Source organism: Colius striatus, chromosome 3 (genome assembly GCF_028858725.1).
Source record: "Colius striatus isolate bColStr4 chromosome 3, bColStr4.1.hap1, whole genome shotgun sequence".
Classification (NCBI taxonomy): Eukaryota; Metazoa; Chordata; class Aves; order Coliiformes; family Coliidae; genus Colius; species Colius striatus.
In genome coordinates, this window is record NC_084761.1 from 6,600,724 (window position 1) to 6,886,788 (window position 286,065).

Sequence of the window (286,065 nt, forward strand, 5' to 3'; positions counted from 1 at the left end):
TACTGTCTCTACTAACACTGATTTTGTATCAAGTAGGTGAATCTGAAATGTTTTACCTACTGCCCAGTCTCTTAATGTACCTCTTCCTGGCTTTCAGATGAAACACTTGAAGTGATTTTAAATGTTATATTTATATGAAATTTACTAATCCACAAATATAACTTTGATCACTTTTTCCATCTTTCCCTTCACAAATCACTTAATCTTTGTAAAATGTGTATATAAGATGTCTGCTATTAAACACCAGCAATTTTTTTTCTTCCCTTACTAGCTTCTGCATGAAGTTTTGTCGATTTCTAGTTTTCTGTGACTTCTGCTTCGTCTCAAATTAATAAACCGGTGTTCTGACCATTCCAGAGTGGCCCAAACTCTAAATCAATTCTGAGTTAGGTGTCCTCAGCACTGCTGTGCATGTGGGATGAGAGTTTGGCATTGCTGGAGTAAGAGCCTACCTTTTTTTTTTTTGTCATATACTTAGAGTGAGCTTACACTGCAGTCACTGTTGCAGCTGATATACCTGTTCCTGAACAAGCCTGGACACCTGTAGCGATTTGGGCACAAGGACCACATAAATTGTTATTAGCTGAACTGACTGCAGTCTAGACTTTCTCTGGTATGTTGCAACATTACACTGTAGCCCAAATAATATTCTGAAGAGCATCGTAGAAAATGATGCCTTTACTGAATTTGGAAGCATTTTATGTTAGTTGTTAACCTTAAGTCTTGACCTAAATTACACAAAATACCACTGTGCAGGCTGAGTTCCCTTAACTAGAATTAATGTTAGACAGGAAAACTGTGATCTTTATTTATCTAATTTCAGATTCAGTCCTAGGAAGATTAGGACCATGCACAAGGAGTCTTTTTAATGGGCATGCATAGTCTCACCCTTAAGCTGTACTGTGTAAGAAATGGAAAGAAAGCTGACTCTAACTTTTCATTGCTTTGGAGTGGCTTTTAAATCTCATGACCAGGTGTCTACTGAGAGTTTCAAAGGAAATTACTGAGATGGATGAAAATAGACTATCAGGTCAACTCTTCAGTCTGCTACTAGCAGAACCTTACTGGTCAAGGGGTGATAAGGTAGACTATCCTTTAGCAATTGTTTTAAAATGTCACTGCACAGATGGAGCTTCAGTTGGAAAGCTCTGACTGGGGCAGCTCTACTGATACCGTGTGGTTATATAAGTGCTACAACTGCTTCAGATCGACCTAAATCTCTGGATGGCTATGCCACGCAAGCAATGGGGTTTACTTGTTTGCTTCTAATGTTCAAAGCATCTCTGTATACAACTGGGTGTGCTTCATGCTGCATCAGGGGACTTCAGAATGTAAAAGCTCTGGAGATGTTGAAATAATCTGTTGTCGGCAATCTTTTATCTCTGCAAGTATGATGTTAACTCATCTACAATTCCTTGAAGAGTATCATATTTATCTCTCCCTTATGAGAAAAACTCGAGGGCTGTTTCCTTATCCTCCTTTCACTGTAAAAAGGAAACTCAACCAAGAAAGCATTAGCACATCATCCACTAATGCAGTCTTTTTCTAAACAAAGTTGATCTGAGTCAGTGTAACAGCAATCTCTTTAACCAAGTTCAAATACCAAGTTGCACATGGGAGCTGCAGCAAAACGACTGACCATTGAAAAGGCTCCCTATTTCAATGTAATGCTGCAGAGGGAGGTAGAATTACTCTAAAATAAATACAGCAATGTTCCAGAGCAAAATGACAGCGTTTTGGAGCAATACTAAATTATCAGTGTTTGGTTGTAGAGACTATGCCTACCTTTAGCCACATTCTGTTAACGTAAAACAGTTCTATTATTCTCTTCCTTTTGAGAAGAGAAGCCAAAGAATTGTCTATGTGTCTCATTTTAGCCAGGTATTACTTGTTTAACAGAACTGTGTTGCCTTCACTGTCAGGTCTCGCTGCCTCTTGCTGGTTCCCCTTGCTTTCCTATCAGCCAGTGTACAACGTGAATAACAACATGTTGCATTTCATTTGTGAAGAGAGTAATGGCAGCATACACTTGGTCACTGGTAAAGAAGGGGACAGAGGAAACATTGGTGCCCAATTCTAATGTCTGCTTCACTGTAGAAGTAATGCTTGCAGTGTAAAATTTCTGCAAAACAATTCATTTTTGCACACCAATATTGATATAGAAAGATACCAAAGATTAAGCTTCTTCCACTTCATTTTACATGCTGTGTGGATTAGTCCAGTTCCTTAGAAACGTGGTCGCATATATTAATACCAAAAGCTGTATTTAGTGAAGTCATGAATTATATACAATATAAGGACTGAGTTTATTTGTATTCTCTGCTGTTAACTCATGATAAACTACAATTCTGACTCCTCTTCCATAAATTAAGATGAGCTTAACAACAAATGTAGGAAATAACACCTGTTAAAGAAGTTCCTCGATGTTCTTGCTTTACAACACAGTTGGATATTTCCTTGAAGTCACTTGGTGAGGAAAAATGGGGACTGTCTTCCAGAATTCATTTCTTCTTTTGCAGTATTGTTGCTCAAGGATAGGTATGTGACATTAAAAAAACTCTTTTTCAATATCCACAATTTAAGACTCAAGTCAAATCCAGTATTCAGAATTTAAGTCAACATCCAGTGATTCATATGAACCCTTTGCCCAATACAGAACACAGGAGGAAAAAATGTTCCTCTCTGTGTAGAACTTAAAAAACTGATGATTAAAATAGTTTGTTTATAGCAAAATCAGCAATCTTTAGGATTGAAATTACTATGAGGTTTTTTGTAATGAAGCAGTAAGACATGAGTGACTGTGATTTCCACACTTACTGAAAGTGGCCAGCGTGATTACTGTAAGCAGTCTAGGAATTCAGTAATTACCCTGCAATTGAGTGTCATTGTACTGGTAGTAAATAAACTCTGTACTTGAAGACACAGGTAAGCTGTCAGGCAGGTCAAACTCTTAAGTATGAAGCTGCTTCATAACAGTAAACACTTTAACCATGTGGTATTGTCAGTGCTGGGCACTGCACTTCTGTTATCTTCAGAGTGGTTCTCCCTTGCTTATCTGCTCTTTTGCTCTGACCTTTCCCAACATTTGAAGCATGAATTACAAACAAATGTAACAACTCTTACTGTCTCCTAATAGTAACTACCTTACTGTCTCCTACTGGCTCCTGAAAAGCAGATGGTGATCCAAGCAGTGCTTGCTAGGGTGGGATGTTTTTAGGGGGTGGGAAGGGGGGAGTGCTTGGGGTTATTTTCCTGCTGCTCAGGACTTTTTGAGCAGCAGCAAAGACGTGGAGATGCAGTTCTGGACTGAGTATCAAACAGAAAGCTCTTTCATATGGAAACATATTTTTATATTGCATTTGTACAGAATTGTCCCTATTTTGATCTCCCAAGATTTTTAGATTTACACATTGCTCAGATTTGATTCTTTTGCAAGGTGTTAATATATGTATTTTATGTTAATGTATTATAAATGTAAAGCTACATTTTGCTTGTCTAATAAATGTGCACTGTGGCAGTATCTCCTTTATTGTTTTGCTAACTTAAATTCATTAATTCAAGTTCTTAATGTGAAAAGGAAAAACCTGAGTCATTGTGATGATCTTGTGAGCAAAAATAAATGTGTGGAGTGCATTTATTGGAAAATAAACCAACTGAAAAGGGCTTAAGAAGCAGGTAATGACTAAGAGTACTTGTTAATGACAAAAATTAGAGTTAAATAAGGTTCAGACTAGTATATAGTGTTACCAGGATTCTTTTAACATCATAGCTTTAAAATACATGAGGGTTTTTTTCCATCTTGGTCACCATTATTTTTGGTTATAGGTACTCATGCTAAAGTGAATTGAAGACATAGTAGTTGCAAACTAATAACTTGAGTATGTATGAGGAGGTCTGAGGTTCTGTGTTTGGGTTGTATTTAAGGACTAACTGTGGCAGCAATATTTACAATGAAGATTTGCTAAGGAGTAAGAACAGATTCAAGTGTACAAAGTTACAGACTAGTAGAAGTTCTAGAAGCTTTGCTTCACCCAGCCACAGCACTGAATAATACATTGGTACAACTGTAGGGGACCTGCTGGAAGCATATTAAACTTCAGGGGGTAACATTAGGCATCTCCACTTGTGAACAGAGTATTGGGGGTTTTTTGTTGCACTTTTTTTACTTCATTTTGAACTGCTTTGGAAGTTTGATGGGTTTAAGTGCAAGGAGGGGAAAGTGCGTTTTTCTAGAAGAATGAATGTACCTGGGATTTAAACACTACATAAAGCATTTAACATACATGAAGGACTGTCCTGTGAAATATATTTCAATGAAATTGTCTGAAATGTACTTCATTTGGAAAAAAAAGAAGTCCTGAACGTGCACTTAAAAAAACTCCAAATAGGGGGTGAATTTAATTGTGAAATGTCTTTCTACAGGCAATAAGTATTATTTAATGTAACTTATGTTAGACATTTGGAGTAAACATGACAATATGTTATGTTAATTTAAAGAAAAATGTAAATAACTGTCTGGGAAGGGAGTGAAATTAGAAGATATTGGTGTATGTTTCTGAATTCCAGATTTCTATAGCTGAATCTGTATTTGCTGGCGTTAATCCCGTGTCATGGCTATTGGAACCCTGGACAAGAATGAACAATATACTCTTGTTTGTAAATGGAACTTGGCAATAAAAATGGAGTTACTTAAGGAAGCTTCCTTCCCTTTCATGTTCTGTGACTGGATTTGGTGCTCAAGGGTATTCAATAACAGTGAACTGCAAAAACTGCAGAAGCTTGCTTTTGCTAAGAGGAATGGTGTGCATATGTGAATGTCAGGCATTTTAATCTTTGAGCTGGAAACTGAAAAGTCCAAGTGATTTTTGCTTTGTGTGTGCACCAAAGACATAGCATGAGAGAGAGCAGAAAAGAAGCCTGTAGAGGGTGATGGAAAGTAGATGAGATCAAGGGTTAAGAGAGGCTGTGTAACATTTAAAATGTCTGTGAACCGCTTTTAAAGTGCCTGTCGTGTGTGATTTCTTCGCCAAATATATCCCTGCACCCTCTGCCTCTCTCTCTGGTTCATGTTGCCAGTTCAGTGTATGGATTAAATCCAACCAAGTTATTAGTTGGATTCTTGTTAATTAGCCTCTCCATCTATAGGAATTAATTGAAGTCAATATACATTCCTGGTGAAATGTTATCTCTCAAACTAGGCATTGCTCCAGAAGCTTTTTTAGGAAGAAATTAAATCACATTGTACAGTTGAAATAAGCAAGCTGAGTGTCACAGGTATGAGACAACACTGTGATTTACTATCAGATGCAAATATTAAAAGGTGGTATATTGGGGAAAGTGAGCTTAAATCTGCTCCTGGCAGTCAGACTTTCTCCACCATGCCAATAACACTGCTTTAAAGATACCAATTTTATAATTTGTGGCCAGGAAGTTTTGTTCAGTTTGAAACTGTTTTGTGTCCTTCTGATGTCTTGGAACTTTTGCAGCCTTTTGTCTTCTCACTTTTCCTGTTTTTGTACAAGATCTTTTTAGACTTGGACGTTGAGTCAGATTCTGCATCTTGCCTGACCTTACTCATAGTCAGAGATGGAATGCAAGCAAAGCCTCAAGCCCTCTTCTCTTTCTGGCTGCGATGAAAATGAGTCTGACAGAGATGCCATGCTGACTTTTTCTTAGTCCCCATGAATCATAGAATCATAGAATGGTAGGGATTGGAAGGGACCATTAGAGATCATCTAGTCCAACCCCCCTGCAGAAGCAGGGTCACCTAGATCAAAAAGTGCAACCACTTGAACAGTCCTTTAATAGGTAAAGCCATACCTTAACGATGAAGATAATTCATTCCAGCTTAGTTATATAAATAAGAAAGTGAAACTGGTTTAATATATGTGTCTTTATTGAAGTAGCTCTTGTCTAAGTAAAGATGCAGCATTTGGAGTTTGATATCTTTTTTTCTTTGAATTGTCCTGGTTTCAGCTGGGACAGAGTTAATTTTCTTCCTAGTAGCTGTGTTTTGGTTTATACTGAAAAGAATGCTGATAAGAGAGGGATGTTTTGGTTACTACTGAGCAGTGTGTGCCCAGTGTCAAGGCCTTTTCTGCTTCTCACCCTCCCCTGCCAGCGAGTGGGTTGGCAGTGCATAAGCAGCTGGGAGGGGACACAGGCAGGACAGCTGACCTCAACTGACCTCAGGGATATTCCAGATCTGGGGGGAGTTGGCTGCGAGGGGTGAATCACTGCTCGGGCATTGGTCAGAGGGTAGTGAGCGATTACATTGTGCCATCAACTTGGGTTTGGGTTTTTCTCCCTCAATTTTCATTCCTCTCTTATGTTTCATTACTATTACTATCATTATTGTTATGTAGTAGTAGTATTATTTTTGTTGGTTTATTTCATTTCAGCTAGTAAACTCTTCTTATCTAAACCCATGGTTTTTACTTTTTTCCTTGATTCTTCTGCCCATCCTGCCGGGGCTGAGGGGAGCGAGTAGCTTCATAGTTCTTGGGGTTAAACAATGACAGACTGAGGTTAAACCATGACAGGCCATGCTTGCTTTGTTTCTCTAGCAAGGCAGGAGTTCACTGGGATTGGAGTTCACTGGGATTGCATGGGTGCAGCTCTTTGGTAGGGGACAAGAAATCACATGCTAACTGTTTCTATGTTGCTTTATTAGAGTCTGTGTGAAGATAAACTCTCTACTGGCACTTTCTGCTGGGTTTTGTGTTTGGTTTTGTTAAGAAAACATGTGATGTGTACAACTAGGAATGCTGTTAGTGCTATAAACTCACTGTTTCTGTGAGTTTATTTCCTGAAAATTCCACAGAACTTGAAGATGATTCCTTTTATCTCTCAAATAAGGCGAAATGGTGAGAGTTGCAACACCTGGAGCTGAAACATTCCACTGGCAAAATTAGAAGAAAGATCACTGGTGGCAAGTGTTCACACACAGTTAAGGCATTTGAGCTGATGAGGAGTAACCTCGTCAGTCTGGCTGGATGGTGTTCTGTTGTGTGTCTGTTTTTAGCTCAAGGGTTCTACTGACAGGTTATCTGCAACATATTTAGGTCTTAAAATTATTGTTGCTTTTAGTTGCCAGTTCTCTAAAAAGGCTTTTAAGAGGTGAAACTTTTAGATTATCAAGTGCCTTCTTATTCAGACTTCAATTTTGAAATCTTTTGAACTATTTTGAAAGCTTTTTGCCAGTCCTCAGAGACTCATTCTACAAAGTTGGGAAATGTTGTGTTTGTCAAGTGGGAAATACTCATCTTCCTATCCTCACTGTCTTTTCCCCAAATAAAGGTTTATATTTCATGTACACCACAGTTAATTTTTCTTTTGTCCTGTTTGGATGACCAATAAGAACAGATGAATTCTAAGGCTCTGTTTCCTAGTTACACATAATTTTTCTCAACTCTAGCATGCAACAAAAAAAAGTGACACAGGACAGGGAAACAAGCGGTTGTTTTGCTGCAGAAATCAATTTTGACTTCAAGTTAATTGGATAAAGATATCTTTCTGTAAGTTTGTCCTTAATTTGGGGTTGTTGATTCGAAGCAGAGTTAGGTTGCTGAGAAGCTTAGAGAAAAAAATGTCTGAAACTACAAGGGACAGTTAAAACTTATGTGGATTGAGTGAGTACAGTGAAGAGTTGTAACAACCCTATTGTCAGAGCTAAGCTGTGTGCAGGAGTTAATGTGTTTGGCAGAGGAGCAAAGAATGAGAATGTATTCTAGCCTCTTGCCAAAAAACTTACTAAACCAATTGTTACAAAACTTGAAGTGGAGGTTTATTTTAGTACAGTTGTTAATAGTAGAGTGCAGAGGCTGCCTACCTCTGCTGCTCTTCCAAAGTGATCACTCTTCCCAGGAAACATTTGGTTCTCCAATAGCGTTGCCCTTGTTGATGCTTTAAATGGGCTGTAAACGTGACTTTGTGAGACTTCTGTATGAAATTGAAACAGTAGATCAAAAGTCTGCACAAAATGAAGAAGTTAAATCTGAGCTGTCAGCTCATCAGTGTATGTCCCAGCATCAGTGTCCCCAGAAGCTCTTTTTAGAAAGCTGTAGTTGTTGCAGTAACGTTTCAAATCTGTCAAATATGTCAACTTCACCCTATTATTAAAGGACGTGGAAGTGTCATGTTGATCTGGTGGTAGTTACCAAACTGAGGGTTATGGAAAAGTTGATTACAGAATTGTACTAACTTGCTTTATCTTTCCAACTGCTGTTTGAAATTACATGTTGATGGACAAGTGAGTCAGGGCAGCAGTTAGTCAGTCCGTGTCACCACTACAGAAGCAGTCAGAGCTTGCTCTCCTTCAGCAGCTATAGCTACCAGAAAGAGAAAAAGGAGTTTCTGAAGGAGGAGAAAGGCAGAACCACCATTAATATCTTAGACAAAAGATTTTCAAGTCAGCAGAGAGAGGCAAGGCCTACAAAGGACAAAAGGTTTTCTCTTCGTAAGAGAAGCTGGTTGTAATGATACATGGATGTACATGCTGCTTCTCTGCCAAGTAACAGTTAAAACACTCTGTCCAGCTTCTGACATTGAGGGACGATTGCTTGCATCTGTGTTCTCTTTAACAAAAGCAAGAAAGAAGCCAGTAGATTATGCAAGAACAACCAGACATTCCTGGCTGTCACTTGCAAACTGAAATAACTGTACTCACAGTTATCCCATGTGCTTTACTCCTCTGACAGATTCTGATTGACTGCTCATTAATGCTATAATATTGTTAATATACTATTAAGGCTAGTAGATAAGATCTTTGAAATTACATATTGCTGGGAAGTGGAAGAAAGAAGCCAAAGTCATCACAGTGACTGACAGGCACTTCTGCCACTCAAGTATCAACATTTGAGAGAAGTTGTTTGCAGGTGAGTATGCCTTACCACCAAGTGCAGCATTTTGTTGCCCACTCCCCCAAGTCTTCTTGATGTCCCAGTTCAGGCTGAGAGGTGGAGAGACAAGAGATCAAGGATGATTCTACAGCGAGGAATCCCTCACAGTGACATGAATTCACTGAGAGATTGTAGAGTCCTTTGTGTTGATGCTCTTCTGTGTGAAGATTTCTGGTTTTGTTTTGGAGTAGTTTTATGGATCTTTGATTTTCTGGCCTGACTGAAAGAATAGAATTGGTTTTATTCAGTAAGAGATGAGGTTTTCGGTTAATACTGTTCCAATATTAGAATTCTAAGAACATGTCCACAGTTAAAAGACTTGTAATAAAATCACAAGAGTTGGCAAGACCACATAACCTGTTAGTGCATCTAATGACTCCATTGTGCATCTTGTATTAGGTTAGACGTAGGAAGGATGCGATTCTGTATTAGTTTTTCATTGCAACAGATTTTATACATTTGGTAAAGCAGAGTTCCTCTGTCAATGTGTCACACATGAGTAATAACATGCACAGGAAGTTCTACTCAATAATATGACTGAGCAGACCAAACAATCACCTTTGGAGGTGGACTTCTCAGCAGGGAGATGGTGTGCTTAGGGCAAGCTGCTTAAATAGCTGGTAGGACGTGCAAAATGTGGAGATAAGGCTTGCTTTCTGAATAGGTGACTGTATTGGTTCCCTAGGTGTTTTTTGGTGGCTGACATTCAGTGTTTCAGTTCTAATAATGCTCCTTCCTAAAATTTATTCCCATCAAAAGGTGGAAGGAAGGTCTCTTCAGAATGGTCAAAATGAAAATAATAGAAAACTCAGTATCAGACTCTTATCTAATCATCTTCTCCCAGTTTCCTAAAGGAGAACAGTTACATTTCTAATTGCACTTGTCCTCTCTGTTTTTATGTAAATAATTTTTAATGGGATGTGGAAATGAAGCTTTATTTTGATTTTTTTATTTAAGGCTCTAGAAAAATCACAAGATGAGAATCCTTTCAAGTAGGCTGGTAAAATTAAAGAGCAGAATCTTGATCCTCTGATATTTAAAACCTTTCTTCCCATAAACCATACTAGGGACTTTCTGTTATGACTTTAAACCATGTAGTTAAAGAAAAACTGCTTTTGAATTTTCTGTTTTCTACCAAAACACTTCATTCTCTCAGTTAGATTTGAAGAAAACTTTGGGCCTGTCTCAACTACTAAGAAGAAGAAAATGTAACGAGAAGTTAATAAAAAAATACTGATCTGCAAGAGGAAGTGAGGGGTTTTTAAACATCCAGAAATTTTCCTAGCAGTTAATTCCAGGCCCTAGTAAATGAATTGGGTTTGCATAGTTTTCCTTTAGGATAATACTTTGAATGTGGTAATTCAGTTTTGGATGGCTAAAAGTGAACAAATACCCTAAATAGTTGTGCCATAAACTGGAGGTGGGAAGGAATATGTCCTCATTTGGAGAGAAATATCTCTCTGAATTGTACATACCACTAACTAGTACTGATTAGAACATCATGGCTAAGAACTTCAACAGTTTTTGGATATATCTGATGATGAATAAATTTACCCTCTGCTTTTATGGGGATTCCTGCTTTTATGGATTACAAGAGATTTGGCTTCTTTTTTTCCCCAGGGGAATCAAAAAATAAAAACCCAACCCAAAAAAACCCCACAAGAAATCACCAATGCATCTGATCTTTGAACAAAAAAAGCCATTGTTTCCCATGATTATTTCTTAGTGTATCTTTTATTGGACACACTAAATAGATGATGATTTTTTGCTTTGCAGTGTTGCTTCATGCTCTGTTAGTCAGAGTCTAGGAGAGTTATGACTCATTGTTGATTCAACATGCGAAGTGGCTTGGCATTTTTCTTTTGTTATTGGTTTCTATTTAAGATCTTTATCCTCTTTTTCTGGGGACTGAGTAGCATCACAAATGTAAGTAACTATTGTTCAGGTGTGTCTTGACTGGCATGCTGGTTAACTGTTAGCTCTGCATCCATCGTGGGACAGGAGAAGTTGCACAAGTGGTTGTTGTAGCACATCTGGTGAGGGGAGGTTACCAATGAGCAAAACATCAATAAAAAGACTACATAGTTGATTCAAAATTGTGCTTGTCTGCCACCTAAATGTCTCAGATTTGGTGAGACTGCTGACTTTTTAGCCCTAGGGGCAGTCTTAGGATCAGATAAAGAAGCAGTTCCTTTTCTAACTTGCCCAGATGTTTGCATGGAGCAGTGCTGGAGAGCCTTGAAGTACTTTGTTATATAAATATTTTCAGCAAACTAGTGGAGTAATTCTCCTAAAGAGAAACTAGACATTTCTAGTCAGCATCGTGTTCTACTCAAGTTGAACTGAATTTGAGAAGTCTTAGGTTACTGTACAGATTTGCTCTAACTGAATAGTCTAATAGGACCCACTGCATCTGGTCGCTGTTGAAGCTGTCTGTAGCTTCATCTGTCTTGTCCTTGGAAGAGTTTACAAAGCATCAAAGCAATGATGCATAGTTTCAAATAAGCTCTAATACTCTGTTTAGGGAAGGATTTTCAAGACAGACAGTAATCTGATTTTAATTTGGTGAAACAAATGAAATAAAGACAGTTGAAAGCACCATAAAAAGGTCTAGTGGCCAGTAATCATCTAACCATGTATTTGCAGTATTTGTTACCATATTTGATGCATCTGTTAATCTATATAAATACAGCTTGGGATATGCTATAATTTGAGAATACTACACGTGCAATCTTTTGTTTTCTCTTTGATATTCCAAAGTTAAATGAAGTCAGTGTGTTACAGAGGAATCGTCTCTGAATGTGGGATTTACCTGCTGCGTATTAGCTATCACAGCCCTCCCCATCTAGTTCAGCCAGTAGCACTGGAAATAGTAACTGTTGTAAGGATTAGAGCACCTTAGGATACAGAGCTGGCTAAAGGCAGAACAACTGGCTTCTTTTTGTAGAGGCTATATGGAAAATGAGACATCATGACTTGTAGAATGAACTCTGTCCCAACAAGCAAAATGGGAATTGTTAGATGGGAGAGACAGTAGCCTGGAAAATTGGCACATCTTGCCCAGTGCTTGCAAGACAAGGATGGAAAGAAGCAAGTTTCTGAAGTTCACCCTGCATGCTTATTCTTTTCCTATCTCCTGGTACTTCTGGCCATCTCCTTTCTGCACTGTCGCTAGAGATGGCAGAGTGGAGGTACTTAACCTAAGGCCTGTGGGGTTGTTGCAGTCCTCTGTGCCTGCTGGTTCATTGTTGCTAGTGATACATGCTAAGAGCCATTTAAATGTTTCAGAACAATTTCAAGAATTTATACCAAAAATGTTGGCTGCTTGATATATAATTGTAATAAAATGTAAGAGCCTGATGCAAAATGCGAAAGTAGCATTTTGGGGTCTTCTGTACAACAAACTGAGGAGGTTTTGACATGCGTTGCTAGTGGATGAGAGTCTTGGAAACAAGATGTGAGCGGCTTTGCTTTGCTGCTTTTCCACCGTGCAGTTCACTTGAATTTGCTTATCACACTTTATCAGCTTCAAGGCTTTCCTGCGAAAGTGTTGCTTGAACCACTGTCTGCCAGATAACTTGTAATTCTTACATAGCTACCAACATGCTTTGGAGGGAAATAGTCTTGCTTGGCTTGGCTAAATTTTGCTTAAGGAAGGTCTTGCAAGCTTCTTTGTGAGTTTCTAAACAGATCTTCATATTAGATGCTTTGTAGGGGAGGGCAGCTTGTCTAATTCTATTGAACCACACATCTCTGAACCACAGTCTTGGAGCTAAGCTTCCTCTGTTTTTTCTTTGAATCTGAGAAGAAAATCAGACCTGTTATGGGAAATCAGACATGACTTTTCTATAGCTGCATTTAATTTAGTTCACATGGAGTGCACAGTCTGTGTGTGTTAACCCAGACATCAGCAGGCTTCACTTTTGCTTTACCTTAATAGGAGTTTGAACAGGTCACCAGCCCATCTGTTCCTTATTTCTCCTTATTTTCTTATTTCAAGTATATCAAATAATGGTGCACTTATGAAGCTTAGTTCATGTTTGTGAATAGCTTTGACATTCATGCTAAGCACTGATCTTTTAACTCCCTTGGTATAAAGGAATGTTAACATTCCAGTCTTCCTACTTACACCAGGTAATGTAGTTCCCGGTGAGTACATGTAACTTCAAAAGTCACCACAAACAGCTTTTTCTTCACTTGCTGGCACAGTAGTTGAGTCATCTAAATAACTTCCAAACGTTAAGAAAATAGTATTTTTCCTTGCTTCTGGGATTAAGTTCATAATTTGCAATGTTTCACTATTGTCCAGTCTGATTAGTTCATGGTAAAAGTTCTGATGTTTGAAAAGAAGCTTCTCAGTATTTCTAGAATTGTTTCCATCCTTCCTGCTTCACACTAGTGATGTTAAGGAAATGATTTATCCTCTAGGAAGTCAAACTGAATGCCTGAGTCAGTCTTAGAATGTTGAAACTGTTTTAAGGGTCTGTTTGTATACAGACTAAAAAAAGTATGAAACATAAGAAAGAAAAAGCCCCATAAGAACAGCAAGATACTGTAAAAAGTTTGCCTTAAATTCAGCCACAGCAGTGTGATACATACTGGCTGTCTCTGCAAAATCCTCAAGTATTAGCTGCACAATTATTTGGGGGGTTGGGGAGGGGGGGAATCAGTCTGACATTCCAGTGCAAAACTAGAATCACCAGAAAGGAAGGTGTGAGTACTTTTCATTTGTTTCAGTAGCAGTCAGATGTCTTGGCTGGAAGTGTTGGGAAATGTGTTTTGAAACAATGTGGAAGGGTTAGAGAAGGTGGGTAGCTCTCAATCATTTCCTTTTGCTGTCTCTGAGTTGGAAGTGTGACAAACTTCCCTGTAATAGGGCAAAGGAGGGAAGGGTTTAGTGTTAGTAAACATGAAGTTTTTAACTGCTTGAGTTGGAACAGTAACAGGACTGAAAATAAGACATCCATGAGCATAAGAGCCCACAACAAGGGCAAATATAATACATAAGTTCATCAGAGTAACTCTGAAAAACCCCCTTGATCAGTCAGTTGTACAGTGTATGTGTCAAAGACCATGGTTTTTGTACAGATTTTTGTGTGGAGCCTTGTCTTTTAAAACAAGATTTCTCAGGAAGCAGCTGACAACAACTGGAATGAGAATAGAAAATCTGTGTACAGAAAGAAATAGGTTATTCCTTGTATAGCATTTTTAGATACTCTAAGAAGCAGAAGTGGCCAGCAGTCCAGGTTCTATGAGGCAGTATTAGCAAAGAGACTTACCCAAGACTCACTCATTACATATTTCTTAGAACAGCAATTTAAATACAATCCCAGATGGATAAAGTGAATGTATCTGAGGGAAACTAGTCTCTTGACTTCCAGTATTTTCAAGAAAACAAATGCAGAAGCCACCATGGCTTGGTGTTAGAATGTACCCCGTTCTGTAGGCACAATTTCCTCAGCTCCCTGGTCAATGGTGGAGCTGTGTTCCTGCTTAATTCATTCTGGAAGCTGAAATTTCTGGATAGTCCCATGATTAAGCTTAATAATGTGCAATGTACTCAATTCTGTACTCTTTCTTACCTCCTCACTGACTCAGCTGGATGACCAGAAGCTGATTCAAGAGCTAATTCTCCATTCCTGTATTGCACACATGTTCCTGATCACACTGAAGCCAAAACTGTGTTGTGCTAGGTGCTGTACAGACATGAATTAAGAGTCAAACCCTGTTACAAAAAGATGACAGTGTGCAGCGATGACTTGTGTGTAAGAATGACTGTGTGACTGAGTGTAAAGTAGTGGCATTATTTCTGTATTAAAGATGAGGAAAGCATATCACAGGCTAATTGCTCCAAATTATACAGTCTGTGAGTAACTCAAGAAGTGAACCCAAAGCAACTGCCTTTGCTCATGACTGCTTTCTGTTTGCCGTGGTAAGAGAGATTATTTAGAACATGTGATGGTAAAATATATCTTGTAGACAAGGGTTGTTTTGGTTTTACTGTGTATGAGGAAACTTTTTCATGTAACACCATTCCTTAGAATAGCATGTTACAATGAATGAGTTGATCTTCTAAGAAAAGTAGTGGGACAAACCCAGCATGACTGTTCAGCCAGTATTGCCTCACCTACCAATAAGAGTTGGTTGAAGAGCAGTTTCCTATCTGTGTAATCTGAAAAGTTCAGAAAAATATTAATGTTGACATAAAGTGATGATCCATAATCAGTCTGACTACACTTCTCAAAGCCTTATGGGAATAATGATCATTTATGTCTCTTCTTTCCTGTGCAGCCTGTGTATTTCGTGTCATGCAGCGTGTCACATGCAGGGAACAGCACTGTGCCCAAAGGAGGCTATAGGTGAGTTTGAGACATGACTCAGAGTTTGGTTACATACACAATGTCTAAACCAACAAGTTTTAGTGGGCATTGAATGAACAAAGTGCATGATTATGAGCTTCTTGATGGAGACAATGGAAATGGAGAAATGGATATCTCATTTTTTTTTCAATGAGACAATGTTTCATTCAAAGTGTGTAAAGCAGCTTTCCTGCAAGCCTTCCTTAGCCAAAATTACTCTACTGGAAATCTTGCAAGTTAGCTCTTCTATCCAACCACACAAGAGGCACAAAGTGTCTTTCAGAGTTCAGTAGGATACAGTTTTCCTCTGAAGAAAGTTATGTCACGGAAGGGGGAAAGTCAGGCAGACATACAGACAGATTGAGTTCTGGCAAGGGATGTGTCAGTGTTAGCTCTTGTTTCACACATGAAGCTGTCATGTCTCAGGATTGCTTCTAGATTAGGGAAAGGAATCCACAGTACTTCTCGGCTCTGAAAATTACAGCTCTGCAAATGTGCAGTTCTCAGACATTGCTGAGGCTTGAGTGAGGTCAGCTGTTAGTGCACTGTTGTGATTTTGTTGTTGATGGTCGGTTGGTTTCAGGGGTTTTTGTTTGTTTCCGTGTTAAGAAAGAAAAACGAAAAACATAATCCAGCCCATCTGAAACCAGAAAGCTGGGACATGCTTCCACAAGCTGTGAGCTGGGCCTTTGTAAAGCCATACTTCTGGGCTTTCCCTGGGATTCAGATCTGCAGCTGTATCCAGCTTCAGTCCACCCAGAGGTGTAAACTTGTACTCAAACACCCCTTTAGCTGTGAGAAAGCAGCAACCTTTCAGGTGTATTTGGCTCGCAGTGTGGAGAGTTGTTTTTGGAGCAATTCCAAATCTAGCTTACATGTTCCTGTAAGATGTTTTGTTTTAATTTTAGGTGGTAGAGCCAGTAATCACTTCTGTATAGTAAACAAAGAGGAACTCCAACAGCAGATGCACCTTGTTTTGTTCATTTTTCTCCTCTATTCCAGGAGATCTGGGAGGATGGATCCTCAGCAAAATGTGCAATTGTGCAATGTGAAAACCTGTTTTTTATATTAAAGCAGGCAGTGAAGAAACAGAATAAAGTGGGAATCTGTAATTCAACCTGCTCAAGCCGAAATAGAAAACCGAAACATGTATGTACAAGGCATAAAATAACTATTTTGGCCTTCAATGAACTTTGCAGTCTTGGAGCAAACAAAACAGCTGGTTGCTCCATGCTTCTTGCAGAGTCAGCCTGGAACATATTGTAGTGGGAGGGTGATTGGGAGCTATGTATGCAGTGGAGGTAGTACAATTCAAGATGCCTCTGCTTTGCTGCAGCGCTGCTCAGCACCATGATACACTTCCATAGGGAGATAGTTTGCAAAATGAGAGGGCATTATCTATCATGCCAGAAAACACCTACAGTTTTCTGCTTCCTCTTAGGTTTTGAATCTGCAGAATAGCCTAGTGCTGTGGCTAACAGATAAGCTTGTGTCTAGCCCTGCTGATTACAGGACCTACATGTACAAGTATTTTGCTGTCTGTCTTTCACAGGACCTAAGTGTGTAAGAAGCCTTTTGCTATCTCTTTCATTCAGTGAGGATTTGTTGCCTGTCACAGAGGATCATGTTTGGAGAGGTCCAGTCCTGCTGAAACTGCAGAACATTCCAGCTTCCACGGTGTAGTCACTGGCCTCTAATGTAAGATCCAGGTGTAAGATTTATGTGGTGACATTGATTCCAACATTTTTATTAAGAGAGGCTATTTATTTGTGTTTGTATTAGTGCACTAACTTTAATACCACGGGGTTTTGTTGCCTTGGGGTAGTGTATCATTTGGTGCACAAGCTCATAGCTTGCAGTAAAATCTGCACAACTGCTTAAAGTAAAAACACTGGGGTTTTTAAAGCAGTAAATTAATAGGGATAACCATAAGTACATGTATACACACAGACTCAGGAACTTTCTATTTGTATCTCTGACTTACTGTACTCTGAGTAGAGTGTTACCTGCTTTAGCCATTTGGTACAGAACAACAGTGGCTGCTGCAGAAGGGAGAGCTGCAGAGCTGATCAATGAGCCTATTCTGCTTGGACAGATACTCTGGAGTCTGATTTGTTTCCCTTTTTTCCCTTCCAGCTCCTCTAGGATGTGGTTAATTCTACAATGTTACAGTGTGGCTACAGGGGCAATTATTGTTTGTGTGAAACTGGAGAGAAATGGGTGGTTAGGTCTGCTTCAGATGTAATTAAGTCTGAAATGTCTCAGTGGTCACATTAGAAGCACTAATTTTAAGCTTTCTTATTGGTTTAAGCCATAGCCATTTGTTACATAAAGAGGCAAAGGGGTTTTTTTTGTCCTTCAGATGATTATCTGTGGGAATGTAGGGGGAAAAAAGTGTTCTTCAAAGCATCAAGACTGTAATACCCACCACAGACTCCTTGTCCTGCCAAAATAAATTAGTTGTTAAAAAACAAACTATTTTTGAAGGGAAAAAGCATCTAATCATCCTCTTTCATCCCTTAGTGAAACAAAGCATGCCTGCAAGTTCATCCTACGAGTGACTGTTCCACTGTTTGTGTCCCAAAGATGGACTTTTAATGTCAACTTAGTCATGCAGAAGCACAAATTGAAAATTACACTTTAGAGTGTGTCCTTTCAATATATTTTTGGTTTTAGTCATTTGCTCCTAGCTTTACCTTGCAAACTCCTGTGTCCTTGTATATATTGATGCAACTCTTTTTGGGGTTTGTGTGTTGCAACCAGTTTTGATCACATCAGGTGGATTTGAAATAAAAAATGTAAAATATACTGAGTTGGGGGATTGCAAATAGCTGCTGTGGGAGCATTTTTGTCATGTTTCTTCCATCAGTGAGAACAAATGAAACATCAAACACAAATTTAGCTTAAATGGAACTGTGTCCAGAACTAAAATACCAGAACTTGTGTGAAATAGCCAGGGGAGGAGGTGGGAAGTGTGTTTATGCATTCCCTGGCAATGACCTTTGGACACAGTGCTTATGTCATAAGTCTGTCAGTTTCCATCACAAAATGTATTTTGGGCTGTTTCAGCAAAGTGCAGGATATGTATAAAGAGGTTTAAAACTGACCCAGTGCACTGAACAATTGCTGTGAAGGAGTAGCCTTACACTTGCTGCTCCGCTGCAAACAGGAATAGATGTGGGTGGTCAATGTCCCTGCTTTTTCTTAAGGAACCTGGGAATGTTTGTGGAAATGTTTAAGAATCCTTCAGTTTGGAAACTTTCCTCATCAGAGTGCAGGAAACCTAATTTGTGAATAGTGAATAGGCTATTGCTGAGAAATAGAAACTTGAGTTCCCGCCTGGGTGATGGGCACAACAGCTGAACCAGGAGAATGAAAAGTGAAACTAGCCTTACCTCAGGGATTTCTGCAAGGTTTTTGATAAACAGCAGTTACTTTTATCTTAGTTTGAACTCAGAGCTGGTTCAACTCCTACAAATTGTTATTCTGCTCATCATCCCTCTAGCTTTCTGCTGACAGAGCTACAGCAGGTGATGACTCTGAACACACAGGAGTTGTGGTGAAAAGCCTGTCTGCAGACTGTTCTGTTGTGTGCCCACCACTGAAATAGTTATGTCATTTCAAAGCTGGGTTTTTTTTGTCAAACCACTTGTGAGAATGTAGTATAACATTATTCCTGTGTAATGTAGTGATTGAATTCATAGAATCATAGAACCATCATAGAATGCCAGGGGTTGGAAGGAACCTTTAGAGATCATCTAGTCCAACCCCAACAAAAGATCCCAACGAACTAGATAGTGACCTTTTAGCTAGCTGTGAGCCTGGATAGGTTATGCTGAATGCCAGCTCTCACCAATGCTATTAAATGGCCTAATTTCCCCTACCTCCAGCCTTCACAGAAGTTACTTTAAGCTTTATATGACACTGCATGCTGATGTGGTGATACTAAATTGTTCACTCCACACAGATTATGGCATTAAGCCTAAGTATCATAAATAGAATTGAGTTGATACTGCTCCATCTAATAGAAAGACAGCCCTACAAAAGCATCTGTGAAACCCAGTTCTCTAATCTTATAAAGACATAGAGAGATTAATCACTTAGCCTTCAGGTAGTGGTAGCTTCTGTTCCACTTATCTCCCCTGGCAGAACTGAATAAACCACTGAATATATTTCTAAGAAGATACTAAAGAATATGAGTGAGATGGCAAGTAAACTGAGTGATAGATAACTGGAAAGGTGTAAGGGGCATCATCAGTATCAGTAAAAGTCAGGAAGTCACTCTCTAGAAAGCTCACCACAGGGTTTAATCATTTCCAGAGTGTTCTGCACACCTCTGCCCTTACTTCTCCTGTAGTCCTCTGCTGTTCCCTCACACAGTTTCCCAAAGCTTCTGACAAGTTTGAGTGACAGGACAGCGTCAGGGCTTTTGCTTTGTTTTCTCAATGTCTCCACGGTGTTAAGGTCCTGAATTTGGTGCAATAGCAGCAGAATTCATGGAAGAAAGTTTAAGAAATGAGTGCTTGTTTAGTTATTTAATTTTTAATTAGGAACTAGACTGTTGGATTTCAAGGAGATATACTATCTGCTTTCTTTCTGAATATTTTCCTACAAATGTCTGCCATCAGATTACTGAATAAGCATCCACTCAGCTGATAAATCAAAGACCTTCACCCTTGTAACCTGCAGAAGCTGAGAGAATAAAGGCCTGAGGAATCCAGGAGACAGATACACTAACATTGATTCAGTATCTTCTTCTTTCCACCAGCACAAGGCTCTTTGAAAAATGAAACTTTCTGATGCCACTGACATCCTTGAGTTGCTTTCTGAGGCTTTCTTGCTGATCACCTTACTGAGGCTGTTTTGTCTTCTACTCTGTCACTCGAACCCTTTGTTTAGCTAATGTACTTTGACATGATTTCCTAGATAGGATTTAATCTTAAAAACAAGAAGTACTTGCAGCATGTGGCCACCATCATACTGTTTTAGCTCTGCTTAAAGACAAGCAGCCTTCTCCAGCCTGGGTCTGTACTGATGGCCTAGATGGGATGCATCTCGTAGAGCACCTTGCAGTGCCCCATGTTGTTTTCTGGGTCTCAGACCTTCTCCAGGTGATCGAGTAGGATGCCGTGGAGAAGACTGAAACTTTCATTTCTCTTTGTTTGCTTGCAGGGTTATGTGTGTGAATTGATGGGGTGGAGCAGTAAACGCAGGAAAGGGAGAGGACAGGGCAAGGGAACTGTGGACTTCAGGACAAATGAGAAGAAGCAGAACAGTAGGAGAAAAAGTACGTCATCTGATGTACATACAGCAGCTACAATATGCAGACTGGTGTTGGAAGCATCATCCTACATGTTCAATGTGCCCATAAAGGGAGAAACAGGTATTTATGTCAAACATAGGTCACTTGAGTTGATTGATATCTTGTCTTCTAGTTACTGAAGATAGGTCACAGTATTCTTAGGAGAGTAACATGCATTCAATGTTCAACTTTAATCATGAAAGGAGAAGCTTTAGTAGCACTGGGAATAGTTAAACATATTAAATTCTCTTCCAGGGGTAGAATTCATTCAGCTTCTCACCTAGAAAATGTTCATTTATGCTATTTGCTCAGGCAGACACCTGCTGAGGGCACAATTTCAGCTGACCCGTGTAACCAATCACATGCCAGTCTCTGACAGCACTTGTTCTTTATCAGCCCATTAAGCACGGGCTTTCAGCCAGTGAAAACATCAGATATTTGGCAAAGCATTTATAATTAGTAAGTGTTGTGGCAGAATAATGGAATCTGAGGTCTCAAAAACCATCAAGTGTGTCTGTTTCCAGCTGATAATCCCATGGAGACAACAAAATGGAAAGTGAAGAATACCAATTGAAGGAGGCAGTATGCAGTGTCTGGAGTTGCTGCAGAGTATCTTGCAGCAATCCAGACTCCAGAGTTTCATACTCAGTACCTGAAGACCTTGTCAGAGAAGGGTATTTTCTCCCTCTAACTTGCCTATGTTTTTCCAGGCATTACTATGCCATCTTGCCTGTACCATTTAGTCCTGTCCTGTTCAGAAAGCTTTCTGTGTTTTGCCAAGAGGTGCACACAGAGGGGACACATCTTCATGATCTTGAAGTAGTTTGATATTGGGGACTTGGCCACATTGTTGTGAGGGGAAGCAGACAGAAGCTTGAAGTATACTTTCTGTAGGTGTGGCTGTGCAGATCTCCACTCAGTCTCACCAGTATAAAGCAGGAATCTCCTTCATTTGTTTTGCCTAATGATCTAGGACCTTTCTGGCCAGCCATCAGCCACTTCTGCTCTCAGGCATGAGATATCAAGACCTGGCCACTTTGTCAGCTGTATTTTTGTTTTTCACTCTCTCTTGGCATGCATTGGACAATCCTACTTTGGCATCTTCCATGTCTCACAGATTGTTTCCTAAGAACTGTCTTCCAACGTTTTGACATTCTCTGGCTAGATTTCTTCTTTCCATAGCAGAAATTGTTCTGCCCTCACATCACTGTCCACTTGGAATTGAGAGCTGGCCTATACAGCTCAGATGAAAAGCTTTTCTGCAGTCATCTTGGAGAGTCTGAAGATAGAGTGCTCCAGTGGTTCAGTCCTTGAGCCATTACTACCCCCAGTAAGACAAGTGTGATGAAATTTGGTTTATTTTTTGCTTGTTCTAGAAGGGTGCAAAGAACTGAGGAAAGACCTTCATTTATGTGAACTTGTTTGCTATTGTAATGTATTTCTTCTTATTTTGCTGGACCTTTTTCTAAAACCTCATGAACTTTACTGCTGGCACAAAGAGAGAGCTCAGGAGGGAGGAACAGGCACAGGACTGCAGTGTCTTGGTTGAGATTCACTTAAACTTCTGTGAAATCTTACTCAAAACTCTTAGCATGTCCCAGGCCCCAGGCACATGCTTTCTCTGAGCTACATTCTTAACTACTATTGCTGCTACTTTCTGCTGCCTTATCTCAATAATGAAAAGTGCCATTCATTTTCTGACTACTGCATCAGTATCCACTTTAAACAAAGCCCTTCAGAACTTTGATTCCATCCTTGTCAGGGCTTGATATGGTCTGGAGCCTACTTTTGCTTTTGTCTGTCATACAAATATCTGCATACAAAGGGGGACAGGATGCCTTCTGTTCCTAGCCTGAAGTGTTGTGTAAAAGGTCCTGGGCAGATCTGTGAGATTTGCACTGGCTCAGGGATCGAAACTGCAAGCAGTTAATGGCATGATGACAGTGTTCTTCCTTGATTAAATCAAGGGCTCAGATCACAGGAAATGGATTCCTTCTAAATGCCTAGATGGGGAGAAATGGGATGGGAGAGGAGACAGGAAAAAATAAACCCAGAACATCTTGTTTTTGGGCCACCATGTCCAGCATCAGAGCCAGCAGAGTCTATACTCTGCTTTTGGTTTTGCTTGGGTTTGTTCTTTGGAGCACGAGGGACAGTCTAGAGAGGGGACATACTGGCTTGGCAGATGCAGAGTATGTGATCCAGGAGCTCAGTTCCAAATGCAAAAATTAACCATTTCTCAGATGCTCTTTTCTGCATTGACACAACACACATGATTGTGCTTTGTGGTTACATTTAGGCTTTTTCCTCTCAAGTCTGGACAGTGTCTCCATCTGTGTTGCCCACAGGATCTAGGCCCAGTGCATTCAAAGCTCCCTGAGGCATAGAGCACCCCCAGGCTATGCTGCCACAACAGCAGCAAAGAAGTTGGAGATGAGTGCTGAAGATGTCTGGCAAGTTGTAGGACTCTTTTGCAGGAGTGGCAGCATGGGCTGAGTACAACTGTATCAGTGTAATGCAGATGCTTTCATTACAGCTCAGGCTTTTGCCATGGTGCACATAAACTGTACTCAGTGCTTCTTTTGTTGCAAATGGGGCAAAGCTCTTCTCCCTGGTGAGTACTTGGCCCAGTCCTGGATGTTAGGGTAACTTCCTAGAGAGCAAGCCCAGTTGTGATTTGTAGTGCTGTTTTCATTTCAGTGTGGGAGATCAGCATTTGCATGCTCGATGGAAAAGCAGCATTGGACAGGAAAGAGCTGCAGGGTTTTTAGCAGAGTAATTTCAGTACTGGCCAGTGCTGTAGCCTAGATCTGACTAAGCCAGCAGAAAAGGAGACTCATTCATTTTCCTTACCCAGCTTGTAGCTGTACCACTTTAACCCTGATAAAACCCCCGTGTCAGAGAGTGCCAATGCTCTTGTGCAGTCTGGTTATTAACCATATCAACAGGTACTTGCAAGACTGTGGCTTTGGTGCAGCTGAACTGATCTCAGCATTGGACACTTGTTCTTCCAAACTTCTCCCTCAGCACCAAACAAAACTGCTTCTCTACAGAAGCTTTTCCCAAAACTGAGAAGAGAGTTTTTGCACAGTTTTCTTGCTTACCTGCTGGCTCATGTAAAGTGTTCCTTTGCATTGCCACTGAACTTAACAGCAGTGTCAGGTGAGAATTCTTTTGCCACTGCTGTGTACATGCTTGGCTGTTGGAAAACCAGTGCAACAGTGTTCTAGTAAATACCTTTGTTTCTGTTCATGAGTTCTTGAAATGCTGCAGCTCACTGGAGTCAGTTAATCTTCTCTGAGACTGTTAAGTTTCACTTTCAGGTTCTTGGATTTACTGCATTTCCCCGAGACAGTGAATGGCTGGGTGCTTTTTTAAATATAACTCTTCTTCTCTCAGTTTGAAACAGAACTAGTAATCTTAAATCTATTAGCTCAAATACATGAAGAACTTGCTGTCATGAAATAAAAAGACAGACCTCTTCTGATTCAACAGGCACACCTTGTTGTTAGAAAAAGGACATTTAGAAATATCTGCTGCTGTGACATTTTGTAATTGGCTCACAATTGGAGCTAACATTTGTAGCCTTTTATTTCTCAATAGGAAATTTCTGACCAAACCTTGCTTTGTCCCAGGCCCATCTCCTTGTCTTCCTGCTTGCTGCTTACAGGCACAGCCTGATTTATTCAAGTAGAGGGAGTGGATGGAAATGCTGTCTTCATAGTTGGGGGAGAAAGCTGAGAGAGGGAACAGAGGCAGAAGCAGAGACAAATTCATTCAGAGAAAGCAGTAGATAAGCTTTGGGATAAATAATGCCATAAAAATGTTCAGGGAGGAATTCAGAACTTTGTTCTGGAAAATGCTTGATGAAGAATGGACCACAGGAGAGAAAATGCTCCAGAGAAATAAATCCACTGGTGCCTAACTATAAACATTCTACCCCTGCTACACTGATACTATTAGCCATAATTCACAACTCTGTTCCAATCCCACACTTAGAATCAGATTGAAACGTAGCATGTTGTCTGGAGAGCTGCTCAGCTCAACACTCAGTGTTTAAAATCTGTATAAATATAGAAAAAAGTGATCTCTGGAATTCAGAGCATCCTCAGGGCCTAACGGTTGTTCAGCAGAATCGCCCATTCATCATCACATTTTTGGATTTAGGAACCCAAATTCTGCCATAATCCAACTTCTTAAACCTGTATTTCTTGCCCTAAGTGCTGTTACCCATCTCCATGCTTCAGTGCTTCTCAATTTTAATGTGCTTTGGAACAAGATGAAATAAATATCTATATAATTTGTAGTTGTGACTGAAGGACAGTAAGCAAGTAGCTAGGGAATTTAACCTTATACTGGTGTACCATCAACAGCAAGCAGGACAGGTAATTGTGAATTTCCTCTGTGTTCAGGTTTTTTTCTTCTCCATACATCCCTTGGGAATCTCTGGTAAAGAGAGGAGCTACAAAATGAGGCAGTCTTTTAAAACTGTACAATGCTGCTGGCAGGGATGGTATTTGTGTAGAAATTCTTTTACCAGAAGTACAGATGGGGGAGGGAGGGATACATGCTATATTATTCTCTGACAGAAAAGAAAAATCAATCTATTCTCATAAATAATATACAAAATTCTCAGCAAGATCTAAATTCAATACACTTAAGATGTCACCAGGGTTCTAGGCCTGACTGGCCAAAGAGCTGGCTGGGGAATGGCTTTATTCAGTTCAGTTACTGGCAAAATGTGGATGGACATGATCACCTTTACTGTCCATCACAGCCTCTGGAGAGAGGACAGTTTATCTCTCAAGAGCTGAACAATCAATAAGTCACTCCAGTAAGACATCTGGGGAAGGCAGAGGATTGCTCCTACCTGCTTACTCTAGGAGATTAAGCAAAACAGGGTGGATGGACTCTAGTGGTAGAGTTTTCTACCTACAACTCAGAGAATGACAGCCTTGTATAAACACAGTAATGGCTTAGTTTAATTCCAGAGCTGACATGGTAATGGTTTAATTAAACTAAAAGGAGTTTAATGGGCCAAGAGCTTTAGTGTTCAAGTTAAAAATGATGGCAGGCCTTGCTTACTAGGGTAGGGAGTTTTTAACCTGCAAATCTGATGTTAATCACCCCGTTTTTGACCTGCCTTGCCACATGTCCTCTGTAGTTTGTAGAGCAAAAGAATTGGGCTACAGGTTGTTATGAAAAGGCCACATACAACAGCATTGTATTTAATTGTTTTCTGGATAACTGGCTGAATCAAGACTTGGGTACATTTCAATGGCAAAATGTTGAAATGTTGCTTCTCTTGGACTTCAGCTTCAGTATCAGAAATGTCAGTGGTTGCTCCATAGCCTTGTTTCTGATGTTTGCTTTCAACTTCTGTCTTGCAATATTGTAAAAGCCTAGGAATTTAAATCTATCTGTATAGGGAGAGTCAGAGGATCCTAGGCTTTCCATCAAGTGGAGTTAGTTTAATGTTTCTACTGATTTTGAGGCTAATTGCCTGTGATGGCAAACCAGGAGCACATGGTCCCCTCAAATGGTGGGTATGCACATTCAGATGTTCCTCACTGAACCTCCTCTGATACCTCGTTGAGTCAGAGTGGGGCTCTAGTTTCTGATTGCTGAAGTATTGCTGCTGCTCCCTGAGTGGTTAATCTGTTGTTTATCAACAGAAGTTGTAAGACAGCAAGTTAAAGTGACACATCATTAATTTTCCAGGGCTAATTAAGAAAGAGATAGGGTACTCTGACCCTTGGGTGATGAGTGCAGTGGGAGAGCAGCCAGGCTATTAACAGCAGACCTTACAGAATTGCATCTTCCTACGAATTTGTCCCACATTTCTGAGCTCCACCTCAAGTCTTGTGTAAACTGCTACATAGATGAACTTTTAGCTCCTTCCCTGTTTCAGTATGTAATGGCCTAGCCTTCTACTGCTGTATGTGTGCACATGCATGTATGCCAAAAAAGCTGCCCAAACACACCTCCTCAGCACTCTGCACCACCTTCACCCATCTTTGTTTAGCTTGCTTACAGGGCAGGGAGCAGTGTGTCCTGTGGCTGGTTATAAGGTAAGTAAATGCTGGCCGCTACCTCCTAAGTATGAGGTGGGCCACCCCAAACAAATCTCAGTTGAGCTGTTTGTACTTTTCCTCTGAGATTAGGGAGGTAGAGAAGAATAGCTGCCCCTCTCTTCACAACTGCAGCTCTTCAAAGGGCTGGAGGCAGCCAATAACTCTGGCATTTAGAGCTTTGTAATGAACTGGATTGGAACTGACCAACCTGTTGAAGCCATCATCTTAGGAACAGAAAGCAAAAGAGGCAGCACAACAACATGAACTTCATTTACTCAGAAAAATCAAAACAAAAAGAAACCCAATACACTTTGGCAAAATTCTCTTCTCTAAGTAATTTAAAGCAAGGGAACAGTTCCACTGAAATTTCCTGGCTGTCTCATGGAACTGGAACTCTGCCTACACTGGATCTCTGCTCCAGCTGTTTTTCTGCCCCAGGCACTCTTCCTAAAGGAAGCCAACACTTCCATTTTTAAATTTTATTTAAAAGACAGACAAACTCTCATTTTCTATAACTGAGTGTGTTGCAGGTGGTTTCAATACTGGGCGTTCTTCTGTTTAGAAACTAAAGCCTCTTCCTTATCTTCCAGGCTGCCAGATTTGTGAATAATAGACTTTCCCCCCCCCCCCGTACTAGAAACGTTTTTCAAAGCTATTCAAAGAGACCTTGGCAAATATTTCTGTCAGGCAGTAATTGAATAAAGTCCTGAGTTACTTGATGCTGTCCCTCCCTTTTCCCCTGAGTTTTTTTGTATCCATTGCTTTTTGCCTATAAATAACAGGGAGATATCTAGAAAGGGAAACCATTTCTGAGAGGTGATATTATCATCTGGCAGCTACCCAGTAAGGCCTTCTTGGCTGTAAGTCAGTGCTCAGCTTCCCTGAGAAGAAGAAAATCTAGTGTTAGTATAAAAAAAACCAACCAAACAACAAAAAACCCCAACTCAACCCCAAAACCTCACTGGCTTGTGTTTGCTGTTTAAAGGGAAAGGAAAAGAGAGTGTTTTGTCTTCCTGTATAAGGAGGCATGGACAGACTTCAGTGCTGCAGCTAAAAGCACTTCTCAGTCATAGAATCATAGAATGGTAGGGGTTGGAAGGGACCTTTAGAGATCATCCAGTCCACCCCCCCTGCAGAAGCAGGGTCACCTAGATCAGGTCACATAGGAACATGTCCAGGTGGGTCTTGAAGACCTCCAAGGAAGGAGCCTCCACAACCCCTCTGGGCAGCCTGTTCCACTGCTCCCTCACTCTCACAGTGAAATAGTTTTTTCTTATGTTTAAATGGAACTTTTTGTGTTCCAGCTTCATCCCATTATCCCTCTTATTACTGGAGATTACATAGAGCTGTGGATGGTACTTGATGGCAAACAGACAAGAGCCAAACTGGCAGCCCAAGTACAAAGGGTGCTTCTAGATTTTTGCCTGTGCAGTGAGCTCCGAGTGCTGTGAGTAGAACCTTCTCATTACTCTCTGCATCTCATGAGTCTAAGCCCCCATCTCCCTTGACTCTGTGCTTCAGCTGCAGTTAAAATGAGAAAGCCAGCAGGCCAGAGAGTTTTGTGGTGTTAACCTATAGCTATAGGAAATAACACAGCAGAAAACTCGTGTGCCTACATGCAGACCTCAACATATAAGTGAGTGTTGCTTTAATGATTGAAAATGCACCACGTTAGCTGACTGACAATAGGTATTTTTATTTTTATTGAAATTGTGCAATAATCAGTTCTGGTCTACTGGGCATCCAAAAAACCACTAACTGCTTTTCCCACAGATTGTGTCCTGTTGTTTTCTAAGTTCCATTCATGCTATTTTTCTAACCCAGTTTGATCTGGTTAGTATTACTTCATCACATATTAGGATGTGTGATATTAGATCATAATAGTGTCTTTAAAAGTTTCTTGGATTCAGACACTCCTAATTAGAGTTGCAGTGGTCATAATGCCTTTGTAAGAATGGTCTCCTTCCACTCTGAATATTCATCTTTGACTATTTTAAAGTTCCTAGTTAAATTTTACTTTTTCCCCCCCTTTTCTCTGCCTAGATGTAACACAGTGGTATTAGCACTCAAACAGCCATAACTTCATAGAATCATAGAATGGTAGCGGTTGGAAGGGACCTTTAGAGATCATCTAGTCCAACCCCCCTGCAGAAGCAGGGTCACTTAGATCGGGTCACATAGGAACATGTCCAGGTGGGTCTTGAAGACCTCCAAGGAAGGAGCCTCCACAACCCCTCTGGGCAGCCTGTGCCAGGGCTCCCTCACATATAAATTAATGTTTGACACCTTGTGTCAAACCTCTCTTTGTTATCTAGGACTTCCTTTGGATTTTCAAATAGATACTACCATAGATACATTAAGATTTATTATTATCCTTACTATTTTGAAAAATATGGAGTAAATAGTACAAACCTATTCTCCACTTTCGACAGGATCCCAGCCTGAAAATAACTTTGTAGTTTGGGTGTAGCCAAGAGCTCATGGTAAACATATAACTGTTTCTTGCTATAGGAAAGAAAAGAAAACTGAAAAAGGAAAGAAACTTGAAATCAAACACTGAACTTACAAGCTAGTCATTAGGCAGTCATAACATTTGGGCACAGTCAAGTACTAATCTTTGTTTGAACTTCAACTTCTTATTCACTGCCCCATATTAAAATTCAGAACTCTGAAGCATAAATAAGGTAACATTAAGTATTTGCATTACAATCAAATCATTTATGTCCATATGATGATTTATGACCCACTACCTTCAAATGCTTAATGAGTTCTGTAAAGCTCATCTCCAATTCCCCCTCCCATACATCTTGCCCTTAAGGTGACAGCAGCCTTACACCAACTGCAGATGTTTCCAAGCAGTCAAGAATCCAAGTGCTGTGGAGGTTTTCTGATTAGATTTCTCATGGAATCCAACTAGAATCAATGCACAAAAGCTGCTACTGGGGAGCAAGGAGGCCACATCACCCACACTACAAAAGCGCCTGTATGGTTATATTTAGAGTTGACTAGAGGGTGTTCCTGGCCAGCCAGAGCTATATGAGATGCAACCTCTTTTCTCCTGTCTATATCATCTTTTGACTGTACTAAAACCACCCATACTCTGATGCCTACATCTTGAACACAGCAGTCAGATGTACCTCAGGTTCTCTCACTCCATATTTTCCCAAGGCACTTCTGGTTTGCACTAGGATGGGAAGAGGAGGACTACAACTCAGATGAAGTAGAAGCAAATAATAGACTGAGATGAGAAGTCTCTGTGGAAAGTTAAGCTCATCCTTATATCCAGAAGGTAAACAGCATTGAGGGGATGATTAAGTCTTGCCACTTGGTGCTTGAGCTAGAGATTTGCAGTATTAGGGTAACGGAAGGAGGCTTACAGTGTTGATGGGTACCTGGGATGGGTGAATGTGTGTGGATGGGCCTTAACAGTAAAGAAAATATGTATCAGAGATTTTTTTTCTTAATGTAAAAATACAGAGTTTTTCAAGATTTTGAAATTAAGCAGCAATGATTGTCCTCTCTGGTCAATAACACCGAAATTCCCTAGGACGTGTTTCCCAAAGCGAGACTGTCCACGTTCTGTTTCTGCTAATTGTCTTCATTCTGTGAAATGAGCCAACACTAACCCAGTTGAAGCATTTGGAAAACACTGAAGTGGTATCTCATTTATCAGAAGGTGAAACTTGCATTTCTTAATCACTATTAGGTAATAAAATGTGATTCTATTGGCTTTGTTACAAAATCCCCAGCAAATAATAATATTTGATAAGCAAATATGGCAAAGCCAGGGAATAATTGGAGTTGTATACGATCTTTTCCTAGAATGATGAGAAAATAGATGTCTCTGTTAATGCTGGTACAGCTCAGGGTTTTGTAATGGTGCATGGCACTGCAAGGACAATGCTGGGACATGCAATTACATTTTGAGAATACCAGGCCCTGCCTGTTACATGGAAATTGTAAGCTAAGATTAGCATTTGATTATAATCAGGAAAGGAACAGAAAGAAGCCACATGTTCTGTAACTTCCCAGCGAGTCAGTAGAATGAAGCCTGTAACAGAGACATTTTCCTTTGTGCAAAGCAATACCAAGAAAGGAGTATTCCCTTCAATGCTACCACAACCTTTGTCCAGAGAAAGACTTTTACCTGCTTGCTTTTGAGGCTGAGCTCAGTGTAAGCATTATGATTGGGGGAGTTGAAAGGTTCCTGTTCTTCACAAAATAAAGTGCTTTGTGTATGTTACAGTCTCCCTTGGGATCCCCCTGGCTCTGATAAGCTTCTATATCTGTTGGGGGGGTGAACCTTACTCCCAGAGTTTGAGTATTCTCTGGGCTCCAGCTGCCCTTTAGAGGCCACATAGATGCTCGTAAGTTGTAATTGCACTTCCAGATGTAATTGGGAGGTGGGGGAAAAAATGGGGGGGGGGGTGAACTTTGAAGCAGGACCCAATTTTCTTCTGTGGTTTCTATTTTTTTCTGGTTATTTTGGATCTTGTAAGTCAGCCAAGAGAAATCACTGAGAGTAATGCAAAGGATGTTTTTCAAATTGCTTTTGAGGAGAGAGAGAAACTGTGCCAGAAAAAGTGCTGGAGAGTGGAACACACAAGCCAGTTCAGCCTATGTGAACATGAGATGTGTAAATGTGCACATCTCTCTCTTCAACAAAGCATTTTAGCAAAAGCTGATTAGAGGGAAACTTCCGTGAGAAGGCAGCAAGAAATCAGAGGGCAGTAGGATGGGGCAAAATGATCAGGAGACAAAAAAGCTCAGAAAGGTACTGAGAAAGGCAGCTTTGAGAGGATTTCCTTCTCAAAGAAGGTTTACCTTCCTCATCCAGCGTTACACAGCCTGTCTGAGCTCTGTGCAGTGAAATGCCAGTGAGGAAACAGTAACCAAATACTGTCTCAAGCAATTTAAATTTGAAGTACCAGACCAGTATTTAGGTCATAAATAGTAAGACTACAATCTGTGAGAGGTGAGACAACATTAGAGAAGACTTTATAAAACTCTATGTGTGTGGGGCTTCTCCATAATATAATGTGTAAGGTGTATATAGTGTCCTAAGAACTGGATAACTTTGGTTCAGGCCAGCACTGGGTAGAAAGTTACCAGTCAAAACTGATCTCGACTTTCATCTAGGATGGTTTTACTCTGCTTAACCTTCTTCCCTTGGTAGATTCACTGAAAAAAAAAATTAAGTAACCTACTTCTAGTGATCTCTTGAGTAGAAACTGGTGGATATAAACTATTAAGCAGTCAGTGGGTTGCTTGTTGCAGACTGTGTCGTGCTATAAACTTGATATTCTCTGTTCTGTTGAATCATTTATCAGGAAAGAGCCTTTTAGCGTGGCAGCAGAGGTTTGTCTGCTTCTGTTAAAGTCCACAGAAAACTTCCCATCTGGCTTGAATTTCAGTTATGCTTAACGTTGTTACGGTATCTGAGGGAAGTCCTGTGAAATCAACAGGAGTTACTTCCTCCTGACTTGGTGGGAGATACGGTATCTTGTTAAAGAAATCGACAGGAACTAAGGCTGAGCTCAGGTTTATGTGGTCTGAAATGATCTGTGCTGACCATAGTGCATCACCACACAGCTGAGCACTGTGGAGCCTGTGCTGCTCTCTGGGTTCAGCACACTGCACAGTAAATTAGTGCAGCCTAAAGCTCATGAGGTTGTTTCTCTCCCACACAGTAGCTCGATGATCCTGTTTGCTGTCTCATATACTATGGTTACTCTATTCACTTGCCTCAAAACCAGTCAGTCTGTGGCCATCCTTCTGTATTTAATCCTTAATTAAGCCATTGATTAAAAAACTAGGAGACTGTTCAGACAATTGCAAAAAGCCTTTGTAAATAAAGTGTTAATTATATCCCAGGGAGACAGGTAGGTGTTGCATCCTTACCCAGCTGCTGCCTCACATCTTCCTGCTGCCACACAGTATGCTGTAAGGGATCTCTCCATTCCCAAAGGCCTTCTGAGGCAGAGGTGTTTCCATGTTAGAGATATTAGCAGCTAGATGAAATTCCCCTGGAAACTAACACAGACTTGTTATTCAAACATTTCTGTATATCTTTCAGATAACTCTGTTTACATATTTTTTGGCTTCTCAGCCTGGGTATGTATTTCAAATGAAGTTTATTCTAAAAGTGATTACTTTGGCTCTCTAAGCTTTTGTTGGAAGTAAACCAGTTTTCTGAGAGGCTCAACTGAATGGCTGTCACCACTGTTCAAAGATTCAGGATATAAAACACATTGTATGTGGTCTAATCTTGATGTGTATTAACACTTACTGCACCTACTCTGCTGGGGTTGTGTAGGCATTACCATCCTGTTTTAAATACTGCTTGGATTAGGCTATTTACAGGAAGCTGGAGGGTTTAAGAAAAACCCAAATCATTATAAGACAGACAATCAGCTGTTTCTGAAAAAAAAATGTCTATGTGGAACTACCCCCTGATGCAATATCAGATTGAACTAAGTGGCAGAAGATTCATGGTTAGCAAAGCAAGTCCAAAACTTCCTTGAGTAATAGTTGAAAGGAACATCAACTATACCATAGAAAAATACTTGAACTTTGTCATTGCTGGAATTACCTGGGGAATTACAGGAGTCCTCCATAAATTGGTTCCTCACACTATCTCTGTCTGTCTCTGATAAGAGAGAACTCCACCTGTAGAATGTCTGGAGGAGACATTGGTATCAAAGCCTCGGGGCTTTCCATTAGGTTCACCTTTGCTGACTGTCTCAAAGTAACTTTGTCTCAGTCAAGAGACAAACATCTTTCTTACTTCTTTACAGTTCATTATATCACTGAAATGATTTCCCATTCCCCAAAAGAAGAAGTTTCACTGCAATTCTCACACCTTTATAACACAGCAGTGTATGGCAGGTTCAGAAGTGCCATGGCCAACCAACCTAAAAGACTTCAACCAGTAAGTGTGGTTCATGTCATACACTGCTCTGTAAGTGGTCTGAAGCATGGCTCACTGTTTCTAAAATCTGCTAGTCTCAGCCATGCCATTCACCCACAAGTTTTCTGTTCTCTTTACCTTTAGGATGGTTTGAGAGAGATATATATGGCTGTGCTATATAGAAAAGTGGTTGTTCCAGCTGTTGAAGTAAACACATATGTAAATAAGATGTTTACAGGTGAATGTGCAGCTCAAATTTGGAACCTCAAACATTTATTTTATGCATTAAACTTTCTGAAGGAAAGGATGAGAATTCACTGGAGAACTTTTTAAACATCTTGCTCACAAAAGCTAAGTTCTTTGCATCTAAACTTAGATAATCATTTCAGTTTGTGCCATGCCATGTCACCATTTTCTGTCATAAATACAAGGTGGTCTCTGAAACCAGGTCTTCTGCAGCTTCTCACAGTGGTACCCAAAAGGATTGGCATTTATAAAGACAATCGTGCCTGATTCCTCCCACTGAGGAAACAGACTCAATTTGATAGAAACCTGTGGTAACCAGAGAGCCCCTGCCTGGCTTTCCTGCAGGAGGCAGCATTTTGCTCCTCCCAGAGCAGCAACAGGAGAGACCTTTTGTGTCAGTAGCTTTTTTGCATCAGCAATCACTGCTGCCCTTCCATGCCTGCCACAGAGCCACCTGCAAGGCCACAGCACACTCCTTCACCCCAATGTCTTCATCTTCCACTTCCCCTTTCCCCAGTGCTTGCTCATCACGTCAGAGAGCTTCTCTCTCAGCCAAATATTAATAAGACAACCACATTTCTATTAAAACCATTGTTGGTTTTTAAGAAGTGCTTGAAGGAACCATAGAAAATTCTGATCACTTCTCGGAAATGAGGGTGAATTGCAGAAATGCCTTCTGTGGAATCACTTAGTGGTGTGCTGCAGCATCAGTGCAGCCACCATGACTGTGCAGGTACGTAAGGACAGAGCATTGCATAGCTGTGGGAACGCCACGTCGTGTGAAGTTGCAACACACCAAACAAGCAGTTGCATTTTACAAGGTTCCTTGCTATGGTTTGCTTTGTAGCAGCTCAAACGTGGAACCTCAAGCACTTATTTTATGCATTAAAGCTTCTGAAGGAAAGGATGAGAATTCACTAGAGAACTTTTTAAACATCTTGCTCACAAAAGCTATAGAAGTTCTCTGCATCTAAACAGGTTATACAGCAAAGTGTAGAGATACACAGAGAAGCGTGAGGCATGGTGACACAATGCTTTCTCATGGTAAACAATTTTGCTTGAAAGCAACCTCAAAGAAAGTTTTTCATTACAGCAGTGAATTTTACAGTGAAAACTGTTCTACACAGCCATGCAATGGCTTCACCTGAAAAGAACCTGACTTGCAGCTAGAAAATTCAAGCAGCATGGTTTCAAAGAGACAGGGTAAGATAACCAGAGGGAGGCCAGCTTAAGAGAAGTCTGGGGACCAGGCAAATGCTAGTGATACCAGAAGAAAGGTAGTGTTAAAGACAACTGAACATAAGGGCCCTTAGGTTTCTGTTACAGCCCTAACCACCAACACTGACTTTTGGAAGGGTCACTTTGTTTCTTAATGTCTTACATACTTGGCCAGAAGCATTGACCTTCTCAGGGGCCCCTTCAGGCATAAACCAACAATTCTCTGAAGCAAGATGGAACAATACAATTATGCTTTGCATGAGCAGGAGCACGTCTGTGTGTGTGTGCAGGAGAGAGAGTGGGTTTTACCTGGCTTCTAGAGGGAGAAGCAAGACTGGCAAGTGGGCAGACCAAGCAATGAGGATGATGGTGAGAGTCAGAGGAAGAACATTTACCTCACTTTCTCTCAAGCTGTCTGATGTCTACATTAAGCACGTGGTTGGTGGTGGGAAGGGTAGATTTGAGCAAGGCTGGATATGCAGGAAGAGAAGACCTTTCCAAGAGCAGGAAACTGGCTTTGTGATGGTGCCCTCAGTTTACAAGGAAGGCTGAGCTGCTGAGAGTTTCTCTGATGTGCTACCAAATCCCTGCCTCTGATCAGATGTGGTGCTACATGGGATTATTAGAGGATTTAATTAGCAGGTACCAAGGAGTTTAGTTGCAATGCTGAAAAGAGATACATTACTTCAAACATAAAGTAGTTATTTGGATTTTATTGGTATTTGCACAGGATTTCTACAAGACATGTAGATATATCTGCAGTGACTAATGGTTTATTGTGGTATGTGTAGGATGAGCCGAGACGTCTGTGTGTTGGTATCAAAGGTTACTGACAGCCCGTGACTGAGCTTTCCACCCCCAGAAACAAGGGATGTGTGACAGCTTAATTGAGAAATTAAACATGCTGGTAGAGATGAAAGCATGGAAATGGTGAGCAGAGGCTCTGCATAAAAAGGCTGAACCAGGACAAATCTGGGGCTTTAATTGTGAGTTCCCTCTGTGACTGGGAGAGTGAAGGGTCTTGAGGAACAAAAGGCCTGGAGCGTCTTTGGCTTGCAATGTGACAGTAACTTGGGATATAGTGAAAAGAATCTAGCTGCAAATGGAGGCCATAGCAAAAGACAACTTGCTCCTGAAGAAACCAGCTGCATGAAGGCTGCAGGCCCCCTCCCACCACATGATAAGGTGCCAGCACTGACTCAGCCCCTCTCCTGAGACCTGGGAGTGTTTGCAAGAAGCATGTCAAGCCAGCACCCTAACCTGGCTGCTCCCATCTGGGAGCTTCATCCCAGCATGAATTCTAGAGCTATAATGGTCTCCCAAGCCAGGGAGTTAGATTTATGGCTGCACTGAACTGCTTGAACTTACTGCAGTTATTCCAGTGCAAGTGTAACAGCAGTACACCCAACAGAGCTGAGCATCAGTTTTAAGGATGAGTGAGCAGAGAGGTGTGGGAAAAAGGAGGAAAGGTTGGGAAGGAGCCTCTTTCCTCCATATTGTCAGGCAGATAGTGACCCTTTCTCCAGACACAGGACTGCTGGGATTAATGAGGCTTCTCTTCCTCTAAGTTAAAGCTTTCAGTTTGAGATGTACACATAACAACGTGAGTTGGCTTTTTCCTTCTCTTACTATTATGCACTTGTCCATCTACCATACCAGCAATGCACTCTGCACTCTTCTCACTGGTTCAAAGCTTTGACCTGTGTTGGCATCTCTCCTGAGCAAGGAAAGCAGTGGCCTTTATGCCAGGCACATGGCAGTGGCGATCCCGGCCTGCCTGGAGTGGGGCACAGTGGACAGACGTGCCCTCACTGTGCATTGGCTGCAGTCTGCAGGGAATGGTTTGTTTGTGGCAGATGCAGAAAAGATTAAAAAACTCACTCTTCCTATTTCAAATTAGAAATCCAGCTCCTTTGTTTTTTTTCTCTTCATCATCCAAGCCCATGACTGGAGGATTCAGGCCAAGATGCTGATTTTACACACTGCCCTCAAATAACAGGAGGAACAATGCACTAGTGGTCCACTGTGGTACTCAGTCCCAAAAGGCTGTGGTTTCTTCCTTTTTCTAAACAAGCATATTTATGTGCTCCAGACTTCATCCACAGGAATGAAAATAGCATTAGCTTAAATTCAGGTGGTGTGAGCATGAATGATTTTGTCTCTAAAATCTGCTTACAGTTCTATGTACACTTTACCAGTCAGCTAAACCTTTCTTGCAGGGAAAGAAGGGGTCTTAAACACTCCCCACCCCCTAACACAGGCACAGATCTGCTGTCATGTGAATTAAATAGGCTTGATGCCCTGGTGATAGAATTCCCAGCTGTTTCAGGATTTTCTCTTGTATGGGAAGAGACTTGCAAAGCAGTCATGCTTGTGCAGGGATGTATTATGTCAAAAGCAGGGAGAACAACTCAGTGTTTGTCCTGGCATAACAATGACTTGGCATGGGCTCAGCTCTGCTCAGCAGCTTCATTTCTGGGGCCAGCCTGTAAGCTCAGGAGGAAAATATCTGATCAGCTGGTTCAACTGCTGTAGGGCGGTTTCTTTTTAAAAACTGCCATCAAGTTATAACATGTGATTTGTCTTCTAATGAAATAACATCCCCACCCTTAAATCACAGTTTAAGGACACAGAGGCTCTGATGAGCCTTTTGTAGATAATATCCATAATAAGTTCATTTACATCTGTCATATGGCTGTGCTGGAGGCTGTGAAGACATTACCCTTCTCTGGAGAGGAAGAGGCTGAGGCAAGGTTGAAGCTTGTGTGTGGTGTCACACCAGGGAGGTGTGACTCGTAAGGGTGTTGATTTGCAGCACATTTTTTGCATCCCTGTCACCTGAGCCCAAACACTTCCAAAGCTCCCAGAGCTGAGCTCAGGCAGGGCAGTTTCAAGGGCTGTCAATGTGGCACTCTGAGGGGTTTTTTTAACTTCCTTTTCCAATTAAGTTTTTAAAAAGTAGACATTAAGAGATAACTGACACTGCAAACACTAAACTAGGGGTAATGGTGAAAGCATTACTGCCTGGGATGCAGAGAGCAGGATACAACAGAGCAAACGAGCTTGAAAAGGAATCAAGGAACAGGAGATTTACAACATCCTCTCTATCTTGCTTAAGCCTCGTTGTACATGTGATCCATGAAGGTAACTTGTGACTCTCAGCAGACATCCACTACAGTGTGCCACAGGGCAATAAGAAAATTGCTCTCAGCTAATTATTGATGTCCTTTGCTGACAGGTTGCCAGTAGTGAGAGGCTCAAGGCACTCCTGCTGTGTTTTGGTGAGTGTCACCAGGGCTCAGGGAAGCTTTCACTGCAGAGAACTGATAACTGTGCTGATATATCAGTTGTGCTGCTCCCTGCTCGTTTGTGGCACGTTTCTAGGCCTCATCCCGGGGCCTAGCATTGTCATGACTGATGCACAACTGCGACATCGATGTTCCTCACCTTGGGGCACAGTGTCATCATAACTGATGCACAACTAAGACATCAATGTGTAAGAAAAAGGGAACTGAATTTCTCCTTCCAAACTTCAGTCTTAATCTCACTGTAGAAACATAATATTCTTCCCTTTCTGCCCAAAATACAAAAGCTAACAGCTGAGGATCTGCCACGTAATACATCAAGCTGGGAGACAAATCACCTGAAGAGATGTTTGTGTACACCAGCTGCAGCAGAGAGCAGAAGGCTCTGTGTACACCTGTCAATGGCTTTGCAAGGAAAACAAGGGATCATCAGTGTGTGGAGGGGCCACCTAAGGAGTAGGATGCTGGCACATCTTTTGCCATGAGCTCGGAAAACTTCTCAGAAGAGAAGGCAGTGTTAAGAATAGCAATTTCCCTTGAAAGAAAAGACAAATTCCTATAAATCACATGTTCTAACAGAAATTAAAGTAAACCATATGCTTTTCCTTCCCATGTTTTCCTTCTTCATCTTGGTCCATTGTTTTTCAGAGACCAAGTTTTCCTCGGGCTACTTTTTCCTTCAGTTGAATTGATTCTTTGTTTTCTTCTTGGAAACAGCCTCCCTCTTCCTACCCCCATATTTTATTTTGTTTTTTTACCCTTTTTCTCTTTGTATTCTCAAAAAAGTGCAGCTGAAAGTCCTGGCACCACCATACAATGCCTTCTTCTGAGATAAGAGAGGACACTGGACGCTGGGATGCAGGAGAACTCAGGTGGGATTCCTCTCCCTGTCCATTTGCTGCTTACAGCATGGACATGTGTACTCTAAGCTCTCTTTGTAGTCAGTGTAGAGAAATGAGGATTCTGAAGGCACAAATGTCCCAAAGTATATTAGGTTATACTTCAGGTTGAGATGAAACACACCTAGACTCTAGGGTCCAGATCAATCAGGGTCGTGACTATATTTACTCAATTCCTCGCTTTGAGTCTATTGCTGACCGATTGGATGACTTGGGCAAGTCACTTATTGATCTGTAAAGTGAAATAGTGTTGTGATTTTGCTAAACTATACCTTGGTTAAGTTTTACTTTGGCTACAGAAGGATTTGGCTTTGTGCAGTGCTGTTATCCTATGTTACTTTTGCCTTCTTTTTTTAACCTTTGAACTCTTTTGCAATAGGAAGTTGTGTCATTTCTTTAATTGGCAAGGGCTGGTCCAACATCTGCAGCCACCGAGATCAGAGCTGGAGTTTAAAGCCCCTCTCTTTACAGGCCACAGCTTCCTTGGTCCAGAGAGCAGATAACCCTTCTCTTCCCAGAGGGCTGCTCCTGTTTTAGGAAAGAGCTTGACAGAGAATGTCAAGTGCTTTCCTCTGTGCTTAGCAGCAGTTTCTTGACCTCACTATAGGAGGACACTAGAGTGGTTCACTGCATCAAAACACCCCTCTGAGCTATGGCAGGTAGGAGAGGTAATAGGCAGCAAACTGGACAGGATTTGCCCCTTAGGTGTTTTCTCCTTGAGTGATGGTGAGGGTGGGTCAACTGTAAGCACTGACTGATGACATAGTGCCCATAGCATGGCAGCAGGGCAAGAGTACCTGAACTTGGACAAAGCACAGGTGAAGGGCTGAGCAGAATACCCAGAAGAAAACCTGCCTGATGCAGTGGCTTTGGCAATGTTACCAGGTCTCTCAGTTTCTTTATGGATTCATAGTATTCAGTAACATAAAGTTCCAAATCTGTTCTCAGAACCAAGTTTTTGTCACAATGAAAAAGCTGGCGAATACAAACCACGAAGTCTGAGACTCCAGACCAAAAAAGAAGTGTTTGACAGCAGGATCCAAAGTTATCTGTAAACTTTCACAATTTTACTCAGTCCTATCAATTGCTAGGGTTCAATTCAGACACTCAGCCCTCCAGAGTTTCCTGTGTTTTGTTAAGACACACCAAGGTCACCTTGGGATGTTTTCTCTCTCACTCCTTGGTTTATCCCATATTTTAATTGCATCACACATCTGAGGTCACCAGATGTAGCTGGACTTGCTTTTGCACAATTAATGAACTGCAGATTAGCACAATTGAAACTGTTGTGCTATTTTCAGACATGCTGACTTTTACCCACCAACATTTATGTTCCTCATTTTTTCATCCCAAGCTTTACCAAATTCTTCTTTTGCCAGGCATTTCTCTACCAGGTTGGATTCTACCATGCAGGATTTCCCCACAGGAACATCCTGACTTATAAAAGGCAGGTCTCTTCATCCTCTGCTTCAGTCGGGGTTTGCAGTCTCTGTAAGCTGAGATGCTGGTAACATCGTGGAAAAAAAAACACCCCACATATTCAGTTACATGCATGACAGATGAAATAACAAGATATCTGGTTATTCGTTTTCTTACCTCTAGATTATAGTACAGTATGTAGGGGAAGATCCTGCTCTGTCATTGTTAGGTTGACAGCTTCATGCATTTGCAGGGACTCCCTGCTCTTTTACTTCTTCCTGAAAGGCAAGAGAGCTGCATAGTTCAGAGTGCCCACAGTCAGCAGGCGCCTGTGCTGTTTTGGCAATGGGTATGTTAGACCACAGGCATGAAAATGGCCTGCCTCTGTCAGAGCATCAGCATTTAAATAACACATGATGGTTCTGACCTCGTGCAATGTACTGTAGGATAGCATTTCTAAGCTTGTCAGTTAGGTCTGCAAGAGCTTTGATCCTTGTTAGCCCAAAGATTTACAACTTTCAAAGTGTGCTGCTGGTAAAATCTCATTCTGTGACTGTGTGAAAAAAAAAATGCATGAGAAAGAACAGCTTTGCAATGCAAACCCATCTGGTTACATCTCTCCTTTCACTTCCTTCCCATCACCTGAGCAAAAAGAAAACACAGAACAGTAAATACCACAAAAGTAATTGTAGTGCAGAAAAGCTGCTCATAGTTCTAGCTCAGTTGACTAGTTCGGGTTTTCCTACCAGTGCATTCAAGCTGTAAGGGAAGCTGATGCAGAAGTCATGCTTTCCATACCCTCAGACTTTTGACAGTTGCACACACTAAACATACATATGAGAGAAGAAGGCATAATCTGAAACCAGCAAGAACTGACTAAATTTGAAGTTGCAAAGTAACTGAGTTTTGCTTGTACCGTTTGGGACTGAGCACCACGACAGACTGTGTCTATTAAATAAATGCTTTCTTCAGTTACATTTGAGTTTGTGCCTTCAGCTGTGGCTCCTAATAATTAGCCCTGCTTGTAGAACTTGCTCTGCTCCTACTCACAAATGCTTTTCCACTATAGAGTTCTTCAATTCTGTGGAAACACACTCTAAATATGAATAGAAATTAACTCCTACTCTCTATGCTACCAGCAAAGCTGCAGCTGGCATGTGGAGGCAGCCTTGAAGTGCTTTGTATTGAATTGCCAGCAGTTTTTCCTAGGAAACATTCCTGGAAGAGAATACATCAACAATTTCCTGCAAGATATTTGACTAAATCACTTAGCACAAGGCACATATGATATCTTTAACCTTATCTCTTAAGAGTGCTGTAATATCTAGGCAGCTGGCATTGCCTGCACAGAATGTACTCTTCTGATTGAAGTTCTTGTTGGTAGCAGCCAAGCTCTACGTAACTTGGGAACAATCTGTGTTTCCTGTAGGTCAGATTCTGCTGTGTGTGCTACAAAGGCATTCTAGCCCTGGAAGATCTATGCCACTAGGCCAGCTTGTGGCTGCCCAGTGATATTTTAGTTTCTGGAATTTTCTGGCTTGCCTTGAGAGACAACATTCAGAACACTCTTGTAAACAGATGCACAAATTGCATTGAATTGGTACCATAAGCCTTAAGAGAAAGTGTCACACTGATGCAAATACACAGCCCTGCAGGCAGAGAAGATGATGTTCTCTGAATGGCAGTCTCTGTCACAGCTGCGAGTAGCACACAGCAGTGAGAAAATTTGGGGGTTCAGGTTGACACTTGCAAATTAAAACAAAGTTTTCTTCCAGAATGGTTGAGCCTGAAAGTACAGAGAAATGATATGTAAAGGATCTTGCAGCTGCCCAGGATGTGGGAAAATGAATGTGGGTTTGTCGGGTTTTTTTGCCCATATCACATCTCATCTGCAGTTCTGCGTGTATAAAGCCCTTGTTTTGTAATTGAAGCAAGAATGCTTCTCCAGCAGAAGCATACTTACATAAAAGGAGGTATCTATAAGAAGCATGGAGATGTTACCCCTTTTAATTTCTACATCTTGTTCTAGAGAAGAGGCTGATACCCATCTAAAGGCAGAAGATAACGCTCCTGATTTAACGTTCCTGATTGTAGGATTATAATGAAGGGAGTGCAGCAGCATCAGATGATTAGAGATGCACTGATATAGAGGTGCCTAAGGCAAGAACAGTCAGGAGTGGAGAGTCAGCTCCATATTGGAGCATATGCCAGTGTAACTATTATGACCAAATAATTGTAGCAATATAAAACCAGGCTTGATTAGGCCAAAAGTTAGTGTAGAAATTCATTAGTAGTGGCTGACCTTGTAGCCCACTTTGTGCTTCCATTCCCAGTTCCTGCACAGTTGTCTTTCTCAGTTGTCACTTCATAAGGTTCCAAAGGCTGAATGTCAAAGACAGGAGGAACTCGGTGTATTTTTAATGTAGACAGACTTTTGATATACTCTTACCTTTGAGACAGCTACAATGGTTTAAATGATATTTTTTCCTTTCAAGACACAGGGTGGATTTTGATTTGTCGCTGTCTTAGGCCCAGGTTAAATCCATGGTAAAGGAACAAGACACAAAACTGATAGGTGACAAGTCTGGGAGCAGTATGCTGAAGAAAAAGGAGTGTCCTAGCTGAATGACAAGTTTGTGCTGAAGTCTTGCTCTTTTTCACCCACAACCGAATTCCTGACTTGCCCTTTGCTAGTTGCAGTCTTGTGATTAAAGGAGCAGTTTGGCTTGAGGATAAGACTTAGAATCCTAGGATAGATGAAGCCTGTTCTAACACGTTTCACTTCACTATGGAAGGGCTAACTCCTGCTCTCCACATCTAACATATAAAAAAAGAGTATAAGCTTTTTAAACAGTGCCTTGTTTGCTAGCAGCATTAGTTTTAGCCTAAAGCAATAGCCCTTAGCACTTGACTTCTGCAGATCTGCTGCTGCTGTCACACGTATGGTTCTCGTCAGTGACACAGAAAGCTACGTGCCCCTGAAACAAGCAGCTGCTGCGTGTGTGCTCTCAGGGGTGCTGTTCCTGATGTCAGCTACCAGGTCTGTGGTCAATCTGCTCCAGTGAAAGGCGGATCAAGCAGATGACTACCCTGAGCAGTGGGTATAGTATGAAGCCGAGTCACGCTGGGCTGCAGCTGCTGTGAAACCATTCACGTAGTTGCACGCATGCTCTGCAGTGCTCTGCCCTCCCTAGGAACTGTTGTTTCTAGCGTGTGACCAGACCTGTGACAAAACCTTTTATATGCTAAAAGCTAAGGTCTAAAAGGAGAAGAAAATGTTTTGCTACACAGAAGCATAGAATGTTAGGTGTTGGAAGGGATCTTTAGAGATCATCTAGTCCAACTCCCCTGCAGAAGCAGGTCAATCTAGATCAGGTCACATAGGAACATGCTCAGACAGGTCATGAAGACCTCTAAGGAAGGAGACTCCACACCCTGCCTGGGCAGCCTGTGCCAGGGCTCCCTCACCTCAACAGTCAAATAGCTTTTTCTTATGTTTAAATGGAACTTTTTGTGTTCCAACTGCATCCCATTACCCCTTGTCCTGTTGCTAGATATCATCAAAAGAAGGGATGCCCCAACCTCCTGACATCCACTATTTAGATATTTGTAAATATTAATGAGATCCCCTCTCGGTCTCCTCCAGACTAAACAGCCCCAATTCCTGCAGCCTTTCCTCATAAGTTCCAGTCCCCTGATCATCTTGGTGGCCCTGCGCTGGACTCTCTCCAGAAGTTCTCAGTCTCTCTCAAGCTGGGGAGCCCAGAACTGGACACAGGATCCCAGATGAGGCCTCACCAGGGGGGAACAGGACCTCCCTCAACCTGCTGGCCACACTTTTCTTGCTGCAACCCAGGACACTGTTGGCCATATATGGCTCTTGGTAACCTCTTGCTTGTTTAACTGCAGAGCATGCTTAGCAGATGTCACTGAGTCAATCTCAGCAGGCTTCTGTGTGAAACTGTGCTTTAAAGTCCTGCTAGACATGTACACGTTGTTGTCTGACATGGCTCAGGGCAACCCAACCTAGCATTCCAGAAATCCATTTAATTGCACTCTAATAGTCAATAATATTTTCTCCACCAGAATCTTTTCAACTTCACTTACCTAATACATAGCTCAAGTTTAGAGCTGTTTAAGTGCCTGTGCCCTTTTAAATTTGAGCCTTAGTGAAAGCAAAGTTCTGTTATGTTAACCTTCTTCCAGGACTCTGCAGCATACATTCTTCTTCTGTACAGAAACAAATAAAGAAGGTTTTCAGAATAATAAAATAGGAAAATGTTTATACCAAAATAAAAGCAGAAGAATGAGAGTTCTTGTAGGGTTCATAGATGGGACATCTCATTGATTATTGTCAAATTAGTGTCAGGTTCCTTCTCATCTTAGACCTGTCTGCATCTGGTAAAAGTGCCAAAGTAAACTAGGGTAATAGTTTTACAATGACCTGGAAGCTGCTTCTTTCTTACCTGTGCACTTCATTTTTTTCTGCATCTTCTTTATTTCTTATTTCCTTCTCACCTGTTTTGACTATATCTGTATTTTATTCTATGCCAGTCCTCTCTAGCTTTTTGTTCTGGGGTTCACTGCAGATGCTCCAAGCTCAGATCTTCCTTTTTTCATATGAGCAGACTCTTCAAACATTTTTTTTTCTTGCTTCTCTGGACTGATGTTCATTTCCCCATCTCTTAAAATATTAAAGCAATGTCCTTTTAGATATATGTTAGCTAAAAGTACTGTATATTAGCTTCATTGACTATGTTCTATAAAAAGCTGTTATAAATATAGCTTTTTTTCCAAAGGAAGTATAAACAAGCTAAGAAATTCAGATCTGTCAGATACAAGTATAAATATCCACCTATATTAAACATACTCAGGAAGCTGTGAATAGGAGTATTTAGCATGTGAGTCATTTCAGATTGTGATTTACTAGAGATAGATTTTGTGCAGGTTTTCTGCTTGGTGGGATCTTGATACTAGCTGAAGGTGTGTGTGTTTTTGTCAGTAAGAGAGAGTGGCACAGAGTGCAGCCTAGAGTGAAAACAGAAATTATGTTCAGCTGGTCTCTGGCATAATAGCAGGATTTCCCCTTCACTCCAGAGTGTTTTGTGCTGCTTTTTCCAGTAATTTTAAGTACCAGATAAAGGTAGGGACACTTACGTAAACCAGTTAAGCTGAGTGCTATTGAATTTCTTTGCTTACTCTTCTGTTGCTCTTTAATCTCTCCTATAGGCCATTCTACCTGGTTATTGGTTAGTATATTGGGAGGATTTGTTCAGGAGAGAAAGGACCTCTAGTCAAGGGGAGTTTCAACCCAGAGCTGGTAGATGCATATCTGAATGCGCAACCAGCCAGAACTGGCACCACTTAGCATATCCTCTGCATCTCTCCAGCGTGGTGGTTTGGCTGAATGGATGCTGGGTGATTTAAATATCCACCTGGCTGAAGAGCTTTCATGGGAAACAGGACCATGTGTGCATGTGTGATATGAGTTCTGATGGGCACAGCTCTGAATATTCCTGGTAACAGGGCTTGAATTAAATGCTCTATCCTCTAACAATGAATAAATTATTTTGCTCTCCCTATACTCAATATGTGTGTGTAACCCACCTTTAAAATTTGTTATCTGTTCATAGGTGTGTATTGTGTCTGTAGCAGTTGCCAATTCCTGCCTTTTCTGTTGCAATATTGAAGTAGCCTGTCAGGAAAACACCTGAGAAGAGCAATACTATCTTCTGCCACTTTTCATCACACTGAGTCAGTACCACAGTCTAGCAGGTTTTTTTGGTCATAAAACAAACTCTTTTCCTGGTGCTCAAGTCCAGAGTTTCCTCTCTCCAATGTATAGATCTCCAGAACTGGGTAAAGATTAATTGGAAACAGTGATTAGAACAGAGAATTTGAATATAGGAAGAAAGTGCAATCTAAGTCTTTTCAACTTTTTAACCTTAGTGAAGGTGGCACTTACTCAAAACGCTTGGACTTTGAAGCACACTGGGTAGAGTCATTAAATGAGGTATGAATTTTGGATGTGGTCTGAAAATAGCTGAGTCTGGAGAAAGCTGGATTCAAGTCTTGGTTAAAGACTTCAGCTTAGAATCTGTATCTTAAAATCTTCCAGCCCAGGCTGGGCTGTAGAATACCAGGAAACATTTTCTTACTTTCTGTCTTGCACTGTCTCCGGGATAGGAGGGAATTCTTGGCAAGTCAGTACTTTTCAATGAGATTATTGCTTAAAGGAAAGTTTCATATCTTGGGATGTGCTTCAGCATCCTCCTGCATTTTGAAGAGGATCGGTATTTGTGCCAATCAGTGTTCCCCATGATCATCACGGCTCTAGAAATCTGAGGCTGAAGCAGCTTTAGTGTCCTGTGCTTTGCAGAAATTGACACCGAGGGAGATGCCCTCTTAGTTTACTGAACTTTAATGGAGCTATTTTGGGACCTGGAACTCCTGCTCATCAGCCACATACTTCTGGGATAAATCATTCTCTCACCAGATTGTTTTCAATTAAGCTATTCTGTCTCTAATGGATTGTGGGCATTCTAGAGTAATTCTGGTTTGAATGAACAAACACCCGAACCAAGTGACTTACTGCTGCATGTGTATCTGGCTTTCTGTGTATTTCTGATAACAGGTCATACAATCAGCCCACATGTAGACTAAAGAGAAGTTTGCTGTTTCTCTTCTTCTTGAGCCTATTGCCTGAGCCCTCTCCCATTTGCTTGGCAAAGACAAGCTGAAGTGGTTATATTCTCCCCAGGCACCATGTCCAGAGTACAGCCTCATTTCTCTAGACTTACAGAAAATATTACTACAGTAAAGTCAGATTTAGCCTGCAGGACTCTTGCTTCTGGACTCTCATTTCTTCTTGTAGATGTTGGAAGCCCAGTAGAATAGCAGGTGTTACCTAGGCAGCCAACCATCACCATAATAGGACTTAAAGAGAGATCCAGGGTGTTGGGCTGCCAAAGGGAAGGAAGGAAATGTAGTGCAGGTCATAGCTGTTTGAGAGTTGGTATCTCCCAGCAGCAGTGCCAACATGATGAGGGCATCTGTTTGTATAGGAAGGAGCTATGAGCAGGAAGGAGTTGAGACAAAGCTGGTTGTGGTTCACTGGAATGGAGGGAGATGAGTCTGGAGGTGTATGGAGGAAGAAATCTTAAAATACTGACTGACACAGCTGCTGACTTATTTTTCCTAAAGAGAGTTATAAAAGAGGTCACTACACAGCTGCAGCAAAGCTTTTGTGCACTCTCAGTTGGACCATTCCTATAGAGCACAACTGTACTCCCAAGGGAAAAGAAAGACCACGTGCCACATTTCTGCCCAAGATCAGTATGGCTTTTTCCCCTTATCAACCCTAAAGACCTGACAGAGAGCAAGCTGTGGCTAAAATCTGCAACCAAACTCTCATCAAGCCTCAGTTTTGTTGACATTATGTGAATCATTTTGTGCAGGCCTGAAATAAGGACAATAAGGACAAATTTCACTGGGGTTTAGGACCCTCCTTGTACATGAAGTTGTCTTCAAGACTCTTTCCAATTCAGGTTTTTGAACGAGAACAATCTTTAGCCTGCGAATGCTGGTGAAGATTGGGGGGTATCTGTCAGTATGGAAGATGTCTTCTTTGCCAAACTGCACACTTCTAAATTGTGTCTGGTTTTGCTCTTTCTTTTTTTATATCTCTGCTTATAAAGCCAGGTTTCCTCTATCAAACAGCAGAAGCCTCTGGGGGAAAGGAATGGAAATTCAACATCTTCCTGTTAGAAATCTTTTAAGAATAACCAATATAGTGTAATCACATACTGTGTTGTGCCAGTGTTAAATTCTTCTTACTAAAAGAAATGAGTGCTTTAAAGGAAAGCTTTGGGTCTTTCACAGATTAACGCTGCTGTCTTCAGTTGCTGTTTCTGCCTTGATAGTTCGCTCTGTGATTACAACAGATGAGGTAAGTAAAACATAAGGAAATAGTCCATATTTGTTGATGGTGGGTAAAAAATGTTTAGTAAGGTGCCTTCTGTCTTATGGCTAGGGCACTTATGCTCATGTGTGTCTCGTGGGCAGAACAGAAGGGCAACCAGTTGCGTTTTTATTCTGGTGCCACAATACACCAGGAAGCCATCAGCCTATTTGTAGCATAAATATATATAGAAAACATTTCAAAAAGCAGCTGAGCTACATTTTCTTAAAAAAAAAAAAGATCCAAGGCAACCCAAATACACCAATTTGCCTTGCTGCAGTCCTCTGCCCACAACCTCTCTTCCTCCAGCCCCGTCACTGTGTTTCTAAGAATATGCCACTTTCAGCTTTGCCATGTGTTACTTGTACTGTGAACTCCTCATAAGTTTTATACATAAGTCAGTTTCTCTGCAATACTGACAGAAACCTGCTTTGTTTCTGAGGTCAGATGATATTTCAGATAATTTGGATGATGAGAACTATCAGTCGTAGCACATTCACTTTCAGGGCTCAGTTCTTTGAGTTCGTGGTCTCTGTTTCCAAGGAAGGGTCGGGCCAGCCATCTGCACGGCTCCAGTTGTGTCAGAGAGACTGCCCTGAGTCTTCAGTGGATGAGACACTGGCCCTATCTACTGAAAAAAAAAAGTGAAATTATGTCCAGACTTTTGCAATGTCAACTCTTCCTTGAAAACCTCACACTTCTGGAAGAAGGAGGGGGTTTTCCTTAGGCTTCTCGTGTATCTGTCATGATGACAAGTTTCTTAAAACAAGAAGTAGGATTACTATAACACGTTCACAAGCCTGCTAATAGCAAAACAGAAACTGAAATCCTGCCTGCAGTTCTGCTAGGGAGAGGTTTGAAGTTGTTTTGTTTTAATTAAGCGGCCATATGATGGGAATGAAATCTACTGACTCGTAAGATCTTTGTTTAATACTCAGTGTCTCTACGGTGAAGTAATTTAAAACAACAACCAAACAACCAAACAAAACCTTTGAGTTTTCTTAGCCATGCCACTAACACGTATTTTGAATCACTTAATAGAAACCCAATGCTGATCTAAACCAATGTTGCAAGTAAACACTGAAATGCAAGAAAAAGACAGCTACTTTACTGGAAACTCTTCATCCAAGGGCTATTTCTGCTCCATAGGCTCCAAGCAGCTGTTGCACAACATGACGTGATTATCTGAAAGGCTGTACCTTGGAGTAAAAGGAACACTATCGATTTTCATTTTTAAGAGTTACTGAAACCTGGGAGGAAAGGGAGTGAGTTAAGTTCTAGGTAAAGTAAAACAGAGATAATGACAACTGCAAGGAAGGCAAGTGGATGGGCAGCCAAAACGTCTGTCTGCCTCTAAAGTGGCATAATTCTGTACCACCAAACTTCGGGGAAACAGTCAGGTTTGTTTTCCAGGAAGAGATAATGATGTAGAAACCTCTTTCTTGTGGCTTTCTTTAATCACATGGAGGGATGGTGTTAAAAGCCAAACGCGCACAGAGAGCTGTTCCCTTTGAACTACAAAAGCACAACATATCCCAGGCTCCGTTCGCTAAACGGGCGCTTTACTGAAAGTTGCAGTCATTTCTCATGTTGAGCTGACCTCCTGCACCCCTTTGAAAACCAGCTATTGTAGCAGCCTTTGCTGTTAGAGTATTGTCTGGACAATTCAAGCGTACAGAGCGTGGCACTGGAACTGACGTTCACATGCACGTGCCACGTTCCGTGTTTCTCTTCAAACATTTTTTGAGCATATTTACAATAGCTGTGCAAATCCAGTTAAAATATTTTCACTAGCTGAGTTGCTGTTTCTCCAGAACTGTGCCTGGGAACGTTTGCTGATGTACCAGAGTATTCTGTTTCGTTTCAGATTTGTAGGTCATCACCTGCTTCTAGTACAGATCCAGCTGTCAGTTTTTGCAAATGGATGGGCACAAATAACTCTGTTTTGCATTGCTTTGGTGCTTCTTAGGAGGGCTGTCATTTGGTGCTGAGAGCACAACATCTGGAGCACCTTTAGAAAGCACAGGTAAGCCAAGTTCTGCTTGAAACAGACACACACATTTATGATCCTGGAAGGGATCTCTGTCACAGAAGTGCACTGCTACTCAGTGCAACAGTGAAAAAGCCCTACAAGGGCTGATTCAGTTGCACTGAGATAAGGTAAGACCACACTGTGTTAGAGCTAACAGGGGAACAGGTTATAGCCCCTTTTGTTCCCCCTCTGATGCTCATTAAATCTACTTTTATCTTCTTCAACCAGAAGGAGTAACCAAAGCACAGCAGACGGGCACCCAGCCTCAGCCCACATCTCCCCACTGCTTCCCACCTGGGGAACACTGTCCTCCACTGAGATACTGATGGCCTGAGAGGTTCCTCTTGCAGATGCTACTCTGTTACTTCAGGTATGTTCCAAACACTGAGAAAGCTAAGGTCTTATAAAAACATCCTGCAGGAAGACAAAAGCATTTATCAGTTCCTGTGCATACTGGCCCAAAGCCTGTCTTTGCAGGGAATTACCAACAGGCAGATTACAGTGATCAGTTACCAGTGATCAGGTTTTTTTCTCCTTGTTTTTCCCTCCTTCTTGCTATTTTCCCAAGAACTCAGTTTTGCCTTGCATGCCTGCCTTGAACCAGGGATGGTCTATTAGGACGAGTCATCTGAACAAAGCCTCATGGTAATCTCTGCCAGCGTTGCTGTTGGCCAAAAGGCTTCAATTCTTCAGACACTCAGAAAACACTCTGCTATTTCTTTCTGTTAGACTCTTCTGAAGTCTCAATATCCACAGATCATTGGAAACTTTCTCTCAGTTGCCAGTGGCCTGTGGATCAGATGCTTAGGCTTTTATTCAGCTGCAGACCTTTCCCTGAGGAGAACTTGTTTTCTGGAAAGCTAACATCTGATGGCCCTACCCATGAAATCACAAATGAAATCTGACCCAAAGCAGAAGATGTAACTAGGCAAATAAAATAGGCTGTTTATCCCCAGCCCTTCAATTACTTTTTCTGCAAAAGGGAATTATGTTTCAGCAAAAGCTCAAATCTTTTTGAATGCTCATTTGAATTCAGTTTTGCAATCACTGACAACTCTCTGCAGCAACTTCAATGGGAATTTTGCCTTAAAAATTCTGAGGAAAACTGAGGCCTTAATTCTATATTGCTGGCTAGTGCAGTTCACCATAGATCTGAAATGTTCTGGGATTAGTCAGGGCCATGGTTTTTTATCTTTGTCAGTCTTTTATTTTATTCCATAAATATTCAGCCTTAATTACAGCTATTTTGGTTTGGGTTTGGATTGGTTTGAGGTTTTATTCCAATGAAATCTAAATTTAGTTCTTCATTTTTTTACTTATCCTTCCTGAAGAGTCAATTGAGAGAAAGCTTTGCACTCCACTCTTTTTTCAGCAGGCTTTTTACATCAGTAAGGCCTTTCTTTTTTTGTGATAGAGTAGCAAAGCCAATCATTTCCCCGTGTTTGTTTGGATCTTTCCTGCCACATTATTAATAGGCTCTGAATGATCTCTCAGAGCTATGGGGCACATGCTTTCAGTTCAGCGTTGTATTTGCAGTATTGTTCTGCCAAACTCAACAGCAGGCTCCTGCAGTAGCTGTTCAGGGACTCTGGTGTAGATTGAGGAGTTTGTGCTTTATTTACATTCTACGTAACTGACTTGCCAGGGCTGGGAAGCCAACAAGAGCTGATACATCCTACAAACTCTCCTTGTTGTGTAATACACGAGAGCGTTTCTTAATTACAACAGTGTGGAGGGTAAAGCAAAGAGCACAACAAACAGTAATCCTAAAACCTGAAAAATTCTAATCTATCCCAGCCACAGACTCCTGCTGCTGTTTTGCACTGGTGCTGACTTTCTTTTTTTTCCAATGCTTTTTTGAGCTCTTTTAGTGCCTTAATGTGATATGACAGCATTTCTCTTTTTTTTTCTCTAAGATAACAACCTGTCTTGGCTCTGCAAGGGTTTGAGAGCCACCATACAGGATGAGGTGGGATTCCACAGCCCAGGAGCAGGGATGGAGAAAAGCCACATTGTGGGGTAAGTTGCTCAGCTGTCTGTTACACCACACTCTTGAGTTGTTTAAAACCCTCCCTGCCTAAATTGTTTCTATCACATGAAATACACAGGCAGCAGCCTTCCAGTTACTGACACACAGGAAAGAGAAAATTACTGATGAAAAAGTAGCTTTCAGGAATGAAAAATATAGATTGGGATTGGTTTTACTTACCAGTCTTGACCAATGTGCTAAGAGGATGTGTTTTGATTTAGAGCAACTCAATGAAAGGTTATATGGTCCTTGGATGAAATGAGACCCTTTTTCACTTCCCATGAGGAACTGTATTTGCCCTCCCAAGCAAGTGTATCAAATTACCATTTTAAGGAACAATCAAGGAAATGTCACATAGCAACATCATGATGATTGAACAGGCACCACTTTCTCAATGCTAAATTTTTCCATCATGACTTTCAGATATCTCCAGGACTCTCTGCTGTGGCTCTCAATATTCTCAGTAACTCACTAGGTATGGGAAAAGTCATCAGCCTATCCCATGTCTATGTGTGCCCATCTACACCACACCCAGCTCCTCTCTTTTGCTTTTTCCCAGTGGCTGGCAGCATACAATTCTGCTTGTGTGGTTGCTTGGGACTCCTGTGATCAGAAGTTATGTCTGTGGCTGATAGATTTTAAGCTTGCCAGCCAGTACATGGGTGGTTGTATTGAGACCATTACCAAACCAAAGTGACTAATTCCTGCTGAAAGCCATTGTAGATTGGCTCAGAGCCAGCCCCTCCTGTACTACATAACTTTTTACAGATGCCAGTAATAGTCATGGGGAGAGGAAGTCTACTTACCTCTATCCTTTGCAGTCATCCAGCTCCAGCAAGTCTGTACTTGGCCCCTTTTCCCCCTGAAAGAACAGACCAGATTTCACCACTTCTGTAACAACAATTCTGGAAATACCACAATAATTTCCTCATAGATTTCCCCTCAGGAAGAGTGAAATCTCCCACTTCTTAGTTACAGGTGTGGGCATTACCCCTTTTCACCTCCAGATTTTCCAGCATTTTGAGAGTGAGTAAGCCAGGACAGTGACCCTCATATACCTTGTTTAATTACATCCTGGTGCAATATAGCAGTTTTGTCTTCTAGAGATAGCAGAGGGTTTTTTTAAAGGGGATTCCCATCCAACAGATTGTGTTTGAGTGCAGATAAACTCCTTAAACGTCATTGGAGCAGGGAGATGGCAAAGGAGAAGAAAAGAGAATGGGTTTTTGACATGATTTCCCTATGTTGCCTCTGTAGAAAGTTCTCTGCAAAGCCTTCTTTGTTCACATAGATCACTTGAGCCCCTTGCCATAGGAAGTGCTAGGTACATATTGGTTAAACCCCAGGTATTAGAATTGTAGGGCATTAGTGAAATATAATATACAGGTACAAAACATGGTACAAATACAGTATAATGTCCTCCCAGTAAACCAATTCCGGCATTGAGGAAGGTTCTTGACACAAGGCTGCAGTGTGCTAACTGGAGAGAAGAAGCTCTTTCACTGTTGGGAGCCTGTCTCCATGACCCACAGCAGGTCAGATGATTTGATTCCACGGCCATCAGTAGCAATGTATGAGAGCACAGAGCACAAACGAGTCTACATGGAACAGCACAAATGTATGATGTATTTCTATGGGGGACTAAGTAACAAGAACTTCAAAGGGGCCTTATCCCTAGCATGGAAGGCTTACTGGGTCTTTCTTAAGTCATATGGCAAAGCAGTCATCCAAATGACTGTACCTAAGCCTTTTCCTTGTGCATCAGGTAAGGCATATGTGAACTGGAGAAAGTAAAGGATTAAAATGATGTGAGTCAAAGCCTTCTGTGAAATAGAAGAACAGAGATGGGAAGGAAAAACTCTCAATAACACTAACAAAGTCATGTTCAAACAATACTACTACCAGGCAAAATAATCTCTACAAAACAATAATGAGATGTGAAAATCCTGAACTAGACATGACCATGACTTTTAGCTGTGTCCTTTGGGATTTTCAAAATAAAGCAAGGAAAGAGCAAAGTCCTGAAATGAAATCTCAGCATTACTCATATCATATGCTAAAAAGCAGAACATAACCTCTAAATATCTGAGTGCCTGCAAGCTGCAACCAAATTCAAGTTTATCGTTGATGAGGTGGCAAACAGACGACTAATATCTTGATCTGCAGTCTGATTCTCCTAAATTAGGTCATAGACCTTCTGCTTGTGGGCAAAATCAAAAGCTGGCAAGGAAGCACTTCTGACTTTCTTGTGCTCATAACACCTGAACTTCCTGTCAACTACTGACATCCTGTTTCTGTTACTGTCACAGCTACACAGGCACTTTACAGTCACATCTGCTTAGCATAGGCCAGCTGGCATTGCTTGATGGGTCATTATCCAGTGAGTAAGCATTCCTACTGAAATCAAAGCTCTTTACCCATCCTAGGAGGGAGAATACCTGTTGTGTCAGCCTGATACATACACAATCTAGTTCTGCTTTTGCTGCCTCTACAGTCAATAGCAAAACTCCCCTAATTTCAGTAGGTATTCATGGAGGTATTTAGCTCTTGAAATGTTCTCCTTTTCATACTTTTGCTCTTGGGAGGCAGTTGTCTTTGATATGTGGATGGTTTTGCCCCTTTACATTGTTCCACAATGAAACACCAGAGTCCTGAGGTAGCTGTTGTGATTGCCAAGAAACACTTTTCCCCCAGTAGTCTAGTAGCCAAAGCACTTGCTTCCAAACAGATGCAGTGCTGGGAGAGGATTTGGTTTACATCCTTGTTGCCTTCCTCAGAGGCAAAGGTCCTGTGCTACACAGGCTTCTGTGGAGGAAGGGAAGGCACATCTCTCTGGGCTGAGCAGAAGAGAGCAGGGGAGGTCTGCAACCTGCTGCTTCAAGTGTTCCCTGTGCCAGAGAAATCCTGTGATTAGTCATTGCTCCAGAATTGTTTCTGGATTTTAGTTATTCCCCATTAGATCCTTATTCCTTCTCCTATGCAAACTTAAGCCCCCAGATTCTTAATTCCTTTTCTTGGACTTGTTCCTGTGTTATCAGTTCCATTTCCTAATGGAGCAGTTCCTGCTGAAGCAGAGGTCATGGACTGGAATATTTCCAAAGCAGGATTAGTGTTTGCAAATCTGAGCTCCAACTTGATCATATGAGGATATTTCTTTCACTTAAGCTTACAGTAAAGTTAGTAAAACTGGACCAGATTTGGAATACTGACTAGCTTAGCCACAAACCTCCTTAATACTGAACCATACAGAGCAGAAAACCTGAATTGATTTGGAAAGCAGAAACCAAGTTCAGTGAAAAGATGGTTGATCCCCTCCTCTAACATTAATACCATTATTAAGTATTGTTTGATTATGCTCTTTTCTCCTTCTCAGCCTTTCATTTCCTCCAGGATCATATGTGACCAGCAAATTTAAAGGACTGTGACTGTGAGATACCTTCCTTAGCTGCAGTGCTCCTAGTGTAGTTGCTTTAAAGGAAAATGTGGTGCTTGTACACCCTGCATGGAACACGCATTATGTCTCTCTAAAATGACATTAATAGCAAATAGCAATACCACATGCAATTTAGTTGTTTAGTAGCTACCAAGAGGAGATAATATTTATGCCAGTTGTTTCATGGCAGGTCAATTATTTTGTTAGCACGGGCAACAGTGTATTTGTATTGTGCAACTTTTCCTAGGAACTCAACCGTGGTGGAGGACAGGAAATCATGGGAAGCAGGATGAATTAAAAGGAAAGGATTTCTTTTTCTTGTGCTTGGATGCCAGTGCCTTTTGAGCTACAGTGACATACTGTGCAATCTGTGCTTCTCATTATGCTACTAAGTAAAAGGAAGACTTGCAAGAAATTAAAGTGAGACTGTAGTTTCTTTTCTCTTAATCTGTTTCAACGTGATAACACATGGTCTCCACAGGTCCAACCTCTAGATTCTGGGACAATTTTGCAAGGTGCTATTATACAGAACTTCAAGAGCTGCACTTGATCAAAACAGTGTTTAAACAGACAGTATGTAAAATTCAGCCACTTCTCTATGTTTTATAACTAGTGAGGTCAAGCTACTTTCATAATCTGCCTGCGACATAAAGACTTTATGACTCAGACTGGGAGAATTCCATAAATACTTTGCCCAGAGTTATTTAAAAAACACACATCTTATGAAGGTGTTTAATAAGTGTCTCTTCCCCCTCCTTTTCTTTCCTCTACAACCAGCACATTATCTTAATTGTGCACTTAATGTGGATTAGGCTTGAATAAAAGAGAATGTATTCATTTCAGCTCAAACACTAGAGGCTGTTAAAACTGACCTGCAGTAAGTTCAAGCTTTAAAAATTTGGACCAACAGTAGCATAATTTGTATGGGGATTAATTAAGTGTCTTCTTCAAGTCCTTAATAACCACCATTGCCAGTGGAAACTGAGCAGTCCTGTCTGCTGAGTTATGTAACACATCTGGATCTTGGAGTAAAACGCTCTATCTGTGTAATTGTTCTGCACTTGAGACTCTCTTTTTAGAACAGAGATTACAGCTGGCAAGAGAACTTGTGGGAACTACCTGTATGCCCTTGCAGCTGTTGTTCCCTCTGTGCAATTCTTTCAAAACCCAGCTCATATTGCTCTGGCTCTCTTGAATGCAATACCTCCTGCCAAAATTTCAGTGTCTTCCAGGATGCTTTCTTCTGACATGCTATGGTCTTCCCACATTTCACACAGACACTTTCTCTCAAGGTTAGTTTTGAGCTCAGTTCTGTTGACTCTCTTGGAGGCTGAACTACACCCTGTAAGAAAACCTAAAGACCACTGGCCATTAGTCAAACCTGGCATTTGCTTTGAGCTAGCCCTACAGTGTCTTTTTTTTCTTCCACCAATGGCTAACATTCAAGCTAGTGGAATTGCACATGGGCTCATAAATTCACTTAAAGCCTATTTTGTATCATCTTGGAGTGTCCCTATGGGTCGTGTTTAGGATTTGTATGCAATTGTCTTTTGCTTCAGCTGGGCTTGAGTACAATATTAACAGATAATGGTTTGTATACTGTGTAACTGAAGCAGTCAGCTTTTCCTTTCACCTGGATGTGAAGTTCAGCTCTAGCAGATCAACTGTGGTACTTTAAGGAGTCAGAAGGGTGTATTCTCCCACAGTAGAAATGTGCCTGCTAAAACCTATCTGTCTGGGCTTCTAGTCCCAAAGTATATTTTGGACTGGTGTGAAATGTGCTGCATTTTAAAATCACTGTTTTCTTAAAACTGTATGGAAATTACAAAGAAAATGAGATGTGTAGGACAGCAAGGAGAAAATAAAAGGGATGATTGAAAAAGACATCCCTGGACTATGTGGTCCTCACATTGTACACAGATGTAGCCTCAACTGCACTCTTCACTCATGTATTTTAATCCAGGTTTGGAAGTTCTAAGCTATTTCGGTATCTATGATTTGAAAATGTCATTGTATTCACCTTGGCAATGAACTTGCATTTGGCTTTGCTTGCAAATTACACTTATCAAGAAGAAAGATTGCCTGGGTTTTATTAGTTCCAAAGCATAATAAAAAGATACACAGAAGTTGCGCAGTTCACATGGAAAACTTCTTCCTCATTTGCCTTTTTTTTTTCTAAAAGTGAATATAAAATAATACCTAGACACCTGAGAAAATAAACAGCAAATTCTTCCTGATACCTAGGCCTTTGTACTTTTATTCACCAGACTTAAAGGCTCTTCCTAAAGACATGTGTGTATTACAATAAATCTTCCAGGACTAGAAAATAATACCCTATACATAGGTAAGGTAATTCTGTGATTCTATGATTTCTATGAATGCAGGCATGCAGAGATTTGTAGACTCAGAGTTTGAATCAAGAGACTTTTATGCTATTGTCAGATAGACATGGAATTTGTTGTGGTTTCAGCAGGGCAGCTGTAAAAGGACTAGGAAGAGAAAAGACCATAATGAACTAATGAAAGCCAAACCTCTTTTTACTGAGTACTTTGTTACTGAAACCCTTGAAGCATTGCCTAACAGTCCAAAAAAATACACATTCTCTTATATGCTGTGAAAGATGAGAGCACAGAATGAAGCTAAAGGTGCTGATGCCTTGGAAAGCAGCTCTGCCCATGAGTCTGCACTCAAAGGATTACTGAAGAGAGATTTGGTACAAACTTCATAACGCAAGATTCCAGAATCACAGGGCAGGAGATAGTTTCCTTGTTTGGATTTCAAAGTCCTAAGACTAATTTCAGCAGCACTTCACACAAAGGCTGAATTTCTGTTCTTTCCTCTTTTATTTTCCTATCCCAAGTACTTCTGTGGCTAACTGGAGCATCCTTAGTGCCTTATGGCTTCAGTAGGCCCTGCTATTTTAGACTCCTCCTCACACTCTGCTCCAAAACCAAACATTTCCCTCCTTTACTTGCATTTTGACTCTACAGAAAATCCCACTGATTAGTATGTGCATGACTTCTATTCATAAAATTCAAGGCCAGAGTGCCATATGACCACTCATTCAACTTCATGTGTTAGAAGATACCAAGTGTTCTCAATGTGCCCTGTACTAAGCTTAAAGTCCTTAAAACTGTGGCAGAAGTTAAAGACATTGAAAGTCTCACCAGAGCATGAGAGCTTTACAACTCCAACACAGAAATTAGGTGAGATAGTCTTATTTAATTCCCAAATTCGGTGTACAACAGGATACTGAATGCTATAAAACAGTCCATCAGGCTTGAGATGGTTTAGCCAGTTCTGCCCTCTGGACCAGTAGCAAATACCCTGTAAGGTCCAAGATTTCTCTCATTGCAGCCTTCCTTTACTTTACTGAAAGTTAGAGGAATTATTTGGCATAACTGACAAACTATAAGAACAATACTGGTTGTAAAAGCCATTGTGCAGATGAATCTTTGTAATTAATGTCCATACAGAGGAAAACTGTAGAAACTTATGCTGAATAATAGCAACTTATGCTGAAGAGCAGGTAGGTTGTGTGCTCTATTCACACAGCTCAGCCAGTCTCTAGCTTTTTCTGTGCAGCAAGAGTAATGAGAAAATTTACAGCAGCCAGAAACTCTTGTATGAAAATGGAAATTACATTACCAAATGTGCTGGGCTGAGAATGTTGGGATTGAAATTATTACCTTTAAGAAAGATACCTTCTACTTTGCATACAATTATACAAATATGGTACCTGCCAAATCTAGGTAATAGCTACCATGGTATGTTGCAAAAGCTGTGGACTACAAGAGTGTAGCTTGTGCTTTGCACTGCTGTATTGTCTGAGAAAAGCTTCTGTTGGTTGCCAGATTTATACAGGTGTTCTGGAAAGTATTTTCTCTTCTTATGAAACCATAATCCTTCCTGCTTTTCCCTTCTTCCTGGTTTTCAAAAACAAAAAGCCCTGCATTTGCCTAAGATAGTAACTTACTTATTCACAGGACAGTGATGGATTTACCATTAATCACAAAATTATTGACTAACTGTGTGAGATTAGATAAAGGAGATCCCTCTGCTTCAAAAGGGAAATTCCTGTCTCTTGTCTGAAAAAGGCTTCAGGTACTGAACTACTATAAACAGATATTACTATGTAATACTTGTAAAGATTTCATGACTCACTTCATTTTATTTTGTGTATCTGGTCTTGCTGGGAACCAGGGAGGAACCCAGAGAAGGGTTCATATAATGCTTTTCAGGCATTAATTTACAGATCTAATTGCCTCCTGGCAGCTAGGCATCAAGCTTCTGATTTGCTTGGGAAGTCAGCTGTTTAAAGTAGTTGGTGTGAACAACATACCTGGTGAGAGTAAATGGAAGGTGTAAGTGGGACAGAAAATATAAAACAATCTCTGAATCATTTGTCAGAACCATTTTTGAACAGATTGTGTATATAGAATAGATGCCAGAAGAGGCTAGCAAGGTCTACTAGTTTTTAAAGAACACCAGCTCCATCTCCAGAGCTCTCTAGATTGCCTGAACAACAATGATATATGGACAGGTCAAGAAATAACCAAAGACTATTTCACCAAGTGTTGTGAAATCTATAAGCCTTAGTCAAGTCTATGTTGTAACATTTTGGGGGGAATACTTTATGTTCACTTCAGTGCTCTGTCTGGGAATCAGAAGTTGTTCAGATCCCAGGGAGGACACCTAAAATCTCAGCCTGAAAGTTCAATGTAACTCATAGTCTAGTAATAATTACTTTAGTCTATAAAATTTGCTTAGGGTGAAAATGTAACACAGTTATCTATTTGAAGGGCCCAGGGAAGACTTGCAAATACTCTGCAGAACTGAAAGGAATGTGGACAGGAAATTGCACACACTTCTATACACACTTTCAGTATCAAAACTGGGCAGCAAAGACATAGTTTCACATCACCCCTCAACCTGTGAGTTAGCTGGGGCTCTATTAAGTAAGAAATCCTTGTGATGCAACCATAACTCTTAGATTTAATTCTTAAAAGATACTTAATAACATTATCTATAGAAAACTTGATTTCACCAGAGCTAAGATGTCGCTCCAGATGTTTGTATATTGTGATATGATAAACCTGCCATTGAATATGGTTAATGTTTCTATTTTTCCTACAACATGTGTAAAGGTTGTGACTAGAGCTGATTTCCCACAAGAAATAATGGGTCCACAGTATTGCTTGTATCTCTTTGCATTCATGCTGTGTCTTGCAAAGTGTCCTTCCACTCGTGGGACCCGTGGGAAAGGTGCGGTGCTGGGAACAACTTGGCATTCCTGTGACTTCATGCAGCTCCATGTGCTATGTTACTGCTACCTGTAAGGTGCTTGTTAGACCAGTACAGTCTATAGCACCTTCTTTTCAGTTTGAACTTTGTGAAAGATGAAAGGGATCGGTGAATTTAGCTAAGATCTTCAGTCTAAGATAAACTTAACTGAATTCAGAGGCTTCCTTTCCAGTGACAAGATATTCATCTGCCAGTACACTGGTGACTTTTCACTCTGTCCTGACAGCCTGGGAGCATTGTAACCAAATGAAAGGTTGGCTTTGTAGCTCCATGAAAAGTACAGACTTTGAGATTTGATCTCACTTGTGCCTTCCTTCTCAAGCTATCTCCCTGTCCCCTATTCTCTACTTCTGCTGACACTCCTACTAAATGTCCCAGCATTCATCACAGCAAAGCCACCCTGTATTATCATCTGCTCTGAAAACCTGATAAATGTTTTTCCAGTTTTTTGTTGATTGCTACTAAATTCATTCTTCTCTTTTCTCATCATTAAGACATTCACCTGTGCACACATTATGTATTGTCTTGACTAATGAAACCACTGACTTCTCTTCTGCTACTCAAAGTCTGCAGCAGATATTGGGAGACCAGTTAGTAGTAGAATAGTGCATGAAGAACAAGGTAATTTCTTTAGTGTTTTACATCCTTCAGCTGAGATTGGATGTCTGCCCAAAATCTCTACTGAGTTTAATTACAGGTAACTGCTTTGGTAATGCTCACTTATACAGCAGGCAGAACATGCACTTTGCAGGAATCATGACTCCTGGTGAAACTTCTGAGGCCTTTTTTAATATTCAGAAAGTCAAACTAGATAAATGCATAGGTATTCTCTAGCCTTCAAATCTTTATGGCATGCAAAGATGCTGTAAAATATGAGTAAAGGAATTTTGTGGAACTAATATCCCACCAGGCATCCCTAGATCTGATCCATAAATCACATTAAATTTACACCACTGTGAAGTCATCCTGAGCCCATGCAATACTTCAAGTGTGCAGATGTCTGGGTTATAGTGTCCTCTCAGGCATCCTGGCACCCTTCTGCACCTGCCCATGGAGTATCTCACTGTAAATCCCAGCATGTTGTGGCTCACCATATTCAGCATAGACAACTACAGGCTGTAGAATTCAGAATCATGTGTAAACAAGGATACTGTCAAGATTAAGCCAAGTAAACCTTTCCTGTAACAAAAACAGAGCCAAAAAGGAATTAATTATGTTGGGAAGAAGGAGGCATTAAGTGAGGGTTTCTATGGAAGGAGTGATAAATGTTTGGCAAAAGACAAAATGTGTAAGAAGCCTCTGATTAAAAACACACTAATCATGTAAAGAAAGTTCTGATTTTTACCACTTAATTAGCACTTTACTTCCACAGCCATATCTGGAGGGATTATGCACACCTACAAGCACAGCATAATGGACAGTGGATATTATTCAGCAGAAAAGGAGCAAATCTTCACAGTTGCTTTATTTCACTTAGCAGCAGAGAACAGAAGAACCCCAAAACTCTCTGTCAGGGAAGATGAACCTTTGTGCTCCCAAGCAGAAGCAGGCCAGGCAGCACTGATTCACAGGAGACAGAACTCTTGAAGAGTGATGACTGGAATTATCACTCTTCTCCATGCGTGGGAGCTACTAAAAACACACCTGTAACTGAGATAAAAATGACAACAGAACTTTGCCTTGCTAATATTACCAAGAGGAGCAGAATGAAGGAAGCTGAGCAAATGTGGCTTGAGGCACAGTTAGTTACTTGCTTTATTCTGTCTGGCTGCTATTCCATCCTCACAATATTGGCTCTTCTCCAAGGTGAGGACTACAGGGTAGTTGCTTTTCTATGCACAAACATCATCTTTACCATTCTTGTCTCCAATAGCCACATCCAAGGCATGTCCCTGCTGTCCAGATAGAGGGGAAATACTTTTGGCATGTTAGCTAACTCACCCATCTGTCAGTCAGGAGTTTATATTCTGACTCTTTGGCCTTTGCTGCTTTGCTGTACTTGAGCACCAGTTACATATTGGGATGGGTGGAAGAAGTCAGGCTTTCCTGACTGTTTCTGCTATTCTATGGTGACACAAATTGGACCCAGGTGTAGCAAGTTTGGCTGCTTTGTTGGGAAACAGCTGTGGAGGAAAAGGTCAGATGCAGTGACAAGATCTGATTACTATGCAGAAGTATGGCAACAGACAAGCCAGACATGCTCAGGGTTGGAAGGGACCTCTAGATATCTAGTCCAACCTGCTGCTAAAGCAGGTTCCTCTCAATCAGAGGGCACAGGAATTTGTCCAGGCTGGTTTTGAAAACCTCCAGAGAAGGAGACTCCACAATCTCTCTGTGCCAGGGCTCTCTCATCCTCCCAGGAAAGTTTTTCCTCGTGTTCCAGTGGAACTTCCCTGTGTTCCAGTTTGTGCCTGTTACCCCTTGTCCTGTCACTGGGCACTACAGTAAAAAGACTGGCTCCATCCTCTCAACACCTACACTTTAGGTATTAATAAGCATTAATAAGGTCCCCCCTTAGTCTTCTCCAGGCTAAACAGCCCCAGGCACTGAAACGTGGTGGAAACCTCCTGCACCTCACACTTGGACTGCACAGAAAGCAATGCAGAGTCCGAGTGAAGTGGCTGTTGCACAGCCTTTGTCTCAGAGCTGGAATTAATGAATAAAGGGGTTGCTCACACAGCTGTTGGCACTGTGACTGGAGGGGTGGGAGGAGAGCCAGGGACTGAATGATGGCCCAGCACAACAGAAAGGGCTGACACTGAAGCTGAAGGGGAAGGTTCAGGAGGTGGATATACTGTTCAATAGAGGATTAAGTAGAGGCTGGGTGAAGAGCATTTATTGATGGCTAGATACGGTCAGCCTGTTGCCCTGGGGGATGCTTTTTACTTGACTGTTGAAAATTGCATCAGTGTGGACTGCAGCTGAAGCCTCACTTCTTGTAAATGACTTCAATCCTAACAGAATTAGTGTGACCACAGCTTCACAGTGGGTAAGGTTACGCTTGTCATTCAAGATGCTCCTACTGAGCATTCAATATAACTGTTCACCGCTAAGTTAACCAAGTCCTCTGAACACCTACAGTTCTATTAATTAGCTCTGGTCGTTAGCAAGTGTTTTGCAGCTGCAGCACGGTATGTAAATGAACCTCTTCTGAAAGCAAATGTGTGTTTCAGTCTTTAAAAAGTGAGGAAGCCTCAGTCTTGCTGGCTGTAAGGTCACAGGAGCAGTGCACTGGGGCAGGGCTGGGGGTTCCCAGCAGGACCTTGTCGTGGGACAGATCCCACCCCAGGTGCCACAGCTTTGCTCTAAATTATGTTATTTCAAAGCTGTGCCTTCACCACAAACTATAAATATTGCAATCTCTTCAGAAAACCTGGCTTTGCTCTGCTTCTGAGCGTGGCTCAAATTCTTCCCTAGTCCTTTACCAGATTTACTGTTCACTTCAATTTCCAGCCACAGCCAGGAGTGAAAAGGTCAGAGGAAAGAGCTGGGCAAGAGGGGGAGGGACTGAAAACACCAGTCTTCACTCACTACTTAGCAGGGAGGATTAAAATCACTGCACTGTTATGTGTTTCCACTGCTTTAGGCACAGAACGCAGCAAATTTCCTATTTATTTGACCTTTCTGGTATTTTTTGTAAACAGAGGATGAGACATTTGGTGGCTGGAATGACTACAGAAATCTTCAGGAGACTCCTACTGTACCCCTTAGCTGTGACAGAGCCCTTTAAAGCAAGTGTACCCAGGTAAGCAGTCATTTGAGAGTGCTTTTTCACCAGCTCTTACAGAACATAAGTCAGGGTGACATTGTGAAAACACATCCTCTGGTTTGGACTTCTGAGCTGCTTTGGAGCAACCTATACACACCTGCTAGAAAGATGTAAAATTCCAACCTTATTTACACTTTTGATTATTCCAAAGCAGTAAAAAGGAGGGAGAAAGACAGGTTTGTTTCTGCCAGGAAGAAAATGAAATATGCTCAATCCTTATGCTTTTCACTGCAGCCTTTCAGAGGCAAAGCCCTTCCCATATATCTAGGTCTAGTTTTGGTTGTTTTTTTCAGGGGTAATGGAGAACTTTCTAAGCTACATTGTGTTTGTTTTGTCACTAATGCTGTCATGTGGGCACTGGTTTATATAGCAAGGCAAGAGTCATTAGTTTGGAGCTTGAAGGGTTAAAAGATCCTACAGTGTGGGGCTGGGAAAAAAAGAGGATGGGGAAAGGGATAACAATCTCTGCTGACAGCAAACCAGTTTGGCAGCCTTCACCCTACAAAGCCTTTTTTTTTTTCTCTCTTTCCAACTGAACTCCTTGCAGCTATTCCCATTCAGGCAGTGGCTTTGCCCTCCCATCTGCACTCCTTGCTTCCCAAAGTTCTATCCTTGCATCTGCTGTGGGAAAATGCATCCTTCAGTGATTCATTCCAGGTTTAGAACTAAGCAGAAACCCTGCTAATTTCAGCCAGAGACCCTGCTAGGCAGGACGGATCCAAAGAACATTTTTAGGGAGACAGCACAGTGAAGGCTCACATGCTCCTGCCTGTATGTTCTTTTTTTATTGCCCTTTTTCACAGAGTCCAGTGCACTGTCATCCTATAGGTATGTTTGAGGAAGAAGCCTTATTATTCTAAAGAAACATCAATGATATAAGAGCTGATTGTGTCAAGTAAATGATATTAAACCAATTATTCAGTAAGGAACACTATACAGCCCATACTCAAGTGTTTCCTAAAAGTGGCCTTAGCTTTAAAAGGAATGTGAATTACAGTAGAGGGAGAGACTTTTTTATCTTCCACTCTTTAAAGATGACTTCATTTACTGCTTATAGTTACTGTAAGCAGCACAGATGTGTGCTGATAAGAGTACATTTCTGCGAAAGACTCTGTGCTTTCTTTGAAGTGATTTGGTTCAGCTGTTTCCTAAGTTGGCTTTTCATGGATCTCAGGAAATGCTTGGGGGAAGGGAAGAATCACTCTATCATAATGCAGGTGACATTTTGCCAAATTGGGCATCTCAAGTCATTCAGTTACAGCTCTATGGGGCACTGACTTTTGTGAACAACTGGAAGCCCTAAAATCATATTACAAAACAGCCCAGCACATCTGAGCTTTCTCTAAATGCAGTTTAGCAACTAGAGATTACAGCTGCAAATCTCTAGGCTTATGCTCTCTCAGTGCTGTCATGCAGCTAAGTCAGGGATTCTGTTCAAATATCAAGCCTGTGCACCGTAGAGCCCCAGGAATTTAAGACAAGAAATACCTTTTTGAAGTCTAAAGATGTCTGCACCTTTGCCAGTATGTATATGCCAACTGAAAGAGAGAACTAGGCTATTCTTCCCCCACTGCATCACCATGCTACAGTGTTCACAGCCTTTTCAAGCATGTGAATGGCATTTCTGGACAGCTTTGTTTCCTCACCAACATTCCTGTGGTTGGGTTGTGTCAGACAGTACCCTCTTCTTCCTTAGAACTTTGTAGCTTTTAATAGAAATAAGTGGAATTAGCTCAGCCAAGAGTTCCACTCACTCTTTCACCTCTCTAGCCTTAACATACTGCTTCTGCTCTCATGGATTGAGGGGAAAGATTGGTTCCTGGACAGATTCATCCCAAGTACATTTCCTACTCGATTGCATCTTTCTTTCTATATTAGGGTTTTGGGGACAGGATTCCTCTGGCTGCTGAACTAGCACTAAGCCAGGCTAGTTTAGCAGGGCAAGGAGTAGGACCACAGGGAGACCTCGCCTGCACTTGCACACTCAACTCAGCATTTAAAGTTTGACAGCAGGATAGGTACCAAAGCCTTTAAAACTAAAAACAAAGAGATGCTTTGTTTCTAAAAACTTTCACAATAAAGTTTATTATGTTAATATCTTTAAAAATATTATAAAATAAAAACCCATTCTGCTTGGCAGAAAAATTATGCCAGGGTTTTAAAACCCCAGGTTTGTGCAAACAGTTTTTGTAAACATAAGTCAAGTGTTCAAGTTCAATCCCAAAATACAGTAAATTGCTACAAAAATAAGTTTGCTCACTGTCAAACATGGTTAAAAATCCAGGAAGATGGATTTCTTGACACATCTCTCACACGTCCCTACGCAGTTAATGCTGTACTTAGATCTGAAATGGGAAGGATTTCAGATAGTCCTTTAAAACGGGATTGAGGGGGATCTGGTTTAAGTTCTCTCTTCCGAAAGTCTTCACGATGGTCTTCCGGCAGAGCTCCTGCAGGGGCTGCACGCGGACTTTGCGCAGGGGGGTAACCAGTACCTTCCTCGGGGAGCTTAGGTAATGTTCCAGCAGCTTAAAAAGACAGTCAAAAGACTCCTTGCTGCCATCCAGGCTGAAACGCCCTGTCTGAAAGTTGATCCGGATGCTGGTGGGCCCAGTCGCAGTCTTAACACTGATGGCAAAGAAGCAATTCTTTTGCGTGCTGTCCCTGATGAGGAAGGTGCCCTCGGGCTCAGACTTCAGCTTCTCGTGGGCTGCACTGACAGTCAGAGGGCCCCAGTAGAAGCCACAGGCGTCCAGCAAGCTGCTCGCTCGAGTGATGCTACTGAAATCCGCTTGCGAGCGAAAGGTTCGGAAGTGGGTGTTGCTCTGTGCCTGCAGAGTGCCGGGCCGGCCTGGGCCGTGGTAGCCTCGAGCCTGTGAGCGATCCCGGGCCGGAGGGTCAAGCAGACATCTCGGGTCTCCTGCAACTGCGTTATCTGCTGACACCTTGCTGTGCGCTACCATCCTACAGGCGAGACCAGCGGATGCGGTCTTCCATAGCGTCAGCGGCTACGGCGGGGCAGCTCTCCAGCAGCTACTCTGAAACACCAAAGAGACAGCATGGGAGGGAGATCCCCACAGGAAAGCGGCTGCAATCTCTGAATGACCCAACTCTGCCATTCACGTGCCTCCCACCTGTTGTGAGACACTAAAATACTCCTTTGCCAATTGATGCTGGGCAGGCAACTGCTCGCTTTCTGACAAGGTCAGCAGCCTATCACTATGGCAAAGTCCACAGCTCCCAAAATATTCAGCCAGAATCATTACCAGCTACGGAGGATAATGCAGATTCCCTGCCCATCAGGACCTAGAGAAGCGACAGGACCCTCTCAGTGAGGGGCTGTCTTGCATATACACTGCCATCATCTCAAGTTCTAAGAGAACAAAGCAACAAGGTTTTACAGTCGAGTTAACAATTTCTCTGCACCTCCCTCTTTCCTTTTCCTGATCCCAACTGAGATGTCAGAATTCAGACACCACCATTATTTGGTGCATTGAAGGAGGAAAAAAAAGCAAATAGGTGAAGGGAATGTAAACTCTGCAGCTCTCAGGTGGCTGGGGAAGAGGGTGAGGTGAATAGGTGCCTTTGTATGACTGAAGTGTAACTTGGAAGGGCAGCCTGTAACACTGCCAATTCACATAGTAATCCTAAAACTACTTTCCTCTCTCCTGTTAACCTGAGCCTCGGCCATAAAAGGCAATTTCCCATTCCCCCAACTCTCCCTTGGGATAGCAATGCTACAACCTCACTAGCTTACACAAATCAACCTCTATGAACCCTTAAAGCATTACTCCTCAGTCTCTCTCTCTTTTTTGTATTACATGCACTTTAAGTGGCCCAATCTAAAGTGCTTCCTATTGATATATCTTCCAGCATGAGGGACTAAATTCATCCCTCGTGCTACTTCAAAGGAATTAGCAGTGCTGCACCAGGAATGAGTTTGGCCTGAAATGTCTACCTCTGACAGTGTGGTTCGATACATCTCCGCTGGCTGCCTTGACCTTACTGGCAAGCATAGATTTTAGGATTTATCCCTATAGTCAGATATAGATCTGCAGCAGCAGCTTGTTGAGAAACCTTGAAGTATTCTCAGAAATGAATCCCTCAGCCATCTTACAGTTCAGGGTAACACACTAATGAGGATTTCAAAGAAAGCATGCAGCTGGATTCCTGTCAGTGCTAATTTAACAGCTTGATGTTTGGTCTCATTTAAGTCATATTCCCTCCTGAAAGGGCAAAGAGGGTTGTAAAATCCTTATGCTGGCAAATAACTTAACAGGCTGAAAGTAGCACTGGGCTTTCTTCACACAGCAGAAGGGAACTGATGTCAGTTTTTCCAATTACTGGGCCAGGATTATCGGTCAGTATTTAAAGTTTAAAAAAAAAAATACATTTCAAGGCAAGTTGCTGAGAAATCACCACGAAGCCCGAGAGCTAAAAACCCCGCGGCTCTTCCTAGCAGAAGCCGTCCACGGCCAGGAGAGAGTTTGCAGTGCCTTTCCAAAGGGCACTGAGCAAACACGGGGCTCGCCGGTCCTCAGAGGCTGAAAGGCAGAGCTGGCGTGCGGCTGCAGCCCCGGCTCGTCCCGGCGCAGCGCCCGCCGCGCTCCGCGCTCGGCCCGGGAGCCGCTCCGCTGCCCGCCGCGGAGCGAGGGTAAGGGGGCCTTGGGGAAGAGCGCTGCAAAGCCCGCCGCCTTGTTCACTTCGTTGTTTTTCTCGTGTTTTAATACCGTGTTGAGCACGGCCGTTGAGCCAAAAAGGGGAGCGAAAAAAAAAACCAAAACAACCAAAAAAAAAAAGGTAAAGAGCCTCAAAGCCACCATGCTCCTGCCCCACGGCTTGGGCTCCCTTGTCGTGCGTCCGAAATCTGCCCTCTTCTAACTGCGGCGCCGGAGCCTTTGCATGCAGGTCGCGGTTCGCGAGGACCCTCGCGTACGAGACGAGCCCCCCCGCTTACCTCGGCCCGGAGCGCCGCGGGTCAGAGCCGTCCCCGGGGCGCGCAGCATCCGCGCGGGCTGCGGCGAGGGGCGCGCCGGCTGCTCCTGGCTCGGCGGCTGGTGCTGGCCCGCCGGCTAGTCCTGGCCCCGGCGGGCGGCCGAGCATCCTCCGCGCTGGGGCCGTGCCTGGGGCGGCAGCGAGCCGAGGCTCCCGTGGGGCGGGCGTGCGGGCGGCAGCTCCAGCGCTCTGGCCCCGCTCATCGCCGCTGCTTTCTATTTAACGCGGCGGTCGGCTGCGCTGGGGCTGCTCGGCGGGCTCCTCCCCCGCCTTCTCCGAAAACACGTGGCCGTCGCTTCACTTTCACTTTCCCAATGAGTCACAAGCCGAGCCGGGCCGAGCTCACGGCAACCGGGCTGGAACTGGAGCCGGAGCCGCTGGAGCCGCCGGAGCCGCCGTCGCGCCCTGGGCAGCTCCCGGTGCCGTTGGGCCGCGGCTTGCTCCCTGCCCCGCTCCGGCCTCGGGTGACTCTTTTCCTCCTTCCCACTAAATCCCCATTTTCCCCTGCTTTTGTCTCTTTTTCTCCCTTTCTTCCCGTCTCCCCGGGCAGCGGCGGGTGCGGCCAGGCCGGCCGCCAGGGGGCACTGCCCGGGCAGCCCGAGGACGGACGGACGGACGGAGGGGCGAGCGGTCAGCGCCGACGGGCGAGCACTCGAGTGGCCACCGAGGGGGTGACCCGGAAACCGGCTCCCAATGCGGGGGAATGGCAAGAAAAGCGACCAAGCAAGCAACGTGGGAAGTTTTAACATGACGAGAGCTGCTCTCCTCAAAGCTACCGGGTCGGTATGGACGGAGCAGGTGAGAGGACTTAACGTGTAACTTCAGTGTCCAAGAATGGGGAGCAAATTCAGACAGGTAATTTTAAAGCGAGACAAACATTCAGCGCAATCCGTGATGCTTCTGCTGAGAGGACTGCACAGATGCTTGCTAGGTTTTGAGTTCTCAAAACAGAATTTCCCAGGGGTTTTCTACAGGGTAATCAGATTTAATAGTAACTGTTCACATCCCCAGCTGTATTTCTGACCTTGCCAGCAGCCTGTGCAGGAGGCTGGGGATGCTGTTCTGCTCACCCAGAGGGAGATTTGAAACCCCAAGTACCAAACCAATGTCCTTATGTGCTCCCTGAAGCAGCAGGGCCCAGTAAGTTTGCTTTCTTCTAAACTGGCTGTTTCTTAAAGTAGTAACCAACACCTGTTTAAAAGGCCAAAAAAATCTTTCCTCTGATTATCCCTTGTCTTTCTGGAAGCCAAGCGCCCTAATATGTACCTTGCACAGTAATTCATTGGTGTAGGCAAAAATACACAAACTTTGTGATAAATTCCACTGACTCTTGAAGATGGAATCAGTTATCTGACTTTATTGTTTCCAGAGCACATGAGGTTGAGGACATGCAGTATGACAGGTGGGTTTTGCAGCCACAATGCTTCTTCCCATCAGGACCAGACAGAGGGTGTTTTTCTCCTTGCAGTCAACACAGTGTTTTGTGACAATGAAAATGAAATGCTTCTGTCAAACGATTAAGGGGATAGGAGCTGGCAAGGACTCCAGTTGTCCTTTGGGATGGAGTTGAGGGAATGTATTTCCTGCTTTGAGACCAAATATTCTTTTCAAAGTCCAGTGTGGTCACAGAGCCAACTGACCTGACAGCAACGCAGCACCTTACAGTGATATGCAGCCACTCTACAAGAGGTGAACTTGGAAATTCCTGATGATGCTCTAGCTGCCAAAATTTACTGCTTGGGTGCTGTCATGTGAGAGTACAGTAGCCATGAATTTGGAGGAACAGAGCTTGTCATTAATTTTAAGACCTGGCACAGAGATTCACTTTGTGCTCAGAATCTTCTTTCAAACAATTTCTGAGCAACTGAGCTTAAGCTAAGATGGGGGAGGGAAGCTCAGCTGCTTTTCCTTGTAAAACAAAAGCAGGAGGGAATGGTGGAACTGAAACTTACTTTAGAATTTGAACATGCAATAGTGAGAAACCTGTTGCCTTGGTGTGGTGTGCTCCATGCAGCGAGGAGGTTCAGAGGCTGTTTATGTTCAGGCACCCATCATGTTCAGACAGGTAGAACTAGGCCTTGCCCTTAAGAGCTAAAAATCTACTTAGGCAAAACAAAATCCCCTTCCTCCCTGCCACCCCTACAGAGAAAAAGAGAGAGTTTTGAAGTGCTTAACTCTGTCACAATAAGGTAAATCAGAGCTAAAAATACAGTTCAGATCCTCTAACTCCTCACCTATTCCCTGAGGCGCCCAGCTCAGCTGCTTTCCTGCTACTGCACAGCTGGCTCCTGCCACCTCTGAGGCTTTAAGGAATGTTTCTTTAAGGAGTGTGCTGGAGGTTGGCTGCAGGTTGCTGTAGGTGTGCCAGGAAAGCTGTTCCACTCTCATGTAATTTTTAATTCTGTAAGATCACAAGGGAATGAAAGAGCCTCCAGGAGCACGTGCAGCCTGCTGCCGTGTACCAGAGTAGCACAGCTGACACACTGCCTGTCCAAAAGTTGTCTTCATCAAACAGGAATGTGGCAGTAGTATTTAGCTGCAAAGCCTCTGAGCTTGGCAGGGCTCAAATGGATAGGTGAGCTCCCAGTCGCTGAGGAGAGCAATGCAGTGAGCCTGCCAGCTTGGACATGAAAAGCCAAGTGTGTCAGGCTGCTGCTTACAGAGTGTGATGCCATCTCTATGTAAGGCACCAGAGTGGTCCGGGTGCTCCATAAGGTCCCCTCAAAAGGCTTGCCCAGAAGTGGGCATCAGTCATAATCTGTGAAGGAGACTTTTACAGTGAGTGAAGATTTTGATAGGAAGAGCTGGGGTTTTAGACTTGACAAGTTGAGCAGTTTTACCAGCCCCATGTTTCCTTTTGCAAATTCCATCCCCATCCTTCTGTCTCTTACCTCCTCCCCATCTACTTAAAATTGGCATCATCTAGGCCTTGGGAAGAGCTCCATGCCAGCAGGAATGGATAGAGTAAGGTTACCCTACTCAGAGGAGGGCAGCACAGAAATGCGGAGGCAGAGCCAGAGGTGCTGGGCAGAGCACACATAGGGAGAAGGTCTGTAGAAATGGCTGAAGTTGAAAGCACAGCTTTCAGGTGATTCTGGTATGTGATCTGTCACTCAGCTTAATGAGCACTTATTGCAAGATGAATCTGTTTAGTAAGTCTGTTGTATCAGGCTTCCTGTATCATCTTTGGTAAGTAAAGCCTTCCTCGTGAAACACCTGTTTTTTCTCCTCTTCACAAAGTACCATTTAATTTGGAGAGACAAATTGTTTTCCCTTTCTTCCCTACTGATGGCCTCAGAAAAGAATGGCAAAGTCTGGGGAGAAATAAAAGAACTGGGAGGTGTTATCCCATACTCCCTTCTCCCTTGTTTATTGGGACGGGAAAGTAAACACTATTTATCAGAAAATCTCCAAAGGCTCGGAAAAAGAACAAACTCAGCTTTTGTTAAAAATAAAAGTCCTTGCCTGAGTTTTGTAAATATTGGCTGGGAAAATGACAGCAAATGTAGAGACATCAACAGGCATTTGTGCAGCAGGAGCACAGCCCACTGGTGAGGAACAGGGCTGGAGGGAACCCGTTCAGAAAGCACTGGGAACGTGAATGCCAGGAGAGGCCTGCCAGGAGGCACCAAGGGAAAACCCACGTTTCTGAAGATGGTTTGGAAGGTAAGAGAGTACTGTATCCACTGGGGATATGTGAAACATTTGCCTGTTTATTAGGTCTTTTTCCAAAAACCACACTCTTAGCCCTACTTAGCGGCAGTGTAATGCAGGCAGAGCTTCCTTTATTTATGCTCCCAGCCTTTCCTTGCCCTGTGAAACCACCAAGAGAGAGGAGGTTGTGATACCATGTATGGTATTCCCCAGTATAAATTCCCTTTTGGGGCAGTCCACACTCTGTTGAATTCATCCCACCTGCAGGGACAGTCCTCTGGAAAAGAAAAAGAATCCAAAAAATGGAACCACTTAGAAAATCAGCAGGCACTCCCCATTTCAGTTTTGTTCCTAATTTTTGAGCGTAGCGGCAGATACTAATTCTGTTACAAAGCAAGAAGATGTCTGTGATTCTGTGAAGCTGGATTCATTGGCTGGCCGGTGTGTCAGTGGAATAGGATGTTGGTGAGAAGTCGATATAGTAAGTGGCAGACCTGTGTGGGAATTAATGTGGGGATGTTAAATCAGCTCAATTCTGTTATTGATATGAAGATACTTGTCAATGAGCAATCAAAATATTTTCCAAGTCTAATATCTTGTAAGTTCAAGTTAATAGGGTCACATATTTTACTATTAGTGTTTGGAGGTGAGAGCCTCTCTTGGGCTTATACTGTAAATGGTGGCTCTTGCATGAAAGCACTCATTATCTGAACTGACCAAATCAGCAACATCATTTTCAGAAAAGGAGAACTGAAGCACGAAGAGATTCAGTGATTTGCTTGAACTCGCAGAGCGAGATAGTCTGCAGAAGGGCTAGGAATGGAACATAATTCAGGTCTTCAGAGCCCCATACTAGAAACTTAACCACAACACCATCCTTCCTGTTTTAGTGGGTTTTGTTTTCTTCTCCAGAATCTGAATTTTCATTTAAACGAAACCCCTGAAATCGGAATTCTTTGATTTTGCAAGTAAATCAGACACCACACTGTTTCTGAGTCTGCTTTCAGATGCACTGAAACCAGCAGCACCGACAGAAGTGTGAACTTCCATCACCCTCTTTAGCTCAGCATTAAGGTCAGAGTTTGACATATTTAAATGGGACATGCCCAAGAAAATGTAACCATTGTGACTAGGCATTTCCTTATACATCTCCATTTCCATACTATCCATAATTTTTGAAGCTAAGAGAAAATAAAGTGGGCTTGTTTGGATTGGCTCATCCTCTCACCATTTGAGTCATTTACTTCCAGGTAAAATGGCTCTACAAATGACTTGCTTTACACTGACATTGATTATCATGTTATATATCAGTGAAGAATGGCATGTGTATGGCACAGTTGTCACAGCATGTGCGAGCCATTGTGCCGAGAACTAAATGCATTTGGAGATGTTACAATTTATTATCAATCCTTGATAAGCATCCATCCCTATAATCTAGACCAGGGCTAGCCAGTTGGTACAGAATTAGTAAGTGCTGTCTGAACTGGAGTTCATGCTGTTCCGCAGATAACATGTTAAGTCAGAGCCCATCCAGCCAGGATGGATGATGGAAATCTGTGGTTTCATCCTCTGAAAAGGATCATTGTAAGTATCAGTTGTGAGAAAGTGCAGGTCTGCTGGCTAGGATGAAAAGATGTGGGTTTTGGAAGTTACATGGATTAAGCTTAACTGTGTACTAAAACTGAGTAAGAGTTTGAGCCTCTTCCTCTCATAAGTTCCTATGAGTAGTCTAAGTTGTCTGAAATACATCTCTGTAAGTAATATAAACTGTTATTCTTCAAATAGTAATAAATTAACTGTCTGAGGCTATCAGGAAAGTTTCTAAGCTGGTTATTCTGGAATTGTTTATTTTAAATTCTGTTAGTTCTTTCTGCTGGGGCAGTTAATTCAGGTTTCCTTGAGCCCAGACTAAATGGACCCTGTCGGATGTTCAGTGGAAGTTCTTTTGTTGATATTAACTATGTCAAATCAAGATTCACATTAGTCTCATGATTTCCAATGGTGAACAGTTAACCATACAAAAATGTGGTTTGGGTTTTTTACATGTCAGTAGTTTTGACATCCTTCTTGGTAATCAGTTGAGTAAAAAAAGCAAACAACAAAAAAAGAAAGCCTCAAATTGTTGGTAAAGTGTTGTGAAAGGGCAGCCTGTTTTCTGGTGCTTTTTTCATATGAATGAGAGATTCATGTTGCTTGGTTGTGTGTGTATGTGTCTGTATACTCCACAATTGATGGAAGAGCTTTGGATCCCTAAAAATGATGTTGGTGCTACTTGCAGAGGTAGCAGGCTGCCATTCATCTGGAGGATACTACTGCTATAAATACTGAGCTGGATCATTTAAAGCAGAACCATATGACAGTAGTTTGGCTTCCAAATACCCTTACTGGACTACAGAGGTTTCAGTGCTTGCTGGAGAAACATAGACTTTGAATTTCAGAGCCAGTTGCTAATTTTATTTCAGTCTGGCTACCACAATCCCCAAGTGATCTGTTCCAAACTAAGCTAGTACAGACCTCTGCTCCATTTCCATTGCCTCCCTCACTGCCACAGCAGCTCTCTCCCTTGCTGGTGAAGCCACATTGTCTGTTTCTCCAGTTCCCCGTTCTTCTGTCTTTTCAGATCTCAAGCCCATGAGAGGAGAGTGGTAACAGGGCACAGGACAATCAGCCACGGCAATGTGCCGTGCTGCGGATTTTGGAGCCAAGGTCACTTGGCTTGTACACGTAGTTACAGTCCTCAGGCAGTTACATAGCCATGGAATACAGGAAAGGGATGCTGAGAGCACTAAAGAGAGCACAGGAAAGGTCATAAGCTTTGGGGAAAACATTCTTTTGTGAGTGAGAAACTTGAGGACACCAAACAAAACATTAATTCAGTGTCTCTTTCTTAATATTTTAATGATAGCTTTACCCTCTGCTCCTATAGTTTCCCATTCTTACAGGCATTTTCTGCCACTTCTTTTAGTTTTCAGTGCCTGTGTAGGTTGTGTCCTGCATGGTTTACTTGATTACAAATTTGCATTTGCTGCTGCAGGTGAACTGCATTGATCCTCTTTCTGGTGCTCCTATGATTCCATCTGTTCAAACCACATACAAATGCTGAGCTTCTGCTGAAGTAATTCAAAGGCTGTGGGGTTGGTTTCTGATGCCTTTCATTCATGGGCACAATCAACACAGGAGGAGATTTTCATGGTGGGGGTGAGGTGGAGCAAATGATTCAAACGTTCCCTCGCCTTTGGTTTTCAGTCCACAGAAGCTGATTAAATCCATTCTTAATATGGTCAAATGGACTCAAATCTCAGTTCTGTTTCCTTGAATGTAGAGAGGCTCAATAGCCTAAGTTAAAAGGAAAAATGTGGTCTTGTTCTTAAAGTGAACACAGACTGAGACAGTGCTGTTATAGGACACAGATGTAGCACATAGGACAATCACATTTCTTTCACAATGTACTGAGACACTTTCAGATGACTTGGTTGGATTTTTAATGCTGGAAGCCTTCAAGCCTGGATTTGAATAAACCAGTATTAATACTTGTCCATCAGAAAAAAATCTTTTGTGGGCTTTCCTACTGCACGATACACTGATCCCCATATTCCTGCTGTGATTGTAATCTATCTTAATTGACAGATCTTTTTTACATAGAGTCATAGAATTGTTTGGATGGAAAAGACCTTTAAGATCTTTTGAGTCCAACCACCAACCTCACTCTGCCAAGCCCAGCACTAAACCATGTCCCTCAGCACCTCAGCTACATGGCTTTTAAATACCTCTAGGTCCAGGGATGAGGACTCCACCAGCTCTCTTGGCAGACTATGCCAGTGTCTAACAACCCCTAGTTGCAGGGGTTGCATAAACCACTCAAACTCTTCTGATGATGATATTAGGGACCTGCAGTATCTAATAACTCATATACTCAACAAATAGAAACTAGTGAGTGTGCATCTTTTTATTCTACTGTATGGATAGAGGCTACATGGATTTTATTATTGTCTTATGGCCTTGGCTAGTTATGAAACATATATATGCAAGGACATTGATGATATGAATAATATGAATTCTAATTTTTCAGTTTTCAAAGTACTGAGAAATATTTCTAGCCAGATTTCTGTTCCTCCCCTATCCCTGGAGAAATGATAGCTCTTGAAAGGTGACTCAACAGTCTACTTCACAATAGAAATATTAATTCCTCATTTGCCAAGAAAAGGAAAGGGGAAAAAAAACCAAACCCACCATAACTGCTCTTGTGGAAAAAGAATTAGGGTTTTTTGTTCTCTCTCTCCAGATCTATCTCAAACCTCAGCCAATTTTACACGTGAACTCAACAAGCTGTTTTCAGAACAGATGAGCTTTACCATATCCAACTCCATCAGAATTTCTAGGAAACAGGAGAATAAGATGCAAGTCCTCTAAAGGTAGAATTTTTGGCATCTGCTGTTAAAGTGGTGAATCAGAAGTGTCATCTAATGATATTAATGAAACATTCTCTAATTTTAGAAAGATCTCTATTAGTTAGATACAGACCTCACTACACATGCTTTTGGATTAATTAAGAAGAAATATTACATTATGTAAAATTAGTGTAGCTTAGCATGCAGGCCTTGATGTCCACTATCAGTAAATTAGGTAATTGAGAATATGAAAGTGGGAAGAGTGCCCAGCCTGGAGGATCTCCTCGTGGAGTTCTGGAGACATCTCATTGAATTGCTCTTGTTGGGAAGTTTGACGTCTGCGGTGACTCACTTTAAGAGCAGCTTTGTTCTCTGACACTATGAGAAGACCTAATATCAGTTATCATATCTGGAAGGAAATGCTATGCTGTATTTCAATTGCAGATCTATTTAAGTTCATAATAACGTCAAAATACTGTCAAAATGTCTGATAATGAGTCTAAGAGGAAGCATTAGACTTAGTCACATACAGAAATTGAATTGAGCTTGCCAAGGTGACCTTCAAAAACGTATTGAACATAAGAGTAGTGACATGTGATGACCTCAAACCACAAGTCGTTCTAATACAACTTTACTCACAGAAAAGCCTTTTGGTAAGGCAGCTGGAGCTATTCCTATATGCAAATGGTTCAAATGTGTACTTCCTTTTAGTTTTTGCTCCAGCTGTCCTGTTCTGACTCTGTCTCATGCCATGACTTGAAGTGTGGCCCGACTAACCACTCAGTTTCTGCAGCACTACCAAAACTATGTCCATGGCTTTCTGAGTTTACTTCTAAACAGAACAATCTTTCTATACCTGATATTACAGCCCCATTCAACAGAGACTGGTGCGGCCTTCAGGTGATTGCTGGTTTAGAATGTACCTAAGCTGAAGTTCCATAATTAGATTTGCCTAATCATGAGTTTGAAAATTCAGATTAGCTGAGTGATAACTTGTCAGGAGATGTAATTCTTCAGATGTCAGACACTGGCATTTCTTCCCTCAAGAACTTTTCTAGGCAAACAGATGCAATTAAGCACTGACTACAATGCTACCAAGAAATACCAGTAAACTGACATGAATTTAAATACTGTGCTCTCTCTTTATATTTCCCATATCAATAGGTTTACATCCTCTCTCCTCGAGCCTTTAAGGAAAGGTTAAAATGCTGACAGGGAGTCTAGATTTCCCAGTTAGTCCCTTTCTAATGCTCGTAGAGTGCTGTGCCTTACACGTGCAAAGGTGGAACGCTTACAGACAAAGGCCTACACATCCCAAGAGGTTTGCCAAGCTTCAGGGGCCTGCCAGAGACCCAGAATCTCTAGCTGCTTTAAAAAATGCTCCAGTATCTTCCCAAGTCCCTACTCAAAATATATGCTTTGGTCAGGAGGAAATCTTTAGTGAGTTTAGATTTCCTTTCAAGAGGCTTGGCGGGAGCTTCGTCAGAGCCTTTCAGATTTCCAATTACAGCAGCTTATAAACACAGTAACAATACCACAATGTCTGTGATCTTAGGATGTTTCTCAGGATTTTTTTGTCTTTGCTGATTAGTCTGCAGTATATAGCAATGTGGTATTCCAGCAGTAAGTCGTGTAGCATTCTACTCTTTTGCTCCAGAATAAAAAGCTTGGTCTGATAACACACACACACACACACACACACAAGAATACATTTACTCTCAGTGGCTGCATTTACCATCAAAGCTGGCAATGTTTCCTGAAATTGGTTTCTGATCCCCCTGAAAGACTGTGGGGTTTTCTTCTTTTTTCTTTTTTGTTTAATTTAAAGGTTAATTTCAAGGAAACTGAACGACACACATGAAACTCTAAAATATCAACTGTGCAAATAAATTGCCATATCAAGAGTGTAAGGCATGTGACCTGCCTCCAGTTCCCTGAATTCCAGTGAATTCCCAGTTTCCACTAGCAGGTGGTGGGCAGATCTGACTGTGGTTTTCTGTTCATTTTGTGCCAGCCTGTGGTTGTGGTAGTGGTAGAAGGGTAGGAGGGGTGTGATTTGGAAGGGAGAGGGAAACATTAGACTTGAGCCAGGGGAGGTAAACCCATTGGTTTTTACAGTGTTACACTCATTGAGTTGTTTCGGATCACATATGAATCTTCTTCATGTGACAGACCTGCTCTATAAAATACCAAGAATGCTCCAGCCTTCACGTCTTTGGCAAGATCATCTCCTGTGATTCATTCAGCAGCCTGTCTCTGCTCTGTGTACTTGAAAGGCAGGACTAAAGCTGGACCTGGTTTTAAAAAACAAGCCAGAAGAAGAGTTTTGTGCAGCATAAAAACCAACAGAGTGATCCTGAGTGTCCAAAGCTGCCAGCATAGATTGCCAAAGCAACTGCTGCGAGACGAAACTGGATGTTTTTACTGGCTATTTAGAAACAGCTTAAAAAGGCTTTCCTCTCTTAATTTCACTCTAACTTTCAGACAGTGTTGCTGGCAACTTCCCAGAAGTCCTGTGGCTGATTCTAATTTGCATAAGCTTTTCTGTATACACAGAAATGGGTCCGACTGAAGCATTTTCTTGTCTTTATGTCACTTCCCTTGTCTCCTTCCAGCCCTCTCTTTCAGGGCTGGAGAAACACGATGGCATGCTTTACAGGAAGAAGCAGATCTGGGAGGGTCTGTGTCATGGGGTTGTACTCTGCTGGATCTGCCGTTCCACTGGAGTTACTATGCCAAGGAGCACTCCACAAATTGAGGCAACTCCTCGTCATCATGAATTCAGCCTCAGAAAATGAGATTTTGGGCATAGTCATGAGGCTGTGAGGAGAATCCCCCCAACTCTTCCAGAGAATCATTACCCCATTTCCTCTTCTGTTCTCCTGATTAGCAGTTTGCACTTCAGTACAGCACATACCCAGCCCTCCTCCCGTCCGTAAACACGCGCAGCACAGCGCACTGAAGTGATGTGGTTTACAAAGCCAAGAACTGAAAAATTGGGCAATATCAGATTTACATTTGCACATGCAACCTGAAATCTACCCACTCATGCATTTATGCACCGAGTGACGCAGGGCTGTTGGTGAAATGTGTTATCTTAACACCTTCATGAAACTAGGACAGAATTTGCAGGAAAAGACACGGAAGGCCCTGTCTAAATTTTAAGGGCTGGAATTTGCAAATAGTTGTATTTTTTAACATCGTTTCCCATAGATAATTCTGTATTTTACAGAGAAGAAAGACATAAAAAACCCCACGTGGCTAGCATTTCAGAATGGGGTTTTTTTGATACAAACTAATTGTTGTTTTCATTATGTTAATTGCCAGAAAGATAATGTGCTGTCTGTGAGAGAGAAGGACTCTAATCTCCAGGTGTTGAATGTAGAGATGACTGAGCTGAGGCCAAATGGGCTGGCAGAACTCTGGTTCCCCCCACTTCTTCTAGATCTTTGAGCTCTTACCTTACTTAAGACTAATGATGAGACACCAGAATTTTCCAGCTTTTGAAGGTAAGTGCTGTTACGCTAGTGTAGCTGCCTTTGCTCATGAGGTATGCAATGACAGCATGCTAGTTTCTAAACAGATACAGTTTAGCAATGCATAGCATGCATGCAGGTCAGGTATGACTCAAACAAATCAGAGGGGATGGAGAAAAGGTGCTTTTGTACTGGAGGCAGAAGGGTAGAAAGGGCAGTATTTCGTCCATCTGAAGTGAATACATAGAAACCTCATGAAAAAGTGATGCTAAACATATGTGGCCTTTTGGAAAGTGTTTCTGTGCAAATGCATCCACAACATCTAGAGTGATAAAAATCATCTACTGAGCTGAGTCGTATGGCATAGTTGAAGTGGAGCTGTAAATAAAGTGGTAGGCGGTTTCCTGCTAAAACTCCCCTGCATGTCCAAGAACCCACTGTGACTCAGCCATTGCAGTCACTGGGAACTCAGTGTAGACACCCTTTTCTAGTTGGGTATTTTTACTTCTCCTTTTGCACCATATTAAGAGGGACTCCATTCATCCCTGGAGGAACCAAATTGACAATGCAACCCATTACTTTTTGTTGTCTTAAGGTAATGATCTTAGAGTAGACCAATGAAGCCGTCTGGACTTCTTGTTAAGCTATCTGATTATCGGTGATCCATGCCTGCAAAACAGCCTGTCTGCTCAGATCCCTGTTAGGCCTTCACGTGAAAGCTCTTGGTACTTGAAGTGACATACTTTAACTGGGCTCTTAACCTCATCCCTTGATGGCCTAAACACTGAATTTTCGTTGCATTCATTTCACATACAAGAAGACTCAGGAGTGACTTTTTATTTTGAAGAGCATGTATGTAAATACGCTGGAAGGAAGGGAAACAATTATGTATTTCCTTATAACACACTTTCTAATGTGTTATAACCTAATGCTCCTTCAAAGAATTAGCATCTTTGGAAAGATAAAACTGAGCAGGAAGGAGCTATGCTCTTGTTAAAATAACAGCAGTAGATTTTAGGTCAACAGCATCTCACTTGCCCTAGAAAATGTAATGTTTGAATCTGTCAGATGTCAGCTTATTCCTCTGGGCTCATAGTTTTGGTACATCTTTTGTCAGTAAGATAATGCTTTCCCTGGTACATTTTGAACCTGCCTGGGTAGTTGCCTCTCCATGTGAAAAGTTGTGTACCCACACGGCCGTAAACTTGGCACTGGCAATTAATAAAACAGATCTGGGCGATTTGCAGGTTCCCATGAGCTGAGCTAAAATGAGCTGTTCTGTTCTTTCTCCCTCTTTATCCCATGCAACATTTATTTCATTGCTTCTTCCTTTCCTCTTTCATTTGTAGCTTGTCCCTTCTCCTCCAGTTAACAGTCATTTTCCCTTTTCATTGTACTCCCTCAGTGCTAGTCCCAGCTAACTCCTTATTGGCTTCTTCCATAATACTGCTGGAAGTTTGTCCTTATCTGACCTTTCTCTGTGTGAACAAAGTTCTGTGTCCCAGGTTTAAAATTTACTCCACTCTTTGCTTTTTTTCTGCTTTACAGCTTGATGTTTTCTAATTGCTTCCTGTAATTTCTGTTGAACATCTCTTTTAGTTTCAAGATGCTCCTTGTCTTTTGCTTTCTTTCTCTCTCTGATATCAAGTATACTTCATGTAGTTGGGTTTTTTTTTTCTGAGAATTAAGTCTACCTTGTCCTCCAGAGTTTTCAGTTTAGCATCTGAAGATTATCTGTGGTTCCTTGTTAGTGAACTTCCTTTCTGGGAAGTTCAGCCTCCTTGTATTTTGACTCAGATCTTTAACAGCAAAGTAAATTCTCTTTTTTTCTTGCAAATTCCCATAAATGCCCACCTTTCTTCTCTTTTCCCTTCCTCTGCCCAGTACCACACACAGCAGTGCTATGCAGTGCATTGCTTTATGAAAGCTGACACACGGTTGCTTTCCCTCAGACAAGTTCTCTTTTGCAGTTCTTACAGCTGGGAATGGTGGAGGATTTGGTTTGTTTTGAAATCCTCCCATCTGAAAAGCAGGAATCAGGGTTTTCACAGAGTGCACCTGAGGAGGTGATACCTGATGAGCTGGTGTCAGGAAGGAGCTCAGATTATTGCAGAGGCCAAAGGGAAGGTTGGGGTGGCTCGCACTGGGGCCTGATGCCAGGGAGTGGGCCAACAGCAGGGCCTGAGGGCTCTGAGGGAGCAGCTCTGGAATGATTTCAGAAAGCAGAAGCCCAGGAAAGATGTGTAGCCCAGGGTCATTGGGTCAGGGAGGGGACACACTAGTGTGGAAGGCTGGATGTTTTTTTGTGAGGGAGGCTGGACTAGATGATCTCTAAAAGTCCCTTCCAACCCCTACCATTCTATGATTCTATAGAGAAGGGAGAGGTTTTGAAGTGGCTTTAGACAAGTGGAGGAAAAGGATGTGGAGGACACTGGGTCCAAAGACTGGGGGAACTCACTGAGCGATGGGTGGAAGTCTTGCAGATGTGGTACGGACGAGGGGACTCAAAGGCAGGAAGGCCTGGGGATGACCATCTAGCAGAGCTGGTGCCATTAACTGGGAACCTGGTTTGGGGCCTGAAGACACACATTGATCTGCCACATCCCTCTTCCTCCCAATGGACTGCTGTCACTCTCACAGACCATCTTTTTCTTCTGTCGGAAGTATGGTGGTGTACAGTATGTCAGCACATAGTACATCCCCTTTTAACACTCTGATAGCCACACTAAATGATGATTTTACTTCACCAGATGACCAGTATTCTCATCATCCTCTGCCCACATGTACTCTTTTTTTAAACATATCACTATATTGGTACTTAAGAAAAATCACTGGGCCACGTGGGTGGCAACTCTGGTGCCCCACAACACAGAGTGGCTGAGATCCTGCCTTCTGAGAAGAGCTCACCAGAATGATCTGCTAGGCCAGTGAGTAGGCAGAGCCTATGCTGCTGCAGTGCTGCAGCAACCAGCACTCCTGCAAGGCCACTGCCGCTGTGTGTGTAGCACGGCAGCCCATGCTCACGCTGGGGAGGGAAAGTGTTGCACCCGTGTTGGTCACGGTGAGTCATCTCCACCTTCTGCTACATCTAGCACGAATCTCATTTGAAGTTACTCCAGTGCATCAGGGTGGGTTTTTTTCAGTATTTCCTTCACCAGATGCTGGAGCCACAGAAGTGAAAATAATTGCCTTTACAAGAAATGCCATTGAAATTGAGAGCTAGATCACACTAGAGGGAAAGGAAACAGATTTGGAACAGCACTGAACAGTGCTACTCAGGTACTCACACGTGGAGTCAAACTGTTCATCAGAAGTAATAAAGTGAATATAATTCCCAGGTATTCAAGTGTACCTGCCAGCACTTTTCTTCTATGTGAGTGGAAATCAAGCAAGGAAACACTAGTTGGGGAAACAAGTCCAGTTAACCATAAGAAAGAGGGATTAACCAGAAGACTAGTCAGCCTGCTTTACTTTCAAGATAAATTTGTGTCATTCTTTTGACATAATGCTGTGTGCAACTTAACACTAAGTATCAGCTTTAAATGGGCCTCTGCACACCACCACCTTGGATTACATCCATGGTTTTGGTCTCACTCGTATTATGTGGTTGCCAGTGACTCTTGTGGCCATGCAGATTTATGTCTACTGTTTAAAACTACAAAGTGACCTCAAATAATTAGGTAATTGTGCTGTAAAATCACTTGTATGATGCAGTCTGCCTTCAAATACACAGCTTTGCAGTGGTTTGGAAAACTCTACCAGGAGTTTACCCAGTGTCTCCTCTGTTTTCCTCCTGTACATGTACTGAAGTAGTTTACAGGAACAGGTTTAATAGGAATGTGGACTCAGCTTTTCCAAATAATTAGGAGCAAAATCTTTACTTGCATACTGGGCCTGACAGTTCTAACTTCAAGAAAAGCCACATTGGGAACTAGGGGAAACAAAGATTGCCAGAACAACATTCAAATGGCATTGTGTTGTTTATATTTGAATCTCTTCTTTGTGGGAAGTTCTGGTCTTATCTGTAATACTATGCAAGTTCCTATTAAAAGCCAGTTTAATTTTAGTATTACTCAATTTCCAAAGAAAGGATTTGGGTTTGTGTTTAGCAAACTGACTGCCAAGCCCCCTCTGCTGGACTGAAAAAAAATGTTTTCAGCCCTGCATGCTGCAGACATCTAGTAAAAGCATTCCAGCTTATTACTGCTCAAGTACTTACAGGCCCTGAGTTCATTGAGATCATCACTATCTTTCTGTTATTATCTGTTGTTACCTGTCATGAACTGAGCTTTAGAGAAGAGTTGGGATGACTATTGCAAATGTTCCCATCCCTCCATTTGAATGAGTATTCCATTTGTTCAAAATTCACCCTGTCATCTTAATTAATTTGTCATCCAAGTCAGTTTCAGGAATGACCACCCTCCCTGCCCCGCCCCTGTATCTCATATGCATTATTGACATCTTCTGTCTGTGATATGATGGCACACAGTTGGACAGTACTTGCAGAATGTGTCTGTACAGGAAATAATGAAAATCTGAATCCTGAATTTTCCAGGGCCATTCAACCTGCAAAGATCTGCTTTGCTTGTCTATAAGTGTGACAAGAAAAGTTGGCTATGTGAAAGATGATACTGTGTGCTGATGAAACCGTGCATGTCATTTGTGTATGACAAAGCCTTTTGCAGGGACCAGCTTTATATTTACAGATTGGGAAATAGGCCCAGAAAGGAAAGACAACTCATTAGGTTGAGCACTAAATTAGGAGATGAGTTAAGCCCCACTGTGAAACAGCCAGCCTGGTGACCTTGTACTAGTTAAGCTAAAAACCAGAAAAGAAGTGTGCCACACAGAATTCTGAAGTTTCTGAGATAAAGTGTTGGACCCATGTCTGGTTCTCTATGCTGCGCAAAGACAGCTGAGTTTCTTTGAAAGGACACCCAAAGCAGCCAGTATGCCATGCAAGGAGCCACTAAGCAGCTGTTGCCTGCAGAAGTGTGTCTGAGGCTTTGCCCACTCTTGAGCTGGTTAAAAAACTGGTCTTTGAAGGATGGCAGTCATTTAAAAGTGGAGCAAGCCAAGGGAGCGTTGCTGGGACAGCTGATAAGAAGAACTCTTCAGTGTATGGCAAAGTGAGATTTGTGTCCCTGCTTGGCAAGAGGGCAGTCAAGCTTCAGTTCCTCAGTTTTCTGGAAAGTGTCCTAACTGCTAAGCAGAGCTCTCTTCTCATTGAAGAGGAAGGAGGAGGATTTGTTAGCCAAGAGAGACAACTAAAGCACTCACCTGTGAGTGGGAAACACTGGTGCCTCTGAGTTCTCTTCCATATTGTACACTAGGCAGTTATTAGATAAGCTACATAAGTGGCATTTGAAGCTGAGCCAGAATTCAGTGGCTCACCTCTCTCAAATCAATGCCCCAACCCGCAGGCTTAAAGGCAAGTCCCATTCTCTCTGTAGGTCAATGGCTCTTGAATACCTCTCTGTGAACTAAAGCAAGTTCACAGGAAGGCCAGAAAATGTTTCCTTCTATAGGCTTGCGGTGAGGCCACCACTTAAAAATGAGCTTGACAAGCATGTCCTTGAGTCCATCTATGCCAGGAAGGATCTGAGTCTGAATTTCCCACATTTAAGCATGAAATGCCCATATTCCCACAAATGATCTCACTGGTAAACTGTTGGATAAAACTGATGTGGTTGAAAAGATGTTCGTACCCCTTGAAAGAAAATGTCCCTAAGGAAGTCTCTGAAGGGATGATGAGCACTCTCTCAAAGCTCCATTATTTCATTCAGTTGGGGAAAAAAATAAAGTTACATTTGTCCCATAACAACAAAACTGTAGGAGAACTGAGGGAAGGAGAAACATACTGAATTGGTGTTTCATGTGAAAAAACCCCAACTTTTGAATGTAATTGTATTTCAGATGAAAAAGTGAACTAATTGAAGTCTCCAAGAATACATGCAGCATGTATCCTGGTGAGGTTTTGAGTGAGTATGCAGTCTTAGCTGTAGTAGCCAATAAATGTTAAAAATAACAACAGGTTTGGACCAGAAAGAAGGCTAAAAAGCCTGGAGTTCTAAGGAAATTAAAAACTGAGCCCATATTTGGAACTTATGCCCAACCTCCTCTCTCAGAGGGCAGGAGGTTTAAATACAAGTAGTTTCAGGTTTTGGGTATGCAATATTCTGTGACTATGCAATATTTCCTGTCTGCTGAAATGCAGCTGCATTGCCTCCCGGGTTTAAATCATCTGTTGCCTTGTAACTGCAGCAAAATAAAAAGTTTCTTTTCCTTCTGAATAAGGTTTTATTGCAGGATTTGAACACGCTGAAGGAAGAAGAGAGAAAGGCAAAAAAGAAGAGGAAGCACTTCAGTCCCAGGCAGTGGGTAATCAGATACAGCACTACAGCTACAAGTAGAGTATTCCTTCCCCCTGAGGCATTTGGCCAAGCTTAGGTAAACCTCAGTTTTCAAGGTCTGCAGTTTAGACGTCTCATCCACCTCCACAGGAATCTTGTGTTTCTGTGATCAGAGCTAACCTGCTTCCACAGAGGCCAAACTGGGGCCAACCAAGCTGTAGCTCTTGGTAAAAGCTGGGAGAGGAGGCAGGAGCTCTCTCCTACCCGAGCAGGACAGAGGACCAGGACTCACCCAGGATATGACCTGCCACTTTCCAGAGGACTTTTTATGTAGAGCCTGTATGTTTGTTACTAAAATGCAGAGTCTGCTTATTTATCCAGAGCTGCAATACGAAGGTACAATGTAAGAGCTATGAAGTTGAGGTGCTGTATGTTCAGACATTTACAGATAATGTAAAAGTGTGAATGAAAACAGCAAAATGAAAGCAGTTTGTTCTTTGATATGTGCCTGCATGAGAAATGGCTACCAGGAAAGACAAAAGCATTACTCCTAAAGCATTTGTCTATAACCTTACTGAGGAAACAACAAAGCACTCTTTCCTACTCATGTACCAGGAATTTAATGGGGCGTAATGCAAGATTACACACCATAAATTATAGTTCAAGATCGTTGCAAAATGTGTAAACTTGCATTGATCTCAAGAATAAGAAACTTAAACTTTCCTCACAGTTTAGGAGGAAGAATTTCATGGCACTCCTTCTTTTATGGGTTTACAAGTACTCTTTACAAATGTTACCAGTTTGCAGCACTGCACAGCTGTGTGACGGAAGATTGCAGAAGTACTGGTGGGGAGGGCACTCTTGTTTCACAGCTGGGAAATGCAGCCTTTAGAAGGAAACACATCTATCTGTTTTACAGATCAAAGGATGAATGAAGAAGCCTCTCCAATTACTTTCAGTTCTGTTTCCTTTGGCTGGAATTTCTGTTTGCCCCAGCGAATCGTGTTCAGCCAAAATCCAAGGTAGGACAATCACACTTCTAAGAAAGAGAAGGGAAAGTAGCCATGAGCAAAAGGGATATTCACTGAATACTGCCAGCTTTGAGTAAAATGTGGCACTATTGAAATGAACACTCCTGTGACTGTGAACTTTAGAGATTTTCTTAATAAGAAGGCTTGAAGTATGTAGCATGTCTCAGGAGGCCCAGGGTACCTCTCAGAGTAGGGCCCAGGTCAGAAGAATCAGTAGATTGGTATTGAGCAGTGCTGGTTTTATGGGGAGCATATACTGTAATTGGACAAAGTATTTTATGAAGTCTATCCACATATATGCTGAATCTAACCTATATACATGAATGCTTTGTTTTCCCTGTTGGTGTGGAGCAGTGGAACTGGGGAGTGATTTGGGCCAGCCCAAGTTGCATTTGAAAAATGTCTGCCCTACATTATTCATTCTTTCATCAATATAGTGAACAATTATTAACCAACCAGGATGGAGGCAAAAAAAGGGGCCTGGAGAATACTTTTGCCACCACCCAGATGTTCACCCAGACACTTGATTTGGCAGAAATGAGCATAAAAGGGATTGCATTAAATGACAGTGTGAACACAATACTGTACCCCCTCAGCTCCACTGGTGAGTGCTGGAGGCTCTTGTGGTCTGGAGTAGACCAAAATACCACTGATTTCCCAGCAAAGGAAGAGCTGGAGGTACCAGAATGCAAATAAATCGGTGGCCTCTGTCAAACAGTAGGTTCTATTCTTCCACTGCCTTCAAATCTATGAAAACAATGAAAACAAAAATACCTAACCGATATCTGTTAGGATTGTTTGTTAGTAATCACAGTATTATCTTTTTAAAGTGTCTAGATAACGTGCATTCAGACTAGAGAGATCTATAGACAAGAAAAGAAACTGCTTGGTGCCTTTCACTTTCACCCTGTGCAGTTTCTCGTAAATGAAGCTTTAACCGGCAGCTGAGCCTGAGTGTTCTGAAGAGCTCTGCCCTCCCAATCCAAGGTCCTGTGCTGTCCTTTTCCGTTGTAAAGTATCCACTGCCTGAAATTCACATCTATTCACAAGCTAGAGGAATGATGTGACTCTAAGTGCCTGATGTTTGGAAGGTCAAAACTCCAGAGGTGCAAGCAAAAACATGTCACATTGTCCTGTCTGCCCTGCACAGCCACTCTATGCTCTGTGACATTTGCATCAATTTTAGACACCATCTGCACTGAACTGATGTCTCCTAGTTGGCTCTCAAAGTATTCACAGCTTCTACTTTAAATCAACAAGTGCAGTTGGCTTTTGCAATAGAGTGCACTACTGCGAATCTGGTTTTGTGGGCTTGTCAGGTTTGCAAAATAAAGTGTGCTGGTTTTGCCTTTATCATTTATTGCTGCTTTTCATGACAAGCTGAAAGCTTGCTAAGTTTTTGCCTTCAATATTTTTGAATCACTGAAGAGTTGTGTTTTGATTGCATTGGCATTTCCAGTCCCAAGATTTGTTGTTTAGTTTGGAGGACTGCATTTAGAAACAGCCTCTGTGTTGCCTAACTGTGAAATGTATTCTTTAAATATAATTCAGTAATAATTTGATCTTTAAATTTATTCAGGTGAAGAAGTGTTTGTACAGCTGCCTCACTGCAGTCTTCAGCACAACCATTAGTTCAGTAGAAAGGTCAGGTTACCCATACGTAAGAAGTGATTTAAATGTTTTCCCTTGAAGTGGGTCCTTCTCACAATTTCTTTGTATGTTTCTCTGGTTCCTTCCGTTTTCCTGTTTAGATCATAACACCAGGTTTAGAGACTTGATGATAACCTTTTTAGCACCAGTAGCTATCTAGTAGATACAGCCAGTAGATATAACCTTTTATAGCAGCGGTAGATGTGTTTACCTTATCAGGTACTGGGTACCATGAGGTACTCATGGATCAGTTGTCAGTGATGGTTTTTTCAAGACTTCAAATGCCAGCAGTAAAAGCCTGACCTTCATTCCATCAAATTCATGTTTGATCCTGCATATTCTGGGCTTAGTTGACAGAGATGGGTCTTAATTAGAGAGTTCCAATATAAGTTATAAGGTGCTATACATACTACCTACAATCTAGAACCTGTGGTTAAAATCACTTAAATCAAGAGGTGGGAGCAGTTTGTGACATTTTAATGTCAAATTATGTCTTAAAATGTGACATTTCCAAGTGAGTTGTAGAGGCCTTTCTAAGCTGAACTTGTGAGACGTCTCCCAGTTGGCTCATGCAATCTTGACCCTTGACTTTTTTTAATGTGAGGACACATTTCAGCAATTGCACATCGAATGTCCTGATTCAGGAAGAATTCTGGGATTTTACTTATCCCTTTATATCTTCACTTATAACTATTAAGAGATAAACAGGCCTTGTGTAGCCCATACACTAATGTGGCTTTCATCCAAAATGAAGGCCGTAGTTGGAGAAGCAAGCTTCTATTTGTAGGTGGTGTGACAATTAGTGTGTTCTAACTCTGGCCTTGTAACTACTGCCATTTTCTGAGCCTTGCTTCACAAAATGCATGCCATAACATAAGAAATTGAAAAGAATCAAGCTTATTTAGGCCCCAGTCCGTCTAAGTACATAAAAGCATTTAGGTGCTATTATTGAGCAGTTTTAAACAAAAGTTTCACTGCTGCTGATTTCCTCTTTGTGGTGTTCTTGCTTTTGCAGTCATTCAGCTGCTTGCTCTGAATTCACGCGCTGCTTCCCAGCTGCAGAGGAGCCTGAGGCCACCTGTTCCTTCAGCTCTGGTTTTAGCTTTTGCTTTCTGAAGTAATGATACCAGTGCCTTCCTGCTCAGCATGGAGCAGCATTCTTCCCACCCAAGGCCCTTTCTGCTCTTTGTCTCAGTATTACTGCCAGCACCAGGTGAGATGGGAGACCATTTGCTCACAAGAACTTTCTAAACAGGATGGCAGTGCTGCTAGTGCCCTGTGTCCAGTGCAGGATCCTTTTCATCCAGCATTCCCAGGCAATCACAGGGGCAAAGCTTTTCTCATAGCTTGATAGAAATCAAATACAGCAATTTCAAGTAGAGATTCTCTGCCCTTAGGGCAAAATTTAGTTAGTTGAGGACAGCCAACTCCTCAAGTAGCTTGATGTTAATCTTAAACTTCCCAAGGGTTTTTTAGCCTGAATGAGTGCCTGTATGTGCTAAGTGGGATATTGGTATAAAATTCCTGAGATGCTATATTAAAAATCTGAACTCCTTTTAATCCTGTTCTAACATTTTATTAATGTCAAATTACCTTGGCTGGTGGTGGTGACGTTTTCAGTTTAAACAAGACTGGTAGGGAGAGATGGTCCCTTTCATTGCACCTAAGAAACATTTTCCCTGCTTGAAAATTTGTCTATTAGTAAAAGCCTCTCCCCACTAAGCACTAGAAATGTATTTCTGGAACCTTTAATCAGGCCTTGCATCTTGCAAGACCCTGCCAATGTATGGCAGTAACTTCTGCCTTACTGGCCTCTATGTATATTTATAATCTTTGGCATCTCAGAATGACTGAAAATGGCTAGCTAAAATAAGTTCTTTATTTTCTTGGTGCAGGAGTTTGAACAAGCTCACCTGGAAGGCAGCTTTACAGAGTATTTCCAGAGCAGCACACTACACTGGTAAACACTGTGATGAATGCTTTTTTTCACCCCCTTTCATCACGTTGTCATCCTATGTCCTGGTTTTGGCTGAGACAGAGTTAATTTTCTTCCTGGTAGCTGTTAACAGGGCTGTATTTGGATTTAGTGTGAGAATAATGTTGACTGAAGTTGTAGGTGGTGTTAAGTAGTGCTTATCTGAAGGATTTTTTGGTTTCCCAGACTCTGCCATAGAATTGAATCCTATTCCATAGAACCCTGATTTATTTCAGTTACATACCAGCATATTTATAGCATGGAAAGAAATAAACAGGTGACACCCACTTCTGCAGAATGCAACTGGAGCTCTCTAAGCACTTCCTCCAAGTATTCTTTGTAAATGAAATGAGTCAGCTAGGCTGGAGAGCATCAAACTTTTCACAGCCCTTAGGCTACCATCAGTAGGGATGTGTGCTGAGTGACAGGAACTGGTTAAGTTTGCATGATGGTGACAGACATGAAATAATTTCTCTTGTAAAGGCTGACCACACAAGCTAAGGCTTCCACCCTCTCTGAGGAGGTGCTTGAGCCAGATGCTGTTTTTCCTCTGCCACACACAGGTGCAGCTGGCAGGTCCTGGCAGCTGCAGGACTTGCTGTAATCCCCTACTGATTCTGCTCAGCATATGCCAACATGCAGTGTACAGCACCTGTATGAGGTTCTTAAGGAAAAAAACAGCATGAGAAAGTGCCCTGTAACACTTTACTTGAATGCATTTGACACAAAAGTTACTTCATCTTATCTCAGAGGGACTCCCATGCAGTTTTGGCAGGACAACACTACAGGAGAGGCCAGACTCTTCTTGTTATTAGTAATAGTGTTCTGATGTCTGTCACTCACAGACCTGCCTTGTCCAAGTCACTTCTGAAATGGCACTTAATCAGAGCTCCCTATAACTTAAAACTTGCCAAGTTGCACCTGGAGTTTCCCTGTTTCAGCAGATGACTTGCCTGCCTCCACATCTTTTGAAACTGATGATCACACATAATTCAGCTCCCATCTGCCAGGCTGGTGAGTTCCAAAGTGTAAATTAAAAGCAACTGAAGTTCAGGTTAGGGATGCAAATATGACTGACTTCCAACTCAGTAATTCTGACCAACTAATTTCACATCATTACTTAAAATTCAGTGATGATGAGATAGCCTAAAAAAAATCCAACCCAAAAAGCTGAGAGATGAGGCTGGTTTTCCAGACTTCATCTACCATATCCACATTGCATCTTTTATGCTGTACAAAACAAACACAAGGAAACAATTCAATGTTAGAGTTGTTTCATATAGTTCTGTGTGCAGTATAAGAAAATAAGCATAAACTAGGGTGGATCTCTTAAAGCTGAAACTTGACAGTTTATTCTGTGTGAAAAGCTGTCCTTCAGTGCTGTTTCACATGGATACTGGGGAAAGGAAGACAGTTTGTCTCAGATCGCACTTCTCAGAGAGAACAGAGCATGGACAGAGTTGGCCTTGGCCTGTCCCCATCACACTTGAGACCCTTGGGCTTCTGGGCTGTCACAGACAAGTTTTTCTATAGTACCTGTTTTATGGGTATTTATGGTTTTATGGGTATTTATGGGTATTCAGGTTTTACCATCGTGTTTCATCGTGCTTTTCTTCCATTAATCTGTGGAGCATCCAGGTAACTGTTTCTAAACCAAGTGTATAGAAAACACTGAAAAGAAAAGTGAAAAAAATTAATTGATTGCTTGGGTTCCAAATCTTTAAAAAACCCTCTTTTTGAAATCTAGTGAGTGACTTTCCAGTATTAGGAAAGAGAAACTGAGAAATGAAACTGAGGAATAAAACTGAAGAACCTTTTCTGTACACAGGAACCAATGGACCAAGACAGATTTTTTTCTAAACTCTTCTGAGTAGGATAAAAGACTGTAAAATATCAGGATTTCTGGCCACAGGAAAGAAGGGGTTTTTTGATTGTGTAATATCAGCCTTTTACCAAAATTAAGAAAGGGGAGCAGAGAATTGTTTCCATTTTAAGTCGTTCTGTCAGTGAGAGTGTGGAAGGTCTGAGCTGGACAGAAAATGTCAAGTTGCTGCCTCTTTGGAAATCTCTTTTCACAGAAATCTAGGGTCAAATTCTTGTCAAAGCTCTCTTGATATCATACCATCAAAGCCCTGCCAGAGTAATTGAGGGAGACCTGGCTCCTGCTATGCTCTGGACTATCTTATCTATGTGTAGTGTGGCCTTTTTTTAACCCATACCATGACAACACCTCACGTGCACCTCAGCGTGAGGAATAAGGTCCTTGAAGTCTGCTTTGAAGAAAAGTGTGTGTGTTGTAGTAGCAGGCAGAAGGCTGATTCCTTCTTTTTAATCCACACAAACCAAAACTGTTTCATCCAGCACAGCATGCTCTCAGAAAATGTGCTCGAGTTTAATCCAGTCTAATTTATGGCCTGTCAGCCACCAGCTCACTGCCTTTTCCAGCTGTGTGCTGAGCTTCTATTGCTACCCTTAAATCAGAGGAGGGACCATCTCCAGAAAACAGACTGTTGAGGCATCACACATTTTTCCTGATTTTCCATGCTGAACTGAGCCAGTGGTAAGACCCTTGTAGATAATTCAACATAACGTTGCATTTTACCGAAAGATGAGGATTTTCTGGTTTAGGAAAACAAATCCATCTCTTGGTGCAGATCATCAGTGTTCCTGCTCTTCTTCTCATAACAGTTTCTTCAAGGAAAATCTTTTAAAATGGACCTTTTAGTCTCTCCTGGAGATTACACTCTTGTAAGGGTCTTGCCTTCATCTGTAGATTTAATGGCTTAATAAGCATTAGACCCTCCTATTATACAGTAACAAATAGGAATACAATACTTTTATCAATATTTGGCACAATTAATTTTTTTTTATGTGAAACTAAATATTGATGCTGTCAAGTGACTGCAGCTAAGGGGCATAAATTACAAATACTCTTCTCCTCTGTGCCTTGCTCAAGTTTTGCATTCATATACAGTAACCATCTAATGTCTTTCTGTTCCTGTAAGCCATATGATTTGATTGCCAGATTACATGATTCTGTATTGTGCTTAGATGTCAGTGTTTTTATTGTTATTACCAATATTACCTTTTATTCTTACTGTAAATGGTAACAAAAAGTTAACTGCTTCCTCACACTATAAAAAGACTAAGTCCCATTTACAGAATGTCTCTAAAGCGAAAATATCTCTGGAAAAGAGATATGCTGAATAAATAATTCATCACATGATGGGTGAGGAGGAAAAAAGGTCTTTTGATGTATTTTGCTACTGAAAACAAAACTGGATTTTTTTAAAGGAAGTAACTGGCTATTTTAATGGGGATTAAAATCTGGGTTAAAGAAGAATGATTGCATGGGAGTCAGTTCTCTGTTCACTTTTACCCATTTTGCACTCTTGTAGCTAACAGAACTTGTGAAATTGAGGAGTCCATACCCTTGATTTTCCCGATTCTTTTTTCTTTGTTCCATCCTCCTGTTTTTCCATTAGCTTATTTCTTGGCTTATTTTCTAAATGAAATATCAACACACCCACCCACCCACCCAAAGAAACCCATAACATTTCAAGGATTTCAGACTGGCAGCAAAGCAAATTAGCTCATCAGCAATATAAACAGACAACAACTAAATTCTTAATGGCCTTGGAATTAAAGTCTCACAGATTAAAATTGTCTTTACTTGCAGTGCATTATGCTTCAGATTTCCACATAAGTATACACAATAAAAAGATATCCTGAAAGCATCGCTAAGAAAATCAGCACGTGTGTTTTCTTCTTTTCTCTCACGAAACCGGAAGATCTTCATCAGCTAAACAGTAAACATTATGTAATCTCTTCTTGCTAAGTAATGAAGAAATACCATGGAAGAGTATCTGGGATGGTTCCAACAGCCTGGGAGGAGGTGTGTGCAAATCGTACACTAGCATAACCCTGGGGGTGGGGGCAAACAGCAGAAACCCATCTGCAGGGCAACTTTATTCAGATGAAGTTGAGACACGGTAAAAAATCATTTCTGCTCAAACCAAACAATTGAATCGGATTTTAGACTAGTTTTTGCATACCAAGGAGTTCCTCCCGAATTGAATGCAAGTGAAATGAGAAACAGCTGGCCTGTAACTCTGGTGAGGCTCTTAACAAATGGCCACCAGTTGCAGAGGAGTGCTTGCCCAGAGCTGTCGGTGAACTGCCTCTTTTCCGCAAGCCACAGATCAGAGCTGCTGGAGCGGTGCCCGGGGGCACTGGTGGGATCAGGTAAACCGCCTGTAACTGCTGCTGTGTGCAAAGCGCACACCTGTGCCAAGTACCTGACTCCCCACATAAGCCAGTCTTGTTTTTAACGCAGGAAACGTGGCACCAGATGTGCCGGTTGCAGGAGGCGGCGTGTCGGGTTCTGGAGAAGAAGGTGTTTGTGCTCCCTCCGCCCTCCGCCGGGTGAGCGGTTTCTCGCTGAGGGCGCGGGGGTGTTGGGAGCAGCCCTGTGGGCTGCGGGGCGGGAACACCGCCGAGTTACTGCGAACGCCGCTCCTCGCCTGACAGCGAAGCAAAGCGGTGCAGCGCACGTGTCGGCAGCCGCGCACAAGCGAGCAGAGCCTGCGGCTCTCTGCCTGCGTTTGCCAGCGGCTCCCCTCAGGTGCCGGCACCAGGCCCCGCCGAGCGCGCGCCGGCCGGCGCCGTCTGCCGCCTGGGGCGGGGCGGCCCGCGCGCCGCTTCCCGCCCGTCCCTCCCTCCCCTCCCTCAGCGGCTGCGCGGCCCGCGCACCGGCCTCCCCGCGCGCTCCTCGGGCCGCCCCGGCGCCACAGCATGGCCGGGGACGCGCCGGGGCCGCCGGTGAAGGTGCTGGCCGCCCAGCTGCGGGCGGCGGTGCGGGGCGCCGGCGGGACGTGGGAGCTGAGCCGGGCGGAGGCGGGCCGGCCGCCGCTGCGCTTGTGGGCCGTGTGGATGCAGGGCACGGTGCTGGAGGTGGAGCGCGGCGGCGCCCGCGGAGGCTCGGCCCGGCTGCAGGACGGCAGCGGCCCCTTCACGGTTCTGGGGGTGGAGGAGGTGCCCAAAGGCCGGCCCTGCCTCAGCGCAGGTACCGGGGGGAGGGGCGCGTCCTTTGCAGTGCGGCGAGGAACTTCCCTCATCCAGTTTGTCTTAAAGTAATCAAGCAGATTCCCTCCCGGTGCCCGTCGTGCTTCTCCCCTCACGCCGCGGGAGTGGGGCAGGTAGACAGGCGTGAGGCACAGGCCGGGTACAGCACACCCGGGGATGGCGGGGGCAGTGGCGGCCGAGGGCATTGCCCCCTGGGCCATCCCACTGCGGCTTTGCTGGGCATCAGTACACGAGGCATGAGATGGCCACTAACATAACGGTGCTTCCTGTGCAGATAACGCTGGACGTCGCTGCTGTCTGAAGGCAGGAGACTTAAAGGCCTGCATGTCCGCTGGCTGCAGAGCCTTCATGGTTCTTGCATGTGTGTCAAGTTTGTGTCTGCAGGGCATGCTGGCTTTGTGCAGCTGCTCAGAGGGCAGCTTTCATATACACACACCATTGCTCAGAGAAGAGGCATCCTGAAAAAGCTATTGCACTCTTTGAAGGAGCAGTGTGTGCTGCAGCAGAGGAGTGTCTTTGTGGCTGTCAATATGAAGACTTATGCTGTCTGCCCCCATGAGTTCCCATAAGGATAGGACCTGTTTTAGTTCTCCACAGTTACAGGAAATGTTTGATCAAACTGAGGTGCTGCGGAGAAGAACTGAGTCTAGGAGCAAGGACATTATTTTTCCCATCTCTTCTCCTTACCAGTACTGTTAATTCAACTGGAGAACTTGCTGGACTGCAGCATTGCAGGAGCTGTGCTACAAATAGTCTCGTAGCTTGGTTTTTTTTCCAGTCTTCTGGATTGTCCTCCCTCCACCTAAGCAAATTCTCTAAGCAATCATAGCTCTTTTGAGTTTTCTTGCAGGTATTGTCAGCTTTAATTCAAACTCTTTAACTGCATGTTTTAAAATACTTTGCCTTCTGAATTAAAACCCAAAGGCTAACGAAATGTCATGCTTGCTTGTGTTTTTAGGGAAGTATGTAATGGTGATGGGTGTGGTGCGGTCCTGCAGTCCTGAGCCTGTTCTTCGAGCAATAAAGATGACGGATCTTTCTGAAAACCCCATGCATAAGAACATGTGGAGCCTTGAAGTGGAGGACTTACACAGAGTCATTCCCTAGATACTTCTGCCTAACATAACTGGAAATGTACATTTTATTGGTTTTTGCTTCTTGTTTTTCTTTGGGTGCAGAACATTGGGCCATTCAGTCTATTTGTGGTTTCAACCAACCACCAGTTACTCTTGGAGTAAAGCGAAGTGAGAAGTCAGACTCAGAGTTAAGTGGAGTGATCAGTACATATCCAATAATCATCACACTATTCATCCCTCTTGCAGTCTCTTTTTATACCCACAGCTTTAAAATACTTTGATGCTTTCTGAGTAACATGTCTATGCTGTTCAGAATACCTACATGTTTCTGTGGAAGATGTGTTGACACAGTCATTCCTGTAGTGGTGCATTCTTGGCAGCAAGGGCTGCACACAACTCCTGTTACCAGAGTGAACTCAGTATGTGGAATGAAGGCAAAATGTGTTTCAGTCCATTTAAATTGTGGTTTGGAAAGAACTTTGCCTGTGTTTTCTCTTTCAGTGATAACCATGTCAGTAAACTCTGTGTAAGACAGCTATCTCTTTCTACCTGTAAGCAGAGTCTTGCACTAAGGACCTCTCTGGTTTCTGTATTTCTGAGATACTGGAAGTGGTGCAGTAATGACCCCTGTGTTCCAGTGAAGTGAAATCAACTGAAAAGATGCAATGCAAGATTACTTGGAATAGATTCCCCAGATTCCAAATGCAGTTACCACCTCATGAAAAAAACTTGCTGTGCCTAAGTGCATTTTTCTCTTTGGAGGTTTCCCTTCTTGTTCCAATGTATGCTATTTTTAGTTGTTTAAACCATTCTTAAGTATCTTTCTTTTCTCCTCCTATGGAAAAAAACCCCATGAAATGAAATCAAAAAGCCTTAAAGCAGAATTGTTACTCTTCTTTATTTCGCCTCTTGTCTAGAGAGAATTTGCATCTTAAAGCATTTCATTGTCCATGTGGTGTGGCTTTGTAGGTTGGGACTGTATGGTCCAGCACTAGGGTTAATTGGGAATGCACATAGGAAGGGAATATACACTCCAATTGTACAATTTAAGACACAAATCAGATGGTGATAAGCAAGTTCTGAAATGGTGGAATGTTTTCAAAGCACATGAAAGTTAAAGACAGTCTTCTATGGAGATGTTTAAAGGTGATCTTCCCAGACGACTGGATTTCAGAGTGCGAGTCCAGCCTTGGGTTTAGTATTCCAAACCAGACCACAAGAGAGGCAGTTGTATAATGGAAGTCCTGTGCTCTGGGACCCTGCTGATGACAAAACACATGTAGACAGAGAATTTTGGCAATCTGGGTTTATTTATTTTTTTATGATGGAGAAAAAAAAACCCCTTGTGGCATGTACCAGCCTTTCAGAAATGATCCATGTGGTCAGCATATGGGCTGGCAACTGCTTTTGTCTGGTGATAGATACTTTTTCCATCTGAGTGCTTCTTACTCCATGAACCTGAAGCCTGTTCCAAATGAGTTCACCTCGCCATGCTTTCTAAATAGGCAGTAAACCCCAGGAAATGGCAAGCTGAAAGGTCTGCTGTGACCTTCCCTAGTGTCAGCAGGTTTGTTGCAGGTTCAAATATGGCTTGTAGCTCCTCTCAGACGTGGCCACTGCAAAGTGCACCCGTGAGCTATCAGGAATGAAACTCGTGTTAGACATCTGGCAGTGATGTGTATTCACTGAACGCATCTGAATCTCAGCAGCTGCATCTGTATAGGATTGGGCTGGATTTACATAGGGCAGGATTGGATTTGCGGAGGATTTCTTTGTGTCTCACCACCCTCTGCCATCCAGAGGCTCATAAGTCAAAACATCTGGGGTTTCTTTGCTCACTTGCTAAGAGTTGATTCCAAGCATAACAAGAACTAGATCTGCTCATTGCTTGATTTAGGGCACTTCTGGCTCTATACTGTATGCTCGACCTCACTGGCATGAACTGGTTCCAGCTCCCTGGTCAGTTTCACATACTTGCTCAGTGCAAAGCTCTAGATGTGGCTTGGCAGTCAGTGGGAAGGAGAGGTGCTAAGCTGAAGCAGTGCTTCAGAAAGGCCAGCGATTAGGTCAGACTGGAACTTTGAAAGGTTTGAAAGCCAAGACTGGATACTTCTATGAGAGTTCAGATTAAAAGGTACTTTCTGAAGAGAGCAAAGGCACTCTTGGCAAAGTTGAGTAATGAGCTTCTAAACAAAAGACCTCTAGTGATTGCTTGGATTTAGGGTTCAGCTGTGCTTTATCTGGTGAGTGGTTGCTGCTGCTGGTGGCTGCTGTACCCCCTCAGTGTACCTTGGCTGAGGTGCCCCCTCTCTGGACTCGCACAGTTTGGCACTGTGGGGCATTACTGGGTAGTGGGAATTGGCCCTTTTCTGCATCTTTACTGTAGAACTTGAAACACCAGTTGAATCTGGCTTCGTCTGGGATGTTTGTTGCTGTTGTACAGCAGGGCAGGTAACTGAGAAGTTACAGGGTGAGGAGCTTCTCCAGCCCCATCTTGTGGGGATCTTGCTCTAAGAGCGCTTGGTACTTGTCCTTGAAGAGCGGGAGAATGGCCATGGATGGCAGGAAGGCTCCTGTGCACTCCACGTTAGCAGCTGGAGCAAATCTGGATTTCTCTGATTTATCAGCACATACTAGTAGCTGGGGAGCTCAACAGTCAGAATTGTGAGGCTCTCTGTATTTCACACTTTCTCAGCCTGTGACATGCTCAAAACCTCAACTTTGCCACTGAGTTTTGGGGTGCAAGAATTTGTGTGGTGTGCGTAAATGGCTATGAACTCCCTCAGTGGGGGGAGCTTGGATGTGACCTTTATAAAGGACACGTTGAAGGTGAGGTGCCAGTGCGTGGAAGACTGACTTCACCTCTGTGTGTCACCATTCAGGTGACTTCAGTCAAGGTGTTCTAAAATGTACTGTATTATCAGGACTTGTATACTAAAAGTTTACTCCTGATAGAGCTAAGATAGAGCAGAGAAAAACACCAGTTTTGAAATACTGGAACTGAAGTATCCACCAGAGAAAGTGTGTCAGATCCTGCCAAGGGGAGCCTTTCTGGAGGATCATGTCCGTGAGGAATCACGGTTGGTTGGAGAGAGGCTTTTTGTGCTGAGTCATCACCTTGGCTCTGCTGGGCCACCACTCTCCATTGTGAGGACTGAGATGTTCCTCCCCACCTCATCCTCTGTCTCGTGCCTGGCAAGTGACCTGTGTGTGACATGGACTGCCTGAGTGTACCTGGCATTGCTCCTGTGGGGTGGGGAGGGTGGGGATATATTTCCATTGCTTAGTTCCTGCAGTGAGACATCACACAGAGGTCATTTGGATGGGTGGTTTCTTCAGTTCATTAAAGGTATTACAGCACTTAAGAACCTCTTGAGCTGTGCCCAACTGTTGCATGTTTGTTGCTAGTTGTCATACAAACAGGTGTGAAGGAGCTTACCTTCCACTGATATGGGGAGCCTGTCTTGTGCACAGGAAGGGCACAGCTGCCCCTGCAAACACTGGAGACCTGCCTCTGTGCACAAAAGTTGCCAGTGCTGAAAGAACAGGGTACTGAGACTGAAGTGGGGCTTGGTTTTGTTTGGGGTTGGAGTTTTTTCCCTTGTGCCCTCAGGTCATCGCTGTGTCAGCGCCATTGGTTTAAACGGTGCTTTGTGCAGCCTCCACTCCTGGTGCAGTAGCGGCAGTCAGTGCCCTGGGCCCGCGGGGACCCCCCTGGGCCAGCCCGAGCTCTGGGCAGGCTGTCGGCGCCAAGCACAAACCTGCATGTGGGCACAGTGCAGGCACATCAGCGTGCTGAGCACAAGGGTGTAGTGAGAAGTGTTTATAGGTGTTTACTTGGCTTCTTTATCACCTGTGACATGTCATCCACAGCTTCTGGGAGACCCAGTATCTGCATCCTTCCCTGGGCTGCCATCTACAGTTGACATGCTGACATTTTACTTTGTTCTTGCAACTGTCCCCTCAGTGCTTTTGCAAAGGTGTTGGTAGTGCATGAAGTGAGTGGGGAGAAGATTATGCATCTTTAAATCAGCAACTGTTAGAAATATTCTTTCACTTTCAGAACTATTTAATACAATTTTGTTTCATTATAAAACATCCCTGTAAGTAAGCAGGTACAAATTACACAGGAACATCTGATTTGTAGAGACAGGGAACTTCTGGAGAGTCCAGCACAGGGCTACCAAGATGATCAGGGGACTGGAGTATCCTTATGAGGAAAGGCTGTGGGAACTGGGACTGTTTAGCCAGGACAAGACTAAAGGGGAACCTCGTTAACACACGTACTTAAAGGGTGGATGTCACAAGAGGATGAGGTGGTACTTTTTTCTGTGGTCTCAAGTGACAGGACAAGGGGTAATGAACATAAGCTGGAACACAAAAAAGTTCCACTTAAACATAAGGAAAAACTAGTGCTGAGGTGAGGGAGCCCTGGCACAGGCTGCCCAGAGAGGTTGTAGAGTCTTCTCTGGAGGCTTCCACACCCACCTGGACATGTTCCTGTGTGACCTGATTGAGGTGAACCTGCTTTAGCAGGCAGTAGGACTAGATGAGTTATGGAGGTCCCTTCCACCCCCCCACCCCCCCCAATTCTATAATTCTATTATTTCTACTATGATTTATGTTGCAGCATCTCATGGGTGTAGGAATCCTAACAACTATAGGATTTTTTTCCTGACTAGTGTAAAACCCCGTGAAGTGTTCAGAACATGAGCATGGACTGAAGCTGCTCTTTATGTCCCTGTGAAGGAGATGTGCCAGCTAAACCCATCCAATTCCAACACTGCTTTATTCTTATGAATAATCAGGACAAATGTACTGCAACAGAAAACCAAGGAAGTCAAATGTTTATTATCATTATTTTGTTGTTCACAACACTGTTATTTCAATGTTGGCACATTATGTAAAGACAATGGAAGGATTTTGCAGTGGTACCTTTTAGTAAGGAGTAATTGCATTGCTGGTACTGTGTGGAGAAATGTAATGCATTATTTTCATCAATATCCCTACAAAATAGAAAGTAACTCAACAGCGTCTGTGTCAGTCACCTTTTCTCAAGGTGAAACTGATTTCTGAGAAGGGGGTTCTAAAGACACAAAGGGCAGATGTGAACCTGGTGAAGAGACACCAAGGAGGCAGTTTCTGGTTTAACAGTGTACACAGTAGGGAAAAAAACCCAGCATACAACTGAGAGAAGGATTAAATGCTTTTGATTGTTTAACCATCTTGTGTGTTGGGGCACTTCCCTGGAAAAAAAAAAAAAAGGTCACTTTCTCCAGAATTTACTGAACAGCTGAGTTCCAGTTCTGGGGAAAAAGAAGCTGTCAGCATCCCTGCCCAGGTTCAAAGCTGACAGGCTGCTTCCATAAAGGAGAGCTGGAAAAGACCTTTTGTCATAGAATCATAGAATGGGTAGGGTTTGGAAGGGACCTTTAGAGATCATCCAGTCCAACTCCCCTGCCAAAGCAGGTCCAGCGAGATCAGGTCGCACAGGAACGCATCCAGGTGGGTTTTGAAGACCTCCAGAGAAGGAGACTCTGCACCCTCCCTGGGCAGCCTGTGCCAGGGCTCCCTCGCCTCATGTAATCTTTTACATGTATTCTTGCTCTGGTCCAAGGCTTGTAAAGAGGCAGTTTTGCCACTGAATGGGAGAATCTTTCCACTTTCTTCTGGTTGAAGATAGTTTCTCATTACAGTACTGAAATCTTTCCTCTTACCCTCAAGTGTTTCAGAGTGAAAAGCTTTCCTTTTAGACTATATATCCTTAGTTATACTTGTAGTCCTGATGCTAATTCATTCACACTTTCACTCTTCTCCCCACTATTGCTTGTAGCTTGTCTACCTAAAAGAGTTGGTTTATTCTGGGTGCTGAAAGGATTCCTCCATCTTCAGGATTGGACTCTCCTGTTCAGAACTGGGCCAAGCTGAAATGAAGAAGAGATGAAATCAGTTCAGTGATTAGTAAGTACTTAAAGGATAGAAAGTAACAAGAAACATGTAATAGAAGCTGTTGTGCTGAATTACAACAAATCCATTATGGGAAAAACAGCATCAAATAGATTAATGATATGATCAAAAAGCTGCAGGATACTTTAGATGCAGTTTCATCTGAGATACACTAAACTGAAGATGGAAGTCTCCTCATGTTTGACAAATTCACATTTAGGAGGGAAAGAGCAGCACTATTAACTAACTGAAGTTCATGGGCTCTGACTAGTTCATCCACTCAAGGGGAAGGTTCTTGACAAGAGTGAATTTCCAGAGGTGGGCAGAGGCTGCCATTGCTGTGACATGGCCTCTTTTGTTCCCATGCCCACACATGGCTGTCATTTAGATGGAGGACTGCCCTGGCCATTGCAACCTCTTTCACAATGTCAACCCTTGTTCTCCCTTACTGCAGTATAGTCTGTCACACTTCCTTCTCTTTAGTGTGTTTACATATTTGAAGATTTAACTCGTGTCTTTCCTCAGCCTTTCAATTTTTTCCCCCTCACAGAGACACTTTTCCCAACTGGTTCCCAATGTAACTAAAACATGGTGTCCAAAATGGGATACATAATCTGAATAGAGAAGAATTATTTCTTGTCTTAAATATGTTTATTCTTGTGTATATCCCCAGGATGCTCTGCTTGTTTCATGGCATGCTTTCACAGCACGTCACTGCTGTTAGCTGAGCTTGTCATCTACTCTAACTCATCTCTTTCCTCAGAAATGGGCTAGTGTAAGCTAGCACACTCCCTGGCTTCAGCCTCCTGGCTACTGAGTCATTCTAAAGCTGCTTCCAACTGATTATTCAGGCTTAGATTTAACAATCTTTGTCTCTAGATTTCAGGTGCACATGCTGAAGAGTTTAATCAGTGCTAAACCCATTTACTGCCTCCAAGGCAGCTCCCCAGAACATCACGGCCTCAGGCTGGGTGATCTGAACCCACACTGACAGTGTCTGCACGGGCAGAGCAGGTATGTGATCCACCTACATATATACTGAGTGCTCTTTTCCCAGGTTTTTATTTTATGGCTAACACAAGCATGTAAAATGACAGTTATTCGCTTCCTCAGTGAGTAAGGATTCAGCAAGTACTTGTAGTCACCAAACCACTCTTTTGAGGTAGTAGTTTACAAATGCAAATGACTAACATTTCATTGCATATATTAAAACCCACTTTGTTTTCTCATGACTAAGTCTTAGCAAAGCATGGAGCAAGATCTAGGGGTGTAGCCCTCAAACTATGCAAAAAAATATGCAGAAACATCGTGTCTTCTGTGTGATTCTGTCATTCACTTAAGAGTAAATGTTTCCATTTAGTTGTGTGAAAATATAATCACATCTGAAGCTATGACTTGGACAAGTGTGTCAGTAATTAGTATGATGATGATTTGTATGTGTGTTTAATGTTTGCATTTGATGAAAAGATAACAAACATACAGCAAATATCAGAGAAGCCTTTCTCCTTTTTTTTCCCCGCTTTAAGGAGTAACATAGTGCAGATGAATAAAAGTAGTAGTTTTAGGGATGTTCTGGGTCATCTCTCAAGACAGCAATAGGTGAACAGTCAATATTATTCAAGTGATATGAGTTATTATTGTTTACATATCATTGTTTATATAGCAAATTGTAGACAATAAATGTAATTGTTCAAAGAAGGTACTGTAAGCAGAATAGCCGGGGGGAAAATTTGATAGAAAACCTGGGTGAGATATGTAGTGCAACTTAGTGACTCTCCAGAACACAGAAAAGGCCCTGAAGGGTTGTGCAGGGAACAGCACCTGAGCAGGGCTGGAGAAGGGAAGGTGGCTGGGGACTGCACTGCAGTAGCAATAACGCAGCAATGCTGAAGAAAATAAATAAGAAGGCACTAAATGTTTTTACTAAGGAATATTTGGGGGCTGTGGGCTCCACGGGTGTTTTCTTTACACAAAACTTCTTCCTTTAAATTCTGCACTTGCCAAGTGCTACAGATTGAGTTGGCAGAACACAGGCCCCCAGTCTCCCTTAGAGCAGACACTGCCCTAATCTCATTTCTGCAGCAGCGTGGGCACCTTCACCAAAAAATGTGATGATCCACACGTAAGTAATTTGCACAATAACAACAGAAATGGGCAGGGACTGTAAGGCCAAAAATGTCAAGCCAGCAATGCTTCTCTTTTCTGGCTTTTCAGCTTTCCTTGCATTTTTAAACAGATTCCCAGAAGACAGCTATCCAGATGGTGGCTGCATTAAAATACAAGTATTGCTAACCTTGAAATTCTAGGATCAGCTGAAAGAAGACAGATACACTTCATTGAAAGAGCCTGAGAAGTATGAAAAAAGGTCACTGTGTCCATTTAATGTGTCTATGTAACATGTATTGCTGTTAATAGAAATCCAAATGCATTATTCAGACCAAAAAAATGACTGAAACAAAAATAGTGTCCCAGAAGTGGAACTCCTAGAGACAGCCACACTGATTTCTGCAAGCAGCCTTCTACATGGCAATTTGGGAGGACATCAGAAAGCCATTAGAAAGTAGGAATGCACTGGGTTATGGTGTGCTTCTGAGTGACCAGCAAAATGGGTGAGAGACATAAGGAACAAGAGGAGTAATTCCAGGAATAGGATCATTTTTGCTCATGCCCATGGTCAGACTTGTGTATAACAGACGTGTAAGTACTGGAGCAATGCAGTCAGAATATTCCAGATGAAAAGAAACACCATTTACCACTGAGGAGGAATTTCCACAGGCACGAAATTTCGGTTGCAGAAATGAACAAAAGCTGCTGCTAAACTGCAGGCAGCCTTCAGCCCCTGGGCCTGGCAGCTGTCCTGGGCACACATGCTGTAAAAAGGGTCAGGATCCACCTGGAACACAAAGGAGAGCAGTGGAGGGGTCTGCAGGTTGTTCTGATTATTACTCAAGTTACCTGCAACTAAACTTCTGCATCCTTTCAACAATTCTGCATTGTCCTTTGAAGTAGGACATTAGGCTGTTGGGACAGGGTGCTTGCACTTATACTTACAACTTTGAAGCAGTTCCTAAGAACTGAATGTGATTCTGCAAAAAACAGTTTGCAGACTTTTTGCCTGGCTGTGACTGGACACGGCTTCGCTTTCTGCTGAACGAGACTGCACGTGCTCACCTGTGTTGGGAAAACACAATGGCTCCAGTTGGGATTTGTTGTTTGGGTTTGTTGCTTTGTTTTTTTTAAACATGAGTGCAGTGTGAATTTCCAGGTTTGAAGGGAGATGCAGTACACTGCTCTGATTAACATGTATTGTTCAGTAATACTGAGAAGTACTTTGCACTCTTCATAAACAGAAATGTGTGTCTCAGCTATTACAGGTTACAGACATTGTTTCCTTTTTCTATTGATTTTGTGATTCACTGAAGGATTTTGATGTGTGCTGCTGACATGGGAAGTAGTTGGCTAATTGTCTTTTTTGTATGTGACAGGTAAGAGTTGTGCTTCTACTAGATCCTTCTGTTGGGAGAAAAAAAATCTTCATATCCTTGCTGTGTTATTCATAACTAATAACCAACAAGGCTTTAAAAAACTCAACCTGGAGGTGCCTACAATTTTTTGAACAACAAAATGGGAAAGAATGTTGGTTGTCCATGGTTCAGGTAAGGTCCCTTAGCACACCAGGCAAAAACCGATGATGCCATCTACTAACGCAGCCTAGTAATGAGCAGTATTTGCTAAAGTTCCTTAGGATTTGGTTTGACTCAACACTGCTTTTAGTATTCTGTATCAGAACAGAACTTACTGGTTTGAAATCAGTAATTTCCTGGTAAATCTTTGAGTTTAGTTGTTCTTTAAGCAAGTGTAAACTCCTAAGTTATTTTAATTACTAAGAAAATTAATTGCTAGTTTAATCTCTTGGATCCTGCAGAAGTCCAGTTTCCTTGTGAACCTCTTCTTTTTGTACAGCAGCTGATCTGGGAACAGTAGAAAGTGGTGGGCAGTATCTGCATTTCACAAAGGCTCAGCAAAAGGCTCCTGGGAGCCAGTTGCCAGTCTGAGCATGTAGTTTGATGGAGGTAACTCTAGCAGAGCAGAGTGACTGACTGCTTTCATTTCAGGCCAGATTGAACCTGACTGGGGTCTTGTTTTCTGTATCATGTATAGTTATGCTCATGCTTCTGGTCAGGAAAGATTTTACAGTTCCATTTTATGAGCACAGCTGAATCCTGTACCTGTTTGAATGGGGCACTTCCCGCGTCATCCCCTCCTCCCACTTCAGGAAGGTTTACAAGAGTTTCCAGGAACCTCGGACTTGGCAGCAGATGAGGTGCTGAGGGATATTGTTTAGTTTAGTGATGGACCTGGCAGTGTGAGGTTAGTGGTTGGACTCAGTGATCTTCAAGTTCTTTTCTAACTGTAATGATTCTGTGATACTGCAAAGGTGCCATGGCCTACAATGGAATGAACTGATCAATAGTGCAGGGGCGGCCCTCGCCATCAGCCATCATACCCCTTAAAGCAGGACATACCCAACTTCCCAGCTTGTGTATATATATATAGCTTTTAACTGATTATTATTTTTAGCTCAATGTCTCTGGGTAGTTTTGCATAAGAAGGTTGCATTTTAATGACTATAATAGAAGTTACTATTTGTGGCAATTAAGGAAACGATACCTACAGTTATGTCACAATCCCACCCCATTATTAATGGAAACACAGGCTGCAAACTCATGATATATCTTTATCTGACAAGGTACTTGAAGCAATCATCATTTTTAGAGTGAAGTACTGACAAAGCTGAAAATAGGATTTCTGTGCCTGGAACTCAGATATCTGCTGGTGAGAGACAGTTAAGGGAAGAGTTGCAAAATCTGACTACTAAGAAGATGCTGGTTTCCTTTTTTGTAATAGACTCTGAAAATTAGGCTTGAAGGGAGTAAGAGGATCCTGTTTTGCCTTACTACTTTGGCCAAAAATGCTCATATTTTATCTACAAGGAATTCTTGTATGGCTTGTAGCAAATATGTGCAACCTTCTCCCTGGTTAAATATAGGAAAACAAACATACAGGATGCTGCTGTTTTCATCTCTAACTTTAGTTCAGCTAAGCCCAAGCAGGATGTGAGATGTTGCCTTTTGTGCTCCAGCACAGCTCTGCACAGAAAGAAGCCCTTCGGCTTGTTACCTCCCAGCTCTGTGTGAACTCCCGCAGGTTGTCAGTGAAGGAACGATTGGGAAGTAGCCATTCATTTCCAGCTTCGTTATCATTGGTACCAAAAAGCCCAGCTGAAATACCTGGAATTAAATTGCAATGGAGTAAAAAAGTAGTTGTCATGAGTAGATACAGGAAAATGTTAGCAGCTGTCTCTCAGTATTCTGTACAACAGAGCTCAGCTTTAATGCAGAGAAGGGGAGGTATGCCCAGGCATCCAGTATGTTTTTGTCAGACTCTGTTGCCATCTCATTTGTTAGCTGTCCATTTGCTTCTCCTGACAGATCAAGGCATTTCTCTGCTGATCTCAGGGGGCTAGTGTGGGGTACATGAATAAGAATTTATTCCAAGTATACCAGACCCCCTGGAAGATTTTAGGCCTCTCTCTTTCATGTTCTTGCAGGCTTGACAAGATGAGTCTGCTATGGAGCAGTGATTCTCAAAGGGTGTTTGGGGTTGGGCTGAGGGCATCACATCTGCCCTGCTTCCATCTGCTTTACTGCAGTGGAACAGTAACCCAGGTAAAGCTTCCTGTTCTGACTGGGATGGGACAGACTCACTGGCAGCAAAAAGGAACGCCATAGGCCACTTCCAGGAGGTGTGAACATGTAGAGGGGGAGAAGCTAGTGAAAGACACCCACATGTTGGTATTACAGGGCATAATTCAGAGACAGCAGGTGCCAGGAGCTGTATGATGGATACTCACCGTGGTGCCAGCCAGCCAGTGTGATGGTACAGAGATCATACTGAAAGTCACAAGAGACAGAAACTCCTTTCTGATTAGACACTTCTATTTTGTTGGTTTCTCTCCTTGAATTAGTGGTATTCTTTTCAAGGGACTGATCCAGTACTTGGCAGTTCTCTTCCACAACAGAAAAGTTATACATCTTGGATATCTGCTGAAACATCAAAATGAGATTGCAAATCTGTCACAACAAAAGTGTAATGACAAGCAAGCTCAGTCTGGGTTTGCACGTGGGATGGAGACAGCTTTGCTCAGCCCAGAGTTAGGGAATAAGAACAGGGCTGTGTTAAACTTCTGAAAGAGCAGGGGAGCACAAAGTCTTCCCTGCAGATGGGCTCAGTCTATTCTCCAGACCTCTCTGACTGCCATTCTCTTACAGCATGTTCATTAAGCCTCTTATTTTAAGTACCCAGAGAGCAAAGAGGCAGCCCTTGAGTTAAAACTGTTATTGTTTTGGGGACCTGACTAAAAAGTGTTTACTTTCTAGCACTTGTATCTAAAAGCTGTTCTGATGTATGTTTTGAGCATTCATATTTTGAAGACTTTCTGGTGGTGGTGGTGGTTGGTTGGTTGAAGATAGTTTCTGGTCTGGAAAGGCAGAATGTTTGACTTTCCCCTCCTACCTTCAGTCTAGGGTAGATACTGATCATGGTCTTGTTCATCTCCACGTACAGGGATCTTGATTTACTCGTTTCCTCGTTTAGTATTACAGTGAAAGTATTGTGAGCAAAATCCTTGGCAAGAAGCACACTGCACTTTGATGCCAAATCATACATTTTTCCATCAAAAGTCATCAGATGCTTGCTCCCCATCAACATAGCATGATCTAGAGAGTGATATTTCAGGACAAACAGCAGTGAGTTTTCCACAGAGCACTAAGTGCTGTGCTACTGCTTGCACACCACAACACAAACAGCTTCTGGCTGGCATACCCTTCAAACAATTTCTCTAGCTATCACCTCATTTTAATTAGTTACAAGTTGCTCTGCAAGAAACATTTACCCAGAAAGGAAACTGATCTAACAATTTCTTTTTCATTATCAACCCACCTGAGTGTCCTAAAACTTTGAGAAACGTGGATTAGGGTTCAAAGCTCATCTTGATTTTTTCATTGTGCTACTTGATAGTCATATTTTTAAGACCCAAACCCCTCCCCCATCCCCATTATATATTCCTGTGCATAAAATAGCAAGAATATTGACTGTCTCAAAAACCCACCCTGCCAAACCAGAGCATCAAACAGCCACGGTCCAGGAAGCGCTCCTGCTACACCACTCAGACTGTGTAGACAGTAGCACCTACGGTCAGTGCACTCCCCTGTGTCTGCCTACGGGGAAGAAGCCATTACAAATGGCTCTTTCTGAAAAAGCCATTCTCTAGAAGGGATAGTTGAGTCAGTTAATGCTATCTTTTAGCATTTAGCAATGCTTTTTTCAGGTAATGATCTCTCTGAAGCTTTGGTAGGGCTGAGGGTTTTTCATCCTAGAGTCAGCAGAAGTGATGTCACTGGTTTCAAGTACGGACAAAGCCTCTGTGGCAAGACCCAGGGCCAGCAGGTACAAGTGGCACTGAACAATAGTATCAGCTCACAAGAACCTATAGGTAAGACAGATAAATGTCACTCTTGACAATTCCTACTGTTGGGACTAGAGTGGCAAATTTTGCATCCATGTTAAGTAGAGGAGTGTGAACTACATCACCTTTACCCAAAGTGTTGACAACATGCATTCAGTTATTGGTTTACAAGAAAGTTCAGAGGAAAATTGGCTATCTCTATGCAGACTATTCCAAATATGATTTATAAAGTTTAGAACTAACTGGAAACAGTCCCAGTTCCAAACCAAAGCAGCACTTTCAAAGGGCTTACACTCAAAAGGGCTCTCCATCATCCTCCGTTTGAGTCGGTAATACTCAGCAATGATGTTGATGTTGTAGAGGTCTTGGAGAGGCCTCATTAACTTCTCCTCAATGAGGTAACTGGTAACACTGGCCAGATCCAGGGGCTGGTTTGCTTCAGGGAGAACTGGCAGATTTACTGCCACTGAACAGTTCCTGTAGGACACAAACAAACCAAGGTGTACCATTCTCTGCTGTGCTGATGAAATGTTGCTCTATTATTAGAAATGTGGAAGTGAAATATTCATAAGAACTGTGGGCTGATTAGAATGGCTTAACAAAACCACACAATGGCTAGGACCTGCACTACACCACACCAAATAAGGCCAGTCATCAGAGCTGCTGCTGTTCTGTTTGCTGCTGAGCAGCTTCTTGTGAAATGGAGCCTGTCTTGGTAGCCAACAAAAACAAACATCACTGTGTGATGCCACATATCCAAGAGTCAAGTGGTTGCCCACGACCCTCAGCACACAAGTTGACAGGAAGATTATGCACACATTCATTTAGAACACTACCCAGGAGCAGGGGTGCTGCAGAAACCACCAATTACCTGGCTGAAAAACTGTAAAGGTTGAGTAAGGGCTTCCGAATCTTGCTCACAGCTCTAGCAAACGTGGCCTCTGCCCACCTGAGCATCTGCTGTGTAGTCTATTGGAAAGCCAGAAAAGGAGATTACAAAACTGATTTGTTAACAGCCAGAGGGCAGACCTTTTCCCCTAGAGCAACAATGGACAGTAATATATCCTTCCTGAGGTAACATTAAAGTACACCAATGCTTCACAGAGTTCACGCTCTTCAGTAGCTTGCAAAGGATTGACATCTTTGTTAATATGAACTGGTGTCCTTCATGCTCTTAATTTCAACTAGAAAAGAGACCAAGCCTATTTGTACATCATTTGTTGAATTCACAGTCTCTTGGTGGAAGAAAATCAAAAGCTACATGAGTGGCAGATTACTTTGGCTGTGATTTCAACCAGAACTAGTAAAACAACCTGTCCTCTATCTGGAAAAGTGCTACTTTCAAAGCAGGACAAGTATTTCAAGAATTAGCTGTGCACAAGCTTGGTGTGTGGAGAGACAACCACACTACTTCCCTAAGCAAAAACATTTAACTGGTTTTGTGTTTCCATAGTTCAAAGCTCAGACTTAAATTCATAGGCCTTGTCTTTCAAACCATTAAACGTGAAGAACTGAGTTATACCAACCATATCCAAGCCCGCTTTCACAACCCTTAGTGCCACCTGGATTGGTTCCATTAGCCACACATCTTTTACAATCCTGGGTAAAAAAGCCTGGATTTGCTTCATGTACTCTTCTGTCTTCTCCTGCCAAACTTCATCCAGAGGCTTCAAGGTCACATCGTAGTAGGCATCCTTCAAAGTTGCTAATGGCTCTGAAGCAAACACATTACATGAACCAAACCTCAGCCAGCACTTTACAAAGTGGCTGTTTGTTTCCCCACAGCTTCCAGCCTAAGTGGAGGAGGGACATGGAAAACAGGAAAAGGCAGCTTTGTTTTCATGGCAGTTTGACACATTTCACAGCTGTGTGCATGGGAGAGGCATTTATCTATATCCCTGGCCCACTCCTACACCTTATGTTACAAATACTCTGCTGCTTTCCAAAAGAAATGGCAGGAATGCTGTGCAATATGCTTAAGGAGTAACAACACAGTTTGGTCACACTCATTGCAAACACAGTCTATCAACTAAATCCTACTTTTGAGTGGGAAGAGACTAGAGGTAAGTGACCCAAAGTGAGGTTTTAATTTCGTGAGAACTGAAGGTTGTGTCAGCTAATGACAGCTGATCACCTTTCTCACTGGTTGCACTATGGGCCATGGTCCAGCTGAACACTGAGTTGGTGGCTGCTGCATAGACTTGGAAAAAACAGATCAAGCGAAATCTGGTTAGTATAAGCATTCACAACTCAAGGGTGGGCAGGAAGAGCCCTTTGGGAGGAAATGCTTGCCAGAGAACTATTAGGAGGAGTGTTTTAGCTTAGGAATTAGGGCATTGTTCTTATCAGATTGAGCCCAGCCTCCTGTGTCCCAGAGAAGGCCTCTTCCCTGATTTCATTAGAGAGGCTCACAATGAGGTCACTTAGTGCTTATTGAATCAAGGCTCTCACTCTGTAAGCCCAGAGCCAAGGTCAGCACTCTGCTAGATCAAAATAGAAACATTTGTGCTGTTCAGCATCTTTTATACTCATTTGCTTTGCCCTGCACTGACATTGCCCTTACTGTCCTTGCTTTGCAGGGTTTTGCTTACTTTGCAGTTCAGTCTGCATTTGCTGGACAACATCTTGAATTTTATGCAGGTAAAGTGGGATTTTGCTTCTCAGCATCTGCCTGATTCCACTTTGCTTCCACACCTGGGTGATGGCTCTACCCACAGCGTGGAGGAGCCCTGCTGCCTTCTGCAAGGCTGTGGAAGGCCAGCCAGCTGCTTCAGACAGGAACTCGACTTGCTGCACCTACAGCGGGCCCAAAAAAGAAGAAAGATCAAAACACACAGTGATCACAAGCAAAGCTTTGAGCCCATTCCAAGGCAATTCTGAACTCCTCAGTGCTGGTGCAGATACAGGATCTTTACCATGAAACATGCTTGTTGGCTGGGGGTGAATTGCAGGTTGCTACGGGAGTAACCACTGAAATGTTTGAGCAAAACAAGTGTGTGCAATGTAAGGATTTGTAATTAACACTGTGTGACCATTTCATGGTGCTTTCACAGATGATGTGCAGATACTTACTGATCTCCTGAATCTCCACATATGTCCATCAAATTTCTTCATGATCTCCATCAGTTTGACTTTCAGAAGGCTCCCAACTTCATTAAGTTTGTGCTGTCAGAAAGGGAACAAAACCCCTTGAATTTATGATTTAGAATTGCTCGTGCTGGATCCAAATCTCTCAACATTTTGTTCTAGTTTAAATGCTTTTTAATTCTCACCATGGTATACTTTCAAATCAAAGTGAAAAGTAATCTTGTCAGGAGTTTAAAAGCAGGATTCCTCTTTTTGCCTGAGTACTCATCAAAACTCACACCTGAAGCCTACTTGGAAGGTGGCTTGTCAAACTGACGGCATTAAACAAGACACTGGAAAAGTCACACTGCAGTTAACTACCTCTGAAGGGTCTCACCTCAGCCTTAAGAACTGGATCCCCACATCCATGAGCCAGAAAACTCAAGGTTCCATTAACAGCTGCTAAAGTAATTTGTCCCATGTCCTCTTGCCTTTCGCCATTAATGTTGAAGTAGGTATTAATCGTAGCCATCTGTTGCCCATCAGTACAAGCACTGATTTCCATTCCTTCTTCCAAGTCCCCTTAGACAATGAAAAGAAGGAGCTTCATTTACAGGAACACTGATAGACATTGTTTCAAAGCCAGCTTTTTAATTACTTAGGTGATCAATCAATGTCTGAGTGTGTTAAGTGTTTATGGAAAGAAACCAAGAGGAGATAACAAGGAGAAAATTAGATCAGTGTCAGTGTTGGATTTGTCTGAGTGGTTTGTGAATCTTTGCTACTGGAAAGAAGTTAATGTAAATCTAAAGAACACTCTCAGTCACAGTGTTTTACAGCCTGTTTTCTACTTTTAGTCTTCCACTGCCCTTTGTTGCTGATGTTTCAAAACTGCTTAGACTATAACTGAAACTATGGGACTGTCAGCAACAGGCATTTGAGACCACCCAGTCTAGCTGGTTTGCACACAAATCTAACACTAGCTGAAAGGAGGATGAGTCACAACTGAAAGCTCTTGCAGTAGGTCTCATTCCATCTAAATTTAGTCATCTGAAAGATAGGCACTGTCAGAGCCAACAGCCCTGTATCCTCTCTGTTGTCAGTCACAATTGACTGAGAAGCACCTGGGGAGGGTGATTTCCTACATCTCTTCCAGCACGGGGTGGAGGGGGGAGAGCCAGCCTCTGGAGATGCTTTTCTCTTTGCCTTCATTGCAACTGGAATGTAATGATTATCTTGAGTGAAGCACACAACTTTGAGATGACTAAATCAAGGTGGAATGAACCCTATCTTTGATCGCCATCTATTGTAATCATACAAGTGCCTCCCAAACTGACCTTTATAACAAGTTTTGTAATGGGAAAGACCACATGCCAATGACACATTGCCAGCTTGGCAGTAGAGAGACACAGCCTTTCTTCCTGCCTCTTCATACCAGTGACAGCTGTGAATCTCAGAACCACAGAACACCTCAAGTTGGAAGGGACCCATAAAGATCGATTCCAACTCCCTGCTCCTTGCAGGACTATCTAAATCATATGACTAAGAGTGTCATCCATGAAGGTACCTACCTTTCACATGCCCCATGTAGTACTGAAAGCACTCTTTTCCTTTAGAAGCAGCTACTTTTACTTTCTCCTGATCAATAATCCCCTCCACCAGGATTTGGCTCTGAAGGGATGAGGAAGCAGCAGTTCCTGTCAGGCCTAGCCAAATATCTTCAAAGGCTCTTAACTGCAGCCATAAAGGAAAAAGAGTTATTCAAAGCCACAACACAGAATTAATGAGTGTTCAGAGATGACACTCAAATATCAGTGCTTCTCACAGAGGGTCATTGGGGAAGGGAATGGTGTCCAGTACTTGTGTACTATACAGGAGTTACACTCAAGCACAAGCACTGGGGTGATTGGCTCAGGAGCTGAAGGACTGGATAGCACAAGGCTCATGGACAAAATGTTAATGGCAGCAATGAAGGAAACATCATCTAACAGTCCATTTCTTGTGAGGCTGCTAATTTGTGCCATTTATTTCAAAACAAAGAATAGAACAAACCCAAGCAGAGCAGCTGATGCTTCTTTAACCTCCTTTCTAAAGACAGAAGGGAAAATAATTTAGTATTTGTCTTAGCCTATTACTGATTAAGGGGTGGCCTACTGTCTCAGTTATTTGTGACTGACTACTCACACTCCCTCTAATGAAGAGTTTGGCTGGTGCTGACAACATCACTTTTCTGCCTCACTCTGTTGCCACCAGCAGCTTCTCCTTATTTCACAGAAAATTATGAGCAAATGCAAAATATGGGGGGGGGAGAAAAAGATTTGTCTCAGTATGAGCATCATATTAACTGTTCTGTGCCTTTCTTAAGGCCAGTTCTTTTCTTCTAGCAAATGATGCTTTGTGTGGGCCTCACATTTTGTTTCCCTCAGGGTTTTCTTATTTGGATTTTGGTGAGGTTTTCTTTTTGCTATGGTGCAAAACACCATTCCTCACCAAACAGAGCAGTCCTGCTGCAGATGGTCAGCTGGAACAACACACAGCCTCTTAACACTTCCATATACTCCAGTTGACATACATTTACTATATTTGACACTGAGCTCTGCAGATAATGAATGCCTTCCTTTCTCTCTTGATCACACTGCATGGACATTGCATAACTGCACCTTTAAAAAGCTGAATTAAAAAAAACCCAGGAGTATTTTATCTTGCCTGTGCTTGATTTTTCTAGTCACTGGCTGCACCTGATCAGTTTGGAAGATAGATGGCAGTAGGTCTTTAAAAACCAAAACCCCAAAGCCAGTGCCACCCAAATAAAATACAAACTTACTTCAACTTCCAAAGAATAGTTCTTCACATCAGCTGTACTCTGATTTCTTAAGGATACTCCAATCAGCCCCTCTTCTCTGCCATGGTCACCGAGGCGGAATTTGCCCTCTGATTGCAAAATAATGTCATCTTTATTGAGCTGGTGTTTTCCAGAGAAAACAATTGCCTGTGAACAAAGAAGATGTTAAAGTTTAATTCTTCAAACAAAAAAAGGGGCTCTGCACAGAGTAGTAAGAGATTGTACAATGTTAGCATTCCCATGGAACTACAGAACAAAGTGATGAACAAATCTCATAGTTCAGCTCTTGCTCCTCAGTTCAAGAAGGACAGGGAGCTGCTGGAGAGAGTTCAGAGCACAAAGATAATGGAGTGAAGCATCTCCCTTATGATGAAAGGATGAGAGACCTGGGGCTCTGTAGCTTGGAGAAGACTGAGGGGTGACCTCATTGATGTTTACAAATGCATAAAGGGTGGGTGTGAGGAGGATGGAGCCAGGCTGTTCTCAGTGATGGTCAATGACAGGACAAGGTGCAATGGGTACAACTTGGAACATAAGTTCCAAAGAGACATAAGGAGAAACTTCTTCCCTGTTGAGGTGAGGGAGCACTGGAAGGGGCTGCCCAGATGGATTGTGGAGTCTCCTTCTCTGGAGACATTCAAACACACCTGTACAAGTTCCTGTGTGATCTACTCTAGATGGTCCTGCTCTGGCAGGGGACTTACAGCTGAGGAGAACTGGGTCTCCCAAGCAGCAATTATACCTCAAGTGAAGTAGGTTCAATATGCTTATTTATGTGAGACTTACATTTGGAAGGTCACAGAACTCAAAGCTCATGTAATAGTCCAGGCAAGATGAGTAGTTTGTTTCTATTTTACCCAGAATCTTCTGTTTGGGGCATGAAGTCAGGAAAATATTTTCCAGAACAGCTTCTAACTGCAATTTATCAGGATACAAGAACTGATTTCTCTGCAATGAACCAAGAAGATAAATCATGACAACAGAATTTTGGACACTACTCTATGCCCATTCATCCCAGCTCTCAACCTCATCCTGTCCCTGTGATGGCTTTTTCCCCTCTATCTGCTTCAGGGTTTTAATCTAACAATTCCAAAGTGGAACATTTCCAGTTGACAATGTTTTGGCTGTCAGCACAGTTACTGGTCCCCACCTTACAGAAATAACAGTTTTGCAAATATGGGACACAAGTGAGGCCTCCAGTTTGTATGAACTCTATTTTCTTAATTATTATACCTTTAGTTTTCTTCCCATGCAGAGAAATATGTAAAAGGTGATATGAAATAATGGCATTTCACTGCAAGTGTCACTCTACAGAAGCTTTCTTTAAAATCTACTCAAAATTACATACAAAAACTAAAGAAATGCCCATCTATTAAGGACAGCTTCCATAAAAATGGTGTGCTAACAGATACAACTGCCTTCTCTTACCTCATATGTTAAATTCTGTTTGAATTGTTTGCCATCCCAGTTCAGATCTAGGTATTCCTTAAACAATGCTGATCTTTTCTCTAGAGACCCACAGGCATGCAGGTGTGCCACACCTAATACTCTCTGAAGCTGGATGAGGGGGGAAAACAATTAAGACACATATTAGTAATCTTCTAAAGCAAACATGTTCAATATATACTAGAGGAGTATATAGTCTGGGCAAAAATACTCCCTGTGAGAACCTCTGAAAGGTCATGTGCATAAAACTGCTGTAATCTGCCAAGAAACCTAAGAGATTGTCACATCTGTCCTGAGGAAAAGCTGCATCCCACATACAAACTGAACTGGCAACATGAAACAGAAGTCTTCAGGGGCTTCATTCTTCTTCCTCTGAGACATGAAAGGTAAGAGGGTTTCATTTGATAACAAAGAATTCCTTCTGTGAGACTCAAACCCAGAAAATTAGCTACACCCATCCCTTCCTAGGCTCAGAGCCTCGTACCTGACCTGAAGACAGTGTCATACAGCCGTCCCAGGCGGTGATGTTCACCTTTGATTTATCCTCCAGGGTCAGTCGGATGTCAGCTGGCTGCCCACCATTCCCTGCCAGCTGCAGCTGAAAGCAGAAGAGAAGGGTTTGTCCAGCGAAGCCAGGGAACTGGCAGAGGAGCCTGCAGGGGGCTCAGGCAGAATGATCCCCACCCAGCGGAGACAAAAAGAAACACAAGTAAAACCGCGACACGACGGTGTTCCACTCCATTGACCCCCAGCTCAGGGCCTTTGCCAAGCACGCAGGGAAGCTGCACTTTTACAGTTGAGGCAACAGAATTCTCTGTGTTACCTTCTCTGGAAGCTGCATTGGCTCTATCCTGCAGAGCAACTAATGACACCAGTGCAATAATGTCACTACACAGGAATTTTATTCCTCTGAATAGAACATTTGAGATGTATTTACTACTTAGTGAAAACAACCTGGGAGCACTCTGTGGCACCACTCTGAGTACCAAAAAGACTCCAGATGAACAGACAGAACACTATACAGTTTGTGAAGCTTATTATTGAGCAGAAAGCTTTCAGCCCCAGGACCTGGAGTGCCCTGGCCTACTCAGTACATTTTTAGACAGTAAATAGTCTGTAGTCATTGACCACCTTGAAGGATGATTTATGGAGTTCAATCACAGAATCACAGAATGGTAGGGCTTGCAAGGGACCTCTAAAGATCATCCAGTCCAACCGCCCTGTTCAAGCAGGTCCACCTCGATCAGGTCACACAGGAATGCATCCAGATGGGTTTGGAAGCCTCCAGAGAAGGAGACTCCACACCCTCCCTGGACAGCCTGTGCCAGGGCTCCCTCACCTCAACAGTAGCTTTTCCTATAGTGGGACTTTCTGTGTTCCAGCTTTTGTCCATTACCCCATGTCCTATTGCTGGACACTACAGAAAAAGTGTTGCCCCATCCTCTTGACATACACCTTTCAAATACTTTTAAGTATTACTGAGATCCCCCCTCAGTCTCCTCCAGGCTGAACAGTCCCAGATCCCTCAGCCTTTCTTCATAAGAAAGATGTTCCAGTTCCCTGATCTGGGTGGCCCTGTGCTGGACTCTCTCCAGCACTTTCCTGTCCCTTTTGAGCAGGGGAGCCCAGAAGTAGACACAGGACTCCAGATGAGGCCTCACCAGGGCAGAGCAGATGGGGAGCAGAACCTCCCTCGACCTGCTGGCCACACTCTTCTTGATGCATCCCAGGATGCCATTGGCTTCTTGGCCACAAGGACACAGGAGTTCTTCCTCTTTTCCTCCATATATACTTTGCAAATGTATTTTAAAGCCCTTCAAGCCTCACACATTCTCACACTTGTGTTGCAGTTTCCTGTGCAATCTAAAACTGCAGGTGTGCTCTCTGTGGCTATCAAAGGCTTTCTGGGGTTTTTGTTGGGTATTTTGTTTTTGTGGAACGTGAGTTTGGTCATCACTTTGTGGACCCAGTTTGCTCTGTTTTCATTGCTGGGCTGGCTCCTGTGCACTTCTGGCTTCTTACCATCCACAATGGGTCAGTGCTAAAACAGCAAGACAGATTCTGTCAGCTAGCAACAGTTGTGCTTAGAAAAGGAAACAAAGGGGATATTAGCTCTTGGTGCTCTTTATATTTGTCAGGCTGATACTTGGTTCTGCAGTTCTTTGAGAGGAAAGGTACATTAATGGTATTACAGCTTTGGATTTTGCAGTGATCTCACCTGCTGGTTGTACTTTCTGCCTCTTCTTTCTGAAATGGAACGGAGCTCCAGTTGCTTCAGAGTGTAATTGAAGGAGTGGGCAACAGTGGCTCTGTAGTTCGTACGATCTCTCCCAAACTTCAGAGCAGATGACACTGATATCTAATTCATGTCAATAAATGTAAAGAGAGCTTGTGCAATAAAACACCTCTCACCTACTGACCTCAAACAGACACCCAGTAAGCTGAAAGTAAAACTGTTCTCTGTATTTTACTGAAGTCACGAACCATACTTAAGTCTAGTCATGCTTAAATTTGGTGCTATCTTTAGGCCACACTGCCACAGAGTACTCAGCCTGTGAAGTAGAAGTAAAAACAACTGCAGAATCAGGAACTCAATTCTGTAATGTTGCTGTGAGAAAAACCTTTCTGTGGCAATTTAAATAGTTGTGATTTAAGTGGTAGTACAAAAATACAACCTGTACAACCCAAATTTGGGAGTTTTAGCACTTTGTAAAGAAATGAAGAGATTCTAATTCTTTTTGCAGGCACATGGATGTTTATGCCAGCTAACATATTTTACACAGTGTCTTTTATCTTTCCTTTAGTTGGAATATATAGTATTTAGCCAAGGAGCTGCATTTCAGATGCACATATAGAGAGCACAGTTAGTTGCAAGTTAGTCAGCTTCCCCACTTAACCACATTTGGAAATCAACTTAACCAAAGTTCTCCTAATTCTGCCTTTTCTATGATTTATGCTTTTAAAATCATAATGCTGACTTCACTTTAAGAAACTACTTTAAACTGTGCCAAAGTTGTCGTTCACACGAATGAAAAGGAGAATGAAAAGGAAATACAGAAGAGCTTCAGTTGAATCAGTAATGCTGAGAATGCTAAGCACAGCTCTGTCACACTTCATATTCTTGTGATTCTCCTGACATTTGCTTGCTCTGGGCTGCTGTACCTGGTCCTTCTCATTCCAAACGACAGTCAGATCATCCCGGTGACTGCGTGACGAATGTTTCACATGTAAGTTGGCCCTGGTGTGCCGTGGGAAAGGGATGGAAAGAGGATGGAAAAGTTCCACTACAAGGGAAAAAAGCAAGTCAGTTCTCCCCACCACAAATCAGGACTGTTCATTTTCTGATAAAGACATAAGACATATTCTCCCTCAGGGAGCAGGGCAACAGTTGGTTCCCAGAGGAAACATGATCTTTGCTCATATACCCACATGCGTCTGCCCACCCAACAGCCACACTGACTTTAGTGTGCTCATTTCTGCTGGATATGAAGAAATGTAAGGGAAAAGAGAAGCTCTCTATTTACCAGTAAAACACTAAGCACCTGCAATAACCACAAGAATGATACCTACACCCAAGGCAATTTCCATCAGGAACAGCAAGGAAAGTAATCTTTATGAAGCTGAGATGACCTAACACTGGAAGAGGAACAGCTTACAATTCTCAAAACAAGTAAGTGCAGTTATAGTCTCTGTTTTCAGATAACAAAGCCTCATCTACCTCGAGGTGGTGGCCAGCATGGTTGGTGTCCCTGCACTACTCAGTGCAGCAGAGTAACAGATTCCTGACGAAAAGCCTCAGAAACAAGTAACAATAAAATAACAACAACAAAAACCCGGGAGGGGTTAAAGCATACAAAGGGAAAAGAGAACAGAAAAATAAACAAAAATGATCTCAAAATGGAACCATCAGGAAGGAGAGGGAGAGCCCCACATATTGGCATTTCTCATTCCTATCACTGCTCTGGATGAAACCAAATGCAGGTGTGAAGCCCAGTGAGCCACCTCCCAGCTAAGCATCCTTAGGGCACTGGTGGAAGTGAACATAGCCAAGCTACCTTAACTCTCTTCTCTGTTTACAAGTGGGATCTAGTCCAAAAGTAGTTCCTCCCTATTCTTTGCTTTTCATTAAATATTTGAAATATTCAAAAGCAAGTATAAAAAGAAACACAACTGTTTTATTGAATCCAGAACACTTCTGAAATTGCTTGTAAAACAAGGCATTTGTTAGGCATAGGCATTTTAATTTGTTGATGACTTTTCATTCTGACCAAACTTTCCCCTGGCAGCAGTAAAGTTTATTTAAGCTTTACATTCCATAACCACAAAGCAGAAATAGCTTTCTGAAGTGGGTGTTTCTAACTGCCAGACTTAGTATGAATTTAAAGACAATAAAGTCTTAGAAGGGCTGAATAGAAACCATTTGAATATGCATTTTGAAGTCTAGTTTATTGCCTGCTATCAACACTGGCAAAAGTCTTGAGAAACCTACCCTGAACATCATGACCTCCAGGCAGCTTTGGGAAGAGTCCAGTGTAAGAGCCTGTTACCTTTAGCTCTTTGCCATCCCATAGAGCAATGTGCCTCAGCGCACGTGTTCTGTTGCCTTTTTGGTAAACTGTCATCACCACAAGCTGCTTTGGAAGAACTGTTAACTGAAAACAAAAGAGGGGAAATGTTGTAAAATCTCAGGTTCTCTGAGAAGTTAAAAACCTGTGTGTAATTGTGATACTGTAAAGCCCTGTGGAATCTAGCTTTAGAAATGTGTTCATAAAAGGACTGGTACGATACCCTAAAGCCCACTGCTTTTATGTTCATTTCTACAGTAAATCATCTTCTGACATAATAGAAAACACATAAACAACTGTAAATCTCTTTTACAATAGTCTTTGCTTATTACTTTTTTGATTTTCTGCCTCTTGTTTCACTGAATAATTCCTACAACATGAGGAGCCCTACTATTACAGAATAAATCCAGCAGGTAGCACAACAGTGGTATCTATTTGTGACATCTTCTCTTCCCTGTTTAGAAAAAGACATATGTGGTACCTGCAGAATATTAATTGGCAACTGGTCAGTCTGTAATAAATGATTTTTCTGATTTCCTATATATGCTACAGATGTGCTGCATCTGTGGGAGCAAACAAAGCAAACACCAGCTTATACCACTGGACACCCATCTGATCTACAGTGGAATGTTTGCTCACACTACTGGAGAAACAAAGGGCAAAACACCTCATGGTATCTGGAGCTGGGTTTGACCTTCACTGTTTGGCAGCCAGTATCCTGAATGCCAAACCCTACAGTCTCAGCTTACCTTTTGCCATGTGAGTTGACGATACCAACCTGGGACATTTTCTGGATCAGTTCAATGACATTAGTGTAGCTGGTTCCAGTGAAAGTTAGCTTAGTTGTAACATTGAAATCCCTGTTTTCCATCCTGAGGTAGAGTTTGCCTTTTGCTTCACTCATATCATAATTTACCTTTTCAGGTTGCCATTAAATTTAGAAATTAAAAAAGAAAGAAAAAGAGAGAGAAAGGGAAAATAAATATTGTGCTCTCCTTATTTGCACAGCCTGATATATTATGATCCTGAGGACTTAACAGGGCTCTGATTCTCCCTTATGTTCACATCATAGAAGGCACAGCTACAAAACAGCACAAATTGTATAACATGCATGAGAAACTGGTTTTTACGTGAGCAGGAGTAACTCATTCCTCATCCTTGCTTATACTTGCTGTTGTGTATTTCTGCACTGCAAACAGCCAGAGCTGCTTTCTGCCCAGTTTCTCTTTTCTTAGTATCCAGAATAAAACATTCTGAGAGCAGTCTGCCAGAAGTGCTAATTCATGCAGATGCCTGGAGGCAGAGTCAAATGGAATAATTCCCTTCCAGTAGGCTGGGATTGTTTGCATTGTTGAAAACATAAATCATAGAATCATAGAATGGTAGGGTTGGAAGGGTTCTTTAGAGATCATCTAGTCCAAACCTAAACATCCTCAACAACAACAAAAAGGTGAGGGATATTAGCACTAGAAACAATGCAGCTTGACTCCTAAACACATTAGGCAAGTCTAATTTGTAGTGATGTATGTGACGGATAACTTGCAGAGAGTTACCTTAGAAGCCAGTCCTGCTGCACTGGGGAAGTACTGCAGAAAAAAGGGATGAGTCTGGAGAGCTTTTATATTCAACTCCTCACTAAAGGGAAGAAATGTACTTTTGTTCAACAATATTTCAGAAAATCCACTCTCAGTAACAGCACAAGATCATCTGAGTAATCCCTGAGTCTGCCACAGCACTTAAAGCTATAACTTGCAGCACTGAACCCTTAGCCAGCTCATATTTTTTCATGCATTCAAACAAAGGTAAAAGAGACCAAACAGCAGAGCCATCTCTGACCTCAGTATATGCATCCCAGGGACAGAACGTGGCCCACTGGATCAGAAATTACTTTGGCTAGTGATTTACTGGCCACAGTGAATGCATAAGCTTTCAGAAAAATGAGATAGGTACTTTGGAGTCTGACTTTGCACACATTGTCATGGTTTCCAGACTCAGAAATTACAATTATTAGAGAATTTAACAGAACTTATAAGACCTTACAATGTAAAGGTCTTCTGCTAGAAACTTAAGAGATCTCTGAAGTACTCCAGGGCTGAAAATATCCCACCTCTTAAACTCTCTCAAAAGCCTCCAGTTTTGTTTATTTGCCATACCAAATACTTCTGTTTATCACTGATTATCAGAAACTTCTGAAGCAAAGAATTTTTCTATTCATTCTTCTTTTAAAAACTTTGTCATTTTAAAAAAGACAGAAAGAACAGAGAAACTAGCACAGCAGACACAGCCATCCTGACACCAACTCAGAAAACTCAGCGTGTCTCCATCACTGTACAAGGTTCAAACGTGCAAAAATGATTTCATAAGATCTCATAGAGTCACAGAATTTGAAGTTATGCCAAGTTAAAGGAGATCTTTAAACACTTGTCTGGCTCAGATCTAGAGTTTTCTGGATTATTTCACTGTCTGCTAATTTAGTGCTGGGAGAGCAGGCAAAAAGACAAGCATGCTCCAAGCTGTGAGGAGGGTAATCATGAAACAGCCCTTGCTAAACTTCCTGAGCTATACAGACTGGTGTGTCTGTTCCCTTTATCAAAGATTTGTTATCCATTTCAACAGCACTTGGTGACTGAGACAGTAACTTCTTGCACAGAATCAGAGTGGACTAAGGATGTTTTTACAGCACTCAGCATTTTTACCCTTGTTGGTCTTTTTTCCTACTGATGGCAAAGGAGAAGTTTGTGTTTTTTTCATAGGTCAGCCTCAGAGCTCCTTCAGTTTTATTTTCAGTCTGGATTTCTTGAATTGTCATCTGTCAGGGGGGTGAAAGAAGTAAATCACACACTATAGCTACTACTCAGTATTTCACCTAAACTGAGCACCATCTCTTGACTGACTCAAAGCCATCATCTTGACTGAAGTTTATCTTCCAGAAAGGCCTTCTAGATTCTTTCTAGACCTAAATCAAAAGCATTCAGAGGTGTCTGTCTTTTTTCCTGTATCTTTCCATAGCCTCTTATTTACATTAATGACAAATATTAGCTAAACTTTCAATGTACTCATACCTGGTATGATTGCCCTCATACTTTAGATATGAAAAAGTCACTTAGAAGAATTACCATCTCTGTTTTTCTTTTTTTCACTCAGACATTGTTGGCATCTACGCTACAAATGGTTTCATCAGTCCAAGGAATTCTCTAGGTATGAAGGACAGCTCTTTTCTACAAAAGTCCTTTCTACTTCAGTAAGCTATTTCAGCTAGGAAGTAACAGTAAATGAGTGCCTTCCTGAAATGATTAATCCTGAAGTGGGGCACTTCAGGTACCTACTGAGTTTCCTCAGAAACACACCATTATGTGAGGATTCAGACAAACTGGGCCAAGTCATCTCTCAGCTGTACTTGTATAAACCTGGAATAACTTCACTGAGGTCACTGCAATTGCTCTGGATTCATGTCATTCAGATGACAGCTCTAATTATAGAATCTTAGAGTCATTTTGGCTGGAAGAGACCTTTAAGCTCATCGAGTGGAGCCTCTGTCCCAGCCCTATCAACCACCAGTCCATTTCCCTAGTGCAACACCCACCCATCTCTGAAACCCCTCCAGGGATGGTGATTCCAGCACCTCCCTGGGCAGCAGTTCCAATGGCTGACAACCTTTTCAGCAAATAAATTCCCCCTTATATCCAGCCTGAACCTCCCCTGGTGCAACTTGAGGCTGCTTCCTTGTGTTCTGTTGCTTGTCACTTGGCAGAACAGACCGATTCCCACCTTGCTACAACTTCCTGTAAGGTGGTTGTAGAGAGCAAGAAGGTCTCCTCTGAGCCTTCTTTTCTCCAGGCTAAACAGCCCCAGATCCGTCAGCCTGTCTTCATATGAGACACGCTCCAAATCCTTTCCTAGCTTGGTAGCCCACCTCTGGATCCTCTCCAGTACCTCAATGTCCTTCTTGTAGAGAGGGGCCCAGAACTCGGCACAGTATTGGAGGTGCAGCCTCACCAAAGCCGAGTACAGGGGAATGATCACCTCCCTGCTCCTGCTGACAACACTATTCAAAGCACAACAAAATCAAAGCACAACAGAAGATTCATAGTTTAGTACCTTGAGAAAGAAGGGAAGTCCCAGATGATGGAGAAATGATATTGAGTGCTTCACCTCTGCCATCAATTCAAACGTACCATAGAGACGAAAGTCTGTGTCAACGTCCACAGCCACATTTATACCTTTGTCATCATACTGTATTTCACATATAGTCTTGGCTTTGTTTTCTAAATAGCAAGAACAAAATAGTGCCATTTGGAGGGGGGGCTCATTTTGAAGGAATTTCAGTGTTGGCTGCATAAAACCAATCCAGATTTTGGGTTAGGACATTCATACTGATAAAGTCATCCTCAATAATCACTACTCTTTGGTGCTCTCACAGCTGTTGGGGTTTTTTTCCAACATGAATATATTCCCATGTGGGTATTGAAGGTACTTGACCATAATGTAAATCAGCAGTTGAGGGATGTGTAGATAGGATTTATGTCAAGGCAAGTTTTGAGGACAGACTGGCTTATTCAGAATGGGTCTGTCTCCCCTCCACAGTTCAAACAACAAAAGCCATTTAGAATTATTTTCAAAGCCCACTTTAAACTACACAGGAATTCACTTTTTCTGTGTGTGCTGTAACAATTCTGTCAGATATTTGAACTTTATTGTATACAGCTAAGTATCCTGGGAAATCATCTGTTTTACCAGGTGTTGGACCACATGAAAGGTTTTTCCTGCAACTAAAAAAAACCAAGTGTAACTAATAACAGCTGCAGTTTAAGAATGACAATTTTCCTTACAGATAGGAAAAAGCCCCCTTTTAGGAACCACCAGCAACTCTTAGTTAGTTTGTAGCCATTGAAGGCATGCTTGAAACATTCTCAAAGAGCTATTATACAGCAAAAAACCCACAAGGCATGGCAGGTACTTACCTGACTTCTGTAAACTGAGAATCAAGTTGATTGCCTTAGGGTAACCAGAAGCCTGCAGTGCCTCACTACTATGTACACTTTGGCAAAAGATATCCACTTGGTGACCAACATAATAGGAGTTTATGATGTATGTGACTGATGTTTCTCCAGCAGCAATGTGTATACGTCTTTCTTGAGTGGTGTTTCTCTCTTGCAAAACCATATCTATCTAAAAAAATGACATGTAGGTGTAAGTTCTTGAAACAACATCTCAATACTATTACATTTGAAAACAGCAGACAAATGGAAATGAAAGTTCTCTCTAGTCTATACTTATGTCAAAAATCTGTCCTTTAACAAAACCTCCATAGCCTTTCATTAATCATCTATGGCTTTCCAGTATGCAAACCACACCAGTCTTACTGATTTATGTCAAATTTTCATTAGGTTCTCTCTTATCCCACAGAAACATGTCTCCCTTTATATAAAGGATCCTTGAGCCTTTGCAAATATTTACTAGCTAGTAGGGACTTCAATACTTCCCTGAAAATAGCACTTAGAGAAGTACTGAAGTATAAAATTCCCATTAAAGAACGTAGGAGCAATATTCTAATTCCTGATGCAACCTGCTGAAATTATTCTCCTGTAGAGTTACAGTATCAATGATACACACTATTCTAACCCTGATCTGAACAGAATCATCTGGTCCAGAAAGCAGCCAGAAGGAAATGTTCCATTTCAGTAGTTCAGGTTTTAGCCATCCATAGTTTTGAAATATCAGAAGACCTCAGCTTCCATCCTGTACCTTACAAAACAGTAGTTTTCTCTCAGGCCATGGATGCTTTCACAGAATCATAGAATGAATCATAGAATGGCAGGGGTTGGAAGGGACCTTTAGAGATCAAGTCCAACCCCTCTGCAAAAGCAGGTCAACCTAGATCAGGTTGCACAGGAACGTGTCCAGGCGGGTCTTGAACATCTCCAAGGAAGGAGCCTCCACACCCTCCCTGGGCAGCCTGTGCCAGCCTGTTTTGTAAAATAAAGGACAATAACTTTAAAGGGAAAACCCCTACATCTACCTGTAAAGATTCTGGGACTCTGACTTGTAGCAGCCATGGCCAAGTGTGATGGAAATTCCCAGTGATGTTGGTTCTTGTTTCAAACTCCTGGATTTGTCCTTCGAGAACTGTTAGGTGAGCACCATAATGCACTTTCATACTAAAGCTCTTGATCACTTTCATGTTCAAGATAGCCTGTGTGCAACAAAGGTACATTGTGAAAAGGTTAAGGTAAAGCTCCTGTTAGTCAGGGTTCCTTCTTTGTTTCAGCCAATGTCATCTCAAAGATATATCCAAAAAAGTTCATCTTGTTTCATTTTATAACACAACAGAGTTACAGATGGCCTTTTGATTTGCAAATTCAACATTCTAACACTTCTCCAGTATGGCCATGCCTTAACCCTATTCAAGCATTACATGATTGATAAAGATTGTTACGTTGTAGGATTGTGTATCTCAGATGAAAAAAAATGCCCAGTATTAAGAGTCTGGGAGGAAAATACCATTTGGAATGTAAACTGTGAACCAATACTCACCTCTGTGTAGTCCATACAAGGTACACTGCACATCTACCAGGCAGAGTATATAATTATATAAGCTAAAATACATTGCCTTCCTTGTGTGGTGTGTGCTGCAAGCTCAGCTGTGGCTTGGGCTGTTCACAAACTGGGAGCCAACCTCCAACCTCTCATTCCTATGAAAAGCTCTGGTTCAGCAAGCTACTCTCCCAGCCCTTCGAGAACAAACTGAGCTTCTGCACTCCCCTCAAGAACAAATTGCAGGGGGAAAAAGATAAAGAGAGCAGGAAGGAAAGGGTGGAGGGAGAAGAAGAAAATAGAAACGTTTCAAACAGAAGCATAACAGCATGACCCAGGTATATTGGGACAACATCCAATATCCACGAGAAACATAAGCAGCAATGTGCATTTCCATCTCCACACTCCACCTAGGCAGACAGCATCTTCCCCAACTTCCTTTCACCACCCTTCCCTGCCTCATCCCAGCTCTTTCCAAGATCAAAGAGTCACAGAATGGTTGAGGTTGGAAGGGGCCTTTACAGATCATCTAGTCCAACCCCCTGCTAAAGCAGGTTCATGCACATGTACACACTTCAAAAGGCCCAGACCATTCATTTTGCACAAAAAACTAATCACAGTTCACACATCCTGCAATGTACTTCCATGATGAAAACTCCACCAAACTTCAAATTACATCTCAAAAGACAGAAGACACTGCTGACAGAGGACACGACTGAGTAAAGGTAAGGAAGGTCCATCTTGAGTACAGCTAAAGGGGAACACCGGGACTAGAGATAATCATAAAGAGAATGAAAGCTGAGGTGGTGAGACAGCACAGACATCTTAATTCAAATGGGTACTTTACTGAAGGTTAGATTGTATTTTAAAACGTGGAGAACCCCTTTCCCCACTTTCACCTGTGACATTAGGCAGTCTATAGTTGCGGTTTGCCCCACCTGGGCTGCCTTTTGTAGCAATAAGCTTTTTCTCCTATATAAATCTTGGCTTTTGAGTGAAGCAGTATTATGAAGCAACTTTGAAATTTGAGCTATGATCTTAATGCAAGATGGCATAACCAAATGGGAAAGGTGACAGAGATGCCAAAGTTAATAACTAGATGAGTAAAATTCTGCCTTCCTTGACCGAGACACAAAAATATCCTGTGAATAGCAAATGCACACTCACAGCTACACCTTCTGTTCTTTGCCACCTGACTTCTACAGCTACTGCTTCCATCACTGTGTGATTCCAGGATGGATTCATGTCTCCCCTGTCACTATCTGACAACTTACCTGCAACTCAATCCTGTCTTCTATTTGCAAAGTCTTCAGTGCCTCTATGTTATGAGTAAGTTTGTAGTTGAGAGACACAATATCCAACTTCTGGACAAAGCTCAGCTCTTCTGTAACCTGTTTGGTCCAAATAACATACAACCAAGGTTAACTGTGGCACATCTCTGATGCTGAGGCTGCTCTGATTAATTGTAATTATTGTACTAATTATAGAGTAAAATTATGAAAACTAGGAAAAACTTATGATCTATAATTGTCTGATTTTATTACAAGCCACAAGGTTGTACTTTAATGGAGAATATGCTGCACCAAGTGGAGATACTTAAGAAAGGTTTGATATAGATTGCAAATGGGAGACATGGATCATTGCTGATGTTAAGATTGTTGCTTAGAAGCAATTGCACAGAAGGAATGGATGAAAGATATCATCTTCATTTAATTAAGGCCTTTAAAACTTCACCAGACCATGTAGAGTATTTCTATGAGGGCCTTATGCACAGCTATTTCAATATTTACCAAATCAATTGGCTCATTTTAACCTGTTTCAAGTCTAATATGGAGGAGACACTTACTTGCTTGTTGTTCACACAGAAGTGAGAAAGTCTTTTATAGAAGTCACTGTTTTTTTCTAGTATCACATCAACTAACATCCTCACAGGAATGCCAATGTCAGCAGCTCCTTGCAAGTTATGGGTTAGCACTGCATCCAACTCTTGTCTTTCCTGTTAATATTTGACAGTGTAAGTAGCAAAGCATGCACAGAACCCAAAACTTGTGGCAATATACAGTTCACAAATTTAGCAAATCTCTCTGTCCTACATTTCATATTAATTAGAATAAATTGCATTAGGTAGTCTACATAAGAGAAAAAAATCCTGCTTAACAGATAGGATAAATAAGTCAGTATTTCAGATAAGAGGGAAAAGAGTGTGAATGTTTCTCTCTGGTGGCAAACAGCTCCCACTAGTTATCTGTTTGTCTACAGCACAGAAATACACAGAAATTACCAGTTATAGCAAGAGAGTGAGTGATCACAAGGAAAAAGATATTTCTCTCTCTGTGTATTCTGCAAATAAACCAAACTTGTAACTGTCAATGGGAAAGCAAGAAATTCACACCCCTTCTTATATTGTTGTCTTACTGAACAAAGAGCAGTGTCTCAATTAATTGCTGCCTATTCCTTTGCACTGCTACAATCCTAGTGATCACTCTGTATAAGGCAATCTTTTTTTCCTCTTGTGCATTGCCATATACTGTCATGATGAAGGAAGAGTGTTAGATCTGAGTACCTGTTGTATATTTGGAGTGAGATCAGCATTTATAGGTTTGCATGTCTTCTTATGCTTGTCACATAATATAAAGAATATCAAATAGTGTCATTAAAAAAATATATAACACACAAAGAGCAGAATGAGGAAATGATTCCTGAAGTGCCACAGCCTCTGTCCTGTTCATAGCCTGAGCCTGTACATCTGTTCATTGAAAATTGCAGGTGACATATTTTTCAAAGACTATATTTGTACTGACATTTATTACTAAAGCTTGACTTTTTGTTCCCAACAAAATAAGTTAGGGTGTGCCCCTCAGTACTTTGTACATGCAGTCAAACAGCCTGCAGGATACTTACATTAGTGACTTTTAGTATAAGGAGTCCTTGTAATTTACTTTCATCAACAGTGATCAACATGTGTGAATCCACATTCCATTTATCCATCAAAACAGAGCCTGAACAGTCCATTTTTGATGGTGCTCCAAGATCCTGTACAAGCAATAGAAAAAAAAGCAGCTTTAGAAACCTTTGCAGCTTTTGATCACATTTGATACACTTTGTCTTTTTCATTTTCAATATGTCTGACATATTTTTTGTATGAGTCAGCATAAATAGAACACAGGACAATGTGGCAGCTCTTCCTGCCTAAGTGAAAAGTCAATTAATTTGCTACGCTTGGTGGTGCTCCAGTGGCCCAAAGCACCCATAAAGACAGTGATACCAGACAGTCTACAAAGGTTTACTAGTGCTGCTCTCCTTTTGGAAGAGGGCAGGTGAATCTTGTCGTTGTATATCCTGATTTACCCTGACTTATATACTGAAGGCACAGATCATTCTGTGATAGTATCTCTCTCTCAAACTTTCTGCACCCTTCTCCTATCCTTTCCATTGCTGCCTCTGTGGCACTGACTGGTGGGATCTGAGAGAGGCCAAGCACCAGGATTTCCATTAGCAGTACAAATTTTCAGTAAGGAAAGTCAGTGTGCAATCCAGCTACATTTAGAATTGCTACTTCAGGGAATCATTCTGCAGAATCTACAACAATCTGTCCTGGGAAAACAGACTACTGGGCAAGAATGGAGGGAAAAAGTGTCATTTTTCACTCCTCCATCAAAAGGCAAATGGAGCTGTGTGTGTCATACCAGCTACCAGAGAGAGGTCACAGCACTCTGCCTTTCTTTACTTGGGAAGCTCTGAAAGCCACCTTGCTGCCCAGCTCACACAGCTCCTCCCAGACAACGACACTGGAGACTCCTTCAGAGACAAGGACTGCCAGGGTTGAACTGCTGAAGAGCAGCTCTGCAGAGAGAGACCTGGGAGTCCTGATTGATAATAAGCTAAATATGAGCCAGCAATGTGCCCTCGTGGCCAAGAAGGCCAATGGCATCCTGGGGTGCATCAAGAAGAGTGTTGGCAGCAGGTCAAGGGAGGTTCTTCTCCCCCTCTACTTTGCCCCATGATGAGGTGAGGCCTCATCTGGAGTCCTGTGTCCAGTTCTGGGCTCCTCAGCTCAAGAGGGACAGGAAAGTGCTGGAGAGAGTCCAGCACAGGGCCACCAAGATGATCAGGGGACTGGAGCATCTTTCACATGAGGAAAGGCTGCAGGAACTGGGGCTGTTTAGTCTGGAGAAGAGGAGATTGAGGGGAGACCTTATTAACATTTATAAATATCTAAAGGGTGGGTGTCAGAAGGTTGGGACATCCCTCTTTTCTATAGTAGCTAGCAACAGGACAAGGGGTGATGGGATGAAGCTGGAACACAAAAAGTTTCACTTAAATATAAGAAAAAACTATTTCCCTGTTGAGGTGAGGGAGTCCTGGCACAGGCTGCCCAGAGGGGTTGTGGAGGCTCCTTCCTTGGAGGTCTTCAAGACCCGCCTGGACATGTTCCTGTGTGACCTGATCTAGGTGACCCTGCTTCAGCAGTGGGGTTGGACTAGATGATCGCTAAAGGTCCCTTCCAACCCCTACCATTCTATGATTCTATTCTATGACATCTGATGATCGGATTAAAACCCTTCTGATTTCTCAACCGTGCTTTTAAAACACACACCAGAGCCAGTACAAGCAAGTCCATTAACTGTAGGTACTGATTCATAAAAAACTGGCTGATACCATGCAAAATACACTGCTTGACTGGCTCCAAAAGTAAGATGTAACATTAAAAGAACAGAATGTTTTCCTTGTTTCTTTGCTGCCATTGAAGTCATTAGACTATTTTCTTTTGACTTTAGTGGGTGCAAAGATCCTGGTTTAGATGTATAAATTCAAGAGGAAGCGAAAACTTTCCTTCCAATACCTGAATTGTTTGGCATTTGTTTTCTATAAACATTTTCCACTGAAGCTTCTTCTCAGGGTCGAAGTCTCCATTCCCCTGAAGCTCACAAGAACCCAATTTCATTGCTATTCCAATATGATATTTTAACTGGGTTTGTGCAGCAATGGACAGCTTATTTTCCCTTGGTACTTCCTTCAGTTGAGGGAGGTCATGCCTGAATTGAACTTCCAGTGTAATCTTTGGCTGGCACTCTGCTCTCACTTCAAGACGAGCACTCTTGCCTTCTGTTTCAAGGACACAGAGAAGTTCTGCTTGGCACTTGTCTTTCTGAAGAGATCCCGTGAGCCATGGCCGAGTGGGAACACTGAGATCCTATCAACATTTAAAAGAAAGATATCCTGTGGATTCTACAGACAATTGAAGTCAGTACTGAGTCATTTTTCTTCTCCCTTTAGCATATGAGAAGGGAGATTTTATGTTACAATACTAGAGGCAAATCATTCAATCTTTGCTTGGCCGTTTTTCAGCCTCCCAACAGTAAGACAACAACCTTGCCTGAATGAGGTCTGAGGGAATATTTTAGGACTGCTCTGCAGAATTTACCATTGCCATATCTATATGAAGTCTTATATTTTTTAAAATGCAGAATACTGGTTTCTTCAGAGTGGCAAAGTTTAGTGAACATCCTCTTGCTTCATTCAGACCAGATGGATCTCAAATTTCAAACAAAGCAGCCCACAATAAAAACCCCAAGCCAGGCCTAACACAATCTTGCAACTGGTGTTAATAGGATTTTGACATTTTTAATACTAGAACTTTCAGCTGGTCTCGTGCAACGTCCCAAACGAAACTTTTCCTCCCATTCTTTCAAAGTATTTGTAAAAACACTGGAAATGATGCTATTTTTAATATTTTAAGTATTTTTTTCTTCACTATGTCCTTTAAGTCCCTCTTCACTATGGACCATCCACACTTTCCCACCAACTTTGGTTTCATATTGCTAAGAAGTTAAAAATGAGGAGTTAAGAAGCAAAACATAAATGCCTGTGAACAGCTGGGAATAACCCCTAGCTTTGCAATAGTCATTCTTTCTGATGTAGTCAGTAAGGCTCGATGGGAAAAGCAAGCAAATTCCACAGCCTCTACTTAGACAGAAAGTTCAAACTAAAACTGCTGTTGAACTTTAGAGGGCAGTGTCAGTCTGCAAAGGCAACAAGCAGCAAAGACTGAACGAATCTCTGACTACAGGGAACATCTATGAACAGGATCTATTACACACTTTCTTTGCCTAATGATGTGTCTTTAGAGTGGCTTTCCACACTCAGAGATTGTTACTTTAGCTAAAACCCTATATGCTCTGCATTTGATCTCAAATCTCTCTTTAAAAGCCTCCAAGAGCTACCTGCAGAAGCTGACATTCTGTTTCAGTTTCCAGCGTCCATTCAGCTTTGTTCTGAATACGGAGATCTCTAGCCTTAAGTTTGCATTTGCCAGACTGCAGCAACAAAATGCCCTCGGTAGTAGAGTCTGTGGCTGCAGATAACAGGACAGAGTTTTCAAAAGGCAGCCCAAGCTGTCTCAGCCAGGGAACTGAATGCTTGAGCATCCCTTGGAGTGTATATTCACGCTCACAGGAAGTGTCTATCTGCACATCAACAGTGCTGCCATCCCACTGGAGGTTCATTAGCAAGCCAACGCTGCAGACATTCTGTTGAAATGAACCCCCAAAGGCTACAGCATGAGGCAATCCCATCCTCTGCAACAGAAAAGATGATACTATTTAAAGCACACAAGGTAAAGCAACTGTCTTCCTAATTTGTTTCTAATTAACGAGAAAGCTTTTCTTCTCTCTGAACTAACATGCTTTTGCAAAAGACTATCTAGGACAACTTGTTTCATGGAGAAATCAGAAATTTCTCTGTGAAACTATAGAAAAAGAAACAAAAAAGAAATGTTTTGGGGAAAAAGAATCTTACAGCAACTTCTTCACAAGTACTGGAGAAGAAAAAGTTTGTAACCCTGAAGAAAAGCTCCAAAATTTCCAGCAGAAAGGACATGTTTTTCATTAGTTTCTAGCACAAAGGTTCATTTTAATTAAAAAGTTATTATTAAGCAACCATTTTATGGCAACAGCAGGAACATCTGTCATTGTATTATTCCAAATTCTCGTCTCTGCAAGTGCTCTGACTCCTGGCTCTGCCAGAACTTTTAGAGATCGAAACTGCCCTTTCCATAAATAATTGTGTCAGGAGATAATTGTCTGTGACTCACAGTGATTTGAAATACAGAGACTATAATGCCACACAGAAAACAATCTAAGCTTACCTCTAAACTGATGCATTTGTTTTTAAAAGTAAGTGTCCATGCTGTGTCTGTTTCATTGCTTGCCAGGCTCACTTCTCCATCAGCTTTTAAAGTGCAAGGCCCAAGGATAATACCAAGCATTCCCTTATACTTGTCACTTCTCATGGCTAACACCTTCACTTGGTTCTCTCTGGCAATTCCCAGAGACTGAAGTGAAGGCAAAGAATGCTGGAAGTCAATTTCTAAATGAGGCTGGATATTAGTGGTGGCTTGGAGTCGAAGGCAGGCAAACATGTCACGAAAAGAAACATTTCCAAGGAAGATGACAGTAAAGTTGCTGGTAAATATTGACCCGTTCACTGAAACTCTTGCTGGAGTCTGAAAAATCACAGGAAAAACTGTTGTCAACTTTGTTTTTCTGTCTGGCCTTATACTATTTTGAAATGTTTCTGTTACTAAAAGATAACTATTTCCTTACTACCCTGACACCATTTTGTGTTTGTCCTACATATTTATAAATGCCTAAACAAATGTTCCATAATAAAAACAGAAGCAAAACCCAACCCCACAGTTCTGGTAGAACACTAGTACCAGAAAAAACAATTGCTGCTGCTTTTACTGTCATCACTTCTGGTTTTATTATAAGTAGAGCTCTAGCATTGTGAGAATGAGTTCAGTTCCTCTTAGACCTCATCAGGAGTGAGCAGCGTTGTGCTTATTGCACCCATGATGAAAGAAGTGAAATGCATTTGTCTCTTAGAAGGCAGATGGGAATCAGCCTCTGTGGTTACTGTCTTTGTAGAGAAAAGTGTCACCCTCTGCAATGTCACTCACAGCAGACGTTTTTAACACATTCTTAAGAATACATCAGATTGTAAGGTGTGTCTTTCTCAGAGAGTTCAAAAGCCACAGGGACTTTCACAAACAAATGATGGTTAGAAAGAGCAGAAAATAGAGTAAAAAGCAGGAAACCATAAAATTCTCAGCTTGTGCCTCCTACACTCCCTTGTCCAGTTCATATCAGGGTGACTGCTCAAGAACAGAACAAGGCCATTAGAGCAAGTTCAATTCTGTTTGGAGACTTCAGCTAGAAACATTAACGTGACTCTTGCCTGGTGTTGATCTCATCTCCTGATACTAGTTTTCTGCTAGGTGCAAGTTCTTGCACTGAGCTCTGAAGCAGCACAACTTGATTGCTTGCTGTAGGACACAGGAATATCACTTTTAAAATTGCACCTGTGGGGCCCATAAACATCCCTTACCTCCCCTTTGTGTTCTGCATCTAGTGCTCAGCTGTTCACTAAAGAGGTAAATCCATATCACCTGAATGCAAGCTTGTTGACAATTCTGATTCACAATAAACAATCCACTGCATGATGGTGAAACTAAGTGCAACTCTCCCTATGGACTTGGGCAGTTTTTGATGGAGAGGTAAGATAATCTCTTTGAATCTGTGAATATTAAGGCACTGAAATATCTGAAAGTGTGTGCTTAACTGCCAACTCAAATCCATTTCTGCATCTCTGACACTTTTCAGTACTTAAGATTCCCTGAGCAGTAATTAAGACAATATGCTGTTAACAGCAGAGTTTATAATTTAAGCCATTACCTCAAAATGATGAAATGTAATTGCTCCATTGCAAAGGCCAGAAAGTTGTTTGTTAGCAGATTCTCCACTGCAAGCAACCTGTTGGCATTATCAATAAAGCACATTCAGAGGGTGAAGAAAAGCAGAGATGATAAAAACACAAAGGAGTAAGCTAAAAGGCTGCTTTTGGGATAAAAAGCATGAAGATACTAAAACATAGGTTTAAGATTAAAAGTTAGAGATCAGTTTTAAAAGATAAACAGTTTTGTGGATCTGAGGCTAAATCATGCCTCTTAATCTGGCATTGTCATGCCAAAATGTTATCAGTAGAGATAAAGACAGAAGAGTATCTTCAAACAGCAGAAAACTGTTACTTGCTAGACAGAACTATTTTTGACACTGTGGCTTTTGATTTTGACAGGAACTGGTGATATTTCTTCTGTTGGACATGGAAAATACCACTGTCACAAGGAGATATTCAGTGTTTGAAATGCCGTCAGCCATGTCCCCTGTTGCAGAACACAAAGCCCTTGATGAGTGCTGTTGGCTGTATGAAAACTACTACCATTATTCCCTGTGTTGTCAACACCACTGCACCCACAAATAGCCTGCAAGCCCTGCTTTATTAAGATGGAAAAGCTGGGAATGTATGTTATTGTGACTGAGCAAGCACTCACTGCAGTTTCACGACATAAATGTTTTCTTACCCACCACATAGAATGGTAGGGGTTGGGAGGGACCTGCAGAAGCAGGGTCACCTAGATCAGGTTGCACAGGAACATGTCCAGGCGGGTCTTGAAGCCCTCCAAGGAAGGAGACTACAACCTCTCTGGGCATCTTGACAATCTGCTCCTTACTGCTAAGCAAACAATCTCTCTCCCTTCTGAACAGCCAGCTTGCTCTCAAGAGGTCAATGCAAACAGTTGAGAATGCCCAGCAGAAAGCTACATGAAATATACTTCATAGCAGGACTTCTGCTAACCTCTAGTACACGTGGAATGATGTCAATCAGTCCTCTCACATCGTGGTGAAGGGAAAGAGAAATTTCCATAGAGCTGCCATTGGTTTTCTTCTCTATTTCCATTTTGAACTGTTCCACCTCCACTGTGGTTGTTATCCCTGCAGCAATCTTTGTGGTAAAATTCTGTGCATAAAGGAAACCAAATCATGGAAAGAAAGAAAGAGCATCCCAGCAACAACTGGCAAAGGCAGAGCTTAAATGTTACTACCCTGTAAGTTCACTTGAAATAGAGATTTTCCTGTTATGCTAGACCTTCTGAATGCTGTGTATCACTAATTCCTTCTGGCTCCAAACTATGTTGAGAGCACTCAAAACTCTGAAGGATTTAAGTCCTAAAACACACAATTCAAGCAGTGAAACTATAGTAAGCAGGGCAGGGGGAACTGTAGGGAGTTCTTCCTCCACATCTGTGTCTCCTTGTACCACAGTGGCTAAACACACCACAGGTGTTACCATGTTAATGACTTGAGTCTTCCCACATATGTCAGAACAAGTTAAATATTTGAACTCTTCTTTTATGGAAGGATAATTTGATGTGCACAGAAGCTGTACCTTGTTCACAGATCTATTGCAGAAATGCAGACAGAGAGAAGAGTGGCCAAGCAACACTGCAGCAGGACCCACGGTGCGTGATGCTTCTGTGGACAGATTTCCCACACAAAGCCCCACTGCCACTCCTCAGCAGACATCCAAAGGATGACAGTAGAACTAGTTAATTCCAGCACCAGATGCAATGCAGTACCTAGGCTCACTGACACTTGATGTATGCAACATTAGGCCTGCATGTGCACTTCCCATTTATAAGGGAGAAATAAAAGTGGATGAGATTCCTGTTCCTGTGCAGCAAAGCACTTCCCTGAAATGAGACTTGAATGTGGCATCTTATTTAGTCTAGATAAAGCTCCAAGTTTTCAGATGACAGGTACACAGTGTGACAAAAAGCCAAAAACTACTCTTCTTTCAACACAGTAATTTAGTACATCTGCAAAAAAAAGCAGATGCTTTTGGAATAAAGTGCACAGGAAAAACCTGCAGTTCTGGTTCTGCCAGAAATGAAATCATCACAGGCAGAACTCTTCTTACCTCAAAATAGCCAGCAGCTTCCACAATAAAAGGGATGCCATGTTTCTTCATCTTTGAGATGTTGTGCTTTAAACTCACAGACAGCTGGGATTTTGGAAGCTCTCTGGACAGTCTGTGACCTCCAAACACAGCGGTAATCGTTTCACTGCCACTCTGCAGGGCTATGGTAATGGTGTGATTTCTTGTGCCACGGTCACACGTAGCAGTAAGAATGCCATCCAAGGGCAATCCTGTTGACAGGAAAGGAAGCAAAATCAACACAATACTTCTGCATTGGTACTGTAAAACACAGAAGAGATGTATTAAATGAAGCTTTCTAAAAGTTTTCATAAGCCATGACAGACCTTAGTTTAAAGGGTGATTAGCCAGTTAGATGCACTTACTGATATTTATAGTAAGAAAGGATGTTACCTGCCATATGGAAATCATATAAGAAAAAGATTGTTAAATTGCACTTTGGAAGTCAAGCATTTTTCATTTCTATCAATGGGTATTGTGTTCAGCTCCAGTAGTCAGCTTCAAAACAGATTTCTTCAGTCCAATGAGACAAATGCAATTCACCCATTCAAAATTACTGATGATTTCAGTTCATTAAAACCCTCAAGTTTACTTAGGAAACAACACTTGGCATCAGTCTACAGTATGATTTATTCAATGACATTCAATACTTCAGTTCTGGCCCAGATAAAAACAGGCATAAAAATATGCTTAGAGGAACTGATCAGGAGGTAGATATACAGATGTACAAGAGAGAAATATGTAAACAGTGTGAGGAGGATGGAGCCAGGATGTCTTCAATGTGATGTCCAATGATAGGACAAGGGGCAATGGGTATAAACTGAAACATAAGAAGTTCCAAAGAAACATAAGGAAAAACTTCTTCCCTATGAGGGTGATGGAGCACTGGAAGGGGCTGCCCAGAGGGGTTGTGGAGTCTCCTTCCCTAGAGACATTCAAACCCCACCTGGATGAGTTCCTGTGTGACCTACTCTAGGTGGTCCTGCTCTGGCAGGGGGGGTTGGACTGGATGAGCTTTTGAAGTCCCTTCCAGTCCTTGAGATCCTGTGATTCTGTGAAATAATTTACTCTGAAATAGTTCAAAGAGTTTTAAAATAGTTTTGTATCTATTTTATTGTATTTCCTCAGCAATACTAAAAAGAATGTTGCTAAGACCAGATCACATCTTGTTGTGGTGTGAGCAAATGCAGCTCACCTACTTTCACTGGGCTGCACTCGCTGAAACAAATTCATCTTGACACCTTGTTACACCAGCCATCAGGCCAGAGTTTTCTTCATACCTGCATTTTGTAAAAAGCTGATATTATGTGTGAAAGTCCCACTGACTCTGCTGTGCCCTTGACTCAGGATGTTGGAAAAATCTACTGAAAGGGCTTTCTCATCCACCTGGAAGCTAATGAGCCCCCTTTTCATCTCTTTACTCAGCTCCAGGTGTCCTTTCAGTTTTGCCTCCATGGGGATTGCCTGACTGCCATTCTGAAACACAGCAAAAGTGATATTGTGTACGGTGGCATTCCCAAACACATTTCTGTTCCTGAGATGGAGTCCATACAGTGCTCTGTTGATCATCACATTGATGTTACCTGTGAAATTACAGGCAGAAATTGTTACTGTGGAGAGAATCTTTTGGGACAGAAATAACCAGAGTTTTATAAGCAACATATAAATGAAACATTAATTTCATACCAGGAGGAAGTAAAAGAATTTCCATTTATTACAACAGGTAATTTAGCCTGATCTAGAGAGCAAATCAGTTTATTGCTGAGAGAAAGCTTCTGTGCTAGTAAAAGTGTCTGTCTGTAAAGCAATTTACATACTAGTATTTCTGACAGCTGTTTCTTTTTATTCACCAAGCTGTTTGTGCCTTTAGGCCATGGACTACACTGCACTGCCTTCTGAAGGAAAATTTACAGAGGGACTTGTGTAACTCCAGGCTACTGGCTAAATAATCCTACAAGTGGGTCTACTCCTCCTCCAGAGCCATTCAGAAGAGTAAGGGCCTCAAGTCAGCTCTGTCCACCCCTCCCTCCATTTCAGAAGACCTGCACAGGAAAGCTGTCACCCATTATTTCCCTCAATCATCAAAAGATGGAAATTAATCAAACCATGTTGGTTCAATAAAAGTCAGTTTCAACTCAATGACCAATGGCTCATTTGGCACAATAAATACTCTCTTCTGCATTGTGTACAGTTCAGTTAGGAATACACTAAAATTAAAGGAGCTTCCTCAGAGAGCAGACTTAGCATCAAAACACAAAGTAAAAAAGTACCATCATGAATGTTGGTTTTGCACTTCAGTAATCCATTCAGTGACAGAAGATGAGGTATGGCCTTTAATCCAGCAAATGTATGTTGGACTCTTCCATTTAGGGACAAAACCAAACCAACTTTCTGCTCCCTGGCCCCCGTGAAATCCATGTGAAGCCTATTTTCATTAAACTTCATCTCAGAGGATAGCATAAATCTAAAAAAGACATTGATAAAATTTGCTAGTAAGATAGTATTATTATGCTTAATTCATGATTGTCAAGATAAGCTCCCTCTCACTCAAAGCAGGATTGATGAGAGCAGAGTGTGCTCTGGTTTCGAGTGTCTCCAACTACGGAGACTCCATAGACTTTCTGGGCACTTGCTCAGTGTTGTAAATGAGTGAATCAGATGCCTTGCAATAAGTACATGCTGTTCACCAGATGCTCACAAAACTACTCAGTAAAAGTAAAGCCTCACAGACTGGGAGACTGATTTTTCTTCACATTTCTTGGATGCTTTTGTTATGATTCCTTAATAAAAGACACAGCTGGACAGAGTAAGACAGAGTTAGAAAGCAACTCCTCTCCATCACAATACAAAATCTCTCTTCAGTGCTGACTTGAAAGCCACAATGAGAATTCAGCTTAAACAGTAATTTTAAATGCCACCACCACTTCAGTTTGGTAAGTGAGCCAACAGTTGTTTCTCTGTAGCCTGGCCCTAAGTTGAATAGTGTTGGAGAAACACAGAACAGCTTTTTAGGGAAACCTGCTGGAGCAATACAAAACTCAACTTCCAGAGTTTCGAGTGTAAGATTGAGACACAATTTTCACATTGGCTTCAATAAACTGTCCATTAAAATTGACATTTGAAATACTTTCTAGCATTAAGTACACTACAGAAAATACCTAAAAGTGAGGCAATCATGTTTTTATGCTGTTAGGCATCCCTCCTAGGAACTGGAGCTCTCTTAAAAGACTGATGATGAGTGAAATCTCAGTGAAAATGCACTTGATGGAAAGAGTTGAACTACATAATTCATGGAAGTGAGATTTGTTTCATCAGTCAGTGACTGAAGGTTGTATAGACTCCCTTTCTTTTTAGCATTTCCTCAGAAATATCCAATCTTTTCTTTCTCTCTTTCCTCCCTGTAAAATAAACCCCCAACAAATTGTCATTTACAAAATGTTAAGTGTTTTATTTTACTATCTCTGAACTGAGCTGCAATAAATGAGTCTGTTACAGCCTACCCTGCAAGCCCAGAACTGTGAGATGCAGCAACACATGAAAGATGTTTCCTGAGTCCTTTTATCTTATTTTCCCTTTTACTAGGACATCTAATGAGCTTCAACTAAATTGTAATAACTTCTGACTTCTTTATCTCTATCTCCTCATTCTCCTTATCACATTCAACTCCTAAAGTGCTGTACACTGAGACCTCTACAAAAAAAAATCCAACTCCTTCACTGGACACTTTTGTATTTGTGAAATCTGAAAAACCAATTGGAATACAACTGAGAGGATAAAAAAGGAGGGGGGAGGGGGTGGGCAAAAGCAACTGATGGTCTAAAACCATTCTAACAGCATCATCCATTCATTCACGTTGTCTCTAGATGAAGTCCTAGGAAAGCAACTAGGTCACATTAACATAACTTAATAAAACAACTTGTGAAATATAAAGAGCAAAAGCATTTCAATCACAGGGATAATGCATGAAGTGGCATTTGCTCAGTGAAGTGGCATTTGCTGCAGCTATATGTAAGCAGTTACATTTAAACAGGTATCACAAAACACTCCTCAGCTCCTCTGTTAACCAAGATTCTGATTTCTCTACCTTGATGGTAATATGTTGCCCATGAGTTGGAACTGTATCAATCCTGGGTTTGTCAGGATGGTCTGATGGAGGAAAGCCCTCAGTTGAACAAGTCTGGCACTCTTCCTGTTTTCTTTGTTCATATCCAGCTCCAGCACTAGCATGTCCCTTCCCTTGGAATGAATGTAAAGAGAGCCATTGAAATTGCTCTCACTGTAGCTCTTAAGGGCTGCCTGGGCCTACACACAGAGAAAAAGAACAGGACATTAAGGATCTCAAATCATAATACAGGATACTGAAACATGAGTTTGAGGAAGAAGACTCTAGACAAGTTGGGCCTGAGAAAAAGCAGGGGAGTGGAAGGAAAAAGATGTGTTAGTTTTCATCTTTGTTTCTCACCATCCAACTCCATTTTTATTTGGCAATAACTTAAACTCATTTTGCCCAAGTTGAGTATGTTTTGTCCATGAAGTAATGGGTAAGTGATATCCCTGTCTGTATCTCAACCCACCATACAGGACAAAGTTAATCCTAGACAAAAGAACCTTTTGCATTGGTCCCACCTCATTTTGCATATAAGCCTATCACCATGCTACAGCTTCCAAAAAAATGTTATGACCTACATTGAATTTTAAGTACAATTTAGCTTGACCTTCACTTGTCTGAATTTCAGCCAAAACACAAGTCAACTACTTCAACTGTCTGTAGCAATCTAGCCAGAACAAACTCTCACTATAAAACATTAACTGTTTTCCCCAACAATTTACAGCTCTCCATTATACTCATTGTATTCCATATGAGTTGATCAAGTCTGTTTCCAAGCTTTAAAGTGGTTGCAAAGCAATTTAGAGCACTGAGTTAAACAGCTCCTAGGTTAACATCTATTCTTGATGGATGACACAAGCAAGAGACTCAATTCAGGTCTATTAAATGCAAAACCCACAAGTTCAATAAATGAGACTGTAGTAATCGGGTAACTGACCTGTGAAGACACATTCTTGTTGATGATGGCTTTTACACTCACACTGTAGTCAAAGTGTTCCAGTTTAGTCTGCCTGGAAAACAGCTCTCCACTTAGGCCCATTGCATGTGGAAACTCAAGCTATTGGACAGAGTAAAATGTAAACAGAATCACTGCATAAACAGAATCACTGCATTCCCATCAATTGCCTCGTGTGATTTCACATCTAACCTTTTAGCATGAAGTGGACAATGTCTCTGAGCAAATGCTGGTATGAGATTTTACCCATTTTACCCAAAGATAATGAAAAAGAAATCAAATGCAGTTTAAAAAACGCAAGGAAACAGAAGTTCAGCAAAATGCTCTTACAAGACATTATTGATATAGGCTATGATTTGATCTGCTGAGATACCTAGGGTCTTTGTCAGGGCCAGGACTTCATTGAACTAGGAAGTTTACAAGCATAAACCAACCTTAATTCTAAAGATAATGCAGTAAATCAACCACCAAGACATAAAAACTAAAATGCCATTACCTGGAATGAATGTGTCACATCCATGTGTAAAAGATGTCTAAAATCTGCTCCACTGGATTTGTCCTGGTATCTCCCTAGAAACCTGAGAACATCTTCCTTATTGACTTTCAAGGTAGTCTCAAGCTCATGCTTCACCTTTGTATTAAGAATGTGAATAAGGAAATTGTATTAGCAGCCCTGTATACTATGAAAGATGAGAGAAGAATCCCTACATATTATGGCAAATGAGAGAGTTGTGAGTGATTACATTGTGGCTCAGACTGAAAAACGAGCAAAACAGGAAAAAACTGCACTAGGTTAAGAAAGATGAATAGATAAACATTGACAAGGATGAGGACCCTGGATCCATTCCTTCCCAGTACTTGTTATTAATCATATTCAAGCAGAATAATAGTTTAAAAATAATGTATTATTATCATATATTACTACACAACATATTATTACATAAAACATTGTATTAGGGAGGCACCAACCACATCCCTGCCATCTGAACTTTATGGTTGCAGCTTTCAGATGGTGAGGAACTAAGGACCTATGGTAAGTTAGGTTTGAAAAGACAATAAACTGTAAATAAAAAAAGGTAATGAATTACTCCTAATTGAATGTAATAAGAAATTTACTCACATTTTGGTGACTTTGAGTTAAAAGGCATATTTCAACATCTTTGGGGAACAATCTGGAGTCATATGGATGACTTAAAGCAGCACAAATCTAAATGTTTGAAAGGAAATGCAAGGAACAAAAGATATATGTGGTAAATCATTCATTTGCTGGTTTGCCAGATTAACAGAAAGTATTGTGTAACTCACATAGGGCTTTTCAGGTTGGTAACCAAGTGTGAGAGTTTGAACAGTTTCCTCCACCTCATTTATCAAAACTTTTGTTTCCAATAAATAATGCTTCTGCTTTTTGTCAACAGTAAATGTCTCCTGCAGGAGGAAGCTCTGCAGAATGGGCACTTTAAAAGGATGCCTGGAATGAAACAAGGCATAAGAAAAGAATAAAAGATCTCAATAGACAGCTACAAAAAGAAATCATGCAGAGCTTACCCTGAACTACAAACTTTTCAGTTGACACCCTGTTTCATCAGGGTGTCAGGCACAGAAGCAAAACACATAGGAACCGGATCTTCTCTAGGAGTTTGCTGCAGCATAATTACCACTTCATACAAACTCACACATTTACCAGAACCCCTGATAAAGAGTTCCCATCCTGGATTCAGAAAAGGCTTGGAAAACCATGGGACAGCATGATTCTCTGAAAGTCTGACATGCATAACCAGTAAATCCACTTTATATACCTGCATGGCCAAGACTTCCTTTCAAACAAGGACAAGGTCCAAAAGCTTATGGCAGCTTTGAAAATCTCACCTATCAATTACATTTTATGCTTTCTTTAGAAACAATATCTGCATGCCAAGAACCCTGTGCAACAGATTTTAAGCCACCACGTAGCTCTTGGAGCAGATTACTACTTCAGTGTTATGTTTTGTGGACTTCAGTGAACATTCCTGCACCTTAGCCTAGTTAGATGTCTGGGAACAATGCATGAACTGTTCCAGGCAGACACTGGACTGCCTCTGTCCATGTCAGGCTATTTGGGACAGCTCTGTGTTCTTTCTTTACATAGTTTTCCCATTACTGAAAAGGCATTTTGCAGTTTTTTAGCTATCTCCAAGATGCACAGTGGCTCCCAAGGGAGCCTGTGCACTCCTGTTGACCCCACTATGCCTTAAGAAAGTTGAGATGTCCTAAGAGACAATTCAGATGTCTCAAGTCTAAGCATACATTCTTACCAAGGCCTTCAAGCTGTGTTTTGCTAATGGGTAATGAAGAAAGAAACAGAGACAGCCACTATCTAGAAGCAGCACACTCACTCTCATCAGGAAATGGAGGCATGTTCCAAAACCTAACCAAGACCATTTGTTATGTGTTTTAAGAACAGTAACTTTGGCTTCAGAATAGCTGTATTATTCCTAAGGACTAGAAAAAAGGCATCTGGGTGGCACAGAGGATTTGTTGCCTGTTGCCTTTGACAATTCCAACATTGTCATTTCAATAAGGAGAGCAAAAGCTAATGGAGGCAAATAACCAGCCCAGTGTGCTTGAGCAAGTTCAAAGAGCCAGATGAGAGGAAGCACAGGCCTTGTGCATGTAGCATTTCCACTTTGCAAAGCCCAGAATGCTTCCCAAGAGCAATGAAGATGCATGTTAAACTTAGGCCAAAACATTCTTTAGAGGCAGAAATAATACAACTACTGAACCTGAAATGGAGGGTTCCACGTTTTTGATAGAGTGTCTTCTCCTTCTTCAGCTCTTCTATTTGACCTTCAAATTGCAGTATGACAGGCAGACTTTTATAATCTCTCCACACAGTCTTCACAGAAAAGTTTGTCTTCTTAGGCTGCACTCAAACCATGACACCAGAAAAGGCCAATTGCATCACAGTTACTGCATTCGCATTCAGGAGAGTCAATATAGAAACCTCCCTGTTCAACAGGCTGCAGCAAGGCTTTCATTTCACAGATCAAGCCCTTTCTGCTTCAGTTTAAATCCTAATCCCCATTAACATAGGATTTAAAGAGATGTTAGCAGAAAACTGATTTCAGCAGAAGACAAATGCCCTATAAGGTATCACTTGAGTATAACCTGTTTGCAGTATAAGTAAGCTTTACTTCTGGTACCATTACCTTTCATACAAAAACTGATTGGATTTTTGAAGCATGGAATGCTATGACCAGAAAACACTTTTGTTTTAAGACATTCTGCAAGGAACTGACCAAAGTAACTCATCAAAGTATCTTTTTCCATGACAAACTGCTGATTACACTTCCGGTGCTGTAAACATCAAGGAAAACAAAATGACTGTAAGATTAGAAGAGATGTAGAGGTTACAATAGAATCATAGAATCACAGAATGGTAGGGGTTGGAAGGGACCCTTAGAGATCATCTAGTCCAACCCCCCTGCAGAAGCAGATCCACCTAGATAAGGTTGCATAGGAACATGTCCAGGCGGGTCTTGAAGACCTTCAAGGACCTCCACACCCTCCCTGGGCAGCCTGTGCCAGGGCTCCACCACCCTCACAGTGAAAGCATATAAACCCAGGCTGTCACTATGCTCACTAGCAGGCAAGATATTTTGATTCTCCAAGACAGTATAGTCTTTCAAACCTGCCATGCATCTGCATCAAAATGTAAGTAATCAATGTCTACAGCTCTCTTTCTAGCCATGTGGTCTCTTTTTCCTCTTCTCCTTGACTTTCTGTAGTTGGCCTCCTAAATAGGTGAGGAGTACTCAGAACAACACAACACAATCTTTTGCTTTCTTTTTGAACCTAATTTTACACTGCAGGTTGTCAAAACAAGACAGAAATAGAAGCAGCACTAGATATGTTTAAGCTTCAACACTAGCAATAATGTATTTCAGGAAGTTGACAGGCCTGGACTCACAGAAATTGCACTTGTATTTCCTTCTTACCATTGGCAGATTCTGATAGCTGGCTGTGAAGTTAAATTCCTGGTTTGTACTCTTTATCTTAAAGCAGACAAATTTGGATTGTTCATTATTTTCCACATGAATCTCACTCTTCACAAGCTGATTCCAGAGAGATGTCATTTCACTGTAGGTATGCAGAACATTCCTCCCGAGATGATTAAATGTGGATGCCTATAAAACAAAGATAAATGCATTAGTGAGGCTCAGTTAGAACAGACAGAATCCTATTGTGCCAGCAGCACAGCACAGAGGTGAAATGAAAGCATTTACTCAGAGACAATCGTTACAAGAACTATTAACAAGAGTGTGTCAGCTTTTCCATTATGAATTGCCAGATAGATCTCAAAGTTTATCTCCTCTGAACAAGGGAGAGAGAAAAAGCTAAATGGTTGTAAAGAAAATAGCTTTTTTTTTCCTCATTCAAGAATGTTTCTCACAATCCTCCACACTGTGCCTGAACCAGCAGTGATCTAACAAGACAGAGCTGCAGTTCAGAATAAAGGAACATCTTAAACATAAACTGAAGTTAAAGATTGAGACAGCTGCAGTGGATTCTGAAAGAAAGGCAAAAATTATAGGCTCTCATCTCATTTACAGACAGATAGATAAGAAGTTAAGCTTCTCTAAGATAAACCTACAGTTTGCATAGTGACAGAAGTTTATCATATTGCTTAAAGCACAACAATTGTGATTAAATTGGTTTTAAAGCTCTACAGCATAGGACAGTCTAAAATCTATTAGGAGGAAGCTTAGAATCCCTAGACTCAGGGTACATCGATTCCATCCAGTGGATATTGAATCCTTTTCCAGAAAGTTCATGAGTTCCAATAGAAAAGACATTGAGAACCTGCTATTGAAGGTTCTCTCACAGGTTTGTGAGACACTGGAGTCACTCCCTCAGTCACAACAAAAGAAACAGCCTTTCCTTTTGCAGGATTGTTCCCAACCACTGAACTGTCTGGTGCTTTAGCCTGCAATAGGATTACCAGTGTTCCTACTGAATCTCTTCAGATTGCAATTACCTGCTGAGGTACTCATTAATTTTGTGGAGATGCAGTGGGAGTAGCAGCAAAAACATCTCAGTGGCAAAGGTTTTTTTGCAAGATCAGAACTCTAATAGTAATGGAGCTCCAAACACTGGGAAATTTTTACAAGCAGTGCCACATCAAGAGACAACAAATGCCATGAACTACAGGATAGCCTATTCAGCAAGATATTCTCCAGGAAGAGGCAGGCAGGCTACACTGTTCTCAGGCAGAGGATGTCTTTATACCTAATGCCTCAAATTTAAGTGAATGCTGTAGTCACTGGTCTCTTAATTTAGAAGATTTGATATTCTTTCTCCTTTTTAAATGTAAGACACTCTCACAAACAAGTTTCAAGCATTTCATACACTATGATCCAATGTTCCTACATCCTGAAACAGAGGGGCAGGGCAGGGGGAGAAGTTTAAAACAGCAATGAATTGTGAGCTCCTAGGCAGAACACTGCCACCAGGTTATTTGGGCTTTGTGGAGGGATCAAGGGACTCCTGTTCCAAGGAGTTGAGGTGGTGGCCCTAACATTTTTCCACAGCTGATAAAGAGCCTCTGGCTTTGCTGCTCCATAAAAAGAACAGCTCATCATGCAAGCACAGAAAACATGAACAGGCATTTCAAGATCCTCTCTCATAAGCTGGTACACAGAGCATGAGTTTCTCAGACAAGCTACTTCCCACAGCACTCTGAACAACTTATTTCAGTATGATGACAATTCTGTTGGGTATCTAACACAAAGCTCTATAATCAAAGCCATATGCTGTAGGAAGCATCATGTTACTAACCTGCAGGTACGTGGTAGTTGGTGTGTAAATGTGAACTTTCCCTTCCTTTTCATTGCCTTGGTCTTTATAGAATAGTTCCACTACAAGATTCTTAATGGAGAGAGCTTTTCCAGTTGTCAGCTCCATAATCAACAAATTAGCAGAATGGTGAGGCTGGTGTAGTTTGAGTGCTGCATACAGATACAGCCATGGGGTGTCTATATTTAATCCACCTGGAAGAAACATCTATTAAAGCTAGCAGAAAAGTGAGATTTCAAACTACCTGGTTTCTAATGCCACAACAAAGTTGAGAAGATGCTGGGGTTCTGGAATGAGGCTAAAATACTGCTATTAACCCATTCTCTTCTAATTGGCAATATCTCTGGATGGTATATCATGAAATGAATGTTCTTCATTAGCATAAGACACTGCATAGTGTAACACATAGGAAGGATTGTTAACAAAGGAAATTTATTAAGTCACAGAATGGTAGGAGTTGGAAGGAACCTTTAGAGTCATCCCACTCCCCTTCTAAAGCAAGTTCATCTAGATAAGGTCACACAGGAACATATCCAAGCAACTTTCCAGTCCAGTACCTAAGTGGCACCAGGAAAGAGTTCTAGTGCATGATCTGGAACAAAACATGAAAACTTTACCTGAACTCTGTAACCGTTATTCACATAATTAGGATAATAGCCTTAATCAAAGCTATTCTGACAACACTGAAATTCAACTCTGCAATACATACATTTTGAACATGATTTGGAAACTGGTTTATAGACAGCTCAGAATGTTTCTATCTGACAATCTGCTCAGTGTTCACTAGCAGAGCATTGACATTTTCCTGGTTACTTTTCTAATCACACTACTCACTGTGATACAGTTCAGACATTCAGGATTATTTTGTGACAGATACTCACAAAGAAATCTCCAAAGTTTTAAAACTTCAGAATTTATCAAACCTTAGTTTGTTTCACCTTAATATGCAGAAAAATATCTGTTAAGTCAGCCTACTGTATCAAGGCAGTTGTATTGCATTAACAGTGATCCAAGTTTTTGCACATGTGGTGTGTGCTAGGTTTGAAAAAGAAAATGCATCTCAACAGCAAACCTACACACTCAGCCAATCATTGCCCTGATTTATACATTTTCATCCACTGAGGCATAAATGTTAGTGGCATTCAATCCATCTTAAGAACTGAATGTCATAAAACTGGTTTTTGGCACACCGCTGGTAACTTAACCCCTGTTTGAGGAAAAACTCTAAAAATGCAAACTACAGCTTATTATTAGAAAAACTCTCTGCTGTATTTTGTGAGGCAGAAGGGCTAGATAAATGTCATTTTTAAAAAACATCCATATACACAGTTGTTTAATTTATAGCTTGAAATATACCATTAGAATTCTGCTCAGTGTGCTGTTTTCTTACTTTCTTAAAACAAAATTGATCACCTTCTAGAGCAAGGAATGTTTTTAAAACATGGTTCAATTCTTGGTCAGTTCTCAGTTAAAAGCTAAGAGGACATTGCTGGAGTATGACCATCAAAGTTATCCCCCTCTGCACAGCACAAGAGAGGTCGTGTCTGCAACACTGGATCTGTTTTTGGAGCATCCCAAATCAAGGTGTATGGTGAGGAATCAGAAAAGCTGCAGAAGAGGGCTGCTATGATAATAAAGGGCCAATAAAACAAGACCTGTGACAAGAAGTGAGGAAGCTGGGCTTGTTTGGTGTGGGTAAAGGAATGGAGGAATCAAATCATAGAAATATAGAATCATAGAATGATAGGTGTTGGAAGAGACCTTTAGAGATCAGTCCAACCTCCTGCTCAAGCAGGTTCACCATGATCAGGTCACACAGGAACACGTCCATGTGGGTTTGGAAACCTCCAGAGAAGGAGACTCACACCCTCCCTGGGCAGCCTGTGCCAGGGATCCCTCACTTGAACAGTTTTTGTGTGTCAGCTTCTTTACGTTACCCTTTGTCATGTCACTAGATACAACAGAAAAAAGTGATGCCCCAGCCTTCTGACATCCATCATTTAGATATTTGTAAACATCAGTCTCCTCCAGACTGAACAGTCCCAGGTCTCACAGCCTTTCCTCATAAGGAAGATGTTCCAATCCCCTGATCATCTTGGTGGCCCTGTGCTGGACTCTCTCCAGAAGTTCTCTGTCCCTCTTGAGCTGAGGAGCCCAGAACTGGACACAGGACTCCAGATGAAGCTTCACAGGGCAGAGTAGAGCTGCCTACAGCTAAAGTAAACAGCAAAGGTGAAGAATACAAACCCTTCAAGGGACAATACAAGGCATAATGGCCACAAGTTGCACTTTGAGAGGCTAAGGAACTGATGGAATAGGCTAGCTAGCTAGACTGTGAAAAGTTGAAGGTTTTAAAAGCTCAGCAAGACAAAATCACGGAAGATGTGATCTACTGGAAGGAACAGTCCTGATGCAAGCAGGAAGATGGTCTAGGTAACTCCAGGCTCTGTTTCTTCCAAGCACTCTTTCTATGGTCCTGTTACACCCAGCTAAACTCCCTCACAAAATCCCAGCAGCAACTGTTGATTCCTGCTTTTCTGATCACAGACTGGCAATAGCTTGTGGTACTTCACCTTCCCATTTCTTCAGGCCATTTCTGGATGCGTCTTTCCACTGCAGCCCAGCCACAAATGGCACGTGGTCATTATATTGCACCTCAAAGTTGGTGCTGCTCTGCAAATAAACCTGAGAGCTGTGAGAGTGCTGCAGCTGGGTTCTGTAATTCACCTGTTTTTCCAAGACTTTCATGGTAAACTAGAAAACAAATGAAGCAAATGTAAATCCCATGTGTAGGCTAACACACACACATACAGAGAAAGACATACAGACAGTCTAACACACACACAGACAGACAGATAGACAATAACAGGAAGGTCACAGCTAGTGCCTCTGCTCTGCACATTTGCCATTTACTTCACAGCTTTTCATGAATGCTGACCAATTACAGATTGGGATTCCTTAATATGTACTTGTTATCTTCTGTTGGAAACTCAGAAAGGAAAATTTCCACTGATTTTTAGGACATTTACTTTTGTTGGGGAGAAAAGAAAAAGGACCATAATTGTGGATCAGTCTATGCTGGGATCACAGACAAATGCTATATTTACAGGTACTCTCTCCTATGACAACAGGATAATGACAACCCATCTCAGAAAACTATTACCTGTTCTAAGACAATGACAGATAAAACCTGCATCTTCTAAGAAATAACAAAAACTTACAGGGATAGTTTCTGTAGCTTCTCTAAGAACTTTCTACAAAAAAAACCCAAAAGACAACAGGGGATAGCGATATAAATAATTCATTTCTTTCTTTTTTTAGCCCATAGATTGGGCTTCAAAAGAAGGCATAAACCTCCTCTGAGGACTTTAAATTATACTTTACTACATAGGAAAACTTTTTACTGATCCAGAGTGGAAATAAATTTGCAACAAAGAAACTCCAAATAGTATGCTCTTAGTTCAGCTACTGCATTTCCATACCAGTCTTCACCTCCATGCTATAATATTCTGAGTTATTATAACTTACACCCTCTTTCCACATTGTGTGAGCAAAGCAACCTTCCCAAATCTCTGCCATCATTTTATGTACAAAACCCCGCAAAAAACTCAGACCACATTACACACAAACTTTTCACTAGTTGAAAAATCCATCTGCTGCCTTTCTCTTGTTCATGTCAAACATCAATGATCTCTGTGTGCCTGCATAAGACCTCACCTAATGCAAATTTAGGTCTGGGTATCTGACTTATTATTAGGAAAAAACACAATCTCTTAATTAATTCATCCCAGCCTTTTTCTAACTTTGTTAAGTATTTGAAATTAAGGTTTACTCTTCACCATTCTGGATTACCTCCATGAAATAGTTGACTAGAGATGAACTGGAACTGTTCTTAAATGCTTGGCTGATCAGCAGTTTCTTCTTGTTATTTATTTCATCCCAGTGCTTCCCATAGCTCAACTCCATCTGGGAGGAAAGCCAAGACGCACTCGCTTCATGTTTCAGGTGAATCTAAAGAACAGAAAAGCACATTTTGCCTGTAAATCATGCTTTCTGATTTACTAACTACTGCTCATTGCCTGAAAAAACTTGCTCAAGTAGCAAGCAAGACTAAAGGAGAAAGGGTTGCAAATTATCCAAAGAAAATCAAAGCCAAACATGCTTAGTCTATACACTACCAGTCAAATTGCTTTTCTCAAAAGCTAAGGTAACTGGACTCAGGTACTCCTGATGGACTGTCCCACATGGATTCAGCGTGCAGCTGCAAAGCCTGGCAAGGTCTTGCTTTGAGTGAAATCCTAAGACTTTTTGGCTTCAGTTCAATTTGGACCAAAAGCAAATCTGAAGAGCTGCAAAATTTCCCTTTGTATCAGAAACTTATTTTTCAGCCAGCTCTCAGTTCTCAACAAACACCCAGTATTAATGGTGATTTGCCTTTAAATTAACCTTTGTTTTCACTCTGTCTGTATAGGGAGAAATTTTAGAGATCTACTTTACTGCATGAAGGGGTCACAAACTGAAATTTCTAAGAAAGCATACAAATCTCAAACAGAATATTAATACAAAATGCTGTAAAGTTACTTATTTTCCACCATACAACTCCTGATGAATGAGAAAAGAGAGTTCCCAACTTTTAGTTATAAGAAAGACAGGACAAGATAAATCATAACCACTATTGTAGTAACACTATTGTTTCATAGATAACAAAAATGTTTATAACAAGCATTCTGCAGAAGTTCTGTGAATTCATACATTAAAAATGACACCACTGGAGAGTTCCATCACTTACAGCTGTCACAGACTGCACAAATTAGTGACCTCACCACACGTCTTTGTCTACACAGAAAGCAAAGAGAAACAAGATGAGAAGAAAACGACTGATCTGAAAATGCCATCTTGGGATTTGACCTGTTTAAGCCCCTCAGTATGTGAGTGACAGAAGGGTGCTCAGCACACAAGTACACGGGTGCTTTGGTCAGTATCTGTACCTTGTGGTTATAGGTCGGAGTCTGCATACACTGAAATTCATGCCCAACGTCAAGTTTGTACACATCATGTGCATCTGTCTCCACTTTCATCCTTTGCTGCATACTGCATTCATGATGAAGATTTTTTGCTTCTCCTGTTCAATTTAGATCACAAAGTTACCTACTCAAATAACCAAGAAGGAAACTTTCACAATGTTAATAATATAAACCTAATGCTGGCTTCAAGGTTTCTATTTTTCAATAACACACATTGCAGCCATGAGATGTCTCATTCCTTTTGTATAAACACCTCAGAACACAAATGAATTAGTAGCAATTCTCATAGAAAAAAAAAGACTCTTGATGAAATTTTGGACATACTTGTGAAAAGCACATTATAAAAAAGGGAATTGTTTTCTACATGCAGACTCAAAGAGTGAAGTTTATCCAACTGAAAAGAGAAACTCATCCTCTTGGATCACAGTTTAAAAATCAACTGAAATCTTTCTTGTTAAGAGAATTTCCTAATTACACAGGCAAATAACTTGCAGGAAATTGAGGCAAACAAATGCTTTTACTTTCTCTCCATTTCACTGTACCTAGGAGTCCATATTTTATCCTCAAACCATGAGACCAGAAACCCTCATGTTGCTGGAGAAGACCAATGATGTGAACTCCAAGAACACCTGGAAGGTAAGCTTCTCCTTCCAATGAATATTGTCTCAGCTTATCATCAATCTTTTTCTCCAGAATTGCTACAAAAAGAGCAGAAGTGATTATGCAGTGGTAAAACATGAAGTTACTTTAGCCAATAAAACTAATACTACAGTGGGAAAACCACAAATGCATTGTCTTATCCCATCTAACTAAAACCCCATGATGTACACTACAGTCACTGGCAATACATGTGAAACCTAAGGATGAAGATTTCACCAAAACATGATCTCCCCAAAACCAAATGACATCCTGCATTCCTTAAAAGTCAGTTTTATTTGGAAATATAGGGTAATCCTAGGACATTTCAATGTCTTTGCCACAGGGAGACTAGAATATGAAATACTAAGGAAAATTGAGAGCCTTAGACTTAAATTACTGGTTTATTCTATTGTATATACAAATAGCAAACCCTTCTTTCTGATACTGTCCCTTGTATTTTCCTCTGAGTACAATTGTGAGAAAAAAACCCCATTTCAATACTTTTAGAACAACAGGTCTTAAGAAACATTTATCTACATGTATGTGTATCTGCACTGCTTTGTATTAACAAAAGTGAACACCAGAAAATAGTCTAAGAGCTGCCATTGTTTTGGCATTTTTTTGTTAAGTGATTCCTTAGATCTTATTTCCTCCACTCTCTTCAACAGCAATTAAAACCAGACTTGTAAACTAATTTGTTTTATAATTAATATTATTCTGAAAGATATATTGATACTAATTTATCAAGGATAATAGTTTTTAAAAGCAGTTTTACTGATCTGGAAAGAACTTTAGAAATACGTGTCCAAAACCAGACAACCCTAATAAATAAGGGCTCCAGCACTTATATTTATATGGCAAACACTTACTGTCCTCTAACCTGAAAGAAAGGCAGCATCCTTCAATAAATTATTCAGGGATACTGAAAAAGCTATCTTCTTGCCAAGTTGTTTCGTGATGTTTCCTGACAGAATGATAGGACTACTTTGCTTTATCAGTTTTACCTCCAGTTGAGTCACGTATCTCTGCTCTCCACTCAGCATCTGTAATTCTGTCATGCCCTAGGATAAAGAAACAAATCAAAAAATGAAAACAAAACCCAAGCCACTCAACAATACAAACTGATTAAGTTTTTCATAAGTATTAGTACAGACTCGGGCATTTCAGAAGTGAGATGAGAGGAGGAAGAGATCTTTTTCTAGACCCCCAACAACCCCCCTTCAACCACTTCCAGACCATAAAACTTGCTGTTATTAAATAATAGAGACAAAGGATGGATTTGTTTTTCCAGTTATACATAAGCCACAGTGGTGAGAGATTTCCTTCATTTCCTTCACCTCCTGCTGACTGAAACCACTAAAAATGTACCAATACTGGGCCAAAAAATAATAGGGTGTTACTGAAAATATTGGCAGTCTCACAGAGGTAACTAGATTTAGGTTGGACTAGATGCAAATGTAACAATCTGCAATGCTAATTAGTGTTGGGGTTCATGAGAAACATCCAAAAAGTCATTGTTGAAATATTACCCTAGAAAAAACCTCATCCTCTTTAAAAATGTGCTCGCTGTAGGAAAATGCCATGTTTGAAACCCATTGGCTTTAGAGGCCTACTTAAGACATGGCATTCTGCTATGGTATTAATTTTATAGTGAAAAAAAATGTTAAAATCCTGGAACACAAACAAAAATGTCAGTAGAGTTCTAATGATAAACTCTCACCTGCCTTTTTGTTTGCTTTTTCATTTCAAACATCAGCATTCTCTTGCTTATTCCCTAGTGCTTTAAAAACACCTCATTTCTGTGATATAAAGAACAGTAGCTCAGAGCTTTTTATGTCTAGAGTCCACACAAGTGAAGAAATTAGCCTGGGCTAACTCATCTTTCTGCACAGTCAGAACAGAGGTCTGAAAGCTGTGTAACTAAATAGGCACGTAGTGAGCCAAAGTCCATAGGATTCAATGGGATCTTCTCTACGGACTTAACACTGGAAGCAACCCAAAGGGCTTCTGAGTACATCTGAATGTGGAAAAATATGCTTTAGATTACTTGCAGAAGCTATGCCTTACAAACTTTTAAAACACAGCAATTTAGCACTGAGTCTGTCTCAAACACAAGGAATAAAGTGGCAACTTCTCTGATTGCTCACAAAACTATTTTTCAATATATAGGTTTTTCATTGCCTTTCTTTTCTGTGCTTTTATGTAAGTATTTCTGCTAGTGTGAGAGCACATGACTTGAAAACATACCTTAATGTAATATACATCTTGGTCATCCACAATCAGCTCCAAGTGTCCAATTCGGGAATGTTTAGAAAACTCAATTCTCCCTTGAAGACAAATAAAACTGTTAACATTTGCTGGACATACACTGTACCCAAAATGATAGTTGCCAGTATTGTGAACTACAGATTTACAGAATAAAAACATAAATATTAACAAAGGAAAAAAGTCAGGAAGAGAGTTTGGAAGGCCATTGAAGTGTCCTCAAAATACACATCCCATTTTAAAAGGACATTCTGAGAATACTAATTGAGAAGAGGCAACAAAGACTTCAACAAAGTGTATAAAGTGATTTACACTCTTCCCTTAGGCCTGGACTAAAACTTGGTGTCCATGTAATCTATTTGAAAATAACCAGGTCCAAATAAACAAACCAACTAATCTGGAGGGACAAACTGTAAGTATTTGATACAGTAGAACATATCAAAACTAAACAAAACATTACTTGACCAGCATCTCAAGCTGAAATGTGTTGTCTGTATTATTACCATATATTTATCAGTTTATATTTCATCAGTGTGTTTCTTTATCTTGTTTTCTATGTTACACTGTGATTGAAAGGTTAGTTTTTATTATAAGGCACAGCAATATCACAGTCAGTACTTAATTTGTCAGCAAGTAACTTCATATCATACCTAAGAGAATAAAGCAAACTGCAATTCAGGAATGGTAAGGCCAGTACAGCATATGTGAAAGATCACAGAACAACCCACTGTGTTTCTTAGACTTATCTGTACTGGCCACAGCTTTAGCTTTCCTCTTTTACCTGAGTTTGTGAACCAGGTACTGAACCTCTGCCTGTGCAAAATAGTCTTTAACTAAGATGTGAACAGCACTGGGAATGGGTGTTACCTGAAGCAGAAAACTGAATGGCTCTCACACAGTAATGTAGTTTTGGCATTAAGTTATTAACTGAAACAGATGGATATTTCTCTGTTCATTCTAATTAAATTAGACATGTAATTAAGTCATGAGCTGATGGTTTGATTCTCAGTTGAAAAACCTACCATCAATCTCAATTTTTTTCTTAGGTTGTACAAATTGGATTCTGAATTTCTTCTGTGGGACACTAAAATGTAGATCAACACCAATATCTCTTTTCAAGTCTGACTTTGGAGTGCCAATGAAGAAGTGAAGGACAGCTTCATTTGGGATCCAGGAACTCTCCTGAAAGAAGGAAAGGATAACCACATTTGCAATTGACACAGCATTTACAAAAGAGTCCGTTACACTGAGTTACACCCCATGATCATGGCCACCTTCATTGCAATGATCACTTTTCACCCATCTATTTTTCAGGATTTTCAGCAAGAACTTTCTTTTTCCCAAGCTGCATTTGCCATTCCCTGTCCAGGCTTTGTCTTGGGAAATGCTGTCTGAACACCTGGAATTTCACAGCATATCGACCTTCTCTTGAAATTATGCTGAATCCTGCCAAAATTTATGGAAAATCAGACATCACTCCAGTTTTAAATTTAAGCCCTGTTTCTCAGGTCTAAGTGACTACAATTTGGCAGGGCTGCCTTAAGCTCTTACACTCTGGTGTCAGCAGTGGGATACAGCACAGAGCACCATGACTCTGCAGTGGATGCCCTAGTTGACAGTTTTGGCCTTGCCCTGCTTACAGATGTCAGATTCTCTGGCAGAGGAGAATGCCTGTTCCCTTTCTTGCTTTTCTTAGAGAAAGTCAGAAAAACAAAATCACAAAGATAAAGATACTCTGCTTATCACCCTTATGTCACTGCCTTAGAAATACTGAGCAGTTGAATACAACCAAAGTCCAAATTGTCTCCTGGTAAAAAGCATTAGCTCAAGTCCAGCAGCATAGCTGGGCTGTGATGGAAGATAAGACTCCAACTACTGCCTGTGTTAAACACCTGTACTGTCATTTTAGAAAAAGCCATAAGTTCTCACTGTCCCATGCAGATGCTGAAACCATCTCTTCCCTGGCCTTGTCCAAACAAACATATTAAAACAGCTTTGTCTTCTGGAGTGGATTCACTGGAGCCTAACTTCTGCTTTTAAACAAGGTGTTTAATGTAAATTAACTATTTGAGTTTTAAGGTTTTTTTGTCACAAAGAGAAACAAGTCCCTGAAGTGAGGCCAAGTTGTTTAGTACTAAGCACCAAGGCAAAAATCCTGATCTCTAGTTCCAGCTCTATCAGTCTTATCTAATCAAATGACTTAATAATCATGTTTACCCTTTTGTATATGGAAATAATATGTACCTTCTACCAGCATCAGCAATTTGCTCTCAACAAATAATGGGAATGGAAATAATAATAATGCAGACCTTGAAAGCCAGTTAAATTGCATATACAGTACTGAGACACACCATCAGCATACTAAACTAAAACTAAAGCCAAAGGAAAGCATACCATAATGTTACCTGAGGAATATAGTTATATGCAGCTTCCACAACATACTGCTGCAGGCCTCTGTCTTGCTTAGTTAATGTGACAGTCATTCTCAAAGGTCCAGTAAGGGGGAAAACCAAACTGCTGGCTGGGTCAGGATATGACATTTCAGAACACAGCTGCCAGCCAATAATCTGAGACACTGGTGGAAGACAACAGTTGAACACTGAGTTAGAAAAACAAAACACACATGCATATTGCACTGAAGATCTTTTAGAACTGATATATAAAAAAAGAAATTCTACTGAATGGATATTTCAGAATGATCAAGCTTTCTACCACAAACACAGCAGCTAGACTCACCTTCCTCCCTAGTGCAAGATTTGGTGTCTGTGTGGTCTTGGAAAACATCTCTATCTTCTGTCTTATCCACCATTGTGTAGTAAAGTTTAGAGCTACAATCAAGAATTTCCAATGGTTATTTAAAACCAATTATCCTAAAGCTATAGCAATGTTTAAACAAAATTTTCAGTTATATGCCATCTTCTCCCAGATGGGACAACCAAGAAAGATGAAGTTCTGTTATGGTTAGCCTACATTTCCACTAGTTAGCACTGATTTTTTATCCAGAATTTCCATGTTTAATCTATCACTACCTTGAGATTTTTTTCTGCAGTTTGTCACAGTCAGTATTGGATTTCTCTGGTTTAAGCAATTTGGTGTGGTCATCTTATTGCAACTCCGCTCACTTTCTGGCTTCTAGACATCATTTTTAATCCCTTAGGCTATATACATACATTAGTTTCACTCCAGCCTTGAAGTTCTTCCAGAACTTCTCTAAACTGCTTGTACAACAATCACAGTCTATGCACTTGGTAGGAGCAAAAGAGCTAATGCAACGTCTAATAGACTCTACAGTCATGCTTTTGTTCAAATAATTCACTATTTTAGGAAGATATCCTTCTTTAATCTTACCTGAAATTAATTATCTCCATATATTCTTCTGGAGTGTTCAAGAAAGCTTTGAGCTCTTGCCCTTTTTTCACCTGGATTCCCCCATCAAGACTAGTGGATGTCCTCATTCCTGTCAACCAACGTAGGCCAGCTCGTCCAAGAGTCCCCACAGTTTCCATTTGGACAGAAAGCTGGACAAATGCGCTGTTGAAAGATTCAGACATATATTCTTCTATGAAAACTGCTTTCTTTTTAAAGCAATTATTTTAAACCACAGGCTGCTCATCCTCTTCAATAAATACACAGCATTTGATGCTGTAACACACTATATTGTAACATTACGTTTATAAATGCATAAAGGGTGGGTGTCAGGAGGATGGAGCCAGGCTGTTCTCAGTGATGTTCAGTGACAGGACAAGGGGCAATGGGTACAAGCTGGAACATAAGAGGTTCCAAAGAAACATAAGGAAAAACTTCTTCCCTGTTGAGGTGAGGGAGCACTGGAAGGGGCTGCCCAGATGGGCTGTGGAGTCTCTGTCTCTGGAGACATTCAAACCCCACCTGGATGAGTTCCTGTGTGACCTACTCTAGATGGTCCTGCTCTGGCATGGGGCTTGGACTGGATGATCTTTAGAAGTCCCTTCCAACCCTTAAGATTCTGTGATTAAAGTCATGATGACTACTTTTTTTTTTAGGAAATAACTGAAAAAAGTTATTTGTGCACAGACACACACTACCATGAACTTAAGTCTAATTTTACATATCTCACAAGGGATCTGAACCAGACTTCAGCATGAAGCATCAGGAAAGGGAAAGCAATTAAGGTTGAGTATCATGGTGCAAGTTTACCTGTTTATACAGCACTTAGTGAGGTTTAAGAAATGTATTCAGTATGTATAAAAAGCTACAATAGCTAGATGAGGAAACACAGGGATAAATCACCCATTGGTTCGTAGATCCATAACCTATGTGATCTTGAGAAAAATCCAAAATGTCATTCTTGTAACAGGTAAAGCATTCAAAAAGATGATCTGCATGCAAGCATTTAGGAATTTGATTTAGAAATATGGAGGAATGGTCAACTTAAAACAGTGCTGGAAAAGCACAGCAACAGAGTTCAAAATCAGACAGGAATCCATTGCCATCCTCAGAGCACAGCAACCATTCAGCAATATAAGCCCAATGCCTGCTTGAGCTCTTCAGGAATCTCCTAATTGATTAGAACAGACATGCATAATAAAACTTGCACATCAAGACTTGCTACTTGAGATCAGGAATATGTGAGATTGACACATTTGCAACAGTTATTACCTCGGCTTGATATATCCATTTAGAAAGAAATTGGAGTGTTGTTTGAAATCCGCATTCCCTTTGATTTTTATGTTGATTGCTGCTGAGGCATTGACTGCCAGCTGAACAGGAAAGCCTGAAATTGCTGGAAACTGCAATTCTTCAGTAGCCAAACTCAGCCTTTTATTAAACTGGAGCTCTTGCCCCTATGGTGAAAAAGCCCAGACAGACAATAAATGCAATTCTATTTTGTGTAATCAAGTCAGCATTCAAGAATTTTCCAGATATGACTATCCACTGCATTTGTCTGCTGTGAAAGTGGTTTTAAATCAGATCATTTGGGAAGTAAGGTAGAAAGCAGCCCAAAGCCTGCACCTGGCCAGTGCATGAGTTAGATGCTAGTCCTGCCCCAGTTAAAGAAAGAATTATTCTTCATTTAAGTATGGATGGATTTAAATGAGAAAAGGAAGATATAAGGACTAACAGGCAACAGAACAAGTCCTTGCCTAATACACTCAATGTCATTTAAGACTATAAATGTATATATATATATAGGTCTCTTTTAGAGTTCAGTACAGCAAAACAATAAGTAATACTTTGTATCTTTCACATATCTGTCAGATACAGTGACAGATAGGTAATGGGTTACCTTAACACCCATCTGTCAGAAAGTAGTTTGTCAAAGCATTTACTTTCAAATAGAAGAAAAAAGTTCCTTTTACCTTCAGAAGTTTGACAGCCAACTCAGCCACATTTAAAGAATAATGTTTCATTTGTTTTCTTAGATCTTCACAATCAAAGAAGCTAAGTTCATTTCCAAATATTTTCATGCTCAGCTCACACTTCAGTGCCTCCTTCCTCACGGTTCTCTCAGAGAACTGACAGGTGATAAAGAAATAAATCAGGAAGAGAGTGATGTTTATATTAATTTCCTTTCAACTCAATTCCTCACTGTGTTATTAGTAAACAGACATTAGAGTCTCTTTCATCTATCTATATTTCAAGACCAGATCTTCCAGCTAAACTTCAGCTCCACACCACACAGGCTGATTTTCTCTATGAACATAGGTAATGTCCATTCCTAAGATGACTGGGCAAAAGAAGTAGTGTTGCAATATGTTCCTACAAACAGATGAAGGTGTGAAAAATATCATCTCGATTAATACACCATTATGGATGCCATGATTGCCTAGCAAACTGCTAAGAAGTAAACATTTTACATTTTCCCTCTTTATGAATCGATACCACAGCAACATAACACAAACACAAGCTTACACTGTAAGAAGAAACTCTTAAGGTGAGTCCTAAGAACACAAATGGTCTAAGACAAGCTAAATAAATCATGGTCCTTAAGTTTTCCAGATGATATATGAACAATTGAAAATCAATTCCCAAAACTTTCCTGTTATCTACACAGAACACAGCTCTACCAGTGTGGGTAAAGTCACAAAGGGTCAATTTAACATGTGACATTAAACTGGGAAGTCAGAAAAACAGCATGACTCAGGAACTTGACATCAAGCAGCTGTTTACAGTGCTGCAGAAGTCAACAGACAAAAGAACATCAGAATAAAGAAGATCAGAGGTCAGAATAATGAGAGGAAGCCCAAAGCGCTGGCAACTAGTCCCCTGGCTGAGAGTCATTGTTTTGAGACAATGAAACCATCTGAAAAACTGGAGATTTGGCTCTTTGTTGCTTTGTATTTTACACAGCTGTTGAGTTCTCTGCAAGTGGGTGGAACAAGTTACTGCAGAGGAGTCACAGTGCTACTGAGCAGTTAGCCAGTGCTAGATAGGGCCCTAAGTTTCCCTAGAGAATGTAGTTGTTTTTCCCAAAATCTACAGAGTCAGTTACCTTTTCGACTAGCTCTTTCATCTTATTGTACTTTCTACCAGGACAATTCTGCTTTGCTTTTCTCAACTTCAGCTTGCCAGACTTGGTCGCAAGATGATCAGCTGGGCTGTATCGCTTTGAAGGCAGCTTCCTCTGATTGACTTTTCCTGCTGCTTCCACTAGGGTGTCTGAGTTGTGGTTTCTTTCACTGGAGCTTGCAAAAAAATAGTCACTGAAAGTAGCTGACTTCTGCCCAAAAATCTTCTGCACAAGAGCTTCAGCATTCTCTAATCGTACACCAACCTAGGGGAAAGGAAATGGCATTGAAAAGCCTGACAATGAGATACATGAGCCATGCCCAGTTCTACAGGCAGAAATGCAAACAATACATGCAGGTACCACCTTTACATTTCTCTACAAAGAAAGATTTGCCATACAATATCAAAGTTTGGTCTCCTACCTCATGCAGCACCCAACAGTGGATATTTCAGTACTAAATATTTCCAGTAAAAACTCTTTAGTTTGTTGATTACGTGAAGCTCAGTTCAAAATAAAAACCAGTTTTTATTCAGGTACTGGTTCATTTACACCATGATGGGACAGTTTGAGCTACTGTTATTTCAGCATGTTCCAAACAGTATTTTGGTTGTAAAACAGTAATGCACTCTTTTCACACTGCTGAAATAAGACTCTGTTTGGAAGTTTGAATACAATAGTATCACAGAGATAAATCCAGGGCATATGACACTGAAAAAAAGATTTTGTTCCCTTTCAAGCTTAAACTCAAGATCTCAAGGCTACATTAATGTCTTTCTTTCATATACACATTTTTACCCACAATACAGTCCATATGTCAAACATTGGTTTCTTTTGGAGGCACAGTAGAGACACAATTAAAGATGATGATATTGCAGGAAGGCCATTTAAATATCACAGGCATTGGATGCTCGATGGGACTAAAATAGAAACTTCAATTAGGTATATTTGACTGTCTACTGTACTAAAGGAATGATGTACCCAAATCTATCCATTTTCCACTGTAAGTTGACAGAAGTAATATTACTATCCCAAACAGGAGCTAGACTAGCATCTCAGAAGGCACTGACTTTTATCTTTAATCTCAATGAACAACAAGAGCTGAATATAGCTCACTTGGCTCATGTATGCTACTATCAGAGAGAAAGTGGTTTTGTTATGACTAAGTCCATTACACAAAGGGGTCACCAGGCAATTTTGCTGTAGCAGTGAATAGCACACCTGGCTAAAGGAATTGTAATGGGAACCTAGAAAATATTTCCTTTTGCTTCAACAAATCAAGTGTCCCATGAGGAGAGGGATTAAAAGAATAAATCCAGAAACTTGCCTCCAGTAGATTTACAGCCTGCCCCATAAGGTGAACAGTCAAATTTGTCACAACTGATCGTGGTAGAAAAGATGCAGGAGAAAAGACCACTGATGCTTCCATATTTGCACCTGCACCAGCTGCAAAAGAAAATAGCAGATGTTTGTCATTTGGAGATATGTTCTCATATTCTTTGCAAGTCTCATCATTCTTTGGGAAGCTGCAACTCTTCTCATTAAGAAGATGGTGAATAAAACATTAAGTCAACAGGTGAATTTGATTTCAGTCTAGCAGAGACCTTAATGGACATTACTGTAAGTCTATTATCTGACTGACTAAAAGAACAGCAGTTACAGCACATTAACATACACAACTGCACTGAAAGGGATGGATGGAAAATCAAAATATTACTGTGAAAAATATTACCTAGCATTTTTGTTAAAAACAAATGATGAAAAGATACTAAAACAGGAAGGAATTAGTCTGAATCTTTTCTTGTAATGAGGAAAGCACATGAATCCAAAATAATAATACATGCTAGTCCCATTTGCTGCAAAGGAAGCTCCCTGAGGAAGGAATCAAAACTCAGTCTTCACAAAAATAGTCTAAAAAGTTCATTGGTTCTTATTCTCCTCTCTCACAAAAAGAAAAGTTGCATTGTAATTGGCTTTCTGAAATTACACTTTGATAAACTCCAATTAAAGCCTGAGCAGAATCAAGCCTCCATTTGCATATCTGTGTACTATTCAGTCATAACATTAAAATTCCCAGGAGTAAAATATAAAGGACATGTTATATATATGATATAAAGCCATGTGGAACTTTAATCATCTGTGTGCTACAAAGCACTAAGTTCTAGCACTCCACATACCTGAGTGGAAGGTGACATCAGAATATGAGGAGTATTTCCATGTTTCCAAGTCAAAATCTCTGCTAAGGATTTCATCAGGAATAGAATCTCGAAGATGCTCCTTCAATGGATCATCTGTCTCCAGGAGTTGAGAGAGGTGACTCCAAACAAAGGAGCCCACTTAAATTAAACAAAGAAAAGCACTTGGAAATCAGGGGAAAACTAAAACAGTTTTAAAAACTGATACAGGGAACCTTTTAATTTATTTAGATCAGAATTAATCCTAAACCCTTCCCCTGACCACAACAGAATTCATTCATTTCAGCACCATTCAAATCAGTCTGATGCACCTATCTTTACATCAGTCAACTTATTTAATACTGTCTTATTCTTTTCAGTATGGCATGTGAGGGGCCATTCACTCCCTAATTTCATTTCTGCCTCTCAGGTGAACTAGGCAGGTGAGAGTTAAGCTTAACCTACTTATTTACTGTTTGCAAAGGATCCGCTACACTAAATTCAATAGAATGCCACCAAAAAAACCCATACAACTCTAATACAGATGTAGAGGCTTTTTTTTTTCTCCTGAAGATAAAAGATGTTGGGCTCCAGCTAGTTCAATGCACAGACACTGAATATTGATACAACTTTCTTTTTCACAATAGTTCTCTTTTTTTCATATTGCTTTTTCTGAATCTGGCAACTAAAAACTAATCTGTGCTCCATGTCCTCTAAAGCACTTGTTACTCAGAAGGCTGTTATATGAGTTATTTAGGTGTTACATCAATCAAAGGCAAAGGAAGGAAATTAACAGAAATTGTAGGTCCTGCATTAGATTGTATAAAACATACAACATTTTGGATGGACTCCTTAAAGCAGACCATTTCATTTTTCCACATGGAGCCACAGGGAGGAAAGAGAGTCACTGAGGGTACCTTGACAGTGTTTTGCAGGCTCATGAAGTTTCTCAGTATTAACTCTAAACAGAAGGGAGTAAGTACCCTCCAAACCACATGATCAGGTGAACACAGTGCTGAGCCTGAACTCATAATCACTGCAGGATTATGCAGGTCTGGTCATAATATCCCAATAAAATGGATACATGACTTTAAGTTCAGAGCTGGTTGGGATCCAGACATACCAGAGTGCAAACAGAGCCTGCTTTCATCTGCCTGCAAAGAATCTTATACATACCCCTTTCATGTTTATTCTTTCTTGACAGATTTAAAGGCAAAGGATTTTCTAGAGGTTTTCTTTGTTGAATATGGTTAAATCAATTAGATAAAATTCCTCCTGCACCCAAAATATGAGATGACCTTAAACACCTCTGCACTTGAGTAATAAAGAGCTAATAGAATTCTGTACTTTTCCTACAGTTTCATTTCATACTAGCCCAAACAGCTTCTCCTTCAGATAAGCTACTTAAATAAAACAACTAGTTTTAAACATAGTATAGAAGATTTTCTGCTTAGCACCAGTTCTCAACTCACTCTGACATGTCAGTAATCTGTCTCAGACAATAACTGATCATGGAACCACAGAAGCAGGAAGCATAAATCTGAATAAACTGTCAGTAATTACACTTGTGCTCACCTTTTCCTCAAAGGACACTGCTGGCCAGCTATTGAACATTTGGATATATGATCAACACCCTTCATAAAGTCCTTAGCACAACATTTCTAACACAACACATCCCTGTTCCAACATTTTGCCTTTTCTCTGTGTTAGTTTCTTGCTGCCATTAACAGTTCTCAAACTGTGATTCTTAGAGGACTTCTAGTTGACCTGAAGAATCGCTTCTGGTACAGTGATGAAGCAAACTTGATGCAAACTTAAATCATCTAGATGAAAATAAGGAGGCCTTTCTCTGCAGTATTCAGATCTGCTTAGTTTCTGTCTGAGGCAAGCTTTAAAATACTATGATCAAAACTGATGTAAAGTAACTGCAAAAGAGGACAGTACCAAAGAAAGACGATGGTAGTGAGTCCTTATAGTATCAGCATTACATCAAGCGAACAAACAGTAAAAGTAGAATTTAGGAGCACTAAGAAGGTAATTCAGACACAGTTTACTTTTTACTTTATAAGTGTTCCATGCAGCTCTTTCTCAAGAGCATTCAGCTAATGCAATGTTGCCAGCAGAGGGAACTAATTCTATGAAGTGTCACTCCTTACTGACTCTTGCTAAAATAACAGTATCACAATTCCAATACAAAATGTGGCAGTCATACAAACCATCTTTTAAAACCAAAACTAAACCAAAGTTTACATAGATTGGTACCATTACATTGAAGTATCATTTAGGAATGTGTCAGGTTTCAGTAGTTGCTTGGCTAACCTTGACTGGATGTTTCTTTCAGCAAAGTCTTTTGTACTTGTTTAAATAACTCTTCATGTGGACATTTCATTGCTATATAATAAGCAGCAATCCTTATTTCCACATCTTCACCCATTGTTTGATACAGCTGAACTAACACAGAGTTCTAGAGAAAAAGATAAAATGATAACCAAAAAAGCAAAAGACAATTATGGTTTACTCTCCTAACACACCTCATGTGTGCACTTTCAGGCACAGGTGGGGTTTTCTTTCTGAGACAGATTTATACTTGACAAAGTCATTTCATGCAACATGTATACAAATGGATGTACAAGTCCTCTATACCACCATATTCACAAATTACCAGAACAAACCGTCATTCTGAGCTGAATCCTATAGCAACTAATTTAGAGAGGGCTCAGTGCATCACAGAGTCTCACTTGCTAGCATTAGTTAATGATGGTTTTATTCCACCACAGGGGAGAGTTGTTCTATTACATTTCACACTGGTGCCACAGCTGATACACAAACAATGGTTACATCTTTGTTAGCAGGCTGTTAAGATCATTACTTTTGGTCTCAATCAAAGGACAGGACTGCAACAGATTTATTCTGTTCAATACTTCCCTGATATCAACAAATACAATTCTTTGGTGAACTGCCAGGAATTAAGACATTGGTGACTAAGCAGTAACAGTTCTATTAGCATTTAACAACCCCAGCCCACCTACAAGGGTGTCAGTTTGGCAGTTCATTTGCTAGACAATAATGGAGTGTAGGACAACATATGGACATCATGCTTTCAACAGGTCTAAGGAGCAACACTCCGCTTTGTAACTACAGCTTATGCCAATCCATGCTGAGATTAAATTTTAAAAAGCCATAGAAAATGCTTCTCCAAGTGGAAGTCCATGTGGAACTTCTCATTCTCTCAGAGTAGGACTGCCAGCTCTGTCTAGGTTACCACTCCTGGCTTTGTCATTCTTTTTAGTATCAAGCTGAGATAAACAAGTTTTGTTTTTTCTTCTATTAATCCATTTTTAAAGTTCTATGGCAATGAATCACCAGTTGCAGCAAGCTTCTCACATTAACACTTAGCAGATATAGGAACAGACTACAGGAAGAATCAAGTAGTGTGGGTTTACAGCCATAACTCACACAGACACAGGCCACCCAACTAAGTCATAAACATATACCTCAGTCACTGAGTATGTTACCTCTACTATAGCAAAGCATATCATACACCCATTCATCGGGGTGGTCCTACCAACCTCTCTGACAGCAGAGGAGCTCTGTTCAAAGGCATGTTTACACTTGCTCCTTATTTACCTGCATGTTTTATAACTATTCCAGAAAGCCTAAAGTCTGGGACAGTGCCAGGAAGCCATCAGTCACCTCCTGGCAATAAATCACTTACCCTAACAGCACAGGGAATACGCCTGAAGGCCTGGACAGCAGCAAGACGAATTCTGATCGGGTTACTCTTCAGGGAGGCACACGAGCTCAAAGCAGGAACTAGTGAAGCTGCTGCCAGTCCTGCATTTCCAATGGATTTTAACACCAGCTGCATCTGTAAACAAGTTAAAAAGTTATCTCTGTCTAAAAGGATGGCTGATCATTTGGGGGGCTACTGCAGCCTCTATTATACCAGCTATACTCTAGCTTTAGTGAGAGGACAAGACTCATATGAGTATGGATGGCTATTCTGATGCCACATAGCACCTGTGTGTAAAATCTGGCTTAGACCTGATGGAATAAAAAAGCATTTTAAAAACTCTGCATTGAAATGGAAAAGTAAAAGGTAGGAGGTTGATGTACAGTAAAGGTTTTTCCAGTATTTTGATGTTTTGTCCCTTTGGTCACAGCCATTTTGACCTTTCAGTGACTCAACAAGGAGTTCTGGACCAAATAATTAATTTTAAATCCTATTTTGATAACAAATGCCATAATGTCACCAGTTTTCTTCACTAAACAGAAAACCCATGCAACTTCAGAACCCAGAAAGCATGTTTCTGCTGACAATCAGTGAATTTTCCTGACAAGTTCTGTATTAAAGATCCCAGGGACTTCAATGCACAATGCTGCCTGACTGACACTCCCCTAAAAACAACTATATTGAAGCCAGCTCAGTTAAAATGTTCCAAAACCTTCCACAATTGTTTGGGTCAAAGACTCTCATTCACTGCTGATCTGAGACATCACCTGGGAGATGTCTCCTCTTCTGCCCTGTATCTTCAGTAAAGCTGTTGTAGATAAAGAGAACTCGCCCACACACTGTACACTCACTCACTGCAACATGCTGCTGAGATTCAAGAGACTGTTTTTCATTCATCAGACAACTGTGTTTCACAGGTAAGTTACAAAGCAGGCTTGGAAAAGCTTGGGCAGTCTTTCTCCCTCTGCTCCTCTTCGTTGGTTCCCTGTTCTGATTTACTAATCACTTGGGTTAATTAGATTTGTTAGAAGGCAAAAAGGTTTAAAAAAGCAGTTCCAATGAGAACAGGCAATTGGGTGTACTGATTTTGGCTGGGATGGAGTTAATTTTCTTCACAGCAGCTTGTATGGTGCTGTGGTTTAGATCTGTGACCAAAACACTGTTGGTAACACAACAAAGTTTTGGCTGCTGCTATTGCTGAGCAGCTTTCTTGGTTTCTGAGTCCACCTGCCCAGTAAGGAGGCTGGGTGTGAGTAAGGGGCTGAGAGAGACAGCCAGGACTGATGACCTGAATTTGCCAAAGAAATATTTCAAACCACATGGCATCATTCTCAGCAACACAACTGTGTGTGGGGAGAGAGTGGGGATGGATCCAAGGTAGCCACTGCTCAGGAACTGGCTGAGCCATCAGGTTACAAGTGGGGAGCAATTGCTTTTGCATAATTTTTGGGGGTGTTTTTGTGGGTTTAGGGGTTTCTGGGGATTTTTTACTTCACTTACTAAGCTGACTTCATCTTGATCAGTAAATTTTCTTGGTTTTGCCCTTCCAATTTTCTCCCTCACTCCACGGCAGGAGTAGGCAGTTGGCTGCACAGTGCTTAGCTGCCTACCAGGGTTAACCCACCAGAAATTAGTGCCCTCACAGAGAAAGACTGCAATATAAACTGAAGAGACTTTTGCTCCATTTGGTCAACTGCTAGCAAACTGGCACTCAGTCCAGCAGCATAATCCTAGGTTGGAACTACTCATATGGCAGTCTGCTTGCCCAGTTGGAAGCAAGGAATGTAAGAGGGAGCAGGGACAGAGCAGATGCTCAGGTGATCATCCTAATCCCATTGACAACCAGGGAAACTGAAATCAAAGCTTCTCTTGGAAATCCCATTAGCTAAGAATTAAAGGTTAATAGATTGCTCACACTGTATGAACTAAAATGCAAATCCTGTGTGTTTAGCATCCACACTGGAAAACTAAACAGACACAAGTATATGAGACAAACTTGTCTCTTTGGCTTTTACTGCTATCTGATACACTGACACTGCTATCTCTGTTTTAAGCATGGTAAGGAAGAACTGATTGTTTAAGTAGAGCATCAGAAGATAGAAAGATATTTCTTCAGCATCAAATGTCAATAGAGATAGAAAGCCCCAAAACTGTGTGACAGGAATTAGTCCAAACTGAAGATCACGCACAGCAACTAAGGCAACTTTTCCCCTCCTGTCAGTCTCCCAGTATCATAACCGACTTACAGCAAGTAACAGTGTGACTTGGCAGAACCTGTTAGCCAACAGAACACAGCTAACACTGACTGTACATCAACTCAAATCGACAAAAGAATAGCAAACTTTCATCAACATGCCATTTTATAGGGGAGTGATGGGACTGGTACTGTTCAATACATTCATTAACAATATACTGTTCAATATATTCATTATATTCAGGGAACAGAGGCACTGTCAGCAAGTTTGCTGATGATACTAAACTGGGGGGAGTGGCTGACACACCAGAAAGCTGAGCTGCCATTCAACGAGATCTGGACAGGCTGGAGAGTTAAGCAGGGAGAAATCTAATTAAATTCAACAAGGGTAAGTGTAGAGTCTTGCATCTGGGAAAGAATCACTCCATGTAGCAGTACAGATTGGCAAATGTACTCTTAGAATAGCATAAGGGAGAAGGAGTTGGGGAGTGCTGGTGGACAGCAGGGTGACAGCAATGTGCCCTCTGGCCAAGAAGGCCAATGGCATGCTGGGGTCTATTAGAAGGGCTATGGGCAGTAGGTCAACAGAGGTTTTCCTCCCTCTCTACTCTGCCCTCATGAGACAACATCTGGAATATTATGTCCAGTTCTGGGCCCCTCAGTTCATGAAGGACAGGGAGCTGCTGGAGACAGTTCAGTGCAGGGCCACAAAGATGATTAAGGGAGAGGACCATCTCCCTTATGGTGAAAGGCTGAGGGAGCTGGGGCTCTTTAGCTTGGAGAAGAGGAGACTGAGGAGTGACCTCATTAATGTTTACAAATACATAATGGGCAGGTGTCAGTAGGGTTCTTCTTGCTGATGTCCAATGATAGGACAAGGGACAATGGGTACAAGCCAGAACATAAGAGGTTCCAAAGAAACACAAGGAGAAACTTCTTCACTGTGAGGGTAACAGAGCACTGTAACAGGCTGGCCAGATGGGTTGTGAAGTCTCCTTCCCTAGAGACATTGAAAATCCACCTGGACAAGTTCCTGTGTGACCTATTCTAGATGGTCCTGCTCTGGCAAGGGGAGTTGAACTGGATGATTTTTCGAGGTCCCTTCCAACATTCTGTGATTATGTGACATCCACTGAATGCCATTTTCATCAAGCAAGTTCTAGATCACAAAGGGAATCTAAAAGTAAAGCATTATATTATATGCTTCTGTACAACTGATACCTTGCTGAGTCGTTCTGAATCTCTCACGGTACAGTTGCTGCCCAAAAATTTCCCAAGAGTCCTCATCACCCTCTGCACAGCAGGTACATCATCACAGGAGCTGTGAGCTGAACAAAACCTATGTAAGAGAGCAGTCACTCCCAAGAAGCAGCTCTGGCTTGCTCCTGGCGACTTCAGCAAAGGCTGTAAACAAGCATAAAAAGAACAGGATATTTCAGAAAAGTCACTCTCATGATTACTGTAACACTCCATAGAAAATAAACGTGTCAAAATATATTTACACTAAAAGTCTGTCTCAACAATCCACATTTTCAAGCTGCTCTTAAAGGATTTAAATAAGCAATAAACAAAGAAGAAAGGACTGCACTGCAGAGCTACAGTGGAAACTTCTCTGCATGTAAACACGCAGACCAAGTTGGTATCAATGTGACATAGATCTCAGTTCTTTTTGCAAGAAATCATGCCCTGTATGTTTAGGAAGGAGGGTGAAAAAAAATCTAAACTATTTCCCAGCACCCTCAAAATAGTAAAGCCTTCACTAGTAAACAGTTTTTCACCTCAATATTCAGCAAAAAACACTAACAGGTAAGTCACAGACAGCTGACCCGTTTTAAGAATGAAAATTAGCCTTTCTGTCCCATAAACCTGCAAAATCCAAACTTCTGTATCCTCTGAAACAAGTCTGTTACTGTCAAAAAACCCACCACTTCAACCAATGCTTGCAAAGCCCCAATGAACACAAGAGGAATTACTTCATGTAGATGCTGTGGGAAGCCTGCTAACACTCAGAACTGGGTTTTGTAATCCTGGTCAGAACCTGTACAATTAGGAACAGTAGGTTGTGATACACTTCATAAGATTCTGCATGGCTGATCAATGGTTCATTAGCACATATAACATTTTACTTAATTAAAAAAAAATCTTAATGGCTTATTTAAGCTCCAAGACTATTATTTTACCATCCAGAATGCTGCAGCTTCACAAAAAAACATAGTCAGTCCAACTTCAGACTGGGTGACAGATCACACTATATAAACCCAGTAGAATAGCAGATCTTGAAAGGATAACTATACTGTAAAATGGAGCCAGTATGACTCTGCATGCAATTAACTTAGTTAAGGAAAAATGTCAAAAGCTTTAACAATGCTGTGAATACAAAGGACTGAAATGTCTCCACGTGCTCAATACAAAGCACATAGAGAAATAAACTGGAGAATAAAGCTATCTGTCCAAAGCAGGGGGTTGCTGCAACTGCGTCATTCTCCTCACGCTGAGTTGACCTTGAACCTCAAAGCTAAGTAGCCCAAACCAATCTCTGGAGTCCACAAGATAGTTCACACTTTATTTTCTTTACTTCTTTTGTTGGTTTTTTTTTTAGGCTACAAGTGTAAACCAGGCTCCAGTGACCAAATATGACAGCATCCTATTTGGAATCAAGATGAAAACAACCAGTAGTTTCACCACAGAAATGACCTGGTCAGAAAAGGGTTTGGTACAAATCTGTGAAAAAGACTATTACTGTAAAATACAAAAGTCCAGAGCCAGCTGGACTGATGATAAATGAACAAAGATGAAACAGCATCCACTCACAGCAAGAGTGTCAATCATGCCTGAGGTGGGTTTCGGAATGAATGAAAGGGACCAGAAGAAATACTCCACTTTGTCTTCCTCAAGCTCTCCAGAAACTATAATTTCTTTCATTAGGACAACACATGGTTCTGTAGCACAAGATGGGAGAGCATCTATTAGCGGCTGCCTGCAACACAAGAAGGAAATACAGCCAATCTAAAATGACCAGAATACTCAAGGATCAAATAAAACTCCACTGGCTCTCCATAACAATTAATGTTATCCTTTGGTATAGTGACCTTGTGGAAGTATGCCTCAGCCCAGATGTGAGCAAGTGTATTGATGTTTCAAGAACTGTATGTAACTAGGCTTTGAAGGAACAAAAAGCCTGGTTTTCTTTGAAAATGATGCCAAAACACATCCCCACATTCACTTCTAACGACTGGGGTACCTTAAGCACTGATTTTCCTAAGGTGTCTTTTTCCTTTCATTTCACAGATAACAAACAAAAATATTAAAACTGAATTGACTAGTTTTTACTTCCTGTGCTTTTTTAGACCTTATCCAAGTGGAAAGGTTACACCAATATAACAGATGATACATATTTCAGCTCTTAAGAATGTCTCTGTATTCTCTGTCTACTCCCTGTACTGGTGGATGGACATTTTGCATTAACTAGAAGTAGTTTAAACTAAACTGGGTAAGAGCACTTGCATCATAGTAAGAGACTAGTTTGCATGGGATTCTTTCTGGCTTCTAAATTTAATAACCTTGTCCTGAATAAAATTAGCCTGAAGTTAATATAGAAAGAGGTGGAGTAGTTTAGGTTACTTTCTAACATTTATGAATATTAGCGTGACTATTTGTCAAAAGGTGAAAATAAACCTAAGGCAAGTAAGCCAAGACAAAATTTGCCCCTTCTGCATGATATGAAGCTTAATATACTGTTGGAAACATAAAACCTAACGTTAATGATGACAGTTTGTACTGAAACCAAGTGAAAAACTTGTTTCTCCATTTAGACTTTTCAGAATAGTGATTTTGGAAGGAGAAAACAAAAGTATTGGTCTTAATAATACTGGATTCATATCTCTGAAAGTCTGAAACCATTGGATCAGAACTATTCCTGACTGTAAAGGAGTGGGGGCCTTGACCTTTAAAGCTGCAGTTGAAAGATTGGTCCAAATCACCCCAAGTTCAGGCTGTTACTGAAAGATGTGGCTCCACCACATCCATTCTCCCAGCCTAAGATTCATCTCCTCTCCCCCATGAGTACTAAGGACACTGAAGGTACAAATCCAGTTAAGCTTTTTCATAACAAATAGCAGTAGATTCTTGAAACCAGCATCATTGTTATTCACTTAACCCATGACTCAAGTCTCCTGCTCACATTGTTCCTGTAACAGGAAGTCTGTCTGTGGGAATAGGCATGGAACATGAAAGTTTATTTTGCACACAAGAATCATTCAATAAGGAGAGAGTATCATCCTTCTGTCATATAAACAAGATTTGCAATACACATTCTTCTTTTTAAAGTGTTCCACATTTAAATCCAACATTTGGGGATGGATTTAAAACATGAATCTATTTTAAATGTTTATAAAACATTTCTTTCCTATATATATATATAGATATAATATTTTATGCAGCTCCTGAAGGGCCCTTACCAGTTGTCTCTGCATTTAAATGAAGATCTTTGCCATAGTGTTTTTAAGATCCCAAGAGAAAGATGTCGAAGTTCAAACACGAGAGCCATGAAAAGGTCTGCAGTCTGTAAGAAAGCACATTACAGCTTGTAACATTACAGCTGTGCAGAAAGCAGCTTGAGAGAACACAGCCCAGCAAGTGACTTTGGGTTACATCAGCATTGCCATTGATTTACAATTTAACCTCAGAGTAAAACCTCTTTTCTTCCCTGTGCCCCTACATCCCTTCCCTCCTGCTTTCCTCTTCAGGCTGTAAATGCACAGAGAAGCGCTTTCACTCCTCATGTCAGTCTGTCCACACCACTGGAATACACATGAGTAATAAACCAAAATGCAGCACTGTGGTTACAACCCAGGAGAGAAAGCCATAATCTCTGAGTTTGTAAAGCAAGATCCCGATTTATGACGAGAACTTCTGACACAGCCTTAACACAAAATAAAACTATAGTCAAGCTATCATCATATTAGTCATAGCTTTGTGAGAAAGATCATGGAATTGAAGTTTGGACAACACTTAAAAAGTTTTGCTTGAGTACCTCTGGTGCTGTGTACTTCATCTTAATGGAGACCAGCCCAAACACAATTGCTCTCACCTCTGCAGGTAGCATAGGGTTAGTTAGGAGTGTACTAGCAGAAGAGCTGCTCTCCCTGGGTAAGCTAATTGCTATGATATACAGCAGCTATTTTACCTGTAGTACATTATCTCACACCCTTTTCAGTGTAAATAAATGCCAGACCTTCATTAACAAGCTGCTGTACTTGTGGGAAAAACTGAAACACCTACTTTGGGGTTACTTCACTAGAAAACCCAAGTATTTCAATCTAGCTGTACAGTTGAAGCTGAAGAGTTCTGTTGAATAATTTATTTGCACGTGCATGGCTGAAAAATAAAGAGCAACTCAGAGCTGGCTCACACCTCCCTCTTAAGTAGCTGCCTGTAATAGACTTCACATTTAAAAAACCAACCACTCCCACCCTCCACTAAACTTCTATGGCAGTATCAGTTTCCTATCAGCTGAAACAAGTTTCAAGGCACTGGATGTGTACTGCACTACCAGTAGTATTTTTTCTTTTCACAAATGTGATGCTAGAAATCAAATCAATCAAATTTTGAATTGAACTGGATAAATTCTCAAGGCAACAGATGCCTTTATGTTTATGGAATGCAAACCTTTCCATCAGTCTACCCTCTGCTGAAAATGGAGGCTCTTTTATCCTTTTTCAGACTATCTTCATTTGCAACATCCACTACTCACCACATTGTTATTTGGCCTCAGTAGAAGCTTTTTGAGAAATGCTATTGGAAAGGTTAAATACCACATAGATGTGTTCCTCTGAGACCTGACACAAAGTTCAAAAAGGAAGACAGGTCTCATTACTTGAAAAATTAGCAGAATATTAAATACCATAGCTTGTGTGTTCATTTTAATCTAACTCTTTAAAGCTCAGGTTTCAATCATGGTCCATGCCATGCAGATTCAATTCACTTCTTTATTCACTTCAGATGTGAAAGGCTTAGGCGTAAGACTACTGCTCTTGTTACAAAGAAAACATTTTGCTTCACATAAGAATCACATAATCAAAGTCTAATTCCACTAAGTCACATTTGCAAAGGTCTGGGGAGAGACCTGCTTTGACTTCCTGACCTTCCTTCCAGGAGCTTTTTCCAAAAGCAATGAAAAAGCTGGAATAACCCAGTGCCAGCAATGGATTTTAACTTAAGACTGCCGAGACATTTTCAGCACAAAGAAGCTTGTCTTGCTGTAAGAAGATACAGTGATTTCTTACCATGTTGTTTGATAGGCTGAGGGAATCCAACACAAACATTGTTTCTCTTTTTGTTCTTTCGGAATTTCTTTCCTTTTTAGCAGTAGCATATATAATACTATACTCATAACACTTCTAATTCCACAGCTAAAATTCAGTTGGATGCACATGTATTTCATTTTATTCCACTTCATCCCACTTCATCACTACCTTTAAGGTCTATTTTAAAAAGAAATAGAACATTTAATGGTCTATAAAATACTCAGAGAACTGTATTTAATGAAGTTCTTCAAAAGCATTTGTAAAATGCTTAAATTGTAAAATGCTTTAATCCTTAATTGAAGGCCAAGTGTGAAATCAGATGGAGGTGACACACTTTCCCCTGAAGTCTATGTTTGAACAGCTATGGTTACTCTCTCCTTGCCATGGCATAACTTCCTTTCTTCTGAACCTCATCAGTTCTTTCTTATTTGGTTTCTTATCTTACCAGTTAACCTCATGCCACTCTCAATTTCAGGAAAGATGTAATTGTGCCTGTTCATGGACCAGGTTTAACTGACTCAACAGGCTATTCCCAATACTACCTTCTAAGGCTGTCCAATTCAAAGCAAACACTTCTGCTCCTGATAAAGTTATTATTACAGTCATGTAGAAGAAGAACAGTTGAATTTCAAACGGCAAAATAATCCATGTAACTACAGCACCTTAATTCATTATGGTAATCAGAACATCTTCCTTACCTGGGAAATATTCTGTTCTACTCCCTACACCCACAAGTTAGAAACATGCAAATCCTAACACCCAATTAGGCAGTAACTAGCAATTAGAACACCTTGTGAGAAAAAAAAATGGTGAGATCATGCCCTAAAGGTAAACTCTTTTGGGTCAGACTGAGATACAGGAGCTGGGCAGAGTGAATCTGACATACTTTTGTCTACACTGCCTAATGTACACACAGGCACATTCACCAGAGTTATCAATCCACCATCAAACTCCAGACAGCCAAATGTAAATGCAGCACTGAGCAGAAGCTGTGTGGCAAGCTTCCTTTAACCCTCTCTCAAGTGAGGGTCCCTTCTCTGCTTCCCTTTGACCATTCTTTGTCAGTATGGAGCTTGTTCACTAATGGACCATGAGCTAATCTACATCCACATTGAAATTCAATCTTGTCTTATAATAGCATTAAAAAATTGAACAACAACATTGCTTCCTTGGAAATGACATAGTCTCCACCCCCATTTTCACATCCCTTCACTGTTTTCCCTGGAGTTGGGGATTTTCCCTTCCATTTATTCTTGGGTTTGTGTCCTGAATGAAATGCATAATCTTGCCTCATTCAGAGTCAAACAATAAGGAGACAAACAAGCTATACATGTGTGACACTGGAGCTGTCTCCCAAGCAACACTGTGGGCATTCCCAGAACTTCTTTCCTGGCCCAAAGGACATTTTATGGGTTGGAATAAGGGGTAATAAAGATCTGCTTTGAAATGTCTTGTCACACAGAAGGAACACCCCAAAACAGTGAAAATGGCTGACAACTAATCAAACCCTGTGCTGGGACAGGCATATGATGAATAATTCACCTCTTTTTTTTAGGCAGTGGCACAGACAGCAGCCACTTGTGTTATTCTTAGTAATTTACAAACCAAATTTCCCACACATGAAGCCAGTGGGCCTCACGGCTCTTTGGAGACAGAAGGGACATCCCACCAGTACTGGGAAAAGTCATCTGCCATTCTTTCACCAAAGACACTGAATTATGAGTGTTTAAAAGAAGGCAGGATCTAGAGAAAGTTTCTCAGGTCCATTGTCATAATTTCTTCTTTCACCATTTTCCAAGCAGTAGATTGTATACTAGAGTGTAGCCCTCTAGTCTCTTCCCAGATGCCATTACACACTGCTGTCACAATGACAGCCACACAGAATTAAGCATTATCATTCCCAAAGAGCCTGCTTTTATTTTACACTAGTAAGTGTCATTATGTTTATGGCTCTGTTATCCTTCTATACCCCACAATCTCCCTAGCATGAAGCTAAAAAAAATGGCAAACATGCCTATAATTCACAGAGAAACCTCTCCCATATACCATCACCCAGAAGGCTACCTGCTGCTCTCTCCTCAGCCTTGTGCTGGGGTCAGACTCTGAGCACCATTTAATAGGCTGGGAGTAACTCCTAGGGTTGTAATTTATCATAGCTGACTGAAGTTGTCTGCTTCACTTGTTGCCACTGTGATCCTCCTCCACCCTGTGCCTTTGCCTTGTCCCACACCACATTACACAAACACCTACTTGTGCTCATTAATCGCAGCTAAAGCTAAGAGAAAGGGGAATATACACAGTATAGTAATTTCTAAACAGGCACCACTGGCCTGCAGAGCCCTAATCCAGCAGTGCACTCTTCTCCTGTCCCCATAAAGCCTGCACAACATCTCCCAGTGTCTCTGTGTCTCCCAGAGAAGAGACAGGCAGTGCTTTTATTTGTTGACAGGGGATTTAACCTAGACAAAGAAAGGTGAAGTGTCTTCTCCTAGGCTTGGTCTAAAGTTTCTTGTTAACATCACTTGTACCTGTGCATTTACAGGAGAGATCACAGCCCCATTGCATAAAAATAGCCTTGCTCCATAGCACCAGCAACCTAACCACACCACAACATGACAGGGCAGTATCACGAATGTATCACGAATGAGCCCACTAAACTCATCAGTGCCAAATTCATGGAGGCACCAAGACCTACTTCAGCACTTTCCCCATTAGACCTTATTTGTTTTCTAGTAACATCCTGATCATAAATGACTTCAACATGAAGTGTTCTATTTTCAAAATTACTTTTTTTCCAGTTGTTTAACACAGAAACTTCACTATTAACAACTACTCCATCTGAAAGATATATGAAGTGCCCTCTTCTTTTTGTCACTGCCCTTAGTCCATCTCAAGTCAGCTATGACTAAGCACCATCACCTGTTGATCCTTTTGCATTGTATGTAATGGATGTTCTTCACAATCTCTGAACAGGGATCTTCATTTCAAAGCCAATGACAAACACTAACTGATCCAGCTGCTGGTGGTATCAACAAAAACTACAAGACCTGTCTGAGTTAGGGAGACAGGCATATTCTCATCTAGAACCATGGTCAGGGAAATAACAGAGAAAAATTAAGCCACTGCATGTTCCACATGACCAGAATATTCCATCTTATCTTAGCAGCATTCACCAGTGAAAATGGTTTAGGTGAGAAGACATTTCCTCCATTTTCCAAGCAGCATCCCCAGAAAATGCAATGGTTATTAACAGAATTCATCAGAAGCACACAGAACCAACCAGCCAAACAGCAAAATAAAAATTGGGAACATTTTCTTTCAGGTTAATTTGAAATACAGTTCAAAATTGCTTTTTCCCAGTATTCAGGGACTGTATGATGTTTTGACTTGTCTTTTCACTTTGATTTATTGTTTATACAGGAAAATGACTCTTCAAAGCACTTTTTCTTTCTATAATCCCACAATTAAAAAATGCCCAAAACAATTGAAGGCTTCATTATTTCAAAATTGCTGCCCTCTTAGTCATCTCTTATCTGTGAAGGAGAACTCTCACATCACAAAGGGTCTATCAGAGGTTATAGGTAAAAGCTCACCTCGAAACTCGCACTATGAGCTAAGCAAAGCTTCCACACTAGTTCAGTCACTTCTCCCCCAGTGGTGCCCCTCACAGTTTCTTCTCTTTCATAGAGCATGCTGGTCACATACAGATCCTGGGAGTCCACTGGAAAGACATAAGGAAAAAATCAGATATCTGGTAGTTCCTGGCCATTTGCTATGTTAACTCTAAATGCCAGGGGAAAAACTCAATCTGAGCCTTTATTTCTACATGTAAGAATCCCTCTAGTCCCAGTAAAGCCAATGAATATGAATGCCTGCAGTCAGGTTGAATGCAAGAATACAACAGAATAGAAGCCTAAAGACAAGTGTGACCTGAAAGGGAGAGTCAGAGAAACAAGACAAAGAAGATAGGCATGAAGAAAGCCCAACTTCCCATCAATATGCCTCTCACAATGGCCCTGCTACTTTACATTCATCGCCCTTTCCAATTTTATCTAATCACTCTTCCTTCCCACATTTCAGCCTCCCAAAAACTCAACAGGAGATCTAGGTGCCAAGAAAAATAAATGGCCTGATTCTTAACCTCTTCCTGAGGAAGACTCTTATAATCTTATGTCAGCACAACTGTAAACAAAAAGTATCCTGGAAATTTGGATTTTCCTTCTAAAAAACCCCACAACTACTTAGAAGCAGATCAAAAACTCATACAAAATGTTTCTCAACATTTTGAGCTCAACTTCAAAATCTGTCCTCAGGCAAACATCCCACTGGCTTTAGTAAAATTATTCTCCTGAGGAGAAGCACAGAGAGCAAAGAGGAGCAAGAACTGAAACAGTTCTGAGACACGGCATATCCTGAGTTCCCTTGGGACTTGTGATTATTTAGGTTCCATTCCTACACAGACTAGGAATTGTGCAGAGACACTGGAAGGCTGATGCTTTGTGTAAAAGGGGGCTGGGTATGTCAAGTTTCCCAGAATCACAGAACCTTAAGGGCTGGAAGGGACCTTGAAAGATCACCTAGTCCAACCTCCCTGCCAGAGCAGGACCACCTAGAGTAGGTCACACAGGAACTCATCCCGGTGGGTTTTGAATGTCTCCAGAGAAGGAGACTCAACCACCCAATTGGCCATTACACAAATGTATCACTTTTGGAGACCCAGCTATCTTCACTATAGCAGGCCCCAATTCCCAAAGAAGGAACAGCTCTCAGTAGCCCGGCCTGCAAAAACTCTTTCACATAGTTTAAGACATTCAAGGAAATATCAGGTGCAAAGTGTTCTCACATGCAAGACTCAGAACAAAACCTTTTAATAGGAAATACATTTCTTTCAGGAGAAACACCAGGTTACCTTGTCTGTACAGTGTCTCTGTTTGCACTTCCAGGAGTTTCAGTGAAGACTGTGTCTGGGTCTTTGCCCCACTGCCCTTCTGAGAGAGCAGTGTAAGAAGGTTGGACTCAGTACAATTAGCTTCTGCCAGGACTCCATCCTTAATGCTCTGAACACACTCCAGCTTGGAGGACAGGATCTGTTGCTCAGACTGAGAAGATCAGAGACTTCAGGTAAAGTCTTGGACCTATGTCAGCCTGCCCAATCCATTCTCCCACAACTTCACAGAGGATTCCAGTGCTGTGATACAGTGTGAAATCTCTTGTCTGGACCTTTGACAGTGTCCAGTCTGTGAAGCTTAATACACTATTTATTCTGTCTCATTTTTCCATCATTGAAATGTAACTGCTACTAACTTTCAGTGTCATATGGTCTTAATTCATTTCAGCTCACAAAGCATCAGTGCTAAGGTCTTTTTGGTCAGCAGAGTAGGGAAAAGCAATAACCTGGTAAACTGTGACTAGCTAGTACAATACAAGAAACAAGTAATATCCACCTAACAAAAATGGTACAAGATATAAACATTGGCTGCATTTGTTAACAGTGGAGAGCTGTAAGTGTGGCTTTTAGAAAAGCTTCTGTCTTTCCAAAGTTCTCTGAAAAAGAACAGCTTTGTTTGCATAACATATTTTTCTTCTCCAAACCTCTTTATTCCACTGTTTCACACTCTACTTTCAGTTTACCATGATTTTAATGACAGAGTTTAATCCAGTGCCTAACAACCTCTTGCATTTATACTGTAATGTTCATCAACTACAACACAAATTTGCATTAAAAACAAATTCTATCACAGGTATTACAGGGATAACAATATTCGTCCTATTTTTGCTAGGGATTCAAGTTTGAGTAGACACACACAAATATAATGGAGCAAAAACAACTACTCACAAATGTTTTCATTTATATTAGGGCTCTTCAAAGAAATTAAAAGACCCTATGGAGGAATCAGTGTCACTCCCCAACACTTACTGACATATGAGGAAGAACAACAGACTGCACAGAAGTTAAACCCGAATATCGATGAGAGCAGAGGTTTAAGTCCCTTGTCTTGACAAGAATGGGACCTTTGTGCTGATACCTGGTTGGGCACATTCCCAGAACATCCACCTGGTAACAAACATACAGTGTTGAATCACACATGCACACACATAATACAAGCAGGTACTGAGTTATTGCAATCAATAATTGTCTGAGAAGTCTGATGTTAAAGCCTCGTAAAATTGGTTTTCAAAGTCATGATGAATAATCACGAATAATGAATATTGTGTTTTCCTCAGAGAACAGTTAAAGCACAAGCCCTGATGTTACAGCTCCTCAGAGGACTCCACAATACACATCTTTTCCTCAGGCAACCAAGCAGTGAATTCCAGTCCTCAAGAAGAATGTAAATGATAGATAATTTCATAACATTCACTACAAAAAGTAATCAATTCACCATTGGCTGCTGACTAGTCATCAAGTGACAAAAACCTTTAGTTATTTACAAAGGGAAGAGACAATGTGTACAGGATCAAAAGTCACCCCAAAGCATGACTCTACCAACAGCCTCACCTCTTCAATGACTGCAGTAGCAGTGGGTGCTTGTGATGTCTGCAGGACACTGAGAACGCCTCGCTTTATGTTCAGTGCCCAGGTCTGTTCACTCCTCACAGGACAGAGCTTCAAAACTTTCCCATCATGGAAAGAAAAATGAAGAAGATGCTGTTCTAGTATTTCCCTGCAATAAAATAGTTTATAGTTTCTTGCTTCAAACAGTGGGTGCAAGTCAGTTTGTGACATTAGACTCAGATTTTCTGAACAGAGACGTTCATCCACAATGGATCTGGCTTATTCTGCATCTCAATTCTTTATAGCAAGCTTCTGTTCTTCATGAATTCACTCTGACCCTAAAATTCCTTTAAAAAACTCCCAAAACCTACAAAAAACCCTATCAAGATAATCAAAGCATCATCAGCATAACTGTAACTTAATAAAGCCAACTCTTGGTAAATTCTTTACCAGTAATTATACTTCATGGCAATGAATCTTGCTTAATGTAAGAGAGAAATTCTGTTTGATGATTCAGGGGTGCCTTTAGCACTGGTAAGCATCTCTCAGTTGCAAAGCAACTGCAAATACTCTTTATCATTCCTCTTCAGCTGTGACACACACAAGATCAACTGCTTTCCAATCAACTCATATCTTCCCGTTCTGTCAGAGCTCTAGCCCAAAGTCATCCCCCTGCCTCTGCTGACAGTCCACTCCCTGATTGCTTTTGTGATCCCAGATTGAGAGTATAGTGTTTTCTACTTTTGCAAGAAATGACTTTTTAACATTGATTGGCACTTTTAATACAATGTGCTTTAATAATGTATTGCCCCACTAAATAGGGAAAAATAAGCCATGCACTGGAAGAATTCTACAGCTGAGCTAGATGGTCAGCTCCCATACAGGGAGATACACAGTCCACCTGCACATGAGCTGAAGGACTAACTGTTCATTTAGTCAACCAGGCCACAAAGACAATGCAAGAGAAACACTTTCAATGCACCAACACCTCCATAAAGCCTTTCCAGTAGAAGAGACTGCACACAGGATAAGGGCTTCTAAACTCCTAGGCAACTGTTGTCGCTTTTGCTACTATCTGTGGGAATTACATGCATGTTCAGAGGACAAGCTTCACCACTGTATATTCACAATAGGCTGAGGCAAATGCTAATTAGGTTCACTCATCTGAATAATTATTCTCAATAGCCAAGCTTCAGTGAATGCTTTCTTTGCTACCTTTGGTTTTTTTGGCTTCTCTGCAAAAAACAAGACACAACTGCTCCTACCTCTATGTAAATCTTACTAATAACTTCATGGAAGATGTGCCTGTACTCTGATTTCATTCTACCCACTACCACTGCCCCTGTGGAACAAAATGCTCTTCCTGATGAATATAAAAAGCTATGCATTTACTCCAGACTTGCTCTTTTTCACCCTTTGAATTGAGTCAATTACCTCAATTCTCAATGTCCTTTAAAGGCTTCGGATCCAAGTGGCAGGACAAAGAAAAAGATTACAAGGCTGAGCTTAATCAGACAACAGAACTGCTCTTTTCTGAGACCCAAGAAGCATCATCTCTCTGGGAAAATACCAGACCTCCACAGTTTGAAGAGACTTTTTGTACAGACATCTTCACTAGAGTCAGGGGGAAACACACTGCCATATGTTACGAATGAGCTACTAAAAATAAACACATGCAAGGAAGAAAATGACAATAGACCAACAAATGTAGTTTAAATATCCTGGAAGAAAAAAAAAACCCACAATGTTTTGCATCATGAGAATCCTCCAAACCAACAGCTTCAGAAATGTACTTCAAAACTCAAGAGCCTGTACAAGTAAGAATGAGTGATCCATACACTCTGCTAGCCACATAGAGGCCTGATGATTTGTACCCAGAATCATTTTAATTGTCTACTCTCCAAATGTTTTTACAGTAAATGGGATGAAAATTAAGTTCAATTAAACCTTTTTGGATCACAGGCCTTTCATTTTGCTGATGCTGCTCATATCTTGATCCTTACTTTAATAAAACCAAACAGCCCTCGACAAACCCAAAACCAGCTAAAACTAAAGAGTATGAAACAAAGTGAACAACATCCAGTCAAGCTGTCGCTGAGCCATAGAACTTCAAAAAAAACCCCCAAGAGCTAGACCAATGAGAAGTTTTTCTACCTTAGACTCTCCATTTCCTTCAGAGGCTCCTCTCTGGATTCAAGACTTTTCTTAATCTGTACATCTTGCATCTAGGAGCAAAGATTATAGAGCAACATGTATCAGTGTTAATAGGAACTTGTGAGCTTTGTCACATCAGGCACATTCTACATAGGATGTCATAAACTATTAAAAATGGCTCAGTGTTGGCAAGCTACACAACCACAATAGCCACATGTTCAGGTAGTATATCTGAGATTGTTTCCAGAAATTTGTTCCTCAAAGAAATTTCATTATCACATACATTTTATATGGCATTGTTCTATCTCCTTTATTTCCAAGCCAGAAGCAATCATCTGCTCTAGGGTGAAGTAGGAGGCTGGATAAACAGAATTCCTTCCTGCTCCAGTTGAGAAGTAATATGACAGCCCATCTCAGCTGACTCTTCAGACTATATCTGGTAAAGCTCTCAGCATTCAGTAGACATTTGACAGCTTACTTTCACTGACTTCAGAAGAGAAAATCACGGAATGGCAGGGGTTGTGAGGGGCCTTTAGAGATCATCTAGTCCAGACCCCTGCTAAAGCAGGTCCACCTAGATCAAGTCACATAGGAACATGTCCAGGGGGGTCTTGAAAACCTCCAGAGAAGGAGACTCCACACCCTCCCTGGGCAGCCTGTGCCAGGGCTCCCTCATCTGAACAGTAAAGCAGCTTTTCCTTATGTTTAAATGGAACTTTCATTACCCCTTGTGCTGTCACTAGATACAATAGAAAAAAGTGATGGCCCATTGTCCTGACATCCATCATTTAGATATTTGTAAATATTAATGAGATCCCCCCTCAGTCTCCTCCAGACTAAACAGCCCCAGTTCTCACAGCCTTTCCTCATAAGGGAGATGTTCCAGTCCCCTGATCATGGTGTCCCTGTGCTGGACTCTCTCCAGTTCTCTGTCCCTCTTGAGCTGAGGAGCCCAAACTTCATTATGAAATTTCCTAAAGTACTTGCAATGTGGCTAGTTGTGGTAAGGAAGAACTGTTCTCTAATGGTAGATAAAAAATGGTGTGTCTGCCCCATTTTAAGTACAGCACAGAGTGCAACTCTCAGTAACTTTTTTCCGTGGTATCTTCTGCTTTATTATTTTTTCTAAGGACATGTGTTCAACTACATATTGTTTCGTATATCTTAGGAGGGTTCAAATTAAGATCAAGAGATATAAGTTGGGGAATCAGACACTGACATTGCAAAGCAGAAGAGAGTGATTTAATCTGTAGACAGTACCCAAATTCTCATTTTGCATGTAAAATCATGGGAGCACTGAGCAGTTAATTTTATCCATATGGCCATGTTAGGACAGGGATAACTATCCTACTCTTTGTTGGCCTCATGTGTATGTGTACACAGTACACACATGTCCACCTCCTGCAGAACCCTCTGTTAACCTGAAGGAAATCCAAGGCAGATGAGGGATGTTTATTTTCCATTCTCCCCCTGCTAAAGCACTGTGGTTCTCAAACTGACCTACCACAGGGCTCACCCCAGCAAACGGTCTGTCATTTGAAACTGGCCTGCTGCTCTTGTCACTGAGACAGAGGTCTCCTGTGGAGATCAAGGGAGTGTTGCATGACTGAACTTTACACTGGGCTGGGAATGGCACCAATCCAGCACATCATACAAGTTTCTCAAGTTCTCTTTAAAATGTTTGCTACTTTTTAATTAGTGCTGCAGATATGAAAATGCTTTAAAATAAACCAAGTTCCTCTCAAAGGGTCTAGCTCCATCTTTAGTTATGCACTTCAGATGAAATTGTCCTGTCATTTAGGAAAGGAAACAATGATTTGTTTAATCTGCTCTTTAAAAGTGGCATATATCTCATGTGAAGCTGCAGCATATCAAAGCCATTCTGTAACTCTGATAACAAGATCTAGAATTGACCTGGTTTTCAATTACAAGAAAAGCCAATGTCTTAAATGTAGAAATCTCAAAGAAAGACACAGTTCCAGGTCAGCTCATACAATTCAGTTAGATGATTATGACAATACTCACTTTCAAAACCATCTGGCAGTTCCCCAATACCTCGATGACCACCATGCTCTCCAGAGATATGCCACTGCTTTTGTAAATGTTTCCCTGCAGGAAAGTATTGGTGACAGCTGAATACCTGTAGCTGTATCTAGTTCCTTTGGTGAAGTATGATGAACTTTGTCCTAGGAAACAAATACAAATTGGGGTTTTTAGTCTATAAGGTTTCCCCCTCCTCCTATTTTTTTTTCCCTAATTTTAGACTTTTGACCACTGAAAGCAGCTGGACAAGGAGCTGGATATTCAGAATGTTCCCTTCCCACTTAGACTTAAAATTGGAAGAAGTGGGTTTCTGAAAGCACCCTGCATCCTAATGATAGCTCCTCCATGGAAGGCAAAATAATTCCTGTCTCTCCTATGCTCATAATCTCACAATTTCTGTTGAGGCATGAATCTAACTTCCAAGAGCAGAAAAGGAATGCAATGCATTTATGGCATGATGCTCTTCTGACACCTTTCAGACAGCAGTAAATCAGGACCTCTGCAACAGCAAGAGGAAAAAAGATCTGCTGATGAAACCAGTGCTTTTTCACAGAATCACAGAATGGTAGGGGTTGGAAGGGACCTCCAAATATCATCTAGTCCAACCCCTCTGCTCAAGCGGGTTCCCCTCAATTAGGTCACACAGGAACATGTCCAAATGGGTTTGAAAACCTCCAGAGAAGGAGACTTCACACCCTCCCTGGGCAGGCTGTGCCAGGGCTCCCTCACCCTTGAAGTAAAGTAGTTTTTCCTTATGTTTAAGTGGAACTAAAGCTTAGTGGAACTTCTCTGCTACTTCCATGAATGCCCATCACTCAAGACATGTGATTCCTCCCAGAACACAATATTCCTGCTGAAGTGAAGGAAGTTTTCATACCCCTCCTTCCTTAGCACATACAAGCCCTGAATAGTGTCTTGTTTTACTCACCTACACACTCCTCAGAACAGGAAGCTCCATAACTTGAATTCTCCAAGGATCCTGCAACGACAACAATAGACAAGCACTGAAAATTTGTGTGCAGCTCAGGACAGACCTCCTGCTTTTCAATCACAATGAAAGAACTGAAATCAAAGCATGGCCTCCAAAAAAAAGAAAAAAAAAGAAATCCATGAGTGTTTTGTTACCAAGTACATAAGGGTAGGACTTTGCTCTTGCCCCTTTCCACACACGCATAAAGGAATGGCATGCCTGAATATTCATTGAGGTAGGTATGGAAATGCAAAAATACCATGGATTACAAGCCAAACTTAAAAGGGAGTTCTTAATCCAAGAAATAGACATTTATACACCACAGCTCTTCATATCCATAGGCTTTTAACTGTATGGCAGTGACCTAAAATTTCTACTTAACTTATTTATTGCATGTGGCCATTGAGGAAATCCCGAGTATCACTTAAAGCAGGACAAGAGCAAGCTTTACAGCCCAAGAAAAACTTTTCCAGCAGGAGCACACTAAGGAGCACTTAACCAACTGCCACCCTCAAGTCACAACGTCTAAGACATGCTTTAACACTGAGGAGCCTGCTCTCCAATGTGACTCTCATTCAGACTTTGACTAGGAGGGCAGCAAATTCAAGGGGAAGCAGAACTCACACCACACAGACGGAATTGCTTCAGATTCACGTGGCATGAACAGGGGAAATAGTTGGAGCTGCCGTGTACAGGGCCTCCATTCCTTCTCTTTACTCTGTGCCCACACCTTGCGCTGTAAACTAAGACTCTCATTCTAATGTTCTGACACTGAAGGACCTAAAATAAAGACTGACAGAATTACATCCACCAGTTATTGCAAGCACCACTAGACAACTTAAAGTCCACGATGAACTGGAAGAAAAAATCTGTTTTCATAGAGAAGTTATGTAATAGTGAAATTTTCAGGGTATTTGTTTCCTCTGCATCACTGTGAATGCCTTTGCAAGCATGATGACTGGACACTGAGACTGATAAAAATCATGCTTCAGCACATAACACAAAATCCCTGCAGACTGCTTTCGCCCCTGGTAAATACACAGGTACTACTGTGGAAGACTGGCCTCCTGGTTCCAATCTCTTCAGAACTTCCCCATGATAAACTTAAGCTGAATTACTGAAATTCTGGGAGAGGACCTCCATGATGGATATGAGAGATGCACATTCCAGGACCACTCCCCAGTACCCAACTTGACAAGTTATTCCAAGTCCTAGAGAGGAATGTGCACATGGCAAAATCAGTCAGATCCTACCTCCTCAGACGCACTGCAGTGACACAAGAGGAAGAGCCACGAGCAAATATATGATCCTGCTGCACTTTAATTTGTGGCACTTGTATGCACCACAGTGAAAAAAAAATGCTACTTTATTAATAAAACACATGATTTTACTGTGAGGGTGAGGGAGCAGTGGAACAGGCTGCCCAGGGAGAGTGTGGAGTCTTCTTCCTTGGAGGTCTTCCAGACCCACCTGGACATGTTTCTATGTGACCTGATCTAGGTGACCCTGCTTCTGCAGGGGGTTTGGACTAGATGATCTCTAAAGACCCCTTCCAATCCCTACCATTCTATGATTTAGTGTCAAAAGCATTTGGCCCTAACTCACCATTACTGAGAAATCTTTCTTAACAATAATTCCCACAGAAAGTCCAACAGTAAGTACAATCACCTCCAACCCCTCTGCTATACTATATATGCTAAGGAATCTCCCTGGTGAGCAGCAACCAATATCCCTGTGCTGCTCAGCTTTGTCTCCCACTTGACACAAAAGTTAAAAGAGCCTCTTTATTCTGGGTCTGTGCTTTTGGATGTTTTATATATGTTATGTGACTGAAAGAAACGCTCCTGTCAAACTACAATATTTTACAATCCACATTTAGATAATTTATTGGAACCATAATTTCCCTTCTCTTAACTATTTTTTTTTTTTGTGAAATGTTAAAACCATTGGCAGGAGGAAAGGAGAATTCACTGGTTTTGTAACAACAAGAAGGAAGTGTCTGTTTCTTCAGCAACAACTCAAGCTTATTTACATTTTTATTGCCAAGTTAAAATGTCATTTTCTGGAGAGTAGAATTACCTTTTTCTTGTACAGGTCTTACCCCCACATTTATCTTTTCCTCCCAACAAATGCTCCCTTTTATTTTGCAGAAAGAATTCTCTGCATGGAACTTCCTATTTTACGTTTAAAAAGTATGAGGGACATGTTATTTTCAAGCAAACTTCTAGTGCTACAGTGGTTGCACTTGATGATCTTAAAGATCTTTTCTAACTGTAATGATTCTGTGATATCTGCAAAACTACAAAACTTTCTATCACAGAGAGACCAGGCCATGTGACATGAGAATTATCACTTGACTATTACTTTTTATAAGTATACCTAAAACATATGCATTATCATTCCAAACACACTGCACTTGGAGAGAAAGAAATATACTTCTCAGTTTCCTTGGGGAAAAGAAAAGCACCACTAAGTCTCTAGTGGATCAGGTAAGAAAGGGGCTATCTAGCTCACCCTTTTCTTTTAAACAGTGGAAAAAGGCAGTGGTAATGGATTTTAAAGAAATCAGTGCAACTTAGCCAAGAACCTTAAAATAAATATGGAATCCCAAACTAGGAAAATTCACCTCTCTTATGTAGCATCAGGTTTTTAAGATGTTGAGCACGCCAAGATCAGATTCAAGAGCTCCCTCAGCTCCCCCCCGTGGATTTCTGCAAGCTGTGCTCCGAATTTTCACATCCGTTTATCACAGATGGTATGGTAGGCTGAGCACCCTGGACAATCGAGCACTCTGTTAACTTTGTTAAGGTGCCTAAATGTAGAGTTTCTGCTCTTTGTTTTGTTCTTTTTAAATTTTAAGCTCTCTTCTGTAATTTGTCTTGGTTCTAGAGACATCATGTGCTTATCTCTTATCTCTCTTCAGCTGCCCAGCGGAACAAAGGACCACATCATTGGCAGTTCATGATCTATTCACTCTTTCCAGCATCCTTCATCTGCCAAATAACAAAGTGAGCACAATTTTAGATCATCATACTAAGATGTTATTTTCAGGTGAGATAATGAACTGATTGACATGATCTCACTGCTGCTGATCTCACTGTTGCTGTTGCTTTCCCTAGTCGCTCTGAGGGAAGATGCACTATATCTGCACTCTGATAGACAGTGTGCCCTCCCACCTGCCAAGCACAACCCAGAGATATCAGTTAAGCAAACTGCTACACTACTCTGAAAATCAAGGCAAAGGTTCTACAAGAATTTCTACAAACCTACAAGTTTTAGCATAAATTGAGAGTGATCAATCTTAGCAAAGTTTCTTGTACTTACGCCCCGAAGCTCCTGCCACAACAGCACAGAGTAAAATGATGGCACACAGCCCCATGGCCATTGAAATCACCTTCTCAGCCCAGAAGCAAACTAAACCACATCAGTTCTCCTCTCCAAGGCACCTCTGAGCTAGGCAGTGAAAGAACATTTCCTTTACAAAGCAGGAGCTTGCTATTTCAACTCCCCTCTTCCAGGCAGAGGAGGGGCTATGGCAGGGCAGCCTGCAGAGGGGAGGGTGTGTCTGTGTAGTAAGGGGGAGAGATAGACACATACATTTATCCAACCTCCAGCTGGAGTCCAACCTTTTTGTGGAAAAAAAGAGAGAGAAAAATCAAAGAAATTCCACCACACCGCAAGGAGAATAATTATCCAACATCATAACACAGCAAAGGCTTCAAACAAACCCGCTCAGGACATTTTAAATAAAGAAAGAAATGTTTAAATCACCCTAGTAATCTTTCCCTGATGACTAATCACTCAAAAAGTGCACAGGATGAAAGCAAGAGCTTTGAGGCTGAAGGCAAGGTGTTTCCATCAGAGCAAACAAGTTCATGCAACTCATCCTTTCAACCAAACCTAAGATAGGTCAAATTGTGAGTAAATAATACAAAAAACCACTACACTACCGTCCTGCTGGTGGTAATTGGGTTTTTACAACATCAGACATAGGTCTTCCTAAGGAGTTCACTGAATTTGTGATCAAGACCTTCCACTTCTGCTTGAGGGAGATTCACCATCTACCTCCTGTTCTACTGACTCATCCTAGAGCTGGTTCTACTGACTCACTGGCCTTCCCTGGAAGCCCACGGCTACATTTATTCTTCACACCTAACAGGATCAATGACCACTCACACCACAGAGGCATTGTGAAAACTCAGTTATGGCTGCACACTGAGACCTTCTGAAGGAAGCTGCTGTGTACAAGCAAAGATTTTTCTTCTCCTGTTGTCTTAAGCCGCTGTAAGCCTCTCTGGTTCAGCCCAAATCACAGATAACCATCTTAGTCTCCAGTACTACTCTCATCTGCTAAGCTTGTGTTGTCACAGCCTCTTGCTTGAACCTACTTTCTCCATCAGCTAACATTTGTTCAGTTCAAAACACTTACCAATTTTACTTAAAGGCAAAGCAACTTCTCACATATGCTCTGCATAGATCAGTGACCAAAGAAGATGAGAGAGAGCAAGTCAAGCCTTGAGAGCTAATAAAACAATTCCATGATGAAATCTGGGCCTCTCTATCAGAATCCCACCTCTACCGAATGCCAAACTCAAGCACAGCTCAGGTCTGAAAATGAGTTTAAGAAAATCTTACGGACTTCATACAGCAGCTCAGATTGTCTATGACCAACCCAAAGGGGTAACTGAAAAAGCCTCCTTCTATCTCCACTGTGACTTTTCAGGAAAATCTAATTTTGAAACCACTTCAGAGATTTCACTGTGGAAACCTTGTGATTTGTTGGGTTTGCCATTTCTACTGTAATGAGTTACTCAGTCTTGTCTTCATTCTATTACTTCATTTTGAGATTACAGCTCATATGGGCACAGTCCATGCTGTGTACATTATCCTACAGTCATTCAGCTCTTGGTCTACCTGCTATACCAGGTCTATATGGATAGAAGGCAGGTAAGTTAATAGCTAGGCATGAGTATAAACACATGATGAATTTAACCAGGAAATTGCTACATTGTGACAACTCTTTTCCTGAGTTGCTACTGTTGCCCTTTCTCCACAACAGTCCGATTTACAATTGCATATACAGTAAGGTTTTTCAACATGTTTCACTTTGGTTGCAAATTAACCTAAAAGCATGAAACTTATCCTGAAATCAGTTGCAAGATCAAAGTTGGAATGAGAGGGAATTTCTGCCTTACCACAACTCTCCTAAGAACCACACAGCCCAACAGCAACAAGTTACAAGCAACATTTGTGTGCTGAGCATTTGTAGCCCTACCCTCATATTAATGAATACGACACTTTAGAAGTTTTCCACTTAGTTTATATTAACTTCAAGTGTGACACCAATGTCTGCAAAGTACATAAAGAGGTGCTTAATTGTAAGCATAAGCACACTCCAAAAATTAGGCATGTGCTGAAATCTAAATGCTTTCTGTGAACAAGGCCGTTTTAGTAGTCGTTTCATCCCCTACTCAAACACCAGAAGCTCTTTCAGAAATCATTCAGTCTCTAAATAGCCAGACTTTCCTTAGAGAGCTGTGGGCAGGTTTCTCATTTAAAAAACAAATCAAATGTTATCTTTCAGCTACATTTTTAACAATTCATGCATGTCACAGGCAACTCCTTCCCCACACAGAAGGAGCATTAGGAAAGAGGTGTCCAGGAAGGGTGGTATGAACTAAGAGACAGCCTGGACCCAAAGTCCCTGAAATTAAGCAAGTTCTAATCAGATAGATCCAAAATGTCAGACCTGTTCAAAAGACTGCAGCACATTAGATTTTGGGAACCCTCAGAACTGCTGCCTTTGTGCAGCCCAAAAACACTTCATGTGTGCCTATCACGTGGCAAGAGAGCATCTGCCTAAGAGGTACACAACAGGCATCACACTAAGGAAACTAGATTCTTCTGATGAGCTTTTTAATAAGGTGTCATAGTGTTTTGTGAAAGTCATATTTTATAGCTTTAGTATAAATGCTTAGCTACAGGTACTAGTATTTCAATCACAAATTCTAGAGTAATGACACTTCCATGCAAAAATAGCTGGCCAGTCAGAGGAGAAGGGTTCTCTTTAAGGATTAGCAAACAGTCTCAGAAGATTCAAGAGGAAGCAACAGTTTTCATTTGTAGGCATTGGGCTCTAATGCAATTATATGTGGGCTTGATTTTAAGCACAAATAATCTTGTCAAATGCAAAGGAGCAAATAAATGCAGACAGGCAGCACATGCTTGGGCAGACTGAAGGGAAATTCAGGTGTCTGTAAGAACACAGCAGCAGCTATTCAGAGGTTTCCATCAGAAGCCAGCAATGATGCTGGTGTCCAAGAACTGGACAGGTCCAGCTTGACATCAGCACAACCAGTGTGTAGCTGAGTCTCTCCTTTTCTGATACCAAACTGAGGGTCTACAGCCAGTAACACCACTGTGAGCCACAGCCTGAACATCAACATGGAAGGTCTGTGCAAAAAAACACATACAGTGAATTTCTACACCAGCATATTAAGAGACAGATCAGGCTCACATTCAAACTCAGATTCAGGCTGTGATCCTGAGGACTCACGGAAGAGAGATGCTCAATGATTTGGGCTTTGGCCTGAAGACAAAGAGACTAAATGGGGATCTAATTAATATTTATAAGTATATAAATGGTGGATGTCACAGAATAACAGAATCTTAAGGATTGGAAGGGACCTCGAAAGATCATCTAGTTCAAATCCTCTGCCAGAGCAGGACCACGTAGAGTAGGTCACACAGAAACTCCATGTCAAGAGGTTGGGGCACTCCTTTTTTCTGTTGTATCTAGTAACAGGACAAGGGGTAAGGGGATGAAGCTGGAACACAAAAAATTCCATTTAAACATAAGAAAAAACTATTTCACTGTGAGAGTGAGGGAGCCCTGGCACAGGGAGGGTGTGGAGTCTCCTTCCTTTGGAGGTCTTCAGGACCCACCTGGACTCATTCCTGTGTGACCTGATCTAGGTGACCCTGCTTCTGCAGGGGGGTTGGACTAGATGATCTCTAAAGGTCCCTTCCAACCCCTACCATTCTATGACTCTGTGAAAATAGAATCCAGTTTTACCTGGTAACTGTATGTAATTTTCTGTTTTGTTCAAACTGTCTCGCTCTGCTTTTTCAGTTGCAGCTGTAAAGGACACTTTACAAAATAATCAAATTTGCATTTCAAGTTTTGCAGTTTCCCATTTCTTAGGGAAAACACTATGTTAATAAAGAAAAATATCTTACTGTAGGCATATCAGTACACTCAAGTATTTATAAACCTGAGCTTGCTTGAATCTTGACAATTTCATACATCACACAACAAAGAAATTGACAAACAAAACTCCAGGGCTTTTTTTGTCAAAACCATTTCAAATAGCTTTTTTGGGGGGGTACAGAACAGATTTTAGGTTCTTTGCATAGAAACTTCTTAGTTAGGAATTAAGTGCCTGATTTGCAGTAAGCTCTTAAATGCATGCTGAAGCCAAATCTTTAAGATAAAACACAGCATAGTGTGAGTGTGTAATACTGTGTACTTGACTAACTTCACTTATTTGAGTGGATTGGTAAGTTCAGGATGCAGTCCAAGACTGAAAGACAAGCTGAACACCTTTTAAGCATTTTTTCCTACTCTCCCCCAAAGAGATTTTTCTAAAAATTAAAGCACCACAAAACAGTCAGACAAGAACCTCCCAAAGAGGAACTTCCACCACGGTGCTGTCCTAGGTAAAATACTGAAGAAAATCAGTGACACGTGCTGCAAACGCATTAGTTTGACACATTTGACACAAATGAGACCTGACTCCTGTGACACGTAGGAGACCAACACTGGTGGTAAGTCGGAGATTTCTTCATTTTAAGGGATATCATACTCCAGTTTGCAAATTTTATTTAATCAAAAATGCCACCCAGCACACAACAGAGTAAAGATGTCCATGGACACCTGAAAACGCTAGTATTGTCATGAAAAATTGAGCTTTAACAAACTGGTCAGCTCTGTTCGGTAAAGGCTCAACAAGTTCTTTTTTTGCTGGTCTAAAACTCTGGTGTCCAAAAGCAAGAGGAAAGCACCCTTGGCCATGGCTCCAGACAGCTCCAGGTGTGCACACCCACCCACCACCCTCCTGTCATGCGGCTGCCGCAGCTCTTAAACCGGTGGGTTTTACAACTATTTGGTGTCTGGGCTGATTTTGCTACTCCAGGGCCCCGTAAGGAGCCCCAACGAGAAACTCGCCTCAGCCCACAGCTCACGGGCAGGGAAACTCTCACTTCTCGGGACAAGTGTCCCGAACACGTTACTTCCCTGGAGAAAAAAACGCCCAAAAAGTAAAAAACAAAAGTCCCCAAACTCGATCAGCAGTTGAAGATGTTTCTCTCCGGCTACAAACGAGGAAACCAAGCGGAACGGCCTTCCCCGGGGCGGTGGCAGCGCGCCGGCGGCCGCCTCACGCCACACCAGCCCCAAGGACCCACCCCAAACGCGCCCTTCGCCCGCCGCCGCCCCCGGGCGCGGAGGGGAAGCCGACAAAGCCTCGGCACGGCTGAAACGAGAGGGCGCCGTGTCGAGGGAGCGAGGGCGGGGCGCCGAGGCTGGGCCGAGCCCAGGCGTAGGCGACCGGGCCCGGGGCCGCTGCCCCCGCCGCTCCCCCTGCGGGAGCGCCCCATGGCGCCGGCCCCGGGCAGCAGCGAGGCCCGAGCAAATAAAGCAAGGGCGGGGGTGTCTCCACATTAGATAGATAAATAGATAGATGTTACCCTAGGGCCGAAGGACTTTTTACTCGATTTGGTGAAGAACGGGAGCATCTCGGGCAGCAGGAGCCTAAGGTAACGTTGGTACAAGAGGCTGAGGAGGGCAGGCAGGGACTTTGGCGTGGTTTAAACCCAGCTGAAAACAACTAAACCCCTGCCAAAGCCAGAACAGCCTTCCTCCCTCCGTCCAATTCGGGGAAGCAGGGCAGAGAAAAAAGCGGCTTGGGGAGAGCAAGAGAGGAGAACTATTTTGAGTTTGTCATTTTCCCCTCAAACCCTCTCCTCCATGCTTTTGTGAAATCCCTCTTGAGCTTTAGCCCTTAGAGCAGTGTCAGCCACAGATCCCGTAATGGAATCATCCTCTGGAGCTCACTGCTCTGGTTTCTTTTCTTGCTTTTGTTAACACAGATCAAGATGTTGCATGAAGCAAAACAGCCAACCACAAAAGGACTTTCAAAAAGCCTCCCACTCACTCTTGGTTTCTTCAAGACCTAAGGACAACTACTTTTAGCACCTCCAAACCACACAGCCACCTGTTTAAACAGACAGTAGATTGACATATTTTTAACAAAAGAAAAAAGAAACATTAGAAATGGTAATAAGTGCTTTGAAATCAGCAGGTTTCACCACGCACATCTTGGTATCCTGCTTTGGAAACACTCATTGGAAAAGTTACTTCTGTACTGGATTCATATGCAGCACATCATAGATGAGAATACTCACCTCACAAAAATACATTAAAAGTCATCCTAGAGGTAATGAATTTGTATCACTCTGCAGGATCTTGTAAAGAAAACAGGAACACAAAGGTTTATTGGCTGTAAAAGACAGTTCACTTGAACTATAAACCCTTCATGCCTTTGTCAGACTACTTGCACTTGCTAGTTTTTATTCCTAGCATGACAGTGATACTCCATTACTCACCTTCTGCAGCTCAGTTATGAAGAATAATTAACTGAGGTTGAATACACAAATAACTCATTTCTTCAAAAAACCCACTTGTGGTTAGACTGACAGAAGTGTTTTCACAAACACAGCAATAAATAGCAGCTTTTTGAAACTGCTCTGCTCTTTCTCAACAACTCTGTCTTGAAAGGCTATCAGCTGCTTTTTACTTCATAGCTTTTATTTTGGATCCTCTTTGCATGACAAAACAAATTTGATTTCCTTCTGGCTCAAGCCTCACCAGAATTAACTCAGTTTGAACGTTGAGCAAGTTCCATCAATTAAAAATAGAAGTCTAATGGAAAGAACACTTGTCAAAGTGTAACAGAAAGCAATGTCATCCTGGAGAGCTAATAGAGTTGAGGGTAAGGGAAGGCTTCACTCAAATTTGTCATGTGAGGCTGGAGGATTTCAGATGGCCTGTGCCCCTTCCTTGGAAACAGCATGAGCACATAAAGTCAGTGTGCCACTTCCCTATCTATAAATAGAGGAAAACCTATTTGTTCACAACTCAACTTGCTTATTAATAAACTAACAATAAAGCTGCTTAATAAAAATAACATCAATGCACTAGAATACAGTTGTCTGAAGTATTAATCTTGTGAAAGTTTTACCCAAAGGAGCTTTAACTGAAAAAAATATTTAAGAAACCTGAGTTGCAGGAAAACACATTTTCAAACGTGGCTCGTGTGTAAACAGGTCTGCAGGCCAGAGAATGTCATTTAGCAAGAGGCTTGGCCCAACGAGACTCTGAAAAACTTCACCCAGTAATTACATTTCTTAACTTCACTTTAACATTTCATCCATTTCATGTGTTTGGAGATATCCCAAATGTTATAATTTTACAATGACAAGCACTGGATAAGAAAGACAAAGCTTTTATTTCTTTTAAATATAGCCAGTTCTAAAAACATACAGTAACTTCAACATAATCAAAACACAAAGTGAGTTATATCCTGCATTTGTCCATCTAAAACAAGTTTAACAAAGCTAGTTACTTGGGCACATTCTGTGGATAATTCCACACACAAGAGAACAAACATGGGCTTTGTATTTAAGGAAATGCAAGTATAGAAACAGTAGCAGAAAGTTTTGCAGAATGCTTATGGGCACAGCTGCCAACACTACACATCCTATTCTCAATCCATACGAGGAATTTAAAGAGATGCAATGGACTATGCTCAAACAAAAACAAAGAAAACCCCATGTAAGCATTTCTTCTCAGTGTTCTGCATTCTGGTGCTATCTGATTTTTCAACCATCACTTTGTGGGGAAGAGGGGAGCTAAGGGAATAACAATTTGAAGACTTACTCATGAAATGAATGTACAGCAGGATCATCCAAACCAGACTGACATGGATACTAAAAAGAACTCAAAATCCTCCCAACCCTGCAAACAATTATCAAGTCTAGAAACACTGCATGCTTCATTGCTTCTTCCTGCCTTGCTCTGAGGACAAACTGACACGAAGTACCTTTTCTGTGAAACCCAGCATGGGGCAAGTAGGTGGTGCAGCAGCAGACAAAATACACAAGCCAGTACCTTACCATCCAAGTGGAAAGCTATATAACTACCACAGTTTTAACCCTGTTATTCTCTTGCCAGTTAGCAGCTACTACTACAAATTCATTACAGGGAGATATATCAGAAATGCACAAGCCAGCTCTTAAAGCAATTTGCAGACTGACCTGCAAGCAGCAGCAGTTCATAAAAACTAATTAACACAATGCCTAGATATTGCATTTGTGATGCATGAAACTTGTGCATTTCAAATTGCTGAAAGACTTCTGAAAAGTTAACTTATACCAAATATTTATTGAAGGCACATTTGGCAAGAACAGTAAGTGCAATATTTTTTATTGTATTAGCTTTTTACCTTTACAGAGATTAAAAGAGTACTAAGCATCAGTCTTGTTTAAACGCCTGTCTGACTTTCCTAGACAGGTATTCTTCAAATGCATCAAGCTGTTATTTCGACCAAGTCTGCTACTTATGACATGGTAAAATATTGCCATCTTCAAAGCCTTATATTAAATATCCATCATAAGTTTCTGAAAACAGAACTTTTTTTCATTTAAAAAAATAGAGTATAAGTCTAAATAATCAGAGAAACACCTTAACAAATATTTTACCTTCTTAATGAAGAAACAGCAAAAAACAGATCAACAATTAAAAGCCCAGCTCCTGCATCTGTGGTTTGCAGGTGGAATTCAAGCCTTAAGATAATGTTTGTGATCCATCAGTTCACTTATGTAAATGTACAAAAGTGCTTTTTCTAATGCTATAACCAAAGCTGTACAGGCATGTCCACTGGAGTGAACACTTCACAGACTTATAGATCTTCAGTAAAAACAACCCAACCAAACAAAAAAACACTGAAAAAATATCTATTAAAAATTCCTATATGAACATCTTCCCTGCAGAGCAGAGATCTGACTAGACTAGAAACTGGTGAGGAAATTCAGGTACTAGATTGAATCACCATTGATACACAATAACCTGAGTTATCCATTTGGTAAAGCAGCCTCCAAGAAGGAAGAAGCCTTTAGGTTTGGTTCCCTTTCAACTGTAACAGTTTTAAAGTGAATTTTTGTGCTCACAAAAAGATTCCAACAAATCACTTCTTTTGTCAGAGGGGCACCTGTCCCAGAGGTAAGCAGCTCCTTGCCAGTTTGTGAACAGTGCTGTTGCAAAAGCATCAACACCAAGCATGAGACTATATAGATCTCCATAGATGTTCTCCTCTTGGTCTGTGCTGAGACTGTAAGCAAGCACCGCAGCGTGCAACGTGACTGAGACAAGAATAACTGAAGAACATCACCAAGTGTTTGGCATAAAGCAGAATGGGAAATAATTTTGCTGCTATCAACTGGTGCTGGACTAAGTGGCCCATAAAGATGTGTACTTATAACAGAACTAAGTCAGAATGCCTTCAAGCAAATTCTTATTCAAACAATCTAGCAATAAACATTACTTTTGATTGGTTTCCAGTGACAAGATGCACAAAAATAACCAGAAGTCTCCAAGAAGTTTCAGAAAGGGCTTGCAGAGGTGCTGACCAATGCCATCAGTTGATTATTAATGTTTAAATACTGCCTATAAACGTTTGTAAGAACCAATAAGAGCTCTGCAGTTCGGACAAGTGTGATCCACATCCTTTAGGGCATCGATGCAGAAGGGAATTAAGCAGCAGCCAACTATACACCTACAAAGAAAAAAACAAAAAAATCTTTTTTACCACTTGTTACATAGACATGAAGGTAAAATACATTTCTTGCAAAAACTATCAGTGAAAGTGGTGCAATGAAGCTTTAGAAAGAACACACGTGGCTATGGAATCCATCACTCAGGTGTTCTAGAGCAGCTTTAAAGTCCTATAGGACTTAAATACAGATGTAGGCTATTCAAACCATAAAGAGTCAGGTCCCAGGCAGAATGAGAAAGAAAAGCTGAACGCTTTGTTACTCCTTAGAGCTATAAAAGTTCATGTAAGAAGAGACAGAGTCCAAACTGGAATCAACCTACCCCAGCAGGCAGAGGCCACCACATGACAGCCAAGTCAAAGCTCCTGACTCATAGGAGAGACGTGTCACTATCATCTGGTTACAGGAAGGGCAGCGCATTTGGACTGGGCGGTCATAAAACACTACAGGTTGCTGCACATACACCGTCTGAACTGTAACTGAGAAGAGAAACAAGCTGTTCACTCAATAGGTAGATAAGGAAAAAAGGATAATAACATCCTCTGAGCTAGAACCAGCTATTAGTCTGGAATATTTGAGGCTCAGAGCAATGAAATGCACAATGACGTTCAGAAGCCACCATGACATTTCCTAATGCAGAAAAACACTCTTAAAAAGCCTGCATTAAAAACTGCAGAAAGCCAAATGACATTAGTGCACTGAAGGATTCACTAGAATTGGTTCACCTTCTTCTCTTTAAAAATATTTTTTGCAAGGTGAGGAACATCTGTGAGTCCCAATCTTTCACCTTCTGCAGAGCACCTACTACAGCCACCTGACACCTCCTTAACACAAAGTACAGCAGAGTTTTTGAGGCTTACTGGGGTTACTTGCTGGTGCAGGCTGTCCCATGTACGGGGGAGGGTTCATCCCCTTCCCATCTGGTTTCTGGCCAGGTTCTTGAACGGGATAGGGGTTAGGATAGTTCACATTGATTCCTGTAGTTTCCTCATAAGAAGGTGGTGCAGATGGGGCAGGGATCCCACTCGGAGCAGACATTGTATCTAAAACATAATAGAGAGAAAGTTATAACTAAGGACATTACTGAGGGCAGGTGACAATTAATTAGCCTCTATTCAGCCTGAAAGCAAGAAGATAACTACATTAAAATGCACCTTTACCAGCATAAAATGTATTGACTGTTATTTCTTTTGGATAGTTCTTGCTTTAGAAATTAAAAACGCTAGAACGGGGATATGAGTCATCTTTGCTAGTATACTAAGCTATCTGCCAGTTTCTCCCAGTTCTCCAAGAACAGTATCTCAGATTCCTCTCTTTTTTTCCTTCTGGAAAAGTGAAGCAGTATGACAGGCCACATGGTAGTTGCCAACTTGACATCAGCCTCGTTTGTGGTGAAGATAAAGTATCTAAAAAAAAAGACTATACCTGGTATGAACTGAAATTTAAAATCACATTGAAGGAAAATAAACCCCAACAATTAAGTACATCCAACTCTACTCAAAGCTTTGACAGCTCTCAAATATACCGAAGGTTGCTGCTTTTTTTCTTTACCAAAGTTTCAATGAGTTTCTTAATGCGACTTTCCCTCACCAACTGTTACTTCATTACAGAGCGTAAGAATGGTAACCACTGCCTTTTCCCAAAGTGGAAAGAAATGACTGTGATTTCAAAACACTTCCTCTCTTTCTCCCTGCTTAACCACTTCCTATATCCTGACTACCAATTGGCTATGCCAATCTCTCATGGCATCACTAGTGATTAAGCGTCTCCCTTTTTCTGTTCCTCCTAAGGACCAGACAGCTCCCCAAGAACCACACTCCATTCGCTGTTCTTGTAGATTCAATCCCTATGACACATGCAAGTCTTTTCACTCAGTACTATCTGGGAAGGACAACTTGTATTTGGAATATTAATTCTATATTCTAAGAGCAATACAGAAGCTATAATTAACCATAGCACAAGTATGAATTGAAGGAATAAGAGAAATTGCACTGATGAAGGGGGAAAAAAGGGAGGGGGGGGAAGAATGTTAAGAAATAAAAATATCCACAATATAGCATTGCTTTCAAAGCTTGCTGCTTTGAAAACAGCACCTTGCTGGATAGATGCAGTGTCTTGTGGTCTGAGACAACAGGCATTCTAAACTCAAGTCATTGTTCATACCATGTCTGGGGACACTACTGCACTTTGAGGTAATAACAGGACCTAAACAAGATGTTAAGTACCAAGTTAGCTGTTTGCAAGGCTCACAGCTCAATTTTGCTTTCCTCACCTTACCCCAAAAATAAACTGAAGAGGAACCTGATGAAGCACAGACAGAAAGAAGTCAGTTCAAAGCTGAACATTAAACATCAAAGTTCAGACCCTATTAAACACTGAAGGCCAACCAGTGAACAATCCTTTCCTCGCAAGCTGTGGATTTTTACCATACAGAAAGTATGCTGTAACTTGGGTGCCTAATACACAGTGTAATGACACAGAAGGACAAGAAAAAGAAAAGTGAAGAAGCATTGTCCGTGAAGACCTTGCAGGCTTTCTGGCCCAGAAAACAAGAGGGTGAAAAAAAGAATAAATCTCAGCATAAAACCTGTCTTTGGGGAATTTAGCTCTTGAGAAAAATGGAAGATTACCATTTCTTTCATGGTTATTTCAACACTTGCTTTTGAAAACAAATGCAACACCTTTTAAAAACAGCTGCTTTTACATACACTGTTGCAGAAGCGAGATGGTACACCTTCTGAAGAAAATAAGGCTCAATCCTGAACAAACTGCATGCAAACCAACCCTCTGCCCCTTCAGCTCCCTGCAAGACAGGGTCTAGAACTAACTGAAAACCAGCTTCCTCTACTTTAAACAAACAACAACAACAATCAAAACCCCAAGACTATAAATTCTGAGTACCAAATTTATTCATGCTTCAGGTACAACAGGAACTGCAGTAAATTGATATGGCAATAAGAATTAACCCAAGGATTAGATAGTAATGAAAACAAAGGTGAGAGGGACATTCTGTAAAGGATTTTCAGCCTTTTATTTTAGCTTAGGCAAGACTTACAGCCTGGGTTAAGTAAACTGTATGTTATACTTCCCTGTGCAATCTCTTAAGGCACTAATACACCTTCCATAGGTTCCATTTGCACTTTGCTTCCTGCAAATAGGTGCAGAGCAGCTTTTAACTTTAATCACAGTATGTTTTAGAGATACAGTCTTACAAAAAATACCACTGACACAGACAAGCCTGGCAAGAGCATCTAATGCATAATGCCTGATTACAAAGAGTACAAAAGATTAGTACTACAAACCAACCCCAGATCATGGAAATACTAAAAGAGAATCTTAAGCATCCATATAGGAGAGGAAAGAGTTGAATTTCAAACATCGTAACAAACTGTAGCCAGCTACTTACAACTGAGAGGTAAACAGGCACAAAAGCAAGATGATGGCAGAAACTGAGCCGACAAGTTTTGTCTTCTTAAAGCAGACTCTCAAAAGCTGCTCCTGAGTAATTCAAAAGGGAAGACTGCTCAGTGACAGCTACCTGGCATCAAAGACAGTCAAAGATAAGACAGGTAACGAGGAAGTCAAATACAACAAAAAGTTATCTGGTGGTAGCATATATGCAAATCATTAGGCAACAATAAAGCTAATCTCAAACCAAGATACGCAAACATTGAAAGACCAACAAGCACACTAAATGCCAGATCAGGCCTTTTACACCGATACACAAGAAGTTTCCATTTACATCTGGAAGTTTCATATCCAAATGGCATTAAGCACGCAGAAGAAATGAGCTGTTCTAGCTTCTGTTCCCAGACTCTCACTACTCTTTTGCTTCAAGTTTTTAGAAATGCATGTGGTAAGACAAAGACCTATAGTTTCAGCTACTCATCCCATGTCATTCTTCTGCTCTTCATCAAAACTCTTCTGCATTCCAGGTGCACAATGGTAAGGTGGACAGTGACTCACTGTGCACTGTACTCTGACTTGGGGCAGATGAATCACTAGACTCCAGAACAGAATTAACAAAGCAACAAAAGCAACAAAAGGTCCCTCCTCCAGGTTTTTCTTTTCTTGTTTTTCATTCACTCAAAAGAATCACAAGCACTTACTGCTGCAAGCACTTTTCTCAGCCCAAATCGTTTCCTTCATAAGCACACACTGGAACAACATCACCACAGGACAAAGCACCCTTCCTGTTCATTCCTTTCTGCAGAAGTCTATTGCTCTACATACAGATGGTGGTTGGCACAAATGGAAGGAAAAGGCTGGTAAAGGCCACAGCACTCACAAGCCACTCTATCCAAATGAAAGCACACTAGTTACTTATGCTAGCTGGAGAGACCAGGAAGGCAAATAACAAATTGTACTGACAGAACAATGCATGGATACTCTCCTCTCCAACAGAGAATGCAGCATAGCTCTAAGTTGTCTTTGCACTGCACATGAATTTGAGGAATGGAAGCAGTTTGAAATGACTGAATACTTAATAGAACCCAGTGGTGTCCAGCAGTTTTTGCAGGGTTTGCATTTTCCAGTTGTAATTCCTAAACTCTAACTCCACTAGCCATGGCCATGAGAGCTGACCCCTCTAGGAAGCGAAGTGCATTCAAGATTCCCTTCCTCCCAAGGAGCAGATTTACTGTAAGAACATTAGAGAGTCATTAGTTGTGTCCTGTTTCGAAATAAACAGACAAAGCTTCAGGGCTGCAATCATCTTCCCCTTCCCTTCTCACACTCCATTCCTGATGCAGACCAGTCAGGTCTCTGGCTCACATGCCTTTCATGCATCTTCACCTCGTGACAACTACCGTAACTACAAATTGTCCTTTCCACACCCAAAACCGAATATGTTATTTATTACCATTTTCTCACCATTTCCCATACTGGTATGTTAACATCATATAGTTTAAAAATGCAGCCTTTTTCTGAAGGCAGAATACAAATGTGGATTCCAAAAATAACCTTTTGCTCAATGACAAACAGAAAAAAAACCAGCAGAGGGGAACAAGTCCAAATCAGAAAGGTAAGTCAAGTCACTCAAACCTCACTCAACAATTACAGATGAATCACTAAGAAACACAATCCCAGATGGTTTCTTGACCTGCACAAGCATTTAGTAGAAACCGATTCCACCACAACACACACATAACAGCACTTCGAGGATAACTGTGGCTACAGAATCTCTCTGCCCCTTATCAGGAGGGGAGAACAAAAGGTGCAATCCCCACACTGACACACCAGACAAGGAAACTTATGCACAGGACTGGTGCTCCTGGGAGGCTGGAGAAGATGAAGGAAACTGTAGTCACCCCTCTTTCCCTGTCCAGCTAAATCTGAGCCTAGCACCTTACCTGAAACCTTCCTTAGTTATTCAGGTACAGATCAAAAATGCTCTGCTTGTTTATAAATAAGCTCACTTGAAACTAAATAAGTACGTCTGTATCTGCTTGAAATTCTTCCAAAACAAACCTTAAATATAATTTTTGGTTTAAATCACAGGGTATGTTTGTCATAAGATTTTTTTATTAAACATAAGCACAGTCAGCTATATGAAAGTCTGAACATTTTTATTGCTTGTTACAGATTTACAGCTTTCCTGGGTTTATAAAAATAAATACCCCTAAAGCAGTGCAATAACAAATGTCCTAAATCCGTTTATTTCTCAAAAAAAAAATCCAGCTTTCCACTCTGGCTGCATAACCCTATAGAGGCAGTTTTCAGACACATCAGTTCCTCAGCCTCACAGGCCACACCATAGCATTAATGCTAGTGCAACATGGGGAGATGGCAACAACATTCACGCAAGGGAACATAAGCAGATTGTGAAACCAGACCCAACATATCTCCCACCATCTGGTTTTACTTTCGTACAGCATCATTCCAAAACTCAGAATTAATACACATGCACTCTTGGCAAGAGGAGGGACATTTCTGTTACATTTATTAGGATGACTTAGAAAAGAAGTGCATAGTTTATTTTTATCTTCCACTGTCAGGAATGTTGCTGAACGTGAATTTATCTGAATGCATCACATCAAACTGCTTTCTTGACAATTTTTACTGAGAGGTACAACACACTAGCAAAGATGCCATGCAAGACAAAGCAAAGACAAGAAAATAGTAAGTAAGCCTGCATCTGGTTATCCAAGTGCTAAACAAGGTTGCAACATCATCAAGAAAGCCTACTTTTTTTAAGAGTGTAAGAAGTGATTATTTTCTTAGATTTCTTAACATTTTCCATTTTGGAGAAGACTTTTCTTGAATGGAATGTACGCTAAATGAAAAGAAACAAGACATGTCAATTCAGTCATTCACATGTTTAAGGGCAGGACAGAAGATCTCAAGCTGGGACATACTAGTTTCTACCCAGGATGAAGACACGGTGCTGGGCACCAGCTGTTGGGAGCGTAGCAGAGGAGCTAGCAGGAGAAACTGAGACAGAGGAAAGGTGCAAAACAGCACGGTGTGTGAGGGGCTTCAGCTGAGCAAGGGAGCAGCCACCACTGAGAACACAACCAAAAGATGCACATAGTTGCCAGGAGCACAAGAGCCAAGCCATTGCCTCCCTGCCACTGCCATCCAATCCTGAAGGCTTGTGGCTTCTCTCAGAAGCTCCTGCCGGACTCTGGATTCATGGTGCTCTGTTCCCAGCCAATTGCCTTCTCCTGGATACAATGTCCTTCACATATCCCTGCTGCCCAAGATTATCCCAAGAAGCTATGCACTTCAGTTTGAAAGACATTACCTAAACGAGCTCAAAGTGCAGAACACAGCACAGCCTGCACTGGGCAGGGAGGGAAACATAGGGGAATGTATCTAAGAACATCTTTTTTTTTTAAATGAGAACATGAGATGAAGAGGTTTGACTTACTTGGATTGCTGCACGTTTGTTACACACAGTAGAGACTGCAGTAGCTGATTTTTTTAAGTCCAGGAAAACACTCACTGGGAATATCAACAGAATTTGTAGCAAGACACACAGGGGAAAAGAACAGATTAGTTGGAAGGAAGTAGAAGCTATGACTGAACAGCTTTTACTGGAAGCATGCAAAAAGAACACTAAACAAGCCAGAGAATGCAGAATTTCCTCCTCAGGACCAGAGCTGACTGTAAATAGTTCTGTAACAAGGGCAGAGTAGGAAACACACTTTGCAACAGAATACGAGGTCAAAGAACCTTGAACAACTCCACCTAAGTTGGTCCTAAGCAGGTGGCTGATCCAAATGACCTTTGGAAATCTCTTGTCCAACCTAAATTAAGTCTATAAAACCGTGGAAAAACCAAAAGTTAGACTTCTTCACTGAGGACAATCCTCCAGAAAACCGCCTTAATTGCTGGGCTGTCTCCATTGCTGCCAGTTCGGGTCACAGAAGGACTAATTCAGCCCAAGTACAGGGACTGGTAGCAACAACAGGAACAGTGTACAGCTAGGGGAATACAGATTCTGGATCAACACCTTGATATCAAAAGGAAGTTGAGTTTTATTAGGGGATCTGACACTTTTTTTCCCCGTATTTCACAAAACATAATGTAAATATATCTATTTGAGGACACAGGAATTTCAGACCATTTTAAGGCAAACTTGATTTTCTTGCTTTTTTTTGTGAGATGATGCTCTAGAAACTCCAGACTATCACAGTTTCAAACTTTGCAGTAAGTTTTAGCCTTAACTCATAACCAGCTTTGGTAGGATATTTATTCAGCCTCTCCCTCATCATCCAAAAATCTCTCCCTTAAACCTTCAACTACAAGTCTCTGTGAACACTCATCTCCAGACTGCAAACCTCAAAGAAAGTGATATTTCTAAGCAACATAAACAAGTTAACTGGTAATCCATGACTGCTCTTCTCCAATCAAGCCAATTCCTGTACATGTTTCCCCAGTCATCCTTCAAAGTTTTAAAAGAGGCTTCGGGTAACTTCTCTCGATTTTACACTTTTTCTGACCATGTCTCAAGTCAAAAGGCCCTTTCAAGAGCTGAAAGATGCCTATGGAGAACTTCCCAGGTACAAAAGACTAGACAAAAGAATGTGAGGCTTAAGGACTTCGTGACCATGAAGTACAGCTAAGACCCACCCACTGACTTCCCAACAATGACACAAACCTCTCAGCCTTCCTGGAACGAAGAAAAGTCTCTGGGTTACTGCCGACTGCCTTCCTGACAAGAAACAGCCTTCACCAGGATTTCAGCAGCGTCACAAACATCTCTCTGCAGAACTTGCCACAAGTTTGTTCACTCTTCCAGGTTACACAGGACTCACTAGAGGCGCGGTAATCCATCAGTAAACACTGCTAATATTTACACATTTCAGTAGTCCTACGGATTTTCCAACAGACTATGCGGAAATGCGGAAAGATTTATTAGCAAGGGAACTGTGTACTCAGTCCACTGTGGGTTTTACAGTAGCCAAGTAGCTAGGACAAACACAGGAGCTGGGACAGAAGGATGGACGTGGCTACACGTGCAGAGTGTACACAGGAAGTAACCCATCCCTTTCATGAGAGCAAGCATTGATTTTCCACACCGTTCTCGTACTCACACCACAGCTTTAGCAGACTGAAGATAGCAGTCAAAGATCACTAAACTCAGGAACCTTCTGTGATTATATTTGTAGAATCAAATATTCCACGGCTATTGTTTTTAAAAAACGCTGACCTCCTGTTTTCTTTAGAAAAAGTTTCTCCTTGGGATTAAACTACAGAGCTGAATGTTGATCAACTGTCTCCAGTCAATGTGCTGGTTTTGGCAGGGGGTGCACAAAAATCTAGGAGAGGGCCCAGCTGACCAAAGGGATATTCCAGACCATATCACATCATGCCCAGCAGTAAAACCAAGGGGAAGGCTGGTAAAGGGGGTAAGCACTGCTCAGGGACTGGCTGGCCATCGGTCAGTTGGTGGTGAGCAACTGTTTTCATTTGCATCACTTATCTTTATTGGGGTTTATTTCTCTCAATTATCTTCCTTTTTATTATTATTTTATTTCAAATATTAACTTGTTTTTATCTCAACCTGTGAATTTTCACACTTTTACCCTTCCAACTGCCTCCCACTGAGGGGAAGTGAGTGAGTGGTTGTGTGGTGGGTAGCTCCTGGCTGAGTTCCAACCACGACACACAACTACTGCTGCCACACAGACACCACTCAACTAAAGATCATCCTCACCTCCACCTCACTGAAGGGTGAGTTCTAAGAAATCAACACCCTTTTATAGGTTTCAGTGTCACGATGGTAACTTCCAGCATGAACACTTTTAGTCTTGATGTTTGACAGTCAGTACCTATTTTTAAATGATGTTGCATTTTTCATTTCCTAACACTGACTAGTTTTGGACAGATGGTTCAATTTTAAAATGACTGCTGTGCTTTTTGCTCTTCTGCTTTTTTTTTCGCCTTCCTGAAAGAGATGCACACAGGTCTGAGGTCTTCACAGAGCTTGCCAGAAGCCCTGGCATAGCAACCCCCTCTCCTGTGCCTTCTTTGTTTTAAAGTTTCAAATCTGAAGTACAGATAACATTTAACATTTTCCCAAGTACCACAGTGAACGGTGTAAACCTAAAACCAAGTTTCTAGTCCATTTATCTACCAAAACAGAAATTCCTAGTAAAGAACGAGACAACATCAGGACTACGAAACAATCTCTTCAAAATACTGAGTACAGTGGAGGTAACCAAAGCTGCAGCTTTTCAAGTTAACTTCGCTAATATCCCTTCTGCTTTAAATGGTATCTTTTAAGAGATAGGTGAAGTTCATACAGCCAGTGCACTACCACATCATTCTGGGCATTATTTGAAGATCATTCTGGAGATAAGAGAAGGTCATAACCCACCTCTGTGCTTGGTATAATCTATGACAAAAAACAAACACCAAAACTGAAAGGAATTTTTATGAATACAGCTTTCCTAACCCAGCCTGGTCAGGCGAGTACATTGCTGCCCTTCCTTTATCTCTTGCTAAAATTTCACACAATTTATCCCCTTAAACTAAACAACTTCTACTCAGTCCTCTTCATCAGAAATCCCAACACTACAGGTAGTTACAGGGGCTCCCTGCACAGCAGAGAGGCCAAAGGCTAATCTTTTTTTCAAAGAACACGCAGGATATACAGGTTTATCAGAGCACTCGGGATTCCTGCAGTGTACAGCAACAAGCCGTAACAGCATTTTCTTGGGCCATCGTGGTTACCTTAACTCTGGACAGTAACGTGGTTTACCAACCTGAGAAACAGTATTTTACAGCTGTGTAAATTTCTCAGGCATTTATGAGAGAATAACACAATAAAAAGACTTTGCTCTATTACTATCTTAGACAACCGATGCCACTCAGGTCACATCACATTTTATGCTGGCAAAATCGAAACGGTACTGCAGAGCGTGTTGTCCCCGGCTGGAGAGGTTGCAGACGTTCCGTGTGCCACTTTTACCGAGTAACCAACAATCGCAGAATAATGATGCGCGGGACCTCCACTCAGGCCCTGGCGAGGCCGGGGCTGGGCAGGGCCGGGTCGAAAACAACTGCCGCCGCGCCACTCTCCAGCCTATTCCCCGAGGAGAGGGACTCTACAACTGCGGAGTTTCGCTTCTCGCACAGCTCACTGCTTCAGCTCCGGAGGGGCAGAAGCCGCCGCCCACGGCCTCTCCCGGGCCATCTCCGGAGCGTCCTGCCGGCCCCAGACCGCGCCCGCGAAGCCCCCAGTGCGCTAAGCCGAGGCGGGTCCGCAGCCGGGCCGGGCGAGTCCGGCCCTGCCTGGTCACCGCGGGAGGGCTGGGACCGGCCCCGGGACGGGACAGAGCTCGTCCCCGCTGCTGCGGCCGGCACCGCGCCCCCTGAACGCGGCCCCAGCAGAGGAGCAAAGCCCTCGCGCCCTGCCCGCCGCGGGAGCGGGGCCCGTCCGGCAGCAGTGCGGCTCCGCGCCGACCCGCAGCGGCCCCGCGGCTCTCACTGCTCCGCAGCTGGGGCCGTCTGCCCTCCCCGCCGTCCCCAGCCTCTCCCTGCTCCTCCTCGCTGGCACCCGTCCCCAGGGGCCGCCTGGAGCGGCCAGCCCGCCGCCCCTGCCCGGCGCCCGGCCGTTCGGAGGGAGCCGCCTCCCCCAGACCTACCGGCAGCGCTTCGCCGTGCCCGGGCTGCGAGCGGAGCCGGCGCGTCCTCGCACCTAGGGCCGAAAGCTGGAGGGAGGAAAAGGAAGGGAGACTAAAGTCTGTGCAAGTGCAAACACGAGTGACGCACGACTAACTCCCCCGCACCGACCGCCGAACGGACGGTCCCAGTGTCGGGTGGTTCGCAGCTCTGCCGGCCAAGAGACTTACTCACAGATTGATAAATTGAAATAAGCGATCTTTCACTTCCCCAATATCAGTGTCCCCAGACTCTCCATTTTGTAGCAAAGGAGGAAAAGATCCGTTCTGAATGCTACGATACTCTTATGTTACTACAGTTATTTCAGACAAGAAAACATAAAATCATGAAAGAAACCACTCACAGATACAGTGATTTTAACTAGTGCCTTTACAGGCAATTAGATTTGATTCAGCCTTTGAAAAATAAAGTATATCACTTCTTCCTCTGTCCAACCCAACAGCTCAAAGATGAGACAGAAAATTAATTACTCACCTGATGTCTGAAAGGGGTTCACCAAGGACTGCTGTAGTTTTGGTGAACCAATTGACAAGACCTGGTATTTAAGTGCTTTAATTTACTTTAGACTGAAGAGAGTCAGTAACTTCCAAGGGCCCAGCAGGGATTTTGTATTAGGCCATTTAGCTGAAAGTATCTAAAATCTATTAAAAGTCCTGGTTTTATGTTTAAAACCTTCCTTGGACCTCATCCTAAACAACACACAATGCTTCAATTCAAACCCATTCCAGAGCCAGGATTCAGGTTTCACAGGACAAAAGGAATTTAGACCTCAATTGACAATAAGCCCAGCAGTGAGCTCTGCAGTCACAGTAATCCTCTGACCTGCCTGCAGGGACAGGTATTCAGGGTTTTCATCCGATGTTGCAGTATGAGAGCTATGGCAGCATGAATCCTCCCAGTCCTGATTTGGGGACAAGAGGGGGAGTGTTAATTCAGCAGTGTCAGTGCTTCCCATGAGTTTGCATTTGAACATGAGAACAGAACTAGACTAGAGGTGAAAAAAATTTCATCATCATCAAGAAATCCCATGATATATTTTACTTTTCTCAGGAACAGAATACGAGTAATTTTGGCTTTGCTACCCTGGTTTAACTAAAATTGGAATAACTGCTCTCCGTTGTAACTAAATCCCCTTCCCCAGCTGGCTTAGAAGCCACAGGAGAGAGAAGCCACAACTGAACACTGGGTGAAAAAGGCATGACCTTGAACTGAAAGCCATGTTACTCCAAGTGCCACGCTCTTCCACCTTTTTCACTTACATCTAGTCAGAGGCTAGCTCATGCTACAGCTTTGGGAACCCCAATGCCATTGCTTCCTTTTGCCCTGTTTCCAGTGAATGCCCAAACAGCAGGTGGTCTGCATCCCTCTACCAGTGCACGAGCATTTTCCCTCTCACTACCTCTCCTCCTTCCCACTTATCTCACCATTCACTCACCCCTCCATTTCCAGTCTTTTGCTGGCTGGCACTGGGTGACAGAGATGTCAGCATTAGGCAGGCTGTGGCTTGCCAGGCCACTGCAGCACCTGAAAGCTAGGCCAGGTGCCTGTGGGCAAACCCAGCACAGCTTCCCCACCATGACCACCCACAAAAGTCCCCTTCCTGTAACAGGCCATGTGACAGGGTGGGGAAATGGGCAGTGCCAGCTTAAGGAAACATGGCTAGAAATTATGATAAATCTTTATTTATCATCATAAATCATCGATCCAGCAGCACCACGTACAGAGAGGCCTCACCTCTTAACGCTTTTCTCCACCCTACTGAGTCATCAGGGCTGCTCACAGCCTCATGCCCAAATATTGGCTGCATTTTGTCATCACACTAATTGCATGTATTGGATTACAGAACACCAGTAGATGTCAGTTCAGCCCCAAAAATGAAGGCATGCTAGATTTATTAGCTTTTGCTTCTACAACGGTTAAGTTTCCACCAGAGAAACTAGGTGAAGTTTAGAAGTGGATGTACATTTAAAAGCCTGTTAGTCATATTTTGCATACAGTAAAATATGCCTTCAATGTGTAAAATAAGTAAACTTTATTTTTATCCTGTCTGGAAATAATAGGACTTGCACACATGCAAATCAATCTTGTGTATGTGTGAAACATGAAGGTACAATACCTTAAGTGAAATAACTTGAAAGAATTTAACAAGCAGGGGTTTTCCCTCCTGTTGCAATGGCTGCTTCAAGTTGCAAAGTAAACAGAACAAGAATTCCAACACAATTTAAACAGTTTGTGCAAGCAAAAGACAGCCAGTCTTTTTGGTGTTTCATTTGCCAGTCAATTTGCTGACCTGCAGTAACAGCTAAAATTTAAGCCAAAGTTGTAAGGAAGTAAAAAAATTAAACAAATTTCATTTTGAATATTTGTCAAAACAATCAGTATATAGAATGCACAGGTTTTTCTTAATGTTTCTCCTTAATTAAAGAGTGCTGATACAAAGATCAGTATTTAGGCTGAGTATTGAATCTCTTTAATTATGGAATGATATAATTTCTTTAAATTCAGAAAATTACTGTCCCACACTATTCACTGGATTATAAAGGGAAAGTATCAGATGGTAAAGAGCTTTTTCATCAAAGAGATAAAAGTATAGTGAAGACCTGACAAAGCTGAGAAATGCAGCTGAGAAAATGATGGTTCCATTTCAATAGTTGGCTGACGAGCAAGTGGGACAAACTGACTAAAGAAATAAGAGATTTTATGTATTTTGATTCCTTCCAGACAAACTTAGCTGACTTTCTAGAAAAGACATTTAAGATAAGCCCAGACCATTACAAACCACAGGCATCACCTGCATTTTATAACATGTCCAGCTGGTGAGCTAATAATCCCATCTGCTTTTAAAAATAATGCATCAGTTAAAAAACCACACAACAAAAAAACCCAACAAAACAACCATAAAAAATGGTAGTACAGCTCACTGTTATGCCAGTTGATTTCTACTGACTTTGGTCAAACTTTATTTCTTTAAAATTGACCTGCACCATAACCAATAATAAAATACATATACTGTTAAGAATCAATATTCTGCTCTCTAGGTCCAAGGTACAGGTGAAGATCTGCTGTCTCTCCAGCTGTCATGGTTTAACCCTGTCGATTCCCATAGTTTAACAGCAGCTAATTTTCAAGGGAGATTTTCTCTCTAACTATCCAAGCAACCATGTGACAGGAGTTTTGAGGCTCATGTTTCAAGCCTCCAAGCTGAAAACAAGATCCACATCCCACATTTATGTATAAAGTGCATGTTCCCATTGCTGAGATGCCCTCAAAGCACTGCTAACACTTATCTGTCATGAGCTGGGCACATAGTTTGCCCAGGTGAGATTCAGTTACTCAAGCTGGTCCTTCATAGTATACTGGAGCATGAAAACAGGAATTTTATCTGTCTGAGAAAAGCCTCCCTGTTAGCTCCACCCAGAGACTGGAGTGCTGAGGGACACTGTGACTTTACATATAGCCACAAAACTTGATTTGCATGTCTCAACTAAAGTAACACCACCACCCTCATTAGCACTCAGTAATTGCAGCTAACCTGCCTCAGATTCTGAATGCAAAACACTAGAAGTAGAATATACAGTCCCTTTAAGTAATTCCATAGTGTTTTACACAAGGCTTTTAATGGTTGGCACTCTGTGTTTTGATCAGGAAGGAAAGAGGCAGTGTCATTGACTTCTATTTTCAAATATGTCTTCATTTAGTTTGAATCTAGGGCTTAGAGCTTTGATAAAGTGAAGTTTGGGGCAGGTTATTAATTGGGAATAGAAAAAAATCATAAATAAAATCTGTCAAATGCTTCATGAGTCAAGGTAATGAGGGATAGGCAAGAGCTATATTTTGAGGAAATAATATTACCAAGTAACAATTCTGTCTACCCTAACACAATTAACTTAAGCCCAGGAAGAATTAATTTCAACTTCTACATGGTCATCTCCAAGCCTGTTGGGCAGAGAAGCAATAGCTAAAGGAACTCCTGCTTTTGTTGAGCACAAGATTTCATCAGCTTCCAAATGCACTCTATACTAACTTGAGGATTTTCTAATTGCACTGTGCAGAGAGCTTCAGTTTTATTCTCTAAGCTACTTTTAACAGTGAGTGCACATACAAATGTCTGCAATAATTAAAACTAAGTACTGTCATTATACACTTACTCTCATGTACTACTACAGAAATACTAATCACAAAGTACTTCAGAACTAATAACACAATTGTTAACAGCTTGCAGAGACAGGCCTAGATTACAATGTTGTATTGTTTTTGCCTGGGTGAGCACCAGCCCTGTTCAATATGAACAGCTATACAGACATGTGCACTTACCAAAGAGCCTGACATTATAGGTGCCAAATTCATGTGAATGTGTGGTGCTTGTGTGAACAAGAGCAGAGTCTGGGTTTCAAGGCTGCCAGGAAGGGGGTTGGTTACCTTGAACACTGGTTTCCAAACACTTGGCTTTTTAAAAAAAAGTGATAGAGGGCTTTTCAATGTTGATTTGGGAGTTAATAATTTCAACTTGTATTATCCCTGAATAAATCTGGTGTGTGACAGAGGAGGCAGGTGAAAAGAAAAAGAGAACAAAGAAGCCCACAAATACACCCTCCCTTTCAGAAACTACTTTGTGAAGGTAAGTACCCCATGAATGGCAGGATCTTGCTTAGGTTCATGCATCAAAACAAAACTGTTGCTCCACACCAATATGGAACTGGTAACAATAAAAAGCCAAAAGATAATGACTTCATGTCAGCTCTCAGACACGTGTTATCTTACATAAAGTCCATCTTTTTTCTCAGTTCCCAATGTAAAACCCATCTTTTGTTTTTCTCAGTTCCCAACATAAAGCCTATCTTTTTTCTCAGTTCTTATTTTCTTCCAGTGTTTTTAATAGTTCCCCTGATGATCCCACGCCCACTTCCCCACCATGTGCTAGAAACCAATGGCATGAAAAGGGCAAACTCTCCAAAAGTTTTGAGCTTTTAAACTGTTCTCAGGTCTCTTCACTCCACACACTCCCATTATAGTGGCCACCTAGACACTTCTGCCTGGTGCTCTCCACTGAGACAGGTTTGAGGTTGAGATTTTCCTGGCTGCTTCTGCCTTCTTTTGAGGCTGCAGCTGCCCATTTACTGCCATCTTGGCACTAAGGAATTCCTTACCCTAGAGCCTATCTGTGTGCTAAGCAGATGAACAGAGCTTCTCCTCCACAGAGCAGTGTCAGAGACTGTCCCCCTTCCCAGGGAAGCCAACTCCTAGTTTAACATATCACAACAACTCCTCCTGAAACTAAACATCTGCCATTCTCTGTCCCAAGCATGCACCCTCCTCACTGTACATGCCTTGCTTTACATGGCTGCTAAGGAAAAAGGGACTTATTTCCTTCATCTGCAAGTTGGTAGTATGTGGGGTAATATGCTTATGGGAGACTGGAATATTAGTGGGTTTGTTATGTGAAACAGAAGTAGCATATCAAGTCTGAAACTGCAAATGATCATCCAGGATCACAATTGGTTGACAGAATTGCTAAATTAATCCAAACTTAGACATTAATACTTTACTGTACTTCTTTTAGTATTGCCTCCTTCTTAATTACCAACTCCCATGCTGTTATTTGATCATCATAACAATTAACAACAGCTGCCAGATTAAAAAACACTATTTCACACTACAGCAAAACATTGAAGGATATAAATCATCTTACCTCCCCCAGAGAGAGGCACAGCAGTGTTGTGTCAAAAGAGGGACTGATAGATTTATTCTTGGTCCTTCATGCAGAGAATTACAAGGAGAATAAGCATTCACTGCCAGTAATGGTTCTCTTGGTATAAACAACCAAAAATAAATGTTTATGATGGAAAAGCTTCACATTTAAAAATGGCAGATCTGTCCTGATTAAGTCATCCATTACCTGATGGATTCTCTAACTGCCACCAGAAAACAGGGAGGAAAATGATGATTGTCCTGAAAGAGTACAGGAAGGATACAATTTTAAAAACTAAAGTTGCCTGATTATTTTTACTATAGACAGAACTGATACATGATTTCAACTGCTGTGATGTCATTGCTGAAGGAATCTTCTCAACTGTCTTGCAGAAAAATGCCTGACCTGCTGTTTGGCCAAGCTGTGATATAGTCTTGGTCCGTAAATCAGCTTTGCAGGCTCATGTTGTATTTGACCACATAAATCACTGATCTAAATCTTACATTTAAGCTTTCTCTTGTTTTAGGTGAGGCAGCAGCCAGACTTCCTTTAATGAATTGCTTTGATCCAACCCTGTGCATGTAAGGCAAGTAAGGAATTACACAAAATCAGCACAAGTGTCATAGGTACAGAGCTAAAACAGTGATAGCAATGTGAGGATTAATACCCATTTACCGAAGAGATGACTAACTAGGACAAGAGGAAATGGCCTCAAGTTGTGCCACAGGAGGTTTAGATTAGACATCAGGAAAAAAAAAAGTCACTGAAAGGGTTATCAAGGGGTTGAGTCACCATCCTTAAAAGTATTCAAAAGATGTGTAAACATGAAGCTTAGGGATATCGCTTAGTAGTAGGCACAATGATCTTAAAGGTCTTTTCCAAACCTAAATGGTTTTATGATTCATTAAGGTTAAGAAAGCACTTCAGCATATTTGCTGGAAGCCTTGAGTGACTTCTTGCATATGGGCATCAAATATCCAGGGCACTTCTCAGTTGAAATGAGTCCTGTCTTATCAGACTAACCCTTTGTGACAAGCAAGGCAATCAGTAAACAATTGAATACCCTTACAGACCAACACCAGTAACAAAAATAAGTGAAACAGAAACCCTCATATGATGGTTGCAAATGCTTTGGGATTTTGAGAACTGGCTGATCTGCTGTAACCACAGATTCACAAGTCTTGACTGTATATACAGCTCCTCCTGAATTTGCCCTGCAGCAAAGTCATGTGATGTGTCACAACCAGAACAGAATCTGCAGTAACTAAAAATAAGCTGCTTCGCTGCTAATTCATGGCTCAGTTTAATCCAGCTCATAAAAAAACTTTTCAGCATTGGTTACCAGACCAATGATTGTCAAAATGATATCACATTGATTATCACAATGAGCATGACCTCGTTAATTGCCGTAGGGGTGGGTGATGTCAGTTATCTTCACAAGCTTGTGACACTTGGTTTTGGTCCCAGATGTTTGTTTATCAAGTCAAGAGTTCTCTCACTAGCTTATGTTACCCATATCTGTATCTATCAACAGTAGACTCATCTGACCTAGTTGCTTTGTCACTTGTTTGATTGTCTTCAGTACTTCAAAAGCACCTGGCAATATTGGGTGACAAATCTATTACCAGAAGCTGTTTACACCTCTGTATGTTATACATAAATGGTGAGAAAGCTTATTAATCCACCTCCTCTCCAGTAGCTCTGCATGACCAATCAGCAAGAACATCTATCCTAAAGCTAGAAATGTCTCTGCCTATCTTCAGGACCATGAATGTTAAAGTTTCTTTAATCAGCATGGGATTGACACTACTTGTCATTAATTTCAGTCTTTTTAAACATAAAATTGCTTCTGCGTTCAAATTAGATTTTAAGTTAGATGATTTTATTTGAGGCTCTTTCTTAATTGAATTGTATGTGAGCTCACAGCAAAAACTTGTTCTTGGTAACAATTTGTGATTTACTTTTCAAATGTTTGGTTTTACCATAAGCTTGCCTTATTTTACATTTTAGAAGAAACAAAAGTTGTGCTGCATCTAAAGGACTTCTACAAGACAAGATCTGCTGATCTTTGTGATCTCTGCATGAAAAGGGAAATGATCTCATTCAGCAAGCATAATATTTTGACAAATGTTGGAGTTTTTAAAGCTTTCATTGCAGAACAAATCCTCATTGCTTTTGGAAGGGACTTTTCAGTCTCTAAACAATGCCTTAAGAGTTGTCACTTGCTTTCCACCAAGAAAGAATTGAACTAGTATGGGTCAATAAAGACTATAGACATCTTAATTTCAAATAAAAATATTTGTACAACTTGCTAATGTCTCTAATAAGAAGAATATTTTTGCTTTCATTCTTGAAGCAAGGAAATGTTAGAAAGTATTTTCTTTTCATTATTATTAGCCCGTAGCAATTATGCTGCTTTGAATGAATTGTTTCAGATTTGTTCCCAGATGAACATAATTCTAGGTCATTGATTTAAACTTAATACAGAATAAAACTGCAGATAATTTTGCATTTTATAGTTTTACAACCAACAACCATTTTTTCATATCCTAGCAAAAGAAATCCAGCTTCCTCAAAAGTAAAGGAACCAAACAAGCTCAAGTAACTTCAAACACGTGGAAGGAGGATTGTTTGCACTGAGCTACAAATATGTACTATTTTACATCTTGCACATCTAAGCAATTTTATCACACACACATAAAATCATAGTCTTTTAAGTATTTGTCTAAAGGATTCAGACATAATGAGACTTGTCCACAAGATGGCATGCACTGTGCCCAAAAGGAACTGGCACCGAAACATTTTGCAATATCTATAGGACAAAAGGCTTCAGTGTAATTATCCTTCTTCATTTCATTATCCTTCCAGGCAAGCACAGAAGAAAATCTGTTTGTAATTATTTTGATTATTTCCTTATATAATCTGAACATCTGCTTGCCTCAGAGACCTTAGTTCACATGGAAAAGAGAAAATGTCTGTCATCCATGGGAACCGGTTTTTCTTTTTGAGATTTCAGGTGGCTGTAACCAAGTTGTCATACCCAAGAGGCAAAAAAGATTGTAAGGAGAAAGATTTTAACCTTATCAAATGTCTGTTTTTACCAGTGTCTATCATAACCTAAGGAGAAGCAGGAAAGAGTGGGAAGAGAAAGAGCTTAAGGTTCTGAACCCCAAAAAACTCAATGAAAAAAAACAATGCTTCATAGGAAGATGAAACTAAGAACAATCTAACAGAATTTCTCCTTACATAACTGATAACCAAAAAGGCATAAAATTCTCAGTCCTAAGTATGTCTGTTCAGATTAAAAGTAAAGTAAGATATAGCCCACACCACCACCACCCCACCCACTCCCACATCCTGCCACAGATACAGAAATGTTGACAACTGACCTATCTAGCCCCTTTGGATCTCATAGTTATATGAGACTCTGCTTTGAGATAAAGTTTGCAGAGAGATGTAATTTCTTCTATTAGACTCACCTCTGAAGCTCATTTCCAAGTCTACATGCTTGTCTTCAGATGAGGTCCCGTGTGCCTTAAAGTCACTTTATCAGTTAGCCTGATAAAAGGACTTACCACTCTGCAAACTTGATGTTTCTGTCTGTCATAACTTCAGCATTACTATTACTATAGAACAGCATTGCTTCTTTCATTTGCTTTAAAAATTTTCATTTATATGAAACTTCTACAGTTTAGGACCATTTCCAAGCCTCAACTCAAGCTGAAACAGCTCTAAGTATATGAGCATGTCCTTTTGACACCAGACTGAAGAGGCAAAAGGACACGGAGCTGTCTGGGCTCTAATACAAAGCAAGGTTTCCCAGTTGAGCTCACAAACACTGGCACCAAGTGGCTGAAGCATAAATGTCCTGACAGATGCATTTACCAAAGTCTTGCAGGTTTACTGCCACTACAAGTATTCTCTGTATTTTTCTTACAGTAATCAAACAATAATCAACCCTCCAGCCCTCTTCAATTTGTTAGTATTTTTATGCATCTTTAACAAAACTCAACGCAACCAAAGAGCCAGGATTCTGAAATTAGTAATGCTACTCTTCCATTTCTACAAAGCAGCTGAAAGTCCTTTTGTTGTCATACAAATCATGAACATATCCCATTCAGTGACATGCATATTTGCAGAGTACTTTTCAACACAAGGCAATTGTACCTAAAGTAAGGCCTGAAAACAGCAGCACAAGGCTATTCTGAAAAAAGATTTCAGAATAAAGTACTTGTTCTAATAACATTATATATATATATATAAAAATGTATCTGACATTATTTGGTATGATTATTAATAAATTATTTATGTGGCATTTTCCTTACCAGTTTTCACTTCAACACACTCAAATAGCTTCAGGTCTGTAAACCTCTAGGCTATATGTAATGCTAATCCAAAGAGTGGGATTGATTTTCTGATGATAAAGTCCTGACATCCAGATTCATCTAACCTCAAATTCATCCAAATCCAAATAATGATATTGAAAACATTTTTGAAGGTAGAAATAATGAACGTCCTAGCCCCACATTCAGTAGGAAACACACTCATTGTATATTATGTTAATATAACGAGCATCCATCCTTTACCCTGTCTGATTCCAACACTCCCAACTCATGTAGCAATTCAAGTCCCTCAGTGAAGCTGTAGAGTTGTCCTTTTTCAGCAGAAGGGCCAGCTGTGGCTTCCAACCCTGGTGATTCCCATTCAACAGAAGTCCTACAATATCATTTTTCTTCCCCCTCTAGGTTGACATTGTTGTCATTGCAAACTGGCATTAGTCCAAACCAAAACCATTGGACAGGTTTCCCCATCCATCTGCTTTGAAGCAGGGTAAAGAAAAGTGGCTTAATTAATTATCATTGGTGGCTCTTCAGAAAACTGAAATGTATTTGGTTTCTGCCTCAAAGGAATGCTTTCAAGGGAGTAGGAAATTCTTGCTAGAAGGGACAATTTTATTACAAGTCTCAGAGGTCAACAAGGGTTTTGATGTGTCGATCATGAGATATTTTCAGCTGGGTATATGTGAAGTGGCTAAACCCCACAGCATTGTAACTGCAGCAATTACAACAGGCCTGAGAAGCACAAGACCACTCCTACAAGACAAAGTCCCTTTCTAATGCTGACATCACATTTCTGTTCACTCTTGCTCATTTCACAGCAAAGAGCAGAGAAACACCACTGTTTTAATGGATATACAGTCAGAAGGACAAGGGTTATTCTGTGCCAGTATAGGTTCCTCCACTGGCCATGCCTGAAGTTTTGAGAAGAGATCTGCTGGGTAATAAGTGTTCAGAGTGAAGGAAGATTTCCAGTAGCGCCAACAAGGGCATCTCTCAATTCAGCATGGTGACACATGGGAGAAATGTACAGTCGGTGCTCTGAGCTGTGAACTAGCTAATAGTGAGTGTGAAGTGCAAATGCCACTTAGAAGAAATTTAAGGTTAACAGCTTTACAGACTTGTGAAAGTGCCCAGCATTGATGCAAGAGAAACAGATACAAGCTAAAGGCACTTTTTTTTTGACATTTAAACTAAAGACACTGTGGAAACCTGGGGCTAAATTTCATCTTCAATAAGGTTAGGGCTCTTCGTGAGAGTGAAACAATATTATTGCTTACAATTGTCACTCACTCCTCCAACTCCTACTTGCACTCATATGCTTTATTACAGCTAATGAGTTCTCTTAAGTCTACATCAGGTCTGCTTATGGGCTCGGGGAAACCAGGAACAAACTCCCCAACAAGAAGTACTTGAAAATAAGAAAGCTACACAAGGGAACAGCTGAAAAGTAGAATAAAACATTCATTTACCGAATTGCTCTATGATATAGGAAGTGATTCCACTGCACAATCCTACCCAAATAGCTGACCTCCAGCAAACTACATGGGAAAGAGAAATCCACAGTTTGAAGATGAGGCGAATCAATAAGAACATCAAAGTTCTTCTGTTGTGGATGATTATTATGGCACTGTGTTTTGAGCAAATGTAATGGGCAGTCCAATATTCATTGGTGTGGTTCATGATAACCAAAAGGAGAAAAAGAGAATTTAAAAATCACTCTGGTGCAGATGTGCAAGTTACACCAATTGTTCCTTAAAAATAAAAACCCACCAACCCATCTCACCGCCAAGCTTCCTCACAACTTTGCATCACACATACAAGAAATACAATCTGCATGAACTGTTTCAGCTCTAAAGTGGGAGCTATATGTCTGTGTAATGTCTGCTCTCCATTTCCAATACACACAGATGTACAGTGTGCAATGAAAAACTCCCATCAGAACAATCTTCTACTCAAACACACCAAATTCTCTTTGGTATTCCATCTTATTCAAAGTTATACTGCACCATGAGGTTACTAGTGGCTGTCAGCAACAATATCAGTATGCTGCCTATCCTAAGAACTTGAAAAATGACATGAAAAGTTGTTCTAGCAAACCAGACATTTTATTTTATCTTCTAGAAAAGAATGTAAGTGTGGGCCTATAATTATGTACTGTAACTGATACTATTAAAACATTCTCTACTTATTTGTTTCTGAGTTAGAATATGCCTACTTCATTCCAGAATGCCCAAATCTCTCAATGTTGAGCCATTCTTGATTAGTTTAGATACTGGGTTTGGATACCCAGAGGAAAGGCAGAAATGTCAGTTATGTGAACAAACTGGAGGAGCAATGTTAAATCAGTGTGCAATCAGCATCTAATTTACCCATGTAAAGGAATAACAGTAATGTTATATAATTTTTAATTGTCAGTCTGTCGATATTTTTCTGTTCTAAATATGACAAAATCCTAAGGAAATTGAATGAAAATGGACAAATTGGTGAAACTCCTGCAGACACATTTAATTTCTAGTCTCAGTGTCCTACCATGAGCATTGTAAGAAACTATAGTATATCTTTTTATTATAGTAATGAATCAGCTTACAGATTCTGCATGCGAGGCATACAGCAAAATAATGTGTTTATTCCAGCTCTTTCAAGCCTATTCCCACAGAACACATTTTGTGGTACTGTATATAAAATGTGAACTCAGGTCAGGCTTTGTTACAGATTCAATTGTTAGCTGTTCTTGGGAGATATGGAATGGGTCTCATTTATGTGAATGAATTAGTTGAGACAGAGGAAAAAAGTGTCTTTAAAACTATATTAGTGGGAATCGTGTTTTCTAACCACTGTCTTGTGCCTTCCTAGAAGAAAAGGCTCTGTACAGCAGATTAGGATTAGAAACTTGTTTCTACCTGTAGCAGCTTCTGCCAGGTCTTCCTGTCGCCACAGCATTGACAGAATCAGGCTTTTGGGTCAACTATCTGATGGTCAACTATCATATTATGGGTCAAGAATAGAGGACAAAAAGGAAAACGTAAGATGGATATTATGAAATTATTCCTTTCCTCTCCATACCAGAGTTTAACTTTAGTAGTTCTAACAGCACATTTAAACTTTCAAAGGAAGCAACCCGTTTTCAGTGTGGAAAGTCTCAGTACAAAAATAACATGGGGAAAAAAAGTATATACACTTTCACTGATTTACTAACAGACGTGGATTTACTTCAAAGACTCTTATTAAATTCCCAAAGTCAGACTAATGAGATTGAGGCAGATTTTGAGATGCCCACCAAGCCAAGTTCCATCACATTCATGGTTTTGCAGGATTAGTCTGTCAGAAGGGAGTGATGTTGTAAAGCAGAAGACAGCTGTCATAAATCATGAAGAATTTATTCACCTGTATCACAAGGATCATTTACTTGCCCCCACACCTATAGGTAGAAAGTGAATGCCAATATGAAATATCACAGAGATTCAATGATTTTCCCCTTTTTAAAGAAGCACTGACAAGTTCTGTGTTAGAGTAGGAGGGGCTGAATTTACTTATTAATAAACACACTGCTGTGTTAATAGGCTGTCACTGGACTATTTTAATTTGGCAACAACAGCCCTGTGTAGAGGCTAGAATTTGTAGTGCCCTAGTGTTAAACAGTTAAGCTGCACTATCATCCTGCTGGAAGTGAGGCTGTCTGTTCAACCATACATTATTAATCTGGGAACCAATGACCTGAAAAGAAGTAAAAAAAGCTCACTTGTCTTTGCTTCAGTACAAACACAGTAGATGTTTTGAGCTGTGGTTATCTGAAGCACTTATGAAGAGCAACTCAAAAAAACTCTCCTCAGCAAGAGCTGCATTGAATTCTCAATTATACAGCAAAAATTGGATGATGACAGCCACTCTGCCAGGACTGTAACTGACAACAGTTCAGTTGCAATGCTGCACTTTTCAGCAGCTCTGTGAAAACAAACTTGGAAGTACAAATGATTAATATAAAACTGGAGGATATATTAGTTAAAGCTGCCGTGTCTGGGTTTCCAGGATAATGTAAATAGGCTTCACAGGTAATAATGAGAATTGATCACACCAGATTTTTTCAGTTGAATTAGACAGAATTAGCATCTGAGAAATATGATAGTGCAAAAAGATAGAGTTCCACCACTTCATCAGGACACTTCATATCAGAATCCTACCAAAAGGACTTAAGCATCAGCTTTTAGATCTTCTTTCAGGCATGTATTTGCAACATAGAGTTAGATCTTCTTCTTTTAAGTGAAAGGCCAGTGTGCTGCTAGCAGCTAAACCTCCAGAAGATTACTAAAGATCACAACAATAGTATGAGATCGGTGCTAAAAGAAGCAGGTGAAAAACTCTTAAGAAAGCAAACTAACTGTGATGGGGGAGAATCTCTCTGCATTTCTCATCCTTCAGAAGTTTACTTCAGTGAGCACCAGTGTACCTCCTAACCCTTACCATGCCGCTCAAGTTGGTAAGTGTATGAGGCTTCCCGTGCCTCACTCAGGCTGATGTACTGCATCAGTAGCTCTTAGGAGTACTCTGTGTAGCTTCAGACTTCACAAGAGTGTGTCAGCACAATCCACAGCAGGAGCTTCCTGTGGGTTTAGATGAATTGCCCACAGGCAGCCTGCACCCAGTTGGCTAAGCAGACAGGAGTTACTTAAACACCTGTGGTAGCCTTTGAAAAACCTTACACAGCAATAGAAATGGCAAAGGTACACATTTCTCCTGTGAAAATCCCAGTTACTCAAGTCAGAAAAGTGTCTGTGATTTCTTTCTCACAATACATGCCTACTTTTTCTATAATGGAAATGGAGTGATACTAAGGCACTTTCTTCTATCACATAGAAAGAGAGGCTGTCCAAACGATGTTAAGACATACTGGCTGAGGGCTATATGAAGTAAAATAGTACCCTGCTATTCTCCTGTCCCTCCATATTCCTCTCAAGTTGTCATGAAACTGGATTGCCTCTGTGTTTTAGGAAGAGATCCAGAAATAGCTTTCTAGATGTTTGTTGTCTTTCTGGTCACTTTGTCTGTGCTGTTATACAGACCGTGCATCATTTGTTATCTTCTGTGGCATATGTCAGACCATGTGTCAGCTGCAACATGCTGTTGTTGAAGGTTTAGTTACTGTGGTGCTAGATCATGGAATAAGTTACAGGAGCTGCACCTGTAAAAAAAAAACCGAGTGGCCACGTCACTGCCAGAAAGCACAACAGTTACTTAGTTGCCTGGCTGCTCTTTCACAATGAAAAGCAAACTCCACTCAGTGCCAGAGCCTGGATTGCTTGCTCCCTCTGCGTGCCAGTAAGCAAGCATATTGTATCCCTAACCACCAGCTATAAAGGATCTGTAAAGCTTTGCTGCTCTGGCTGAAAGGTCACACGGTGCAGAGGAGCCAGTGTCCCTGGTCCTTTGTCCATGCAGCAATGAATATTTTTAACTCTGGGCAAGATTGCAAATGACACACACCTGCAGCCTGGGCTGGAAAGCTAACAAAGCATTTTTACCTTCTTCCCCCAAAAGAAAGAAAACTCAAACCCCAGCACCTTCAATCTCTAACATTCAACATATTTATCAGGTGATGTAATTTAAACAGATTTTGTGTCTCTGATGAAGAGAAGTCACTAGTAATGATTAAGGACTAACAGCATATACCCAGCTGTAAATTCTCTTGCCTGTTTTATTTTGTATGAATTGCCAAACAATGGCAGTGCTGCATGTGCTACACACAGCTCCTTAAGAGCTCATTGCCCTGTTTTAAGCTCAGGTCCACTTTCTAGTAAAGATTCGTGACAATGGGATTTTTGCAGGTTGCAAGTTAAAGAACCTATTTGTGGAAATCTAATGTGAAAGAGTTGCACTGTAACTACTCTGACAGCTCCTCAATCATCTCTCTCCAAGCGCCACTAGATGCATCAAACTTCCATACCTGTTTTAAGACCCTAGAAGAATATATAACACTACAACAAGAAGTAAACACGTGAAGGCATTCTAGATCATCAGTAATACAGAATGTTATCCTCCTAGGCAATGAATGTGGCTGAAGCCCATCAGCTGCCTCTAAATAATTCAGAATGCCATTTGACCACATCGAAGCTCAGTGTTGATTTGCACTCTTGCTTTCCTCTTGAGTAATGTATAACTGAAGATTGATTAATTCAGTGATTAATCTCAAGCAGAAATAAAGAAAATCATCTGAAAGGGGGTGTAACATAGTCACAAGGGTGTTTAAGCACATTAGCATGCAGTCATTTACCAATGACATTCCATTTCAGTTCATCAAGCTTTTGCGTAGATTCCCCCTCAAATGTGTAGAAAAACCTTCCTCCTCCTCCTTCTCTCCCACAGAGAACTGCATCCAGAGATACAGCAATTTGGAGAAGCTTTATTATAAAGGGATATTTCAAATGTATATTCTCACAGACAAAGCCAAAAGAAAATCAATTTTTGCCAGTGTTTAGAACATTAAAATAGTTATGGATGTACCAAGCAACAATAGGTGAAAGAGAATTCACCAATTAAAGTAAGGATGATAAAATACGTTAATCAAAAAGGTAAGTTTTATCCAAGGAGATATAGGAGAGGAGGAGGAAACTCCAGGGCCAAACCCACTTAACTCTGCCCCTATAGAACACATTCTTTTGCAGTTTTGGAAAGAATTTGCTTGTCATGCACAGATAGATGCTTACTAAAGCCATGACAAAGGGAAAAAAGTGGATAAAGCCCATGTGTCAAAAGTAATGGGAGCAGCATTTCATCACAGATTTGGACATAGGCAAGCTTTATCCTACAGTGGTAAGTCCTCAAACAAATTACTGCAGAGACATACTCTGAGGCACAAAGAGAACACAACATTCTATGAGAGCTGGGCTCCTCAGCTCAAGAGGGACAGGGAAGTGCTGGAGAGAGTCCAGTGCAGGACCACCAAGATGACCAGGGGAATGGAACATCTTTCATACGAGGAAAGGCTGCAGGAACTGGGGCTGTTTAGTCTGGAGAAGAGGAGATTGAGGGGTGAACTTATTAACATTTATAAATATCTAAAGGGTGGGTGTCAGGAGGTTGGGACATCTCTTTTCTCTATAGTAGCTAGCAACAGGACAAGGGGTGATGGGATGAAGCTGGAACACAAAAAGTTCCACTTAAAAATAAGAAAAAACTATGTCACTGTTCAGGTGAGGGAGCCCTGGCACAGGCTGCCCAGAGGGGTTGTGGAGGCTCCTTCCTTGGAGGTCTTCAAGACCTGCCTGGACATGTTCCTATGCGACCTGATCTAGGTGACCCTGCTTCTGCAGGGGGGTTGGACTAGATGATCTCTAAAGGTCCCTTCCAATCCCTACCATTCTATGATTCTATGATTCTACAAAGAATGGCAGCATAAAACCATCTTTTTAGATTCCTAAAGGATGCGACACAAATACTTTATTCACCACTGTCACCTTTCAAGTGTTACTGAGAAGTCTTCCCAGTCACAATTCTTTCATACACAGGACACACATCCCCTGGTTCTCATCTCCAGTTTCTGTGTGCATGTAACACTCACCCTGTATCCCAAGCTGCAGCAGAATACTGGAGTCTGTTCAGCCACTCCCCAGGACAAGCACCCTGTGCTCTCAGAGCTGCTGGGCTGGGCAGCTCTTTTAGAGTGGATGACATAATGCCTTGGAGCTGAAAGGATCCTTTTGAAACAAGCTGTTTCTTTCAGAGCTGTGTACAGCCTATTTACTCTATTCCAGCTCATCGAAGAGATAATACTAAGAGCTCCCACTGCTCTCCTGTGAATTGCTGGAGTGATTGAAGTCCTGGTCAGGACAAAAACCCCAGACTTTATAATTTTACATGTTACGATTGTGTATATTAATATATTTTCTTTACAATCATAGGAAGAACTAGGGAGAAAAAATGAGAGTTGAAAGCAGATACTCTCTACTACTTTTCTTTCTAGGCCATGTAATTCCCCTTAAAAATGCTTAAATAATGCCTTGCAGCTAGTAGCACCAAGCCTTGAGCTTTGTAGTTCCTGTGAGCAGAGAACAGAGCAGTTTGTATCTAGGACATAATTGCTTTGCAATGAGTTAATACTCAAAAACCTCCAATAAAGTAAAAAATAGGTTTTATGTATTGAAAGCCTGTTAAGATTTAGAACTCCCAGAGAATCACAGTCTCTTTTAAATTTAACAAAACAATTTAAAAGATCCTTCCTCCAAATGCCTTCCAGCTAAATTTTAGGCCCTCTGTTGCTTTCCTCCCCCAGGGGAAAACATTGGATTGAATGAGCTCAGGGGGCGGACACCTGAGCCAACGCTGCAGAGCATTGCATCTTGTCCTTTAGCCTGCCTCCCTGGTAGCAACACAGCACGAGGAATCTCTATTGCCATCAGTAGTGGTATAAATGTATGCTGCCTAAAAACTAGAAAAGCAACATCTGGCAGATAGGTTTGCTTGGTATTAGGAAATGTTGACAAAAATATCTAAAAGAGCTTTGAAGCCCTGAAGAATTGTCTCTTTTCACACCCATAGCAATCAGCCAACTTTTTCAAACCCAGACCACTCCAGATAAATCTCATATACCTTTCCATTAGATTCCATCCTATTATATACAGGCAACTACCCTTTCCAGATTTTTAATCATTAATTGAAAGCTTTCATATGCAGTTTCTGAGTGTAAGAGTTAAAGAATATAAATAATACTGCATGAAACAGCCCAACAAAACATTTGAAGACAAGAGTTGCAATTCCAAATCCAGTACCCAGGTCTGAATAGCTAAAATAACCTCTCCCTATCATCCATTCTAAATGCCTGTAGGAAACTAATAGCATGGCTTTTTCGGTGATGCCCCTAACTAAAACAGAAGACAGCACTACAACCTGGACATTACATGAGAGAATGCAATTTAAGCCTCATAGAAATGCTAAATAAAGTAAATACAATTAAAATCAGGTTAATTGTTTAAGTACATTTCTTAGTTGATGGCCTGCAAACATTTTTCGTTCCACTTACTACAGCTAAGCAGTATGGCATATGACAGCATCACCAAGTCACAGGAAGGGCTGAGTGCATTTTTCAGATTAGAGAAATTACTCAAGTTTTCCTAAACCAGGCTGAAGCCTTGCTGGTGTCATTCTCCATTGTTAAGCCACAACAAACAGCACTGTGTGAAGTTCTGGTGTAAGCACAGGCACTTGTATCAAGTACTACAACTAATTTATCTCACAATATAAATCTAATGGTAACAGCACATCTCTGCTTCTTCTCAGTCAGTTCAAGTACTTTTTCAGGCACTTTTCCTTTCTCCTTCATCAGAAATTAGCACTGTCAGTACAGAACATCTGCAGTGCTCACACAGCACCAGCACTTGGACCTCAGATCCAACATGCACTGAAGATAGTAGTGACTCTTTGGCATAAGCCTTAAACATTGGTACACTTATATGTTTAGTTGGTTGCAGACTTTATCTTTGCTACTGTTATTTTCATGCACTATTAGCTTCAAGCAATAGCAAATCAGGTCATTAGCTTAAACTGTTTTAGACCTCTGTTCATCCTACCCAATTTCAGGTGTCTAAGGCACCTGATGTGTTAGAAGAGTCATCCACATCACACAAAATAGATGCACAAAGACAAGCTTAAGCCAAGCATTCCTCAGCAAGTGCTCAGCTTTGTAATTTATGATTTCTTCTACAGCAGCTCTTATCATTTGCAGTTAGAACTTAGGCAGCACTGAGAGTAGCATGTTAGGAAAGTACTTGAAACCTATACTCCAAGAAAATACAGGTACAAAGTGTTTTAAAGAGAGTATACCTGTGCCTTAAACTCAGACCACAATCTGCTTTAGTTCTAAGAAACCCCTGGGAAAATCTGAGTGTGTCTGCAAAGAAACAGAAGAAGACAAATTACGTTTTCATTGATTTACCCAGTAGAATCACACTACCAGCTTCCTTACTGCCAGCCTATAGAGATGCCTTAGGCACAGGTCTTGTTTTGTGACTTGGCACTTACCTAGCACCTCCTCATCTTGTTACAAAAAAGATGCAATTTGGTAACAAGGGATGTTGAATGTGCTGGGCTGAGTTAAGCTGCATTCTGGTATACAGTTAAGTCTGAGGCCTTGCTCTCACAGGAAAGCTACAGAGTTTAAGCTGCAATTTAAATAAAAATAAAATGAGTCATATCTAATCTAGTTAATTCAGTGGAAATCATGTTAAGGATTCTAATTTCATTACCACAGATTGCCTCATTGCAGCTCAGCTATTACAGATATTCATGGCTAAACATTAAAAGCTGCTTCAGATTCTTCTCAAAAAATGAGTTTCAGTGTGATTTAGGCCTTTGAAAATTCTCTTTATTCTAAGCTACAGAAGTCCATATACCTTGTACACTAAACACTCAAAGATTACAAGCTTAACAACTATAAACAGCTTGTTCCTGGTAATAACCAAAATTGTTACTGGTGCTTCTTCCTGAAAAGATCTTCCAGTCTTTCTGACAACAATGGCTGTGTCATTTCACTTACAGACATTCAATCTTTCCATTTACTGTGAAAGTAGCACTTCACACTTGTAATTATGGATGACACAAGTACAGAGACCTATGTACAACATAACTGACAGAAGAATCCCTGTTAAAATAAGAGATAAAAAATATCACGGAAAAGGACACGGTTAATATGAAATTAAAATCTACAGCTAGAACACGAAGAGGTATCTGCAGCTTCAAGAGTGGGGATAAAACTTCCTATCTATCCTGCTCCTGCCACAGAGGAATGCAAAGCATTAGACGTCCAACCCACACACATTCTTTCTTCTGGAGGAGCAAAGCCTCCAATGGCTTCTGTGTGAAAACTTTGCAAGTGCCTCCAGGCACTGCAGTAGCAGTGATGTACAGCCAGCCACCTCTCCTTTTCATTCCTATAGATTCCCCTCTTCTGCAGTTTTCTCTGTAGTTGTTTGCCTCCTTCTCAGTAATATCACTTCATCTGGTTAGTTTTCACCATGTTTCTTGTTTCTTATTTGGTTCTTTTATTTTTCCCCAAACTCAGTGAACTGGGTCCAATACAGACTAAAAGGAGTAGTGATATGCCCTTCGTTATACCAGTGACTTTGCAATGATCATAACATGTCAGGATTCTTCTATCTCCTCATTCCTTCATTCTGGGAATGAAGAGACAAATTCTGCCTGATCACATCAGTGTAAATCATGCTCCTCTAGTGCTAATATTAATTACTGCGGATTTTCATCAACAACAAAGAACTTTTAATTCTTTCATACACTTCCTAAACTCCTCTTTTTTGTTGATAGCAAACCTCATGAGTATTACAAGGTACAACTAGACTCTAGTTAAAGTTTTAAAAGCTTTAGGTACATTAAAAATCTCAGAATGCCTTAGTCTTTTAAGTTATTCCTGTTTGCATGTTTATCTATAGAAGTGGAGACCAAATCTACTTTTGATGCTTATGTAGGACTGTTACTAATGTCCAACTGAATTGTTTACAAAAGTAGGTCTCTCTCTAGAAGTAGAAAACCATGTTTTGAGGCTACTCAGTTGTGTCCAAGGCTTTCAAGACCAAAGTAATACCAAAACAGAACTGCCTGTTTCCCATCTTTGTGTAGTTGGTCTTGAAAGCACATCATGCAGGACATCCACTGCCTGTCCTCTACCATGGCCAGGAAGCCTCAAAGAATTTCATCCCAGAACTGGTAGGAAGCATAGAATCCTTTACATGGCATCCAAAGCACCTGGAGACACTTTGAAACTGGAAGGAAATATATAAATCTAAGTTACTTCCCCTGTTAAGGGAGTTACCACTCATCAGCTCTTGTGCCATATCCATTGCACTTAATTTCCTTAAGTGCCTTTAGATTCTCTGGCAGAAAGATGGCATGGAGGAAAGAGGGCAGCACAGTAAGGTTGGGGATCTAGAAGAAATGGGATCACTTTCAGAACCACTTCAGTGAGAGCTTTAAACTCTTCCACTTCAGATCCAAAAAACATACTAAAAAACGTGACTACGTACTGTATTATTTTTGTTCCCTATCTGACAAATTTTATCTTCTGTTGGGCCGTAATGAAATTTGGCATTAAATGACAAGCTCCATTCATGCTGCCAAGGTCCTAATGAGCTGCATTCCCAACTTTCTCAATAAGGAACGAGATTCCTTTCCCATAGAAAATGCTGGGAAGTGGAGGGGCAACAGAGAGGACAGCAGTGGCAAAAGGACTGCATGAACTGCTGCACTGGCCAGGAATTCAGAAGGCAGTGGAAAAAGAGCATTGTTTCCCTCACAAAAGAGGTCTCTACAATGATAGAAGACTCAGAAGAGAGGATTAGATTTTTACCACACCAAATATACAATAATCCATTCATTCCTTTTGAAGAAACTATCTACTTTCACCCAAACACAAAACAAAAACTGGTTTCCCTACAAAAAAAAGTTCAGTGTGTCAAAGCTTACCTCCCTGCTCCACTGATAACAAGCCTTGTAGAACCCTCCCTCAACTGTACAAAACATATCCTTGGAAAGAAGAGCTAAGGAATAATATCACAAGAAATTACCAATGAAGGTTGTTTGTTTTACTGTTTTTTTTTACATAAACTCTTCAGTAAGCTAGACCATAGCCTCCCCACGTCCCTGAGCCATGCCTATATTCACTGCTTTTATAAAACTGAGAATGGTGGGTTTAGATCTGTGGGGATTCTTGATTCCAGATGTGTCACGAGTTGTATGTATGTCATATTCTTTGGAGAAGCCTAATACCCAGACAGAACAGATAAAAGCAATGACTGTACTAGACATCAGCTAAAATGTTCTGTCCCTCTCAGTTTATCACACCTTAGCTGGATAGTTCTGAATATACAGACAGCTTAAAAACAAACAAACAGGAGATTTATGGAACAGTTTTGCACATGTTCTCACAATTTCTTCACAGCTTTCAAACAGGGACTGTCTTACTTCTTTAACTCTATTAAGCAATTTGGAAAGAAAGATACTAGAAATGAACTGTGGTCATTTTGTAATACCACTACAGAGAGTGCCACATCTACCCTAGAAGTTCCTAAAACAAAAGATGCCCATGAGTGCGAGTGAGCTGTCATATTCCTTCTTTCCTAATGTCCTGTAGGTCTTTTCCAACAGAGCCTACAGTCCAGCAACAACAAATCCTCTAGAAATTAGTTTGGAGAGGGACATGTCCGGTTTACCAAAAGCTTTCTCTACCACATCATTTACACAGATAAATGAATTAACTCATTATCAGCATGAAATTATAGGCTGTGGTAGTATTGTAACTCCTGTAAAAGCTGCATTGTGCAGTTCAGTTGCTAATCAGATCTTCAGTTTAATAAAATTGTTTCTACTTAATGTTAATCACATTTGCAATTTGCTGCTGACAGAGATTCTAGTTGCTGTTAGTAAGTGCTTTCAGGACACTGGGGGATTGCACATTCAGTTCTCAATCTGATCCTACTTTGCTCCAGCATACAATGGAGAGCTTAAATAATTATTTTTAAATCTTTCTGTGAGTATTCAGCTGGAATTCTATATCACAAGCTACAGGGAGATTGGACACCCCTTGAATACTGATGCAAGACCAAGAACTCTATTTCCTAGCAAAAACAGTTATGGAAAGTGAATTTCAAAGCAACTGCAGCAATCTGTGTGTCATCATTTAAATCACTGAGTTACCATCACAAGAATCTCAATTAAGCACTAATGCCTAAATGAGAGATTGTGATGGAGAAACAACTTGGAGCTATTTCAAGATTGCAGAAAGTTTGAATATATACGAATTCATTAAAGTAAATAAATAAACATTAATTCTAGGAAAAAAGTCACTGAATTGGGAAGAATTTTCTGAAATATTTTCATTTATAACTCTTCAAAACTGTGGCATGAGTTTTCTCCTTACCCAAGAATTACACAATGAGTAGAACAAACACACCTCTCTTCTGACAAGAGTGCATTTGATTTCAGAAGTATGTCTTGTACCCCGTGCTTGAAAATGCATGACAAAAGCAGAAATCAGTCACGAAATGGAATGCTGCAAAGGGTTTGTTCAAAATACCAAACTTATCTATGCCTTCCTTACTAAACTTGGTGAAATGATGCACTTAGAGAAAATCTATGTTTAGGCTTTGTGTCAGCAATTAAATAATCTACCTTATATTGCCAGTTCAGCCTTCAATAGTGGTTTATCACAACCAGATAATTGTATATGATCAATCCTCTGAAAGCAGTGAGAATGCTAAGATTTCTATAGGATTGTTAGCTCAGCTTATTTACATCTGTCTTGCATACAAATTTCTGAACATATTCCAGTTTCTTTATGCTAGAGCCTGAACCTTTGCTATTAAGACTTTCAGTGTCCTAGGAATAATAACAAATATTTTTGTACCTCATAATTGCATGTGTGTTGCATTCCCTCTCTCTGTACAAATACTGGAATTCATTTTGCCCTCAGCTGTATCTATTCAGTTTCCACATGCTATAGTTGCAGTTAGAATGGCAAGGACCTTGTTTTGCTCCACTGAAATCAATGCCGAAACAGCAATTTAGTTCAATGACAATGTACTAAAATAGGCTCTCAATCTTTGCTACCTATCGAAGAGAGAGGCCGGGAAATGGGGTCTTGCAGCTCCTGGCTATCTGTCTCTGTATGAGCTCCTGTATGACTGCTCAGCTCTTTGATTCTATAATGGTAAGAATATTAGCAAAGAGGTGGCATTAGAGACAGTTTGCCTCAGAATTTCTTCCAGATGCTTTGAAGAAATTACTGAAGAACTCGTGTTCCCTGCACTTTGCTGTCTGACATACTTAAATATCATTCCAGCCTTTGTACAAGTGGGATTTTTAAAATTTCTTGCCATGCAAGAAGCTTTAGAAGCCTCTTACTAAGTATAGGTTAAGTTGACAGAGCTTCCTCTCTCTTTCCTTTAATTCTGTTTTATTCTGACAAAGTAGTTTCAGTGTCTGTCAGGAGAAAAATCTTTACACACTGAGAACCACCAAAATATGTAGAACAGAATGTTAATGCAATCTTAAAGGGATAAATAAAATCTTGTGAGCATAGACATTATTACACTATGCTAGTTTCTCTTGCTTTAGAAGTTACTTCATTGCCACTGAACGAGTCAGGGATCCTTCTCTTGAGAAACAAGCCAAATCTACAACTATAGCCAGTATTAGACTTACCAACAGAAAGGTGTAGCTAAAAACACTGTCCTTCCTTCAGCAACCTTGAAATAGGGAAGAGCCATGTTGTGCATCAGGATGACTCCATGGTGACTGTGCCACCACAACTGATTATGGTCCTCAGGTTTCATTACAGTGGCTGCAAGTTATAACCTGGAGTCAAAGGAGGGCTGTTCCTGAGGTACAGTTTAATGTATTTTTGGATGCCCATCATTTATATAAACAAAGTTAGAGGAAATAAAACTAGTTCATTTTGAAGTTCATTAGAAAGATACTGGGAAAAACTCTCAAGTCATTGGCAAAAGAACTCCACTTTCATGTGTGGTGTAGATAAACTGTTGTCAGATAGGAAAACATTTGATAAAGTCACAACTGGAGAATGAGAAAGAAGAAATTTTAAGATTCCATAACCACACTAAACCATAACATTGGGAGCCTTTAAAAAAATTATCTTAGTTCATTTCATAAGGTCCTCTGCCATGCTACTAATTACGTAGAGCTAACACTATCACTTCAGTAACTTTATGCATAAGATCTTAACATTCTGAACATAAGAATTTACTGTGAAGTCCTGAGGTATGTAGACCTCAGGAAAACACAAGAAAACACAAGAGCCTAGCAAGCAGCTGTATCATTTGCAGAGTCAAAGTCAACCAACCACACATTGGACCTTTAAAAGTTCAAGGTGAAAAAAGACAAAAGACTAAAAGGGGAAAAAAAAGACAAATGAACTCCTGTTTGGAATGATGCCATTTTCTTACAAAACAGTACTGTGGCATATTGATAAGAGAAGGTAGAAAAAGGTATAGCTGACCTTTTGATGGAAATTATGGGATCTCCATAACTTTGGGCACTTCCCTCATGCATTAACCATTTGCATGTGAAAGTGAGAGACCTGCTGAAGAGCCAAATTCCTGTAAAACTTTTGGCAGGGTAGCATTAATTCAAGAGGAATTGGCTTCTTCTTCTTCTTGGCTTCTTATGTGCACAGATCTTTAACAATTGTTCAGCTTCAGTTAGGGAAGCAGATAGGGGAAATCCCAGTTCAACTCAGTCAACTCAAACCCCACCGAAACCATATGACATGAAAACATCTGGAAACTCTCTGGCTAGATTTCCTCTCTTTCTGCCACATCATTGGCTAAAGATACCAAAAAAAGTCCTAGTTTACTACCACCATCCATATCCCACAGAGTACTCTCAGTTTGAAAATGATGACTATGCAGCTCTGCTGTTCCCCTCCCCTCCTCGGACAATTTTTGATAGACTAATGGACACTTGGCCAATCTTTCTGACTTATGTCCCTTTCCCCACTCACTCACTATCTGTTCTCACAATAAGCAGATGAAGCCGACACATGCTTCTGCTCTCTTGTAAAGAAAATAACATTTTGGTCTGTCCATCCAGCTATCACTAAACCATTTCCCTTAAGCATTTGTAGAGGTTTCAGCAGCACAGTGCATTTCTACTGTACGGTGTTTATTTTTCCTTTACTCTTGTGCCTTTATTTTGCCTACAGCTGTCTGATCACAACACAGATGGCATTAAATTCATTGAGTATTCAGAAAAGCTTCTTTCCTCTGGGATAACAAAAGCCTCGTTTCCAGTGCAAGTGTAATGTAATGCAATCTGTAGTCTGAAGAAGAGCTGTGTGCATTTCCTTGCATTTCCTCCATAAAGACTGTAGCCAAGAGGCTGAATTAAAAATCCATAACATGACCAAGGAGGTTTGTCTTGCTGTCTCCCACTTCAGTTCTGTGCTTTAGAAATGAGCTATAACAGTACATAAATGGCATATATTTTCTCTGTTTGTAGCCAATACTTGCTTTCCTAAGAGGTGAATAGTGTCTGGTCAGCATTCTGTGTATGGCTCTGTGGCTTATGCAATAGTGTCATATTGGCACAAAAACTTTTGAAATGGACCCAACATCACCATAGAAAAATATTTCTCTACACTAATATTCCATGTGACAACAACTACTAACCACTCCTTTTGCCATCATAGATGCACATAGACACTAGTGAATACATATAAGAGTCATTCATGAATCAAATAATCATTTAGGTTGGAAAAAAGACCCTTAAGAGGCTACAGTCCAAACAAAGAAGCTTAGATACACTGTGGAACATGTAAATATTTCTCAGTCTAAACTGCCCTCTCTGGTCAAACTATAAAACCATCAAAATTCAGATGAGATGAAAGCAAAAATGGGAGGATTTTCTCTGTACATGATACCCCATAAATTCTTCATTAGGGAGAAATGAACAAAACACTATTGGCACTAGTACTCTACAGAGCACCAGTCACTAACCTATCATGTTGCTATATATGTATATGTGTATCTCCCTCATGGTTTTATTATGTTGACATAGCATGTAGATATGCTAACATAACAAAATCAAGGAGCAACTACACTATCAGAGCACGGACACCCCAGTTATGTGTTAGTTCACTCCTGTTTCCAGTCCTAGATCCCTCTGTAAGAAACACAGATGTGAAATAAAAGACATTTCTCTCTTTACTTGGCTCCAATGTGTGAACACTAAAGATACAACGACACCAAGTAGCTGACAGTGACAGGACAAGGGGTAATGGAAAGAAGGTGGAACACAAAACATACTATTTAAACATAAGGGAAAGCTACTTTACTGTTCAGGTGAGGGAGCCCTGACACAGGCTGCCCAGGGAGGGTGTGGAGTCTCCTTCTCTGGAGATTTTCAAGAGCCATCTGGACATGGTCCTGTGTGACTTGATCTAGGTGGACCTACTTTAGCAGGGGGTTGGACTAGATGATCTCTAAAGGTCCCTTTCAACCTCTACCATTCTGTGATTCTGTGTTACAGTTAAGGCTTGCTCTGGACATGGGCCTCAAAGCACAATATCACACTATACAACATTACAATCCAGGCCAAACATTCTGTAGTTGATTCTACAGTGCCAAATCTCTGTCATCTCTATAGCTGCAAATGTAAGGAGTTGTTTTGTTAAAAAATAAACAAAATAAACCAAAAATCCCACAGATGGATATAGGCTTGTAGCTGAAGCAGCAAAATAGGCTCTCTCGATGTATAAGTATGAAGAACTTGCAGTTTTCACTACAGCTGCTTCGTTTCCATTATCTACTTAATAAAGAAATTACATTGGAGCACTCATACTGCAAATATTAGTTTGGATTCCCTGACTCCACAATCTCCAGATACACTGGAAACACATGAACTTCTATAAGAAAACCCAAGTGCTAAAATATGTAACAAAACATGTAACATGTTTTTATCACATTTTAAAGGTAAATACAGACTCTATTAGCCAACAAGTACAAAATTAAGTCAAGAAGTCCCTTAAATAATGTGAAGCTCCAGCACTAAATATTACTACTCGTTCTATTTTTATTCTATCAAGATATCCAAGCCAAAACAGATGACAGGAATCCTTGTGACTTGATGTATTAGTCATAGCATTATTCAGGGAAATCACATCTTTGATCTCTGCATGTGAGATGGCCACGCTGTGCAGCCATGGCTTCTGATAAAGTGTGTGTGAGGGGGTGTTATAACAGGAAATGATTGCTGCCTGAAATAAAACAAAGGAAACGGGTCTATAAATCTTTTATTCTCTGCTGTTGAGTCAGAAACTGGTTTTCCTTTTGATGCATCTTACTAATTAGGGGATAAAGGTTAAGGAGTTATTTCAAGGTATGTTAATATCTTAGAGTAAGGCACATGCATTGTGAAATCTGCAGTAAGATTTACCTTGCACATAATTCTAACACAGCAAGCATCAACTTTGCTCAGGTGGCAGCCTCAGATGTTTGCTTTCATGTGAGAGAATGAACAAGTTATTTGTAGGAATCCTCACTGCCTTTAGACCACAAAAGATTAAGCAACAGCAGGAATGAAGATGTGTTTGCACACTCTATTCACTGCTAATATCCTGCCATTAGACAACATACTAACAATAATTCTTTGGCAAGATGAAGCTCCATTGGGATTTAATGGGGATCAGTAACTGGAAATGGCACAGCAGTGCTGCAGAAATGAGAGTAATATTTTTAGAGACTATCAGAAAGTTACCAACAAACTTTCAAAAAGAAACCTTTTTTTAAGGTGGCACTTTGGAAATGTGTACCCCAGCAACAAACATTTTTGAACGTATTTTCTACTCTAAAAGCTTCTCAAAAGCATCTGGCTGGGGAGAAAGAATGACTTCCCCAGCATATCAACTGCAAAAGTGCAACCAATCTGTCCAGCACTTACTGGCAGAACTGTCATCTCCACTTCTCATGAAATCTGTTTCTGCACGTGGATTTAGTGTTAATCAGCACAACTGGCAATTGAATCAAACCACTACTTTTTCTGTTGCTGAACCATATGATAGCAATTTCATATAAAGTGACTAGGAGTTACAGATCATCAGCAAATCACTGATTATTCAGGTATAAGTGAGGGCTGGGGTAAATTTGAACTAGAGAGCAAATCTGATAAGTATCCTGGTGGCATTCATTGGTAACAGTAATCTCTCAGTAATCAAACACTGGCACAACATTAGATTTGGTTTTGTCTGAGGACTGACAGCTCTGGAAGCTATTTTAGTCTGCAATCCGATTTCTAAACAATATTTGTTAAGACAGAAAATGTTTGCTATTCTTTATATGTGCTGTCTCATTGCTGAGCTTCCCAGTAAGTGCAGAAGACTAATTGGAACTGTAAGGTGCTTTCTGCAGTGCTGAGTTGGTACTTTTGAAGTCAGTACACCTAGGCAGATGTAGCTTCTAGTTTGTTTTCTAAAGGAATTAAACATGTTTATTTTAAAGAATATTTGCTAATCACTGACTATTCTTTTGCCAAATTTACCCATGAAGGATGGCTACTGAAGAAATAATTAGGCTTTTAGGAGTAAGCATTATATGTAAAATAATACTCAGTTATTTTTGCATATCTAGCACCTTCTCCACCTGCTTTGTTCTTTTCTTTCCTCATGCATACTATTTTTTTAAAACACAGGAGTAAACATTCTCCATTCACAACTAACCTTGCTTTATTTAACTTTTCTCGTAATCTAGCAGTAGGACTGTATTATATTAAAGACATTAAAGAAGGCATATACATTCCTTTTCATTTCAAAGCCTTTAAAAGTAGTCAGATAACACATAAACTGCATCTAAAGAGCTTCATCCAACTTTTGTCTTACTATGTTTAAAATTATTACAGTTTTTCACAGACTGGTGAAAATACCAGATGTATTTCAATAGAAAATAGCATAACCAGCAGAGGTAAGGAAAAGAATTCTTTTAACATTTTCATGTGCACTCACCTTTCAAATTCCTTTTTAAATACTTAGAACATTCAGGTTGACATTACCAAAGCCTGAAACTGCCTGAAGGTGAATTGCTCTAAAAACAAACAAAAGCAACCAAGCAATTCCCAAGGATCAAGTAAGTGAAAATAGATTTCACTCCTTGTTAAATGCTATGCAATTTAATTTGAATGGGGTAGAAAATCAAGTATCAAGAAATTATGTCTGAAAGAAAAGCAAAGGCTTGGTTTTCTGTTGAGTTACAAACTTCTCAAAGTCACAAAAAAGTTTTTTCTGGACATCTCATCTCTAAGTCTATAAAATACTTAGAGTGCTGTAGCCAAACCATACACAGCCAATTTAACTGCAACATGAAAATCTTAAAGCAAATGCATTGTTAAGGGCTTCTTTCATTTATTTCACTGTTAGATTTTACTCTTTCACAAAGTTAATGACATTTCCAGTTGTTTATCACTAACTTCTCATGAGAAATGCTTTGCTAGATGATACACTAATCTCAAAGTACATTGTAAAGAGTCAAACTCTGGTCATAGAGATCTGTATTGTTGGTTTGGGTTTTTTTAAATGGAAAAAATTGCCCACTGCTGAAGTGCAAAAGAAGGATGTTTATGTCCTTAAAAAAATTTCTTCAAGATTAATACAGAGTATAAGATTCCATTTTGAATTATGATAACATTAAGAGACTGTACAAACTACTCGTTCCAGGAAATCTTCAGTGAAGTAGCGTTGTGTCAGACCAGACAAACAGTATTTCTCCTCATCCCTGACAATCTGTTGTCATCTATGATTTACAGAAATAAATGCCTTTAACTACTGTTTCTATTATTAGACAACCTAAACACAGCTGGGATTTAGGTATATATAAGTATGACAGCCTACTCAAAGATCAACAGCAGATATTCAGGCTGATTTGTTAAAAAACACAGCTATTTTCCTTGAGCTTTCAGTATTGATATATAATAATTCTTCAGTGCCATGCTGGCATGGTCTATGGTTCTAAAATTTTCCAGTTATTCTGCTTCTAAGACTATAAATTGCTAGCAAGAACAGGGAAGAACTCAGATACTCTTTTGAAAGACTTCAAGATAGAGGGCAGCTCTAATCTAATTACATTCAGTGTGGCCATGTGAAACGGCAGCTACCTGGAATTCATGCAGAGACTATAAATCATGTCATCACTTGTATACATTAAAAAAAAAAAAATAAAGAAAATAAAACAAAAGTCAGTTTCTGTTAGAACTAGTGTTAGGCCAGGCCTGTTCAAATTGTCTATACCAACATGAAGGGTCAGAGCTATAGAAGGGTAACGGAGCACCCAAATGCACAGCTACACACTGAGCCCTGCCAGCTGCTGTCATGCACAGGCAGGGACTGCAGTCTCTGGGAGGTAGCAGCTCTGAAGCTAGGAGCAATGTTGCCATCACTCAGGGCTAAGGCTGCTCAGTTATATCCTTCTTCAGTCAAAAAAAAAAATACATGGATTAAACCAAAACAGCTGTGAGACACTCCCAGTATAAGCAGCAAGGCAGTGTGAAGAAATTCAAAGCATAACTTGGAATCCTAAAGCCTAAACAAAGTGTGCAAGTGGTAAAAATTATCTCCTTTCAGAAAAACTAAATTGAACCAAACATAGGGATAATTTTATGTGTTGTTCTTACATACATGAAATCAAATTACTTTTTATTCCTTCTAGTCATGACCGCTGCAGAATGTATTTTATCATTCAGTTCCAGCAGTCAGCCTATGCCTAGCCTCCATTAAAGAGCCATAATTCAGGGCAGATAAGAGAGCTCAGCAAGACTGAGCATTTGTCAAATGCTGTCAGTAGTTCATATCACAGGGGCTTAACATGTCTTCTCATTTACTTTTATGACACCTTGCTGTACGCAGGAAAACACTGTTTATTCCAGAATCTTAATTATACAGTTTGCAGCTTGGTTTGATATAAGCCAAGTTAACACAAAAGTAACAATAGGCAATGCATAAGGAGTTTTGCAATATCTTTTCATAATTACACAAAAAGATGTTCATCTGAGTAGTCATGTAAGTGTATCTATCTCCAGGGAGAAAAGGTTCTGCAACCAAAAATCTCTCTTATGGGGTAAAAATGTCAATCTTGTTAGATTATTCCAATTACATATTATTATTTTTTGAACAGTAGACCAGTGAGTGCTACAATCTATTAAGACTTTCCTGATTACAGACTGGTTTAAGAGTAATAGGAAAAAAAAAATCAGCTATGGTTAGTGTAATAGGGATGAGACTACTAGATTTTCTTATTACATTGCCATGTCTGTTTCAGGGGAATGTCACAGCCTCCATCTGCAATACCCCAATTTAACCTTCAAGATAGAGAATACAAACTGAATGATACCACTAACAGTTTTTTAGGCAAAAGACCTTACAAAGCAAGAGCGTTTAACTGAACCCCCTAAAAGTCTTTAACATACGAGTCCCTCCCAGGATTTCCCTCCATCTGCCATAACTCTGCTTTGCTTCAGTCAGAACAAAAAAGTCTAGAAGCTAGTCACCTTCAGTTGAATAGTGAGAATAAGGAGTCTAATTTCCATACTAAATGCTAGATTTTTTTCTCTGTCCTGTCTGCTGCCATCCCTGGTTCAGACTTCAGCTTTATCACAGCTGCTGCAGCAGCCAGGAGCACTTTCAGGGTTGCAGTTCTCACTGCTGTTGCGGAGGTGTTTCAAGTTGAAGAGAGTAAGTGGATGACTGAGCAATTCAAATTATACACAGACACTTCGATTTCTATCTCTCTCCATTGTATTAAAAAGGCATGGCAGCCACAAAGCTTCTCTTGATTACAAGAAGATCCTTTTATCTTCTAAAACCATTCTTGATCCTTCAGAAAAGCACTAGCAGCTGCACTGTCCTAACAGCTTTTGAAGGCAAGAAAGCAATAAATTATTTTTCAGGTTATCTATTTACCATGGACATTTAAAAGAGAAATGAGACACTGGTCTCAAGGCACTCAGTTCACACTTCTACATTAAAGACATCTAATACCACTCTGAGCAATTTATGCATTGTGCAATGCCAATATACAATCACCTGCAGTGTTCATGGAGGGCTGTTAGACTGATTAGACACTTGCAGTTATTTCATCCATTTTGCATTTTCTGAACCAGATTTTTCTGCTGAATAACAAATAGCTACAGTGAAAAACATACAGCTGTAGCAGTAAAACCTTTGATCACTTCTGTTTTAACTGTGGAGGTTTACCTGCTGTAGCACAGAGCACAAACACTGAGTACCATCCCTATGTGCAGGTGAGGCAACCGTGGCACATAGGTTTGAAAGTTGATAGCAAACTCAAAAACCCAGAAACTACTCACTCCTCATTTTAACATCTATAAAACACAAGCCTTAAAAACACATCTTTTTATCTTTGCCATCTAATCCTTGCTCATGTAGCTGGAAGCAAAGTATATTTTAATGTGTAAAATCTTTCTTTTAGATGCTTACATACTTTATATTAATGTGGGTCAAGATAGGAAATGGAATAAAAAAGCTGGAAAATGCTAGATACATTACACTGTCCTGCTTATGAGACTGCTGGGTGTAAATTGAGGCCATTCTTGGATGATTTGCAGCATATTTTTTCCTAACAAAATCCTCAATATCATCTGATTTGCTGTCTACGTTATTGACTCAATGAATCCACAAACTGTCCTTGGTTATGATTCACATCACATTCCTGAGGATGACTGAGTAATTGAGACCAAGAGAGGAGAAAAGTATAGTTTGAGCTCTGGTTAGCATAGTGTATAGTACTGCAGTTTCAAATAGGATCTCTGAAAGCGAATCCTTCTGCAAAGGAACTTTTCACTTTTTTCAGAATCAGGATTTTTATTTCTGGAGGATTTGGCCAGGCTCAATTCCCTCCTTTGGTACATTCTGTCAGTTATTTAGTCAGGACTTTTCAGAACATTTGATATTGACAGTTCATCCTTCTTTATTGCATACATACTGCAAAACATTTCTTTCTAAGGCACTACAAAGTCTGAAAATAGCTCTTTTTATCATTGGCTTCCTGGTAGAAGGTAATTTTGACGAATTTTGGTTTTCTTTTTTGCCCTGCATAAAGGAAGCAGGTATCTGTGGACCCTATAATCCTCACAGTAACTGCAGAACTTTGATGCAAACATAGAAAGAAGCAACAAACTCAGAGGGGAAGAATATCTTAAAAGTGCTAAGAACCAACATCAGAACTTTGGTCTTTTGATTTTGGACATTGTGATGATATGCTGCTCATGGCATTGGTGCAAGTGCCAGACAGCAAAAATGTGCCAGACAGCAAAAATATGCAGGACAGAGAATAAAATAATAATCAGTCTTCTGGTTGAATAGACAATGCCATGACTGCCTTAGGCTGTCAGTGTGTCTGCAGTGCATGCACGTCATCCTGGGTTTACCGGGCACTGCAGACTACAGCTTGTCCCTGTACCATTTACTGTTTATTTTCAAGAGCTGGAACACAAAAAGTTCCACTTAAATATAAGAAAAAACTATTTCCCTGTTCAGGTGAGGGAGCCCTGGCACAGGCTGCCCAGAGGGGTTGTGGAGTCTCCTTCCTTGGAGGTCTTCAAGACCCACCTGGACATGTTCCTATGTGACCTGATTTAGGTGACCCTGCTTCTGCAGGGGGGTTGGACTAGATGATCTCTAAAGGTCCCTTCCAACCCTACCATTGTATGATTCTATGATTCTAAGAGTCAGATTTTGGCAGTAGTTGGTTTTTGTACTCGTTGAGTGCAGAAAATCTCTCTCTGCAAGTAGAACAAGGACATTTGAAAAGGATGAGGAAAAGCAATTACAGTTTAAATTCCAAATTATTGCAATTGGTTCAAGATATTTCAGAAGACTCTCAGACAAGTGTCTTCCCCAGTCTGAGATGCATGTTTCAGAGGCAAAGGAACCATAAGGATTTTATTCAAAGGCAAATCCTAAATAAATTTTGCTGTTGCATTTACATTTTTTCCACAGAACAGTGGATTAAAAGAAACAAGAGAAATATCTTCTCCTCCACAATACAAGATGGCCAAAGTGGCATTGGCTATACACAGATACTGCATGACATGGTTTTATGAAAGTTTAGCTTAGCCTTTCATGGAGATGGAGGACAGATCAAGGAAAATGAAGAATATCCTTTGAGCAACTGGGTATTTACAATGTTATATGGAATTATCCGACAAGAATGTGTGCATATGCACTTTATATGAAGAAGACTGAAATGCTCAGCATTTACTTTTAAAAGGAATACATATGGTGATGTATTTGTGTGCATCATTTTTAAAATGAGGGTCTGATTTCAATGAAAATGTACTTTAGAAATGTTGCTGTAAAAATGTTTAAAATCTACATAAATGTGCTTTTGCTGTAGATATAATGCAGTGGACTCAGTTCCACATCTGGAGAAATTAGACCTCATAAATGAAGCTTTCACAAGCTGAGCAGATCTTTTGTAACCTTTAGAAAAAATATGGTGAGTTGTTCTAAAGTGTTAATTGTCCTCATCCTTTAGGCACTGATGGGAAAGCAAAGTGCAGGGCTGGTGTTATTTTCTACAGAAAGGAAACTACACAGTGATAGAACCAAAAATGTATTTCAAACTTTCCCCTGGGTTTAAAAGACTCTGGACTTCTTTGTAGCATGACAAAAATAGAACTAATACATTGATTCTAGTGCATAGTCCCCACTGGTGCTAAACTTCTGATTCCTGCACAAAGCTAGGCAAGTTCTGGGCACCTTCCATAGATTGAGTCAGTTTCTTATCAAGTTCTATGGAGTAGAAAATGCAAATCCATTCTGATAATTGGGATATTTTAAGCAATGTATGAGGAGAGGGAAGAGAACAAAAATAGCTTTATTATCATAGCCCTTGAAAGGCTAAATTGACTTTCAGCAGGCTTAAAAATGGTTTGTAGATAAATTAACAAAATGAAATCTTTTACTCTTCCACACCTATATTTTAGATAAGGGGTTTTTTGTTGTTGTTTTCACTGCATATTTTAAGATTAGTCTGGTAAGCAAAGCATTTCACAGGAAAGCTATGTCTTTTACACTAGAAGAGTCCAAATACTCATGAGCCTGGGAGCTTTTCCAGGAATCCCTTGGAAAAGGCAGACTTTTTCACAGGTCACATGGACAGCATCCCTGCAGTAGACTCCATGTTGATCCTTTCCTCTGCTTTCTCTCACTCTCTCTCCTCTTCATCAAGTTTAAAGGTAGTGATGACTGTCTTCAGTCACAGACTCATTAATGCTATTTCAGATCATCTCTTTCCCCATATTAATGCAGACTGTATTTACAGTTCTGATCTATCCTGAATGATTGAGAACTATACTCTGCAAATAATTTGTCAGGTCTAGTTCACTAGTTTAGATACTTATAATCAAAAAAGAGTCTTCCTTCCACATGTATCAACTTAGATATTAAACCTAGGTATAGATGCTTCCTAAAAAATGCAAAGGAATCATTTTTATTTGAAAATATCAGCGTATGTTGGGCCTGCAAAATTAAGGTTTACTTTGGAACTGGTCCAGATAAAATAAATCTATACAAATGAAGGATAAGCAGAGGTAAGTCTATGCACTAGGAACCTGGTAGCTCATTTTCTGGAAATCACAGAAGTTTAGCTCTCATACAAGTTGTTATTGGTCTGGACTTCTCAGTGCAATATCTACATTTGGAATGAAACATTCTATGGAAAAGTGAGGAAAGAGGGAAACAGCCAATCTTTGACATAAATTGTTCAAAAAGGCAAATCATTTTTATAATGTCCAAAAGATGGAATTAAAGACATTTTTGTCAAAAAAAAATCCAAACCAGAAGCAGGACTGTAGAACTAGGTTTGAAATTTGCAATTTATTTCACTAGTTTATCTTTAATTATGTATGAACTTACAGAGGCCAGTGAGTCATTCTTGTTTTAATTAAAACCCCCTTCATTGACTGAGTGCATGAAGCTCTACGTAACACAATATCCATATTGGTACAACCAATATAGTTTGACCTATCATCTCTGTGGAGGGTAGATGGAATGCAACCAAAAAGCACATTAGAACAACACAGCTCAATAAGTATTGGATTCCAAGTCCAATAGAGTTCTCTTTTTGCACCAAGTACTCTAACAAAACTGAAATTTAATTGTCTTTAAAAACAAAGAAAATGATGCATTCTAAAGGAAAATATTTTACAAATACAAATCCACTGCACTAGGGGCTGAGCTACTGTCTTCATGAATATTGGGATGATATTTTTCCTGTAATCATCCTGAGTTTTAATTCCTGCAGCTAGGTATATTGTAACAAGGAGCTGATCAATAAAATGCATTTATTCAGATCTGCTGGTCATTAAGGAATAAGCACCTTTTGGAGCTCAGAATAATTTAGATCGTTCACATTTTATATTACATGGTTACAAAAGCATGTTTCCTTGTGATGCCTATGAAGTCAACATTTCAAGATATTCTTAACATATAGAAGAAACATCAGGCACCTGTGTATTGAAATAACTGATAAAGTAGTAGGAGCTCACCTTTCACCTTTCCCCATTCAGTTATGTCAGTGGATTGACAAAAGCAACCCAGTAAATCAATACTTTGCACTTTTCATCTGAAAGGTTGAAAAGAAACATGCTAGTATATTTTTAATAGAGCACTTTGCACATTTCTAGTTCCAATGTATATAAACACACTGGTTTATTAACACCTCAGGATAACTCTCTGAAAGGGGAACACTGATGGACAGTCTCATTTAAACTAAACCTGTGGATGGGCACATACAGATTGTGCAAGGCACAGAATCAGAAAACCTGTACTGCCTAAGTGCTAGCCACATGCCAGCCACACTAAGAGCCAAGAGCTATGACAGAAGAGAACTGAGTTTCCTTGCTGTTTGCCACACCTATAAGAGAGTCAAGTTAGAACATCTCATGGATGCATGAAACGCCATTTGACAGTTATTTGTGAACAAGCCTCATTTAGGTCATACTTTCTGGAAATCTTTAATAAGAGAATAATTTGATTGGATAAGGTGTGAACTAGCACCCATACAAATGAAGAGGAGTGACCTACTTTCACTTTTATTTCAGGCCCTAAGGAAGAATTACAATGTTCTAGCTACAATATGCTGTGAACAACAATTTTTCACCCTGCTAATACAGTCCCGCATTTTATAGTTGAATTGAATGCTTATGAATGCTTATGTCTCAGAAACAAACTTTGTTGCCTCTTACTTTTTAATTCCCAAGGAAATCTACTACTCTCCAAATCATCTTGCTTCTCTCTCACCAGCAGACTTAATTGTCTGCCCTAGCTGCCTGCTTCATGCATTCTGTTAGAGGACTGACTGGCCATTACTGTACTGCTAAGACTCAAACTCCCTGTGCAGCTCAGAACAGAGCAAAGCCTGATCATCAGTTCCTTGTACATAAATAAATAAAGAACATTACTTCTTTTATCTCCTATCTTCTGCTGGTTTCTGTCTACTCGTACCTACCAGAGATTATGTCAGTTAATGTTCGTTCATAAAGACTCAACCATCAGCTGATTAAGATTCACTCAAGACTGCTTGGCTTTGCAGATCCAGACACATTCTTCTTTGAATGAAGCCAGATTCATCCTTGGCATTATTCCACTGGCTTTGCTAAAGCCACAATATGGATTACAGTTTAGCTGGATTGAAAAGTGTATTAATAACAAGCGTTGAAGAAAACTAACTGTGATTAATACTAGCTCACACATCCACGATCTGAAGGTTTGCATTATGAAGAAATTGCGTATCTCTTGTTTGCTTTGGTAAAAAAAGACACTTTACAAGAGTCATAGTATTTTCTTTATCGAATAAACAGGGAAATTATCAGTTTACATGAAGTTATCTGCTTGTTACATAGATGCCACTAGAAAAATAGAGGAGTAAAGTTAGCTAGTGTTGAATAAAACTTTTAAACTTCCAGAGTACTTGTACATAGCAATAGTTTTTCAAGTGAATTTCTCTAATCTCATTAATCCAACTTCACATCTTGATAGTATTTTCCTTGTGTGGAGTTTTGTGACTTTTGTGAACATAGTGAATTAAAATAATGCAGCATTAAACCTCTCATTACCATACTTTGGTGTGGAAAGAGTGTTCAGAGAAATCCTAGGTTCTTAGAAGACTCAGACCAGAAATAACACTCAGATACTCTGAAGCCTAGAGTATTTTTCTAGCCAAGATTTTTCTGCTCATAATTTCCTACTTCTATCATTTTTGCCTTTCTGATCATGGTGTACACATTGCAAAGCAGCTGCCTCTCCTAAAGTAAATCAGCTCCACCTGAAGACTCCTTTTTTATAACTTTTGCTTAACTATAAAAAGTCTATGTAAGGGAATGAAAAGAGCATATAAGCATTTTTTAAGGATACCTTAAACAAAAGAGATGCATGGGGCAGCTTTGTAGAAGGAAAAAAGTTCTGTTTGCTTTTCTATATTCACTTTTCATTCTTTTTTACACCAGAGAGCTTTGATGATGACAGACTGAATCCAGTTGGCTCAGCAAAAAGAATTAATGAGTATCAAACCCAGAGGAAATTCTTCTGTCTTTAAAAAGAATATTGCACTTGTTGGCAGTGAATGCTTTTTTATTGGTCATTCTTTCTTTTTGGGTTAAAAGTCATTAATTCAGATATGTGTTAAGTCAGTGAGATTGCTGGCTTTAGTCAGCAGAAAATTATGAAGGCATTCCCACCCCTGTGGTGGACTGGCTGGCACTAGCCACTAAGAAGAAAGGTCAAGCTTAAATTGACTTACCTCCTGGGAATAAAAAAAGGTAATGTAAAGGGAGATGAAATGCTGGTAAACAGGTTTTCTTCAATACTTCTTATACACTACCACTACTGTTTGGACATTCAAGCCCAGATGCTGCCTTTATTGCCTTCAGCAAGCACAGTTACAGCCTGATGTTTTATGTATATCAATAAAGGAATGAAACTGATTAATGAGATCTAGAGGAATGTGTAGATTTTACTCTCTAACAACTCACCCTTTCTCTGGACTGACTTGTGCATATTGATTTTTTTTTCTGTGCAATCAATTTCATTTTACATTGCTTCTATCAGGTATTTCATTGCTATAGGAGCTTCCACAGTTTCTCTAAGGTGTACTGGTGTGCAGTTCATCCAACTATTTATTCAGGTTCTCCAGTTAAGCCCATGACATTGAAATCACCTCAATCCAAATGTTTTCATTTCTCCTACTTTCTGGCCTGTGTCTTCAAAAAGCAGCCAATCAATCTGTATAGTTGCTGCTGCTGCATTCAGATCACTGCCTACTATGCTGATTTTTCACTCCTGTCATCCTCTGCTGTCTCCTGCCTTCAAGAAGAAACTGGGGGCAGTTTGTCTGTACAGCACCCAGGATTCGTGCCTGAACCTTTTGAAGCCATCAGAAAACCAGTAGGTGACAAGCACTGGTACAATGGGTTGTTGAGCATGTACTAGCTAGGGACAGTCATATTCTTTTTCTCCTCAAAACAAAGACTTGTTCATCTTCAGAAATAGTTTCCTGATGCACATTATCTAATTTTCTAAATAATCTTTTCTTTCCCATCTATATAAAATCTGCCTTTTTATTTCAAACCCCCAAATTTTTGCTCAACATCTTGGCAGAAAGGATTCAAACAGTTCCAATAAACCTGTATGCAATTAAAGCCTTAAGTACATAATATGGAGATAATTATGAAACAAAAGATTATGTTGTAATAAGACCAGCTGAAGTACTTGTCAAGTGCAAACAAATGCATAAAATCCTTCTCATGCCACTTAAAGCTTTGCAGCCTTCATAACAGTGAGACTACTTTCTCATTATTTTTCCCATTCCTAAGATCTTTCTCTAAGCTAAAAAAATTAGTAGACTATGGGGAAAGAGTATAATGAAAAAAAACATGTATGTAAATTTTGATACACTATTTAGTGGGACTGAATAACCCTGTTATTATGTCTTGGTACAGAAGAAATTAATATTAGATTAAATCAGACCTGATTTTGAACAGAATCACAGTTTCCCCTTCTGTCTTTATGAATATGTCTAGAAACACTTGATGATGCTTGAACTCTTGTTCAAACCTGCAATTATGCACATGGATGTATATTTCAGTTCCAAAGAAGGAGTCAAATGGGTTAAATGCTTAATAATAAATGCTGAGATGTTGACAATGTTAGTGTTTGTATACCTGTGGCTTGCTGGGGCCATTTACACATACATGCAAAGGAGGCAGGGTAATAAGCAGCAACATTTACAGACAGCACAGTGCCATATTAAACTGCCAGTATTTCCTACACAAAGGAAAAGAAAGCATGATTCTTTCTTCCTCCCTTGAGATTGTCAGCACGATATTAACTTGAGAACTTTTTAAAATCAGCAATCAAGTGGCTAGTCTAGGACAAAACTGTCAAAATAATGACTGGAAAATAATAACAGTAAACATCTGTCAAAATAATAACTACAATACCCACGCTTTGAAATGAATTATCAGCTTTCTGGAAATCTATTGAGTCCAGAAATCTATTCCTTGCTGTTCTACATTCTTCTAAAGAATTATAATAAGTAAGATTAATAAAAAATTAAGGATTTGCAGTGAATATACTAATGGAGAGTTTGCTTGCACAGAGCTAGGTATGGAGCTCTGACATGCCGCTGAGGTAAAACACTTCATGCAACTGTGAGAGTGGCTGTAGTCAACACATGCACGAGAATTAACAGTTGCAAGTTGCAGAAAGGAAAAGTTCTGTTAAATCATTAAAAAGAATTCTTCACAGCGGGAATAGAACACTGAAACATATTGCTAACTGAGGCTGTGCCTGGAAGACAGTAATAAACTCAATTGGAAAGTGCATTTAGCAATCTGCTCTGATCTGGAAATAATCTTTCTTTCAGAGGTGAGTTGGAATAGAGACCTTACAAGCTGCTTTACAACCTGAATGACTCTAGTTGTGTGTCTGTTATTGAGTAACAGATCCACATCCCCTGATTTATGGTGCTCTTTTCTATGCTCTAGAACTAAATATGTCTTTGTAATCACTTCGTATTGTCTATTCACTCAGTCAGTGACAGATTAGAGATTATGGACCCATCTTCCTTTTCTGCAGTTCTGTTCCCTCTTAGATCCTTCTCATTTGCACATTTTTACAAGCAAAGTTTTTAAACTACTGTGTCATATCTCGATTTCTGCCTTTTACACCAGTAAACAGAAAGTGAATTTCTTTTCCTGGAATAACAGAGAAAGGTAATCACAGGTAAGGTGAATATATACTGACAGTTCTAGGGGCTATCCACACACTGAACAAGCACACAAGTATTACAAACCCTGCATTTGCACAAGGGCTGTCTCAACTCTTTCCAGTGACATCAGCCTATGGAATATAATTTAGTCTCTGTGTCTGCTTAGCCTATACATTCTTCACTGACATTATTGGCAAGTGTGGGAATTAATGCCCCCTGTAATGCAGTTCATCTTTTCTGATTATAATTTAGTTATTTTCAATCTTCTTCTAAGTGAAGGAATTGTATCCTTCACAGTGACAGGATGCTATATGGGCAGCCAGTTCTGTAGCTGCTGACATCCTAGAAGGCATTGATTTGCATTGCTCTTTTTATTTCAACTTGAAGTCAACCCTGCAGTGTTTCTTTTTCTGCCAGTTGAAAATAAACTGCCTGTATGATTCTGAATGTAGCTGCATGAAAACTTCTCACACTTTGTGCTCTTAATCCTAATCCTGAAAACATCATTATGTGCACAGTGCCACAAGCGAACGATGCCACGTTCGCTGTGCTTGGCTTAGAGAGGAAGCAGATGTTGCTAATAATTTTCTTCTCCTTCTCAGGTTTTTTATGACATTATTTTTTGTTTTCTTCTTCTGCAAGGCTGAACATTTAACATTGCAAGGGACTGGGTGGCCACTTACACCTGGGTAGTAAAAGATGGTAGCTAAAGTAGGGCTGCAGTACAATGTCAGCCAGTGATTTTCAAGACAATCTTTCTTGCTCTTCATACACAGAACATCAAAATTATTAGAAGGTGGCAATTGCAGATGTTTATGTGGCCAAGAAACAAAAAAGCAAATAGTTATTTTGATGAATAGTTTACTGGAGGGATGTTAGACATTAAAGCAGGAAGATATGGAAGGCTGGCCCATCAGGAGGGTTAGGGCAAAGAAGACAAGGAGAAGAAAGAATGAGAAAAGTGTCTTTTCATCCTACAGAGGTTGTTAGCCCCCATTTACCACTTGAAAACAGTGAACACTACACAGCTTTGTCCCAACTGTTTCCTTTCAGATGCATGTGCTGTTGTTCAAACATTACCTTTGCACTGAAAAAGCGGGAGTTGAAATGCCTCATTCTTGCCCACCTGTACAAAATGCTATCATATTATTCAGAATTCCATCACAAAACTGCCAAGATTTCCCCTCACAAAGCTCTGCTTTTGCTGGCACCTGAGCACACTGCCCAAGGAAAGCTCTTACAGAGTGGAGGCACTAGAAATCAGCTCCATGTGAGACAGGATGTTTAACTACTGCTAGAAATAGCAGTGAAAATCCAAAGCTCATATTGGCCAAAAGGGAATGAAGCAGTGGGATGAGCAGTGATTGCTGCTAGCATCCTGCAAAGTAAGTATAACCTGTCTGCTTGTCAGCAGCCTGCAGTGAAAAATGTATGTCATCATCCTAGCTAATTAGTAGATTCACTGTCTGTCTGTTGAATTCAACAATGAAGAGGTTTGTTTTTCACTGTTGGAATTGGTTAGCTTCCACATCCCGTGCCAACAAGTACTCATTCTTCTTAACACCTAGCTTTTTTTAAAAAAAAAAAAAATAGAGGAAAAAAGGTTTCAGCCTTGTCAATTTATTACAACAAACAATGGATGAAAAAGCCTCTCTTCGAACAGTCCCTTCCGTTTATTGTCAGCCTAGTCATTTGAAGCTCTTGCAGTTTAGTGAGCTTAATCATTTTGGCATAGTTAGTTTTTCTGTGAATAAGAAATAAGATCTGACAGTCATCCAAATCACCAGGATATGTGCATCACCAATAAAGAACTGAGTAAAAACCAGTTCTGTCCGTTGCAGAGGGCTCTGATATTCTAGGGTATCATAAAATGCTGCAACAGTACAGCCACGTAGCCTCTTGTCTGGTTGAACTGTGCTGCCATTCACTGAATTATCATCCTCCAACTGCCATATCCCACTTCAAAGCCTTGGGAAGAATTTAGTTGCTGTGTCTGTCCACTCAGGGCTCAACATCAATGAAAATGCAAAAACAAATATTAAAGAATCAAAGGGCAAGTCAGCTAAAGCTGGCTTATAGATACAGGAAAGGGAATGCTAATCCTTCTTTAGGACTTGTCAGTGTATCTCCTTTTCTGCCAGCAGCAATATTTTAGGCCCTTCTTCAAAAGGATGCTCTGAGTATGAAAATCCTCACGCTATTATCCATTTCTCTGACATTAACTGAATGCCTATTTGAGAAGTTTCTTGCAAGCACAGAATCGTATGGACTACAATCACAGAGGCAGGAGATTGTCTGGCTCACTGCATATCATTGATCCACCACAGAACAGACACTTTAGAGGTTTCTGGAAACATCAGAAGCCAACTACTATTTTTAACCTAGTTACATCCACTACTCTATGTTGTTACCAATGCAGATAATAAGAGTACAAGATGAAGGGTCTTGGTATTTCCTTAAAATAAATAGCCTATTTACATGTAATTATAACGGGGAGTTGGGCTAGATGATCTCTAAAGGTCCCTTCCAACCCCTACCATTCTATGACTCTATGATTCTATAATTTGGATTTATGAAGCTATACAGCCAGCTTCTGAACAACCTTGGGATAAAAAGGGATATCAGTTAGTCTGATTAGTGCCAAAATACAGAAGTGAATGGTTAGGGCTGCCAGGCCATCCTCAAAACGTATCAGCTGCAAAAATAGGCAGGGATGAGTTGATGGGTGTTTTCTGTCCTTAGAGAAGGTGGCAGACAGCAATCTTTCTTTTCTTGCATGTGAATTTCTCTACCTCATAGAAAACAGAAGAGTTTCCTTTAATATAAGAAGTGACAGCTTGTGTGCTGGATTTAACACTATGTGATCTCTTCTCAGTGCCCAATTAGGTGTGCAGTTATCCAGGGTAGCCATGGGTCATTGCAGGCAGTTCTAGGCTTAGGAGACTTAGCAGAGCTGAGTACAGAATGGTCTAGAGAAAATCAAGTAAATTCAGCTGCTCACCTTGTAACATTTCAAATGAAAATAGCAGTATTGTGTTATTGTAGCAATACTTTAACTTCTCATTATTTTCAGAGAACTTGAAGTTCTGTTCCTTCAAGTTAGGTCATTCCAGTACCGTTTATGTCAGCATTTCTACTCTAATAGTCTCCTATTTTAGAGGTTTTATAACTCACCTACCCATAAAAATATACTTCAGAGTCAGGAAGCACAATCTCCTTTTCTTCCTATTACTTATGAATTTAGCACAAATTTTATTTTAACCCAATTCCACATGAGTTTTCAGGTGAGTTACAAAGGCAGAAAACTTTAAGATGGCATGAAAACAGTAACAGTTGCATAGAGAGGTTAAAACAAGCCATGGAAAAGAGGAACAAAAAGGAAAGTAATAGCAAATTAGGACAGAACATATATACGTAATTGGAAAGGGAAAAGTTAGTAAATGAAATGCTGCTGTCTACATCTTCAAAAGTGCTTTTCTAACCATTAAACTTTGTCCCCAGTATTCCCATGCCATAGATCATTATTCTCCAAGGTAGAAGATCAAGACGACTTCCTGCCTGTTAGAAACAGTGTGAGACATAAAGCATTGTATTGGCAGAGTGGTTGGTTCCTACATCCTTGTCATGCACTAAAGGAAGTGTATACATTGCTTGGGACAAATTGCAAGTGGAGGCAGCTTTCCAGAAACAGTCAACTTTGCATCCTGCTGCCTGAGGGGCAATTAGTCTTCAAACTTCAGCTTTCTATCTGGTAAACATTTAAACCCACTGTTACTGAGAATATCTTGATAATAACAAATCATTTTATAGATTCCAAGATGATGTAGAGAAAAGTCTGTGGAACAGCTTGGTTTACTAATGGGCTAAAAAAAAGAAGTAAAGAACTTGCATTCTTCTTGAGGTCTGGGGCTCCGGGATACCCCTGCAATGCAGGCTGCCTGCTGGCTCCCTGTGCCATCTTTCAAGCCAGCTGACTCAGCAATCTGTAAGGTCTAGCCCCTTGGTTACAACAAACTAAGCAATGCTGTCCCTGTTGCTTCATTGCCTGGGAAACTGGAAATAAATAGTGAGTACTTCAGCTGACATTAGAAGCTACCCTACTGTTCTACTGCTTTCATCTGAAAAGACATTCAAACTAATCCAAGTCTAAACATTACAAATTGTCTAAAATCTGTCCTTTTGTTATGTAGTAGACATCAAACAGTGAGAAAAGAAATTATTTTGCTTGTCATCACATGGAAGATCAGTCTCTCTGCATCATCACACTACCTGGACTAGGTTATTGAAAAACATTCTCCTGAAAAGTAGGCCTTGGATTGTGATAAAAGACTCACACAGAGTCCTCTGTATCTAATACCCGGCATTTAGCCACATTTCAGAACCCTGTAAGTTCTCATTAATGACACAGACTATTGTTTTTGTCAAGAATAGGTCTTTCATAAAACAAAAAATGAAGGAGGGTCAATGAGAAAAACTGCCACCATCTTGCTTTTTGTTTCTCCTAGAAGCTCAGAAAGGTGAGCGTGCATGATGACAAGGAATATATCTCTATGTTAAATAAGGAATGCTTTTTATTTCAGCCCCTCCATCCTCTCAAATCCTACCAGCTACTGATGTTAAGAGCAAACAGCCTGATCCCAGTTCTTTTCTTGTGTAATGAATGAAAGTGAAATCTCTGCAAGCCTTTGAAGAACTTCCTTCCCTCCTTTTCATTTTTTTTTCAGACAATGAGAACTTGACAAATAGCTCACATTGGAAAAGTTCTCATCATCTACAAGGCATAATAAGGGTAGAGGCACATTATAGAAAAGGATGATAAACAATTCACACTTGAGTTGCCAAGGAAAACAATTTTGAGTAAAACTCCTTAGATCTAGACATTAGGAGATTCTGATTAGATAGTAATGTGGAACTACTGGCATTAAAAACAATCTACACATATCTAACACACAGTAATCTACAAACAACTGTTTTGAGGATCATGCTGCCACTTTCTGCTTAGAGACAACACATATTCTTTCCTTAAGCATGAGGACACACATGAATGGGAAGTTCCCTCAATGTACAACTCCCTTCATCCTCAGCCAGTGCCTCTGCACCCTGACAGTCAGGCTGAGTATCAATTGAGGCAGGGGTAAATGAACGAACTCCTCTGCATGACAAAAAAAATGAATGGAAAAGTAAATTGGGTATGGTTTTTAACTTGCAGGAATCATCCTCAACTGCAGCCTCTTAGAGACTTATTTCAAATTGCTTAGCATTTTGCAGTGTCCATCAAGCAAGATGATTTCAGCAGCAATCCACTTTCTGAGTTCCCTACACAGGAGACTATCAGTACACACTGAACACACAACTTGTTTAAAGATCCACCTTTCATAGTATCTCCCTAACCTTTATGACTCAATAAATCTAAGAAGAAAGTTGCCAAGCAGGACTGTTGAAACTATGTTAGTTGAAACTATGCTAGTTTATACATATAGAACCTGAAGAGAAAGCAAACAAGGTACATCTCTGCCTCAGGAGACTGTTCAGAGTGATATCAGCACTTCTAAAAAGGCTCTTCACAATGGTGGTACGGAGGAATTCTGATTAATCTCACTGGCTAACCAGTATACTTTGGAAGCCCAGGGTCCACAAATTGTTACTCTAAAATTCTTTCTCTAGTTCAAAACTTGATCTCATATGCAAGGCCAAGCATGTTTAAAAATATCATCAATGACCTAATCAGTGTTGATGTGGTTCAAGTCCAGGATACAGACTAAAGCTTTTATAAGTTTAGTGCTTAACATTTTGTTTTCAAAACGTTTATACTTGCAGCATTGGGTTTTTGTCTGAAACACAATATTTATAATACCACCTGCATGCTAGCATGAAACGTGTTAGTAATTAATATTTCTGTTTCAAGAGATTAAAGTGTCTTCTATTCATCAAGAGCTTTTGGTCACCATTTAATCCCCTGTTCTCTGGGGAGAAGACAGAAAAATGATGGCAGGAAACTCCGAATGAGCAAAGCTGCTTGGTATCATTTCTTACTACAATTCTATTAAATACAGCAGAGCTGTGTACAGTTCAGTAGAAAGCTACAGCACTAGCACTAGCCACCTTTTAATCTTTTTTATGTGACTATTACAGTGATCTGTTCTTTTTACTTCCTCCAGGAAAGCAGCAGAGAGAAACTTTCTGGATTTTGCTGCAGGAGTTGGAAGATAAACATGGTTCTAAATCAAAATGAGGGATTTTATAAAAGGAAACTGAAGTGTAAATGAATGTCATGTTGGGTTTTTTTAATATGTTCTCACTTCAAGACTGTCATACTGAAAGCAGATCCTCGTTTATTTTTGATACTGTCTGGTAGATATATGTGAGGTATCAGTATGTGACTTTCTGTAAATAGGAAAAGCAAATTCACTGCATATGCAAAACATACCATGGCTTAGTAAGACTTTCCCAAGAGAATCACATGTAAATTTTGAGACCAAATAACTCACGTTAAATTTTAAACCTTTATTTCATAGCAGGCACCCAAAGAAGAAATCACACAGTACCTTTCTTCTAGGAAGTATAAATTCTGAGAACATTATACCTTTTCTGGGAAGTTTCCAAAGTTTTATAGGGAAAAAAATATAACTATCATTTAAAAAAACAATCAACCAACCAAACACACAACATAAATAACATTTAGAGAATATGAATATCCTTGATTGTGCATATTAGCTATGAAATTCAGCACAACTCAGGGGAGCTACTGCTAGAGAAATTAATTAGGTATGTATCTGGAGCCCAAGAGAGTATTAGTCCAAACTTAGATGGTCCCAGGTTTCCTCTAAACATAATATAAATTGAAGGTGTAAAGGTACAAATGAACAGTTTGTAAGCTACAATCATACATTTCACAAAAGAGTCTGAAGGAGAATGAAAACCACATAGAAATCCATTGTTTTTTATAGAAGTTATGTTCATGTTTTGAGTGACATTTCAGAAATTTCAATCTGAATGAGTAATTTTAGCTATTTAAGTGAAAAAAATAATATAGGCTTGAGATGATACGAGAGTTCAATTTGATATCTCAAGTATTAGGTATGTTGTATGTAGAAAGCTAATATGATGTTGACCAGATCAGTACTCCAGTGTGCTGGGCATTGTGTGAATTATGCTGCAAATATAGTCCCTGCTCCAAAGAATTTATATATTCCAGTGTCTAAATCTGAGGAAAAAATAGCACATAAGAAATATACACTCAATTTGAACTGGCTGTGCAGGCATCTGAAGACTAGTGGGTAGCAATGAAAAGAAACAATTATTCACACAAAGAGAAAGATAGAAAAGTTTAAATTCAAGGTTCCTGAATTGTTTTTTCTTCTTGGGCTTGCAGAGCTGTCTGTGGTGGCCTGTTGGCATATCCTTAGCTGGTACAGACCCCTTCGAACAGTTCTACTTCTCTTTTGTCCCCACACTCCCATTGGAGGTATGTTTCAGAGAAAAGTCAAAGCACTTCTACACTCAGTGCTCGGTGCAGAGAGGAAAGCCTAAATAAAAGTAGCACTCTGGAAAGCATTTTGAAAGCTGACAGTTCAAAGAGAGTCAGGAAGTTCAAAGCTGCAGAGCCATAAATGAATCATATTTCATCCAGCACATAAGTGCCATGTTTTCACTGTGTTTCTTCTTTTGATGTCAGCAGTCTACCATATCTGTTAGGCACACAAGTTCATTCCCCCAGTAGTAATCTGACACTATCCATTTTGAATCCTATTGCACATTATAGAAATACACAAATTTCACAGCTTCTTTGTGTTTCCATTTTGTTTGAACAACTGTGGTGAAAATAAATTAGTAAGTTGCATTACCCTCCCCTCCACAAAATACTGATCTTGATTTTGAATTTCTTTCCTGGTTTTGTTAACATGTCCTTTCCTAGTTCTGCAAGCATTCAGGCCTGTCATGTTGCAGAAATCAAGGAACATGTTTCCTATGAAGCCAATTACTTTCCATAAATTTCATAATTCCTTTTCAGTCTTTTTAATAGCATGTGAGAGGGTTCAGTGTTATTTCTATGCTCTGTGTTAGAAACAGAGAAGAAAAATAACTTGCTTCCAAGAGGTAATATCCCAACTAGCAATAGTTGGGATGACTTTATGTACATTCTTCTAATTGAGGTCAAGTAACTGGAATCTAAGTCACACAAAACAGGGATGTGTTGTATTTCACTGTTGTTATATTGCAGGGAGGTGGATTTCCAGAAGATTTGAGCACTCAGAGATCTCAGTGGCTGTCTGGGTAGCTGAGAGAGCTCAGTGACTCCAAAAATCAAGAAGGCTGGGTTTTTGTAGCCAGCCATGTCATTCATATGAATGTGTGCAATAATACTGTACTGAGTGTTGTACAATGACTCTGAGTCTTGAGTTAGTAAATCTGTGTTTGAAGTCCTTGTTAGAATGTTCTTTTTTTTTTTAATGGAGTCAATAAACAGAAATTTAGGTGGTATGTGGCACTAGAAGCACTGGAAAATAGTGTTTATTTATTCATTAATAATATGCACACAAAGAATTATTTATGTGCTTGGCAAGTCTAATTTATAACTGTGGAAAAGTCTGACTGCCTTCCCACATAGTTCTAATTCACTGTTCATACATCAGACAAGCATGGCATCAGTCTCATTCTTATTCCAAACACAAAAAATGCACGTTTCTCCTGACTTAAAACTACTGCTTTTGAACCTTTCCATGTTCAGTCACATATATCAGTCATCAGCTTATTTGCTTAATTTAGCAAAGTAAAAACTGGACAAACTAGCACTTGGAATGTAACTAAAGAGATATTAGTTATGCGTTTAAAGACTTTCTATAGCAAAGAATATCATGGAGCTACAGCCCCATTTCCCTAAATAACAGGTTTAGAGATCCTGTAGTAGATCTCTTCTGTATGGACTAGAGAGATTAACAATTCATTAGAACAAGAGAGTTTGATTAAATTTTTCTTAAACTCTTGTTTTAACTCTTGTTAAAAATCCAAGTTGCCAATTAGATAAAACTACTTCAAGTGTAGCACATTTTAAAAAAGGGAAAGTGTTGTGATGATCTATGTCTACAAGTGATTAAAAGTACCCTCACAGATCTTGCTGCTGCAGCCTATTTTTAGGTAGAAATTTAAGACCTAGAACACTCAATAAATCAGGAAGACTGTGAATCATTTCCATACATAATGAACCTTGCCTGCATACAGAGAGGTCAGCAGGAATCAACCTGGAGATTATTATAGGAGACTTGGGACTGATGACTGACCTCCAGAGTTCAAAACTAACGAGTTTTTAGATGTAAAATGACGGCATTTTAAAAGTTGTAATCCTTTTTTTTCTAAAAAAAGTATTAAACTGTGTGTACCAACAGAATTCTCACCTTCCTTTCAATCTTTGTTTGAAAACCATGACGTGCAAAGATTTGCTCTGCATTTATTCTGTGAGCTTTAAAGACATGCTAAATGTTTAAGAGGTACAACACTCAGCAGGGAATTGGTACAACTTTTATTTTTACATCCAAATGGAGTATAAATAATTTTATAGAAATCCAAATACATTCCCAAACCTAAATTTGTATGCAGTCCATACAAATTCAAATATTTTTCTGGTGATACATACAAAAATGAACTGTTACATACACTCAAATAGCAAAAATGGAGGCAAGATTCCCCTCTAGATGCAGTCATACCAAGCAAACAACAAAATTGCCTGCAGAGCAAATCCTTTACCTGGTTTTACTTCATTGTCCTTCTCAGTGGTCTTTAAATCCTCTGCTACCTGTAAGCCACTCACATACTCATCTTTCTCTCATGAGAAAAAAGGATCTAAGCAAATGGTCACTTCCAATCAAGAACAGGCAACAGTCAGAAGACTGGAAAGGAATCAAAAAAATAACTTAAGCCATAGATAAGGGCATCAACAAATTCCTAGTTGCCCCATGGATATTAAGGGTCATAGTGTTCACATACCCTGTAGCTTAATTCCACCTATGATTGTGACCAAGAGCTTGTCACTGTTGCAGATATGACTTGGTTTGTTTTGAAAACAGATTTACAAAACCAGCAGATGTACCACACATCTGATAAGTGATGTAACACTTATAGTTCCCAGACCATGGTACAGGTGGATCCCATAGGGAACTCAGCTACACTTAGTCCTATGTATCATAAGTTCTCCTCTCCAACCTCTTAGTTCCTGGATGTGTCACCACTCCAAACACTTATGAAATACAGAGGTAGCTGGAAATAGCTGAGTTATTTCAAGTTCCTGTGGCAGCACAGAGCTAAAGCTTCCCACACAGAAGCTTGGACACCTCTAATACTTGGCACAATGTGGAGGCAAGCTCCCTGTTATGGGAGGTGGCAGTTGGGAATCTAAGATGTATTATCTAAAAACCCCAGTCACAATCTATATTTGCATGGGTCACATTGTACACAGCCTCATGCTGTGAAGAGAAACTATTCGTTTTCTTTTTCAGACCAAGGCATGGAAACTAAGTTCCTATGGGACTGAGTGTCAGTTAGGCATCTAAATCTCTTCGGTGTAATAAAAATGTTTCAGTGACTGTGTTCAAGGTCACATTGAGGCAGAATGGCAAAAAAAGTGTCCATGCCCTGACCCCTGTTTCTGAGCTTTTGAGGCACTCTGTGTTTCTACAAGCTCATGTTCCAGTGAAGTCCTCTTTACAAAAGACTCACTGATAGTAAAGATTATTACAACACTTTGAAATGGCACTTCAGGACATGTCTCTTGTCACGTAACATACACAGATCTTCTGTTTGTGTTCATCCTTCATCCCACTCTCAACCTTTCTCAATTACAAATGGAACCACTTATAAAATGGGACTTTCAGTTATGAAAACTTATAACTCGGTAAACCCCAGTAAGGACTGTGACTTGACTGTAATTAGGAAGCCCCAGACTCTGTCCATATCTGTAGTTAAACACAATCTGTCTTAACATTTGCCTGCATCATGTCCATAATTTTCAGAACTATTACTGCAACTTCAGTGACATTATATAATTGCATTATACCATGACCAGTTCTCTGCTGCTTCAAAGGCTTTTGTATGCATTTAATTTTAGTTCTACACACACAATGGAACATTTTCTTCTAAAAATCCTTCTCACAGTTTTGCCTCAAGACATGCCTAAAGGAAAAGCATCTTTACAGCATCTTACATAGTTAGTTAATTGTATTAGTCTTTGAGCTGGGCAAGTTAAAACATTTCATGAATTTGTATTTTATAGTAAATACTGTGTTTGTGCTTCAAAAACTAAAGTAAAGCAGCTGAACTGTTTAAACAGAAGGGACAAAACTATATTAACTATCAAATCTCAGGCAGAGCAAACTTTACAGACTTCTAATGCACTATTTGTTGCTTTTCTGCATCATTCTCTGTGTAAGTTTAAAATATGGCAGTTCCATTTCTGTAAGTGCTGGTGCATAAATAATTAATCTGGTATTAAATTATAAGCTCTCCCAGAAGAACTGTGGATTTTATGAAGACTTTTTACACAAAAAGAAATGTAATGGCAAAGACATCTCATTCTAACTCAAAGGCTGGGAAAATATTCATATTCAGAAGACACATTTGGTTGAGTATTGCTTAGCTATAGGTATTTTCAAGGGTTTCTTCAGTGTAGTAGAGAGATAGCACTTTATCTAATCAAACTTTATGCATGTCTCAGCGAAAATAAAGGTTAATTAATATAAATGATTTTTTTTCTAACAAAGGCACAAACCCCAGCCCTGAATAACATCTAAAAAGAATCAATAAAGGCACAGATAACAATTCTAATATTTACCATTTCATAGATTGAAAAGAAGTTTCATTTATACAATATGCACACAAGATGAAGAGATGTTTAACATAATTGCAGATTGTTTTGTCCTGTAAAGGGTTGTGCTATGGAGAAGAGTGAAGGAATAGGGCACAAAACACCCCCCTACAATCAGGCATGTAGCAGCCCTTGTGTCTTTTCAGCAGGAATCAGTTTGCAAGCACTAAACACAAAGTATAGGAAACAGAAGACAATTTGATCGAAGTGTAGGTAATACTGCCTTGTTAGCTTGTATGAAAGTAATGAGTTAAAATAAGAGCACTGTGTAAAAAATTCCATTATTTTGACAAAAGTGTTTTCTTGCTGCTTGCTTCAGGGTCTGTTCAGTCCAAAAATGTCTCTCTGGTCATACAAACCTTCCTTACAGCTATTTCTTACTGCAGGGAGCAGATGCCATTTAGAAGTCTTGGTGATATCATTAGTAACTTAAATTTCAGAAAGTCTCCTAAATATGCCCCATTTCCAGATGCATGTTCTGTGTTCTGCCTTGAAAATACCATTGAAAGGTTACACTTTGGGAAGCTCACACTTTTGTGTGTGTGTTTTATTGAGTAATTTGAACTGTTAGGAAAATTCTCTGTGCAGTTTGTCCTGATGTCAGAAACTGCAGGTGGAACACAAGAAATGAACACAGTGTGAGCTGGCAAATTCCTCTCCCTTGGAAGATCACATTCACACAAATTGCACTGAAAGAGTTGGTGTGCTCTTTCTGAACAGTGTAGTATGTGAGCTGAAGGGATCCCAGGAACCATACCAGTGGCTCCAACCACAACTTTCCAAAATAGTGCTCCAGATGTTAAGTATAGTTTTGAATGTAAATATTTTCCAAAAAGAGTTAGTGGATTGCTGATAGAATGTGTGTCAATGCATCAGTTCTAATACTCAAAATAACAATCATCTTGTGCAAAGAATGAGAAGTTCCCAGTCTAGCCTAGCAAGCATCCCTTGACTTTGCCATTTGTAGAAGGATAAGCTATTTTTATTCATTCTACATAGTACTATTTTCAATACTACTTAAATATTTTGCTCATCTAAGCCAATTAACTTGTCAGATGAATAGTTACTCATCTCCAGCTGCAGGTATATACATAAGGTGGGTGAGGGTTAGATATTTTCTTCTTTATATCTATCATATCCTAAATAACAGGGAAAGGTCTCTGCAGGATTAGAGGTTATGAGCTCTCTCAATGAAATCTTCCTCTGGCAGCCAGTCTGTATGGCAGGGAATGCACAGGTCCTTCCTCTGAGACAGCAGATACCAGACTTGTCAGCAAACAACAAAGCAACTTCAAATAACCTGCTTTTATACCTTCATTATTTGACACTTTGTGTTACCTCTTTGGAGTCTCTCTTTGCACCGATTCTTTGCCCTTGATTCACTCATTGTATGTAGTAATTTCTGCATCAGTATCGTTCAGGTGATTCCTTTAGCTCACATACTAAACTGTTCATAAGGAACACAGCAGCAGCAGAAAATGGAGCTAGCATACAAGGTATTTTTCCAGAAGACACAAGGTCTTTGTGGGGGATCCTCAGTTGAGAAGCTTAACAAAAGTTTCCATTTATAAAACAGGGCCAATTTTAACACTATGCCCCAAATTGATTCAGCAATAATGGAAAAAGCTGAGCCAAGATGGACTTAAGGTGCCAAGTTCTTGATCTCTGATTCTGCTGTTAAGTGCATCTAGTAATTTGGTGTACTAATTGCAACCCTTTTACTTTTTTTTTTATAGACTCCTCTGTGCCAATTAAAAGGCGAAGCAAACTGGGAGGAGGGGGAAATGCATCTATGAGGAGTGAAAATTGCTTCAGTTCATGATTAAGTCACTTCAGAAATTACTGGGAAACTGAAGAGGAAAAAAATCCCCATTTAGCACAGGAATATGTTTAGTCTGCCCTTAAAAGAGCAGAACAGAGCAGGATCAAGGCTTCTACAAAAGAGCTCAATTGCACCATTTGATAAATGTACTATAAAGAAGTACAAATAAGTTATAATTACCACTGAGGCTGTGTAGCATCTATTTTATGGCTTTGTAAGCTATAATACTATATAATCATACAATCTGTCATCCTCATTTTGTTTCCCTCCTGCCTACAGAAGTGGCAGCACTTAGGAGAGTATACAACATGTGGTGAAATGACGTATTATCTGAGACCCAAGAGTCTCACAAAAGCTGTGTGCCCTCACCAAGCATTCCTCCAGGTCCCCATCTGCCCCAGGTGCAGGCAATGGCACGGTGACTCTGCTCAGGGTCCAGGGCTCCCAGCCAGTTCCATGTGTTCTGTCACTTCTGTGTTAGTGTGTGGGAATGTTTCCCTGATCAGGAATCCTTCACCCTTCCCAGGCTCAGAACCTAGGTAAATGTAATATGTGGATGTCTCTGCCTGACAATATAAACATGTCTTCTGTTGTCTTTGCTTCTCGTATCATGAAAGGCTTAAACAAGGGAATTGCTCAAAAGTTTCTACATACTCTAGGGCAGGATGGCTTGCTGCATAGCAAAGGGAAGTGTTTAAAGCTGACTCTTGTATGCTGCTAGGGAATCTCTTTGTTGTACATTTACTTAATCATAGCTCCATGCTTTCAATTTGCAGTTTGGATTTGTAGAACACTGCACATGCAATATATGAAGAGGCATCATGGCACAGTATCATGGTTCAGTACCTGAACAAAACTGTGCTAGAAGCAGTGACCTGGAAGATGCAAAACTGAGTGAAAAACCCACTGCTTCTCAGTTAAATTTTGAATCCTTTCTACTGTTTGCATGAGCTCCATTACCTTAGCCTCATGAAGTCATAGCAAAGAGTCTGGCTAAGGGAAGGGCAAAAGAAGGAAGGAAGGAAGGAAGGAAGGAAGGAAGGAAGGAAGGAAGGAAGGAAGGAAGGAAGGAAGGAAGGAAGGAAGGAAGGAAGGAAATACAGGTTTATACTATCTAATTTTAAACGTGGTCTTCACTGGAAGACCCCCACATAACTTCCACTTACTCTCTTGCCTTTGGAGTAGAGTAAATTAGCTAACATAAGAGTGTGGGCTACAGTTTCTGTGACTGGCTGCTGCTATGTAGACAGAGACAGGTGGTGGTGTTTATTTTTACTAAGCCATGTATTATGTAATCAGAATAGAAATGTAGATTTGGTTTTTCTTAAAAAGAATAGGTCTAGAGAAAAGGAGAAGAAAAAAATATCAATTCTTAAAACTACATACACAGTAATATGTAGGAAAAGGGATGGCAATATGTAGGAATAGGAAAAGAGATTCTAAAAGAAATCTCATCCATGGGTTTGAATCCACCAATGTTGCTGCAAAACCAGATTCTGTCTAACTCTAGGGCTCACTAATTACCAACTGCACAAGCTGATGCACACAGAAAAGAAAAGAGAGCTTGAATGCAAAGTCCAAGTATTGTCCAGATGGTGCCAAAACTCACTGCCCTGCCAATTTTTAGTGTGAACACAGGATGTGCCTGGCTCAACACAGTCCACTGCACTAGCTTAGAAGAAGAGTGTTTGGTTTGAGCACAGCCTGAGAGCAAATGTTTGTGTTTTGTGGCAGCAGTGTAACCCTGTGGGGATGCTGGGTATAAATGCAGAACTGCACCAAGCCCTCCTGCACACAGCTAAGGTCAAGCAGGAGGTGCTATTTCCACTATAAATCCATCTATATCCACACATTTTAAGAAACAGATTAGTAAATTTAATCTTGACAGCTGCCACAACATGGGAAGGGCTTTTGCAATCTTGCTGTTAATCTTCCAAGTGTGACAATCCCTGTTTCATTTTAAAATGCTGCAGGCAAGGATTCCACTTTTCTCATCCTTCTGACATACATAAAATTGTTTACAAGTTAAAAAAGTCAGCTTATTCCAGGGAACACAACCAGTATTCACTGCAATAAAAGTGATTCTGCCAGGAACATACAGGTCTGCAGAGATGGAAGCTAATGCAAAGAAAAGGAACACATGAATTGCCTTTCTAGAAGTTACCAGGCCATGCCAACAGTTCCCTACATAGATTAGGGTGAGACTTTTGATTACAATCCATGGAAATGTGACCAAAACAAGTAACCAGTTTCACCACTCTTTAGCCTCATAGTGACACAGAGCTGTGACCTCATCTGCAGTCATTGGCTCTACATGTGGGTCAAATACCTTCACAGACTGAGGCTGTCTCCACAGAGTAGCCCTAAAAGGGCAAAGCACTATCTATTGATCTGTTGCAATTCTTTTTTTCCTTCAGAAATGTTATCTTCCCACTATGGTCTACACCCAAATCTGCCTTAAGTTAACTGCAAACAGAAGCAGCAGCCTGTAAATAATATTGCCACATCCAGTTAAGAGGAAGGCTTAAGTACAAGTCTGATTTGCTGTTCTGATGTTTCCTCAACTTTGTTTTCAACAGTTTGTCCAAGAACTCCTACTATAGACTTGATCTCTAAGAAAGAAAATCATAAAGTTGACTGAGGCTTAACTCAAGGGGTTTTAGATGCTCTTAGAAAAGGCTTTCAGAATTCCCTATGCAACAGTATACTTAATAAAATACTCTCCTGAGCAGAAACTTACTGAACCTTGGTAGTTAGTAGTATCACAGATTCACAGAATCTTCAGGGTTGAAGTGGACCTCAAAAGATCATCCAGTCCAACCCCCCTGCCAGAGCAGACCACCTAGAGTAGGTCACACAGGAACCTGACCAGGTGGGTTTTGAATGTCTACCAATGCCTGATACTGAAATTAAGCACAACTTAGTTACACTTGATTGAAGATTTTCTTTGTGACAGTTTAATTTAGTGGCTTGTTTTGGAATTGTGGTCTCTTGCTGCTGTCTCAGTCCTGAGCACAAATGAGAGTAATAGAAAACGGAGGTTCAGTAGACCTAGGTGTCTGGGACATCTCACTAACTGCCTCATCTGACATCTTCCTATCACAGAACAAACACCTTCCTATTCTTGGCCCATCTAAGCTGTAGGTGTCTATAGGTGATGCTCTGGATCTCAGATTTCCATTTACAAGGGTTTTTTGTATTAGTAGTAAGAAAAAGGTCTCTCTGGGACGATCTGTTTACATTTCTGTCCAGTATTGTAAAAAGGATATCATTTGTGTCTAGGAGGCTGTCCTAGTGTCTTGAAATTAGCTGGAAACCTGGTCTAAGTGCAGCATTGGGTCTGTGATAATCTCTGGTGTCACTTCCAATTTGGTTCTTCTTGGAACTGGCTGTAAGAGTCTGCTCTTTCACAAGCTAGAGATCAAACCACTGGATTCTTTTGTGTCTCTGTGTAACACACTGATTTCTATTCCAAACAGCTCTTGGTTTTGTTTGTTTTAAATAAACCTAAATGCATTTGAATGGCTAAAGAGCTGTTTAAAAAAATTCTCCAACAGTTTGTTTCAAGCTTTTCAAGCCTCTGAACTGTAATGCCTGCTAGTCTGGAGATCACATTTATGTTCTCTAGTGTTTTGACCTACTATCTGCATTTCATTTCTGACCTGTAATTAGTAAGTAACACTCCATTAAAGAACCAGAAAAAACATTACTTGATCATTTACCACAGGAGTCACAGACAGAGCATCTCAGGCCTGTCTGCACCATAAGGGCTTGGAATACCAACACCATCAAAGCTGTTCATTTAAATTTTGCCTCTGTATTATTCAAGATTCATAGACAGGTTAAATGCATCTTTAAAACATAGACATAGGCACCAATGGTCTGAAGGTGCTTTTGCAATACATACGCTTGAGTAACCACTAGTAATCTGAATAAAACACTGAGAAGCAGTTTAGGCTATTAATACAATCGAAGCCATACATATAGACATGCAGCTTATCTGGCTACACATGGGCATCCCAGCAAACAGAAGTATCCTGTTGCTACTTAAAATGGAAATATGAGATACAAATAATCCCACTGGTCACAGCCCTACCCAGACATCTGATAATAAGGAAGCTCCAAGGCAAACAATACACTATACAATGCAAAACTGCTCATAGTTACAATGGTTTGCAGATGTAAATTGCACCTTACTAACACCTTCCATGTATGAATACTTGTTATTTTGATACATGTTTGTTGATTTTTCTGTTTAAAAATGTCTAGCTAATGCCAGAAGACTGTTTCCAGAATTAATTCATAGCTGATAGTCTATACCTTAGCTGAAGCTACATTCAGAGTCTTTCCACACTTACGATGCCTCACCAATAAGTGAAATGGAAAGGGGCTACCATTTGGGGGATAATCTACACAAGTTGTTGTGGTTGTACTGTCTCTGCACTGTTGTGGCCTTTAGCTTTTTAAGCATTTTTCTTGTCCTCCAGATTGTCTGTTCTCTGTTTTTCCTGCTAATATTCTCACTATAGAGTTCTTCACAAGCCTGAAGGAATTAAGGGAATTGCCCTGTGTTCATAAATAACTGCTCTTTCCAGCAGCCCCATTCACCTTGTGGTCTGTTACTCAATTTGCAACATCCTCCAAGCCCCAGTACGGCATGTTGTCTTTGCTAGCACTCAGTCAGTACCATAGGCCACCTACTAGCATGCAAACAACTATGACATCTAACTCTGGAGAGGTCTAGGCTATCCAGACTATCCATTATTAGCATAGCTGCAATCATAAAGAACAGCAGAGAAGCTACACAGGAAAGTTGTCTAGAGATTAGACTCTTGAAGAGACACAGAGGTCTCTAAAATGGAGAGCAAATGTTCAGTTAGAGTGTAAGAGCACCTAGGGAATAAACAATCTGGAGAACAAACAGGAATATGAGAAATGTCCTCATTTTATGGAAAGGATAACAGACTTTTTAACATAGTGAAGTGATCTGATTTCTTACTGCACTTAATATCAGCTTCAAAGAATATACACTTCCAATTTTGGAATTTGAAATACAATGGAACAAAAAAGTTCAGGTATTGCCTCCCAAGGAGCAACTGCTGACTGGAAGCCTCACCATAAGGAACACTGAATAGGGTTTCTTTTACAGAAAATGCAGTGATGTTTTGAAGTCTTACACATTCACCCTGGGGAATCTGCAGGGCACTTTGTATTGTAAGAAAGATATCTTGTCATTAATGACTAATGACTGGTGGGTAATCCTGCTATACAGCCTCTTTATCAGACAGGACTGCACACATGGATGACTTGCAGCAAGATGACCCCAGCATGGTTGCTAGGCGGCAAATGTAGTGCCTAGAAAACATTTGATGCTGATAGCTACTGTAAACTGTTGTGTAGGGAACAGCTTTGCCGGTCCATTAGTTCTGCTGCAAGAAAGGATGTTCTAAGCTAGAGCTGTTCCAAACCAAAACGTCATAAAAATCAAATTTACACTGAATCTTTGACAATTTAACCTACATTCCTCACAAGAAAGATTTATAAAAACACAATTCTGTAAAAGCTGAGTCAACAGGACAGCTGTGTCACTAGAGAAAAGGCTGTTCTGCTCCCTGCCCACAATTTATAGCCCTGGATCACAGGCACTCACAACTCTGCCCTCCCTGAATTTTGCAGGGAGTATGCAATGCTCAAATACACATCTTAGCTGATAAAACAAACATTCAAGCACAAATGCACACTTTTTGTGCACTGCTTGGCATAAAGAGTTAACACCTTTAATTCCTTTGTCTTCAAACCCCCTGTCCCCTAAGGATTTGCATATGTTAGTAACTATAGTCCAGCACTTTTCTGTCTCTAGATTCACACACTGAACTTTGGTAACCTTGCAGCTTCTTCAGGAGATGTGATCCTCCACACATTGACTGGATCATCTGCCACAGCTAACATCCATTTAACACCCTCTGAGGCCCTGTTACTGCTGTCTAAACCGGTCACAAAATACTACCCGTAATTATTAAGTAGCAAAACTCACATACTCCGATTTTTAGGATTTAACAGAGCATAATGCAGTTAACTGCAGAGCAGAACCACATCAAATTATGTCCAGCTGTGGATTTGCAGAAGAGTACACCTAATCCTAGCAAGGAGATAAAAATATTTTTACTTGAGGCTTGAAACAATGGAAGTAAAAAGAGGAGGGGGCAGTTACAGATAGATTATGTCATGGAATGGAAAGAATGAAGGCCTTTGTACATGCAGCATCAGAACAGCCTATGGTTCAGCTTCTAGTATAGTGAGTAATTGCTGGTATTCAGGAAATTAATCTGAAGATCTTAATTGCAACTAAAACAGTTACTCAGAATGAGACTACTCTATGTGATAGTCTCTCCTACTAACAGATACAGTAACTACTTCATGTATTAAATATTGCTTATGTTAACTGTACTGCTTGTTCTGATGTAATATTCTGGACTTGGGTTTCACAGGTTGTGGGTTGTTTTTCAGGATCCCAGAGGAGTAAACAACAATGTCCAAGCAAAATTTACTAGGAAACTTGCAGACAAAATGGTGACTCAAATTATCAAGGGACTAGATAGAGCTGCCTGAATTGATTAGTCAATTTGGGTTTAGGTTTCTACTTTCTCTGTTAACATCACTCAAACCCCATTTTGTCTGTAAATCACCTCTGGCTTCTCTATTAACATCAGGCAGTTGTAATCATTAAGTGCAGTAGCAAATCACAGAATCACAGAATCAATCTTAAGGGTTGGAAGGGACCTCGAAAGATCATCCAGTCCAACCCCCCTGACAGAGTGTTTTCATTAGATTTCTATTTTTATAGGTATCAGCCATATGGTGTTTCTGGTTTTCTATAATGGCTGCCACTTCCAATTTGAACTGTTTAATGTGATGTAGTTTCAGAAGTGCTCCTAAAACTCAAAGCAAAATAAGGCAAGTTGGCACAAATGTTGAGATAACAAGAGATCTCTTTCTCTCTTGGCTAAGGTAGGGAAGGTAAACTGGTGTAAACTATGATTTGCATTAGTGCACTTACACTGTTTCAGGAAGCTCTTGCTGTAAAAAACAGAACTATGGTGATAAAGTCTAATATGACTGTCAAGAAGTTACTAGACATTTGACTAGCCAGCCTCAGAACAAATCACTCCAGTCTCAGTTCCTAGCTCTATGTGAATGTAGCTCCAGTACCCTGTGAAGCATATGGACCAAATAGCTTATTTTACTCTGGATGCTGAAAAGGTAAAAAAATGTGTTTCAAACATGCAAATTAGTAATCTAAACAGATTTTCTTTGGGTTTCCCCAGCTAGCACATTCAATACATGCCTTGAAAAACAGACAAGAAATATGCCCCAAGTAGGGGAAGCAGTAAACAAAGAGAGGGCTAAAAATTTGGTTGGTGTTCAAAAACCTCTCTTGTTTATTTGATAAAAAGTGCATATAGTGGCCAGCTAGGGAGATGAAAGTTTCAGTTCCAGTGTACAGGATGGGGTATTTACTTGTCCTTCGAAACTGGCCAAGGATTTGTTATTAACAAGAGCTAGACATAGACTGGGACTTCTTTACCAATTGGATTTTTTAATACCTGGAAGAAAGAAGATACTCAGTAAAGAAGATACTCAGAGGTCCATAGTCTAGAGGTGTTGCACTCTTGAAGACAAATGTCTCCTCAGCATAGCTCTCCCTGTGCTGCCCTCCTCTTCTGGATTCACTTAACTGTGAAGCTGTTGTTCCCTTTCTCTTTCCTCTTTTCACTCATAAAAACAAAAGAAAACTTGGAGCTTTCTTAATAATGTGAAAGCAAAAAGGTGGGAAAATATCCTTGCAACTTGGGTTTGTTGGTTTGTATTTTTCAAAAAATACAGATCATTTTCTTTAGGTTTTTTTTCTGTAAAACATTCTGGTATTACTTGTGACATTTTTTCAGGGGGAAGACTATGGTGGCCAAGGAGAACTGGAAGAGGTGTACCATCAGAAATCAATCAACAAACAAAAATGAAACAGAGAGAATGAAAATGGAAAAGATTTACAGCCAAACCATTCTTGTTGTGTTAATACTGTAACATTTTGATTTAAATATTCAAGAAAATTCCCTGGGAAATCTCTATAGAGAAAAGGAGGAACTGAAAGCCTGAAGTTCAGAAGTATAGCGAGCCTCTGCAAGCTTTAAAGAGAAAAGCATTAATTGATTAAAGTTAGGCCCAAATGACTAAAGAAAAAAACCAGTAAAAAATGTATTTTGATTTCTTGCAGGGGGAGGTGTCACATTTACTGATTTGACAATCCTGATAAATTCACCATGATGTTAACATTATCTGGTAAAAGGAGGATAAAGTCCTCTCTCTTTACATATTTCCATACTATTCTACAGTAGTTCATGCAGGCAGCTATTCCAGAAAGTAGCTCAATCATCCCATTTATCAAAAAATGTTTCTTCAGAGAAAATGAAACAAAACCCCAACCCAAGCACATGGTTGCAATGTCATTTTTTAAGATAATTTTTCAATTTTAGTCCATGCTCCTCTGGAGTATCTACAGGCTATGAAGGAGGCTAAGCTCCTGCTGATCTAATCATACCCATGTTTGCAGTCCTCCAGCTTCATACTACGAAACTAGTCAGGACCTGATTGCAGACTGTTTGTCCTACAAAAAGATTGCTTTGCCAAAGTAAAACCATGTTCTGGGCTACACTACTGATGACAGAAGGAAATAGGAGTATGCTAGGCTCATCAAGAAGGGGAAAAGACTGCTACATACAGGAACATGAAATACGGAGTCTTTCCTGTGGATGAGACAAAGAACTAAAATAGAACCTTTCTGGCTCTGCCTCGAGTCTAGGAATGGAATAGCTTTGTTGCACATGCCTTTGTGGCAAAGTTAAATTTTAGAAAATGCTGAACAACTCCATCAAATATGGTTTCCAAATGTATATCAAGGAATCTATTTTTCAGCATACCTGTAGCGCCACGTACACACTGTTCCTGCAAAGCAAAGTTTATTACACCGCCAAATCTTCCAACCATGAAACTGTGACCTCTCATGTCTACTACAGCCACTCCCTGCAGCCTAACTACTAAGCAACATTTGATTTTACTAAAGCCCATATGGTGTCATCTTCAAAATAACATGTTTTAAAATAACAGTTGGATTCAAAGTAATAACTAATAAATGCCTCCAAAGCATGGGACAAAGTTGTTTTGGAACTTCTCTTTTTGCATATTTTGAAGCAGTAGAAGTGAACAGGAGATAGACATGTTAGAGCAAAATAAAGATGAGAGTTTTCTGTGTCAATATTGTGTATAACACTGTTTTCACTTTTCTAATTATCATCTGTGTAATTACATATAAAAGCTGCTCCTTCAAGACAGAAGGCAAGGCATGCAAGCAGAAACACCTCTTGTCCCAAGTTAGGTTCTATGCCAAAAAGGGCTTCAGCCTTCAGAAGCCTGAAGCTAAGGTTGTGCTCAAATGAGTTTTAAACAATATGTACTTTTTTTCCTGGCCTGGATTCACAGTCTGTTTGCATGAGGTACCACTTTACAGCACTAATCAGAATAAGAGAATTCATCATTGCTATTCTTGCTGTCACATGAGAACTATTTTTTGAGTGTTTTCTTTTAAACAGATAAGACAGGTAGCTGATGCTGAAGTGAATTGATTCTACTAGTCAGACAGTGAGTCTGTTCTCATGTTAATCTTAAAAGTGCTTTCATATTTTGAGTCATGGCAAAAGGAGCAAAAGGTGCAGCGTGGACACAGGAGTACACAAGTATAATTACAAAGTATACTCAGATCTGCAAAGGATAACCAGTGATGTTACCTTGTACTGGCTGCCAACACTTCGCAATAAAACAACGTGTCCATTCCCCCAGTCTCAGGAGTATCAATTGCCTTCATTCTCCCATCACTGAATGTGACGGAAAATTAAAACAGGGGTGTGGAATCTGTCTGATAATTTCCTAGACAACTGGAAATTAGCTTCCTTCACTATAGACAAATACGTAGCCTTGGGTCTCAGAGTTTATTCACTTGCTAGCTAATGCACTAAAAGCTGCAATGACATGATGTCACTCAGTAGCTTCACCTTTGCAGGCATGGAAAAAACTCCCTGAGTTTAGTGGACAGGATAAACAAACAGAAGCAGACAGCTTTCTTAAGGAGTCAATCAATATGTTGTGTGTCAAACAGCTGAAATGTAAAACACAGCCTCAAACTTTCAGCCAATAGTTGGAGCTGTGGAGATCCCAGCTTCATCCATGACTGAGTACAGAAAACAACAGATGCTTTCTTGAGCATATGAATATGGGAAACTGGTAGGGCTCCACAGCTGAAGAATGCAAGAGAAGCTTCTGGGGCATGTATAGCATCCCATGGTAGGAGTATTGTTTGATGTTACACTGTGGGGTTTAGAAGAACATTTAGAAATTAAACTTTGACCTAGACAGACTCTCATATACTTTCATTCCTCTTCATGCACAGAGATGAATTAATAATTTTTCATTCCTTTCTTTCAGGTGAAATAAGAAAAGATCAAACTTACCTGCATAAGCTGATCAAGAGATTCATCTTGGTTCCCATTCCTCTGTGATATGCCAGTGGATCTCTAATTAAAAGTGCAAGTTATCACTTAGGCCTCCTCAAATAGAGATACTGGCTTTTTGTCCTCTAACAATCCCCCTATATACTGGCAAAACAGCTGTTTCTCAGAAACAGTTAAATCACACATAAGAAAATGCTCTGTATGGACCACTGTGTTTCCCTGATACACTTTCTCAAGTGTGATGACTACTGAACACATTTTGCAGCAAGGAGTGCTGCTACACAACAGCAGAAAATGGAACATGTATTACAGGTGTAATATATACATCTGTTGCATATGTGTTGTCTTTCCAAGTGGGAATGGAGGAAGCACATGGTTTATTTTACTAATTCAGAAGTAGCAGAGGCATGCCCCTGATTAAATTCATAAATATTGACAGTAACTATTAAAAATGTAAAGTTAATAGATACATAAAGAATACACTTAGAGAACACAGGGTGGAACTGACAGAAGGAAATTCCAAAAAGGCAAGGTACATTTAAAATAGCCACATCAGCTGTCTGAAAGCTGTTGAAAGACACAGACAGTGTAATGTGAACTTGCAACAATGGAAACAATTTCTCTCTAACAAACCAAAATATAGTAAAATCTTAATCTGGTCATGAACTTCTCTGACAGTAGCATAGCTCCTGAAGAGAAACCAAAGAATCTCTATAATTAGTAACACTTAAAATCAGCATTGCTGGAAACTATGCTAGAGGTCGGAGTAGCTCCAGCAGAGATCCGGATGGCTGTGACAATGATTACAACTGACCCCAGAATTCTTCTGCAGATAATTCCCAGTGAAGTCAATAAGCATATGTGATGGCTTAAAATGTTGAATGCTGTGATATGAGAACTTCAAAGCAACAGGGTGTGCTTTAAATGACGGTATAAAATTCAAAACACTTCCAAATCTGTTTATATGTTATAAATATTGTAGGGAAAATCTTATTTATAAACTTACAGGAGTTTTTTGCAGGAAGAGAAAACTATCTCCTGTACTAGTGTGTTGTATTTTTACAGTTGTATATTACTTGTAAACAGCTAAGGACCAATAGTAAATAAATGAAAGGAAGTTCTCATTTTTTTCGTCCCTAGCAGAGCTGAAGAGCCTACCTGATTCCTTTAACTGAATACACCAGTGTGCTTCACAAGCTCCTGGTAAAGTATAAAATGGGTGCTTTCTGCTCTCCAGATGTGAGGATCAGAGGTCATTAGAGCCTTGCCTTTGCTATAAGACTTAAACATTAACTGGCAATAGGTGAAGGTGGCAAAGGAAGAGAAGCTTTTAAGCAATTCTGAAGGATTAAAAGCCTTATACTTTCTCCATGCTACACTGGAAATTTCCCATGCTATAAGCCTGCACAGATCAAGCAGCCCTTTTGCACAGATAAGAAACTGATGTGAGGGAAACTGCTTTGTTCTCTGTGCAATTTACTAAATCGGAGTTACAGAGTCACTATAAAAACTTTCTCAAAGGCAAAAAGTTTTCAAATTATGCCAAAGGAGATTGCTGGTCTTCTCCTAAGGCTGTGCTATTACTAGATGGCTTTTACCAGTCAGCTCTGTTGTAATTGCGTTCATGCTTTTTGTACAAAAGGGCATGCCCCTTCTCACTGAAGTGGATGGGGACACCCATATACAGCAGAGTCTACATCCCTGGTTATGTAAGTAAAACAGACATCTCCATAGAGATTCAAATATCTAAAGAGGATTTGGTCATCTTGTTAAAGTACTGGCCCAAAGGCTACCTCTGCATGTGCTCACTTGACAGAAAGATGAGTTACTGCCATGGCCAATGTTGCTTTGCCAGACAGTCTGGATCGTTAGTTACTAAGAGTGAAAGTAACACACTTCTTATGAAAAAAAAAAGATGTTGAACTTTTAAGGATGTGTTTAGTGTACTTTGTCATCTCTTCTATAGCAGCTGATGCATAAAGACAACAGAAGTTGACGCTGTGCTAC

The 286,065-nt window shown here is 40.8% G+C and overlaps 4 protein-coding genes across 16 annotated transcripts; 1 reads left to right on the top strand and 3 right to left on the bottom strand.

The window, feature by feature from the left end:
- Positions 1-65,055: 65,055 nt before the first annotated feature.
- On the top strand, positions 65,056-99,720 carry RMI2 (RecQ mediated genome instability 2). 10 transcript variants are annotated; one of them, XM_061992508.1, is made up of 5 exons: positions 65,056-65,135; positions 70,705-70,952; positions 73,688-73,820; positions 88,945-89,047; positions 89,494-89,822. In XM_061992508.1, the coding sequence occupies exons 2-5, from the start codon at positions 70,848-70,850 to the stop codon at positions 89,750-89,752; spliced, it is 600 nt and encodes a 199-aa protein (XP_061848492.1). In that variant the 5' UTR covers positions 65,056-65,135; positions 70,705-70,847; the 3' UTR covers positions 89,753-89,822. The 10 variants fall into 10 exon arrangements, with proteins under 10 accessions (XP_061848492.1, XP_061848494.1, XP_061848498.1 ...); XM_061992510.1 differs by lacking the exons at positions 65,056-65,135; positions 89,494-89,822 and adding exons at positions 97,018-97,106; positions 98,725-99,720 and having other exon boundaries at positions 70,497-70,952; XM_061992514.1 differs by lacking the exons at positions 65,056-65,135; positions 89,494-89,822 and adding an exon at positions 98,725-98,813 and having other exon boundaries at positions 70,497-70,952.
- SOCS1 (suppressor of cytokine signaling 1) lies at positions 67,250-70,393 on the bottom strand. Of its 3 annotated transcripts, none has more exons than XM_061992998.1 (2): positions 70,117-70,393; positions 67,250-68,197 (listed from the first exon to the last, which is right to left on the bottom strand). In XM_061992998.1, the coding sequence occupies exon 2, from the start codon at positions 68,120-68,122 to the stop codon at positions 67,499-67,501; it is 624 nt and encodes a 207-aa protein (XP_061848982.1). In that variant the 5' UTR covers positions 68,123-68,197; positions 70,117-70,393; the 3' UTR covers positions 67,250-67,498. The 3 variants fall into 3 exon arrangements, with proteins under 3 accessions (XP_061848982.1, XP_061848984.1, XP_061848985.1); XM_061993000.1 differs by having other exon boundaries at positions 69,551-70,393; XM_061993001.1 differs by lacking the exon at positions 70,117-70,393 and adding an exon at positions 69,118-69,542.
- A 5,000-nt stretch (positions 99,721-104,720) lies between the features above and the next one.
- On the bottom strand, positions 104,721-201,058 carry LOC133625092 (uncharacterized). Its single transcript, XM_061991971.1, has 70 exons — positions 200,965-201,058; positions 192,943-192,993; positions 191,997-192,157; positions 189,972-190,042; positions 187,821-187,986; positions 187,239-187,376; positions 186,231-186,420; positions 184,915-185,042; positions 179,474-179,577; positions 177,828-177,993; positions 176,238-176,420; positions 172,805-172,957; positions 171,409-171,553; positions 169,093-169,251; positions 168,243-168,361; positions 166,901-167,182; positions 165,768-165,923; positions 165,067-165,251; positions 163,777-163,959; positions 163,165-163,256; positions 162,834-163,003; positions 161,451-161,610; positions 160,411-160,490; positions 159,044-159,224; positions 158,067-158,222; positions 157,489-157,622; positions 156,353-156,511; positions 155,074-155,254; positions 152,483-152,694; positions 150,643-150,831; positions 149,428-149,567; positions 147,974-148,136; positions 147,789-147,875; positions 146,651-146,770; positions 145,690-145,907; positions 143,876-144,069; positions 142,886-143,188; positions 141,588-141,817; positions 140,466-140,627; positions 137,917-138,273; positions 136,994-137,347; positions 135,613-135,963; positions 133,671-133,802; positions 132,616-132,765; positions 132,044-132,160; positions 130,255-130,428; positions 129,197-129,404; positions 128,388-128,500; positions 124,985-125,151; positions 124,717-124,798; positions 124,160-124,322; positions 122,833-122,954; positions 121,889-122,029; positions 120,155-120,268; positions 119,653-119,781; positions 119,011-119,172; positions 118,207-118,371; positions 116,954-117,116; positions 115,780-115,964; positions 115,389-115,481; positions 114,908-115,112; positions 113,843-114,030; positions 113,188-113,285; positions 112,609-112,793; positions 111,365-111,567; positions 110,703-110,892; positions 109,970-110,079; positions 107,840-107,959; positions 107,542-107,681; positions 104,721-104,766 (listed from the first exon to the last, which is right to left on the bottom strand). Exons 1-70 carry the CDS (start codon positions 201,056-201,058, stop codon positions 104,751-104,753), a joined length of 11,262 nt encoding a protein of 3,753 aa, XP_061847955.1. The 3' UTR covers positions 104,721-104,750.
- Positions 201,059-203,533: 2,475 nt separating this feature from the next.
- Positions 203,534-217,077, bottom strand: LITAF (lipopolysaccharide induced TNF factor). 2 transcript variants are annotated; one of them, XM_061992819.1, is made up of 5 exons: positions 216,972-217,077; positions 209,282-209,373; positions 206,736-206,918; positions 206,198-206,354; positions 203,534-205,877 (listed from the first exon to the last, which is right to left on the bottom strand). In XM_061992819.1, the coding sequence occupies exons 3-5, from the start codon at positions 206,911-206,913 to the stop codon at positions 205,769-205,771; spliced, it is 444 nt and encodes a 147-aa protein (XP_061848803.1). In that variant the 5' UTR covers positions 206,914-206,918; positions 209,282-209,373; positions 216,972-217,077; the 3' UTR covers positions 203,534-205,768. The 2 variants fall into 2 exon arrangements, with proteins under 2 accessions (XP_061848803.1, XP_061848802.1); XM_061992818.1 differs by lacking the exon at positions 209,282-209,373 and having other exon boundaries at positions 216,972-217,076.
- Between the last annotated feature and the right edge of the window lie 68,988 nt (positions 217,078-286,065).

Excerpts from the sequence above, each read along its gene's own strand:
- SOCS1 (XM_061992998.1), bottom strand. The coding sequence starts at position 68,122 with ATGGTAGCGCACAGCAAGGTGTCAGCAGATAACGCAGTTGCAGGAGAC.
- RMI2 (XM_061992508.1), top strand. The coding sequence starts at position 70,848 with ATGCGGGGGAATGGCAAGAAAAGCGACCAAGCAAGCAACGTGGGAAGT. Across the intron at positions 70,953-73,687 it reads GGTCGGTATGGACGGAGCAG|CAGGAGCACAGCCCACTGGT; the intron begins GTGAGAGGACTT and ends GCATTTGTGCAG. Across the intron at positions 73,821-88,944 it reads TTCTGAAGATGGTTTGGAAG|ATCAAAGGATGAATGAAGAA; the intron begins GTAAGAGAGTAC and ends TCTGTTTTACAG.
- LOC133625092 (XM_061991971.1), bottom strand. The coding sequence starts at position 201,058 with ATGGCCAAGGGTGCTTTCCTCTTGCTTTTGGACACCAGAGTTTTAGAC. Across the intron at positions 192,994-200,964 it reads TTACCGAACAGAGCTGACCA|GATCCTTGGAGAATTCAAGT; the intron begins GTTTGTTAAAGC and ends TTGTCGTTGCAG. Across the intron at positions 155,255-156,352 it reads TAGTCAACTATTTCATGGAG|TTTACCATGAAAGTCTTGGA; the intron begins GTAATCCAGAAT and ends TTTGTTTTCTAG.
- LITAF (XM_061992819.1), bottom strand. The coding sequence starts at position 206,913 with ATGTCTGCTCCGAGTGGGATCCCTGCCCCATCTGCACCACCTTCTTAT. Across the intron at positions 206,355-206,735 it reads TGCACCAGCAAGTAACCCCA|TTACAGTTCAGACGGTGTAT; the intron begins GTAAGCCTCAAA and ends TTCTCTTCTCAG. Across the intron at positions 205,878-206,197 it reads GGTGGCCTCTGCCTGCTGGG|GTGTATAGTTGGCTGCTGCT; the intron begins GTAGGTTGATTC and ends TTTTCTTTGTAG.